A 209800-nucleotide genomic window follows, 5' to 3' on the forward strand; every position below is an offset into this window, starting at 1 on the left:
TTAGAAATGTCGGCTCAAGTTTGCAAAAAAAAAGTACGAAAAGTGGACAGTAGAAGATTGGAAACGATTTGCAGTGGTGAGATGAGTCGGTAGGCTCTGATGGGTGAAAATGGGTCTAATGGATGGAGAAATGTGAAGGAACAGGGTTTGGTGGAGGAAGCCTGATGATATGAGGTTATTTCACAGCCAAAGGCGTTGGATACTTGAGCGGGATCGATGGTGGTCTCAATGCTGAGCTATATGAGAGTATCCTACAAGATGGCTCCTGTATAATGACCGACCAATGACGTCGCTGATAGAAGACAAGTCTGGAGACGCTGCAGGCTATGTGGGCACATATAGTCCATACAGGCTCCTCACAGTAGCACCAGCAACATATGGCCTGGAATTGCCGTCCTGACAAACACTTTGATGAAATCTGGACCGCCGTTGGTCTGTAATTGTAAAGGGATCTATCTGCAGCGGTTCTTCATTTGCCCACATGCATTCAGCAGCAGAACCTTCCTCAGATGAACATTAATGACCTCAGTGATAGGCAGCCGAGGCTGGAAGTGACGGGATTCCAGTTTTTCCAGATCAGGAACACGTCAGTCCATCCCATGATTTCCATAATCCTACGCCTTTTCCTTCATGGATTTGCAGTTTCACCTTCGAGTAGTGCATGTATCAATCCCTCACATATGCACTAGAGGGCAGTATATTATAAGTGAAGATTAAAGTATAAAACAGATCTGTCAGCAGATTTACACCCCCAAATGTGTGCATGTAGCAACGCGAATAGCGCTTCGGATCTACCATAGTTCTTTAGCCTGACTTGCATATCAATTTAACCCCTTTCGGACATCGTCCGTAATAGTACGCCGATGTCGGACACCCCTCAGTGCCGGAGCCCGCACCTTTCTGGGCACATGTCTGCTGATATATACAGCTGACATGTGCCCGTGACATCCGTGGGTGGAATCACTATCCACCGCGGTTGTTAACTAGTTAAATGCCAGTCATCCAAAACTGATCTTCTGATGAAACTGCTTTTCCTGATTTGGATGCCCAACAAAAGGTGAAGAAACCTCAACTTCAATATCGTCATTAGAAGCGTTTGCTCGAGTTTGCAAAAAAGTATGAAAAGTGGAGAGTAGAAGATTGGAAATGGGCGATTTGGAGCGATGAGACGCAAGTCAATAGAGTAGAATCTGATGGGTGCCAATGGGTTTGGAAGAAACAAGGGGGAAAAAGGGGCTAACGGATGGAGAAATAGAAAGAAATGTGAAGTTCGGTGGAGGAAGCCTGATGATATGCAGTTATTTCACACACAAAGGTGTTGAATACTTAACCAGGATTGATGGTGGTCTCAATGCTGAGCTATATGTGACTGTCCTACAAGACGAGTTACTTCATACACTCGAGTACTATGGGTATGAAATGGACGACATTGTGTTCCAGCAGGAGAACAAGATGAAGCATACGTCGAGATTGGCGAAGAAATGGTTCAGTCACAATGAAGTAGAGGAGCTGGATTCCACCCACAGTCCCCAGACCTCAACCCAATCCAACACTTGTGGGTAGAAGTGAAGAAAAAGCTGTATACAGACCCAAGTGAGGCGACCAGTGTGCACCAATATTGGGAATCTTTAGAAGAGACCCGAGATCAGATTTCAGTGGAGACATGCTTGAATCTGACGGAGAGCAGAAGGATTCAGGCAGTGGTGGAAGACAAAAGTGGATTTACAAAATACTAACAAATATTTAGATTGAGCAGGAAAACTGTAACAATGCAGTGACCTGAAGAATCTGCATAACTTATATGCTAAATAGTTGCAAGAAAAATTTGTATGAGATAGTCAAGATGATTGTCTATAAAATGATGGCAGTCTCAAGATCAAAGCAGTAGTGAATGGTGAGATATGGAGCCTGATAGTCAAAAGTGCAAAACATTGTTACCCTTTTGCTTGTCAGTGTATCTAATGCCTTGAACAATTTTGTGCCCTTCTGACATAACTTAGATCCCTTTGCTGTGTTGCCAGCTGTTTTGACCATGGATTTTACTATAATATGCAATAAAAAAAAAGTCAGGAAAATTCTCCTAGAAAAGCGAAGCTTTATATTGGGTTAATCAGAATCCCTGTAAATGATGGTGGCCATACACTGATTACTATATTGTTTCTGTTTTCACTCTCGCCCCTATAATCCTTCACTTTCTGCTAACCCCTTAATCCCTACATCACATAAGGAACTGATTATCTCTCCATCCATCCCCCCATCCATCTCACCTCCTTCTCAGAACTTTTCCTCAAAATACAATCCTCTGTCTCCAAACACAGACATCCCCCTCATGCTCTCTCCTGCTAACACTTATCTGTTCCTCCTCACTGCCGGTGACATTTCTCCAAATCCTGGTCCTCCTCACCACATCCCCAGTCATTTCTACCTCCCATCCACAATCTATCACACATTTCTGTATCCTCTCTAACCTTATACCCATCGCCCAGCCCCAGCTTCCTCAGTCCCACTAACAGGAGCTCTGTGGAACGCTTGCACTGGCTGAAACAAACTTTCATACATCCATGATCCCTTCATTACTAACAAACTTTCCTTTTATCACCGAAACCTGGCTCACCCCCTCTGACACAGCCTCTCCTGCTGCACTTTTTGTATGGTGGATTCCACCTTTCCCACTCCCCCCACCCCAGCAGCAAACATGGTGGAGGAGTTGGATTTCTCCTGTCAGACAACTGCTCCTTCAACATATCCCACCCTCCTTTGAGGTGCACTCTGTGCTCGTCTACTTCCCGATGAACCTCCAACTGGCTGTCATTTACCGCCCCCCAGGGCCAGCCACCACCTTCTTTGACCACTTCACCACCTGGCTACTTCATCCCCACTATCACCATGGGTGACTTCAACATACCCATTGACACTTCCCACTCAGCTGTCACTAAACTTCTATCTCTCACTTCCTCCTTCGGCCTCGCTCAATGGCCTTCTGCAGCCACTCACAAAAGATGGCCACACATTGGACCTCATCTTCACTCATCTCTGCTCCCTATCTAACCTAACTCACCTCTACCTCTTTCTGACCACAACCTACACATTCTCTTCCCTTTCCTCCCCAGGTCCACAATCCCCACTCCACAAACTTGCACACCCTCTCAGAAATCTCAAACACCTCGATCTATACTCACTCTCTGAATCCCTTCTCCCTCTTACAGACATACGTTCCCTACACAATGCGGATGCCACTGCCGCTTTATATAACACCACAATAGCTGCAGCTCTTGAATCGGTCGCCTCTCTCACACATACCAAAGCTCGCAAAATCAACAGGATAACCCTGGCACACCAGCCTGACCAAAGAATTGAGGCGGGCTGGAAAACTCCAATGAGGACTTCATCACATTCAGACAGTCCCTCACTACTTTCAAGGCCACACTCACCACAGCAAAACAAACCTATTTCTCATATCCTCCGTCTCACAACTTTAAACAGTTATTCAACACCTTCAATTCACTCCTCCGTCCCCCAGCACCTCCTCTCTCTCCACTTATGTCAGCTGAAGACTTTGCCTCATTCTTCAAACTGAAGATTGATAACATCAGAGAAAGCTTTGGCCTACAACCCTCCTAACTACTCAGCCCTCCTCCTCCAAAACCAGCTTCTCCACCATTACAGAAGACCAGCTTTCCGCCCTACTCTCGAGATCACATCTCACCACCCGTGCACTTGACCCGATCCCATCCCACTTCATGCCAACCCTAACCCATCTCTTCAAACTATCACTAGCAACTAGTGTTTTCCTCATGCTTTAAACATTCCTCAATCACACCCATCCTGAAAAAGCCCTCTCTTGACCCACCCTCTGTGTCTAGCTATCGCCCCATATCACTTCTCCCCTATGCCTTAAAACTTCTGGAACAACACATCCATTTCGCACTCTCCTCCCACCTCTCTTCCTGCTCCCTTTTCAACCACTTACAATCTGGCTTCCAACCGCGTCACTCCACTGAAACTGCCCTAAAAAAAAGTCACCAATGACCTGCTGACTGCCAAAGCCAAGCGACACTATTCTGTTCTCCTCCTCCTGGACCTGTCCTCTGTGACACAGTGGACCATTCCCTATTACTACAGACCCTCTTATCTCTTGGCATCACAGACTTGGCCCTATCTTGGATCGCATCATACCTAACAGACTGGACATTGTTTCCCACTCACACACCACCTCCTCACCTCGGCCCCTGTCGGAGTCCTGCAAGGTTCAGTCCTAGGGTCCCTGCTCTTCTCCATTTACACCTTCGGCCTGGGACAGCTCATAGAATCTCACGGTTTTCAGTATCACCTCTATGCTGATGACACACAGATCTACATCTCTGGACCAGATATCACCTCCCTACTAACCAGAATCCCTCAATGTCTGTCCGCTATTTCATCCTTCTTTGCTAGATTTCTAAAATTTAACATGGACAAAACAGAATTCATCATCTTTCCCCCATCTCACTCGACTCCCTCAACAGACCTATCCATTACAGTAAATGGCTGCCCAATATCCCCAGTCCCACAAGCTCACTACCTCGGGGTAATTCTTGACTCCGATCTCTCTTTCAAACTACATATCCAAGCCTTTCCACTTCCTGCCGACTTCAACTCAAAAATATTTCCTGTATCCATACATTCCTCAACCTAGAATTTGCAAAAACTCTAGCGCATGCTCTAATCATCTCCCGCCTTGACTACTGCAATCTACTTTGTGGCTTCCCCTCTAACACTCTCGCACCCCTCCACTCTATCCTAAACTCTGCTGCCTGACTAATCCACCTGTCCCCCCGCTATTCCCTGGCCTCTGCACTCTGTCAATCCCTTCACTAGCTCCCTATTACCCAGAGACTCCAGTTCAAAACCCTAACCATGGCATACAAAGCCATCCACAGCCTGTGTCCTCCTTACATCTGTGCCCTTGTCTCCTAGTATTTACCTGCATGCAACCTCCGATCCTCAGAAGATCTCCTTCTCTACTCACCTCTTCCCACAATCGCATACAAGCTTTCTCCCGTGCATCCCCCATACTCTGGAACTTTCTACGCCAACACATCAGACTCTCGCCTACCGTGGAAACCTTCAAAAGGAACCTGAAGACTCGCCTCTTCCAACAAGCCTACAACCTGCACTAACCACCGATCCACCAAACCGCTGCACGACCAACTTTACCCTCACCTACTGTATCCTCACCCATCCCTTGTAGATTGTGAGCCCTCATGGGCAGGGTCCTCTCTCCTGTACCAGTCGTGACTTGTATTGTTTAAGATTAATGTACTTATTTTTTTATTTGTATACCCTTCTTCACATATAAAGCGCCATGGAATAAATGGCGCTATAATAATATCATTAAAAAGTTAATTTCAGTTCTTCAATACAAAAAGTGAAACTCATATTATATAGGGTCATTACAAATAGAATGATCTATTTCAAGTGTTTATTTCTATGATTATGGCTTACAGAAATAAATTAACTTTTTGATGATATTCCAATTTTGCGAGAAGCACCTGGATGTAACGAGGGTAAATGTGATTGGCTAATTCTGAACACAATTTAACCCCAGTTAAATTCAGACTTACGCAACCACATTATTATTGTTTTATTTTCATTTCCTCCTCAAAATGATTTCAGTTTGTTTCTCAATGGATTTGTGCAGATTATAGTCAATGTTAACCCCTTCACGACATGTGTCGTACATGTACTACGCATGTCGTGTCCATCCCTTTTGATGTGGCCTCCGGCAGTGAGACGACATCTTTCCCGTTTTGAACAGCTGACATGTGCCTCTAACAGCTGTGGGTGGAATCACGATCCTCCTTCAGCTGTTAACCCGTTAAATGCCGCTGTCAATCTCTGACAATCTATGTCACATGACCGCGGGGTCACTGATGGGTTGGCATGACAGCCAAGGGGAGCAAAAAACAAATGCAAAAAGGGGTTAACCCCTTCACCCCTGGAAGTATTTTCGTTTTTCGCTCCCATTCTTCCCAGCCATAACTTTATTTTTTTGGTCAAAATGGCCATGTGCGGGGTTGATTTTTTTGGGACAAGTTGTACTTTTGAATGACACCATTGGTTTTAACATGTCGTGTACTGGAAACTGGGAAAAAATGTCAAAGCACGGTGAAATTGCAAAAAAAGTGCAATCCCACAGTTGTTTTTTTGTTTTGCTTTTCTACCATGTTCAGTGAATGCTAAAACTGACCTGCCATTATGATTCTCCAGGTCATTACGAGTTCATAGACACCAAACATGTCTAGGTTATTTTTTTTATCTAAATGGTGAAAAAAAATTCCAACCTTTGTTAAAAAAAAAAATGCAAAATTTGCACCTTATTCCAATATCCGTAGCATCTCCATTTTTTGTGATCTGGGGTTGGGTGAGGGCTTATTTTTTGCATGCCGAGCTGTCGATTTTAATGATACCATTTTGGTGCAGATGCGATCTTTTGATCGCCCGTTATTGCATTTTAATGCAATGTTGCTGCAACCAAAAAAACGTAATTCCTGCGTTTTGACTTTTTTTTTTCTCCATGCCTTTTAGCGATCAGGTTAATCTTTTTTTTTTCTATTGATAGATTGGGAGATTCTGAACGCGGCGATACCAAAAATCTATGTTTGATTTTTTTTTATTATTTTATTTTGAATGGGGCGAAAGGGGGGTGATTTGAACTTTTATATTGTTAATTTTTTTTTTTTACTTTTGGAATGCTTCAATAGTCTAGAAGCTGCCATAACTCAATTGGCTCTGCTACATACAGGCAATGATCAGATCACCTGTATGTAGCAGAATTACTTGCTATGAGCTCCGACCATTGGGCGGCGCTCACAGCAATTTGGCAGTGACAGCAATAGAGGTCTGCAGGAGACCTCTGGTTGTCATGCCAACCCATGGGTGACCCGCGATCATGTGACAGGGGTCACCGATGGGCGGATTTCCAGAAGTGCATGTTAAATATCGGTCGGTTTGACCCCTTTTTTACCTTCAGTTCCCTTATCTAGATTTATAAAAATGTTGAATAACACTGGGGCCAGGACAGAGCCACGTGGTACCCCACTTGAAACACTCTTCCTATTGGGAGTAAAATCACTGAGCCAGTTATGAATTCACCTAACAGTAGCATTGTCATTCCCATACTTGGCCATTTTTTCAATAATGATAGTTTATCAAATGCTTTACTGAAGTCAAGATATACTATATCTACCACATTTCTCTGATCCTCTCAGTCAGTGACTCCATCATAGAAGGAAATTAGATTAGTCTGGTATGACTTGTTTGCTACAAATCCATGCTGGCTCTGGTTAATTATGGTATTCCCAAGTACTTACATGATGTTTAAAATCTGTTCAACGATCTTTCCTGGTATAGAAGTAAGGCTCACGGATCTATAATTTCCTGGCTAAGTCTTTTTTGAAGACAGGGATAACATTTGCTCTTCTCCAATCTTCTTGGACGTCTCGTTTTCCAGGATTATTTCAAAGATTCTGGTTAGTGGTTCTGCAATTTTCTCTGCTAAGGCTTTCAGTACCATAGGATGTAATTCATCTGGACCAGATTTAAATTCATGTAAATTAGCTAAGTGTTGACTCACCATCTTTCTGTTTATAGTGTGGATTCGTTTATGCCTTCAATGGCATTTGTGGATTAAGGCTCATCCTTGTATGAAGCTGTGTACTAACACTGCCTTTGCAAAGTACACCTGATGGTCACAGACAATTTATAAAGGCCGGTGAGGTCTGGCCAAGATAGACCTGTTGACTGGGAGCAATTCCAGGTGACGACCTCATGAAGCTGCCGAGAGGTGTTTTAGGGGTGTAAAGAAGTGATGAGTGAACGTGCTGGGATAAGGTGTTATCTGAGCATGCTCGGTTGTTTACAGAGTGTCTTCTGCATGCTCGAAAAATATGTTCAAGAGTCCCTACGGCTGTTTGACAGCCGCAACATATGCATGGATTGCCTGACAATCCGTGCATGTGTTGTGTCTGTCAGGAGGAAGACAGGACTGCAAGTATCAGTGCAATGCCAGGTCTGGAACTGTCAAGGCTGCATCCAGTGTTGTCGGGGGGGAGGAATTGGGAACCGGACAGGACCCATGACCTGGTGAGAGGGGGCGTGGTGAGACCGGGGAGAGAGCAGGAAGCGCGGGAAAAGAAGTTTCCCGCCGGCAGAGAAAAGAGAGGGACGTGTCCCGCACGCTGCAGAGCAAGAGGAGGCGCGGAGCTGAGACCCGTCAGAGGTTACCCTGAGGGTCTCCGAGAGTCAGTGAGCTCGCAGAGCAACAGACGCTCAGCAGAGCAGTGTGCGGTGCTCGCATTGAAAAGCGAGTGCTAGGTGCAGGATCATGAGGTGTGTTCCTCCCCACTGACGGGTGTGCAAAGGAGCACGCATCGGATAGACTTCTACGGCACTTCCCGCTGTCGGTATTTCAACTTATAAGATTGTATGCGACTGAGGAGCAGAGAAGGCACAGTAAGTGGTTTAATAATAGGACTGTTGTGCTATTCCATAATTACACTGTTAATTAACAGTTTACCTCCCTGCGAGTCTAGTATTGTTATAAATTAAACCGCACTGTTAATCCTTGCGTTGCATTTCTTGCATCCCTGTACCCGCTTACACTTGGCGTAGTCGGCAGGATGCAGTCTACGAACACAGAGGCAGCAGACCAATCTGTCATGAGTGCACCGAGGGCCAGCTTACCGCTGGGGACCATGCTCCGCAATCTCCCAAAAATTACAGAAAATAATTTTATGCTGAAGATGCACCCTATGACTCTTGCTATGCAAGCAGAGATTGCTGTGATGGCCCTGGATGGTGATTCTAGATGTTTTGTGATGTTTAGCCCCCCCCATGAACAGGACACTCTGAACAAGGTGTTGCGGATTTTGGAAACGATGCATGGGGATCCAACCAATATTGGTGAATTGCGGATGCAATTGTTCCGCCGTGTTCAGAGACAGGGGGAGTCAGTGACTCAATACATTAATGCGCTGCAAGAGGTGAACGCGTGTATCGCCAAACGGGACGATGTGGGGGCAATAGAAGCGGGCCCCCAATGTGATATTGAGGGATTGGTTTGTGGCGGGCCTCAGAGACACGTCGCTTAAGCAAGCCTTGCGGGAGCGCCTCTGTGCCAAACAGAGTATGACCTTCTTAGAAATTGGGGCTGAAGCGTACGTGAGAGCAGGGGACAGCAGCCTTGGCAGGGATGGTCCGGAGCAATGAGATACCCGCCCCGGCCACACCAGAATGGGTCTGAGAAATCTGAAAGAAAATACAGGAGAATCGGGAAGAGTAGTCCAGCCTCAGATGGGCCCCCAATTGTAACTCAAAATACGCCCAGAGACAGGAGTGACTCAGAGTCCCGCTTGCTCGTTGAACCTAGTCAGGGAATGGGACAATCTCGTACAGAATGGAATCCAACTTGTTTCAAGTGCGGGAACACCGGACACTATGCCCAAGGATGTGCGAGATTGGGAAGGTCCCTACCTCGACAGCCTTTGGCTCCGTGGCTAGGGACACCGCCCAGAGTGACAAGGAGGAGAGGGCAGTCCCAAAAATTTGCTACAAGTCCTACCATCTGTGCCGAAGTGAATGGGTGAGCCATCCGTTGCTTGATTGATATTAGTTCACAAGTGACCACCATGCTGGAAGTGAACTTTAGATGTCATTTTCCAGAAGTGTTGTGGCTGCAGTGGGGTCAAGTGATCAGATTGACGGCGGCCTACCAGTTGCCCATCCCGGTCGCAGGGGTGGTCTGGATGGAGATTAAAGTGTGCGGAAAGGATGTGGGCCGAAAAGGAGTCGTGTTGGTCGCCGGAGATGTCGGCAGCGGGCTTGCAGTGACTTTCAGGATGAATGTACTGAAAGAAATCGGAACTCTCCTGATCAGTGAGCCGCACAAGGCCTTTCTGGACCATTGGAGCCCATGAACCCCCCAGAGAAAGGTATTTCAGCAACTGATACGGGCTTCTGAGGCCCAGGAAACGTCAAGCAAAGAGAAAGTTTTGGGAAAGGTGATGGTTCCTACAGCTGATAAACTCATTCTGCCGCCTGGTCAGACTGTGCTCACGCTGCCAGTACAAGCCTGTATGCCCTCAAAGAAGTGGAAGTGCAGATAGAGACATCGGTGGACCAGGTGCCCCCAGGACTCCTCGTCGCTTGGACATTAGCCACGGTCCAGGATAACGTTGTGGTGCAGTGCATCAACCTGGGAGAAGATAATCTCACCCTCCCACCTGGGAGTTAAGTGGCTCAGGTCCTGGGAATGCCATTTGGTGCAACCAGAGACCATACAGTTGGCAGTAATGCAAGATCCATGGACCCTAGCTGTAAGTTCAGCTAGAAGAGTATAACCCATGTATTGAATATTAAAACATAACTTTTACTGTCATATTTAAAATGGAACAAACAACTAATAAACACAAGTGCTCACGCCGAAAACAGTGCACATAATAAAAACTGGTTGTATCTCACCAATCGTAGACTGGGGTACCCACGTGGATAAATGGGGGTACCAGGGAGGGTCCAGCAATAAAGTGGAGCAATATGTAAAGGGATGGGGAACTCTTGTCTACTCCCCTGTCGTGCCCCAGCATTGACTCCTGTCCTAACAAGGACAGGCCCAGATGAGCCCTAAACTGGACACCACCCCACCAAGTATGTTAATGTAAAACGCCTCCCAACGCGTTTCTTCTCCAGTCACAGAGATTCATCAGGGGAGTTCAATCAGTCCATGAGCCAGATTTTGCTCAGGTATAAAGCATTGAGGATGTCAGCAGTGGCTGTGTGTCCTCTAGTAGCAGAAAGATTTCTGTGTGGCCATCTGCCACAACCGGTGAGTACGACCCTAGCTGTAACAAGTAGTGTTGAGCGATACCGTCCGATACTTGAAAGTATCGGTATCGGAAAGTATCGGCCGATACCGGCAAAGTATCGGATCCAATCCGATACCCGATACCAATACAAGTCAATGGGACTCAGGTATCGGACGGTATTCCTGATGGTTCCCAGGGTCTGAAGGAGAGGAAACTCCTTCAGGCCCTGGGATCCATATTAATGTGTAAAAGAAAGAATTAAAATAAAAAATATTGCTATACTCACCTGTCCGACGCAGCCGGGACCTCAGCGAGGGAACCGGCAGCGTTGTTTGTTTAAAATTCGCGCTTTTACTTGGTTACGTGAGGTCCCGGCTTGTGATTGGTCAGGGCGGCCATGTTGCCGGGACGCGGACCAATCACAGCAAGCCGTGACGAAATTACGTCACGGCTTGCTGTGATTGGTCCGCGTCCCGGCAACATGGCCGCCATTAACCAATCACAAGCCGTGACGTCACGGGAGGCTGGACATGCGCGTATTTTGAAAAGCGCGCGTGTCCAGCCTCCAGTGACGTCCCGGCTTATGATTGGTCACGGCGCCATGTTGCCGGGACGCGGACCAATCACAGCAAGCCGTGACGAAATTACGTCACGGCTTGCTGTGATTGGTCCGCGTCCCGGCAACATGGCCGCCATTAACCAATCACAAGCCGTGACGTCACGGGAGGCTGGACACGCGCGCTTTTCAAAATACGCGCATGTCCAGCCTCCCGTGACGTCCCGGCTTGTGATTGGTTAATGGCGGCCATGTTGCCGGGACGTCACTGGAGGCTGGACACGCGCGCTTTTCAAAATACGCGCATGTCCAGCCTCCCGTGACGTCACGGCTTGTGATTGGTTAATGGCGGCCATGTTGCCGGGACGCGGACCAATCACAGCAAGCCGTGACGTAATTTTGTCACGGCTTGCTGTGATTGGTCCGCGTCCCGGCAACATGGCCGCCCTGACCAATCACAAGCCGGGACTTCACGTAACCAAGTAAAAGCGCGAAATTTAAACAAACAACGCTGCCGGTTCCCTCGCTGAGGTCCCGGCTGCGTCGGACAGGTGAGTATAGCGATATTTTTTATTTTAATTCTCTTTTTTACACATTATTACATTAATGTTGTTCCGATACCCGATACCACAAAAGTATCGGATCTCGGTATCGGAAATTCCGATACAGCAAGTATCGGCCGATACCCGATACTTGCAGTATCGGAATGCTCAACACTAGTAACAAGAACAACGGAGCATCTGCCTGGAAGGTCATCGAATCTTGGAGCAGATGCGGGTCGAATTGACAGGACTCACCACAGCAGGTACGACAGGTGGAAGCTGTACTAGAGCGCTAGCAGGAGGTCTTCGCTCGTCATGAAGATAACTTCGCTCACAAGATTCCCACGGGAAATGCTGCACCAGTACGGGAAAGATATCAACAGATACTGCCTCAGATGTACAAGGAAGCGAAGAAGATGCTGGCTCACATGTTGCAGAGCGGAGTCATACGGGAGAGTCAGAGCCCGTGGGGGCTCCCACTGTTTTAGTTCAGAAAAAGGACGGAACCCTGGGCTTCTGTGTTGATTACAGATGACTGAATGCTTGTACGGTGCGGGACTCCTACCCATTGCCCAGAATTGAGGAATCTGTCCACCTTGGCAAAGGCGAAGTATTTCTCATCCTTGGATGTGGCGTGTACTGGCAGGTGCCTATGGCTGAACAGGACCAGCCAAAGACAGCATTCATACTGCCCGTGGGATTAAGTTTAATAGGATGCCCTTTGGCCTGACTAACGCTCCCAGACGTTACAGCGGTTAATGGAGGATGTTGAGGGGGGGCTTGAATTTCGAAGCAACACTCACCTATCTTGACGATATCATCATCTACGTGGCCACCCTCGAAGAAAATTTTTGGTGGCTGGAGCAAGTGTTGAGTCTGCTGCAAAATCACGGCCTGAAAGTGAAGCTCCAAAAATGTCACCTTTTCCGCAAACAAATTGAGTATCTGGGACACTGATATGACTGGTATCTGCTGAAAAAGTGAGGCCTGCACGTGAAAAGATAGCGGCTGTGTAAGAATGGCCCACTCCAACCACAGTGAAATATGTTCGGGCCTTCCTGGGACTTACCGGGTACTACCGAAGGTTCGTAAAGAATTTCACCCGTCTCGCAAACCCGCTGCTGGCACTACTAAAGTGCCATCTAGTTCAAAGAATTGAGCTATCCAATGGGGAAGCAGCCAGGAAGAAGCCTTCTGAGCCTTGAAAATGGCCTTGACGGAGACCCAATACTCACCTATGTGGATTTCTCACAGCCCTTCATTCTACACATTGATGGAAGCCTACATGACCTGGGGGCCGTTCTATCATTAATGCAGGAAGGAAAGGAAAGAGTGATAGCCTATTCGAGCCGGTCTGTTCAAGACTCGGAATGGAATCCGGACATTTACAGCTCCTTCAAGTTAGAACTGCTGGTGTTGGTGTGGGCAAGGATCGAAAAGTTTGCAGAGTATTTGTCAGGGTCCTGTAGCAGAGTGCGTCTTCTTGCAGTCACCGCTGTAGTTAGGAGAGCTTCAATCAGCAAGATATCTTGAGTAAACAGTATTTACTTCATACTGGATAAACATGAGATACAATTCAGTGTCACATAATCCGTGCACTGACACATAACACATTCAAGAAGAAAGAATAATCAGGAAGTAAGAAAAACAACCAACAATTGAGAGCTTCCCTCCCCACATTACAGCAAGTATATAACTTTACACACTATCGCCATCTGCTGTCTGGTTAGTGTAATGTCCTCCTTTCACTTATAATAAGTCCTAATCTGTTGCATATGCCAACACCCTTTCTCAACAATAAGGACTTATTCAATCAAACCCAACTTTTTTATTAGTCTCTGATGTTTATCAGCATTCAACGCTTTCGTGAGGATGTCTGCTGTCATTTCTTCAGTAGGACAGTACTCTAAGTTCAAGACTCCTTGTTCCTGATGATCTCTCAAGAAATGATATTTCACATCAATATGCTTGGTTCTTGGATTGACTCTTTCCATTTGAGCAAGAACAAGACATCCTTGATTGTCCGCTTTCAGTTTTGTTGGTGCCAACTGTGGTTGTCCTAATTCTGTCAACAATTGTCTTAACCACAATACTTCTTGACTCGCATTTGCTGCGGCAACATATTCTGCTTCTGTTGAAGATAGTGTCACAATTGACTGTTTCTTACTTGTCCAACTTATTGGTCCACCTGAGAGAAAAAAAATATGTCCATTGGTAGATCTTCTGTCAGTTGGATCTCCAACCCAATCTGCATCAACATATCCTGTTAAAATGCAATCATCACTTGTGGGTAATTTCAGCTTAACATTGCTAGTTCCTTTCAAATAACGCATTACTCTCTTCACGGCATTCCTATCAGCTTTATTTGGTTTTGATACCTTTCTACTCAGGATTCCTACTGCTGCTGCGATGTCTGGTCTTGTAATGGTCGCTAGATACAGTAGTTTTCCTATTGCTGTTCTGTATTCTTCATTATTTGGTAGCATATTTTTTTCACTGTTCATCTCTTTGAGATAATTAGTTTCCATTGGAGACTTTACTGTTTTTGCATCCTTTAATCCAAATTTTTCTGTTATGTCTTGAATCATGTGATTTTGATTCAGTAGGAAACTTCCGTCTTCTTCTCTTTCTACCTGTATTCCTAGATATTGTTTTACATTTCCCAAGTCTTTGATTTCGAAATGTTGCTTCAGGATTTTTAAAATGTTTTCGTTATCCCTTTCTTGTTCAAAACAAATCAAAATGTCGTCTACATATATGAGTATATAAATCCATCTATTAATCAGCCTTTTTGTGTATAAGCATGGATCAGCTTTGCTTCTTTGAAATTTTTCATTTGTAAGTACTTCCGTGATTTTGTCATTCCACGCTTTAGCTGCTTGCTTTAAACCATATATGCTTTTCTGTAGTTTACAAACTTTGTTTGGATTTCTTTCATCTTTGAATCCCGGAGGTTGTTCCATATAAATGTCTTCTGTTAAATCTCCATTCAGAAAAGCTGTCTTTACATCCAGATGTCTCAGTTGCATCTGTTTCATTGCTGCAACTGTAAGTAAAGTTCTTATTGTAGTGTGTTTGACAACTGGAGCAAATGTCTCATCATAGTCTTCTCCATATTTTTGAGAATACCCTTTAGCTACGAGTCTTGCTCGGTATCTTTCAGCTGTGCCATCTGTTTGATATTTAACTTTAAAAATCCATTTACATCCTATGGTTTTTCTTCCTTCTGGTAAATCTGTTAGTGTCCATGTATTTGAATTTTGCATGGATTTAATTTCTGTTTCTGTTGCTTCTATCCATTTATTAGTTTCTTCTACAGGAAGGTTGGATATGTCTTCCCAAGAAGTAGGCTCATAGATTTTTCTTGTGCTTGTCTTGTATGAGAGACGTTTTGGTGGTTTTCCTTTGTTCTCTCTCATTGAACGTCTTGGTTCTGTGTCTGTTTGTAGATGTGATTCTTCACTTTCAGTATTTTGTTCTTCGTTAATTTCTGCTTCTTTCTCATCAGATATTTCTTCAGTTGTGTCACTATTGGTTTTCTCATTTTTTGTTTCAACTGAAATCATAATGTCTTCATTCAAATCTTCAATGAATGTCACACTGTTACTCACCGTAACTCTGTTTTGGGATCTCGGATTCTGTATCCTTTGCAATTTTCACTATATCCAACAAATATTCCTTCCATGGATCTGTTTTGAAGTTTGGAATGTTTTTCTGTTGGAATGAATATGAAAACTTTACATCCAAAAACCTTTCAATGATTGACACTTGGTTTCATACCTTGCCACAGTTCATATGGAGTTTTCGTCAGTTTTCTGGAAAAAAAGTCGGTTCTGTAGATATGTAGCTGTCATTGCTGCCTCACCCCAATATTTCTCTGGTAGTTTGGAATCAGTCAGCATACATCTTATCATCTCTGTTAGAGTTCTGTTTTTTCTTTCTGCTACTCCATTTTGTTCAGGTGTGTATGGAACCGTTTTCTGGTGTTCTATTCCATTTTGTCTTAAGTAGTCTTCTATTCTGTGACCTGTAAATTCACCTCCATTATCACTTCTGATGACAATTGGCTTCCTTTGAAATTTGTTACTTGATCTTGTTACATAGTCTACAAGTTTATCAAAAACTTCACTTTTGTTTTTAATTAAGTATGTGACTGTGTATCACATACTTGTAGAGTAATCGTCTATAAAAGTCAACATGTATCTATTGCCTCCTGATGTAGTCACTTTCATGGGTCCACATACGTCAGTATGCACCAAATCAAGTGGTCTTTCGCTTTTCATCTCACTTTCTTTTGGAATAGATATCCTTGTGGCTTTGGATTTTATACAACATTCACATCTTATGGTAATTGAGCAATCTGATATCTTTAAATCTTTTGTCAATTCTTTTCTCTGTAGTTCCCTTATACTGTCAGGGTGTCTATGTCCTAGACGTCTATGCCACATGTGAATACAGTTTTTGTGATCATGTGTACATACCTTCATCTGTTCCTTTGGTGTGTCAAAATGATATAATTGTTCATCTGCCTTGACTTTGGTTATCACCTTGTTTCCTGCAATAATTGCACACTCATTGTCTTTGAATTTCACTGTAAGTCCTTTTGTCCGAACTTGTTTGAACAATTTAGCATACTTTGTCCGATACCTTCTGCGGTTATTTTGCTTCCATCTGCAAGATAAATGGCTTCTTTCTTATCTAAATCAATATCAGTAAAGAAATTCTTGTCACTTGTCATATGACTCGTTGCTCCTAAATCAATAAACCAACCAAGTGATGATTTCTTGTCTGTTACTTTAAATGTGCCATTCCAATTATTCTCACATGAATCGGAAATTGTGTTTTTTACTTTCTGTGTATGCTGTTTATGTTGTAATTTTTGTTGTTCTGCTTTCCATATGGTACAGTCTTTCTTTAAATGACCTTTTTTCTTACATCTGAAGCATTCTCTTGTCTCTTTATTATAGGGTTTTTTGAATTCTGTAGTTTTAAGAGCGTTTCACGGTCCTTTTCAGTAGAAGAATCATTTCTTTGTTCTTTTCTTCTCTGATATTCATCTATTAGTCTTGTTTTCACAAAATCTAATGTAATGTCAGTTTCTGGTCTGTCTCAAGGGCATTTATCAAGGCTGTATACGAATCTGGTAAACTGCACAACAATATAGCTGCTACATGACTTTCTTTAACATCTTCACCAATAGATCTTAGCCAGTGGCGTAACTACAAAGTTATGGGCCCCGGTGCGAACTTCCAAATGGGCCCCCCCCCCCCCCCCGCCATAAAATTCAATGTAACCCCCGTAGAATACAATGCAGCCCCCCTCATAGTATAATGCAGCCCCTCCATACAGGGGCAGTGAGAAAGACACGAGCAAATGGTGGGGAGAGGGCACAAGGGGGCAAGGAAGACAGGCACAAGGGGACACATGGGGGCTAGGAGGCAGGGGAGAAGGATACAAGGGGACTAGTGGGCAAGGGAGACTGACACAAGGGGAAAATGGAGACTGACACAAGGGGCACACGGGGACAAGTGGGCAAGGGAGACTGACACAAAGGGCACACGGGGACTAGTGGACAAGGGAGACTGGCACACGGGGACACAGGGACTAGTGGGCAAGGGAGACTGACACGGGGAATAGTGGGCAAGGGAGACTGATACAAGGGGACTAGTGGGCAATGGAGACTGATACAAGGAGACACACGGGGATAAGGGACAAGCACAAGGGGAAAAGGGAGACAGGCACAAGGGGACACACAGGGACTAGTGGGCAAGAGACTGACACAAGGGGACAAGGGATACAAGCACAAGGGGACACACAGGGACAAGTGGGAAAGGGAGACTGACACACAGGGACTAGTGGGCAAAGGAGACTGACACAAGCACAAGGGGACAAAGGAGACTGACACAAGCACAAGGGGACATAGGAGACAGGCACATGGGGACACACAGTGACTAATGGGCAAGGGAGACTGGCACATGGGGACACAAGCATAAGGGAGACAGGCTGAAGGGGACACACGGCCCCCTGACCTGCCAGAGCCGCTTGCAGCTGCGACCGTGGTAGTTACGCCGCTGCCTCACACACACACATACTACAGATATCACACACACACTACAGATATCACACACACACACACATCATACTACAGATATCACACACACATCAGTTATCACACACACTACAGATATCACACACACTACAGATATCACACACACTACAGATATCACACACACTACAGATATCACACACACACACACACACACATACAGATATCACACACATACTACAGATATCTCACACACACACACACACACACACACACTACAGATATCACACACATCATATTACAGATATCACACACACACTACAAATATCACACACACACTACAGATATCACACACACACACACAGACATACTACAGATATCACACACACATCATACTACAGATATCACACACACACATACTACAGTTATCACACACACACTACAGATATCACACACACACATACTACAGATATCACACACACACACCAGAGATACCAGCTCATATACACAACTCACAATCTCCTCTCTGGTACAGGGGTGGCTGATGTAAACCGGCTGCAGCTCCTCAGCTTCTCCTGACTAAAGCGGCTCTGTCCCGCACCTCCCCCCTGCTCTCGCCTTCTGTCCCGGGGTTATTTTGGCTTTCTCTTAAATACGATCTCATTCAGACGTACATGAGATGTATGAGGGGGGAAAAATACAGACTGAGAAGCTGTCTCATCGTGATGACTGGAGCTGCTTCCTGTCTCTCACGTGCCCCGGCTGCCCCCTTCCCCTAGATACGCCTCGGACTGTTGCCGTGCAGGAGGAATCTCCTGCACTGCAACATGGTGTTGGGTGCCAGCACAGCCCGCACAGTGGTCTATCCAGCACAGCCCGCCCAGTGGTCTATCCAGCACAGCCCGCCCAGTGGTCTATCCAGCACAGCCCGCCCAGTGGTCTATCCAGCACAGCCCGCCCAGTGGTCTATCCAGCACAGCCCGCCCAGTGGTCTATCCAGCACAGCCCGCACAGTGGTCTATCCAGCACAGCCCGCACAGTGGTCTATCCAGCACAGCCCGCCCAGTGGTCTATCCAGCACAGCCCGCCCAGTGGTCTATCCAGCACAGCCCGCCCAGTGGTCTATCCAGCACAGCCCGCCCAGTGGTCTATTCAGCACAGCCCGCACAGTGGTCTATCCAGCACAGCCCGCACAGTGGTCTATCCAGCACAGCCCGCACAGTGGTCTATCCAGCACAGCCCGCACAGTGGTCTATCCAGCACAGCCCGCACAGTGGTCTATCCAGCACAGCCCGCACAGTGGTCTATCCAGCACAGCCCGCACAGTGGTCTATCCAGCACAGCCCGCACAGTGGTCTATCCAGCACAGCCCGCACAGTGGTCTATCCAGCACAGCCCGCACAGTGGTCTATCCAGCACAGCCCGCATCTCTCGCCCCCCCCCCCCCCACTCTCCTTACCTTTCCTCTTGCCAGCGTTGCTTCCTGCTCCGGCCTCAGGCTCGGCTGCAGTCTGCCCGGGATCGCGCACCCGCAGTGTCAGAGGCAGAGCGCGGAATGATGGGAGAGGGAGCATCTGTAGACGCTCTCTCCTCCGTCATTGCATTCAACTGTACCGGCGTCATAGACGCCGGTATAGTTGAATGCGACGGCAGGGGGGGTGAGTCGGCGGCGGCGGGGGGAGGCGGATCGAGCGGCCCATGACTGGCACCGGCTCTTCTGGCATTTGCCAGAAGTGCCCGATGGCCAGTCCGGCCCTGCTCTGACCTGCTGGCCCCGGGCCCCTGACCTGCTGGGCCCGGTTGCAATGGCGACCACTGCAACCGCGGTAGTTACGCCCCTGTCCATACTGTACAATGGCCACACATAGTGCTCCATACTGTACAATGGCCACACATAGTGCTCCATACTGTATAATGGCCACACATGATATTGCCTACAGTATAATGGCCACACATAGTTACTCCTACACATGCGGCTGAGCTCCGTACACATTGCACATGCGGCTCCCCTCCGTACACCTCTTACACACCCGGCTCCGCTCCGTACACCTTGCACACGGCTCCGCTCCGTATACCTCGTACACACACGGCTCCGCTCCGTACACCTCGTACACACACGGCTCCGCTCCGTACACCTCGTACACACCCGGCTCTGCTCCGTACACCTCATACACACCCGGCTCCGCTCCGTACACCTCGTACACACCCAGCTCCGCTCCGTACACCTCATACACGCGGCTCTGCTCCGTACACCTCGTACACACCCAGCTCCGCTCCGCACACCTTGTACACACCCAGCTCCGCTCCGTACACCTTGTACACACCCAGCTCCGCTCCGTACACCTTGTACACACCCAGCTCCGCTCCGTACACCTTGTACACACCCAGCTCCGCTCCGTACACCTCGTACACACACGGCTCCGCTCCGTACACCTCGTACACACACGGCTCCGCTCCGTACACCTCGTACACACCCGGCTCTGCTCCGTACACCTCATACACACCCGGCTCCGCTCCGTACACCTCGTACACACCCAGCTCCGCTCCGTACACCTCATACACGCGGCTCTGCTCCGTACACCTCGTACACACCCAGCTCCGCTCCGCACACCTTGTACACACCCAGCTCCGCTCCGTACACCTTGTACACACCCAGCTCCGCTCCGTACACCTTGTACACACCCAGCTCCGCTCCGTACACCTCGTACACACACGGCTCTGCTCCGTATACCTCATACACACACGGCTCCGCTCTGCACACCTCATACACACACGGCTCCGCTCCATACACCTCGTACACACACGGCTCCGCTCCGTACACCTCGTACACACATGCTCCGCTCCGCACACCTCATACACACACGGCTCCGCTCTGCACACCTCATACACACACGGCTCCGCTCTGCACACCTCATACACACACGGCTCCGCTCTGCACACCTCATACACACACGGCTCCGCTCTGCACACCTCATACACACACGGCTCCGCTCCATACACCTCGTACACACACGGCTCCGCTCCGTACACCTCGTACACACATGCTCCGCTCTGCACACCTCATACACACACGGCTCCGCTCTGCACACCTCATACACACACGGCTCCGCTCTGCACACCTCATACACACACGGCTCCGCTCTGCACACCTCATACACACACGGCTCCGCTCCATACACCTCATACACACACGGCTCCGCTCCGTACATCTCGTACACACATGCTCCGCTCCGTACACCTCGTACACACCCAGCTCCGCTCCGTACACCTTGTACACACCCAGCTCCGCTCCGTACACCTCGTACACACACGGCTCCGCTCCGTACACCTCGTACACACACGGCTCCGCTCCGTACACCTCGTACACACACGGCTCCGCTCCGTACACCTCGTACACACACGGCTCCGCTCCGTACACCTCGTACACACACGGCTCCGCTCCGTACACCTCGTACACACCCGGCTCCGCTCCGTACACCTCGTACACACCCGGCTCCGCTCCGTACACCTCATACACACATGGCTCCGCTCCGTACACCTCATACACACACGGCTCCGCTCTGTACACCTCATACAAACACGGCTCCGCTCCGTACACCTCATACACACACGGCTCCGCTCCGTACACCTCATACACACACGGCTCCGCTCCGTACACCTCATACACACACGGCTCCGCTCTGTACACCTCATACACACACGGCTCCGCTCCGTACACCTCATACACACCCAGCTCTGCCTTGTACACCTCATACACACCCGGCTCCGCTCCGTACACCTCATACACACCCAGCTCTGCCTTGTACACCTCATACACACACGGCTCCGCTCCGTACACCTCATACACACACGGTTCCGCTCCGTACACCTCATACACACACGGCTCCGCTCTGTACACCTCATACACACACTGCTCTGCTACATCCACACAAACCCATCCTGACCTCACACAAAAGCTTACCCTCCTCCAGCAAGATGACGACCAGCACTGCACTACTGTCCTGCACTACACGGAAGCCTTTGATCATGTGACTCCGACTCCTCCCCTCCTGTGACCTCATCACAGGTCCTGCGTGCACAGAGCAGCTGCAGCCATAGTTGTGGACGGTGTGCGGCTCTCTGGGGTGGAGGGGCTCTGCTGCAGGACAAGTGCAGTCCCACCCGTGATCGCGCGTGCACTGAGAGAGTGCACGCGCACTAGGGCCTGTAAAGAAGGTTTATTTAAAGGGCCGGCGGCCCATTTTGTAGCTCAGAGTCGGGGCCCCTAGGCACTGCGGGCCCCGTCGCAATTGCGACCCCTGCGACCGCGGTAGTTACGCCCCTGGATATCACACACACACACCAGAGATACCAGCTCATATACACAACTCACAATCTCCTCTCTGGTACAGGGGTGGCTGATGTAAACCGGCTGCAGCTCCTCAGCTTCTCCTGACTAAAGCGGCTCTGTCCCGCACCTCCCCCCTGCTCTCGCCTTCTGTCCCGGGGTTATTTTGGCTTTCTCTTAAATACGATCTCATTCAGACGTACATGAGATGTATGAGGGGGGAAAAATACAGACTGAGAAGCTGTCTCATCGTGATGACTGGAGCTGCTTCCTGTCTCTCACGTGCCCCGGCTGCCCCCTTCCCCTAGATACGCCTCGGACTGTTGCCGTGCAGGAGGAATCTCCTGCACTGCAACATGGTGTTGGGTGCCAGCACAGCCCGCACAGTGGTCTATCCAGCACAGCCCGCACAGTGGTCTATCCAGCACAGCCCGCCCAGTGGTCTATCCAGCACAGCCCGCCCAGTGGTCTATCCAGCACAGCCCGCCCAGTGGTCTATCCAGCACAGCCCGCCCAGTGGTCTATCCAGCACAGCCCGCACAGTGGTCTATCCAGCACAGCCCGCACAGTGGTCTATCCAGCACAGCCCGCCCAGTGGTCTATCCAGCACAGCCCGCCCAGTGGTCTATCCAGCACAGCCCGCCCAGTGGTCTATCCAGCACAGCCCGCCCAGTGGTCTATTCAGCACAGCCCGCACAGTGGTCTATCCAGCACAGCCCGCACAGTGGTCTATCCAGCACAGCCCGCACAGTGGTCTATCCAGCACAGCCCGCACAGTGGTCTATCCAGCACAGCCCGCACAGTGGTCTATCCAGCACAGCCCGCACAGTGGTCTATCCAGCACAGCCCGCACAGTGGTCTATCCAGCACAGCCCGCACAGTGGTCTATCCAGCACAGCCCGCACAGTGGTCTATCCAGCACAGCCCGCACAGTGGTCTATCCAGCACAGCCCGCACAGTGGTCTATCCAGCACAGCCCGCACAGTGGTCTATCCAGCACAGCCCGCACAGTGGTCTATCCAGCACAGCCCGCACAGTGGTCTATCCAGCACAGCCCGCACAGTGGTCTATCCAGCACAGCCCGCACAGTGGTCTATCCAGCACAGCCCGCACAGTGGTCTATCCAGCACAGCCCGCACAGTGGTCTATCCAGCACAGCCCGCACAGTGGTCTATCCAGCACAGCCCGCACAGTGGTCTATCCAGCACAGCCCGCATCTCTCGCCCCCCCCCCCCCCCCACTCTCCTTACCTTTCCTCTTGCCAGCGTTGCTTCCTGCTCCGGCCTCAGGCTCGGCTGCAGTCTGCCCGGGATCGCGCACCCGCAGTGTCAGAGGCAGAGCGCGGAATGATGGGAGAGGGAGCATCTGTAGACGCTCTCTCCTCCGTCATTGCATTCAACTGTACCGGCGTCATAGACGCCGGTATAGTTGAATGCGACTGCAGGGGGGGTGAGTCGGCGGCGGCGGGGGGAGGCGGATCGAGCGGCCCATGACTGGCACCGGCTCTTCTGGCATTTGCCAGAAGTGCCCGATGGCCAGTCCGGCCCTGCTCTGACCTGCTGGCCCCGGGCCCCTGACCTGCTGGGCCCGGTTGCAATGGCGACCACTGCAACCGCGGTAGTTACGCCCCTGTCCATACTGTACAATGGCCACACATAGTGCTCCATACTGTACAATGGCCACACATAGTGCTCCATACTGTACAATGGCCACACATGATATTGCCTACAGTATAATGGCCACACATAGTTACTCCTACACATGCGGCTGAGCTCCGTACACATTGCACATGCGGCTCCCCTCCGTACACCTCTTACACACCCGGCTCCGCTCCGTACACCTTGCACACGGCTCCGCTCCGTATACCTCGTACACACACGGCTCCGCTCCGTACACCTCGTACACACACGGCTCCGCTCCGTACACCTCGTACACACCCGGCTCTGCTCCGTACACCTCATACACACCCGGCTCCGCTCCGTACACCTCGTACACACCCAGCTCCGCTCCGTACACCTCATACACGCGGCTCTGCTCCGTACACCTCGTACACACCCAGCTCCGCTCCGCACACCTTGTACACACCCAGCTCCGCTCCGTACACCTTGTACACACCCAGCTCCGCTCCGTACACCTTGTACACACCCAGCTCCGCTCCGTACACCTTGTACACACCCAGCTCCGCTCCGTACACCTCGTACACACACGGCTCCGCTCCGTACACCTCGTACACACACGGCTCCGCTCCGTACACCTCGTACACACCCGGCTCTGCTCCGTACACCTCATACACACCCGGCTCCGCTCCGTACACCTCGTACACACCCAGCTCCGCTCCGTACACCTCATACACGCGGCTCTGCTCCGTACACCTCGTACACACCCAGCTCCGCTCCGCACACCTTGTACACACCCAGCTCCGCTCCGTACACCTTGTACACACCCAGCTCCGCTCCGTACACCTTGTACACACCCAGCTCCGCTCCGTACACCTCGTACACACACGGCTCCGCTCCGTATACCTCATACACACACGGCTCCGCTCTGCACACCTCATACACACACGGCTCCGCTCCATACACCTCGTACACACACGGCTCCGCTCCGTACACCTCGTACACACATGCTCCGCTCCGCACACCTCATACACACACGGCTCCGCTCTGCACACCTCATACACACACGGCTCCGCTCTGCACACCTCATACACACACGGCTCCGCTCTGCACACCTCATACACACACGGCTCCGCTCTGCACACCTCATACACACACGGCTCCGCTCTGCACACCTCATACACACACGGCTCCGCTCCATACACCTCGTACACACACGGCTCCGCTCCGTACACCTCATACACACATGCTCCGCTCTGCACACCTCATACACACACGGCTCCGCTCCATACACCTCATACACACACGGCTCCGCTCCGTACATCTCGTACACACATGCTCCGCTCCGTACACCTCGTACACACCCAGCTCCGCTCCGTACACCTTGTACACACCCAGCTCCGCTCCGTACACCTCGTACACACCCGGCTCCGCTCCGTACACCTCATACACACATGGCTCCGCTCCGTACACCTCATACACACACGGCTCCGCTCTGTACACCTCATACAAACACGGCTCCGCTCCGTACACCTCATACACACACGGCTCCGCTCCGTACACCTCATACACACACGGCTCCGCTCCGTACACCTCATACACACACGGCTCCGCTCTGTACACCTCATACACACACGGCTCCGCTCCGTACACCTCATACACACCCAGCTCTGCCTTGTACACCTCATACACACCCGGCTCCGCTCCGTACACCTCATACACACCCAGCTCTGCCTTGTACACCTCATACACACACGGCTCCGCTCCGTACACCTCATACACACACGGTTCCGCTCCGTACACCTCATACACACACGGCTCCGCTCTGTACACCTCATACACACACTGCTCTGCTACATCCACACAAACCCATCCTGACCTCACACAAAAGCTTACCCTCCTCCAGCAAGATGACGACCAGCACTGCACTACTGTCCTGCACTACACGGAAGCCTTTGATCATGTGACTCCGACTCCTCCCCTCCTGTGACCTCATCACAGGTCCTGCGTGCACAGAGCAGCTGCAGCCATAGTTGTGGACGGTGTGCGGCTCTCTGGGGTGGAGGGGCTCTGCTGCAGGACAAGTGCAGTCCCACCCGTGATCGCGCGTGCACTGAGAGAGTGCACGCGCACTAGGGCCTGTAAAGAAGGTTTATTTAAAGGGCCGGCGGCCCATTTTGTAGCTCAGAGTCGGGGCCCCTAGGCACTGCGGGCCCCGTCGCAATTGCGACCCCTGCGACCGCGGTAGTTACGCCCCTGATCTTAGCTGTGATATCACTTCCATCATTGAGAATATGTGCTTCTTCATATCGTCATTTGCACTCAATCTCATACTGTAAAGCTTTCTTAATAAAAATAACTTTTGATTCAAGCTAGGTCTTTCATACAGTTTTCTTAATGCTTCCCACATTCTCTTAGCTGTTTCTTCATTTCTTATATGTATTAATTGAGCATCATCCACTAATAAGCTAATGGTGGCTTTAGCGTGTCTATTCTTTTTATCCCATGTCTGATTATCTTGATCTGGTCTTGCTGTAACAATTACTTCCCATAGATCATCCTTAGATAACAACATCTCTACTTTGAATTTCCATAACTGATAATTTTCACTATTCAGTTTAGCTACTGTAAATTTCAGTTCTGTGTTACTCATCATCTTTATATAGTCTTACTTGTTTAGAGAGTTGTACTGAAGATTTTCTCCTGTATGTCCAGCTCCTGGGATGATGAATTCCTCTGTCACTCTGTATTTATTTCCTTTTGTTTACAGAGCTTATCCGTGCGCTCCGTTGTTATCTGGGGTTATAAACCAGAATCCTTCTGCCTTGTAGTGCAGACCTGTAGTGTCTGGGGTGCCTGGGCCCATAACCTGTAGCAGAGTGCGTCTTCTTGCAGTCACCGCTGTAGTTAGGAGAGCTTCAATCAGCAAGATATCTTGAGTAAACAGTATTTACTTCATACTGGATAAACATGAGATACAATTCAGTGTCACATAATCCGTGCACTGACACATAACACATTCAAGAAGAAGAAAGAATAATCAGGAAGTAAGAAAAACAACCAACAATTGAGAGCTTCCCTCCCCACATTACAGCAAGTATATGACTTTACACACTATCGCCATCTGCTGTCTGGTTAGTGTAAAGTCCTCCTTTCACTTATAAGTCCTAATCTGTTGCATATGCCAACAGGTCCGAAGTCCTGGTGCGCACTTATAATAATCCCCTAGCCCCCCTGCAAAATTGGGGCCCTGGAACAACGCTGTGAGGCCCGCATGGCGAAGTATCAGTACAAGATTGCTTATCAGTCCTGTGCTGACAATACACACGCTGATGCTCTCTCTCTCTAGTGATTCAGGAGCGGCGTGAACGCGATCAAGATGAAGAATTGGGAGCCGAGGAGATTCCTGGATTCCAGGACCTTGCTAGGTCGTTAGTGGCGGCACAGGGACAGATCAGAGAGGTATCTGGAAAACAAGTGCTGGGATGACCTCGGGATTATTATTATTATATAATAATAATAATTATATAATAATAACTTGCCCAGCTGAGACAGTGGGTGGCTCTGAAGCAACTTCCCAGCCGGCGAGAGAGACGCTCTTGTCCCCAGGGGCTCTGTAGATTGAAACAGTGGGAGAGACTCTGGTTAGAAGATGGATTGCTATACAGAAGAGTGCAGCTAGTACGGGAATTGGGGGGGGGTCACTTGGCAAGTAATGCTCACAGAAAAGTTGATCTGTGTGGTGGCTACAGAGGCCCATGAGAGAGGGGTGCACTTTGGTCCGGAGAAGACGTTCCAGTGGTTACAGAAGCTGGTTTATCACCCCCCGATTGAGGACGGCAGTAGTGGAGGCCTGTCAAAGATGTTGGAGCTGTAAACCTCCAGAGCAGAGAACTACGACAAAGATCATCGTGACTTCTGTCCCCTTAGAGCTACTGATGATTGACTACTTAGCCGTAGGCTCCGCACATCTCGGGTATGAACACTGCCTGGTGATGACCGATCACTTCACCAAGTTCGCTGTGGTGACTCTGACCTGGGATCAGACTGCTGAATCAGCTGCACAGGCAATTTGCTGAGATTTCATCTGGGTGTACGGTTGCCTGAAGAGGGTCCATTCTGACAACGGCGCTTGCTTCCAAGGTCGAGTGATGGAGGAGTTACATAGTTTGTACTGGATTGAGAAGTCAAGAACTACACCCTATTATCCTCAGAGGAATGGAGCCTGCAACGTTTCTATCGAACATTGATTCAGATGATCCGAACATTAGAAGATAGGAAAATATCTGAGTTTGTGGCTGAATTAGTCTGGGTGTACAAGAGGATACACTCTGTATACTTTGCTGTTCGGGCCAAAGGGACGAGAGATCAGAGAGCTGGAGTTGGATCTAGAAGAAGACTACCCGCGGATGGGGGAGGTCTTCCTGGGTACAACATAGACATCGGCTACAAACTCTTCGTAGGCTGGTACAGACGAAGTTCAGAGAACTCCAGCACCGTGAAGTGTGATGAGGGAGCAGCCGCCATCTTGGATACGGGCATACTAACAGAGATTGGTGTAACTCCATTTTGTTTCCTGGTCACAGGTCTGCAGAGATGAACACTCCTGGCCCCCACCTTTTCTCATGAATAAAGTTCCTTTTAGTATGGTAATGGACTGAGCACAGTGTAGCAGGCAGATGGCACTTCAGAGCTTGAGTGAGGAAGCCACACCAGCAGGGGGCTTGGAAGTGCTTGGGGGCTCAATTAAAGCATGCATGTCAGGTGGCTCCAGGAGCCTAAGTCTATTATCTGCCCAGCCGGACCGTCTCCGCCATGAAATTATGAATTATAGACGCGTCGTCCGAGGTACAGGCTCATAAAAAAATATCCTCAAGGCCCTGAAGAAATTGCGTATCTGACAATGCAACTCCCGGGTCCATGGGAGTTCTGGAACCTGAGATATAGAGATCAGCCTCCCACAGCAACCGAATGGGTCCAGGTTTGATCCCTATACGACTGGCAGAACAAACCTCATGCGCTGGTACCGCCCGTGTATTGATCCGATCACCCTGAGAGCAGTTATCCCATTTAGTAGATATTGGAATAAATCTTGCAGGGAAGCTGAGGGGTGGAGATTGCTAGCCCACCCAGTTACAGGGGGGAGGGACACAGAAAGTTTAAGAGCTGAGGACACTTGGAGAGTGACACACACTGAACAGAGGAAGATGACTAACTAAGGGAGAGGGTATGCCAGCCAGAGGGGTGCAAGCACACGCTTTCTGGGGGCTGCCCGGCAACTAAGTTTTGGACTTGCGGAACGCTGAGCCCCCCGGCTTCCACAAGCGACCTACAACCTGGTAAATTGACCTCCAGCTTTATGCCTCTAAGCCTTGTATTATGATTGTTATATTTTACTCTGACTGTAACTCTTGATATATTTTTACTGTATATTTCTTGTAATTACCTAGTGCGCCCTTAAGGCAATTAAATCATAAAATAATTTTGGGCTGATCCTTTTACTCTGATTGCGAATCCTAGAATACCCAGCGTGGGTAACAGGGCAGTCTCACCGGCGGTCATTTGTTCTAGGTGCAGTTCCCTTATTGACCTGAGAGACAAAGGGGGTGCCGGAGAGCTGTGCCTGTGTAGTTATGTCACGGATTGGTGACGTGGGAGGAACAGTAGAAAAAATGGAAGCGCACTTACCCTGGTGGGATACAAATCACTTTATTTGGACATTCTGAAAAGCAGACAGCAGGGAGGAATGTGGTCAGCTACGGACAACGGCCGTTTCGTGCCTGGTTGCACTTCAACGGGTCCTTAACGTGACGTGGGAGGAACTGGGTTTCCTTCACATTGGTGGCAGCGTGTGGGATCAGAGTAATAGTGTGCATGGGACCCCTTCTCCCAGACACTAAAGACTACCAGCGGTAACTTTTACTAGACGGTCAGAGTGTTGATATAAGTTGTGTGCAAGGTCAGGGTTACAGCTGTGTCAGTAACCAGAGGTTTCAAAGATGGCACCAGGAGTGTGGTGAGGGCGCAGGCCAGTGCTATGGTCAATGAGGAGGTGGACGGTACCGTTCAAGGCGAGGGGGAGCTCAGCCCGGACTCCCCAAGGAGTCAGCCACCCGTGCTTAGTCCGGCAAGGGACTACCCACCACCTATCCACCCCAGCCTGTCCACATCAGAGGCCCTTGTTGCAGCGGCACGTCTCGAGGTGGGTAATGAAGACGCCTATATGAGACTCATGGCAGCTGCAGTGAAAGCAGCGGAGGCCGAGCGTGCAGAACGCCGTGAAGCGGCGGAGCGAGTGTGCAGAACGCAGTGAAGCAGAGGAGCAAGAGCGGGCAGAACGCCGTGAGGCAGCGGAGCGGGCAGCAGCAGAGAGCAGCGGAGTGCCAGCACCGACTGGAGATGGCTCAACACGGGCTCCCGCTGGATGCCCCAGCACCACCAGAGTCCAGGGCTTCCAAAGTCCGGGCCGAGGACTTCCCTCTGCTTGAGAAGGATGGAGACCTGGATTCCTTCTTGCTGGCCATTGAAAGGACCTGCCTTCAACACCATCTGGCCCCGGATCAGTGGGCAAGATATCTGACCCCCCGTTTGAGGGGTAAGTCCCTGGAAGCTTGGGGGGGGGGACTTACCTGCCGGGGCGGAGCAGGACTACAGCAGCATCAAGCGGATCCTGATCCAGCACTACAATCTCACGCCAGAGTCCTACCGCAAGAAGTTCCGGAGTCTGCAGCGGGGCCCAAAGGACACCTGGACCGACCACATGCAGGAGTTGCTGATAGCTGCAGAGCATTGGACCTCGGGTCTAGCGCTCACCACCCGCCAGGAGGTCCAGGAACTGTTCTTCACGGAGCAGTTCTTGTGGAACTGCCCAGAGGACCTCCAGCAGTTCCTCCGTGACCGGAAACCAAAGGGGGCTTCTGCTACAGCCGCCCTGGCAGACAAGTATGCCAATAACAGGGCGCCTGAGCCGAAGAAGCCTGCCAGCAGCACCTGGAGAGGGGGTAAGCCCAATCTTGCCCGTTTCCCCAGCCCCCAGAGTGCAAGGGGAGTACACCCTTGCTGCCCTCTCCAGGCCAGGCGCAGAACCCAGACGTTGTCATCACTGCAACCAGCTGGGACACTTCAAGGCTGTATGTCCCCAGCGTCTTAAGGCCCCATCCCTGTCCCCGAAACCGTCCAGTTTTATGTGTGGGAGGGGGTGGTGGGAGGTCCCTGGACAATTACCAACCCGTCACCATCGGCCGCTCAGCGGTCATGGGACTGCGGGACACAGGCGCTGAACGAACCCTGGTATGTCCTGAGGTGGTGTCCCCTCAAGACTTGGTACCGGGGAAAACCCTTTCCGTTTTCGGAATTGGAGGGGTGGAACCGGCGCTGCCTGTCGCCGAGGTGTTTTTGGACTGGGGCACCGGGAGGGGAATGCGGGAGGTGGGAGTAACGTCAAATATTCCTGCCAATGTATTACTTGGGACCGATTTGGGGTGGCTAGTATCTCAGTATGTGGCCACTGAACCCCCAAGTTCGGCTCCCCAAGAATGTCATGACTCTACTGTGAATGTTGATGTGTTGAATGTGCCTCCAACAGTGGAGGGAGTGAAACCTGAGGGTAATCCATGCACTGACAGCACACACACAGGGCTTACAGGTGGAGACTGTAGGGGAGAGCTCAGAGGTGGAGGGAGGTGCTGCTATGGGCAGTGTAGGGCCCCTAAGTGAATCCAGCCTGCTGAGTCTAGGGCCCCTGCAGGAAGAGGAACAGGCCATGGGGGGAGGGGGCGTTCCGGGAGAGGAGCCACCAGGTAAGACCCCAGGGCAGGAGTTCCCCACACCCGGGATGTCAGGAGTGCAGGGAAGTCTGCCTGACTCGGAGACTTGGTCAGGAGCCGGGGGGAAGCAGGCACTTCCCGTGGGCACGGCGGTTGTGGCCGCTGTCACCAGGAGTGGGATCCCCGGAGCCCATGGAGACTCGCAGAGGTCCGACGGCTTCCCCCTCTCTGACCAAGTGGCTGCCGAGTCAGACAGCAGCCAGGAGACCGATCCCGGAGAGCTGACAGCGGATGTGGCACTGTCGTCCATTCTCGCCACATCGAGTCAGGGATTTCAGGCAGCGTTGGAAGCTGACGCTAGCCTGAAAGCTCAAGGAGCAGGCGGCACAGCCTCCTGGGGAGTCAGACCGCGAGCGGGTGGTCTGGGACCAGGGACGGCTGTACCGGGTAACGGTCCAACAGGGTTCACCGGAGGCGTGGCCCAGGGACCGACAGTGGTACCCTATCCATTCAGGGCAGAATTGTTGCGGATAGCACACGAGATTCCCATGGCCGGACACCTAGGGATCGCTAAAACCAGGGCCAGGCTAGCGTATTTCTACTGGCCTGGAATGAGGACCGAGGTAATTGCCTACTGCCGTTCGTGTTACAGCTGTCAGAGGGTGGGGAAGGCGGGGCGGTGCTCCAAAGCCCCACTGGTAACTCTGCCCATCATTGAGGAGCCTTTCTCGAGGGTGGCTGTGGATCTCATTGGACCTCTGTCCACTCCCAGCCGCTCCGGAAAATGCTTCATATTAACGGTAGTGGACTATGCCACTCGGTACCCGGAGGCGGTAGCTTTGTGATCCATTCGGGCTGACAAAGTGGCCACTGCCTTACTGGAGATATTCTCCAGAGTGGGGTTTCCCCAGGAAATGCTCAGACAGAGGGACCCATTTCTTGTCACAGCTGATGGAGTCTCTCTGTAAGCAGATACAGGTGCAACATCTGGTAGCCAGCCCGTATCACCCACAGACCAATGGCCTGTGTGAGCGGTTCAACGGCACCTTAAAGCAGATGCTTAAGATGTTGGTCGACTCCCACGGGAGAGACTGGGAGCGGTATCTCCCACACCTTCTATTTGCCTACCGGGAGGTTCCACAGGCCTCAACAGGGTTCTCCCCCTTTGAGCTCCTGTATGGGCGACGTGTATGGGGGCTCCTTGCCCTGGTGAAGCGTGGGAAGGAGATTTGAACACCCCTGGAGTGTCGGCCATTGAGTATGTCGTGCGCTTCCGGGACAGAATGACGGCCTTGACGCGGCTGGTGCATGACAATATGGCCCAGGCTGACCAGAAGCGGTGGTATGACCAGAATGCTTGTGAGAGGACCTACCAGGTGGGTCAAAAGGTATGGGTACTGGTCCCCGTCCCACAAAACAAGCTTCAGGCGGCATGGGAGGGTCCATACCTCGTGCACCAGCAGCTCAAAGCTGTCACCTATCTGGTCACCCTGGACCACGCCCGCCCACGTGAACATGAAGGCACATCATGAGCGGGAGGCTTGTGCTCACTTAGTGTGCAACCTCCCCGAAGAAGGCGAGATAGAAACCCTCCTGGATCTGCTCACCCAAGGCGGGTGGATCCATCGAGGATGTGGGGGTTGGCCACCAGCTCTCGGAGGACCAACGTTACCAGCTGGGGGTCACCCTACACCCCTTTCGGGGGCTGTTCAGCAGCCTGCCCGGAAGGACTGAGGCAGCCGTCCATGAAGTCGCCCCCCGATCCGGCGCTCAGCATATCGGGTCTCTCTCGATGTGCAGCAGCACATGCGCCAAGAGATAGAAGAGATACTGAAGCTGGGGTGATCCAAGCATCCAACAGCGCGTGGGATTCACCTGTAGTCCTCGTCCCTAAAAAGGACCGAACTACGAGGTTCTGCGTGGACTACCGGGGACTCAACGCTGTGACGGTCACCGATGCGTACCCAATGCCGCGCATTGATGACCTGCTCGATCAGCTGGCCGGGGCCAAGTACCTGACCATCATGGATCTGAGCAGGGGATATTGGCAGATTCCCCTGACCCCTAAGGCACGGGAACGCTCTGCCTTTATCACCCCATTTGGACTGTACGAGTCCACGTTGATGCCCTTCGGCATGAAGAATGCCCCTGCCACTTTTCAGCGGATGGTCAACACGCTGCTCAAGGGACTGGAAGGGCATGCGTCCGCGTACCTGGATGACATTGCCATCTTCAGTCCCACCTGGGAGGATCACCTACAGCACCTGGCGCAGGTGTTAGGGCGGATCCAGAGAGCAGGGTTGACCATTAAGCCGGAAAAGTGCCAGCTGGGTATGAGTGAGTTCCACTACCTGGGACACCGGGTAGGTGGGGGAGCTCTGAAGCCAGAGCTCGGGAAGGTGGATGCCCTCCCCCAGGAAGCAGGTGATGTCCTTCTTGGGGACTGTCGGGTACTATAGGTGGTTTGTTCCACACTATAGCACCCTGGCCAAGCCCCAGACGGACCTCACCAAGAAGAAGCTGCTTGTCGCAGCCGACTGGACAGTCGCCAGCGAGACATCTTTCCAGGCGCTCAAAACCGCCCTTTCTAGCTCTCCCGTACTACAGGCAGCCGTCTTCACACGGCCGTTCATAGTACAGACCGACGCCAGCGACTTTGGCCTCGGTGCTGTGCTCAGCCAGGTCGACACTAGGGGACATGAACACCCCTTTTTGTACCTGAGCCGGAAGCTCCTGCCGAGGGAAGTAGCCTATTCCACGATGGAGAAGGAATGTCTGGCAATTGTATGGGCCCTGCAGCGTCTGCAGCCATACTTGGACGCCACTTCACCGTGGAAACAGACCACAACCCTCTCAGCTGGTTACACTCGGTCTCTGGGAGGTTGCTACGCTGGAGCCTCGCTCTCCAGCAGTATCACGTCACCATTCGCCACAGACCATGGTAATGCTGATGGGTTGTCCCGGCAAGGTGCGGAAGGGCGCATGGGGGAACACAGGAATGTGATGCCCCCTAGCGCCCTCTAAAGCAGGGAGGTGTGATGAGGGAGCATCCGCCATCTTGGATACGGGCATATTAACAGATTGGCGTGACTCCATTTTGTCTCCTGATCACAGGCCTGCAGAGATGAGCACTCCTGGCCCCCACCTTTTCCCATGAATAAAGTTCCTTTTAGTATGATAATGGACTGAGCACAGTGTAGCAGGCAGATGGCACTTCAGAGCTTGAATGAGTAAGCCACACCAGCAGGGGGCTTGGAAGTACTTGGGGGCTCAATTAAAGCATGCATGTCAGGTGGCTCCAGGAGCCTAAGTCTATTATCTGCCCAGCCGGACCATCTCCGCCATGAAATTATGAATTATAGACGCGTCGTCCGAGGTACAGGCTCATAAAAAATATCCTCATGGCCCTGAAGAAATTGTGCATCTGACAATGCATCTCCCAGGTCCATGGGAGTTCTGGAACCTGAGATATAGAGATCAGCCTCCCACAGCAACCGAATGGGTCCAGGTTTGATCCCTATACGACTGGCAGAACAAACCTCATGCGCTGGTACCGCCCGTGTATTGATCCGTTCACCCAGAGAGCAGTTATCCCATTTATTAGATATTGGAATAAATCTTGCAGGGACGCTGAGGGGTGGAGATTGCTAGCCCACCCAGTTACAGGGGGGAGAGACAGGAAGGTTTAAGAGCTGAGGACACTTGGAGAGTGACACACACTGAACAGAGGAAGATGATTAAGGAACTAAGGGAGAGGGTATGTCAGCCAGAGAGGAGCAAGCACACGCTTTCTGGGGGCTGCCCAGTAACTAAGTCTTGGACCTGCGGAACACTGAGCCCCCCGGCTTCCACAAGCAACCTACAACCTGGTAAATTCACCTCCAGCTTTATACCTCTAAGCCTTGTATTATGATTGTTATATTTTACTCTGACTGTAACTCTTGATATATTTTTACTGTATTTTTCTTGTAATTACCTAGTGCGCCCTTAAGGCAATTAAACCATAAATTAATTTTGGGCCGATTCTTTTACTCTGATTGCGAATCCTAGAATACCCAGTGTGGGTAACAGGGCAGTCTCACCGGCGGTCATTTGTTCTAGGTGCAGTTCCCTTATTGACCTGAGAGACAAAGGGGGTGCCGGAGAGCTGTGCCTGTGTAGTTACGTCACGGATTGGTGACGTGGGAGGAACTGGGTTTTCTTCACATGAAGCAACACCTATGCGAGTGACAGCTCTAAGGGCAGGATGTTGATCCGAGACAAGCGGCCCCGGGGAAAGCTGGAACATCCATGGGAGAAGACCCTGCATCGAGTGAAACGCAGAGTCGGTTCTGACAGGCCGGTGTACCTAGTTCAACCCGAACGGGAAGGAGCGCCTACTCAAACAGTTCATTGCCGTATGTTAAGGCCCTGTCTGTCACAGAGTCCTGAGAAAGGAGAGTGTGTTGGACATTGCCGAGGCGCCCACTTCACCAGTTCTCGAATGTGATGAGGAGATTCTCTCCTCAGCCTTGAATAATTCACCATCCACCAGTCCCCAGGAAGAGTTCGAAGCAACAGAGATGGCAGATTCATTGGATCAAAATATTTTCTCGACTTCTGTCAACCTGAATTACGCCGGTCGGAGCTGACGACAGCTGGAGTACCTCCCACTCGTTATGGACAAAACCAATTTATTTGGCAACAAATTACTCAAGGAGTGGAAGAATGTGAGTGTCTGCTGAAGGAACTCTCGCCCGTGGAATGGCGAGTTCAAGGAGGGCGGGAGTGCAAGGAGGAAGACTGGGTTGCAGGTATCTGTGCAAGGCCGGGTCCGGAACGGTCGAGGCTGCGTCCAGTGTTCTTGGAGAGAAGGAATGGGGAACCGGACAAGACCCATGACTTCATGAGAGACACGTCCCGACAGAGAAGAGCGGGACGTGTCCTGCACGCTGCAGAGCGAGAGGTGGCGCGGAGCAGAGACCCGTCAGAGGTTACCTGAGGTTCTCAGAGAGTCAGTGAACGCGCAGTGACAGGCGCTCAGTGGAGCAGTGTGAGGTGCTCGTGTTGAGAAGAGAGTTCCAGGTGCAGGATTGTGAGATGTGTTCCCCTCCACTGACAGGCGTGCAAAGGAGCATGCATCGGATAGAGACTTCTATGGCACTTCCCACCCGGCTTTACAGATTAATGGACCAGGGGCCTAACGGGCAAAATCAGTGACCGCCCGCTGCAGCCAGAAGCTAAATCAAGTGTTGGCAGCTTACGGCCAATGCCAGTATTTCAACTCTCATCAGACTGTATGCGACTGAGGAGTAGAGAAGTCACGATAAACGAAGTTTAATAATAGGACTGTTGTGCTATTCCATAATTCTTGCTCTGCATCCCTGTACCTGCTTACAGAGACTCGAACATATTATTCGGGCACGCCGAAGTCACTTGGTTAGCACACGAGCATGGTCAGATAACACCTTATCCAAACACATTCGCTCAACACTAGTGTAAAGTTGATAGCAAAATATAGAGGAAGAACAATTAAATATCTAATGTGTAACAGATTCTGGTTTGTTTCTTCACGCTATCTCCACATTTTCCTTTGTGGTTTTGCTGCCTTCAGTCGGATTTTAAATGTGCACATTTCTTTAAGAAAAAAGGAAATCAAAAGGAAGAACAGGCGCCTCTAAACTTTTACCCAGCACTGTAAATACTAGAAGATTAAAAAATATATATATAAAAATTAATATACACATTTCAAAAAAAAAAAAAAATCCCTCCCAACTTTATTTAACACTACAGGCAGAAGACGACCAGCAGAGCTGTGTCAGCAATGGTTTCCTATGTGTCTTCAGACATTACCTCTGAAAAGCCATTCCAATACGACAGTCTGCCATCCCACAGAGGACATAGACAAATGACAGGTTACACATAACGGGGGGGAAGGGGTGTATAAGGCGACAGACAAAAAAAAAACAAAAAAAACCCTAAAATAGATGAAGAAAAGAAACCTGAGGATACTAACCAGATCACGGACGTGTCGGCCTGCCCCCGAATACTAGAAGTAATCAATGAAGAAAAAGCCAAGCACTTCCAGCGGGGGTATTTAAAAAAAAAAAAGGTGCACACATGATGCAGGGACGGACACATTCAGGACGTGCTTCATCCACTTTGGAGGAAACAGAGGTAGGAGAGGATGGGAGACTGTGGAGAGTCCAGCGTAACGGAAAGTGAGAAGACTACCGAGACGGTCCAGTCCAGCGAGATTCACATTTTGCACCCACCCCAGGATCGATGGCTGCCGCCTCTCCAGAAAGCCGCTCTTTAACCCCTAACGTAAGCTTGGAACAGTTCTTCATCCCCGAACCTGATCCGGTCCAGAATCTAGACAATAAACGGCCTACAATGGGAACCTGCGTCGTTGGAAATACTGACGTTGGTGGAGAGTCAAGCGGCCAAAAAAAAAAAAAAAAAAAGAGGCTTTTACACATGATCTCCATACCACCCACCCCCTTTCCTTTCACAAACTACACCATTAACAGTACACTCTCCAAACTATATACGCATGCCGATACAAAGCTCTATGCCGGTAGTCAGATCCATCCAGGGTCCAGTCCCAATAAAGCACAACGAGGGAAGGTCCACACCCTTCTATGTCGTCCGGTCACAGGGGGACCACCAGTTGGCTGACCAATTTGATAGTGGGGGGGGGGGACGACTCACAGGTGTGAAGTATAAGACGAGGGGCTTCCATCTCTTCTTAGCTGCCCGAGACGAGGAGCCATGCACAGGAGTAGTGATGTAAAATTTAGGGTAGTTTTATACTCCACCCCGACGACGAGATTACCGCAAATCTAGAGGGAGGGGTGTAGGATAAAAAAAAAAATTGGAAAATACCAGCTGTAAGTAAAAATAACACTCCCCACCCAAAGAGAAACAGGCGAAAGTGGTGCTGAACCATCTCTCACCCCCTTCAGAGCAAATCAGCGCAGGAGGGTCCGACAGCGGGCACCGTTATGACACCTAAGCATGATACACGATTGCCCCCGAGTCTTCACTTGTCCATCTTCTTATGACACCACGTGAGATTTATTTTATTGAAAGTACTTAAAAAAAAAAAAAAAAATGTACAAGTTCATTGTCAGCATCCTGCTCCAAGTTATGAGCCAAAAAAAAAACAACAACCTGCAGATGTCAGGGGAAGAGGAGGAGCAGCAGAGACGTCTCTGCACCATTTGGTATCCTGTTGCTGTTGGTTTAGAAAGAGAAAAGGGGCAGTGGGGGCAAGAGGTAGGACGGGCAACGGGTGGTTTGGGGACTGGGCAAGCAAATTTTAACTCCCATAATGCATTGTGTTGGTGTTAATAGACATAGGGGATGCCATAGAGATGGCCGGGCCGCCCATGGTGAATTGGTTGTTGACTGGGTAGTAGTTGGAGGAGTTGGATCCAGCTTGTCCGGTGGCCGATCCTAAGGATAGAGGAGGAAAAAAAGAAAAGAAAACAAGCAGTTTTAACATTGACAGGAAGATACAGAGACCATAAAAAAAAGTGGGGGGTATGTCAGCGGCCGGACCTCACCTTGAACAATCCCTGTGCTCATGATAGATCCCATTCTGGAGTGGGTGTGATTAACGATTCCTGTGTTAGCTGCAAGGAAACGGGGGAGGAGGTGGGGATGGAGATGGGAAGGTTATAGGACACACATTTCCCCCACAATACCATGACAGTGTAAAGGACTGCATTAATGCAGCATGGTCCTGAAATCAGACCACAGACTGGCACAGTGCCACAGGAGCAGCGAGCTGTCCAGCACCATTCACAACCGCAGCGGCACAGATGACATCCCGGGCATAGTGTGTACAGACGCCACTACATCACCTCCGATGAGTGCACGCAGGACAACCCTGCAACGTCCTTGCTAGTGATAAGCGAATGTGCTCAGACAAGGTGTTCTCTGAGCATGCTCGGGTGCTAACAGAGTGACTCCGGCGTGCTCGAATAACATGTTCAAGTCCCCGCAGCTGCATGTCCTGCAGCTGTTTGAAAGGTACAACACATGCAGGGATTGCCTAATGCTATCTCAACATGCATTACAGCTGTCGAACAGCCACGAGACATACAGCCATGGGAACTCGAACACAGTATTCAAAAATGCCCAAGTCACTCGGTTAGCACCCGAGCATGCTCAGATAACACCTTATCCAAGCACGTTCAGTCATCACTAGTCCTTATGTGTTAAGCCCAGTCTACCGGGAAGTCTAACACTACCAACCTGCCATGTCGGTGGGTGAATACCTGTCATATATCAGAAGGAAGACGTGTCCCCAAATCACTATCACCCCATAAGATTCCTAACTACAAACCGGTAAAAAAATATTCACAAAAAAAAAAAAGAAGTGCTGAAGAATTAGATATCCCCCGGTACCTAAGAAGAGGTTCTCAAGGTGAAATATTCCCATTCTGTCAGTATGTCAGCCACTCCTCACAGAAGTTATTACAGGGAATCTGACAGCAGGTGTTGGCTATGTAACCCGAGAGTATTGTGTAGGGGCTGAGTGCCTGATTCCAGCCATGTGTTACTTACTAGGCTGTGTGTTGCGTTTTCAATACCACTGCAGGACTAGATGTCTTGTGCTTCCTAGTCCTCCTGCTGTGTAACTCCGCCCTCCACAGCTTATTGGCAGTTATCATTGCAGTGTACACAGTAAGCTGCCAATCAGTGATGTGGGCGGGGTTATACACAGATCAGCATTCTGAACTCTGCTAGATCTGCAGCAAAGAAAACTGATTCTATGAAAATGATAGAAGGTGACACATCACAGAGATCCAGGCATCTGCCTCTAATTCATGATGTTCTCAAATTACTTGGCAGAAACCTGCTGACAGTTCCCCTTTAAATGAGGTCTGACACCCAATTCATGGCGCCCACGCTGCGGCTCCAGCTGCGGGCGCCGGACTGGTCCCGGCTCCAGCTGCGGTCCACGGATGGATCCTTACAGTATATTTTCTCTAAAACCAAATTTGGCCAGCAAAAATTAGACAACAGGTTCCCTTTAAAGGGAGATTCCACTGAGAAACCTCAGGATAGAGTCACTTAGGGAGATAAACCCGTGCAGCAGAATATACAGGCTATAAGCAACCACCAGGCTTATATATATAATTATTTCCACTGTTAGTCTGGTCACAAATGAAGGGTCAGTGATGTGGTTAGCGAGTCAGTCTATAGGGGTGAGATGCCCTGCGGTCACCAGAGAGGCCTGGAGACAGCAGGACCTGGGTGATGCCGGCAATGCAGGTGATTGATGGATCAGCTGGTGAATGAACATGCAACTTTAAAAGAAGCAGAACAGGAGAATCATGGCTACAGGGTGTGTATGAGTCTGAGCTGCAAAACCATCGACTTCCATGGAGCAGCAATACCAGACGCCACCCGCAGACAAGTGTGGCGCTCTCTGAAAGAAAGCAGCCATGCATCATCCTGGGGCAGATCTTTTAGACAGTCATTGTGTTGCATGAAGCCTCCAACGCTCCTCAAACAACTACTGACCTGATCTAAGGGGAGAAGCGAGAACTGATCCAGAGTACAGAAGAGGGTAGAAAAGAGGAAACTGGAAGAACTCCGGAGGCTCCAACAGCCTAATGACTCAGGGAAGATGCCATTATCAGGTATGGTAGATTATTTCTAATGCTGAATATTAGGGGGTTCAATCAGAAGTGAGTGCTCATCTTTGAACACCAATGTGATTTACATTACTGATCCTGAGTTACATCCTGTATTATACCCTAGAGCTGCACTCACTATTCTGCTGGTGCAGTCACTGTGTATATACATTACATTACTGATCCTGAGTTACATCCTGTATTATACTCCAGAGCTGCACTCACTATTCTGCTGGTGCAGTCACTGTGTACATACATTACATTACTGATCCTGAGTCACATCCTGTATTATACCCCAGAGCTGCACTCACTATTCTGCTGGTGCAGTCACTGTGTACATACATTACTGATCCTGAGTTACATCCTGTATTATACCTCAGAGCTGCGCTCACTATTCTGCTGATACAGCCACTATATCCATACATTACTGGTTTTGAGTTATGACTCACTTTATACTTTGATACAGAGCTGCATGTAACATTTTGCAGATTTCATTGGTGAAATCTCCCAAGTATTCCCCTTCTTGCTCACTGTCTCCCTTCCCCTTCTTGGGATCATCCTCATAGTAACCTAAAGCAGAAACCCTCAACCCCTGAGCAAAGTTATTTGCATTACCGCAGGATTGTTGATAGTTTCCCACAAGCAGCAGAACTATTATGCAGATTGTGTTCAAAGATGGCCATCCACTTTTAGAGGATTTTTTTATCCAAATATCTGATTAATAAGACAAAGATCTTAGGCATCAATCTTCTACATGCCGCCCAACAAGCACGCTAATGCCAGCGGATTCTGGGCAGAGCACTTACACTAACCTGTCAGACCCGTTTGTCTTGGCACAGTAATGCCGCCCGGCTGACTAATGGCATCGGTGCCATCATTTGGCGTTTCACCGTGTGTTATTAATCAGTCATTTCCATAATGTAAGTTTAGTGAAGGAAATCAGATCACAAATGCAATGTCATTACTGGGACTAGTGTGGACCCCATCGCTGTACCCCATTAGTCCCTTTGCCCCTCTTCAGTTTTCAGCAGTGTCACCTACTGAGGTCCCACTTCCAGTAAGGACATTACATTAGGTCACAGGTTAATATAGGAGGTAAAGTCCTGGATTATTTTCTCCACTTCCATGGGTGATGGACCACATGATGTTAATGGTAAAATGCTCCCGAGAGGTGGTGGCCCAATTTAATGGCTGATGAAATGGAAGGGTGGAGCGGGGGTGTTTAGTCATATTAAGGACTGTTAAATTTAGAGTTTGGCATAAATTATCCCTTGACTGACATGCAGCAAAATGACATTTCTGGAACTTTTAAGAAAAAAAAAAAAAGCTGCTGCAAATGAGGGGAGGGGTAATTATGAGAGAATGGAGGTTGTAGTATTACTGGCGTTTCCGTGTGTCAGGTCTTGGGGCTCCGGGCGCAGAGATGCAGGAGTACACGCGACTGCTGGCTGCTCACCTAGAGGGATGAGGTTACTGTGACTGATGCCTGAGCTTCCAGCTATAACACTGCTGAGATCATACGCCGTGGGCATTCCTGACGGGAGGAGGAAACAGAGGAAAGTCAGTGATCACACAAGTCACCACCACTGACATGGCAACACTTGTCAATTTTAATGTGCATTACTAAGGAAATTACTACATTTAAGTGATGCAATATTACTAGGATATCACCTGAAGTGTTAATACCGCACCTTCATAAAGTGGCACAGTTGGATAGCGCTTGTAATTACGAGCACTTTTGCAGTTTTACTGCATACTAAAATTCTCAGCCGTTCTTGAGATATTAAACACTTTTTTGTTCTTTATAGCTAGTTGCCTTAGAGACCGACTACCGCTGCTAGACATCAAACCATGAGCAGTGCTTGCGGCTGGTCTCCTAGGCAACAAGCTACAAATAAGCGTTAATATCTGAAGAACGGTTGAGAATTGTAATAAGCAGTAAATTACAAAAGTGCTCGTTTTTACAAGCTCTATCCAACTGCAAAGGCGGCAATAAACATATACAGGGTTAATTGTAACATTGCACTGGGCAGGAGATAAGTAGCGGATACCGGGGCTTGAACATTCCGGATCAGAACACCAGTACTCTGCAATCTTTGGATCCTTGTTCTTGTGATTGCTAGGGGTCCCAGCACTTGGGATAAGGCTTGATGACCCAGTGAGGGGGTGACCACCTACAATGTTGGTTTAACCCTTTAATGATTACTAGGGTTCTGACCCATCGATGCTGAGAATAAATGGACTACTGCACTGAATCCACTCCACAGCATGGCTCCAAACTCTGTTGATGTGAATGGCACTGCAGTGGGGGGCCATGCAGCATGTCTCCTTCACCCTCGGGATTCGGTGGAGGTCCCAGAGATCATGGTGCCACTGACTACCTCATCAAGAGGTGCTGATAAAGTCCCGCCAGGTGCCTGCAAGTTGTGCACCTATCGACAGGACAGAATGGGCGAGGTCCATTTCCTGACGCAGAAGCGAGCGGGCCATATGCAACCTTCTAGTGGGAAGGAAGAGCCCCCCCATAATCACTTACCTCCCATGCCCATCCCTGTGTTCATATTATAGGCCCCACCCGTATTCCACATGTTCTCGGAAGGGGACGAGTAGTGTGAGCCGGGCGGAGGGGACGGCGTGCTGCCGGTGTACCTGCAAAATAGAGGCGAACAACTACTCCACTGCAGAGTAGACAGAGCTGAATACAGGGGGCGCGGACGCAGGCACCAACCTAAAGAAGGGGTTCTTCAGATCCAACAGATTACTTGATTTGGATCCAGTCTGATCCACCTGAGCAACAATACTGATATCATAGCTCTGCCTGCAAGGAAGAAGAGGCGTTAAAGGCGGCCATGAAACGGAACGCCGGTGTGACGGACTCTCCTACCTCTTATTAGCGATGAGCATAACTGTTCCTGACAGAGTATCTCCAGCTTTGGTGAAGAGCGGGGACTGCAGGAGGCAGCGCACCTGGTACCAATGGGTGAGGGGCTCGGTGGGGGCCGTGGACAGCCAGACTGTCATTCTACAGGGGAGAGGAAGAGAAGCAAGCACTGAGCGGAGCCATAGGAGGACACAATTTCAACCTAAATTTTACACATTATATAAACGCTGCCAAAGGTTCTACCGCACAGCTCTTAATCACCACAAAGCTCCAGCGATTGGCTGCAGGGGTGACGTGAAAAGACAGCGAAAAACGATTGCTGCAGGGACGTAAAGAGAAGGTTCCTCCTTGCTGCGTTTACTTACATGGATCCAATGAAAGCTACATCGAACCAGAAGGCCAAGCCATGCACCAGGCCGGAGTGCATCATGTGGAAGGAGAAGGGGATCTCTATCCTGAGGGGAGACAACACATTAAATACTGCCCACCATTATCACCAGTCCCAACCAGTGCTGGCGTCACCACAGCACGCTTCCTTACCTGTGCAAATCCGTCTCTTTGGCATCCAAGAAATTCACTGTATATTTCACAGATTTGGCCATCAGGATTCTAATATCAAAGGTGTCCTGCAGAGGAGCGGGGAGAAAACACAGTCAATGGGGGATAGAAAGCCAGCCACGACCGCGAGCCAGCCACGACCGCGAGCCAGCCACGACCGCGAGCCAGCTGCATCACTTACCACAACCGGCTGCTTAAAGTACTCGTCCACCGCAGCTCCACGCAGAGCAGAGAGGTCCACACCGTGGAAAGATGGCTGATACCTGCACACAAGGGTAAGAAGAAGCAGTTTTGGGATAGGTCATAAGGCTACAGCCAAAAATTACTTCAAAAGGGGCAGAAAACTCACCAGAAATTGGCTTTTGTAAACTGTTCCATGTAGAGCTGCTCATCTGTAAATGGCGCCAGGTGAACGTCTCCGATCGTAGGGAACATATTACCTGGAGGAGGGTCAGAAAACTGCAAAACTCAGTGACTGACGTATCATAGTAGTTATATTCTTGTACATAGGAGCAGTATTATAGTAGTTATATTCTTGTACATAGGGGCAGTATTATAGTAGTTATATTCTTGTACATAGGGGCAGTATTATAGTAGTTATATTCTTGTACATAGGGGCAGTATTATAGTAGTTATATTCTTGTACATAGGGGCAGTATTATAGTAGTTATATTCTTGTACATAGGGGGCAGTATTATAGTAGTTATATTCTTGTACATAGGGGCAGTATTATAGTAGTTATATTCTTGTACATAGGAGCAGTATTATAGTAGTTATATTCTTGTACATAGGAGCGGTATTATAGTAGTTATATTCTTGTACATAGGGGGCAGTATTATAGTAGTTATATTCTTGTACATAGGAGCAGTATTATAGTAGTTATATTCTTGTACATAGGGGCAGTATTATAGTAGTTATATTCTTGTACATAGGGGCAGTATTATAGTAGTTATATTCTTGTACATAGGGGGCAGTATTATAGTAGTTATATTCTTGTACATAGGGGCAGTATTATAGTAGTTATATTCTTGTACATAGGAGCAGTATTATAGTAGTTATATTCTTGTACATAGGAGCGGTATTATAGTAGTTATATTCTTGTACATAGGGGGCAGTATTATAGTAGTTATATTCTTGTACATAGGAGCAGTATTATAGTAGTTATATTCTTGTACATAGGGGGCAGTATTATAGTAGTTATATTCTTGTACATAGGAGCAGTATTATAGTAGTTATATTCTTGTACATAGGAGCGGTATTATAGTAGTTATATTCTTGTACATAGGGGCAGTATTATAGTAGTTATATTCTTGTACATAGGGGCAGTATTATAGTAGTTACATTCTTGTACATAGGGGGCAGTATTATAGTAGTTACATTCTTGTACATAGGGGGCAGTATTATAGTAGTTATATTCTTGTACATAGGAGCAGTATTATAGTAGTTATATTCTTGTACATAGGGGCAGTATTATAGTAGTTATATTCTTGTACATAGGGGGCAGTATTATAGTAGTTACATTCTTGTACATAGGGGGCAGTATTATAGTAGTTATATTCTTGTACATAGGGGCAGTATTATAGTAGTTATATTCTTGTACATAGGGGCAGTATTATAGTAGTTATATTCTTGTACATAGGGGCAGTATTATAGTAGTTATATTCTTGTATATAGGGGCAGTATTATACTAGTTATATTCTTGTACATAGGGGGCAGTATTATAGTAGTTATACTCTTGTACATAGGGGGCAGTATTATAGTAGTTATATTCTTGTACATAGGGGGCTGTATTATAGTAGTTATATTCTTGTACATAGGGGGCAGTATTATAGTAGTTATATTCTTGTACATAGGGGGCTGTATTATAGTAGTTATATTCTTGTACATAGGGGGCAGTATTATAGTAGTTATATTCTTGTACATAGGGGGCAGTATTATAGTAGTTATATTCTTGTACATAGGGGGCAGTATTATAGTAGTTATATTCTTGTACATAGGGGGCAGTATTATAGTAGTTATATTCTTGTACATAGGGGGCAGTATTATAGTAGTTATATTCTTGTACATAGGGGGCAGTATTATAGTAGTTATATTCTTGTACATAGGAGCAGTAGTATAGTAGTTATATTCTTGTACATAGGGGGCAGTATTATAGTAGTTATATTCTTGTACATAGGAGCAGTATTATAGTAGTTATATTCTTGTACATAGGGGGCAGTATTATAGTAGTTATATTCTTGTACATAGGGGCAGTATCATAGTAGTTATATTCTTGTACATAGGGGACAGTATTATAGTAGTTATAGTCTTGCACATAGGAGCAGTATTATAGTAGTTATAGTCTTGTACATAGGGGGCAGTATTATAGTAGTTATATTCTTGTACATAGGAGCAGTATTATAGTAGTTATAGTCTTGTACATAGGGGGCAGTATTATAGTAGTTATAGTAGTTATATTCTTGTACATAGGGGGCAGTATTATAGTAGTTTTATTCTTGTACATAGGGAGCAGTATTATAGTAGTTATATTCTTGAACACAGGATGCGGTAGTAAGCAGATATCCCTGAGATGGTCTTTGCATCTTACCATTGGGTTTAAGGAATTTTTTTGCATGTAGGTAACTCTCCAGCATCCGCTCGTTGAAGAGCATGTATCCCATGGGCTCAGATATGATAATATCCACCTGCTCTGGGAGAGACACTTCCTCCACCTTCCCTGGGATGACGATTATACGATCAGTCAGGTTGTTACTCTTTACCAGCAGCTGTGATGGACATAAGATTAATAATGCGGCCGGGCGCCATCACTCCTGCACGCTTTCTGTGTACCCGCCTGCGCTCCGCTCACCTCGGCGTGCTGCGCCATGGTGCTCGCTTCCACAGCATACACCTTGCGAGCGCCGGCCTGAACTGCAAAGAAGGACAGGATCCCTGAACCGCAGCCAACATCCAAGACGACCTAACATTGGGGAGAGTGTCAGCGTATTCAGGAAGCGAGGGTCCGCTCTTGTGGCTAGCGGCCGCGGCTCACCTTGTCCCTGAAGTCTGTGTGGTTTTGCAGGATGGCTCGTTGGTAAGTGCCGGTTCTGACGTAATCTTGCATCATGTTCTGCTGCTGTGACAGGTAGCCGTAGAACTGTGGGACAAGACGTGAGACATCACAAGGATGACGAGGGTACAAACCCCGGTACATCCCAGCCATATGGCACCGAAGACTATCCGGAGGTGACCCTTTAAGGGGGCATTCTACTCAACAAGCTGGGACCTCCACTGGTCACTAAACCCAAGCACCTGTGTCCTCCATTCCCGTGTGCGTCGTTATGCTATAGGGGTGAATACAGGCACATGATGCTTCACATAACGGAGTACTGTATGATCTTGTGGCAGATGGGTGCGGTATTATCTTGGCCATATGGAAAACTAAAGATCCACAGCGGGAACCGACTGGATCTGACCGTGATCAATGCGCATCTTATCTACGGGACAATACCTGGAAGTACTGCACCGCCGAGGACTCCTCCGTGCGCTCGCTGAATACGCTTTTGTCGCCAGATGATCTCCGGCAGTTCTTGATGATGTTGTAAAAAGAACAGAAGTCTATAGGGAGATAAGGAGAGAGTGAGGAGAGCACATGTGGTGGGGCGGTATGGATCCTACAAATTGTCATCAGTGGGAGCGCCATGGTGCTGTAGGGGGTGGTGATCACTGGGGTGCGTGGTGCTGTAGGGGGTGGTGATCGCTGGTGCGTGGTGATCACTGGGGTGCGTGGTGCTGTAGGGGGTGGTGATCACTGGGGTGCGTGGTGCTGTAGGGGGTGGTGATCACTGGGGTGCGTGGTGCTGTAGGGGGTATGGTGGTGCTCACTGGGGTGCGTGGTGCTGTAGGGGGTATGGTGGTGCTCACAAGTGCGTGGTGCTTTGAGGGATGCTCACTGGTGCTGTAGGGGGTGGTGATCACTGGGGTGCGTGGTGCTGTAGGGGGTGGTGCTAACTGGTGCGTGGTGCTGTAGGGGGTGGTGATCCCTGGTGAGTGGTGCTGTAAGGGATGGTGCTAACTGGTGCATGGTGCTGTAGGGGGTGGTGATCCCTGGTGCGTGGTGCTGTAGGGGGTGGTGATCCCTGGTGAGTGGTGCTGTAAGGGATGGTGCTAACTGGTGCGTGGTGCTGTAGGGGGTGGTGATCACTGGTGCGTGGTGCTGTAAGGGATGGTGATCACTGGTGTGTGGTGCTCACTGTTGGATCAGGAGCTTTCTTAATTTCAATAGGTCCCCTCCAAAGCCTATGATACACAGATGCATATATAGGGTCTGATCCCCCTTACTTTTGCTTCCATCCTACTAACTGGCCACTAGGTGGCGCAGCCTGGTTCTGCAGGAAGGATTATGGAAATATTCAGAAATGAGCCATTTATGAGCCAGATATGTAAATCTGAGCAAAAGGGAGTTGGGAGGAGAGGACGCACCTGCCGGGGTGGCAAACTGAACCAGGACGCTGTTACAGCCCAGGGTGACGATGAAGGATTGCTTCCCCACACGGCTGCACTCTGTCTCCGCACTGACTGTGCACTTGAACACGCAGACATTTTCTGGAAGAGACAGAAAAAAAATAAAGGAAAGGAGCGTTCTACAGTTTCTGTACCCAACCACCTTCAATAGGACAGTAATCGTGTGTATAGGGGCCGCCGGGCATTGCGCCCCCACACGTGCTGGTTGCACACAGGGCCGCCTGGCATCTGCAGGTAACGGGCAGCTAGGGGGGGGCACACATCCCTCTGCTGAGATTAAAACCTCAGCTCATTATCATCACAATGGCGGCTTCATTCTCACTGCCGGGTTTATAGGTTTGGCCAAGGAGTCATTAGTCCCCAGGGAGGGCACGGCGAAAGGAAACCTTTTGTGAGACCACCACAAAATCCCAGCAAGGGGTCTCTCTACCCCCAGGCTGCTGACAATGGGATGAGGCTCCATTCCTCATCCCACAAGTCCTCCCCGATGTCGGGGCTTTGCAGAGCGGGGACAATGGCTGGGCCTAATGCAGCCCTATAAAGCTGCCCGGGGTCAGATAATAGCGGCAGAGGGGTCTCCAAGGGTTTAGTCTGGGGGAGAAAGAGGGGGTCACATTGGCTGTTCTACAACAGATGTATGAGGCCATCATCTAATCCATGGCGGCCATGATGGGAGGATTACTGCTCCGTTACTACTTATGACAGAGACCCCCTACTGACTGCACATGGGACCGCTCATTAGGACAGTGTATGCAGCCCCCCATAAAGGCAGCGGGGACCCTACTGAGTGTTACTATTGGTACAGGATAGGAAATATCCTCAGACAGCAGGTGGATTGTGTGCAGAGACCCCCAAAGACAGGGGCCACAGCGGTGGATTATAGGGGCCCCTGCCACCCTAACCATCAGAGTATGGATCCAGAGGAGCTGCTCTTAGGGCTCGTTCACACCACCACACAGTCACCCACCTCACGGCTGCAGTTCTTGGTGGGACCCGAACCTCATGTACCCACAGCGTGGACGACAAATACAAGGGCCAGAAAACCCGCCGGTATACAGCGATGTGAGCGAGTCTGGACCTGGAAAACTACCACTAAGGAGGAGGAAAGTAAAGAACTTCTCGGGGCGACCGCAGGATCCCAGCCCACCTGAGGATGGCCTTGTCGGGACCTCGTGCGGACCCTCCGATATTCCTCCTGGAGACGTACAAGCGAGGCTACGATGCCGGTCGGTATGGTTGTCAGAGCCGCACTGAGACCGGGCGAAAATCTCAAACCTTGGATATTTTGGCTGCCCGCGACTCTGCCATCATAGAGCACAAGGTCGGCGGCCGGACGGTCACTCGCTTGCAAACAGTTTTGGCCGTAACACAATCCCAAAGAGGCGCAGATTTTTTTTGGCTTGATGTCACACACAAGAGACACTCACCATCTGCCAACTCTCTATGCAACCCACCCAGACCGCTCTGCACAGCCCCCCCCCCCCCCCACTGCACAGCCCCCCCCCCACCACTCTACACAGCCCCCCCCACACCACTCTACACAGCCCCCCCACACCACTCTACACAGCCCCCCCCACACCCACACCGCTCTACACAGCCCCCCCCCACTGCTCTGCACAGCCCCCCCCCCACACCGCTCTGCACAGCCCCCCCCCACACCGCTCTACACAGCCCCCCCCCACACCGCTCTACACAGCCCCCCCCACACCACTCTACACAGCCCCCCCCCACACCACTCTACACAGCCCCCCCCCACACCACTCTACACAGCCCCCCCCCACACCACTCTACACAGCCCCCCCCCACACCACTCTACACAGCCCCCCCCACACCACTCTACACAGCCCCCCCCCACACCACTCTACACAGCCCCCCCCACACCACTCTACACAGCCCCCCCCACACCACTCTACACAGCCCCCCCCACACCACTCTACACAGCCCCCCCACACCACTCTACACAGCCCCCCCCACACCCACACCGCTCTACACAGCCCCCCCCCCACTGCTCTGCACAGCCCCCCCACCCCACTCTACACAGCCCCCACCACCACTCTACACAGCCCCCCCCACACCGCTCTACACAGCACCCCCCCCACACCGCTCTACACAGCCCTGCGGGAAATCCCATGGGGGCCGAGGAGGCGCCATCTACAGAGCACTCAGGCCTCTTGTGGGGGATCCGAGGCCCCGGAGTCTGGACTCCCAGCAAGCGATTCCCTACGGACTGAGGAGAATTAGAGTTTTTTGGAGGGGAAATAACTCTGTAAGGCCCCCATACACTTTGGATAAAATTCAGTTGACCCCTCCAAGGTCTGAGTGGATTGTGAGGGGTAATGCAGAGCGGTCTGGGTGGGGTGGGGGGCTATGCAGAGCGGTCTGGGTGGGGGCTGTGCAGAGCGGTCTGGGTGGGGGCTGTGCAGAGCGGTCTGGGTGCATTCCGTAGTTTTTGTGCACATGATGCGTTTTTTTCCGTGAAAAAAAAACGCATTGTGGTAAAAAAAAAAAAAAACACAGCATGTTCATTAATTTTGCGGATTTCCCACTTTATTATTGCATTGGGAACCTCCGGAAAAATCCACAAAAAAAAAACCCACACCAAAAACGCGGTAAAAACGCGAGAAAAATGCATGCAGATTTCTTGCAGAAAATGTCCTGTTTTGCTCAGGAAATTTCTGCAAGAAATTCTGAACGTGGGCACATAGCCTTAAGCCGCAGTCCACCCTGAGCCTGACATCACCAATCTCGTCTCATCGTGATGTATCTGCGCTTGTAAATGCCAAGAGATGGGTGTGCAGACCGCCTGGAGGCTATGGTGGGCTCACAGCCCACCTGCCAGGACAATGATGCTCCTTTAAAGTGAACCTGCCCAGGAAAAAAACTATTAGCCTGCAGTTATGGGGTTAATCTGTAGGCTAATAGTGTTTGTTTTTTTTACATGACAGGTTCCCTTTAAAAAAAAGACCCCCCCCCCCCCCCCTTTGGACTCGGCACTTTCCCAAATTCTAGCGCATCTTTTCTAAAGACCTCTCAGTTCTGCCGAGTAGTAGCCCCAGAAATGTAGGAGAAAGTCTCCACGGGATGGCGCTGAAGAGTAAAACTGCACGGTGACCACTGGCGGGACGAGCGGGGGATGGGCAGAGCTCCTCACCGATTACCGGGAGGAACAACAGAGCAGCGATGTCTAATGGTGAACTCCAAGCAAGACAGGTCCGGACAGGGGACAACTGCCCCCTCGAGGGTACGAGCACATGGGGGTCCTCCCTCTGTCCTGGTGACATCAAGCATCTCTCTGCAGGACCCATGGAGGGAGGGAATATATGGGGGTCCTCTCTGGAAGCCCCCTGGAGGGTAGGGGCTATATGGGGGTCTTCTCTGGAAGTCCCCTGGAGGGAGGGAATATATGGGGGTCCTCTCTGGAAGCCCCCGGGAGGGCGGGGATATATGGGGGTCCTCTCTGGAAGCCCCCGGGAGGGCAGGGATATACGGGGGTCCTCTCTGGAAGCCCCCAGGAGGGCGGAGATATACGGGGGTCCTCTCTGGAAGTCCCCTGGAGGGCGGGGATATACGGGGGTCCTCTCTGGAAGCCCCCTGGAGGGCGGGGATATATGGGGGTCCTCTCTGGAAGCCCCCTGGAGGGCGGGGATATACGGGGGTCCTCTCTGGAAGCCCCCTGGAGGGCGGGGATATACGGGCGTCCTCTCTGGAAGCCCCCTGGAGGGCGGGGATATATGGGGGTCCTCTCTGGAAGCCCCCTGGAGGGCGGGGATATACGGGGGTCCTCTCTGGAAGCCCCCTGGAGGGCGGGGATATACGGGGGTCCTCTCTGGAAGCCCCCTGGAGGGCGGGGATATACGGGGGTCCTCTCTGGAAGCCCCCTGGAGGGCGGGGATATACAGGGGTCCTCTCTGGAAGCCCTCGGGAGGGCGGGGATATATGGGGGTCCTCTCTGGAAGCCCCCGGGAGGGCGGGGATATATGGGGGTCCTCCCTCCGTCCCCCATTACGCGGGGCCCATGGATGTGATTGGGGCCTGTCTAACACCTCGCGACCCCCCAGGTGACCACTTATGACCGGGCTGTGACTCTGGGGGTCCGCTATCGTGGACCCCGCGCTCGCTCTGTCCTATAGGGGATGGGAGGCGGCTTCTATTTATCACTGACCATAATGGAGGACACTGCAGGTAAATGAGCATGTCCTCTGCCGATACTGGCTGAATGTGATGACAGACAGCGGCCATTACCGGTATGAGGCGCCATACACCGCCTCCATTGTGCAGCACCACACATATACAATGAGCCAGGGCCACACCGCGTCACACTCACCATTATACAGCGCGATCTCCCCTTCCCGAGCCTCCAGCCGGAGCTCCCGCTGCTCCGCGTGTCTCTGGATCTCCCCGTTCGCGTCCCCGATACTCAGGAGCCGCACGCCGGGAAACACCGACACCGCCGCCATCTTTACAGAGGCGGGCTGAGAGGACGGCGCTAGGAATTATGGGGAGGGAGGGAGGAGAGCGGCGAGATCGTTAAGCGGAACAGCGACACACAGCGGTCAGGAGGGGGATGTATTAGGAAGGACGGGCGACATCTTGAGGTGGAAACTGAGTAACGCATGTTTTATGCTAATCTATGCTTTAGTGAGTAGAACGCTGACGACACCTACAGGTGGAAATGTGGAATTACACATTGAAAACACCTTACCAATTTGGAAGATTTTAGTTGTTGTTCTGCAAAAGTAAAAAGAAAAAAAAACACATTGATCTATATTTTCTATTACAGAAACGGCATACTATTGATAAGGTAAATATACTGCCTGCCGCATGCTAAGCGCCATACAAAGCGCCAGCTAACAGCCCCACTTATCTGCTCTTATGTAAATTGTCAGCCACACGGGCTCCTGAAAGTGTCAGCTACATGCCCCACATAAGGGAAGGATCTATATATACATCAATCAGCCATAACATTAGATACCACTGACAGGTGAAGCAAAGACAGTTTATTGTAAGCCCCCGAAGGTTCCTCATGTGCAGCCCCATGGAATCAATGGTGCTCTAAAACTAAATAATATTATCACGTGACAATGGTGCAGGTCTTGTGGGGTGTTCCTAGTATACAGCGGGTCTTGTGTGGTGTTCCCGGTATATGGCGGGTCTTGTGGGGTGTTCCCGGTATATGGCGGGTCTTGTGGGGTGTTCCCGGTATATGGCGGGTCTTGTGGGGTGTTCCTGGTATATGGCGGGTCTTGTGGGGTGTTCCCAGTATATGGTGGGTCTTGTGGGGTGTTCCCGGTATATGGCGGGTCTTGTGGGGTGTTCCCGGTATACGGTGGGTCTTGTGGGGTGTTCCCGGTATACGGTGGGTCTTGTGGGGTGTTCCCAGTATATGGTGGGTCTTGTGGGGTGTTCCCGGTATATGGCAGGTCTTGTGGGGTGTTCCCAGTATATGGCGGGTCTTGTGGGGTGTTCCCGGTATATGGCGGGTCTTGTGGGGTGTTCCCGGTATACGGTGGGTCTTGTGGGGTGTTCCCGGTATATGGCAGGTCTTGTGGGGTGTTCCCAGTATATGGTGGGTCTTGTGGGGTGTTCCCGGTATATGGCGGGTCTTGTGGGGTGTTCCCGGTATATGGCAGGTCTTGTGGGGTGTTCCCAGTATATGGCGGGTCTTGTGGGGTGTTCCCGGTATATGGCGGGTCTTGTGGGGTGTTCCCGGTATATGGCGGGTCTTGTGGGGTGTTCCCGGTATATGGCGGGTCTTGTGGGGTGTTCCCGGTATATGGCGGGTCTTGTGGGGTGTTCCCAGTATATGGTGGGTCTTGTGGGGTGTTCCCGGTATATGGCGGGTCTTGTGGGGTGTTCCCGGTATATGGCAGGTCTTGTGGGGTGTTCCCAGTATATGGTGGGTCTTGTGGGGTGTTCCCGGTATATGGCAGGTCTTGTGGGGTGTTCCCAGTATATGGCGGGTCTTGTGGGGTGTTCCCGGTATATGGCGGGTCTTGTGGGGTGTTCCCGGTATATGGCGGGTCTTGTGGGGTGTTCCCGGTATATGGCGGGTCTTGTGGGGTGTTCCCGGTATATGGCGGGTCTTGTGGGGTGTTCCCGGTATATGGCGGGTCTTGTGGGGTGTTCCCGGTATATGGCGGGTCTTGTGGGGTGTTCCCGGTATATGGCGGGTCTTGTGGGGTGTTCCCGGTATATGGCGGGTCTTGTGGGGTGTTCCCAGTATATGGTGGGTCTTGTGGGGTGTTCCCGGTATACAGCAGGTTTTGTGGGATGATTCCAGTATATGGCAGGTCTTGTGGGGTGTTCACAGTATATGGCGGGCCTTGTGGGGTGTTCACAGTATACGGCGAGTCTTGTGGGGTGTTCCCGGTATACGGTGGGTCCTGTGGGGTGTTCCCGGTATATGGCAGGTCTTGGGTGTTCCCGGTATACGGTAGGTCTTGTGGGGTGTTCCCGGTATATGGCGGGTCTTGTGGGGTGTTCCCGGTATACAGCAGGTTTTGTGGGATGATTCCAGTATATGGCAGGTCTTGTGGGGTGTTCCCAGTATATGGCAGGTCTTGTGGGGTGTTCACAGTATATGGCAGGTCTTGTGGGGTGTTCCTAGTATATGGCGGGCCTTGTGGTGTGTTCCTGGTATATGGCAGGTCTTGTGGGGTGTTCCCGGTATACGGCGGGTCTTATGGTGTGTTCCCGGTATATGGCGGGTCTTGTGGGGTGTTCTCGGTATATGACGGGTCTTGTGGGGTGTTCCCAGTATTTGGCGGGTCTTGTGAGGTGTTCCTGGCATATGCTATATATTGCGTTCTGACCACAAGCAGCGCTGGCTTCTCCCTTTTTTGTCTTGTGGGGTGTTCCCGGTGTACGCCAGGTCTTGTGGGATGATTCCGGTATATGGCGGTTCTTGTGGGGTGTTCCCTGTATATGGCGGGTCTTGTGGGGTGTTCCCGTATATGGCAGGTCTTCTGGGGTGTTCCCAGTATATGGCAGGTCTTGTGGGGTGTCCCCGGTATACGCCAGGTCTTGTGGGATGATTCCGGTATATGGTGGGTCCTGTGGGGTGTTCCCGGTATACGGTAGGTCTTGTGTGGTGTTCCCGGTATATGGCAGGTCTTGTGGGGTGTTCCCGGTATACGGCAGGTCTTGTGGGGTGTTCCCAGTATACGGTGGGTCTTGTGGGGTGTTCCCGGTATATGGCGGGTCTTCTGGGGTGTTCCCGGTATATGGCAGGTCTTGTGGGGTGTTCCAGAGTATTTGGCAGTTCTTGTGGGGTGTTTTCGGTATATGGTGGGTCATATGGGGTGTTCTCTGGATATGGCAGGTATTGTGGGGTGTTCTTGGTATGTGGAGGGTCTTGTTTGCTCGGTATATAGTGAGATATGTGGGGTGCTTATGTTATATGGGAGCTATTGTGGGGAGCTCCTGGTAGACGGCAATTCTGGTTGGGTGCTTCCGGTATACGGTGGTTTTGTGGGGTGTTCTTGGTGGTCGATGGGTCTTGTGGGGTGTTCACGGTATATCTGGTGTGGTATTTGTGCTATCAAGTGATTAGTACCTACCAAAAGTGGTCCAAAGAAGGCCACCAGTAAACCAGTTGACAGACTCATGAGGGTCCAATCATCACCCACATACAGGTGCTTCTCCCAAAATTAGAATATCATCAAAAAGTTAATTTATTTCATTCCTTCAATACAAAAAGTGAAGCTCATATATTATATAGAGTTATTACAGAGTGATCTATTTCAAGTGTTTATTTGTGTTGATGTTAATGATTATGGCTTACAGCCAATGACAACCCAAAAGTCATTATCTCAGTAAATTAGAATACTTTATAACACCAGCTTGAAAAATAATTTTAAAATCTGACATGTTGGCCTACTGAAATGTATGTTCAGTAAATGTGCTCAATACTTGGTCGGGCTTCTTTTCCATCAATTACTGCATCAATGCGGCGTGGCATGGAGGCGATCAGTCTGTGGCACTGCTGAGGGGTTATGGAAGCCCAGGTTGCTTTGATAGCAGCCTTCAGCTTGTCTGCATTGTTGGGTCTGGTGTCTCTCATCTTCCTCTTGACAATACTCCATAGATTCTCTATAGGGTTAAGGTCAGGCGAGTTTGCTGCCAATCAAGCACAGTGATACTGTTGTTTGTAAACCAGGTATTGGTACTTTTGGCAGTGTGGATAGGGGCCAAGTCCTGCTGGAGAATGACATTTCCATCTCCAAAAAGCTTGTCGGCAGCGGGAAGCATGAAGTGCTCTAAAATTTCCTGGTAGACGGCTGCGCTGACTTTGGTCTTGATAAAACACAGTGGACCTACACCAGCAGATGACATGGCTCCCCAAATCATCACTGATTGTGGACACTTCACACTAGACCTCCAGCAGCTTGGATTGTGGCCTCTCCACTCTTCCTCCAGACTCTGGGACCTTGATTTCCAAATGAAATGCAAAATTTACTTTAATCTGAAAACAACACCTTGTACCACTGACAACAGTCCAGTTCCTTTCCTTCTTGGCCCAGGTAAGACGCTTCGGGTGTTGTCTATTGGTCATGAGTGACCTGACACAAGGAATGCGACACTTGTAGCCCATGTCCTGGATACGTCTGTGTGTGGTGGCTCTTGAAGCAATGACTCCAGCAGCAGTCCACTCCTTGTGAATCTCCCCCACATTTTTCAATGGCCTTTTCTTAACAATCCTTTCCAAGGCTGCGGTTATCCCGGTTGCTTGTGCACCTTTTTCTAACACACTTTTTCCTTCCACTTTCTATTAATATGCTTGGATACAGCACTCTGTGACAAGCCGGCTTCTTTAGCAATGACCTTTTGTGGCTTCCCCTCCTTGTGGAGTGTGTCAGTGACTGCCTTCTGGACATCTGTCACATCAGCAGTCTTCCCCATGATTGTGGAGCTACTGAAACAAACTAAAGGTACCTTCACAATAAACAACTTTACAACGAGAACGACAACGGTCCGTGACGTTGCAGCGTCCTGGATAGCGATATCGTTGTGTTTGACACGCAGCAGCGATCTGAATCCCGCTGTGATATCGCTGGTCGGAGCTAGAAGTCTGGAACTTTATTTGGTCGTCAGGTCGGCGTGTATCGTTGTGTTTGACAGCAAAAGCAACGATGTCAGCAATGTTAAACATAGAGCTAACGACCTGTGAGAACTGTTGTGAACTATATTTTTTGGCTCCCTCTTGTGGTCACTAGTTATTTGGCACTTGGATTGTCTTTTACCAGGTTTGTGCTCACCTGCTTCGTTAGGCCTGGGGTGTTGCTATTTAAACTTCCTGGATTCTCAGTCCAGTGCCTGGCTTCGTTGTTATCAGTTCACTTCTGTTTGCTCCTGTCTTCAGGTCCTGGTTCTTTGCAAGATAAGCTAAGTCCTGCTTTCGTACTCTTGATCATTTGCATTGTTCATATTTTTTGTCCAGCTTGTACAATATGTGATTCCTGTTATTGCTGGAAGCTCTAGGGGGGCTGATATTCTCCCCCCACACCGTCAGTCGGTTTGGGGGTTCTTGGATATTCAGCGTGGATATTTTGCAGGGTTTTTTGCTGACCATATAAGTCTTCTTACTATATTCTGCTATTAGTCAGTGGGCCTCTCTTTGCTAAATCTAGTTCATTCTTACGTTTGTCTTTTCTTCTTACCTCACCGTTATTATTTGTTGGGGGCTTGTATTACTTTGGGGTCTTTTCTCTGGAGGCAAGAGAGGTCTTATTTTCCCTGATAGGGGTAGTTAGTTCTCCGGCTGGCGCGAGACGTCTAGAATCAACGTAGGCACGTTCCCCGGCTGCTGTTAGTGTTTGCGCTAGGATCAGGTATATGGTCAGCCTAGTTACCACTTCCCTATGAGCTGGTATTTATGTTTTGCAGACTTTGCTGTAATCTTTGAGGGCCCCTGCCATTGGGATCATAACAGTAAGCCAGGCCTATAAATAGTTAATGCATTGCTGAAGTGGGATTAAAAGAAAAGAAGTTCTGAGTTTTTTTTTTTTTTTTTCTTCCTCCCCTTTATCTCTGAGTGGCTTGAAGCTTTGCTGCAGACATGAATGTTCAGACCTTGATTACTAGTGTGGATCAGCTTGCTGCACGTGTGCAGGGCATTCAGGATTTTGTTGTTAGCAGTCCTATGTCAGAGCCTAAGATACCTATTCCTGAGCTGTTCTCTGGAGATCGATTTAAATTTAGGAATTTTAGGAATAATTGTAAATTGTTTCTATCTTTGAAACCTCGTTCGTCTGGAGATTCAGCTCAGCAAGTTAAAATTATTATCTCCTTCTTGCGTGGCGACCCTCAGGATTGGGCTTTCTCGTTAGCGCCAGGAGATCCTGCATTGGCGGATGTGGATGCGTTTTTTCTGGTGCTCGGATTGCTTTATGAGGAGCCTAATCTTGAAATTCAGGCAGAAAAAGCTCTACTGGCCATCTCTCAGGGCCAGGATGAAGCTGAGGTGTACTGCCAAAAATTTCGGAAATGGTCCGTGCTTACTTGATGGAATGAATGTGCTCTGGCCGCAAATTTCAGAAATGGCCTTTCTGAAGCCATTAAGAATGTGATGGTGGGTTTCACAATTCCTACAAGTCTGAATGATTCTATGGCGCTGGCTATTCAGATTGATCGGCGTTTGCGGGAGCGCAAATCCGCTAAACCTCTGGCTGTGTTGTCTGAACAGACACCTGTCTCAATGCAATGCGATAGAATCCTGACTAGAACCGAACGACAAAATACACTGACGTCTATGCAGAATGGGCTGTGTTTTTACTGTGGTGATCCTACACATGTTATCTCAGCATGCTCTAAACGCCTAACCAAGGTTGTCAGTCCAGTCACCATTGGTAATTTGCAGCCTAAATTTATTTTGTCTGTGACTTTAATTTGTTCATTGTCTTCCTACCCTGTTATGGCATTTGTGGATTCAGGTGCTGCCCTGAGTCTTATGGACTTGTCGTTTGCCAAGCGCTGCGGTTTTGTCCTGGAGCCTTTAAAGGTTCCGATTCCTCTCAGAGGAATTGATGCTACGCCACTGGCGGAAAATAAACCGCAGTATTGACACAAGTGACCATGTGCATGACTCCTGAACATCGGGAGGTGATTCGTTTTCTTGTTCTGCATAAAATGAATGATTTGGTCGTTTTAGGTCTGCCATGGTTACAGACCCATAATCCTGTTTTGGATTGGAAGGCTATGTCTGTCTCAAGTTGGGGTTGTCAGGGAATTCATTGCGATTCTTCGCCGGTGTCTATTGCTACTTCTACTCCTTCAGAAGTTCCTGAGTATTTGTGTGACTATCAGGATGTATTCAGTGAGTCCAGGTCCAGTGCTCTTCCTCCTCATAGGGACTGTGACTGCGCTATAGATTTGATTCCTGGCAGTAAATTTCCTAAGGGACGATTATTTAATTTGTCTGTACCCGAGCATGCCGCGATGCGTTCTTATGTCAAGGAGTCTTTGGAGAAGGGGCATATTCGTCCATCCTCTTCCCCTCTCGGTGCGGGATTCTTTTTTGTGGCCAAGAAAGACGGGTCTTTGAGACCTTGTATAGACTATCGGCTTCTGAATAAAATCACTGTTAAGTTTCAGTATCCGTTGCCGCTATTGTCAGACTTGTTTGCTCGGATTAAGGGCGCCAAGTGGTTCACCAAGATAGATCTTCGTGGTGCGTACAACCTTGTGCGCATTAGGCAGGGAGATGAATGGAAAACTGCATTCAATACGCCCGAAGGTCATTTTGAATACTTGGTGATGCCCTTTGGGCTCTCTAATGCCCCTTCAGTGTTTCAGTCCTTTATGCATGATATCTTCCGGAAGTATCTGGATAAATTTTTGATTGTGTATCTTGATGATATTCTAGTTTTCTCGGATGATTGGGATTCTCATGTAAAGCAGGTCAGGATGGTGTTTCAGGTTTTGCGTGATAACGCTTTGTTTGTGAAGGGCTCAAAGTGTCTCTTTGGAGTGCAGAAGGTTTCCTTTTTGGGTTTTATTTTCTCCCCTTCTGCCGTGGAGATGGACCCAGTCAAGGTCCGAGCTATTCATGATTGGACTCAGCCCACGTCAGTTAAGAGTCTTCAGAAGTTCTTGGGTTTTGCTAATTTCTACCATCGCTTTATCGCTAATTTTTCTAGCGTTGTTAAACCTTTGACGGATATGACCAAGAAAGGTTCTGATGTGGCTAATTGGGCTCCTGCAGCCGTGGAGGCCTTCCAGGAGCTGAAGCGCCGGTTTACTTCGGCGCCTGTTTTGTGCCAGCCTGATGTCTCACTTCCCTTTCAGGTTGAAGTGGATGCTTCTGAGATCGGTGCTGGGGCTGTTTTGTCGCAGAGAGGCTCTGGTTGTTCTGTGATGAGACCATGTGCCTTTTTCTCTAGGAAGTTTTCGCCTGCTGAGCGGAACTATGATGTTGGTAATCGGGAGTTGTTGGCCATGAAGTGGGCATTTGAGGAGTGGCGTCATTGGCTCGAGGGTGCTAAGCATCGTGTGGTGGTCTTGACTGATCACAAAAATCTGATGTATCTCGAGTCTGCTAAGCGCCTGAATCCTAGACAGGCTCGTTGGTCATTGTTTTTCTCTCGTTTTGACTTTGTGGTCTCATACCTGCCTGGTTCGAAGAATGTTAAGGCTGATGCTCTCTCTAGGAGCTTTGTGCCTGACTCTCCGGGAGTCTCGGAGCCAGCTGGTATTCTTAAAGAGGGAGTGATCGTGTCGGCCATATCTCCGGATTTGCGACGTGTGTTGCAGAGATTTCAGGCTGGTAGACCTGACTCGTGTCCACCCGACAGACTGTTTGTTCCTGATAAATGGACCAGCAGAGTCATTTCCGAGGTTCATTCCTCGGTGTTGGCAGGGCATCCGGGAATTTTTGGTACCCGAGATTTGGTGGCTAGGTCCTTTTGGTGGCCTTCCTTGTCACGGGATGTGCGGTCATTTGTGCAGTCCTGTGGGACTTGTGCTCGGGCTAAGCCTTGTTGTTCTCGTGTTAGCGGGTTGCTTTTGCCCTTGCCCGTCCCGAAGAGGCCTTGGACGCACATTTCCATGGATTTCATTTCTGATCTTCCGGTATCTCGGGGAATGTCTGTCATCTGGGTGGTGTGTGATCGTTTTTCCAAGATGGTCCATTTGGTACCCTTGTCTAAGTTGCCTTCCTCTTCCGATCTGGTTCCTTTGTTTTTTCAGAATGTGGTTCGTTTGCACGGCATTCCGGAGAATATCGTGTCCGACAGAGGATCCCAGTTTGTGTCCAGATTCTGGCGATCTTTTTGTGCTAAGATGGGCATTGATTTGTCGTTTTCATCTGCCTTCCATCCTCAGACTAATGGTCAAACGGAGCGAACTAATCAGACACTGGAGGCTTATTTGAGATTTTTTGTTTCTGCGGACCAGGATGATTGGGTGACCTTCTTGCCATTGGCGGAGTTTGCCCTTAATAATCGGGCTAGTTCCGCTACTTTGGTTTCGCCATTCTTCTGCAACTCTGGTTTTCATCCTCGTTTCTCCTCGGGTCATGTTGAGTCTTCTGACTGTCCTGGGGTGGATTCCATGGTGGATAGGTTGCAGCGGATTTGGAATCATGTGGTGGACAACTTGAAGTTGTCACAGGAGAAGGCTCAGCGTTTTGCCAACCGCCGCCGCGGTGTGGGGCCCCGACTTCGTGTTGGGGATTTGGTTTGGTTGTCTTCTCGGTATGTCCCTCTGAAGGTTTCCTCTCCTAAGTTTAAGCCTCGCTTTATTGGTCCTTATAAAATTTTGGAAGTTCCTAACCCGGTTTCTTTTCGTTTGGATCTTCCGGTGTCGTTTGCCATTCACAACGTGTTCCATAGGTCTTTGTTACGGCGGTACGTTGTGCCTGTGGTTCCTGCTGTTGAGCTTCCTGCTCCGGTGTTGGTTGAGGGCGAGTTGGAGTACGTGGTGGAGAAGATCTTGGATTCTCGTCTCTCTAGACGGAGGCTCCAGTATTTGGTCAAATGGAAGGGCTATGGTCAGGAGGATAATTCCTGGGTGGCCGCCTCTGATGTTCATGCGGCCGATTTGGTTCGTGCCTTCCACGCTGCTCATCCTGGTCGACCTGGTGGTCTTGGTGAGGGTTCGGTGACCCCTCCTTAAAGGGGGGGTAATGTTGTGAACTATATTTTTTGGCTCCCTCTTGTGGTCACTAGTTATTTGGCACTTGGATTGTCTTTTACCAGGTTTGTGCTCACCTGCTTCGTTAGGCCTGGGGTGTTGCTATTTAAACTTCCTGGATTCTCAGTCCAGTGCCTGGCTTCGTTGTTATCAGTTCACTTCTGTTTGCTCCTGTCTTCAGGTCCTGGTTCTTTGCAAGATAAGCTAAGTCCTGCTTTCGTACTCTTGATCATTTGCATTGTTCATATTTTTTGTCCAGCTTGTACAATATGTGATTCCTGTTATTGCTGGAAGCTCTAGGGGGGCTGATATTCTCCCCCCACACCGTCAGTCGGTTTGGGGGTTCTTGGATATTCAGCGTGGATATTTTGCAGGGTTTTTTGCTGACCATATAAGTCTTCTTACTATATTCTGCTATTAGTCAGTGGGCCTCTCTTTGCTAAATCTAGTTCATTCTTACGTTTGTCTTTTCTTCTTACCTCACCGTTATTATTTGTTGGGGGCTTGTATTACTTTGGGGTCTTTTCTCTGGAGGCAAGAGAGGTCTTATTTTCCCTGATAGGGGTAGTTAGTTCTCCGGCTGGCGCGAGACGTCTAGAATCAACGTAGGCACGTTCCCCGGCTGCTGTTAGTGTTTGCGCTAGGATCAGGTATATGGTCAGCCTAGTTACCACTTCCCTATGAGCTGGTATTTATGTTTTGCAGACTTTGCTGTAATCTTTGAGGTCCCCTGCCATTGGGATCATAACAGAGAACGATAAGTGAGTCACCGTTACGTCACAGGATCGCTCCTGCATCGTTGTGGAGCTGCTGTGTTTGACATCCCTACAGCGACCAAAACAGCGACGCTGCAGCGATCGGCTCGTTGTCTATATCGCTGCAGCGTCGCTGAATGTGACGGTACCTTAAGGGACCTTTATAAACACTTAGGAAGCCTTTGCAGTTGTTTTTTGTTAATTATTGTAATTTACTGAGAAAATGACTTTTGGGTTTTCATTGGTTGTAAGCCATAATCATCAACATTAACAGAAATAAACACAGGAGTTTCACTTTTTGTATTGAAGAACTGAGATAAATTAACTTTTTGATGATATTCTAATTTTGTGAGAAGCGCCTGTATTTCGGGAGTGACGGATAACCCGTCTGGTCCTCTCACAGGGAAGAGCGACTGCTGGCTATGGAGGAAAGATGTCAGGACACGCAGAGCCCCACAGCTCGCTGTGTATGAGGTTCGTAGCCTCACACTGAACAGACTGCCCATACTGACCTCCACCCATTCACGATGGGCACATGAACTGGAGTATGGAGTAATGGAGAAGGCGGCCAGTCTGATAAATCACGTTTCATGTATAGTGGATGGTCGGATGCATGTGCATCACTTACCTGAGCAGGAGATGTCACCAGTATGCATATTTGCACGGTAATACTGTTCTGCAGACGATTGCTCCTCTGCAGCCTGTCTGTCATCTCACAATAAGTCTCCATTGTTAGGAGTCTCCGGCCGCAGCTTACATAAAGCAGTGTATGCAGCAAGCTCATTAGCTCCCTCTGGTGGTGGCTGCAGACAGAAGTAACCACTGCCCGCTAGAAAGACAACTCAAATTATCTCTTTTTCTAGGTCCAGTGAGATCCTACATTGTGGCGTGTGCAGTGGATTACAGCTCTGAAGCCTCATTTCTTCATCTAGATGCTGTAATGGTTTCCTTACTTGGATAAGACTAACAGGAAGCCACAAATTCCTCAGTATATAACTAGAAAGTGTGTAAAAAAAACCCCAACATATTAGCAATTAGTAATATGCAGGATTTGTGGGTTACAGTGTCTATCTATCTATCTATCTATCTAGTCTTGCGAAAATATTCACTCCTGTGAAGGACACCCTGTTCCTCCCACGTCACCAATCCGTGACGTCACTACACAGGCACAGCTCTCCGGCGCCCCTTTTGTCTCTCAGGTCAGTAAGGGAACTGCACCTAGAGCAAATGGCCGCCGGGGAGACTGCCCTGTTACCCACGCTGGGTATTCTAAGATTTGCAATCAGAGTAAAAGGATCAGCCCAAAATTAATTTATGATTTAATTGCCTTAAGGGCGCACTAGGTAATTAAAAGAAATATACAGTCAAAATATATCAAGAGTTAGTCAGAGTAAAATATAACAATCATAAGACAAGGATTAGAGGTATAAAGCTGGAGGTCAATTTACCACGTTGAAGGTCGCTTGTGGAAGCCAGGGGGCTCTGCGCTCCACAGGTAGACAGCTTAGTTGCTGGGCAGCCCCCAGAAAGCGTGTGCTTGCCCCCCACTGACTGGCCTGCCCTCTTTTGTAGTTCCTCAGTTAGTCATCTTCTTCTCTGTGTGTGTGTCACTCTCCAAGTGTCCCAGCTCTTAACCCTGCTGTGTCCCTTCCCCTGTAGCTGGGTGGGCTTAGCAATCTCCACCCCTCTGCAACCCTGCAAGATTTATTCCAATATCTAATAAGTGGGATAAGTTCTCTCAGGATGATCGCATCAGTACACGGGCAGTACCAGCGCCTGTGGTATGTTCTGCCGGTCGTACAGGGATCAAACCTGGACCCATTCGGTCCCTGTGGGAGGCTGATCTCTATATCTCGGGTTTCAGACCTCCCATGGACCCGGGAGTCGCACTGTTAGATGCGCAATTTCTTTAGGGTGAGGGGAATATTTTTTATGAGCCGGTATCTCGGACGATGCGTCCATAATTCACGATTCCATGTTGGAGACGGTTCGACTGGACGGCCATACTAGATGTGTATCCTGTGGCCATTTGACATGCGTGCTATAATTAAGCCCCCAAGCACCTCTAGGCCCCTGCTGGTGTGGCTTCCTCACTCAGGCTTTGAAATGCTATCTGCCTGCCACATTGTGCTCAGCCAATTACCATACTAATAGGAACTTTAGTCATTAGAAAAGGTGGAGGCCAGGAGCACTCCTCTCTGCAGCCCTTTGACCAGGAGACAAAATGGAGTCACGCCAATCTTTATTAGTATGCCCATCGAAGATGGTGGCTGTTCCCTCATCACACCTCCCTGCTTTAGAGGGCGCTAGGGGGCATCACATTCCTGTGTTCCCCCATGCGCCCTTTCGCACCTTCTCCTTGCCGGGACAACCCATCAGCGTTACCATGGTCTCTGCCGCTTCTGTGGCGAATGCTGATGTGATACTGCTGGAGAGCCAGGCTCCAGCGTAGCAACCTCCCATTCGTCCCAGAGACCGAGTGTAACCAGCTGAGGGGGTTATGGTCTGTTTCCACGGTGAAGTGTCGTCCGTACAAGTATGGCTGCAGACGCTGCAGGGCCCATACAATTGCCAGACATTCCTTCTCCATTGTGGAATAGGCCACTTCCCTCGGCAGGAGCTTCCGGCTCAGGTACAAAACGGGGTGTTCATGTCCCGTAGTGTCGACCTGGCTGAGCACAGCACCGAGGCCAAAGTCACTGGCGTCGGTCTGTACTACGAACGGCTGCGTGAAGTCGGCTGCCTGTAGTACAGGAGAGCTAGACAAGGCGGTTTTGAGCGCCTGGAAAGTTGTCTCACAGGTGACTGTCCAGTCGACTGCGACAGGCAGCTTCTTCTTGGTGAGGTCCGTCAGGGGCTTGGCCAGGGTGCTATAGTGTGGAACAAACCTCCTGTAGTACCCGGCAGTCCCCAAGAAGGACATCACCTGCTTCTTGGTCCTGGGGGAGGGCCAGGAGGTGATGGCATCCACCTTCCTGGGCTTGGGCTTCAGAGCTCCCCCACCTACCCGGTGTCCCAGGTACTGGACCTCACTCATACCCAGCTGGCACTTTTCCGGCTTAATGGTCAACCCTGCCCTCTGGATCCTCCCTAACACCTGCGCCAGGTGCTGTAGGTGATCCTCCCAGGTGGGACTGAAGATGGCAATGTCGTCCAGGTACGCGGTCGCATACCCTTCCAGTCCCATGAGCAGCGTGTTGACCATCCGCTGAAAAGTGGCAGGGGCATTCTTCATGCCGAAGGGCATCACCGTGGTCTCGTACAGTCCAAATGGGGTGATAAAGGCAGAGCGTTCCCGTGCCTTAGGGGTCAGGGGAATCTGCCAATATCCCCTGCTCAGATCCATGATGGTCAGGTACTTGGCCCCGGCCAGCTGATCGAGCAGGTCATCGATGCGCGGCATTGGGTACGCATCGGTGACCGTCACAGCGTTGAGCCCCCGGTAGTCCATGCAGAACCGCGTAGTTCGGTCCTTTTTAGGGACAAGGACTACAGGCGAAGCCCACGCGCTGTTGGACGCTTGGATCACCCCCAGCTTCAGCATCTCGTCTATCTCTTGGCGCATGTGCTGCTGCACCTCGAGAGAGACCCGATATGCTGAACGCCGGATCGGGGGGTGATTGCCGGTGTCCACATCATGGACGGCTGCCTCAGTCCTTCCGGGCAGGCTGCTAAACAGCTCCCGAAAGGGGTGTAGGGTGACCCCCAGCTGGGAACGTTGGTCCTCCGAGAGCTGGTGGCCAACCCCCACATCCTCAATGGATCCACCCGCCTTGGGTGAGCAGATCCAGGAGGGTTTCCACCTCACCTTCCTCCGGGAGGTTGCACACTGGGTGGGCACAAGCCTCCCGCTCATGATCTGCCTTCATCATGTTCACGTGGAAGGCCTTCCTCCTTCCACGGGCGTGGTCCAGGGTGACCAGATAGGTGACGGCTTTGAGCTGCTGGTGCACGAGGTATGGACCCTCCCAGGCTGCCTGAAGCTTGTTTTGTAGGATGGGGACCAGTACCCACACCTTTTGACCCACCTGGTAGGTCCTCTCACAAGCATTCTGGTCATACCACTGCTTCTGGTCAGCTTGGGCCTGGGCCATATTGTCATGCACCAGCCGTGTCAAGGCCGTCATTCTGTCCCGGAAGCGCACAACATATTCAATGGCTGACACTCCAGGGGTGGCCAAATCTCCTTCCCACGCTTCCTTCACCAGAGCATGGGGCCCCCGTACACGTCGCCCATACAGGAGCTCAAAGGGGGAGAACCCCGTTGAGGCCTGTGGAACCTCCCGGTAGGCAAATAGAAGGTGTGGGAGATACCGCTCCCAGTCTCTCCCGTGGGAGTCGACCAACATCTTAAGCATCTGCTTTAAGGTGCCGTTGAACCGCTCACACAGGCCATTGGTCTGTGGGTGATACGGGCTGGCTACCAGATGTTGCACCTGTATCTGCTTACAGAGAGACTCCATCAGCTGTGACATGAACTGGGTCCCTCGGTCAGTGAGCATTACCTGGGGAAACCCCACTCTGGAGAAGATCTCCAGTAAGGCAGTGGCCACTTTGTCAGCCCAAATGGACGACAAAGCTACCGCCTCCGGGTACCGAGTGGCATAGTCCACTACCGTTAATATGAAGTATTTTCCGGAGCGGCTGGGAGTGGACAGAGGTCCAATGAGATCCACAGCCACCCTCGAGAAAGGCTCTTCAATGATGGGCAGAGTTACCAGTGGGGCTTTGGGGCGCCGCCCCGCCTTCCCCACCCTCTGACAGGTGTCACACGAACGGCAGTAGGCAATTACCTCGGTCCTCATTCCAGGCCAGTAGAAATGCTGCGCTAGCCTGGCCCTGATTTTAGCGATCCCTAGGTGTCCGGCCATGGGAATCTCGTGTGCTATCCGCAACAATTCCGCCCTGAACGGATAGGGTACCACTAACTGTCGGTCCCTGGGCCACGCCTCCGGTGAACCCTGCTGGACCGTTACCCGGTACAGCCGTCCCTGGTCCCAGACCACCCGCTCGCGGTCTGACTCCCCAGGAGGCTGTGCTGCCTGCTCCTTAAGAGCTTTCAGGCTAGCGTCAGCTTCCAACGCTGCCTGAAATCCCTGACTCAATGTGGCGAGAATGGACGACACTGCCACATCTGCTGTCAGCTTCCTGGGATCTGTCTCCCGGCCGCTGTCCGACTCGGCAGTCACTTGGTCAGAGAGGGGGAAGCCGTCGGACCTCTGCAAGGCTCCTTGGGCTCCGGCGCTCCCACTCCTGGTGACAGCGGCCACGACCGCTGTGCCCACGGGTAGCGCCTGCTTCCCCCCGGCTCCTGACCAAGTCACCGGGTCAGGCAGACTTCCCTACCCTCCTGACATCCCGGGTGTGGGGAACTCTTGCCCTGGGGTCTTACCTGGTGGCTCCTCTCCTGGGACGCCTCCTCCCCTCATGGCCTGTTCCTCTTCCTGCAGGGGCCCTAGACTCAGCAGGCTGGATTCACTTAGGGGCCCTACACTGCCCATAGCAGCCCCTCCCTCCACCTCTGAGCTCTCCCCTACAGTCTCCTCACCTGTCCGCCCTGTGTGTGTGGTGTCAGTGCATGGAGTACCCTCAGGTTTCACTCCCTCCCCCACTGTTGGAGGCACATTCAACACATCAACATTCACAGTAGAGTCATGACATTCTTGGGGAGCCGAACTTGGGGGTTCAGTGGCCACATACTGAGACACTAGCAGCTCCAAATCGGTCCCAAGTAATACATTAGCAGGAATATTTGACGTTACTTCCACCTCCCGCACTCCTCTTCCGGCGCCCCAGTCCAAAAACACCTTGGTGACAGGCAGCGCCGGTTCCACGCCTCCAATTCCGGAGACGGAAAGGGTTTTCCCCGGTACCAAGTCTTGAGAGGACACCACCTCAGGACGTACCAGGGTTCGTTCAGCGCCTGTGTCCCGCAGTCCCACGACCGCTGAGCGGCCGATAGTGACGGGTTGGTAATTGTCCAGGGACCTCCCACCACCCCTTCCCACACATAAAACAGTGGACGGTTTCGGGGACAGGGATGGGGCCTTAAGACGCTGGGGACATATAGCCTTGAAGTGTCCCAGCTTGTTGCAGTGATGACAACGTCTGGGTTCTGCGCCTGGCCTGGAGAGGGCAGCAGGGGGGTACATCCCTTGCACTCTGGGGGCTGGGGAAACAGGGGCAGGATTGGGCTTACCCCCTCTCCAGGTGCTGCTGGCAGGCTTCTTCGGCTCAGGCGCCCTGTTATTGGCATACTCATCTGCCAGGGCGGCTGTAGCAGAAGCCCCCTTCGGTTTCCGGTCACGGAGGAATTGCTGGAGGTCCTCTGGGCAGTTCCACAAGAACTGCTCCGTGACGAACAGTTCCTGGACCTCCTGGCAGGTGGTGAGCGCTAGACCAGAGGTCCAGTGCTCTGCAGCTCTCAGCAACACCCGCATGTGGTCGGTCCAGGTGTCCTTTGGGCCCCGCTGCAGGCTCCGGAACTTCTTGCGGTAGGACTCCGGGGTGAGGTTGTAGTGCTGGATCAGGGCCCGCTTGATGCTGTTGCTGTAGTCCTGCTCCACCCTGGCAGGTAAGTCCCCCAAAACTTCCAGGGACTTACCCCTCAAACGGGGGGTCAGGTATCTTGCCCACTTATCCGGGGCCAGATGGTGTTGAAGGCAGGTCCTTTCAAGGGCCAGCAAGAAGGAATTCAGGTCTCCATCCTTCTCAAGCAGAGGGAAGTCCTCGGCCCGGACCTTGGAAGCCCTGGACTCTAGTGGTGCTGGGGCGTCCAGCGGGAGCCCGTGTTGAGCCATCTCCAGTCGGTGCTGGCGCTCCGCTGCTCTCTCTGCCGCTGCTTGCTCCGCTGCCCGCTCTGCAGCTTTCTCTGCCTGCTCCGCGGCTTCACGGCGTTCTGCCTGCTCTCACTCCTCTGCCTCACGGCGTTCTGCACACTCTCGCTCCGCCGCTTCACGGCGTTCTGCACGCACGGCCTCCGCTGCTTTCTCTGCAGCTGCCATGAGTCTCATATAGGCGTCTTCATTACCCGCCTCGAGACGTGCCACTGCCGCTGCAACAAGGGCCTCTGATGTGGACAGGCTGGGGCGGTGGGTAGTCCCTTGCCGGACTAAGCATGGGTGGCTGGCTCCTTGGGGAGTCTGGGCTGAGCTCCCCCTCGCCTTGAACAGTACCGTCCACCACCACCTCCTCATTGACCATAGCACTGGCCTGCGCCCTCACTGCACTCCTGGTGCCCTCCGCCATCTTTGGAACCTCTGGTTACTGACACAGCTGTAACCCTGACCTTGCACACAACTTATTATATCTACACTCTGACCGTCTAGTGCTGGGCTGACCTTAAGACCCCAGCAGTGAAAGTTACCACTGGTAGTCTTTAGTGTAGGAGTAGGGGTCCCACGCATACTATTACTCTGATCCCACCGCTGCCACCAATGTGAAGGACACCCTGTTCCTCCCACATCACCAATCCGTGACGTCACTACACAGGCACAGCTCTCCGGCGCCCCCTTTGTCTCTCAGGTCAGTAAGGGAACTGCACCTAGAGCAAATGGCCGCCGGGGAGACTGCCCTGTTACCCACACTGGGTATTCTAAGATTCGCAATCAGAGTAAAAGGATCAGCCCAAAATTAATTTATGATTTAATTGCCTTAAGGGCGCACTAGGTAATTACAAGAAATATACAGTCACAATATATCAAGAGTTACAGTCAGAGTACAATATAACAGTAATAATACAAGGCTTAAAGGTATAAAGCTGGAGGTCAATTTACCCGGTTGAAGGTCGCTTGTGGAAGCCAGGGGGCTCTGCGCTCCACAAGTAGACAGCTTAGTTGCTGGGCAGCCCCCAGAAAGCGTGTGCTTGCCCCCCACTGACTGGCCTGCCCTCTTTTGTAGTTCCTTAGTTAGTCATCTTCTCTGTGTGTGTGTCACTCTCCAAGTGTCCCAGCTCTTAACCCTGCTGTGTCCCTTCCCCTGTAGCTGGGTGGGCTTAGCAATCTCCACCCCTCTGCAACCCTGCAAGATTTATTTCAATATCTAATAAGTGGGATAACTTCTCTCAGGATGATCGCATCAGTACACGGGCAGTACCAGCGCCTGTGGTTTGTTCTGCCGGTCGTACAGGGATCAAACCTGGACCCATTCGGTCCCTGTGGGAGGCTGATCTCTATATCTCGGGTTTCAGACCTCCCACGGACCCGGGAGTCCCACTGTTAGATGCACAATTTCTTTAGGGCGAGGGGAATATTTTTTATGAGCCGGTACCTCGGACGATGTGTCCATAATTCACGATTCCATGTTGGAGACGGTTCGACTGGATGGCCATAATAAATGTGTATCCTGTGGCCACTTGACATGCGTGCTATAATTAAGCCCCCAAGCACCTCTAGGCCCCTGCTGGTGTGGCTTCCTCACTCAGGCTTTGAAATGCTATCTGCCTGCGACATTGTGCTCAGCCAATTACCATACTAATAGGAACTTTAGTCATTAGAAAAGGTGGGGGCCAGGAGCACTCCTCTCTGCAGGCCTGTGACCAGGAGACAAAATGGAGTCACGCCAATCTCTGTTAGTATGCCATCCAAGATGGCGGTTGTTCCCTCATCACAACCCCCTTGGCTTTTTACCTGTTTTGCTACATTACAACCTGTGTGCATTTATGGGATCAAATAACTAAAAATGTGCATGCGCATATGTATTCACCCCTTGTGCTATGAAGCTTATAAACATTTCTGGTGGAAGAAATTACCTACATAAGTCCTATGCTTAGTGACAGGACGTCCCCCTGTGTGCAATCTAAGTGTCACATGTCTGCCAGTATATACACTTTACCTTTACTGACAGGCCACAGAGGCTGCAACACCATTAAAGGGAACCTGTCACCCCCAAAATCGAAGATGAGCTAAGCCCACCGGCATCAGGGACTTATCTACAGCATTCTGTAATGCATTCTGGAATGCTGTAGATAAGCCCCCGATGTATCCTGAAAGATAAGAAAAAGAGGTTAGATTATACTCACCCATGGGTGGTCCCGCTGCGGTCCGGTACGATGGGCATCGCGGTGCGGTCCGGGGCCTCCTATCTTCTTACGATGATGTCCTCTTTTTGTATTCACGCTCCGGTGCAGGCGTACTTTATCCTCCCTGTTGAGGGCAGAGCAAAGGACTGCAGTGCACTGGTGCGGGGATAGGTCAGAGAGGCCCGGCGCCTGCGCACTGCAGTTCTTTGCTCTGCCCTCAACAGGGAGGATAAAGTACGCCTGTGCAGCGCCCCAGAGTCCTGGTCGTTGCAGTACTGTGGCTCCGCCGCTAAGGGGGGCTATGGTATGTCTGATGGCACTGAAGGAGTTCATCTGACCAGGTATCACAGACACCAATACATTTCACAGTCTGGCCTCCAGGGGGAGCTAAGGGTACTATTCATTAGGCCACTCCTCACAGTCTGGTAAAACTGGGGGTTAGGCAGGAAGTTAGGGAGAAAGCTGACTGGGTTGGAACCAGGCAACACCTTGTGGCAGAGGGTGTTGTAGGGGAAGATTCGGTAGGGTCCCTCTCAGGGGTGGGATCCTGCCAGAGGCCTGGCAAACGGAGAGAAAGCTACGGGACCGCGCCTGCACTTCATAGCGGCGGTGCCCTAAGAAAGGACAAGAAGCGAGATTTATTGTGCTGAGTGAGAAACGAGATCAACGCAACAGGGAGAAATACCAGTAGGAGTCGTGCTGTAAGACCGAGGCAACATCCTACTGAGGCGTAAATAACCGGTGGCCGGAACGCCGAGGAAGTACAGAGTTCTAAGCATTACTTCAAACCAACGGCAGGGCAGAGAGCTATAGGCTGGCTGTCTTACCTACATCACCTACGCAGACATAGGGGGCAACCTTTGGAGAGGGGCGACTCTAGGGTCCCGGAAGAGCTCCGAGCCTTCCCGTCATACGGGTGCGTCCTACCATAAGATCTGGGGGGCGAGAAGAAGAACATCAGAATCGAGTTGTGAGGGAACACGAGAAACAGACACAACAGTTGTGAGGACTATCCCGTAAGCATAGCAGGGGAGGACCACAACACACAAGCGCTAGAAGGAAGGCACAGATTTCCACCTGCAACGGGAACTCTGGAGGTGCCATCGGACCGGCCGGACTTGCGCAGCCCGGTTAACCGTATTCCAGACTGAGGACCCAGAAGCCTTCAGTAAAGAGGTAAAGAGACTGCAACCTTGTGTCCTCGTTATTAACTGCGACCGGCACTACACCGCATCACTACCACCCACCACATCTATTACTGTACGCCCCTCAGCAGGGTCACGGACCGGGTCTAGCCACCGTGACAACCCCAGAGCAGAGACTCAGAGGCCCAGTACCGGGTACCCCTCGGCCCTGCGGCAGTGGGGGCGCTACAACTTGGCGTCACGAACAGGATCTACTTAAGCCTGAAGAATCGGGTCATGTGTGCCTTGAAACTGTGATTTATTATACTTGGACTGTGATTTATTGCAAAGACTGTGCTGTGCCACTTGCCGCCAAAATCCGCCGCCATTACAGCGCTGAGGAGAGCGCAGGAGAAGAAGAGGGGCGTGGAGTGGGCGTAGACAAGCTGGAGAGCGCGAAAGACAATGGCCGCCCAGTCTAAATATTGTTGCATTAAAAAATTCCATCAGACCAGATTATATTAAATAAAATATATTTTTTTATTAAAAATAAATTGCAATCACAAAAAAACATCACCAAAACGTATGGAAATTTTTATTATTACTAAAATTGTATAATCTACAACAGATATTTATTTATTAAGAATATAAAACATACAACTATAGATAATATGTATCTCCTCCAATCGAGGTTTACTTAGGGATAGATAAAAAAAAATATATATAAAAATCCCGTATGTGCAAGACAGGGCAAGTCCAAACTGATCAGTATAATAAACATAAAAATATATATAATGCAGCGAATAATAATTTAATAATGTAATATGTGATAAAAATCAGTCAAATAAATTTGTGAATAATATGTGTGTATATCCATATATACACACACACACCTATTGTGTGCAGCAAAATAAATCAATTCATAATAAAGTGCAATAGTGCAATAAAAAATAAATTGCATACAAAACAACCAGTGTGTCCACAAAAGTTGTGAGCCAAAAACAAAAAACAAATAATTATATATTACCCAGTAAAAGCGCTGCCAAATGTGCCAAAATATATTATGAATACTGACCAGTTAGGAGTACCACTGCCCTGCACACACCACTCCAACGCCGTTTCGCTCACTGCTTCATCACTATTGCACTTTATTATGAATTGATTTATTTTGCTGCACACAATAGGTGTGTGTGTGTATATATGGATATACACACATATTATTCACAAATTTATTTGACTGATTTTTATCACATATTACATTATTAAATTATTATTCGCTGCATTATATATATTTTTATGTTTATTATACTGATCAGTTTGGACTTGCCCTGTCTTGCACATACGGGATTTTTATATATATATTTTTTTATCTATCCCTAAGTAAACCTCGATTGGAGGAGATACATATTATCTATAGTTGTATGTTTTATATTCTTAATAAATAAATATCTGTTGTAGATTATACAATTTTAGTAATAATAAAAATTTCCATACGTTTTGGTGATGTTTTTTGTGATTGCAATTTATTTTTAATAAAAAAATATATTTTATTTAATATAATCTGGTCTGATGGAATTTTTTAAGGGTTCATTTCTATAGTGTTTTTCCTCAGTTTATAAAAATTATTATCTCTGGTGTTTCTTTCTATATAGGTTGTTGTTAAATATTGTTGCATCCTGAGGACGTGTCCGTCAGCAGCCGAGATCCGCCTCCTGATCTTCTATGGCGGGCGAAGGCCGAAGAAACGAAACTATGACTCAGATGAGGTGGGACTGGAGACCAGAGAAGGCCTGCAGAAAAGGATGGCCCCGCATCGACCCCCGTCACCAGAGGATTATTCTGATATGCCCCCGCTGGAGGATTTGGACCCGTGGGAGCTGTCGATGGGGCACCCTTTGCCTGCGCGGTCCCCAGCTTGTGCGCCTCCCCCAGGGGAAAGGAGCGGCGACGGAGGAGTCACCCCAGGTAGGGGTACTGAGTGCCGCGACCCCCAGGGAGGCCGCCCCACCTCTGCACCAGACCCGGCCGCCGCTGCGACCACCGGTGCCCCAGCGCTCCCGCCGCTTGGTCCCAAAGAACCGGGGGGGCCGGATCTGGGGCCCTTTCCTTGGGGAGAATACTGGAACCACCTGATTGCGGAGTTCCAGCGGGAGGTGGAGCGGGAGGCACGTGGTGAGCTGTTGGAGGGCTCCCTGCCGAAGTGGGGCGTCGTGATTGTCTACCAGCCCCAGGCAGGGAAGGGCTTCGTGCAGGAGATCGGAACGGCTCTGAGAGTCCGCATCACTCGGGACGAGGTGGAGCCCTGCCTGTGCGGAGACGGCGCTAAGTCCCTCCTGGAGCCGGGGGATGTGGTGACGTATCGCCGGCACCTGAAGGGGAGCAGCTGGTGGGCCCGGGATATGCAGCACTGCACGGCCGTTCTAGCGGTATCCCGAACCGAGGGGGAGGAGCTCGCCGCTGAAGCCGCTGCTGCAGCCTCTGCCGCTGCCAGCATCATCCATCGACCCACACAGACAATCATCGCAGCGCACGACCTGGTTGTGCAGAAGACCCGAACCCATGGGGTACACCTGGCATCAGGAGTAGACTTGGAGTCCAGCCTGTCTAGGCCGCAGAGGGCCACCTGCCAGGTAAAGCCTCGATGGGGACAGCCACCATCAGAGTAAGCAAAAATGCTTTAATGATTGTAAATAGTTCATTGTTTTTCTCTGCTATTTTGCTGCTAAAACCCGTCCAGGGTTAACTCTTAAAGGGATCCCTTTGTTGACCCGGGATCCCTATTGTTTTTGTTTGTTTTCTACGTTTTTGCACCAGTTATCAAGAACTGCTGAATCATGAACAATGCATGATACAAACTCCTTGTATATAGTTTGCACCTTCTTAAAGGTGCTCTCTACTGGTTTTACATAAAAGACGGACTCTTTGCGAAGATACGGTTCTTGGAACCTGCACTGGAGTCCTTGCTGCATACGGACTTGCGGCTTGAGAAGTTGCACTACCACGTAGAGACTTGGTCCTCTCTTAAAGGGGATGTTCACATCTTGCACTTATGTACAGTGTTGCCTTAAGATGGTTAGATGGCAATAATGTCTTGAAAGAAAAAGTAATGATGCTAATATGAAGAAGTTATATGTAGCCAACTAGTTGATTGTAAGAAATGTTTGATAATGTGTTAGAGAATGAGGACAGAAAGTGAACCCGTACGGGGTTAGTTAGTGAGTCCTCCTAGAAGCCATACAGAGATGGCTCAGTGATCTTAAACTGAAAGAAAAATTATATGTTCTATACTGTGTATAGTAGTGGAAGGACAGTAGGCCCGGGCGGAAAGGGGCGGTCCTGTAACAGAAAGGAGAGGCAGTAGGCCTGGAGCGGTTAGGACAGGCGGTCCTGCAGACTTAAAGTAGGAGAATGTAAAAATGTTCAGTAACCTTATAATGTGATTATAAGAAGGTCTTTAGTGGATTCAGCAGGTACGTCCTTAAAGGCAAAGTTGGATTAGTGTTCAACATTTTGCACTTAGTAGAATACCCGGTTGGGTAAGGAAAGTTATTTATAGTAAAGTTATTTAAAAGTATTTAACCATGTTTGTAACGTTCAAGTGTCCTCACCTCCCATAAAGGGAAGCTCTGTTAAAAAGTTGACTTGTACTTGCATTTTCAAAATTGTATGTCTTTTTGCTGACATGTATTGTTGTTTTCTTCCCAGTCCAGGAGTACTGGATTTAACCGGGGGGGGAATGCAGCGCCCCAGAGTCCTGGTCGTTGCAGTACTGTGGCTCCGCCGCTAAGGGGGGCTATGGTACGTCTGATGGCACTGAAGGAGTTCATCTGACCAGGTATCACAGACACCAATACATTTCACAGTCTGGCCTCCAGGGGGAGCTAAGGGTACTATTCATTAGGCCACTCCTCACAGTCTGGTAAAACTGGGGGTTAGGCAGGAAGTTAGGGAGAAAGCTGACTGGGTTGGAACCAGGCAACACCTTGTGGCAGAGGGTGTTGTAGGGGAAGATTCGGTAGGGTCCCTGTCAGGGGTGGGATCCTGACAGAGGCCTGGCAAACGGAGAGAAAGCTACGGGACCGCACCTGCACTTCATAGCGGCGGTGCCCTAAGAAAGGACAAGAAGCGAGATTTATTGTGCTGAGTGAGAAACGAGATCAACGCAACAGGGAGAAATACCAGTAGGAGTCGTGCTGTTAGACCGAGGCAACATCCTACTGAGGCATAAATAACCGGTGGCCGGAACGCCGAGGAAGTACAGAGTTCTAAGCATTACTTCAAACCAACGGCAGGGCAGAGAGCTATAGGCTGGCTGTCTCACCTACATCACCTACGCAGACATAGGGGGCAACCTTTGGAGAGGGGCGACTCTAGGGTCCCGGAAGAGCTCCGAGCCTTCCCGTCATACGGGTGCGTCCTACCATAAGATCTGGGGGGCGAGAAGAAGAAGATCAGAATCGAGTTGTGAGGGAACACGAGAAACAGACACAACAGTTGTGGGGTACTATCCCGTAAGCACAGCAGGGGAGGACCACAACACACAAGCGCTAGAAGGAAGGCACAGATTTCCACCTGCAACGGGAACTCTGGAGGTGCCATCGGACCGGCCGGACTTGCGCAGCCCGGTTAACCGTATTCCGGACTGAGGACCCAGAAGCCTTCAGTAAAGAGGTAAAGAGACTGCAACCTTGTGCCCTCGTTATTAACTGCGACCAGCACTACACCGCACCACTACCACCCACCACATCTATTACTGTACGCCCCTCAGCAGGGTCACGGACCGGGTCTAGCCACCGTGACAACCCCAGAGCAGAGACTCAGAGGCCCTGTGCCGGGTACCCCTCGGCCCTGCGGCAGTGGGGGCGCTACACCTGCACCGGAGCTGCAGCATGAAGACAAGAAGAGGACGTCATCGTAAGAAGATGGGAGGCCCCGGATGGGACCGCCCCAGGGTGAGTATAATCTAACCTATTTTTCTCATCTTTCAGGATACATCGGGGGCTTATCTACAGCATTACAGAATGCTGTAGATAAGCCCTTGATGCTGGTGGGCTTAGCTCATCTTCGATTTTGAGGGTGACAGATTCCCTTTAAGAAGAGGGACCACTAACCAAACACCACCATTATCAAGAGGCCCCACTAACCAAACACCACCATTATCAAGAGGCCCCACTAACCAAACACCACCATTAACAAGAGGCACCACTAACCAAACCTCACCATTAACAAGAGGCACCACTGACCAAACACCACCACTAACAAGAGGCACCACTGACCAAACACCACCATTATCAAGAGGCACCACTAACCAAACAGCACCATTATCAAGAGGTACCACTAACCAAACACCACCATTAACAAGAGGCACCACTAACCAAACACCACCATCAACAAGAGGCACCACTAACCAAACACCACCATTATCAAGAGGCACCACTAACCAAGCAGCACTATTAACGAGAGGTACCACTAACCAAACAGTACCATTAACAAGAGGCACCGCTAACCAAACACCACCATTATCAAGAGGCACCACTAACCGAACACCACCATCAACAAGAGGCACCACTAACCAAACACCACCATTATCAAGAGGCCCCACTAACCAAATAACACCATTAACAAGAGGCACCACTAACCAAACACCACCATCAACAAGAGGCACCACTAACCAAACAGCACCATTAACAAGAGGCACCACTAACCAAACATGACCATTAAGAGCAAGGAGATCTCTAAACAAGTCAGGGACAGAGTTGTTAAGAAGAACAAGTCAGGGTTTGGGTTATAAAAAATTTCCCAATCTTTGATGATCCCCCGGAGCACCATCAAATCCATTATCATCAAATGGAAAGAACATGGTACCACAACGAACCTGCCAAGAGAGGGCCGCCCACCAAAACTCTCAGCCTTGACAAGGAGGCCATTACTCATAGAGGCAGAGACCACAGGTAACCCTGAAGGAGCTGCAGAGTTCCCAAGCAGAGACTGGAGTATCTGCCCATACGACCACAATGAGCTGTACAATCCATAGTGGTGACCTTTATGTAAGAGTGGGCAGAAAAAAAGCCTTTACTTACACATAAAAATTGTAAGGCTTGTTTTGAGTTTGCCAAAAGACATGTGGAAGACTCTCCAAATGTATGGGGCAAGGTGCTGTGGTTAGATGAGACCAAAATTGAACTTTTTGGCCACAAAGGTAAACGCAATGTCTGGCACCAAACCAACACAGCTCATCACCCCAAGAACACCATCCCCACAGTGAAACATGGTGGTGGTGGTGGCAGTATCATGCTGTGGGAATGTTTTTCGGCAGCAGGAACAGGGAAAATGGTCCAAGTCAAGGGGAAGATGGATGATGCAAAATACAGGGATATTCTTGGGCAAAACCTGTTTCAGACTGTCAGCAATTTGCGATCGGGATGGAGGTTCACCTTCCAAGAAGACAATGACCCAAAACATACTGCTAAAGCAACACTAGAGTGGTTTAAAGGGAAACATGTAAATGTTTTGGAGTGATCGAGTCAGAGCCCAGACCTTAATCCAATGGAGAATCTGTGGTCAGACTTGAAGATCGCTGTTCAACAGAGGAAACCATCTAACCTGAAGGAGCTGGAGCAGTTTTGTCTTTAAGAATGGGCAAAACTCCAAGTGGCAAGATGTGGAAAGCTCATAGCGACTTATCCAAAGTGACTTATGGCTGTAATTGCAGCAAAAGGAGGCTCTACAAAGTACTGACTTTAGGTTGGTGAATAGTTATGCACACCGAAGTTTTCAGTTATTTTTTCCTATTTGTTGTTTGCTTCAGAATAAAAAGAAAACCAAATGTGTTCACAGTTGTAGGCATGTTATTTGCATGAACTGATACAAACGCTAAAAAATCTGTGAAATTCCAGGTTGAGAGGTAGAAAAACATGGCAAATGCCAATGGAGGTGAATACTTTCGCAAGCCACTGTATCTATTTATCTATCTACTATCATAGGATAGCTGGAGTATGAAATAAAGAGGACTTGTCTTGGGCACCTTCTCTCATTTTTCTCCAGGTTACCATTATACCCACTACAACCACGACTGTCCACGAGAGTGAAAATAAGATTTATGTCTCCTAAAGTAATGTGATCTATTGTGTAATGGATCCATGTTCACACTGGGACATCAGAGATACAAGCTATGAGACTGTAGACAGAAATCGATGAGAAGATGAGGGTTTATGAGGTCAGGACAGGAGATGAGCTGCCACCTGTTAGATGATCTAAAAACCCAATGAAGTCCCAGAGATGGACATCGGAGCTGACATCAGTTCTTGTCCTTCTTTTTTTACGAATGATGTAAAAATTTGACGTCTATGATAACAAAAACACAAAAAACACACATATTTTTCCGATAAAGGGTTCCGTAAGCTGTACTTGGTCCATTTATGAAGACGATGAAGGCACTATGACGTAGGAAACGATGATATCAGAGAACGGCTCTGCAGCGTGTTCACTACAGAGGACTATGTTCGGACTCTTCCACCATGAGGCCATAGTTGAGGTTGCAAGTGTTGGAAGTCACAGTTGTTACTAGAGCTGAGGAGGCTTCTGGCTTATGGGGCTCTGAAGGTGCTGAATGGTGAGAATGACCCACTATATGTCCGAGAATCCATGTTTCCCGGATAGTCATGTGAGGTGTCAATGTCGGAGGTGGAATTCTGACCCAATGAGAAAGAAAATACATGTCAGTTAGTCACGAAAAATTCTATAGTAGAACGTGTTAGTAGTAATTTTACCAATTCTCTGGTGGTCTTGGCTAGGAATTAACACCACATTTCCTGGTGGTCTAGGGCTTTGATTAATATCAACGTCTTAGCAGTCTAAGAAAGTAAAGGTGCTATTGTCAGCTTCCCTGGTGGTTTATGGTCGTGTCTAATGTAATGTCAGCTATCCTGGTGGTCTAAAGAAATGGAAATGTTCATTATAGCTTCCATAATGGTCTAGGGAAGTAAATAAGCTAATACTAGCTTGTCTAGTTGTCTAGCATAATTACACAAGAACCACAGGACAGATTTCTTCACCCCATGCAAAAGTTAATGTTATTTTTCCTGGTGATCTAGTTTTGTGACTGATTTAATGTCAGCGATCCTGGTGGTCTAAAGAAGTAGAATGTTAATTCCGGCTGTGTTTGTGGTCCAGGAAAGTAAAAGAGCTAATGCCAGCTTTCGTGGTAGTCTATGGGAGTGACTGATTCAATATCAGCTGTCCCGTCGGTCAAGACATGTGTATATGTTAATTTCCATGATGGTCTAGGGTAGAGAAAGGGTTAGTGTCAGCTTTCTTGGTGGTCTAGAGAATTAAATGAGCTACTGCCAACTTCCTTATTTGTCTTAATGTTAGCAATCCTGGTGGTCTAGGCCCTAGGATAATGACTGATTTTATGTCAGCTGTTCCGGTGGTGTAGAGAAGTAGAAATGTTAACTCCAGTTCCCTTGGAGGTGTTTTGAGTAGAGGAAGGGTTAATATCGGCTTTCTTGGTGCTTTAGAGAATAGGACATGTTAATCCCTGGTGGTCTAAGAGAGTAGAGTAACACATGACTCAGGATCACATTACACTATGGGGCTTGCTTAGATACACATAAGTCTGCCTAGGGGCTGTATACACAAAACAGTTGGATAATTTAGTAATCAAGTCTACTTGCAAAGGACTGGGGTTATATACTGACAGACTAATAACTCACCGAATTATAGACCATGTTATCGCTACCAGTTGGCCATTCTGTGGAGAGAGATGAAACCTTACATAGGCATCTCAAAAAACAAAAAAACCTATTCAGAAGCAGGGATAGCAGACTTGTAGGAAAGGAGAGAAGATCTGGGGAAAAGCAAGAAACGTGAGGGAGGAAGAAGCAGAACTGCAGAGTCTGTGATCATAGAGATGATGAAATGTGAGCGATGATCGGAAAAAAGAGAAACATTTACAGGAACCAAACTTTTATAAAGACCTTTTGTCATATCTTGGGCAATCCAGATCGACTCTTTATCCCTGAAGAGCAGAAAAGACAACCTTAGTGTTACTCATATATCCTGCAGGGCACATCTGCATCAAGGGCATCACCAACCTCCCTCACATGCCATAAAACGGGTAGGAAGAGAGTACATCACTAATCCATAACACATGTAAAAGGGACATCATGACTCCGTTAAATAAGAAACATAGCAAAAACACAATTCGCATGTAGAAATGATATTGCAGCTCTATAAAATGAGAAACATGTAGTGATGACATCACCAATTCATAACAAAAGAAACATATAAAGATGACATCACCAATCCATACCAAAAGAAACATATAAGGATGACATCACCAATCCATATATCATGACATATGTAGAAATTACATAATTATTTCATTAAATAAAAAACATAGCAAGATGACATCACTGATCTATAACACAAGACACATATAGACAAGAAATCACCAATCCGTAACTCAAGACACACGTAGAAATAACATCACCACCTTATAAAATAAGAAATATAAAGATGACATGACCCATCCATAACTCAAGACACATGTAGAAATAAAATCACCACCTTATAAAATAAGAAACATAAAGATGACATCACCAATCCATAACGAAAGAAACATATAAAGATGACATCACCAATCCATAACTCAAGACGTATAGAAATGACATCACCAATCCATAACAAAAGAAACATATAAGGATGACATCACCAATCCATATCTCAAGACATATGTAAAAATTACATAATTATTCCATTAAATAAGAAACATAGCAAGATGACATCACTGATCTATAACACAAGGCATATACTGTATAGACAAGAAATCACCAATCCATAACTCAAGACACATGTAGAAATAAAATCACCACCTTATAAAATAAGAAACATAAAGATGACATCACCAATCCATAACGAAAGAAACATATAAAGATGACATCCCCAATCCATAACACGAGAGACATGTAGAGATGACATCACCAGTCTGTAACTCAAGACGCATATAAAAATGACATCACCACTTTATAAAATAAGAAACCTGTAGAGATGACATCGCCAACAGTGATGGGCGAACCCGGATAGAAATATTCGGCATTTGTACCGAACAGTCACTGTTTCAGCCTGAACACCGAACATGGACTTTCTGCTGAAGTCCGATGCAGTGTTATGGGTACGTCCACGGAGAGAGAGATATTTTTTTTCTTTCCAATGGGGTTCGGGTTCCGGGGAAAGTTTGGGTACTGTTTTGGTACCTGAACTGAACTTTTTAAAAAGTTTGGGTCAGGTACCAGAACCCGAACTTTTGAAGGTAAGCCCATTCCTAATCACCAATCCATACCATAAGAAACATGTCAAGATTACTTTACTAATAAAAAACATAAGAAACAGGTAGAGATGTCATCACTAAATCCAAAAAAAAAGAATCATGAAGAGATGACATCATGGATCCGCAACTCAAAACTCATATAGAGATGAAATCACCAATCCCTTACAGAAGAAACATGTAGACAGGAGACGAACAATTTATAACATAAGACACATCTAGAGAGGAGGTCACCAACCTGGGAAACAAAACGTGAGTAGAGATGACATCACTAATCAACAACATGAGACTCGGTAAGAGGACACCTACCCAAACCGTAACACAGGATATTGTATCATAACTCCATAAAATGAGAAACGTAGAGATGACATTACAATTCAGTACTATAAGAAACATGTAAAGATGACATAACCGATCCATAACTCAAGATATTTGCAGAGATGACATCACCGATCCATAACATAAGAACCAACAATCCATAAAACAAGACACATCTGCAGACATGCTATTACTCATCTATACCACAAGACGTGTCGAGAGATCACCTATTCATAACACAACTGTAGAAATGACATCACCGGTCCATAATACAGGACGATGACATCACTAATGACACTAGCTCTTTAAGTACATTTTTTAAGGAGCTTGTGTGCCTATTCTTTCCACTTACGGACACCACCAGACACACACATAGAGAGATCACCCCCGGTCTCCATAATGCGGGCAGTTATCACAGACCGGAAGTGGATAATGACACTTGGGCCTCATTTATCAAAACTGTCATAAAAGAACAACCATCTTAGTTGCCCCTAGAAACCAATCAGAGCCCAGCTTTCATATTTTATACTGCCTCGGGAATATGTAAGCTGCGCTGTGATTGGTTGCTATGGGAAACAAAGACAGTTTTGATAAACAAAAGCCACTTTACAACATTTCTTACCTTTGTTCCTTTTTCTTCTTTTTACCTGTAAGAAAAGACACAGATTATAGACAGAATATGCATCTCTGGAGGCAGATCGCAGTAGGAGGAGACCCACTGTCATAAAATTTACATAGTCATAACTTTTTTATTTTTCTGTCCAGACAGCTGTGTAAGGGCTTTTTTTTTCTTGTAGTTTTGAAAGGCGCCTTTCATTTTACCATTCAATATACAGAAAAATGGGGGGAAAAAAATCCAAATGTGGTGAAATTGGGAAAGAAAAATGCAAATCTGCCATGGTTTTTCTTTTGTACATTGTTTGTACATTATGTGATAAAATGACTCTGAAATATGATTCTCCGGGTCAGTACGATTCTGGCGATACCAAACATGTATAGAGTTTTTTTTTTTATTTAAGTGTAGGGAAAAAAATTCAGAAATTTGTGGACAAAAATTGTTGGTGTTTGTGTCGCCATATTCCGAGATCCACAACATTATCGTTTTTCCATTGACTGATCTTGGGGAGGGCTTGTTTTTTTTTTGACGGTTTTATTTTTATAACTTTTGATAATTTTTTAAATATATTTGTATCTGTTTTTATTGCATTTTTTTTTTAGGGAGGAGTAGTGACCCAAAAATAAACTTTTTTGGGCCTTTTCAATTTTTTTCTCATTACGACCAAATATGTTTCTTTTCTTTTTTTTTTTGACATTTTCAAAATGGGAAAAGTAGGGGTGATTTGAACTTTTTTTTAATATATTTTATATATTTTTTAAAAAACTTTTAATTTATGTTTTACTTGATTTGTAGCCCCTTAACCTTATTTATAATATTTGCTCCAAAACCACCATATTTTAGTATATAGTGTAAATCGAGTGTCCTGTGAAGCTGAGCCTATAGCTGAGCAGTACCAAAATGGTGGCAGGAGGCCTTCAGCAGGCCCCCCAACTACCAAGATGACCCATAGGAGCCCCATGATTGCGTGTCTCGGCACTGGTAGGAGCCAGTAATCACCAGAAGAGGCCCGTTCTATATACTGGTATCAGGGGCGTCTAACCTCTTAGGTGCGGCTGTCAATCATCACCGCAGCATTTAAGAGGTTTAAAATGGGGTAAAATGTCCTTTTCTACTCCTATAAGCCCCCCGGCCTTCATAATTTGTTATGGAAGCCCGGGGGCCAACTGAAGACCCTCGTGTCTGTCATGTTTGTACACCAATTTGGGCTTCATAGAAGATTGGCAATATTACAAAAAAATATATATATAAAAAATATATAAAAGTCCACATTGCATAAATGAAATCTAAATAATAATAAAAAAAACAACACATATTTAATAACGCCTCAACCCTAAGTGTCAGAGAAAAAAATCTGAATACTTATTCCATATGATAAACGCTGAAATTGGGTAAGAATCATAATGGCAGAATGACTGGGGCTTTTTTTTTGGTCACTTTGCCTCCCAACAAAAAAACGGAATAATAAGAGATCAGAAAGTTATGTGGCCTCCAGAATGGTAATGATAAAAACGGCAACTCGGAACGGAGAAAAAACAAGCTCTGGTACATTCCTCTACACTGAAAAATGTCAAAAAATTCTAACTCTTGGAAGGAGAAGAGGAAAAATGGAATGGGAAGAGGGACTGCGTCACTTAAGGGCCCACAGAAATCAGAACTTAAGCCTGGTCCCACCCGGTCTTTGTTGCTCTTCATCAAAGGTTCCTTGTAGTTGACAATGTCCAGCAAGTGCTGATCCAACCCCTACGTTGTAGACCAGTTGATAGACTATATCTACTTACTTCTTCTCACCAGGTAGGTCACCAACACTGCAGCCACGAGGATCAGAAGACCAACCAGTCCGACTAAGACAAAGACCCACACCGGAACTGCAAGACAACATGGACAACGTTCACCACGTTAGGTGGTTGTAAAAATACAAAAACACTGAATTTCTGGGTTGTGTACACCATACGTTGATCCGTCCATACAGGGCACACACTTCGCCATCATGGACTAGGCCTGTGCTCATAGCCTGCTATGACTAAAGGGGAGAAAGGACATAACAATCTCTGATATCTGTACAGATCTGATCATTTATACGGCCTGACATACGGTATAATCCATAGAATTAGAATAGTGAGAAATATCTGACCACTGAAGGTTGCACCATTATGGCCCTCACCGACAACTAGACCTGATCTATTGGTTCTTCTCATCCCAAGTTCAATACAGGAGCATAGATGTGACCTGCCGCTCATTCTACAGCTACGTGTGCGGAACTGGACAATCTGCGGCATTCCCATACACAATGCATGGAGCAACTGCACCATCCTAGATGCCACACTTCTAAAACTGGAGATACAGAACCCATGTTTCTATACTAGGTGGCTCCTCAAAGGATCAAATATCTATCACCTATCCGGAGGATAAATGATAAATTGTACACTCTTTCAAGTATTCTTATAGAGAGGGGCATTTTAATAGTAGTTATATTCTTGTACATAGGAGCAGTATTATAGTAGTTATATTCTTGTACATAGGAGCAGTACTATAGTTGTTATATTCTTGTACATAGGGGCTGTATTATAGTAGTTATATTCTTGTACAGAGGAGCAGTATTATAGTAGTTATATTCTTGTACATAGGAGCAGTATTATAGTAGTTATATTCTTGTACATAGGAGCAGTATTATAGTAGTTATATTCTTGTACATAGGGGCAGTATTATAGTAGTTATATTCTTGTACATAGGGAGCAGTATTATAGTAGTTATATTCTTGTACATAGGAGCAGTATTATAGTAGTTATATTCTTGTACATAGGAGCAGTATTATAGTAGTTATATTCTTGTACATAGGAGCAGTATTATAGTAGTTATATTCTTGTACATAGGGGCAGTATTATAGTAGTTATATTCTTGTACATAGGAGCAGTATTATAGTAGTTATATTCTTGTACATAGGGGCAGTATTATAGTAGTTATATTCTTGTACATAGGGGCAGTATTATAGTAGTTATATTCTTGTACATAGGATCAGTATTATAGTAGTTATATTCTTGTACATAGGAGCAGTATTATAGTAGTTATATTCTTGTACATAGGAGCAGTGTTATAGTAGTTATATTCTTGTACATAGGAGCAGTGTTATAGTAGTTATATTCTTGTACATAGGGGCAGTATTATAGTAGTTATATTCTTGTACATAGGAGCAGTATTATAGTAGTTATATTCTTGTACATAGGAGCAGTATTATAGTAGTTATATTCTTGTACATAGGGGCAGTATTATAGTAGTTATATTCTTGTACATAGGAGCAGTATTATAGTAGTTATATTCTTGTACATAGGGGCAGTATTATAGTAGTTATATTCTTATACATAGGAGCAGTATTATAGTAGTTATATTCTTGTACATAGGGGCAGTATTATAGTAGTTATATTCTTGTACATAGGGGCAGTATTATAGTAGTTATATTCTTGTACATAGGAGCAGTATTATAGTAGTTATATTCTTGTACATAGGAGCAGTATTATAGTAGTTATATTCTTGTACATAGGGGCAGTATTATAGTAGTTATATTCTTGTACATAGGAGCAGTGTTATAGTAGTTATATTCTTGTACATAGGGGCAGTATTATAGTAGTTATATTCTTGTACATAGGGAGCAGTATTATAGTAGTTATATTCTTGTACATAGGAGCAGTTTTATGGTAGTTATAATCTTGTACATAGGGGGCAGTATTATAGTAGTTATATTCTTTTACATAGGAGCAGTATTATAGTAGTTATATTCTTGTACATAGAGGCAGTATTATAGTAGTTATATTCATGTACATGGGGGCAGTATTATAGTAGTTATATCCTTGTACATAGGGGGCAGTATTATCTATATATATAATTTTCTAAGGGTCTGTTTGTCTGTAACCGAAATCCTGCATCGCTGATTGGTCGCGCACCAGCCGGCCTCGACCAATCAGCGTTCATAAATAAACTACATACATATACTAGAACGAGAATAGCATGAAGGACAGTCTGTGAGGGAGAGAATAACATGGAGGACAGTCTGTGTGGGAGAGAACAACATGGAGGACAGTCTGTGAGGGAGAGAATAACATGAAGGACAGTCTGTGAGGGAGAGAATAACATGGAGGACAGTGTGTGAGGGAGAGAATAACATGGAGGACAGTGTGTGAGGGAGAGAATAACATGGAGGACAGTGTGTGAGGGAGAGAATAACATGGAGGACAGTCTGTGAGGGAGAGAATAACATGGAGGACAGTCTGTGAGGGAGAGAGTAACATGGAGGACAGTCTGTGAGGGAGAGAGTAACATGGAGGTCAGTCTGCGAGGGCGAGAATAACATGAAGGACAGTCTGTGAGGGAGAGAATAACATGGAGGACAGTGTGTGAGGGATAGAATAACATGGAGGACAGTGTGTGAGGGAGAAAATAACATGGAGGACAGTCTGTGAGGGAGAGAATAACATGGAGGACAGTCTGTGAGGGAGAGAATAACATGGAGGACAGTCTGTGAGGGAGAGAATAACATGGAGGACAGTGTGTGAGGGATAGAATAACATGGAGGACAGTGTGTGAGAGAGAAAATAACATGGAGGACAGTCTGTGAGGGAGAGAATAACATGGAGGACAGTCTGTGAGGGAGAGAATAACATGGAGGACAGTCTGTGAGGGAGAGAATAACATGGAGGACAGTCTGTGAGGGAGAGAGTAACATGGAGGTCAGTCTGCGAGGGCGAGAATAACATGAAGGACAGTCTGTGATGGAGAGAATAACTTGGAGAACAGTCTGTGAGGGAGAGAATAACATGGAGGACAGTGTGTGAGGGAGAGAATAACATGGAGGACAGTCTGTGAGGGAGAGAATAACATGGAGGACAGTCTGTGAGGGAGAGAATAACATGGAGGACAGTGTGTGAGGGATAGAATAACATGGAGGACAGTGTGTGAGAGAGAAAATAACATGGAGGACAGTCTGTGAGGGAGAGAATAACATGGAGGACAGTCTGTGAGGGAGAGAATAACATGGAGGACAGTCTGTGAGGGAGAGAATAACATGGAGGACAGTCTGTGAGGGAGAGAGTAACATGGAGGTCAGTCTGCGAGGGAGAGAATAACATGGAGGACAGTCTGTGAGGGAGAGAATAACATAGAGGACAGTCTGTGAGGGAGAGAATAACATGGAGGACAGTGTGTGAGGGGTAGAATAACATAGAGGACAGTCTGTGAGGGAGAGAATAACATGGAGGACAGTCTGTGAGGGATATAATAACATGGAGGACAGTCTGTGAGGGAGAGAGTAACATGGAGGTCAGTCTGCGAGGGCGAGAATAACATGAAGGACAGTCTGTGAGGGAAAGAATAACATGGAGGACAGTCTGTGAGGGATATAATAACATGGAGGACAGTCTGTGAGGGAGAGAGTAACATGGAGGTCAGTCTGCGAGGGCGAGAATAACATGAAGGACAGTCTGTGATGGAGAGAATAACTTGGAGGACAGTCTGTGAGGGAGAGAATAACATGGAGGACAGTGTGTGAGGGAGAGAATAACATAGAGGACAGTCTGTGAGGGAGAGAATAACATGGAGGACAGTCTGTGAGGGAGAGAATAACATGGAGGACAGTGTGTGAGGGAGAGAGTAACATAGAGGACAGTCTGTGAGGGAGAGAATAACATGGAGGACAGTCTGTGAGGGAGAGAATAACATAGAGGACAGTCTGTGAGGGAGAGAATAACATGGAGGACAGTGTGTGAGGGATAGAATAACATAGAGGACAGTCTGTGAGGGAGAGAATAACATGGAGGACAGTCTGTGAGGGATATAATAACATGGAGGACAGTCTGTGAGGGAGAGAATAACATGGAGGACAGTCTGTGAGGGAGAGAGTAACATGGAGGTCAGTCTGCGAGGGCGAGAATAACATGAAGGACAGTCTGTGAGGGAGAGAATAACATGGAGGACAGTCTGTGAGGGAGAGAATAACATAGAGGACAGTCTGTGAGGGAGAGAATAACATGGAGGACAGTCTGTGAGGGATATAATAACATGGAGGACAGTCTGTGAGGGAGAGAATAACATGGAGGACAGTCTGTGAGTGAGAGAACAACATGGAGGACAGTGTGTAAGGGAGAGAATAAAATTTTTCCCCGTTTTTAAGTGTATCATATGGTAAAATAAATGGTGTCTTTGAAAACTGTAAGTCATCCTGTAGAAAACAAGTTGTCATACAGCAATAGATGACTAATAAAGTTTTGACTCTTAAAATAAAGACAGGAGAAAAACAATGGCAGTGTGTCCAATGGGTTAAAACATAAATGTAAGCACCAATGTTTATATGAATACTAGATGGTGGCCCGATTCTAATACTGCATCGGGTATCTATCTATATAATCGTCTAAGGGGTACTTCTGTCTGTCTGTCTGTAACGGAAATCCCGCGTCGCTGATTGGTTGATTCTTGTACATAGGAGCAGTATTATAGTAGTTATATTCTTGTACATAGGGGCAGTATTATAGTAGTTATATTCTTGTACATAGAGGGCAGTATTATAGTAGTTATATTCATGTACATAGGGAGCAGTATTATAGTAGTTATATTCTTGTACATAGGGGTCAGTATTATAATAGTTATATTCTTGTACATAGGAGCAGTATTATAGTAGTTATATTCCTGTACATAGGGGGCAGTATTATAGTAGTTATATTTTTGTACATAGGGAGCAGTATTATAACAGTTATATTTTTGTACATAGGGAGCAGTATTATAGTAGTTACATTCTTGTACATAGGAGCAGTATTATAGTAGTTATATTCTTGTACATAGGGGCAGTATTATAGTAGTTATATTCTTGTACATAGGAGCAGTATTATAGTAGTTATATTCTTGTACATAGGGGCAGTATTATAGTAGTTATATTCTTGTACATAGGGGCAGTATTATAGTAGTTATATTCTTGTACATAGGAGCAGTATTATAGTAGTTATATTCTTGTACATAGGAGCAGTATTATAGTAGTTATATTCTTGTACATAGGGGCAGTATTATAGTAGTTATATTCTTGTACATAGGAGCAGTATTATAATAATAATAATAATAATTTTTATTTATATAGTGCCAACATATTCCGCAGCGCTTTACAACTTATAGAGGGGACTTGTACAGACAATAGACATTACAGCATAACAGAAATCACAGTTCAAAACAGATACCAGGAGGAATGAGGGCCCTGCTCGCAAGCTTACAAACTATGAGGAAAAGGGGAGACACGAGAGGTGGATGGTGACAATTGCTTTAGTTATTTGGACCAGCCATAGTGTAAGGCTCGGGTGTTCATGTAAAGCTGCATGAACCAGTTAACAGCCTAAGTTTGTAGCAGTACAGACACAGAGTGCTATTAACTGCATAAAGTGTATGAGAACACGATGCAAGGAACCCGATTATGTGTTTTGTTTTTTTTCTATTATATATATATATATTCAGTATTATAGTAGTTATATTCTTGTACATAGGAGCAGTGTTATAGTAGTTATATTCTTGGACATAGGGGCAGTATTATAGTAGTTATATTCTTGCACATAGTGGGCAGTATTATAGTAGTTATATTCTTGCACATAGTGGGCAGTATTATAGTAGTTATATTCTTGTACATAGGGGCAGTATTATAGTAGTTATATTCTTGTACATAGGAGCAGTATTATAGTAGTTATATTCCTGTACATAGGGGGCAGTATTATAGTAGTTATATTCTTGTAAATAGGGGGCACTATTATAGTAGTTATATTCTTGTACATAGGAGCAGTATTATAGTAGTTATATTCTTGTACATAGGGAGCAGTATTATAGTAGTTATATTCTTGTACATAGGAGCAGTTTTATGGTAGTTATAATCTTGTATATAGGGGGCAGTATTATAGTAGTTATATTCTTGTACATAGGAGCAGTATTATAGTAGTTATATTCTTGTACATAGGGGCAGTATTATAGTAGTTATATTCTTGTACATAGGGGCAGTATAATAGCAGTTATATTCTTGTACATAGGAGCAGTATTATAGTAGTTATATTCTTGTACATAGGAGCAGTATTATAGTAGTTATATTCTTGTACATAGGAGCAGTATTATAGTAGTTATATTCTTGTACATAGGAGCAGTATTATAGTAGTTATATTCTTGTACATAGAGGCAGTATTATAGTAGTTATATTCATGTACATAGGGGCAGTATTATAGTAGTTATATCCTTGTACATAGGGGGCAGCATTATCTATATATATAATTGTCTAAGGGTCTGTTTGTCTGTAACCGAAATCCTGCATCGCTGATTGGTCGCGCACCGGCCGGCCTCGACCAATCAGCGTTCATAAATAAACTACATACATATACTAGAACGAGAATAGCATGAAGGACAGTCTGTGAGGGAGAGAATAACATGGAGGACAGTCTGTGAGGGAGAGAATAACATGAAGGACAGTCTGTGAGGGAGAGAATAACATGGAGGACAGTGTGTGAGGGAGAGAATAACATGGAGGACAGTGTGTGAGGGAGAGAATAACATGGAGGACAGTGTGTGAGGGAGAGAATAACATGGAGGACAGTCTGTGAGGGAGAGAATAACATGGAGGACAGTCTGTGAGGGAGAGAGTAACATGGAGGACAGTCTGTGAGGGAGAGAGTAACATGGAGGTCAGTCTGCGAGGGCGAGAATAACATGAAGGACAGTCTGGGAGGGCGAGAATAACATGGAGGACAGTGTGTGAGGAATAGAATAACATGGAGGACAGTGTGTGAGGGATAGAATAACATGGAGGACAGTCTGTGAGGGAGAGAATAACATGGAGGACAGTCTGTGAGGGAGAGAATAACATGGAGGACAGTCTGTGAGGGAGAGAATAACATGGAGGACAGTGTGTGAGGGATAGAATAACATGGAGGACAGTGTGTGAGAGAGAAAATAACATGGAGGACAGTCTGTGAGGGAGAGAATAACATGGAAGACAGTCTGTGAGGGAGAGAATAACATGGAGGACAGTCTGTGAGGGAGAGAATAACATGGAGGACAGTCTGTGAGGGAGAGAGTAACATGGAGGTCAGTCTGCGAGGGCGAGAATAACATGAAGGACAGTCTGTGATGGAGAGAATAACTTGGAGGACAGTCTGTGAGGGAGAGAATAACATGGAGGACAGTGTGTGAGGGAGAGAATAACATAGAGGACAGTCTGTTAGGGAGAGAATAACATGGAGGACAGTCTGTGAGGGAGAGAATAACATGGAGGACAGTGTGTGAGGGAGAGAGTAACATAGAGGACAGTCTGTGAGGGAGAGAATAACATGGAGGACAGTGTGTGAGGGATAGAATAACATGGAGGACAGTGTGTGAGAGAGAAAATAACATGGAGGACAGTCTGTGAGGGAGAGAATAACATGGAGGACAGTCTGTGAGGGAGAGAATAACATGGAGGACAGTCTGTGAGGGAGAGAATAACATGGAGGACAGTCTGTGAGGGAGAGAGTAACATGGAGGTCAGTCTGCGAGGGCGAGAATAACATGAAGGACAGTCTGTGATGGAGAGAATAACTTGGAGGACAGTCTGTGAGGGAGAGAATAACATGGAGGACAGTGTGTGAGGGAGAGAATAACATAGAGGACAGTCTGTGAGGGAGAGAATAACATGGATGACAGTCTGTGAGGGAGAGAATAACATGGAGGACAGTGTGTGAGGGAGAGAGTAACATAGAGGACAGTCTGTGAGGGAGAGAATAACATGGAGGACAGTCTGTGAGGGAGAGAATAACATAGAGGACAGTCTGTGAGGGAGAGAATAACATGGAGGACAGTGTGTGAGGGGTAGAATAACATAGAGGACAGTCTGTGAGGGAGAGAATAACATGGAGGACAGTCTGTGAGGGATATAATAACATGGAGGACAGTCTGTGAGGGAGAGAGTAACATGGAGGTCAGTCTGCGAGGGCGAGAATAACATGAAGGACAGTCTGTGAGGGAAAGAATAACATGGAGGACAGTCTGTGAGGGAGAGAGTAACATGGAGGTCAGTCTGCGAGGGCGAGAATAACATGAAGGACAGTCTGTGAGTGAGAGAACAACATGGAGGACAGTGTGTAAGGGAGAGAATAAAATTTTGTGAGGGAGAGAATAACATGGAGGACAGTCTGTGAGGGAGAGAATAACATGGAGGACAGTCTGTGAGGGAGAGAGTAACATGGAGGTCAGTCTGCGAGGGCGAGAATAACATGAAGGACAGTCTGTGATGGAGAGAATAACTTGGAGGACAGTCTGTGAGGGAGAGAATAACATGGAGGACAGTGTGTGAGGGAGAGAATAACATAGAGGACAGTCTGTTAGGGAGAGAATAACATGGAGGACAGTCTGTGAGGGAGAGAATAACATGGAGGACAGTGTGTGAGGGAGAGAGTAACATAGAGGACAGTCTGTGAGGGAGAGAATAACATGGAGGACAGTGTGTGAGGGATAGAATAACATGGAGGACAGTGTGTGAGAGAGAAAATAACATGGAGGACAGTCTGTGAGGGAGAGAATAACATGGAGGACAGTCTGTGAGGGAGAGAATAACATGGAGGACAGTCTGTGAGGGAGAGAATAACATGGAGGACAGTCTGTGAGGGAGAGAGTAACATGGAGGTCAGTCTGCGAGGGCGAGAATAACATGAAGGACAGTCTGTGATGGAGAGAATAACTTGGAGGACAGTCTGTGAGGGAGAGAATAACATGGAGGACAGTGTGTGAAGGAGAGAATAACATAGAGGACAGTCTGTGAGGGAGAGAATAACATGGATGACAGTCTGTGAGGGAGAGAATAACATGGAGGACAGTGTGTGAGGGAGAGAGTAACATAGAGGACAGTCTGTGAGGGAGAGAATAACATGGAGGACAGTGTGTGAGGGGTAGAATAACATGGAGGACAGTCTGTGAGGGAGAGAGTAACATGGAGGTCAGTCTGCGAGGGCGAGAATAACATGAAGGACAGTCTGTGAGTGAGAGAACAACATGGAGGACAGTGTGTAAGGGAGAGAATAAAATTTTGTGAGGGAGAGAGTAACATGGAGGTCAGTCTGCGAGGGCGAGAATAACATGGAGGACAGTCTGTGAGTGAGAGAACAACATGGAGGACAGTGTGTAAGGGAGAGAATAAAATTTTTCCCCGTTTTTAAGTGTATCATATGGTAAAATAAATGGTGTCTTTGAAAACTATAAGTCATCCTGTAGAAAACAAGTTGTCATACAGCAATAGATGACTAATAAAGTTTTGACTCTTAAAATAAAGACAGGAGAAAAACAATGGCAGTGTGTCCAATGGGTTAAAACATAAATGTAAGCACCAATGTTTATATGAATACTAGATGGTGGCCCGATTCTAATACCGCATCGGGTATCTATCTATATAATCGTCTAAGGGGTACTTCTGTCTGTCTGTCTGTCTGTAACGGAAATCCCGCGTCACTGATTGGTTGATTCTTGTACATAGGAGCAGTATTATAGTAGTTATATTCTTGTACATAGGGGCAGTATTATAGTAGTTATATTCTTGTACATAGGGGTCAGTATTATAATAGTTATATTCTTGTACATAGGAGCAGTATTATAGTAGTTATATTCTTGTACATAGGAGCAGTATTATAGTAGTTATATTCCTGTACATAGGGGGCAGTATTATAGTAGTTATATTCTTGTACATAGGGAGCAGTATTATAGTAGTTATATTCTTGTACATAGGGAGCAGTATTATAGTAGTTATATTCTTGTACATAGGGAGCAGTATTATAACAGTTATATTTTGTACATAGGGGCAGTATTATATTACTTATATTCTTGTACATAGGGGCAGTATTATAGTAGTTATATTCTTGTACATAGGAGCAGTATTATAGTAGTTATATTCTTGTACATAGGAGCAGTATTATAGTAGTTATATTCTTGTACATAGGGGCAGTATTATAGTAGTTATATTCTTGTACATAGGAGCAGTATTATAATAATAATAATAATAATTTTTATTTATATAGTGCCAACATATTCCGCAGCGCTTTACAACTTATAGAGGGGACTTGTACAGACAATAGACATTACAGCATAACAGAAATCACAGTTCAAAACAGATACCAGGAGGAATGAGGGCCCTGCTCGCAAGCTTACAAACTATGAGGAAAAGGGGAGACACGAGAGGTGGATGGTGACAATTGCTTTAGTTATTTGGACCAGCCATAGTGTAAGGCTCGGGTGTTCATGTAAAGCTGCATGAACCAGTTAACAGCCTAAGTTTGTAGCAGTACAGACACAGAGTGCTATTAACTGCATAAAGTGTATGAGAACACGATGCAAGGAACCCGATTATGTGTTTTGTTTTTTTTCTATTATATATATATATATTCAGTATTATAGTAGTTATATTCTTGTACATAGGAGCAGTGTTATAGTAGTTATATTCTTGGACATAGGGGCAGTATTATAGTAGTTATATTCTTGCACATAGTGGGCAGTATTATAGTAGTTATATTCTTGCACATAGTGGGCAGTATTATAGTAGTTATATTCTTGTACATAGGGGCAGTATTATAGTAGTTATATTCTTGTACATAGGAGCAGTATTATAGTAGTTATATTCCTGTACATAGGGGGCAGTATTATAGTAGTTATATTCTTGTAAATAGGGGGCACTATTATAGTAGTTATATTCTTGTACATAGGAGCAGTATTATAGTAGTTATATTCTTGTACATAGGGAGCAGTATTATAGTAGTTATATTCTTGTACATAGGAGCAGTTTTATGGTAGTTATAATCTTGTATATAGGGGGCAGTATTATAGTAGTTATATTCTTGTACATAGGAGCAGTATTATAGTAGTTATATTCTTGTACATAGGGGCAGTATTATAGTAGTTATATTCTTGTACATAGGGGCAGTATAATAGCAGTTATATTCTTGTACATAGGAGCAGTATTATAGTAGTTATATTCTTGTACATAGGAGCAGTATTATAGTAGTTATATTCTTGTACATAGGAGCAGTATTATAGTAGTTATATTCTTGTACATAGGAGCAGTATTATAGTAGTTATATTCTTGTACATAGAGGCAGTATTATAGTAGTTATATTCATGTACATAGGGGCAGTATTATAGTAGTTATATCCTTGTACATAGGGGGCAGCATTATCTATATATATAATTGTCTAAGGGTCTGTTTGTCTGTAACCGAAATCCTGCATCGCTGATTGGTCGCGCACCGGCCGGCCTCGACCAATCAGCGTTCATAAATAAACTACATACATATACTAGAACGAGAATAGCATGAAGGACAGTCTGTGAGGGAGAGAATAACATGGAGGACAGTCTGTGAGGGAGAGAATAACATGAAGGACAGTCTGTGAGGGAGAGAATAACATGGAGGACAGTGTGTGAGGGAGAGAATAACATGGAGGACAGTGTGTGAGGGAGAGAATAACATGGAGGACAGTGTGTGAGGGAGAGAATAACATGGAGGACAGTCTGTGAGGGAGAGAATAACATGGAGGACAGTCTGTGAGGGAGAGAGTAACATGGAGGACAGTCTGTGAGGGAGAGAGTAACATGGAGGTCAGTCTGCGAGGGCGAGAATAACATGAAGGACAGTCTGGGAGGGCGAGAATAACATGGAGGACAGTGTGTGAGGAATAGAATAACATGGAGGACAGTGTGTGAGGGAGAGAATAACATGGAGGACAGTCTGTGAGGGAGAGAATAACATGGAGGACAGTCTGTGAGGGAGAGAATAACATGGAGGACAGTCTGTGAGGGAGAGAATAACATGGAGGACAGTGTGTGAGGGATAGAATAACATGGAGGACAGTGTGTGAGAGAGAAAATAACATGGAGGACAGTCTGTGAGGGAGAGAATAACATGGAAGACAGTCTGTGAGGGAGAGAATAACATGGAGGACAGTCTGTGAGGGAGAGAATAACATGGAGGACAGTCTGTGAGGGAGAGAGTAACATGGAGGTCAGTCTGCGAGGGCGAGAATAACATGAAGGACAGTCTGTGATGGAGAGAATAACTTGGAGGACAGTCTGTGAGGGAGAGAATAACATGGAGGACAGTGTGTGAGGGAGAGAATAACATAGAGGACAGTCTGTTAGGGAGAGAATAACATGGAGGACAGTCTGTGAGGGAGAGAATAACATGGAGGACAGTGTGTGAGGGAGAGAGTAACATAGAGGACAGTCTGTGAGGGAGAGAATAACATGGAGGACAGTGTGTGAGGGATAGAATAACATGGAGGACAGTGTGTGAGAGAGAAAATAACATGGAGGACAGTCTGTGAGGGAGAGAATAACATGGAGGACAGTCTGTGAGGGAGAGAATAACATGGAGGACAGTCTGTGAGGGAGAGAATAACATGGAGGACAGTCTGTGAGGGAGAGAGTAACATGGAGGTCAGTCTGCAAGGGCGAGAATAACATGAAGGACAGTCTGTGATGGAGAGAATAACTTGGAGGACAGTCTGTGAGGGAGAGAATAACATGGAGGACAGTGTGTGAGGGAGAGAATAACATAGAGGACAGTCTGTGAGGGAGAGAATAACATGGATGACAGTCTGTGAGGGAGAGAATAACATGGAGGACAGTGTGTGAGGGAGAGAGTAACATAGAGGACAGTCTGTGAGGGAGAGAATAACATGGAGGACAGTCTGTGAGGGAGAGAATAACATAGAGGACAGTCTGTGAGGGAGAGAATAACATGGAGGACAGTGTGTGAGGGGTAGAATAACATAGAGGACAGTCTGTGAGGGAGAGAATAACATGGAGGACAGTCTGTGAGGGATATAATAACATGGAGGACAGTCTGTGAGGGAGAGAGTAACATGGAGGTCAGTCTGCGAGGGCGAGAATAACATGAAGGACAGTCTGTGAGGGAAAGAATAACATGGAGGACAGTCTGTGAGGGAGAGAGTAACATGGAGGTCAGTCTGCGAGGGCGAGAATAACATGAAGGACAGTCTGTGAGTGAGAGAACAACATGGAGGACAGTGTGTAAGGGAGAGAATAAAATTTTGTGAGGGAGAGAATAACATGGAGGACAGTCTGTGAGGGAGAGAATAACATGGAGGACAGTCTGTGAGGGAGAGAGTAACATGGAGGTCAGTCTGCGAGGGCGAGAATAACATGAAGGACAGTCTGTGATGGAGAGAATAACTTGGAGGACAGTCTGTGAGGGAGAGAATAACATGGAAGACAGTGTGTGAGGGAGAGAATAACATAGAGGACAGTCTGTTAGGGAGAGAATAACATGGAGGACAGTCTGTGAGGGAGAGAATAACATGGAGGACAGTGTGTGAGGGAGAGAGTAACATAGAGGACAGTCTGTGAGGGAGAGAATAACATGGAGGACAGTGTGTGAGGGATAGAATAACATGGAGGACAGTGTGTGAGAGAGAAAATAACATGGAGGACAGTCTGTGAGGGAGAGAATAACATGGAGGACAGTCTGTGAGGGAGAGAATAACATGGAGGACAGTCTGTGAGGGAGAGAATAACATGGAGGACAGTCTGTGAGGGAGAGAGTAACATGGAGGTCAGTCTGCGAGGGCGAGAATAACATGAAGGACAGTCTGTGATGGAGAGAATAACTTGGAGGACAGTCTGTGAGGGAGAGAATAACATGGAGGACAGTGTGTGAGGGAGAGAATAACATAGAGGACAGTCTGTGAGGGAGAGAATAACATGGATGACAGTCTGTGAGGGAGAGAATAACATGGAGGACAGTGTGTGAGGGAGAGAGTAACATAGAGGACAGTCTGTGAGGGAGAGAATAACATGGAGGACAGTGTGTGAGGGGTAGAATAACATAGAGGACAGTCTGTGAGGGAGAGAATAACATGGAGGACAGTCTGTGAGGGATATAATAACATGGAGGACAGTCTGTGAGGGAGAGAGTAACATGGAGGTCAGTCTGCGAGGGCGAGAATAACATGAAGGACAGTCTGTGAGGGAAAGAATAACATGGAGGACAGTCTGTGAGGGAGAGAGTAACATGGAGGTCAGTCTGCGAGGGCGAGAATAACATGAAGGACAGTCTGTGAGTGAGAGAACAACATGGAGGACAGTGTGTAAGGGAGAGAATAAAATTTTGTGAGGGAGAGAGTAACATGGAGGTCAGTCTGCGAGGGCGAGAATAACATGGAGGACAGTCTGTGAGTGAGAGAACAACATGGAGGACAGTGTGTAAGGGAGAGAATAAAATTTTTCCCCGTTTTTAAGTGTATCATATGGTAAAATAAATGGTGTCTTTGAAAACTATAAGTCATCCTGTAGAAAACAAGTTGTCATACAGCAATAGATGACTAATAAAGTTTTGACTTAAAATAAAGACAGGAGAAAAACAATGGCAGTGTGTCCAATGGGTTAAAACATAAATGTAAGCACCAATGTTTATATGAATACTAGATGGTGGCCCGATTCTAATACCGCATCGGGTATCTATCTATATAATCGTCTAAGGGGTACTTCTGTCTGTCTGTCTGTCTGTAACGGAAATCCCGCGTCGCTGATTGGTTGATTCTTGTACATAGGAGCAGTATTATAGTAGTTATATTCTTGTACATAGGGGCAGTATTATAGTAGTTATATTCTTGTACATAGGGGTCAGTATTATAATAGTTATATTCTTGTACATAGGAGCAGTATTATAGTAGTTATATTCTTGTACATAGGAGCAGTATTATAGTAGTTATATTCCTGTACATAGGGGGCAGTATTATAGTAGTTATATTCTTGTACATAGGGAGCAGTATTATAGTAGTTATATTCTTGTACATAGGGAGCAGTATTATAGTAGTTATATTCTTGTACATAGGGAGCAGTATTATAACAGTTATATTTTGTACATAGGGGCAGTATTATATTACTTATATTCTTGTACATAGGGGCAGTATTATAGTAGTTATATTCTTGTACATAGGAGCAGTATTATAGTAGTTAAATTTTTGTACACAGGGAACATTATTATAGTAGCTATTATTTTGTACATAGGGGCCATATTATATTTATGCTTGTACATAGGGGGCAGAGCACTTACCATTAACAGTCAGGGATAGAACATTACTGACTTCAGATAACTGGAGCTCACTTCCTACATAGCTTTTGTACATACAGCTATATTCCATAGACTTCATGGTGTATGGGCTTGAGATAGTGAACTTCACAATGTTCTTTGTCTCAGGAGCTGCTTTTTGCTGCAGACATTGTCCAGTGCTGTTTAAGTACAAGTAGAAGGTGCCTTCAGGGTGATTAGTTGGTGCTGCGCATTGTAGTTCCACTGTGTCTCCCATATAGATGGTTCCTGATGTCATCAAGGATAGATGTGGTGGCGGTAAATTTTCTGTGTGATGTGTATAGAAAATTATTTGCAGGTCAGTTCTCAATTTACTTAATTTACATATTGAATTAAATTACATAATACGCAGTCACAATGGTGTCACAGCTCAGGGATACTGTAATTAAAGTTTGTACAGTGAGTGCACCAGCAGAATAGTGAGTGCAGCTCTGGGGTATAATACAGGTTTAACTCAGGATCAGTAATGTATGTACACAGTGACTGCACCAGCAGAATAGTGAGTGCAGCTCTGGAGTATAACACAGGATGTAACTCAGGATCAGTAATGTAATGTATGTACACAGTGACTGCACCAGCAGACTAGTGAGTGCAGCTCTGGGGTATAATACAGGATGTAACTCAGGATCAGTAATGTAATGTATGTACACAGTGATTGCACCAGCAGAATAGTGAGTGCAGCTCTGGAGTATAATACAGGATGTAACTCAGGATCAGTAATGTAATGTATGTACACAGTGACTGCACCAGCAGAATAGTGAGTGCAGCTCTGGAGTATAATACAGGATGTAACTCAGGATCAGTAATGTAATGCATGTACACAGTGATTGCACCAGCAGAATAGTGAGTGCAGCTCTGGGGTATAATACAGGATGTAACTCAGGATCAGTAATGTAATGTATGTACACAGTGACTGCACCAGCAGACTAGTGAGTGCAGCTCTGGGGTATAATACAGGATGTAACTCAGGATCAGTAATGTAATGTATGTACACAGTGACTGCACCAGCAGACTAGTGAGTGCAGCTCTGGGGTATAATACAGGATGTAACTCAGGATCAGTAATGTAATGTATGTACACAGTGATTGCACCAGCAGAATAGTGAGTGCAGCTCTGGAGTATAATACAGGATGTAACTCAGGATCAGTAATGTAATGTATGTACACAGTGACTGCACCAGCAGAATAGTGAGTGCAGCTCTGGAGTATAATACAGGATGTAACTCAGGATCAGTAATGTAATGTATGTACACAGTGACTGCACCAGCAGAATAGTGAGTGCAGCTCTGGAGTATAATACAGGATGTAACTCAGGATCAGTAATGTAATGTATGTACACAGTGACTGCACCAGCAGAATAATGAGTGCAGCTCTGGGGTATAATACAGGGTGTAACTCAGGATCAGTAATGTAATGTATGTACACAGTGACTGCACCAGCAGAATAGTGAGTGCAGCTCTGGAGTATAATACTGTATACATATGATATGTATTGTACTATAGGTCCTCATCCTACATCCACCATTCTGTGCCTTCTTGTGGATCTGAATGTTATCTACGTGAGCAGGAACCCTATTGCCTCTTCCGGAACTTTTCAAAACAACTCTACACACAATATGGGCAGGACCCGCGTGGTTAGAAGACTGTGGTTGTGAGATGTCACCTATGTTGATCTTTCACAACCCAGTCACCTAACCAGACTACAAACTGGAATATATACCCAAACAATCCACATTCCCCTTTCTATGGTGCACAATTATCCTCCTCTATTGATCCCCACGTCCCGTACTAACATTCATACCCAAAACATAAACCCCCCGACTTTGGGCCCCTGTTTCAAGTTACACAGTTATAAAGGTTGAGAAAATACTAAGATCCATCAGTTTCTCCCTTTCTCCATCAGCGCCACATTCTCTATCGCTAGATTATTTATAACCCACAATGACATGTGTGTAGTTACGTCCCAGATCTTACCTGAGGTCACCGCCAGCAGCGCCATCACAATCAGCCCTGAAGGAAGAACAGAAGTATATAATCTGGTGCCGATCACAGAGGTGTCACTTGTTTCACAATCAAATCTTATACACACATGTAACGCAGCAGTGCAGTAAATGAGGTTGCAGTGGTATTAGTGCCTGTGGCCCTAGGGCTGCGGACCACACGGGCTACTCAGCCAAAGGTGACGGTAATATCCAGCTGTTATAAGAGGCCCAGACACCCAGAGATAGTACAAACCAGTATATGTCAGGGAATATAACACCCAGGCCTCCCCCTTACCCAAATATTACCAGCTGGGGTATATACGTGTCATCCATGTCGGTGTAATACATCATAGCTGCCACTCATCACAGAACAGAAATACTACTCATCCCACCATCCTACCACAAGCGAGATAATATGGCCGAGTCATTACTTCCCACTGTACACCACATAATCTCACCTGGTCCCTCCGACCTCCTTACTGGTCACAGCCAATATAAACTGGTCCCTCCGACCTCCTTACTGGTCACAGCCAATATAAACTGGTCCCTCCGACCTCCTTACTGGTCACAGCCAATATAAACTGGTCCCTCCGACCTCCTTACTGGTCACAGCCAATATAAACTGGTCCCTCCGACCTCCTTACTGGTCATAGCCAATATAATCTAAGCCCTCCGACCTCCTTACTGGTCACATCCAATATAAACTGGTCCCTCCGACCTCCTCACTGGTCACATCCAATATAAACTGGTCCCTCTGACCTCCTTACTGATCACAGCCAATATAAACTGGTCCCTCCGACCTCCTTACTGGTCACAGCCAATATAAACTGGTCCCTCCGACCTCCTTACTGGTCACAGCCAATATAAACTGGTCCCTCCGACCTACTTACTGGTCACAGCCACTATAAACTGGTCCCTCCGACCTCCTTACTGGTCACAGCCAATATAAACTGGTCCCTCCGACCTCCTTACTGGTCACAGCCAATATAAACTAGTCCGTCCGACCTCCTCACTGGACACAGCCAATATAAACTGGTCCCTCCGACCTCCTCACTGGACACAGCCAATATACACTGGTCCCTCTGACCTCCTTATTGGTCACAGACAATATAAACTGGTTTTTCTGACCTCGTTACTGGTTACAGACAATATAAACTGGTCCCTGTGTGGAAGCTTACCTAAAAATATCAGCAGCTCCATAGCTCTGCTGTCGCTGAGAAATGACTATTGATGTCTTTGTCACCACACCCTGAAATAGGGAACTATAGGTGACCACAAACTCATCAGGAAACTACGATTTGTAGAATGGCGTCGATATGTCTGACACAATACCACATAGGCGGCGCCACCACGAGGGCACCCACTGTACCAGAAAGCCCTTCTCGCCCTCTGTGTGGGTTTCTTAACATGAATTCACGTTTTCATTTGCATTTTTTTTTTTCAATTGTTCTTTTACTTTCAAGTTTTGTATAATAAATGTATTATATAATTATCAATACTTTTTATCAGTATTTTATGTGCTTTTACTTGTGTATATTTTCTTCATAAATATTTTCTATATTTTTTTATAGATTTTTTTTTTAGATTTCATATTATTTCTTTCTTCATTACTAATTACACTATATATATTGTAGTGCCGCGTTAGCACACTATGCAGTGATGAGGCAGTGACCCAGCAAAGTTCAAAACAAAAGTCTCTTTAATGTTCAACTCACAAAAAAACACAGCACACAATATCCTACGGATTGCAGCCAATAAACACGCCAGTCCACCTCTGTAACCACATATTCCTGGTTCCTCCGGGCTCTTTTTTTTTACACATGTCTCTGCGTGGGACCATGGAACCAAAACTGTCCCAAACTTACCAGGGGATATTCTCCAGCACGGGGATCGGTGTGGTCTCCTGCCACAACCTCTATGGGGAACCTATCGGGGTTACACTCTGTCTCTAGGTTGGCAACCTTTATAGCAGGTATCCCTGACTCAGGATCTTAGGGTTCTGAGCCCGGAACACCATTTACCTTAGTAGGGCTGACCCTGGTCTCCCACAGGGACCTGAACAGGCGCAAGTCTCTTCCCAACACAGTCCCATATGGGAGGGTCTTCACTACTCCTACCACATGTTTAATGTCACCAAACACTGTGGAAAAATTAACCTCCGCGGTTGGTTACTCCCGGATTTTCCCATGGATACCCATCACCTCCACTTTCCATTCTTTGGGGTTGTCCCTAGCAACAAGGGACCCATGGACCAAAGTCACTAAGTTTCCCGAGTCCAGGAGAGCCTCTGCTTGGTACCCGTTCATGAGTTCACAGCTGGGTTCGCTGTCGGCAGTGCCTGGAGTGGCGGAACCGACTAGCTGGGCATACATAGACATACGGCGAGTATACCCACAGTCCATGGGTTCAGATATCAGGGGACAGTTGGCAGCCAAATGTCCGGGCCCTTGGAACCACACTAGATCGCTGCAACACGACTATACCTTGGGGCCGTTTTAGGGAAGACGGGACTTTTGTCACATTCACTTCGGGTTACCCGCTCATCCCGGTCCTGGTTAGCCCCAACATAGGTTTGTGGACTTTTCCCAGGCTCCTGGGCTGGTAGGGTCTTACGTGACAGCCGAAGTGGAGCAGTGTCCCGTATAAAGTCCTGAGTGGCTGTATAGCACTCTACCAGTTCAACCACCTGGTCCAGAGTGCCCTGCTACCCTTGTCCCACCAAACGCTGTATGGCCGCTGGCAGACCCTCACCAGCCATTCGACCAACACCATCTGGAACGGAGTTAAGGTCTCAGTCTGGAGCCATTTTTTTTTACCAGCTGCAAGTCATATGCCTGAGACTTGGTGGGACGAGACTCCACAAAGGACCACTGGTACACCCGCTGAGCCCGCACATATGTATTAACCCCCCAGTCGGGCAAGGATCTCACCTCTCAGCTTCTCATTGTCCAGGGCAACCTCCCAACTGAGTTCTAAGTAAGCCTTCTGGGCATCTCCCGTCAGGAAGGGGTCCACCATTTCAGCCCACTGTGACATCGGTAAGCTCTCCTGCTCTGCAGTGCATTCGAAAACGGTGAGGAAGGCCTCCATGTCGTCCTCAGGACTCATCTTCCTCAGCGATGTCCGGACTTTGTACTGAGCCTCAGAACAAATGGGTGCCACTGTGGATGGTGCCTCTCGCATTGCTTCCACCCTGTTGCAGAATCAGCTCATTAGTCTTTTGCTGCTGCTGATACAACAACTGATGATGATGATTGTACTGCTCCACCTGCTGCAGCTGTAACTGCAGAACCTCTTGCTGAAGCTCCTGCTGCTGCCGCTGATGCTCCTGCTGCAACTGCAGCACCTCTTGCTGCTGCCGCTGCTGAGAGAGGTCCCACTGCTTCAAAAGCTCCTCCATGTTGTCAGCTGGCTTGAGCTGTAGCGTTGCAGGCTTAATCACTGACAATCAGCATGCTTTTGGGTATGCCACAGTTCACACTGCTCTGCATTCTCCAGCCATATGTAGTGACGCGGTAGCACACTATGCAGTGATGAGGCAGTGACTCAGCAAAGTCCAAAACAAAAGTCAATACACAGCACACGATATCTGTTGTGAATTCTGCTCTTGGGTTCCCTCCAGTGGTTGTTGGTGGTAATACCGTTGTCCCTGGGTTGCAATCCTGGGCAGGTGTCCCTACTGATTGCAGTGCTGACTGGGGTATTTAAGGTTGCAGGATTCATTAGCCCTTGCCAGTTATCCATTGTACTTGGAAGGTTTGAATCTCAGTCTGGTTCCTCCTGCCCTGCTGCCAATTCAGCAAAGATAAGTTTCTGTTTTTTTGTTTCTGCAGCACACATTCTGTGTGCTTTACAGATCAGTGCTATTCATTGTTTTTTCTTGCCCAGCTTGACTGTGCCAGGATTTTTCCAGTCAAGTTGGATTCTCAGGAGATGCAGAGATACGTTCCATGTCTTTAGTTAGATGGTGGAATTTTTGTATTATCTGCTGTGGATATTTTCAGGGTTTTATTACTGACCGCTTAGAATTCTGTCCTATCCTTTCCTATTTAGCTAGAGTGGCCTCTTTTGCTAAACTCTGTTTTCTGCCTGCGTGTGTCTTTCCTCTAATACTCACAGTCAATATTTGTGGGGGGCTGTCTATCCTTTGGGGGTCTGCTCTGAGGCAAGATAGGATTCCCATTTCCATCTATAGGGTTATTTAGTCCTCCGGCTGTGTCGAGGTGTCTAGGATTGTTAGGTACATCCCACAGCTAATTCTAGTTGCGGTGTCAGTTTAGAGATTGCGGTCAGTATAGGTTCCACCTACTCCTGAGAAGGTCTCATGCGGCTCCAAGGTCACCGGATCATAACAGTACAACTGGCCAACAATGAGTTAAATGCATCTCAGAAGAAGGGAAGAAAAGTATTGAGCCATTTTTTTTTCTGTAGCCTGCTTTGTCTTCTCTTCCCTCTTTTTCTCTGGGTGGCTGAGGAGTCTTGTGCTAGCATGGATATTCAGGGATTAGTTTCTCATGTAGACCAGCTTGCTGCTAGGGTACAGGGTATTTCTGATTATATTGTTCAGACTCCGGTTTTAGAACCTAAGATTCCTATTCCTGATTTGTTTTTTGGTGACAGGTCCAAATTTCTGAGTTTTAAAAATAACTGTAAACTGTTTTTTGCTCTGAGACCTCGATCCTCTGGTGATTCCATTCAGCAGGTTAAAATTGTCATCTCCCTGCTGCGTGGCGATCCTCAGGATTGGGCATTTTCCCTGGAATCTGGGAATCCGGCCTTGCTTAATGTAGACACCTTCTTTCAGGCTTTAGGATTATTATATGATGAACCAAACTCTGTGGATCAAGCAGAGAAGACCTTGTTGGCCCTGTCTCAGGGTCAAGAAGCGGCAGAATTGTATTGTCAGAAATTTAGAAAATGGTCTGTGCTGACTAAATGGAATGATGATGCTTTGGTGGCAATTTTCAGAAAGGGTCTTTCTGAATCCGTTAAAGATGTTATGGTGGGGTTTCCCACGCCTTCCGGTCTGAGTGATTCTATGTCTCTGGCCATTCAGATTGATCGGCGTTTGCGAGAGCACAGAACTGTGCGCGCGGTGGCGTTGTCCTCAGAGCAGATGCCTGAGCCAATGCAATGTGATAGGATTCTGTCTAGAACGGAACGACAAGGATTCAGACGTCAGAATAGGTTGTGTTTTTATTGTGGCGATGCTTCTCATGTCATTTCAGTTTGCCCTAAGCGTACAAAGAGGATCGCTAGTTAATTTACCATCAGTACTGTACAACCTAAATTTCTGTTATCTGTGTCCTTGATTTGCTCATTGTCTTCATTTTCTGTCATGGCGTTTGTGGATTCAGGCGCCGCCTTGAACTTAATGGACTTTGAGTTTGCCAGGCGTTGCGGTTTTCCCTTGCAGCCTTTGCAGAATCCTATTCCTTTAAGGGGGATTGATGCTACACCTTTGGCTAAAAATAAACCTCAGTTTTGGACACAGGTGACCATGTGTATGGCGCCAGCCCATCAGGAAGATTGTCGATTTCTGGTGTTGCATAATTTGCATGATGTTATCGTGCTGGGTTTTCCGTGGTTGCAGGTACATAATCCTGTGTTGGATTGGAAGTCTATGTCTGTGACTAGTTGGGGTTGTCAGGGGGTTCACAGTGACGTTCCTTTGATGTCAATCTCTTCTTCTGCCTCTTCTGAAATTCCAGAGTTTTTGTCTGATTTTCAGGATGTATTCGATGAGCCCAAGTCCAGTTCCCTTCCACCGCATAGGGACTGTGATTGTGCTATTGACTTGATTCCAGGCTGTAAGTTTCCTAAGGGCCGACTTTTCAACCTGTCGGTGCCTGAACATACCGCCATGCGGAGTTATATTAAGGAATCTTTGGAGAAAGGGCATATTCGGCCATCTTCTTCACCGTTGGGAGCAGGATTTTTTTTTGTTGCTAAGAAGGATGGCTCCTTGAGACCCTGTATTGATTATCGCCTCTTGAATAAGATCACGGTCAAGTTTCAATACCCATTGCCTCTGCTTTCCGATTTGTTTGCTAGGATTAAGCGGGCTAGTTGGTTTACTAAAATTTACCTTCGGGGGCATATAATCTTGTTCGTATTAAGCAGAGTGATGAATGGAAAACTGCGTTTAATACGCCCGAAGGCCATTTTGAATACCTTGTGATGCCATTCGGGCTCTCTAATGCTCCATCTGTTTTTCAGTCCTTCATGCATGATATCTTCCGGACTTATCTTGATAAATTCTTGATTATATACTTGGATGACATTTTGATCTTTTCCGATGATTGGGAGTCTCATGTGAAGCAGGTCAGGATGGTATTTCAGATCCTTCGTGATAATGCTTTGTTTGTGAAAGGGTCTAAGTGTCTCTTTGGAGTGCAGAAGGTTTCTTTTATGGGTTTCATTTTTTCTCCCTCATCTATCGAGATGGATCCGGTTAAGGTTCAGGCCATTCATGATTGGATTCAACCCACATCCGTGAAGAGCCTTCAGAAATTTTTGGGCTTTGCTAATTTTTATCGCCGTTTCATCGCTAACTTCTCCAGCGTGGTTAAACCCCTGACCGATTTGACGAAGAAAGGCGCTGATGTGGCCAATTGGTCCTCTGCAGCTGTCTCTGCCTTTCAGGAGCTTAAACGCCGATTTACTTCGGCCCCGGTGTTGCGTCAACCGGATGTTTCTCTTCCATTTCAGGTTGAGGTTGATGCTTCTGAGATTGGGGCAGGGGCCGTTTTGTCTCAGAGGGATCCTGTTGGTTCCTTGATGAAACCGTGTGCCTTCTTTTCCCGTAAGTTTTTGCACGCTGAACGCAATTATGATGTCGGCAATCGTGAGTTGTTGACTATGAAGTGGGCGTTTGAGGAGTGGCGACATTGGCTTGAGGGAGCTAAGCACCGTATTGTGGTCTTGACCGATCATAAGAATCTGATTTACCTCGAGTCTGCCAGGCGGCTAAAACTTAGACAGGCTCGATGGTCCTTGTTTTTTTCCCGTTTTTATTTCGTGGTCTTGTATCTTCCGGGTTCTAAGAATATTAAGGCTGATGCCCTCTCTAGGAGTTTTTTGCCTGATTCTCCTGAGGTCCTTGAACCGGTCGGCATTCTGAAAGAAGGGGTGGTCCTCTCTGCCATTTCCCCTGATTTACGACGGGTTCTTCAGGAATTTCAGGCTGACAAACCTGACCGCTGTCCGGTGGGGAAACTGTTTGTTCCTGACAGATGGACTAGTAGAGTTATTTCTGAGGTTCATTGTTCGGTGTTGGCTGGCCATCCTGGTATTTTTGGTACCAGAGATTTGGTTGGTAGGTCATTTTGGTGGCCTTCTTTGTCACGTGATGTGCGTTCTTTTGTGCAGTCTTGTGGGACGTGTGCGCGGGCCAAGCCTTGTTGTTCTCGTGCTAGTGGGTTGCTTTTGCCATTGCCGGTCCCTGAGAGGCCCTGGACGCATATTTCTATGGATTTTATTTCTGATCTTCCGGTTTCCCAGAAGATGTCGGTTATCTGGGTGGTTTGTGACCGGTTCTCTAAGATGGCTCATTTGGTGCCTTTGCCTAAATTGCCTTCCTCTTCAGATTTGGTTCCGTTGTTTTTTCAGCATGTGGTTCGTTTGCATGGTATTCCGGAGAATATTGTGTCCGACAGAGGTTCCCAGTTTGTTTCTAGGTTTTGGCGGGCCTTTTGTGCTAGGCTGGGCATTGATTTGTCTTTTTCTTCCGCATTTCATCCTCAGACAAATGGCCAAACCGAGCGAACTAATCAGACCCTGGAGACTTATTTGAGATGCTTTGTGTCTGCTGATCAGAATGATTGGGTGGCTTTCTTGCCATTGGCCGAGTTTGCCCTTAATAATCGGGCTAGTTCGGCTACTTTGGTTTCGCCCTTCTTTTGTAATTTTGGTTTTCATCCTCGTTTTTCTTCAGGGCAGGTTGAGCCTTCAGACTGTCCCGGTGTGAATTCTGTGGTTGATAGGTTGCAGCAGATTTGGGCTCATGTGGTGGACAATTTGGTGTTGTCCCAGGAGGAGGCTCAACGTTTTGCTAACCATCGTCGATGTGCTGGTTCCCGGCTTCGGGTTGGGGATCTGGTTTGGTTGTCTTCTCGTCATGTTCCTATGAAGGTTTCTTCCCCTAAGTTTAAGCCTCGGTTTATTGGTCCTTATAGGATTTCTGAGATTATTAATCCGGTATCTTTCCGATTGGCGCTTCCAGCCTCTTTTGCTTATCATAATGTCTTCCATAGATCTTTATTGCGGAAATATGTGGTGCCCGTTGTTCCATCTGTTGATCCTCCGGCCCCGGTGTTGGTTGATGGGGAGTTGGAGTATGTGGTTGAGAAGATTTTGGATTCTCGCTTTTCGAGGCGGAGGCTTCAGTACCTTGTCAAATGGAAGGGTTATGGCCAGGAGGATAATTCTTGGGTTTTTGCCTCTGATGTCCATGCTGCTGATTTGGTTCGTGCCTTTCATCTGGCTCGTCCTGATCGACCTGGGGGCTCTGGGGAGGGTTCGGTGACCCCTCCTCAAGGGGGGGGTACTGTTGTGAATTCTGCTCTTGGGTTCCCTACGGTGGTTGTTGGTGGTAATACAGTTGTCCCTGGGTTGCAATCCTGGGCAGGTGTCCCTACTGATTGCAGTGCTGACTGGGGTATTTAAGGTTGCAGGATTCATTAGCCCTTGCCAGTTATCCATTGTACTTGGAAGGTTTGGATCTCAGTCTGGTTCCTCCTGCCCTGCTGCCAATTCAGCAAAGATAAGTTTCTGTTTTTTGTTTCTGCAGCACACATGCTGTGTGCTTTACAGATCAGTGCTATTCATTGTTTTTTCTTGTCCAGCTTGACTGTGCCAGGATTTTTCCAGTCAAGTTGGATTCTCAGGAGATGCAGAGATACGTTCCATGTCTTTAGTTAGATGGTGGAATTTTTGTATTATCTGCTGTGGATATTTTCAGGGTTTTATTACTGACCGCTTAGCATTCTGTCCTATCCTTTCCTATTTAGCTAGAGTGGCCTCTTTTGCTAAACTCTGTTTTCTGCCTGCGTGTGTCTTTCCTCTAATACTCACAGTCAATATTTGTGGGGGGCTGTCTATCCTTTGGGGGTGTGCTCTGAGGCAAGATAGGATTCCCATTTCCATCTATAGGGTTATTTAGTCCTCCGGCTGTGTCGAGGTGTCTAGGATTGTTAGGTACACCCCACGGCTACTTCTAGTTGCGGTGTCAGTTTAGGGATTGCGGTCAGTATAGGTTCCACCTACTCCTGAGAAGGTCTCATGCGGCTCCAAGGTCACCGGATCATAACAGATATCCTCCGGATCACAGCCGATAAACACGCCAGTCCACCTCAGAGACCAGTTGTCGTGGGTGACTGCACCGCTGTGCACACCAGGCCTTTCAGCTCCCTTGGCTGTTTGGCTCCGCTTGCCTGTGTTGCCTGACACAGGTGGAGCTCTGCAGAGCCGACTGCTCTGCACTCTACAAAACCACACTGACTCTGACAGTGACACACCCAAACCCTTTTCTGCAGGGATTTTAACTTGAATCTGTGGCCATTGGCCACATGGAAAACTCAGGCTGGGAATGAAACAGACTGCATCACTACCATCCTATACAAACACATTTTCAACATGGTGGATAGTACCATACGAACAAAATGAAGTGAGAAGGAAAATACTAGTAAAAACAATACTTTTAATGGTGAAACTTGTTCTAAAAAAAGTATAACACAATAAATAACGTATAAGTTTAGACAAAAAAGGGGGGACGGAAACCTCCAAATACCAGGGGAGGCTTACCACTGCACTATGCCAAGAAAAGGATCAAAGAGCTAAGATGGTACCTTTCTCATCAGGCTCATGTCATTTGGCACAATAGTGTGCCGCGCACAAAACAACATACAGAGTTATAGTATATATGTTGTAGGGAAAAGGTTATGTATACAGTGTATACTGAAGTATCAACCAGACCCACCCAGAGAGGTGGCAATAATTTGCCATAGAGCCCTGGGAAGTGACAAAGGCACTATGTGTTCCGATTGGTGTATAACCGACAAGGGTCCCCAGGGAAAGATTACCTGTGTATGCAGATGCAAGTGATACTATATGTAGTTTTAGTTTACATAGTTAAGCTCTGTCTATAATTAAAGTAGGTTTTTAATCCCTAGGGAAGGTGATTACCTGTGAATGCAGGTCCCAAATTTGTGCGCCCAGGTTTAAGTGCTGTGGAGGCCTCCCGCGCCCGACTAGCGCCGTTTCGCAATTAAGCTTCTTCCAAATGGGGCGCCCCATTTGGAAGCTTAACCCTGCTGTTCTGTTTAGATTTCACATACACTTGTACTGTTCCCGGTCATTTTTGACCGTCCTTATAAAATAATCATTTTTAGCTAATCTAAGTGGTTTTTTTAAACAGTTTTTGCACTATTATATTGCTTGTGAAGATCGTTGTTCAAATACCAGAAAAAAAAATAAATACAAAGCTTGTTTTATATTTTTTTTATATCCAAAAGGGAACATGGTATTTTTTCGATTTTTGTAAAAATTGATTATTTTTGCAGATAAAAAAAAAATCTTGATCTAAATGTTAACTATAAGTAATAATATCAAACATTATGTAGATATACTTTTTTTCAAAGGCAAAAAAAAAAAAAAAAGCTTTTTTCTCTATAAAATGGCAAAAAACATTGTTTTTTATACACTTATACTGTTCCCGGTCATTTTTGACCGGACCTAACAAAGTTGTGATTTGTACCTAATTCAAGTGTTATTTGATTACCTGTTGCATTGTTTTACTGTATGTGAACATGGTTTTCAATAATCAGATGAAAAAAAAAAATCAAAACAATTTCGCAACAATACACACAATAATGTCCCGTCACACATTGAAATATGCCCTGTGATTATGGTGCTGGAGCGTCGCAAACAAAAATGAGGCATGCACTCATTCTATCACAGCAGTGAGAATATGTACTCATAAGCAGACATTGAGTCTACACAACCCTAATGCTAACCCCCTATCATCCATTCTATCACAGCAGTGAGAATATGTACTCATAAGCAGACATTGAGTCTACACAACCCTAATGCTAACCCCCTATCATCCATTTTATCACAGCAGTGAGAATATTGAATAATTTTAGAATAAAAGAATAATTTATCTGTAACATACCTGTAAAAATGGGACTTCAGAGCTCTGACGTCTGAACCTCTGCTCACTCTGTGTTGTCTCCAGCTGAACTGAAACTCTACACTGCTATGTTATCTGTCTACAGATAAGATCAGAGCAGACACCACCCTGCAGCAGGAAAAAGCTCACAGTACAACACTTTAGGTGAATTCTGCTTAGGACAGCATTGCACAGTGTAATACTGTACAACCAGCAAATACATGGAAAATCAGAAAATCATGATTTACAATATGAAATGTTGACAACTGAATGGAACTAGATCTATATGAACAGCAGGGTAAATAAAAACCAGTGAAATAAATTGCGCATAGCTATACTGGAAGCGAATCCGTCGGCTGTATCGCAACTTGAAAATGTTGGTATGTGTAAATCTGTTCTGACCAAAAGTAGTCAGATACATTGATAAATAGTAGTAGATGCAATATATAGTTCAAAATGAGGTGATAGCACCTTTATTTTTGTCAAAAATTGTCTGGAGAGCTGAATAAAGGCCTATCGGTCATTTTTGACCGAACAGTACAAGTGTAAAAAAAATTGTACCAAATAAAGTAAACAAAAATTAAAAAAAAAAAAAATTCCCACAGAGAGTACCCCCCTAATGACGAAAAGTCAGGGAGCCTCAAGTCTCAGAATTACACGCTGAATTTTTATAACATTATAGAATTTCAAAAACGGTCATTTTTGACCTAACAGAACAGCAGGGTTAATTGCGAAACGGCAATAGTGTGATGATGGTAGAGTATCTCTACATGAAGTATCATTTAGGAGAGAATCTATCGGGGCCTGTTCACCAATTTTCTGTCGTCAAACAAAAAACAAAACTTGTGTATATATGGATACAACTTTTCTTTTTTTTCTGCTATTTTGAGCTTCTTCTGAGAATTAGGCCACATTCTTCTGAAGGGGTCAGGTCTCTCGTTTTCTGCCAAATTTACCATAACTTGAGTTGGAAATTGAAGGAAACTAAAAGGGGTTGTTGAGGACCATTTTACAGTTTTTGCTATTGGCCTAAAATCTATCAGGCAGGAAGATTGTAACAGAGTAAAATACTTGCCTGGTGCTGGGTCAGAGCGGTTACCGGAAGCTCCTGCCAACGATTCAGCTGCTGCACGTCAACAGAGCAGCTCTTTCTCAACAGAGCAGCAGTTAGGCAGCGTCAGCATGACATCGGCAGTCAGGCCCCGTCAATAGAGCAGAGGGGATGAGAATTAGCTGCACTGTCGACGTGACGTCAGCGGACACGAACACCTGCCTGTTAATTCTTCGGCCCATAGTGAAAAAATGTAATAGTCTTGGATAACAGCTTTAAGACTGGCACATATTTGCTATTTGATGCACAGGACCACCAATAAATAAATTGGGAGCATAGTACCCATAATAACTTGGATTAAGACTGTGTGTCACGGATCCCGCCGTGCTGCCACCAATTGTTTCTAAAGAGGCCGGAAATCACCAGATGAACTTGCAAAACACTTACTTTTCAGGGAAAGTGTAGGCACAAAAATAATCGCTCTCGGAATCATAGTACACCATGTAAACGGCAATAGAATGCTCAGTAATAGACTGCTCAGTAATAGACTGCTCAGTATTAGAATGCTCAGTAATAGAATGTTCAGTCATAGAATGCTCCGTAATAGAATGCTCAGTCATAGAATGCTCAGTCATAGAATGCTCAGTAATATTCTGCTCAGTAATAGAATGCTCAGTAATAGAATGCTCAGTAATAGAATGCTCGATATTAGACTGCTCAGTAATAGAATGCTCAGTAATAGAATGTTCAGTCATAGAATGCTCAGTCATAGAATGCTCAGTAATATTCTGCTCAGTAATAGAATGCTCGATATTAGACTGCTCAGTAATAGACTGCTCGGTAATAGACTGCTTGGTAATAGACTGCTGAGTAATAGAATGCTCAGTCATAGAATGCTCGGTAATAGACTGCTCGGTAATAGACTGCTTGGTAATAGAGTGCTGAGTAATAGACTGCTCAGTAATAGAATGCTCAGTAATATTCTGCTCAGTAATAGAATGCTCAGTAATAGAATGCTCAGTAATAGAATGCTCGATATTAGACTGCTCAGTAATAGAATGCTCAGTAATAGAATGTTCAGTCATAGAATGCTCAGTCATAGAATGCTCAGTAATATTCTGCTCAGTAATAGAATGCTCGATATTAGACTGCTCAGTAATAGACTGCTCGGTAATAGACTGCTTGGTAATAGACTGCTGAGTAATAGAATGCTCAGTCATAGAATGCTCGGTAATAGACTGCTCGGTAATAGACTGCTTGGTAATAGAGTGCTGAGTAATAGACTGCTCAGTAATAGAATGCTCAGTAATAGACTGCTCAGTCATAGAATGCTCGGTAATAGACTGCTTGGTAATAGACTGCTGAGTAATAGACTGCTCGGTAATAGAATACTCAGTCATAGAATGCTCAGTAATAGAATGCTCGGTAATAGACTGCTCGGTAATAGACTGCTCAGTAATAGAATGCTCAGTAATAGACTGCTCAGTAATAGAATGCTCAGTAATAGAATGCTCGGTAATAGACTGCTCAGTAATAGAATGCTCAGTAATAGAATGCTCGATATTAGACTGCTCAGTAATAGAATGCTCAGTAAGACTGCTCAGTAATAGAATGCTCAGTAATAGAATGCTCAGTAATAGAATGCTCAGTAATAGACTGCTCAGTAATAGACTGCTCAGTAATAGAATGCTCAGTAATAGACTGCTCAGTAATAGAATGCTCAGTAATAGAATGCTCGATATTAGACTGCTCAGTAATAGATTGCTCAGTAATAGAATGCTCGGTAATAGACTGCTCAGTAATAGACTGCTCAGTAATAGAATGCTCGGTAATAGACTGCTCGGTAATAGACTGCTCAGTAATAGACTGCTCAGTAATAGAATGCTCAGTAATAGAATGCTCAGTAATAGACTGCTCAGTAATAGAATGCTCAGTAATAGAATGCTCAATAATAGAATGTCCAGAAATAGACTGCTCAGAAATAGACTGCTCAGAAATAGACTGCTCAGTAATAGACTGCTCAGTAATAGACTGCTCAGTAATAGAATGCTCAGTAATAGAATGCTTGATATTAGACTGCTCAGTAATAGACTGCTCAGTAATAGACTGCTCAGTAATAGAATGCTCAGTAATAGACTGCTCAGTAATAGACTGCTTGGCATGGGACGGCCTGGCACTAAAATTTAGCCCTGGCATTTGAAAGCATACAGGCCCATGCCGTACCCGCCACCTTCCCCAGATTGAGGTCTCTATTACTTATAGCACCCTCCCTACAGGAAATCAAAACTACTATCTATATTTCCAATAATAACTTCATGTAAGATTTAATAACATTGCAATATAACAATACTACCATACTGATCATTAACCAAAACCTCTGTACTAGAGCTAATAATACCACTATACAATGACCGTATCGGATCTACACCAGTGCTCTGCAGATCATACAGTATGTGTCCTGTAGAGGTCCTCACCAGTTATGTTTTTAATGATTGTTGTCATTCATTTTCCTTTTTCATACTGCCCAGACCGCCATGACCTCTTCTTCCATCCATAACTCATTCCTGAAAAATGGAACACAGCCCCTCCTCACATTTCCCCACCTCTACACAAGCCCCATAGTGCTATAACCAGTGCCCTAGACAGAAATAATTCCCCTCTGTGCCCTGTACAGTAATATTACTCTCCTTTTCTGCCTCACACAATAGCAGTAGCCCCTCTGCATCGCTATACAGTAATAATATTCCCTCTGGAGTTCCTCATACTAACAATGCCCCACCTTACAGTTATACAGTATATGCCCCAACACAGAATGTTCCCATATTCCTCCACATACACCACACAGTAAGATGGTCACCCCTACCTCCCCCTCCCCAAGTATAATGGTCCCTACATAGCATGATGGTCTCCCAAACCACAGTATGATGGGTCCTCCACACATTATAATGGTTAACCCACAGCCCCCCAAACAGTTTAATGGTCACTACACACAGTATGATGGTCATCACACTCATTATGGTGGTCCCCGCCACAGCCTTCCATATAGTATGATGATCCCCGCCACACAGTAGTGGTCCCAGCATGGCCCTTTACATAGTATGATGGCCCTCCAAAGCCCCAGTACAGCATGATGGTTCCCCACAGTTCCAGTACAATATGATGGTTCCCCAATACCCCCATATAGTGTGATGGTCCCTCCACACCACTGTATAATACGATGATCCTCCATCCTGTATTGGGGTTGTGGATGATAGTCCACCCACAACCCCAATACAGTGTGATGGAACCCCCACACAGTATTACGTGTCCCCACAGACTCAATGCAGGATGATGGTCCACACACATCCTACCATATAGTATATTGGTCCCCCACAGCCCCAATACAGTTTTATGGTCCCCCCACGGCCTTACATATAGAATGACAATCCTCCACAGCCCCCCATATAGTACAATAGGTCCCACACAGTCCTAATACAGTATGACCATCACACCACATCCTTCTACATAGTATATTCCTCCCACAAAGCCCCAATCCAGTACGATAGACCCCCATATCTTCCATATGGAATAATTTTCCCTCCATAGTCCCCCCATATAGTATGATGGCCCCATAGCCCTGAAACAATATGATCACAACCCCCTATATATTATTATAGTCACCCCTCAGGCCTCTATATAGTATGATGGTTTCCCACAGCCCCAATACAGTATGAGGGTCTCCCACAGACCCCAATATGTTTGCCGCCGACAGACCCCTATATAGTATATGATCTCCCACAGATTTCCATATAGTATGATCTTTCCCACACAGGCCCCTATATAGTATGATTGTCCCCGACAGCTTTCCAGATAGTATGATGGTTCCCCCGCAGGCCCCTATATAGTTTAATGATTCCTGACAGCTTTTCATATAGTATGATTGTCCCACCCATAGGCCCCTGTATAGTATGCTGGTGCCCCACAGCTTTCCATATAGTATGATGGTCCACCTCACAGGCCCTTATGTAGTACGATGATCTACCACACAGTATTATTGCATACCTCCCAACTACTTTTGAAGATGGGAAAGAGGGACAAAGTTTGCGGCACGCAACGCGTGCCGTGGCAAATTTTAGGCCACACCTCTGACCACACCCATTCATAATTAGTCACACCCATATCCACGTCCCAACCACACCCATTTAGCACTGCTGATCACACTGTTTCATATACAATAATTATAAACAAAAAAATATGGCCACACAGTGCTCCATACTGTATAATGGCCACACATGATGCTCCATACTGTATAATGGCCACACATGATGCTCCATACTGTATAATGGCCACACATGATGCTCCATACTGTATAATGACCGCGCATGATGCTCCATACTGTATAATGACCACACATGATGCTCCATACTGTATAATGGCCACACATGATGCTCCATACTGTATAATGACCGCGCATGATGCTCCATACTGTATAATGACCACACATGATGCTCCATACTGTATAATGACCACACATGATGCTCCATACTGTATAATGACCGCACATGATGCTCCATACTGTATAATGACCCCACATGATGCTCCATACTGTAATGACCGCACATGATGCTCCACACTGTATAATGACCCCACATGATGCTCAATACTGTATAATGACCACACATGATGCTCCAGACTGTATATTGGCCGCGCATGATACTTCGTACCATATAATGGCCACACATAGCTACTCCTACACACGCGGCTGCGCTCCGTACACTTTGCACACACGGCTCCGCTCCGTACATACGTGCTCCGCTCCATACACCTCGTACACACATGGCTCTGCTCCGTACACCTCATACACATTTAGGTCCGCTCCATACACCTCATACACACACGGCTCTGCTCCGTACATACGCGCTCCGCTCCATACACCTCGTACACACATGGCTCTGCTCCGTACACCTCATACACATTTAGGTCCGCTCCGTACACCTCATACACACACGGCTCCGCTCCATACACCTCATACACACACGGCTCCGCTCCGTACATACGCGCTCCGCTCCATACACCTCGTACACACATGTGTCATGATTCCCCAATGGCATGGGAACATCAGAAACACAAAATAACAGACTAGCCCTCGGGTGATGGAAACTCAAGCTGACCGTGACCTAAATCTACCACACAACTAACAGTAGCCAAGAAGCATTCCTACGGCTGCCTAGATGCCATGCGCCAGCCGGAGAACTAACTACGCCTGGAAGAGGAAGGAACAGACCTGGCTTACCTCTAGTGAAATTCCCCAAAGATGATAGTAGCCCCCACATATATTAACGGTGAGTTCAGAGGAAAAGACATACACAGTATGAAGGTAGATTTAGCAAAGCGAGGTCCACTTACTAGATAGAGGAAGGATACAAAAGAGGACTTCACGGTCAGCTGAAAAACCCTTTCAAAAACCCATCCTGAAATTACTTTAAGACTCCTGTGTCAACTCATGACACAGGAGTGGCAATTTCAGTCCACAAGAGCTTCCAGTAACAGGAAATGACAAACTGTAAACTGGACAAAAAATACAAAACAAAAAGGACAAGAGTCCACTTAGCTGATCAGCAGACTGGTAGCAGGAACATGCAACTGAAAGACTCAGGTTACAATGATGACCGGCAAGGAAGTGACTGGAGAGCAAGGCTAAATAGGGAACTCCCAAAACTGATGGAAGCAGGTGAGCTGAGGCAGAAAAGAACACACAAGTCTCCAGTACCACCAGCCACCACTAGGGGAGCCCAAAAAGCGGATCACAATAGTACCCCCCCCTTAAGGAGGGGGCACCGAACCCTCACAAGAACCGCCAGGGCGACCTGGATGAGCCCTATGAAAGGCACGAACCAAATCCGAGGCATGAACATCAGAGGCAGTTACCCAAGAATTATCTTCCTGACCATAGCCCTTCCATTTAACCAGATACTGGAGTCTCCGCCTGGAAATACGGGAGTCCAAGATCTTCTCTATAACGTACTCCAATTCACCCTCAACCAGCACAGGAGCAGGAGGCTCAGCAGAAGGAACCACCGGCACCTCGTATCTCCGCAACAACGACCGATGGAACACATTATGGATAGCGAAAGATGCCGGGAGGTCCAAACGAAAGGAAACAGGGTTAATAATCTCCAAAATCCTATAGGGACCGATGAACCGAGGCTTAAATTTAGGAGAAGAAACCCTCATTGGGACAAAACGGGAAGACAACCACACCAAGTCCCCAACACGAAGGCGAGGACCAACCCGACGCTGGCGGTTAGCAAACCGCTGAGTCCTCTCCTGGGACAAATTCAAATTGTCCACCACTTGTTCCCAAATCCGATACAACCGATCCACCACAGCATCTACTCCAGGACAATCCGAAGACTCCGCCTGACCAGAAGAAAAACGGGGATGAAACCCCGAATTGCAAAAGAAAGGGGAAACCAAAGTGGCCGAACTAGCCCGATTATTAAGAGCAAACTCCGCCAACGGCAAAAAGGCAACCCAATCATCCTGATCCGCAGACACAAAACACCTCAAATACGTCTCCAAAGTCTGATTAGTTCGCTCCGTCTGGCCATTAGTCTGAGGATGGAAGGCAGACGAAAAAGACAAATCAATGCCCAACCTGGCACAGAATGCCCGCCAAAATCTAGAAACGAACTGGGTACCCCTATCAGAAACGATATTTTCAGGAATACCATGCAAGCGAACCACATTTTGAAAAAACAAAGGAACCAACTCAGACGAGGAAGGCAACTTCGGCAATGGCACCAAATGAACCATTTTAGAAAAACGGTCACACACCACCCAGATAACAGACATCCTCTGAGAGACAGGAAGATCAGAAATAAAGTCCATTGAGATGTGCGTCCAAGGCCTCTTCGGAATAGGCAAGGGCAACAACAACCCGCTAGCCCTAGAACAACAAGGCTTGGCCCGAGCACACACATCACAAGACTGCACAAAAACACGCACATCTCGAGACAGAGATGGCCACCAGAAGGATCTAGCCACCAAATCCCTGGTACCAAAAATTCCAGGATGACCCGCCAGCGTAGAAGAATGAACCTCCGAGATGACTCTACTGGTCCAATCATCAGGAACAAACAGTCTACCAGGTGGACAGCGATCAGGTCTATCCGCCTGAAACTCTTGCAAAGCACGTCGCAGATCTGGGGAAATAGCGGATAATATCACCCCATCCTTAAGGATACCTGTAGGTTCCGAATCACCAGGGGAATCAGGCTCAAAACTCCTAGAAAGGGCATCTGCCTTCACATTCTTAGAACCTCGTAGATATGAGACCACAAAATTAAACCGAGAGAAAAATAACGACCAGCGCGCCTGTCTAGGATTCAGGCGTCTGGCAGACTCAAGATAAATCAGATTCTTGTGATCAGTCAAAACCACCACCTGATGTCTAGCACCCTCAAGCCAATGACGCCACTCCTCAAATGCCCACTTCATGGCCAAAAGCTCCCGATTACCAACATCATAATTTCTTTCGGCGGCAGAAAATTTTCGAGAAAAGAACGCACAAGGTCTCATCACTGAGCAATCGGAACTTTTCTGCGACAAAACCGCCCCCGCTCCGATCTCGGAAGCATCGAGCTCAACCTGAAAGGGGAGAGAGACATCAGGCTGGCGCAACACAGGGGCAGACGAAAAGCGGCGCTTAAGTTCCCGAAAGGCCTCCACAGCGGCAGAGGACCAATTGGCAACATCAGCACCCTTCTTAGTCAAATCCGTAAGAGGCTTAGCAACACCAGAAAAACCAGTTATAAATCGACGGTAAAAATTAGCAAAGCCCAAGAACTTCTGAAGACCCTTTAGAGAAGTAGGCTGCGTCCAGTCACAAATAGCCCGAACCTTGACAGGGTCCATCTCAACAGAAGAAGGGGAAAAAATGTACCCCAAAAAGGAAATCTTTTGAACCCCAAAAACACACTTAGAACCCTTTACACACAGAGAATTCTCCCGCAAGACCTGAAAAACCCTCCTGACCTGCTGAACATGAGACTCCCAGTCCTCAGAAAAAATCAAAATATCGTCCAAATACACAATCATAAATTTATCCAGATATTCACGGAAAATATCATGCATAAAGGACTGAAAAACTGAAGGTGCATTAGAAAGGCCGAAAGGCATTACTAAATACTCAAAGTGGCCCTCAGGCGTATTAAATGCGGTTTTCCACTCATCCCCTTGCTTAATTCGCACCAAATTATACGCCCCACGGAGATCAATCTTGGAGAACCACTTAGCCCCCCTTATGCGAGCAAACAAATCAGTAAGCAGCGGCAACGGATACTGATATTTGACAGTAATTTTATTCCGGAGTCGATAATCAATACAAGGCCTCAGCGAGCCATCCTTTTTAGAGACAAAGAAAAACCCAGCTCCTAAAGGTGATGAAGAAGGACGAATATGTCCCTTTTCCAGGGACTCCTTAACATACTCTCGCATGGCAGCATGCTCAGGTACAGATAGGTTAAACAAACGACCCTTTGGAAATTTACTGCCTGGAATCAGATCTATGGCGCAATCACACTCTCTGTGGGGAGGGAGAGAACCAATTTTAGGCTCTTCAAAAATATCCCCAAAATCCGACAAAAATGCCGGAACCTCAGAGGGAATAGATGACGAGATAGAAACCAAAGGTATGTCCCCATGAGCCCCCCGACATCCCCAGCTTAACACAGACATAGTTTTCCAGTCCAGTACTGGGTTATGAGATTGCAACCATGGTAATCCAAGCACTAACACATCATGTAAATTATGCAACACGAGGAAGCGAATCATCTCCTGATGGTCTGGAGTCATACGCATAGTCACTTGCGTCCAGAACTGTGGTCTATTACAAGCCAGAGGTGTAGAATCAATACCCTTCAGAGGTATAGGAACTTCCAGAGGCTCCAAATCAAACCCACAGCGCCTGGCGAAGGACCAATCCATGAGACTCAGAGCGGCGCCAGAGTCCACATAGGCATCCACGGTAATAACTGATAATGAACAAATCAGAGTTACAGACAGAAGAAATTTAGACTGTAAAGTGCCAATAGAAACAGACTTGTCAACCTTCCTAGTACGTTTAGAGCATGCTGATATAACATGCGCGGAATCACCACAGTAGAAGCACAAGCCATTTTTGCGCCTATAATTCTGCCGCTCGCTTCTTGACAGAATTCTGTCACATTGCATTTTCTCTGGCGTCCCTTCAGAAGATACCGCCAAATGGTGCACGGGTTTGCGCTCCCGCAAACGCCGATCAATCTGAATCGCCATTGTGATGGACTCATTCAGACCTGTGGGCGTAGGAAACCCCACCATGACATCCTTAACGGCATCAGAAAGGCCTTCTCTGAAAATTGCCGCTAGGGCACACTCATTCCACTGAGTAAGCACAGACCATTTACGAAATTTTTGGCAGTATATCTCCGCTTCATCTTGCCCTTGAGACAGGGCTATTAAAGCTTTTTCAGCTTGAATCTCCAAATTAGGTTCCTCATACAGCAACCCTAAAGCCAGAAAAAACGCATCCACATTGAGCAACGCAGGATCCCCTGGTGTCAATGAAAATGCCCAATTTTGAGGGTCACCTCGCAGCAAAGAAATCACAATCTTAACCTGCTGAACAGGATCTCCAGAGGAGTGAGGTCTGAGAGAAAGGAATAATTTACAATTACATTTGAAACTCAGAAACCGAGATCTATCTCCGGAAAATACCTCTGGTGTAGGAATCTTAGGTTCAGAAATAGGAGTACGTATAACATAATCTTGTAAATTCTGAACCTTCGTAGCAAGATTATTTAAACCTGCAGCCAAACTCTGAGAGTCCATCCTTACACCGGAGAGATCAGAGCCATTCAAGGATTAGAAGGAGAGAAAGGCAAGGCTGTAAATAGAGCAGAAATACAACTGAGCCAACTAAGTAGCAAAAATGTGAGGGGAAAGAAAAAAAAAAAAAAAAAAATCTACAGACTTCTTTTACTCTCCTTTCTTCTGCCAATTACTTTAACAGTGGCCGGTCATACTGTCATGATTCCCCAATGGCATGGGAACATCAGAAACACAAAATAACAGACTAGCCCTCGGGTGATGGAAACTCAAGCTGACCGTGACCTAAATCTACCACACAACTAACAGTAGCCAGGAAGCATTCCTACGGCTGCCTAGATGCCATGCGCCAGCCGGAGAACTAACTACGCCTGGAAGAGGAAGGAACAGACCTGGCTTACCTCTAGTGAAATTCCCCAAAGATGATAGTAGCCCCCACATATATTAACGGTGAGTTCAGAGGAAAAGACATACACAGTATGAAGGTAGATTTAGCAAAGCGAGGTCCACTTACTAGATAGAGGAAGGATACAAAAGAGGACTTCACGGTCAGCTGAAAAACCCTTTCAAAAACCCATCCTGAAATTACTTTAAGACTCCTGTGTCAACTCATGACACAGGAGTGGCAATTTCAGTCCACAAGAGCTTCCAGTAACAGGAAATGACAAACTGTAAACTGGACAAAAAATACAAAACAAAAAGGACAAGAGTCCACTTAGCTGATCAGCAGACTGGTAGCAGGAACATGCAACTGAAAGACTCAGGTTACAATGATGACCGGCAAGGAAGTGACTGGAGAGCAAGGCTAAATAGGGAACTCCCAAAACTGATGGAAGCAGGTGAGCTGAGGCAGAAAAGAACACACAAGTCTCCAGTACCACCAGCCACCACTAGGGGAGCCCAAAAAGCGGATCACAACACACATGGCTCTGCTCCGTACACCTCGTACACATTTAGGTCCGCTCCGTACACCTCATACACACACAGCTCCGCTCCATACACCTCATACACACACGGCTCTGCTCCATACACCTCGTACACATTCTGCTCCGCTCCATACACCTCGTACACATTTAGCTCCGCTCCATACACCTCATACACACATGGCTCCGCTCCATACACATCATACACACACGGCTCCACTCCGTACACCTCATACACACATGGCTCCGCTCCATACACCTCGTACACATTTAGCTCCGCTCCATACACCTCATACACACACCGCTCCATACACCTCATACACACACGGCTCTGCTCCGTACAACTCATACACACACGGCTCCGCTCCATATACCTCGTACACACACGGCTCCGCTCCATACACCTCATACACACACGGCTCCGCTCCATACACCTCGTACACACATGGCTCTGCTACATCCACACTGTACACCTCCTGACTCCACACAAGGCATTACTTACCTCATCCTGCAGCACCATGTGGCAAGTTGGCAACCAGCACAGCCGAGTCCTGCAATCCACGGAGGTCCCGATCATGTGACCCCTGACTCCTCCCCTCCTGTGACCTCTTCACAGGTCCTGTGTGCAGAAAGCAGGCAGCCATATAGAAGGGTAAGGGCCCCGGGCATGGCTTAACACAAGGGGGCGTGTCGGCTGCTTCTCCTGCTGTCTGCGGAAAGCAGAGAGTCCTGTGCTGGACAACGGGGCAAAGGCTCAAAACCGGGACAGTCCCGCACAATGAGGGATGGTTGGGAGCTATGTTATTGGCACCACAGTCCACACGAAAAATAAATAAATACTAATACTCACCTAATCCAGCCCTTGCTTCCACTGCAGCCACTGTCTCTTCTTCAATCCTGTTTTGTAGTAAATGTCAGTGTCGCGATATAGTAACATCATTGTGCTGCAGGATTACACCCGTGTGGGGCCGGCCTCCAGCAGGCAGAAAGCAACCTGAGGCCTTCAGGAGTAAGTGATGGAGTATGGAGCTGGCGGCTCCGTGCTCCGCTACAGCTGCTAAAAGTAGCTGAGTAACTACATTTGTGCTCAAAAGTTTACATACCCCGGCAGAATTTTTGTTTTCTTGGCCTTTTTTCAGAGAATATGAATGATAACACCAAAACTTTTTCTCCACTCATGGTTAGTGTTTGGGTGAAGCCATTTATTGTCAAACTACTGTGTTTTCTCTTTTTAAATCATAATGACAACCCAAAACATCCAAATGACCCTGAACAAAAGCTTACATACCTCATTTCTTAATAACGTGTATTGCCCCCTCTAACATCAATGACAGCTTGAAGTCTTTTGTGGTAGTTGTGGATTAGGTTCTTTATTTTCTCAGATCGTAAAGCTGCCCACTCTTCTTGGCAAAAAGCCTCCAGTTCCTGTAAATTCCTGGGCTGTTTAGCATCAAATTGCGCGCTTGAGATCTCCCCAGAGTGGCTCAATGATATTGATGTCAGGAGACTGAGATGGCCACTCCAGAACCTTCACTTTGTTCTGCTGTAGCCATTGACAGGTCGACTTGGCCTTGTGTTTTGGATCATTGTCATGTTGAAACCTCCAAGTAATAGAATGCTCGGTATTAGACTGTTCGGTATTAGAATGTTCGGCAATAGAATGTTCGGTAATAGAATGCTTGATGAAAGAATGCTTGGTAGTAGAATGCTCAGTAATAGAATGCTCAGTAATAGAATGTTCGGTATTAGAATGTTTGGTAATGGAATGCTCGGTAATAGACTGCTCAGTAAAAAAAATGCTCGGTAATAGAATGCTCTGTATTAGAATGCTCAGTAATAGAATACTCACTAATGGAATGCTCGGCAATGGAATGCTCAGTTATAGAATGCTCATAAGTAGAATGCTCAGTTATAGAATGCTTGGTATTAGAATGTTCGGTAATGGAATGCTCAGTAATAGAATGCTCAGTTATAGAATGCTCGGTATTAGAATGTTCGGTAATGGATTGCTTAGTAATAGAATGCTTGGTAATGGAATGCTCAGTAATAAAATGCTCAGTATTAGAATGCTCGGTAATAGAATGCTCGGTAATGGAATGTTTGGTAATAGAATGTTCGGGAATAGAATGCTTGGTAATTGAATGCTCGGTAATAGAATGCTCAGTAATAGACTGCTCAGTAATAGACTGCTCAGTAATAGACTGCTCAGTAATAGACTGCTCAGTAATAATAGCTCAGTAATAGAATGCTCAGTAATCGACTGCTCAGTAATAGAATGCTCGGTATTAGAATGCTTGGCAATAGAATGCTCGGTATTAGAATGCTCAGTATAGAATGCTTGGTAATGGAATACTCGGTAACAGACTGCTCAGTAATAGAATGCTCGGTATTTGAATGCTCAGTAATAGAATGCTTGGTAATGGAATGCTCGGTAACAGACTGCTCAGTAATAGAATGCTCAGTATTAGAATGCTCGGTAATAGAATGCTCAGTAATGGAATGTTTGGTAATAGAATGTTCGGGAATAGAATGCTTGGTAATTGAATGCTCGGTAATAGAATGCTCAGTAATGGAATACTCAGTAATGGAATGTTCGGTAATGGAATGTTCGGTGTTGTGAACTCTGTTTTTGGGCTCCCTCTTGTGGTCACAAGTGGTACTGTGTGAGTGCTGTCTTTGGGCTCCCTCTGGTGGCTCTTTGTGTCATTCTGCAGGTCTGGGGCTGGCTTCAGCTGTCTCGTTATCTGTTAGCTGGTTTCCTATGTAGCTCACCTGGACTTTCAGTGGTTGCCTGCTGTCGATGTATTCAGTGCTATTTTGATCTCTCCTGAATCCCTTCGTTATCAGTCTCGCCAAGAGAAGCTAAGTTTCTGTTTGGTTATTTTTGCTCATCAGTGTTCAATATGTTTCTTGGTTATTTATTTGTCCTTGTCCAGCTTGCTAATATGTGATTTCCTTGCTTGCTGGTAGCTCTAGGGGGCTGAGTTTCTCCCCTCACACCGTTAGTTGGTGTGGGGGTTCTTGTATTCTCAGCGTGGATATTTTGTATAAGGTTTTTTACTGACCGCACAGTTCCCTGCCTGTCTTCTGCTATCTAGTATTAGTGGGCCTCATTTGCTGAATCTGTTTTCATTTCTACGTTTTGTATTTTCCCCTTACCTCACCGTTATTATTTGTTGGGGGCTTCCTATATCTTTGGGGTCATTTCTCTGAGGCAAGTGAGGTCTTACTTTCTCTATAGGGGTAGCAAGTTTCTCAGGCTGCGTCGAGACGTCCAGGAATTTAGGCACGTTCACCGGCTACCTTTAGTGTGTTTGTTAGGATCAGGTTTTGCGGTCAGTCCAGTTACCACCTCCCTACAGCTCGTTCTACGTTCAGTAACTTAGCTAGTTCATTCTGTGATCCTCAGCCACTAAGGATCAAAACAGTACAGCAGGCCAAAAAAGTGTTTAATGCATCGCAGAAGTGGGATAAGAGAAGTCCTGAGTACAATTTTTTTTTTTCCTCTCCCTTTGCTGCAGTCTGTCCAGCTTCTCTCATCCCCTTAATCTCTGGGTGGCTTTGAGTTCAGCTGCAGACATGGATATTCAGAGTCTGACTTCTAGTGTGGATCATCTTGCTGCAAGGGTGCAAAGCATTCAGGATTTTGTTGTTCACAGTCCTATGTCTGAGCCAAAAGTACCTATTCCTGAGTTGTTTTCTGGAGATAGATCCAGGTTTCTGAATTTTAAGAATAATTGTAAATTATTTCTTTGTTTGAGACCTCGTTCCTCTGGTGATTCCGCTCAGCAAGTTAGAATTGTTATCTCCCTGTTACGTGGCGACCCTCAAGATTGGGCTTTCTCCCTGGTGCCAGGAGATCCTGCATTGCTGAATGTGGATGCGTTTTTTCTGGCGCTTGGATTGCTTTATGAGGAACCTAATCTTGAGAACCAGGCAGAAAAGGCCTTGCTGGCTCTCTCTCAGGGCCAGGATGAAGCTGAGGTGTATTGTCAAAAATTTCGGAAATGGTCGGTGCTTACTCAATGGAATGAGTGTGCCCTGGCTGCAAATTTCAGAGAAGGTCTTTCTGAAGCCATTAAGAATGTTATGGTGGGGTTCCCCACGCCTGCAAGTCTGAATGACTCAATGGCTTTGGCCATTCAGATTGATCGGCGTTTGCGGGAGCGCAAATCTGCGCACCATCTGGCGGTGTTTTCTGAACAGAGACCTGAGTCTATGCAATGTGACCGAATTCTGACCAGAATTGAGCGGCAAGATCATAGACGTCAAAATGGGTTGTGCTTTTACTGTGGTGATTCAACTCATGTTATCTCAGCATGCTCTAAGCGCGTAAAAAAAATTGCTAAATCTGTCACCGTTGGTACTATACAGCCTAAATTCATTTTGTCTGTTACTTTAATTTGTTCTTTGTCTTCCTATTCGGTTATGGCTTTTGTGGATTCAGGTGCTGCCCTGAACCTGATGGATTTGTCATTTGCCAGGCGCTGTGGTTTGGTCCTGGAGCCTTTGGAATTCCCTATTCCACTGAGGGGAATTGATGCTACACCATTGGCTGAGAATAAGCCTCAGTATTGGACTCAAGTGACCATGTGCATGACTCCTGTACATCAGGAGGTGATTCGCTTTCTTGTGCTGCATAATTTGCATGATGTTGTCGTTTTGGGTCTGCCATGGCTGCAGGCTCATAATCCAGTTTTGGATTGGAAAGCTATGTCTGTTTCAAGTTGAGGTTGCCAGGGGATTCATGGCGATGCTCCTTTGGTGTCAATTGCTTCTTCCACTCCTTCTGAGGTCCCTGAGTTTTTGTCGGACTACCAGGATGTATTTGATGAGCCCAGATCCGGTGCCCTGCCTCCTCATAGGGATTGTGATTGTGCTATAAATTTGATTCCTGGTAGTAAGTTCCCTAAGGGACGACTTTTTAATTTGTCTGTGCCAGAACATGCCGCGATGCGGAGTTATATAAAGGAGTCTTTAGAGAAGGGACATATTCGCCCGTCCTCCTCCCCTCTTGGTGCAGGATTCTTTTTTGTGGCCAAGAAGGATGGTTCTCTGAGACCTTGTATAGATTATCGTCTTCTGAATAAAATCACGGTCAAATTTCAGTATCATTTGCCCTTAATAATCGGGCTAGTTCTGCTACTTTGGTTTCGCCTTTTTTCTGCAATTCTGGTTTTCATCCTCGTTTCTCCTCGGGTCAGGTCGAGCCTTCTGACTGTCCTGGGGTGGATTCTGTGGTGGATAGGTTGCAGCAGATTTGGAACCATGTGGTGGACAATTTGAAGTTGTCACAGGAGAAGGCTCAGCGCTTTGCCAACCGCCGTCGCGGTGTGGGTCCCCGACTTCGTGTTGGGGATTTGGTATGGCTGTCTTCTTGGTATGTTCCTATGAAGGTCTCCTCTCCTAAATTCAAGCCTCGCTTCATCGGTCCTTATAAGATTTTGGAAATCCTTAACCCGGTGTCATTTCGTTTGGACCTCCCAGCGTCGTTTGCCATTCATAACGTGTTCCATAGGTCTTTGTTGCGGAGGTATGTGGTGCCTGTGGTTCCTTCTGTTGAGCCCCCTGCCCCGGTGCTGGTTGAGGGCGAATTGGAGTACGTGGTGGAGAAGATCTTGGATTCTCGTGTTTCTAGACGGAGGCTTCAGTATTTGGTTAGGCTTCTTTCACACTAGCATCGGGCTCGGCCCGTCGCTGTGCGTCGGGCCGACGTTCCCGACGCTAGCGTTGTCTCCGCCGCACAACGGGGGCAGCGGATGCATTTTTCCAGCGCATCCGCTGCCCCATTGTGAGGTGCGGGGAGGTGGGGGCGGAGTTCCGGCCGCGCATGCGCGGTCGGAAAAAGCGGACCGTCGTGAGCAAAAAACGTTACATGTAGCGTTTTTTGCTCCCGACGGTCCGCCACTGCACGACGCATCCGTCGCACGACGGGTGCGACGTGTGGCAATCCGTCACAATGCGTCGCTTAATGTTAATCAATGGCGAAAAAACGCATCCTGCAAACACTTTTGCAGGATGCGTTTTTTTCGGCAAAACGACGCATTGTGACGGAATGCAGTTAACGCTAGTGTGAAAGTAGCCTTAGGTGGAAGGGCTATGGTCAGGAGGATAATTCCTGGGTTGTTGCCTCTGATGTTCATGCGGCCGATTTGGTTCGTGCCTTCCATGTGGCTCATCCTGATCGCCCTGGGGGTTTTGATGAGGGTTCGGTGACCCCTCCTCAAGGGGGGGGTACTGTTGTGAACTCTGTTTTTGGGCTCCCTCTTGTGGTCACAAGTGGTACTGTGTGAGTGCTGTCTTTGGGCTCCCTCTGGTGGCTCTTTGTGTCATTCTGCAGGTCTGGGGCTGGCTTCAGCTGTCTCGTTATCTGTTAGCTGGTTTCCTATGTAGCTCACCTGGACTTTCAGTGGTTGCCTGCTGTCGATGTATTCAGTGCTATTTTGATCTCTCCTGAATCCCTTCGTTATCAGTCTCGCCAAGAGAAGCTAAGTTTCTGTTTGGTTATTTTTGCTCATCAGTGTTCAATATGTTTCTTGGTTATTTATTTGTCCTTGTCCAGCTTGCTAATATGTGATTTCCTTGCTTGCTGGTAGCTCTAGGGGGCTGAGTTTCTCCCCTCACACCGTTAGTTGGTGTGGGGGTTCTTGTATTCTCAGCGTGGATATTTTGTATAAGGTTTTTTACTGACCGCACAGTTCCCTGCCTGTCTTCTGCTATCTAGTATTAGTGGGCCTCATTTGCTGAATCTGTTTTCATTTCTACGTTTTGTATTTTCCCCTTACCTCACCGTTATTATTTGTTGGGGGCTTCCTATATCTTTGGGGTCATTTCTCTGAGGCAAGTGAGGTCTTACTTTCTCTATAGGGGTAGCAAGTTTCTCAGGCTGCGTCGAGACGTCCAGGAATTTAGGCACGTTCACCGGCTACCTTTAGTGTGTTTGTTAGGATCAGGTTTTGCGGTCAGTCCAGTTACCACCTCCCTACAGCTCGTTCTACGTTCAGTAACTTAGCTAGTTCATTCTGTGATCCTCAGCCACTAAGGATCATAACAGTTCGGTAATAGAATGCTCAGTAATAGACCGCTCAGTAATAGAATGCTCAGTAATCGACTGCTCAGTAATAGAATGCTTGGTATTAGAATGTTTGGCAATAGAATGCTCAGTAATAGAATGCTCGGTATTAGAATGCTCAGTAATAGAATGCTCGGTATTAGAATGCTCAGTAATAGAATGCTCGGTATTAGAATGCTCAGTAATAGAATGCTCGGTATTAGAATGCTCAGTAATAGAATGGTCGGTATTAGAAAGTCCGGTAATGGAATGCTCGGTAATAGAATGCTCATTAATAGAATGCACGGTATTAGAATGCTCAGTAATAGAATGCTCAGTAATCGACTGCTCAGTAATAGAAAGCTCGGTATTAGAATGCTTGGCAATAGAATGCTCAGTATTAGAATGCTCAGTATAGAATGCTTGGTAATGGAATACTCGGTAACAGACTGCTCAGTAATAGAATGCTCAGTAATAGAATACTTGGTAATGGAATGCTCGGTAATAGAATGCTCAGTATTAGAATGCTCGGCAATGGAATGTTTGGTAATAGAATGTTCGGGAATAGAATGCTTGGTAATTGAATGCTCGGTAATAGAATGCTCAGTAATGGAATACTCAGTAATGGAATGTTCGGTAATGGAATGTTCGGTAATAGACTGCTCAGTAATAGACTGCTCAGTAATAGACTGCTCAGTAATAGAATGCTCAGTAATCGACTGCTCAGTAATAGAATGCTTGGTATTAGAATGTTTGGCTATAGAATGCTCAGTATAGAATGCTTGGTAATGGAATACTCGGTAACAGACTGCTCAGTAATAGAATGCTCGGTATTAGAATGCTCAGTATTAGAATGCTCAGTATTAGAATGCTCGGTATTAGAATGCTCAGTAATAGAATGCTCGGTATTAGAATGCTCGGTAATAATAGCTCAGTAATAGAATGCTTGCTCAGTAATCGACTGCTCAGTAATAGAATGCTCGGTATTAGAATGCTTGGCAATAGAATGCTCGGTATTAGAATGCTCAGTATAGAATGCTTGGTAATTGAATACTCGGTAGCAGACTGCTCAGTAATAGAATGCTCGGTATTTGAATGCTCAGTAATAGAATGCTTGGTAATGGAATGCTCGGTAATAGAATGCTCAGTATTAGAATGCTCGGTAATAGAATGCTCGGTAATGGAATGTTTGGTAATAGAATGTTCGGGAATAGAATGCTTGGTAATTGAATGCTCGGTAATAGAATGCTCAGTAATAGAATGCTCAGTAATAGAATGTTCGGTAATGGAATGTTCGGTAATAGAATGCTCAGTAATAGACTGCTCAGTAATAGAATGCTCAGTAATCGACTGCTCAGTAATAGAATGCTTGGTATTAGAATGTTTGGCAATAGAATGCTCAGTATAGAATGCTTGGTGATGGAATACTCGGTAACAGACTGCTCAGTAATAGAATGCTCGGTATTAGAATGCTCGGTATTAGAAATTCCGGTAATAGAATGCTCGGTATTAGAATGCTCAGTAATAGAATGCTCGGTATTAGAATGCTCAGTAATAGAATGCTCGGTATTAGAAAGTCCGGTAATGGAATGCTCGGTATTAGAAAGTCCGGTAATGGAATGCTCGGTATTAGAAAGTCCGGTAATGGAATGCTTGGTAATAGAATGTTCAGTAATAGAATGCTCGGTATTAGAAAGTCCGGTAATGGAATGCTCGGTAATAGAATGCTCAGTAATAGAATGCTCAGTAATAGACTGCTCAGTAATAGACTGCTCAGTAATAGACTGCTCAGTAATAATAGCTCAGTAATAGAATGCTCAGTATTAGAATGCTTAGTAATAGAATGCTCGGTATTAGAATGCTCAGTAATAGAATGCTCGGTAATCGACTGCTCAGTAATAGAATGCTTGGTATTAGAATGTTTGGCAATAGAATGCTCAGTATAGAATGCTTGGTAATGGAATACTCGGTAACAGACTGCTCAGTAATAGAATGCTCGGTATTAGAATGCTCAGTAATAGAATGCTCGGTATTAGAATGCTCGGTATTAGAATGCTCAGTAATAGAATGCTCGGTATTAGAATGCTCGGTATTAGAATGCTCGGTATTAGAATGCTCAGTAATAGAATGCTCGGTAATAGAATGCTCAGTAATAGAATGCTCAGTAATAGAATGCTCGGGAATAGAATGCTCGGTAATAGACAGCTGTGCTCGGTAATAGAATTGTAGATTGTAAGCTTGCGAGCAGGGACCTCACTCCTAATGTCACTGTTTAAATTGTCTTAACTTGTATTGAATTTGTCTGTACATGTCCCCGCTTAATTGTAAAGTGCTGCGGAATATGTTGGCGCTATATAAATAAAAATTATTATTATTAATGCACGATATTACAATGCTCGGTAATGGAATGTTGGGTAATAGAATTGTGAGTCACTTCTCATGGACAATCCATGATGCGGGGAAATCAGGGAGTCCGATGTCAAATGCTAGGAATGTACGGCAAAGACAAAGGGGTAAGACAATCAGAAAGTCATAGACAACATCTGGGGTCAGAGAGTGTCAAAGGCAACATGGGTAATATAAAAGGCGTCAAAAGGCAAATTCAAGGTCCAGCAACAAAGATTAGAGAATGAGAGCAGAGAGCGAACACATCACTGAGCGAGGCGACAACTGGCAGCGGTCTAACCATATCCAGCCAGCTAAATAGCCCGGTAATCACGCTGAGCGGGGGACACTTGGAGGAAGCCCCCCAGGGCTGGGCTGTCGGTTACGATACTGACGGCCCAGCACGCCCTCGACCCCACGGAGCGGCTGAGCGGTCACTCTGGGTCTTAGGACGCCGAGACGGGAGTGCTCGGTAACAGAATGCTCCCTGTAGAATGTTCGTCCGCCAGTAATTCGCTGACTTTCATCGATCTGATCGGTCGCCGCCATTTATCAGCCTAGAGCGGTTCTTCTAACAGGCACTGGTATATTTCCTGTACATTTACATTTTCCTCTTCATTTCACGCTGCCTCTTGTATGTACAGGGTTTTGGAGCCCAGACAATGACGGCGAAGATCTGACTGTGGCGACAGACGCCATTTCTCCAGCAAAGCCTCCAGTAGACTTTTCTTGTCGGTGTCTCTGTGCATAGAGAAGGGCGGTCTGCTGAGCCAGAGAGGACAGTTCACCTGGTGAACAGCGGGCCCATGGGAATGTCAGGCTATGCTCCAGCTGGCCAGCTCCAAAAATACCCCACAAAAAATGCTATTCATCTCAATGGGAAACACGCACGCTCCCCCTCCCGGGCAGAGGTCGGAGGTCAGAGGTCAGGCAGGTACAGGCCCACCAATCTCATTGGTACAGGTCAGCTTCTTGCCCTTACATGGAGGATCACTTGAGGGGCGGTGCTTGTCTATGACATCCAATAGGAAGAGGAGACATGTAGAGCGATGGCTCCCTGGCCCAATGAGGAGCCAGCGTGAAGAACCTGAGGGCTGTGTGAAGCAATGAGTGACGGAGCAGTGTGGGCGGAAGCCGCCTCCGAGGCAGAGCCGAGCACCAGCCGAGCTTATGGCTTCTGTACGCGGCCTGGTGCTGCTGCTGCTCCCGCTGATATCCGCGGGGCTGAACCAACCGCAGGACTCGGAGCTCACCTTCCTGCTGCCGGCCGGGAGACAGGAGTGCTTCTACCAGCCGGCGCTGTACAATGCCAGCATGGAGGTGGAGTACCAGGTATGTGCGGGGCAAAGGTGTATGCTGGGGCAGTGGGCATGTGTTGTACGTGTTACTGGGGGGTACCACATCAGGACTGCCCACTGGTGTACCCCAGAGCTGCACTCACTATTCTGCTGATCCTGAGTTACATCCTCTATTATACCCCAGAGCTGCACTCACTATTCTGCTGATCCTGAGTTACCTCCTGTATTATACTCCAGAGCTGCACTCACTATTCTGCTGATCCTGAGTTACATCCTCTATTATACTCCAGAGCTGCACTCACTATTCTGCTGGTGCAGTCACTGTGTACATACATTACATTACTGATCCTGAGTTACATCCTGTATTATACTCCAGAGCTGCACTCACTATTCTGCTGATCCTGAGTTACCTCCTGTATTATACTCCAGAGCTGCACTCACTATTCTGCCGATCCTGAGTTACCTCCTGTATTATACTCCAGAGCTGCACTCACTATTCTGCCGATCCTGAGTTACCTCCTGTATTATACTCCAGAGCTGCACTCACTATTCTGCTGATCCTGAGTTACATCCTGTATTATACCCCAGAGCTGTGCTCACTATTCTGCTTGTGCAGTCACTGTGTACATACATTACATTACTGATCCTGAGTTACATCCTGTATTAAACCCCAGAGCTGCACTCACTATTCTGCTGGTGCAGTCACTGTGTACATACATTACATTACTGATCCTGAGTTACATCCTGTATTATACTCCAGAGCTGCACTCACTATTCTGCTGGTGCAGTCACTGTGTACACATTACATTACTGATCCTGAGTTACATCCTGTATTATACCCCAGAGCTGCACTCACTATTCTGCTGGTGCAGTCACTGTGTACATACATTACATTACTGATCCTGAGTTACCTCCTGTATTATACCCCAGAGCTGTACTCACTATTCTGCTGGTGCAGTCACTGTGTACATACATTACATTACTGATCCCGAGTTACATCCTGTATTATACCCCAGAGCTGCACTCACTATTCTGCTGGTGCAGTCACTGTGTACATACATTACATTACTGATCCCGAGTTACATTTTGTATTATACCCCAGAGCTGCACTCACTATTCTGCTGGTGCAGTCACTGTGTACATACATTACATTACTGATCCTGAGTTACATCCTGTATTATACTCCAGAGCTGCACTCACTATTCTGCTGGTGGAGTCACTGTGTACATACATTACTGATCCTGAGTTACATCCTGTATTATACCCCAGAGCTGCAATCACTATTCTGCTGGTGCAGTCACTGTGTACATACATTACTGATCCTGAGTTACATCCTGTATTATACCCCAGAGCTGCAATCACTATTCTGCTGGTGCAGTCACTGTGTACATACATTACATTACTGATCCTGAGTTACCTCCTGTATTATACTCCAGAGCTGCACTCACTATTCTGCTGGTGCAGTCACTGTGTACATACATTACATTACTGATCCTGAGTTACATCCTGTATTATACTCCAGAGCTGCACTCACTATTCTGCTGGTGCAGTCACTGTGTACATACATCACATTACTGATCCTGAGTTACATCCTGTATTATACTCCAGAGCTGCACTCACTATTCTGCTGGTGCAGTCACTGTGTACATACATTACATTACTGATCCTGAGTTACATCCTGTATTATACCCCAGAGCTGCACTCACTATTCTGCTGGTGCAGTTACTGTGTACATACACTACATTACTGATCCTGAGTTACATCCTGTATTATACCCCAGAGCTGCACTCACTATTCTGCTGGTGCAGTCACTGTGTACATACATTACATTACTGATCCTGAGTTACATCCTGTATTCTACTCCAGAGCTGCGCTCACTATTCTGCTGGTGCAGTCACTGTGTACATACATTACATTACTGATCCTGAGTTACCTCCTGTATTATACTCCAGAGCTGCACTCACTATTCTGCTGGTGCAGTCACTGTGTACATATATTACATTACTGATCCAGAGTTACATCCTGTATTATACTCCAGAGCTGCACTCTGGGTCTGGATCTGTTACTGTGATTTGTGAGATGATGTCGTCCCTTCTCTCCCAGGTGATTGGAGGAGCTGGCCTGGACGTGGATTTCTCGGTCACCACCCCGTCCGGGATCCTTCTGATTATGGAGAGGAGGAGATCTGATGGCGTTCACACGTAAGTGATCAGTTACCGCTTTTACTTTAAAAAAAAAATTAAAAAATCAAACGTGACTTGTTATCTGACCCTTAGACTGGTCACACATCACTCACCTCTGACGCCGGCCCTGGACCTTCTGTGTTTGCTTCTGGGATGGGTCTCACTCCTAAATCTTGAAGTACTTGTTGGGACGACCCCCGTCCATAATCCTCTACAGGGGCAACTGGTATCTCACGATTATGGGAAGAGTTGATTATGTGGGGGAGTAGGAGCTCAGCTTTACTGTATATAGAGGTGTTATCAGTCATTGTACAGGAGGAGGAGGTGAGCTGTGACATCACCTATTGTGAATGGTGGATCCTGTGTTATCTACTGTATATAGAGGTGTTATCAGTCACTGTACAGGAGGAGGAGGTGAGCTGTGACATCACCTATGGTGGATCCTGTGTTATAAGTCACTAGCTATTGAACCCGTTCTACGCCCGGGTGGCGAGCATTTATATTGGTATATGGCCTCCATCCTGGTATGTGCTGCTCTCATCTTGCTCTCCCATCCTGTCATGTGCTGCTCCATCCTGCGCCCCCATCCTGTCATGTGCTGCTCCATCCTGCGCCCCCATCCTGTCATGTGCTGCTCCATCCTGCATCCCCATCCTGTCATGTGCTGCTCCATCCTGCGTCCCCATCCTGTCATGTGCTGCTCCATCCTGCGTCCCCATCCTGTCATGTGCTGCTCCATCCTGCGCCCCCATCCTGTCATGTGCTGCTCCATCCTGCGCCCCCATCCTGTCATGTGCTGCTCCATCCTGCGCCCCCATCCTGTCATGTGCTGCTCCATCCTGCGCCCCCATCCTGTCATGTGCTGCTCCATCCTGCATCCCCATCCTGTCATGTGCTGCTCCATCCTGCGCCCCCATCCTGTCATGTGCTGCTCCATCCTGCGCCCCCATCCTGTCATGTGCTGCTCCATCCTGCATCCCCATCCTGTCATGTGCTGCTCCATCCTGCGCCCCCATCCTGTCATGTGCTGCTCCATCCTGCGCCCCCATCCTGTCATGTGCTGCTCCATCCTGCGCCCCCATCCTGTCATGTGCTGCTCCATCCTGCGCCCCCATCCTGTCATGTGCTGCTCCATCCTGCGTCCCCATCCTGTCATGTGCTGCTCCATCCTGCGCCCCCATCCTGTCATGTGCTGCTCCATCCTGCGCCCCCATCCTGTCATGTGCTGCTCCATCCTGCATCCCCTGTTGTGATTTTGCTTTTTGCTCCCTCTAGTGGTCATTAGTGATTTGACTCTGGAGCTTCTGTCTTTTCCTATATCCTCACCTGGGCCGTTAGTTCAGGGGCGTTGCTATATAAGCTCCCTGGACCTTCAGTTCAATGCCTGGCATCGTTGAAATCAGAGCTAATCTGTTGTGCTCTTGTCCTCTGATCCTGGTTCCTGTTTTTCAAGCTAAGTCTGCTTCTTTGCTTTTTGCTTTTGTTTTGTTTGGTATTTTTGTCCAGCTTGTTCCTATCTGTATCCTGACCTTTGCTGGAAGCTCTAGGGGGCTGGTGTTCTCCCCCCGGACCGTTAGACGGTTCGGGGGTTCTTGAATCTCCAGCGTGGATTTTTATAGGGTTTTTGTTGACCAGATAAGTTATCTTGCTATATTCTGCTATTAGTAAGCTGGCCTCTCTTTGCTGAACCTGGTTCATTTCTGTGTTTGTCATTTCCTCTTACCTCACCGTTATTATTTGTGGGGGGCTTGTATCTTGCTTTGGGGTCCCTTTCTCTGGAGGCAAGAGAGGTCTTTGTTTTCTTCTCCTAGGGGTAGTTAGATTCTCCGGCTGGCGCGAGTCATCTAGCGATCACCGTAGGCATGATCCCCGGCTACTTCTAGTGTTGGCGTTAGGAGTAGCTATTTGGTCAACCCAGTTACCACAGCCCTATGAGCTGGATTTTTGTATCTTGCAGACTTACACGTTCCTCTGAGACCCTGTCCACTGGGGTCATAACAATCCCCATCCTGTCATGTGCTGCTCCATCCTGCGCCCCCATCCTGTCATGTGTTGCTCCATCCTGCATCCCCATCCTGTCATATGCTGCTCCATCCTACACCCCCATCCTGTCATGTGTGCTGCTCCCATCCTGTGCCCCATCCTGTCATGTGCTCCCATCCTGCACCCCCATCCTGTCATGTGCTGCTCCCATCGTGCACAATCATTCTGTCATGTGCTGCTCGCATCCTGTGCCCCCATTCTGTCATGTGCTGCACCCATTCTGCCTGTTCTTGTTTCCATTCTGCCATATGTTGCTCCCATCTTTCTCTCTCCGGCTCTACTGCCCGAGTGCGGCTGTGGTGAGTGCGGGCGGCTGTGGTGAGTGCGGGCGGCTGTGGTGAGTGCGGGCGGCTGTGGTGAGTGCGGGCGGCTGTGGTGAGTGCGGGCGGCTGTGGTGAGTGCGGGCGGCTGTGGTGAGTGCAGGCGGCTGTGGTGAGTGCGGGCGGCTGTGGGTGGCGGTGGTGAGTGCGGGCGGCTGTGGGTGGCGGTGGTGAGTGCGGGCGGCTGTGGGTGGCGGTGGTGAGTGCGGGCGGCTGTGCGTGGCGGTGGTGAGTGCGGGCGGCTGTGCGCGGCGGTGCTGAGTGCGGGCGGCTGTGCTGAATACGGGCGGCTGTGCTGAATACGGGCGGCTGTGCTGAGTGCGGGCGGCTGTGCTGAGTGCGGGCGGCTGTGCGTGGCGGTGGTGAGTGCGGGCGGCTGTGCGTGGCGGTGGTGAGTGTGGGCGGCTGTGCGTGGCGGTGGTGAGAGTGCGTGGCGGTGGTGAGAGTGCGGGCGGCTGTGCTGGGGGCCTGAGCAGGCGGGGACCAGGGTGGATAAAAATCAATGTTTTTTTAAAAAAATCAAAAAAATCGGATTTTTTTGATTTAAATCGGATTTTTTTGATTTAAATCGGATTTTTTTCAATAAACTGCTTTTTGAGGAAAATATTTTACCATCCAAAGGTTCTTCCATCATGAGATAAAGCTGAGTTGTTTAACTCAGTAGAATAAAGGCTGTATATGTGTAACATTCACAATGCCATGCTCTTCCAGAGGTTTCTGTAGGATGCTGACTATCCAACAAGTTTGGGCATGTCAACTGAATGGAAAAAGAAACTAAACCAAAAGTGAAACCAAGCTAGAAGTGTGGAATTAAAGGGGCAGTATGAACAAAATGTGGAGGCTATTAATAGTTTATACAATTAAGACATGCTGCTTTTAAACACCTACCTATTGCCATATAGTAAAACAAAAAAGATTTTTACTTACTTTGGGGTCCCCCCCTCACCCTGGCGTTAGATCGTTGCCCCTAGTTTCGTCCGTGTAACTATGGGCGCACATGCGCACTGCTCTCACTTCTCATTTTAATCGTGATTTATATTAAAAAAAACCTTTTGATTTAAATCAGTGATTTAAATCATGATTAAAATCATGATTTAAATCGATCCGATTTAAATAGAAAAAAATCTTTTGATTTAAATCGTGATTTAAATCATGATTTAAATCGGCGTGATTTAAATCAATCCACCCTGGCGGGGACACCGGCGCGCTGTGGGGGTCAGGTGCCGGAGTCGCCGCTAGCTCAGGCCCCCGGCACTTGCTATATTTACCTGTCCCCCGTTCCACCGCTCCGTCTTCCGGGTCCTCTGACTGTGACTGTTCAGTCAGAGGGCGGCGCGCATTAAGCGCATCATCGTGCCCTCTGAACTGAACGTCACAGGCGTCCGCGCTTGCCGGCACCATTTTCTTCAAGAAAATGGCGCCGGAAAGCGCGGACTGCGCAGGCGCCGATTCCGGGAGCAGGGGGACATTCACGGCCTGGAATCGCGTCGGTGGAACGGAGGACAGGTAAATATTGCATACTCACCCTCCTGGCTCGTCCCTGCTTCTCCGTTGGAGATCGCGGTGTGCGTTCAGCGCTTACGCACACCGCGATCTCCTGGGAGCGTCACTCTGTGGGGTCCAGACTGCGCCGGCGCTTGCACTTGCGCAGTCTATAAAGGCTTCGGACAGAGTGACGCTCCCAGCGTTATATTATAGATTGTTATCCTGTTTGTGATGAGACTAATGAAAATGTTTCTGGACAGGACATGTGAGTTTAGTATTACACCTAGTGTCCGTCATGAGAATTGCAAGATTTGTGCTTATTTTTGTACATTTTTTTTTCTTTATAGATAATTTTTTTGTTGACTTATTTTATATATTATTATGTTTAACATTAACCCCTGATGTAACAATAGGTGGATTTCTGCTGACACTTTCCCAGTGCAGGTATTTGTGTTATTATAGGTGTTGGAATGTAATATTTTTATATGCAGGCGCTTCTCACTAAATTAGAATATCATCAAAAGTTAATTTATTTAATTTCTTCAATACAAAAAGTGAAACTCTTATATTATATAGTCATTACACACAGAGTGATCTATTTCAAGTGTTTATTTCTGTTAATGTTGGTGATTATGGCTTACAGCCAATGAAAACCCAAAAGTCATTATCTCAGTAAATTAGAATAATTAACAAAAAACACCTGCAAAGGCTTCCTAAGCATTTATAAAGGTCCCTTAGTCTGTGTCAGTAGCTCCACAATCATGGGGAAGACTGCTGACCTGACAGATGTCCAGAAGGCAGTCACTGACACACTCCACAAGGAGGGGAAGCCACAAAAGGTCACTGCTGAAGAAGCCGGCTGTTCACAGAGTGCTGTATCCAAGCATATTAATGGAGAGTGGAGTGGAAGGAAAAAGTGTGGTAGAAAAAGGTGCACAAGCAACCGGGATAACCGCAGCCTTGGAAGGATTGTTAAAAGGCCATTCGAAAATTTGGGTGAGAGTCACAAGGAGTGGACTGCTGCTGGAGTCATTGCTTCAGGAGCCACCACACACAGACGTATCCAGGACATGGGCTACAAGTGTCACATTCTTTGTGTCAGCCACTCATGATCAACAGACAACACCAGAAGCGTCTTACCTGGGCCAAGGAGGAAAAGAACTGGACTGTTGTCAGTGGTCCAATGTTTGTCATGATCCGTTCCGGGTTTAAGTCCGGTCTGCCCTTTTCCCCTTTTGATCATGTCAAGGGTTAACTTTGCTCTGCCTCATTCTGGGTTCAGGTTTGCTATTTAGCTCCAATGCATCCTGCTGGCAGTGTCAGCTATAGTTCTGCAATCGGCGTGTGTACCTGACTCTGGGAGATCTTGATTGGTCCTGCTGTGATCCCTGACTTGCCCCTTGTCTGTTGACTCCGTCTCTGTGTCCTTTTCCAGTGTTTCCCTCTAAGTTTGTTTGATTCCCTGGTTTCGACTTGGCTTGCATTCGGACTCGCTTCTGCCTTCTGTCTTTGTCTTGTCCACTACCAACCGTTGCTGAACCTCTGGCTTGTTTCTGACCACGTGTACTGCTGCGACCTCTGGTACTTCTGCCTCTAAGTGTGTTTTTGGTTTTTTTCCCCCTCTCTCTCGCCACTCGGTGGCGCCTGTGCTGCTGCTCTGTGGTGCTACGCTGCGTGTCCTGACTCCTTCCCTCACCAGCTCCCCCTGGTGGAGGTTGCGCTATACTGCACTGCAGCAGCATGACTGTGTTGTTTCCAGATGAAAGTAAATTTTGCATTTCATTTGGAAACCAAGGTCCCAGAGTCTGGAGGAAGAGTGGAGAGGCCACAATCCAAGCTGCTGGAGGTCTAGTGTGAAGTCTCCACAATCAGTGATGGTTTGGGGAGCCATGTCATCTGCTGGTGTAGGTCCACTGTGTTTTATCAAGACCAAAGTCAGCGCAGCCGTCTACCAGGAGATTAGAGCACTTCATGCTTCCCACTGCCGACAAGCTTTTTGGAGATGGAAATGTCATTCTCCAGCAGGACTTGGCCCCTGTCCACACTGCCAAAGGTACCAATACCTGGTTTACAAACAACAGTATCACTGTGCTTGATTGGCAGCAAACTCACCTGACCTTAACCCCATAGAGAATCTATGGAGTATTGTCAAGAGGAAGATGAGAGACACCAGACCCAACAATGCAGACAAGCTGAAGGCTGCTATCAAAGCAACCTGGGCTTCCATAACCCCTCAGCAGTGCCACAGACTGATCTCCTCCATGCCACGCCGCATTGATGCAAAAGGAGCCCGACCAAGTATTGAGTGCATTTACTGAACATACATTTCAGTAGGACAACATTCCGGATTTTAAAATCATTTTTCAAGCTGGTGTTATAAAGTATTCTAATTTACCGAGATAATGACTTTTGGGTTTTCATTGGCTGTAAGCCATAATCATCAACATTAACAGAAATAAACACTTGGAATAGATCACTCTGTAATGACTCTATAGAATATATGAGTTTCACTTTTTGTATTGAAGAGCTGAAATAAACTAACTTTTTGATGATTTTGTGAGAAGCACTTGTATATTTTTATATATTTGGAGTAATATAGTTTTTAATTTTTTTTTTTTTTTTTTTATATGGAACATGTCATTTTTTGCAGGGTGGAGCCCACAGAGGCTGGAGACTACATGATTTGCTTCGATAACTCGTTCAGCACCATCTCAGAGAAGTTGGTTTTCTTCGAGTTGATCTTTGACACTCAGCAGGGAGACGACGAGCCGGACAGCTGGGCGGATATAGTGGAGCCGGATGAGCTCTTGGATATAAAGATAGAAGATATAAAGGTAAAGCTAAAACTACCGTATATACTCGAGTATAAGCCGACCCCCCTAATTTTGCCACAAAAAACTGGGAAAACTTAATGACTCGAGTATAAGCCTAGGGTGGGAAATGCAGCAGCTACTAGTAAATGTCAAAAATAAGAGATACCAATAAAAGTAAAATTAATTGAGACATCAGTAGGTTGTGTTTTGGAATATCCATATTGAACCAGGGGCCCCATATAATGCTCCATACAGATCATGAGCTAGCAGTGCAGTGCGTCGGGCCGACGTACCGACACATGCTGTGAAATAAATGCCCGACGTGGGCAGCGGAAGCAGTCTTTCGACGCTTCCGCTGCTTCATTGCAAGATCTGGGGAGGAGGGGGTGGAGTTTCAGCCACGCATGCGCGGTCGAAAATGGCGGACTCGACGCACAAAAAAAGTAGCATGTAACGTTTTTTTGTGCCGGCGGTCCGCCAAATCATGACGCAACCATCGCACGACGGTTGCGACGTGTGGCAATGCGTCGGTAATGTAAGTCTATGGGGAAAAAACGCATCCTGCAGACAACTTTGCAGGATGCGTTTTTTCTCCTGAACGACGCATTGCGACGTATTGCAAACGACGCTAGTGTGAAAGTAGCCTAAGATGCTCCATACAAAATACGCACCATATAATGCTCCATACAGTTCATTATAGCCCCGTAAGATGCTCCATACAAAATACACCCCATATAATGCTCCAGTTCATTATAGCCCCGTAAGATGCTCCATATAAAAATGTGCCACATGTAATGCTGCTCCTGCAATAAAAAAAAATACTCACCTCTCTTGCTGCCTGCTGCTCCTCAGCGTCCCGTCTCTCCGCACTGACTGTTCAGGCCGAGTCACTGCAGAGGACTCAGAAGACGGAGCGGCGGTGGAACGTGGAAAGGTGAATATGAAATACTCACCTGCTCCCGGCGCGGTCCCTGGCAGCTTCTCCCGGACAGATGATCTCCGGCGCCAAAGCTTCTTCCTCTGTTCAACGGTCACTGGTACCGCTCATTACATTAATGAATATGCGGCTCTACCCCTATGGGAGTGGAATCCTATGGGAGTGGAATCCGTATTCATTACTTTAATGAGCGGTACCACATGACCGCTGACCAGAGGAAGAGCTGCGGCGCCGGAGACCGTGGGACATGCAGGGACTGCGCCAGGAGCAGGTGAGTATGTGACAGCGTTGCTCCCCTTTACCCGCTGACCATGACTCGAGTATAAGCCAAGAGAGGGCACGTTCAGTCAAAAAAAAAATGGGCTGAAAATCTCAGCTTATACTCGAGTATATACGGCATATTCTTGCTTAAAAAAAATATTCCTCCTGTGTGACCTCATCATCTTCTCGTTTCCTGGTAGGACTCCATCGAGAGTATGAAGTCCAGGCTGGAGCGCAGCATGCAGATGCAGACCGTCCTCCGAGCCTTCGAAGCCAGAGACCGCAACCTTCAAGAGAGCAACCTGGACAGGGTGACCTTCTGGTCGGCCGTGAACCTCGGGGTGCTGGTCGTTGTGGCCTTCCTCCAGGTTTACATGCTGAAGAGCCTTTTTGACGACAAGCGGAGGATTCGGACGTAGTACGAGGAAGATCCTTCACTCGCCGTCCGGTCATTTGTGATTTCTACAGTCTTCCATCGGAGCCAAGGACGACCTCCCGGCTTACGCAACCAGATCGATGTAAAACTTAGGGAAAAAAAGTTGCAAAAAATCTAAAAAGCACAAGAATATCTGGGCTGGTGGTCACGACCTTGACGAGATGCAGTCTGGGTCTTTCTCGTCTTTACTGTTGACTTTAAGAGGTCTTCTCATTTCATCGCTGTGAAACATTAACCAATGATTCCTCAAATGTTGCTTATCACATGAGCCACAGGATCAAAAAGTAGCGCCATCAACTGGAAGATGCCTCGTGAATGGCCATAGACATATGCCTGGCGCCATTGGGTAGAGATGATCTAAGCATTTTGCAGTTTTTGAGGGTTTCCATTCCCTCTCTTCCTCCCCGTTGCTCCTGCCATAGTCTGACCCCAAACCAGTCGCCTTAATGTTAAACTTTTTTTTTAGTACTTGGCCTTTGAAAACAGGTCAGGATTGTCTCTCCGTTCACAGCTTTCTATAGCGGCTCTGTGTTCTCTAGGCTGTAAATCGTGCAGCTCTTGCTTCGCCTTCCCCTTTCCCAGCAAGAAGTCCCAGCACCATCTCAATCCCACAAAGGCTGCACCTCGCCTCTCCGCCCTCGTCTCCTCGCCTCTCCGCCCTCGTCTCCTCGCCTCTCCGCCCTCGTCTCCTCGCCTCTCCGCCCTCGTCTCCTCGCCTCGCCTCTCCGCCCTCGTCTCCTCGCCTCGCCTCTCCGCCCTCGTCTCCTCTCCTCGCCTCTCCGCCCTCGTCTCCTCTCCTCGCCTCTCCGCCCTCGTCTCCTCTCCTCGCCTCTCCGCCCTCGTCTCCTCTCCTCGCCTCTCCGCCCTCGTCTCCTCTCCTCGCCTCTCCGCCCTCGTCTCCTCTCCTCGCCTCTCCGCCCTCGTCTCCTCTCCTCGCCTCTCCGCCCTCGTCTCCTCTCCTCGCCTCTCCGCCCTCGTCGCCTCTCCGCCCTCGTCTCCTCTCCTCGCCTCTCCGCCCTCGTCTCCTCGCCTCGCCTCTCCGCCCTCGTCTCCTCGCCTCGCCTCTCTGCCCTCCCAGGAATAGTCCTCCTAGGCCTCAGGGTACAATTTGACAATGAGTAACTGTACACAAGAGCAAGAATCCAAAAGATAGCTCTGTCTGGAGAGGGGTTTGCGGTAATATTGTTTTGTGCACTGCAGTTTTGCGGTACTTTTTTTTTTTAACTATATATTTACACAAATGCACAACAGTGCTGCGTATAACAGGTTCTTGTTATGAGTAGAGAACAATCAGAGGGTTGTGCACCCACAGCAGCATTGAGCATTTCAGCAAAGTCCAATGTAAGCAGCTTCCTACAATAGCAATAAGAAAACGAGGCTCCCCTCCCCCTTCCTTTCTATATCTGCAGGTCCCGTCACCAGCCATAAAAGGCAGATCCTCAGGATGTGAGGTTGCGCCCCCGTGGGGCCACCAGCAGTACTGCAGATAAATCTCACCGATCAGCTATACTTTAGATTCTGAGAAGCTGCAATTATGAGATTTTCTTTTTTTTATATAAACTGCGTTTTAATTGTTCTCGCCTTGTCTTATGCAACCTTTATTTTATGTTCACGCTGCCATAAATAAGTCGGGGTGGTCGGGGCAGAGAGGCAGCATCTGGGGATCCCTTTTTTATATTACCATAAACCATATTGCTGCTATGAAGGAATTTTGTATTTTTATAGCTACTCCTCTCAGTGCCTGCTCGGCCCACAATAGGTTTTTGTTTGTAATGTGGGTTTTGAGAAGCGATAAACGATCTACGTGACGTTTACTGTGTTGTATTATACGTGGAGAAGACGTGATCCGCAGGTGCAGTATATTTGGTATTGTGTGTATCTGGCCAGGAAAACGGGGATTAAAGACAGTTATGTAAAGGAAAGAAAATGGTGTTCTTGGCTGTAACATAACTATAAATTGTGTGACATCAGTTCTTCCCAGATTACTGTGTGTGTGACATCATCAGTCCTGTAACAGGGCATGATGTCACCAGCTCTCCTGATAACCCCGCCTCCTCGCTGTGACATCACCGGCTCTCCTGATAACCCCGCCTCCTCACTGTGACATCACCGGCTCTCCTGATAACCCCGCCTCCTCGCTGTGACATCACCGGCTCTCCTGATAACCCCGCCTCCTCACTGTGACATCACCGGCTCTCCTGATAACCCCGCCTCCTCACTGTGACATCACCGGCTCTCCTGATAACCCCGCCTCCTCACTGTGACATCACCGGCTCTCCTGATAACCCTGCCTCCTCGCTGTGACATCAGTCCTGAAACATGACCTGATAACCCCGCCTCCTCAATGTGACATCATCAGTCCTGTACCATGGCCTGATAACCCCACCTCCTTGTGACAACGGTCCTGAAACATGGCCTGATAACCCTGCCTCCTCACTGTGACATCATCAGTCTTGTGATATGGCATAACCCCGCCTCCTTGCTGTGACATCATCAGTCCTGTAACAAGGCCTGATAACCCCGCCTCCTCACTGTGACATCAGTCCTGTGATAAAGCATGACAACCCCGCCTCCTTTCTGTGACATCATCAGTCCTGTAACAAGGCCTGATAACCACGCCTCCTTGCTGTAATATCATCAGTCCTGTAACAAGGTCTGATAACCTCGCCTCCTTGCTGTGACATCATCGGTCCTATTACAAGGTATATCACCAGCTCTCCAGATAACCCCGCCTCCTCACTGTGACATCACCGGCTCTCCTGATAACCCCACCTCCTCATTGTGACATCACCGGCTCTCCTGATAACCCCACCTCCTCATTGTGACATCACCAGCTCTCCTGATAACCCCGCCTCCTCACTGTGACAACAGTCCTCCTGATAACCCTGCCTCCTGTGACATTATCAGTTCTCCTGATAACCTCGCCTCCTCACTGTGACATCAGTCCTCCTGATAATCCTGCCTCCTCGTTGTGACATCATCAGTCATGTAACCCCCGCCTCCTTGCTGTGACATCAGTCCTGAAACATGGCCTGATAACCCCGCCTCCTTGCTGTGACATCATCAGTCCTGTGATATGGCATGATAACCCCGCCTCCTCGTGGTGACATCAGTGCTGTGACATCATCGGTCCTATTACAGGTTTTGACATCACCAGCTCTCGTGATAACCCCGCCTCCTCACTGTGACATCAGTCCTCATAAGAGTTGTGCTGGTGACATCATCACTCCTAACAAGATACCATTTTACGATATCACCAGTCCTACGGTGAACCTGTTTTTATACGACCACCAGATTTAGCCAGGGAACCCTAAATCCTGATACTTCATCAGTTCACAAGATAACCATGTCTCCTTAATGGGACATAATCCGTTCTAGCCACAGAGCACTAGGAATTAGGAAACCCTCCTGAATCGCACCCTCACCAGACAACTGCTCCTTATTGTAAGAGATCAGCAGACCTCCATAGATGACCATGCTGTAGTGCTGTGGCCGGCGTCCCTCCATGCAGGGATGCCGGCCTACCACCCCCAGCATGATCTCCGGCCTGTCCCTGTTTCTCATTATACTACACGCTGCAGTTCCCGGCGGCACACCTAATATGTGTGCATGTACACGCTCCCCTGCTCTTAAAGGGGCAGCACATGCGTATTGCTAAGTGCCCTCAGCCTGTTGCCGAAAGGCATTTAGCATAACGTGTTCACTGGCTGGTAGGCTGTCGGCTAATTGCTGGGAGCCATCCTATGTAAAAGTCTCCCTATCCCTTAGGAAGTCACCAAGTAACTAGTTTAGTCATTAGGTAGTGTTGTGTTCTACCAATGCAGTTGTAAGGTCCCCTGGTCCCAGTGTGACCCAAGTCCTGAACCCGAAGGCCCCTGATCCCAGATACCTTCAGTCCTCTAGATGATTCTGTCATTGCATGACATCACCAGCTCTCCTGATAATCCTGCCTTTGTGACATCACCAGCTCTCCTGATAACCCCGCTTCCTTGCTGTGACATCACCAGTCCTAACCAGATGATGTCTCATTGTATGACATCACCATTCCTCCTTTGATGAACCTGTTTCATGTGACCTCACCAGATTTAGCCAGGGAGGACCCTAAATCCTGATTTTTAATATCCTCAACTCACAAGATGACCATAAGCTTCTTAGTGTTTAAGAACGGTGATGTCATACTAAGTGCAGCAGGGAGAAAGGGGTTTCCTAAAACTGGAAATCCCTTTAACAATACCAAAGGATGTGTTGTCTCACCTCAAAAGCTTGGAGTGTTCCTATAAGGAATGTTTATCAAAAATAGAAAAAAAATCCCCCAAAAACATTATCTCTCGAGTAGTAAACCATCCTCTGTGGTGGCCATACTGGTTGTCTCTGCACTTACCTAAGAACAGATCGGAGTAAGGGCGTATTCACATCTTATACATTTTTTAGAATGCCGTAAATGTCGGATGGTGAGTACTGAAGGTGGAACGCACACTTGAATAGTTTGCCGATTTGGACTGGGCATCATCACTCTGATGACTTCTATTAGAGTTACTTTCTCAACTCCCATAGAATGCCATAGCATAACACACAAAGCCTATCAGGAGTCCCTAGAGTTGAGGGTCGAACTTCTTGTAGACCTTGGTGTCTACCATGTATGACCCAGTCTGATCTCCCCGACTCCTTGTCTTGGGCAACTTTGGAACTACTTAGGACCTCAAGTGTTGATCCAAAATAATTGATCCAGTTCCTTGGACTGAGTTCACATGTCAAGCACTTATAACAACGAGGAATCAGGGCATGTTTCTCCGTTTTGAAGAATTTGGCACAAAAAACATCAGCGAATAAAACAAGACACCGAAGAAAAAGGACTTCAATAAATCATAAATGATGGATTTGGCCACTAGAATTTGAATAAACTTGATGGAAGGCAAATCGAAGACTTGGAGGCCACAATCCTCAATGGTTAGAAGACGCCATAAGAACAGAACAGATTGTGGTTAAAAGATTTTATTAAGAAGAGATTCTCTAATTTAACCATCTTACACATCATACAGAATTTCCGTTAGTTTGTACAAGCATCTTCTCCCCATGATTCTCATAATATAATCTTTTCAACTACAAGAAGGATCGGTGGTCTTCCACCCATGTTTGGAGTCAGCAACACTTAGAGATCCATCTGTTGGAGACCACCAGTATAGACAATGAGGTCGGATTCATCAAAACTGGAGTAAAACTGTACAAATTGCCAGCTCAGACAACTTTATGAGAAGTGGTTAGAGCCCATCCTGAAAAAAAAAATCATCATCATAATTACGCCAAGAGTGGAGAATATCTCCACCTCTTAACGAATTTGGTGCATGTTACTCCTGCACCAAGATTGAAGTTCAAAATTCCAGTCTTGGTGAATTAGCACCATTGGGTCTTTGTGGTCTTCTAAGGTCAATCAACTTTTGGCTATTCTTTACATCTGTTTTGGAAAAAGAACCAAAGCCCAGGTCTCCGAAAGCCAGAAAAGATTCTCTAAGGCCTAAATACAGCATTATAAAATACTCTTAGTATACAGGGAAAATCCCATCTCATTTTACGGATCCCACCCCAATTTAGGCTGCACCATAAAGGCAGCCTTGAGAGAATGTGTCCGTTTTGAGCCCCCCAAATATACAGTGTACAGATGAAAACATCATGCCTACAGGCAGAAGTAGACAACACCAGACCTCCTTACTATGACGTCCTGTAGACCTTGGTGACTACCACACATGACAGGCCCCTTATCTTGGGCAACTTTGATGCCACTTAGGAACTCAAGTGTTGGTCCCAAATTGATCCAATCCTTTGGACTGAGTCTCCTGTGAATCCATTTTGTGTATAGTGGAAGGCTAAAAGTAGCAAGGCAAGTCCATGGACCTGGTTGTGAGGCCCCGTGTATCCCACGCAAGAGGAGGATGTCACCAGAACTGAGACTTGGCTGGGGCTGTAGGAGGTGGTCGTCTGCAAGGAAACAAAAATGGGAGACTTATAATTGTATCTAGTATAAACCATGAATGTAATAAGTGCAAATTCCTGTTTTTACAAGAAACATGTTTATTAGACCCCGCCCCTGAGGAGCTGCATTTGCTTAAAATATTTTTCTCTGTATTGTAATTTTACAGTTGGGTTATGACAATGTAGTAAAAGTTTGAGTCTGGAATTCCAGATGGTAGTCCTTAATTTTAGGACTGCATATTCGGTGTTGCCTCTGGGATCATGGTGGTCATGTAAAGTCTTACATGTCTGATCACAAATGGTGTCTCTACATTTTTACATACGGGAGAGGGGGATTGTTGGTATCTGAATATTGTATTTCCTCCTAGAAGGCCAATGTCACAATGTTAAATTTGTGATACTAACCCTTTTTTGTAACGACCAAGACAGGATCCTATCAGAGACCTTAGTTCCCACATGAAAGGGGTCAGAATTTGGGCCATTAGGGAAGGTAATAGTTGGACAATGCAGCAGTAACTCTTGAGAAGTTTAACTAGGTACAGCTGTGTTGCATGGTCAATTTGTGAAAATAAGATATTGGAATGGAAGTCCGCTTGTGAAGACCCTCGATAGTCAGTGGACTTAAGAAGTAGAGATGGTGCCAATTAATTAATTCTCATGGGCGTCACTCCACAACATTGGCATTGGGTCAGGTCAGATAATCAAAAGAGAAGTCGGGAATGTAGTCAGATAGGAGGCGGTTCACAGGGCACCGGTTTAGCGAGAACAGATTACTTACAGGTCCTGCAAGCTACTTTACACCATCTTAATTAAGTAACTATGCAGACACAAGTAAGTGGAAGAACTGGTTAATTTAGCACTGGACATATCCACCTGTGTTCATACGATGAAGTTCTTTCCTAAAATTGAAAAATATTTTCTTACATGAAATTTATGATTAGACCCCGCCCCTGAGGAGCAGGGAATTTCAACATAGGAAAGCTATTCTTGTCTTGTAGGGTTTTTTTTTTTTTTTTAGAAATTAGTGGAAGATTTGACTAGAAAAATGTTGAGTTGTCTCCAAATTCCCAGATCTCGATCCGATTGATCATCTGTGGGATGCGCTGGAAAAACGAGTTTGATCCAAGGAGCAACTTGTATGACAAAATTAGTAAATCAGGCGGTTTTATCTCAGGACCAATGTGTCACAGCTCAGTCCTATTCCCTTCCTTAACGACGATGGAAGGGAAATACCAGACAGAACCCAAGGACGGGTCTGGTGAGGATTTGTGAAGAATGAAACCCCACTGTAAACGCATTACGGGCAAGCTCTTGGGTTTTGGACAAGGAATTTTGCAGCTCCTTCAAGCTCGTAAGAGTTCTCCTTGTTGTCTCACTTGCTAGTTCTTCCATTGTCCGGTCATTTTTTAGGATGACCCAGTTTATTTTACAGTACTATGTAAAAGCTGCATTTAGCTCAAATACAGGAATGGCGTCCCTCAGGGGAAGGAATCTTTCCAACCATTTGATCCTGTGAGCCAACATCCGACCCATTAATGAGCCTTGGGATATGCCAAAGGGCCACCATACATATTAGCCCAAAATCGATGAGCTCGGCTAACAGCCTAACATGGATGGGGGCCTCCCGACCGTTTGAAGAACAGACTATTGTGGACTGCATATATTTTGAAGGAAATAAAAATAGTAGGTATCCGAAAACAGAATCAAATCATTGCCATATTCAATCCAAACCCTTGAGATCATACAGTCATGACAAATAGTTAGACATTTACCAAGATCTTATTGATTAGAGATCATAAGGTTTCTTTTTATGTTTCTAAATGTTACAGAAGGGGGCTCTCTCAATAGCCCTGGAGAACCCGATCCATTGATACCGGTGTAATTCTTCACGTGTCCTGTGGGGGAGCTGTAGGGAAACTGAACACTTAGAACCAGCTGATCACCAGTAGTAGGACATTGTGTGATCAGGACTCTTCTAAGAAGTAAACAGGATGAGGCCAAATAGAAAATGTTACAAGGGGCGAGTGTAAGTGTCACACTACAGCTCTGGCAAAAAATTAAGAGACCACCAGATCAAATCCCTGTCATGGGCAGCCCAATCTCCAGACCTGAACCCCATTAAAAACCTCTAGAATGTAATCAAGAGGATGATGGATAGTCACAAGCCATCAAACAAAGAAGAACTTCTTACATTTTTGAGCGACAAGCAGTGAGAACGACTGGTGGAAAGCATGCTAAGACGCATGAAAGCTGGGATTAAAAATCATGGTTATTCCACAAAATATTGATTTCTGAACTCTTCTGAGATAACACATTAGTATTGTTGTTTCTAAATTATTATGATCTTGTTTTCTTTGCATTATTTGAGGTCTGAAAGCACAGTGTTTTTTTTTTATTTTGACCATTTTTCTTTGTCAGAAAATAAATACAAAATTTATTGCTTGGAATTTCAGAGACATGTTGTCAGATGTGTATAGAATGAAAGAACAATTTACATTTTACTCAAAATGTCTGAAAAATCAGACAAACTGAACATTTTGCAGTGGTCTCTTAATTTTTGCCAGAGATGTATTTAAATAATGCTCACTATGGGTGGAGTTTTTGGTTAAAATGTACAACCAAGGTGTAATAGTTGATTCAAGTCGCACCTCTGTGTCCTTCACTGTGCTTTTGGGGACCTGGGGACATCACTATGATGGGCAACATACAAGAGTAAGCAGAGAGAAGGAAAATGATCAATAAGGAACCCTTCACAGCCATTTGGCTGAGGTACAGACTAGTATTGCACATACATAGATGGGGTAAAAGAGCAAGCATCTTATTTTTACGATATAAATCAATAGTAAACCTCAAAATGAGAAGCTTTGTAATCTATTTTAATAAGAAATCTTTCTCCTCCAGGATTCATTTTCTACTTAAATTCAGTGGTAAAATATTTTCAGTGTACACAGTGTTTCCCATTACGGAGATAGAAGATGACAGTTGGTGCTTTTAAAATTCTATGGAGAGGGGAGGAGCTAGAGACAGACATCCTGCTGAAAAGTTCTCTTGAAATTAGTTATCCATAGAAACTTATTAGCACCAACTGTCATCTCTTGTCTCAGTAAAGAGAACCTTTTTTCACAGGAATGATTTTTCCCAAGAATTGAGAAAGAAGTGGATATCTCTAATAAAAGACATTACAAAGTAAAGGATTTTTGCATGTACTTGTGATCACTTCTGTGGGAGCACGGAGTAACATGATGGAGATGTGGAGTAACAGGAGGAGATGTAGGGGAAGAGAAGTGGAGTAACAGGAGGCGATGTAGGGGAGGAGATGTGGAGTAACAGGTGGCGATGTAGGGGAGGAGAAGTGGAGTAACAGGAGGCGATGTAGGGCAGGAGATGTGGAGTAACAGGCGATGTAGGGGAGGAGAAGTGGAGTAGCAGAAGGCGATATAAGGGAGATGTGGAGTAATAGGAGGCAATGTAGGGGAGGAGAGGTGGAGTAACAGGAGGCAATGTGGGGGAGGAGATGTGGAGTAACAGGAGGCGATGTAGGGGAGGAGAAGTGGAGTAGCAGGAGGAGATGTAGGGGAGGATATGTGGAGTAACAGGAGGCGATGTAGGGGAGGAGATGTGGGGTAACAGGAGGCAATGTAGGGGAAGAGAAGTGGAGTAACAAGAGATGTGGAGTAACAGAAGGCGATATAAGGGAGGAGATGTGGAGTAATAGGAGGCGATGTGGAGTAACAGGAGGCAATGTAGGGGAAGAGAAGTGGAGTAACAGGAGGAGATGTAGAGTAACAGGAGGCGATGTAGGGGAGGAGATGTGGAGTAACAGGAGGCGATGTAGGGGAGGAGATGTGGGGTAACAGGAGGCAATGTAGGGGAAGAGAAGTGGAGTAACAAGAGATGTGGAGTAACAAGAGATGTGGAGTAACAAGAGATGTGGAGTAACAAGAGATGTGGAGTAACAAGAGATGTGGAGTAACAAGAGATGTGGAGTAACAAGAGATGTGGAGTAATAGGAGGCGATGTGGAGTAACAGGAGGCAATGTAGGGGAAGAGAAGTGGAGTAACAGGAGGAGATGTAGAGTAACCGGAGGCGATGTAGGGGAGGAGATGTGGAGTAACAGGAGGCGATGTAGGGGAGGAGATGTGGAGTAACAGGAGGCAATGTAGGGGAGGAGATGTGGAGATGTGAAGAAACAGGTGGCGATGCAGGAGAGGAGATGTGGAGTAACAGAAGGCGATATAAGGGAGGAGATGTGGAGTAACAGGAGGCAATGTAGGGGAAGAGAAGTGGAGTAACAAAAGGAGATGTGGAGTAACAGAAGGCGATATAAGGGAGGAGATGTGGAGTAGTAGGAGGCAATGTAGGGGAGGAGATGTGGAGTAACAGGAGGCAATGTAGGGGAGGAGATGTGGAGATGTGAAGAAACAGGTGGCGATGTAGGGTAGGAGAAGTGGAGTAAAAGGTGGCAATGTAGGGAAGGAGATGTGGAGTAACAGGAGGCGATGTAGGGGAGGAGATGTAGGGGAGAAGATATAGGGAGGATATATGGAGTAACATGAGATATAGGGGAGGAGATATGGAGTAACAGAATACAGTAATAAGAGACAATAATTACACACCCATAGTAAAGAGGCAGACACCCAGAAGAGAAATCACCGATCACCAGGAGAATAAAGTTCCCTTTATTTTAGTTTATTAATAAGGTACAGATTCGGGAAGGAAGAATATTGTACAGTTTTTCTCGGTGGTAACAAACCAGCTGCTCCTTACGACTATAAAAAGATCAGTCACAGAGTCCATGACGCTTCCTCTCTTCCTACGGGCGATGAGATGCAGACATGATCGGAGCCTCCTCAGTGGGGCAGCGGGTGACCTGACCCCTCGGTGCCCCCGGGCACTGTACCTATTCCAGGCCTGGTACTACATGCCCCTCTCTATATATTACCCCGGCTGCCCCCAATGTGTACGGCGGACATTTGCACTTGGCTATTACTCTACAGACTGCTTGTCCCGGGGCAAGGGGGGCTGCAGGATTTCTCACTTTCGGAGGGGACACTTTCCAGTCCTTGCCCCCATTATGCTGCCATATCCAGCTCCTAGCAGTCTGTAAAGTTTTATACCGCCAGCGCCCCCATGAGGTGGACTCCGCACCATGCCCGCCTCTCCACCCCCTCACCCGTAAAGCATACAAGGCACTGATTTATAGAGAATCTCAACTCTAAAGTCTCAAGGAAAAAAAAAAATCTTCGGGGAATATAAGGTTTTATAGCGACTGTTAAATATATACGAAAATTAATGCAAATTTTTATCTTTTTTTTTTTGGGGGGGGGGGGGAGATCCAAAAACTGTACATGAGGATAGAAACATCCCAGCCCGCGCTCGGAATAGGCAGGGCCTGGGTGGGGGGCACATCAGGACTTACTGGGGGTCTTTACGTTCCACTTTACCCCCCCCCCCCCCACCTTGAATTTAACCCTGTATTTCTCTCTTATCTGACATCAGATCATACATTTTGCTTCTCATTTAACCCTTGCAGAGCGTATGGGCCACCGCCTGGGGCCCTCCAGCTGTTGGGAGGAAACTACAACGCAGCGTGCTGGGAGTTGTAGTTGCCTCCAACAACTGAAGAGCCGTCAGGTGACAAATGCGTGCGTAATAGATAACGGTCGGCCGCCATTTTCGGGAAGCCAGTGCCAGTCAGGGATCACGTGGAGGTGTATGAAGTCTAGTCCTAGCAGACTGGTCGGCGGCAGCGTTGGTGGTGACGACAGCGGGGACAGATTAGGCACCAGGGTGGCATTACAGTGTCTGTGCGCCCTGCGCGAAAATCCCCGGCTCCCAAACAAGGATTGCAACGGCGGAAAACTTTGCTCTAATCTCCCCCTCCCGAGGCTTAGTCTAGTAGGGAGGGCTCTGCAGGTCGAATAATGGTGGGCCGATTTGGGGCGGCGGGAGGCCTCCGGCTGCAAAAAGAAAAAAAATGAAAAAAGGGAAGAAAAAGGGGCAAAAAAAAAAAAAAAGGAGAGGTTTTAGGGATGTGACAGCGAAAGAAAGATATGGTTAGAGTGTGGAAGACGGATTCCAGCTCTCTGTACATGAATCATCTCTGTGCCCCACGGGTGCACGGCCCAAATATAGGGACCCCTTTATATACAGCAATTAACCCCTTCAGGACCTTTTCTTACAAAAGCCTTTTTTTGTTTTACATCGCTGCTATAGATCTATAGTACTGCACTATACAGGGAGGTATGGGTCTTCTAGGACCCTCGGCCTGGCCGTAGGATTACAGAGAGGGCCTTCACCATTGCCCCAGCTGCTCACGTCCCATCGGAACCCCCCCCCCCTGATCAGGCAGAGTAAGGCCCGAGGGGCGTTTCAGGCACCCCTGGGGCGGCAGGCATTTAAGGGACTGGCAGCAGCCTTAGCACCAATTAGAGGAAAGCTGGCAGTGTAATCATCTCCATACACCCGCTACATCGTGTAATAGGGGCGGCATCAGAAACAAGCATGATGTCATAAAGGGGGATGCCCTTTTTAGTGCCCTTTAATATAGGCTAAAGGGTGGCTTTTGTTTGGTGGATCCACGTTCTCCACCTCTCCAGGATATGATGGGATTTGTAGTCTCACTACACCCTTCCTGGGACACATTTTTCCGGCACTGATGCCGCGTAGGGATCTACAAAGCTACTGGAGGAGTTGTGGCTACTGGACGGGGGACCCGCTGCGCCCCGAGACCCCCGGTGTATAGATAATCAGCGGATCATTCATCTACAGAGACGCCGCGCTGCAGTGAGCTCCTCCACACTTTGGCTTCATCTATAGGTCACAATCAGCATAGAAAACAGAGGGGGTGCTACTCACCTTGGCACTCCGGGGGGCACACCCGGGGGTATACGAGCCGGCCGGTTTGGGATCTGTGGAGGTGCAGAGAATGGGTCGTTGTTAGCCGTGGGGAAGGCAGCCACGGGCCCTGGGCGGGACGGGATGGGTGGATACAAGTTGCCTCCTGCAGGTATGGGGATAAGCGGCGGCCCGGGAGTCGGACCCCTAACTGCGGGCGGGCGGCTTGGAGGCATAATGGTGGACACCGGTCTCCTCTGTACATTCGGGCTGGGGGAGAGGATAAAGGAAAGACATTACTTGTGAGGTTCTAGCACAGAAGCTTTGTGTCACGCGTGAGGCCGGCCCGGACCTGTGGCCGCTGCTGGAGTTCTGCAGCCAGGTGTCGTCCACCGGCGGGGGCACTGGGGTGGTGATGGTGCTGGTGGTGATGTCCCCGATGATGTTCAGGGACTCCTTCAGTGCGTGGTACATCCTGAGCATCTCGTCCCTGCGCTGGGCCTGGTCCGCAGACTCCTCCATCAGGCTGTTCTGGTCGGTGGAGGAGTACAGGTACGCCAGCAGCTCCGAGTGGATGAAATCCTTTGTCTGCAGGAGACAATAAAACAGGTGACTGGTCACGGGGCAGTGATGGAGGCCGGTGCCCGCCTGTCCGCCCGCACCGACTCACGTTGTTGATCATGAGGTGCATTATGGTCTTTGGCATCAGGTCCCGGATGGACTTGTTGATAATCGCCATGTACGAGTCCACCAGGTTTCGGATGGTCTCCACCTGTCTCTCCAGCTGAGGGTCCATGGAGAACGTGTTTTCCTGGACGTCGTCCTCATTCTCGGTCTGAAGGTCGGAATGGAGAAAAAATAAATAATCAGTGTCAGTGTAGCATCCACACTACTCCCCCAATCTGACAGGACTACTACCCACAGCATGTGCAGGGCACCCACACTACTGCCCCCAATGTGACAGGACTACTACCCAGAGCATCCACACCACTGCCCCCAATGTGACAGGACTACTACCCACAGCATGTACAGGGCACCCACACTACAGCCCCCAATGTAACAGGACTACTACCCTCAGCATCCACACTACTGCCCCCAATGTGACAGAACTACTACCCACAGCATCCACACTACAGCCCCCAATGTAACAGGACTACTACCCTCAGCATCCACGCTACTGCCCCCAATGTGACAGAACTACTACCCACAGGATCCACACTACAGCCCCCAATGTAACAGGACTACTACCCACAGCATCCACACTACTGCCCCCAATGTAACAGGACTACTACCCACAGCATCCACACTACTGCCCCCAATGTGACAGAACTACTACCCACAGCATCCACACTACTGCCCCCAATGTGACAGAACTACTACCCACAGCATCCACACTACTGCCCCCAATGTGACAGAACTACTACCCACAGCATCCACACTACTGCCCCCAATGTGACAGAACTACTACCCACAGCATCCACACTACTGCCCCCAATGTGACAGAACTACTACCCAGAGCATCCACACTACTGCCCCCAATGTGACAGAACTACTACCCACAGCATCCACACTACTGCCCCCAATGTGACAGGACTACTACCCACAGCATGTACAGGGCACCCACACTACAGCCCCCAATGTGACAGGACTACTACCCACAGCATCCACACTACTGCCCCCAATGTGACAGGACTACTACCCAGAGCATCCACACTACTGCCCCCAATGTGACAGAACTACTACCCACAGCATCCACACTACTGCCCCCAATGTGACAGAACTACTACCCACAGCATGTACAGGGCATCCACACTACTCCCCCAATGTGACAGGACTACTACCCACAGCATCCACAGTACTGCCCCCAATGTGACAGAACTACTACCCACAGCATCCACACTACAGCCCCCAATGTGACAGGACTACTACCCACAGCATGTACAGGACACCTACACTACAGCCCCCAATGTAACAGGACTACTACCCACAGCATCCACACTACTGCCCCCAATGTGACAGAACTACTACCCACAGCATCCACACTACTGCCCCCAATGTGACAGAACTACTACCCACAGCATGTACAGGGCATCCACACTACTCCCCCAATGTGACAGGACTACTACCCACAGCATGTACAGGGCACCCACACTACTGCCCCCAATGTGACAGGACTACTACCCACAGCATCCACACTACTGCCCCCAATGTGACAGGACTACTACCCATAGCATCCACACTACTGCCCCCAATGTGACAGGACTACTACCCACAGCATCCACACTACTGCCCCCAATGTGACAGGACTACTACCCACAGCATCCACACTACTGCCCCCAATGTGACAGGACTACTACCCAGAGCATCCACACTACTGCCCCCAATGTGACAGTAATACTACCCACAGCATCCACACTACTCCCCCAATGTGAGAGGACTACTACCCACATCATCTGCAGGGAATCGCCCAATGTGACACGGCCGCACTCAGTCAGGTGGGGTGAGAGGTTGCGGGCCGCTCACCTGGTCTTTCTCGGGGTAGACCCCGGCTCGGAGGAATGAGGCTTTCCAGCTGTCCACGTCCTCCTGGGAGTCGCAGGAGAGCTCGATCTGACGCAGGTCCTTGTACACGTTCCTGGAAAGGCAGCGGAGGAAGAGGTTCAGCCTCCTGTGCAGAGACCCCCAGCCCAAGAGCAACAACTGCAGGGTCAGACACCACAGGGCATGTACTTCGCAACCATGGAAACACAGGGGTCTGCATAGGGGCTGCATGCACAAAGCGGCAGGAGCGTTTTAATCAAGCTGCTTCACTTTTTAGTTTAGATGTGCTGGAGCAACAAAGTCCTGTGAAGATGCTACGAATTCTTTGGTTTTATGTCTCGGAACATACAAAAAAAAACTAAAACCATCTGCTCCTTAGAAGGTCTTGTCTTACAAATCGGTAACTACAACCTCCATCAATCATCATCATATAATGATGACACCATGTCATTACTTATTAACCAAAAACTAGATAAGCACACAGAAGCAGCAGGTGAAAAACTGAGGCCTTTAGAGTCTGAGCTATAGCTCTTGGGTTTGTTTTTTTTTGCAATTTCTGAGCATTGCACGCCTGAATTTGCTGGGTCGTCCACTCCTGAGTGTTTTCCCACTTGGCGTTACGTTATCAATGTATGATGGACTCCAAATTTTTTTTTTTTGCGCTCTGGCTCCATGACCCTTTTCCGGATTGATGGGCAGCAACAATCGCTTCTCCTGACGGCTTTCCTCCTTCGTAATGTGTCCGGTACCTTCTATCTACCACTCACCGCTGCTCAGTGTTGAAAATAGCAAAGATATGTTTATTGGACATGAAGCCCTTCTCCACGTCTCGGATCTTCAGGTTGTCCAGCGGCAGCATGTACTTCTTCTCTTTTTCCTGCAGGGGGCACGGAAGAGCCGGTCACTGTACGGCGCAGACATGACGGCGGCGTGGAACAATGTGAAGCCTCATTGCTCAGCACTGGCGGGAAACTTACTCATTTTTAGTTTTTCTTTAACTTTTAATAAAATGGTGAAAACAGAACCAACACTTGTGCAGGTTGTTGGTGTTCCCCAATGCGAGCATTCCCGGGATGGAGAACGAGGGGTTAAGGGAAAGGGAGCATATGTTTGGGCTGGAGACGAAACATCTGGAATGGTTTAAGTGCCTGGGAGGATTTTTGGCCCCGTGAAGGGTGATGGAGGCGGTGGGTCCCCCCACCAGCGGCCTCCTAACCCCTCCTCCCGCACTTCCTGCAGAGCCACAAATGTGTTCCCGAACCTCGGAGCAGTACGATGCCACGTCATGGGCAGCCCGGACGACCCTGCGGCCGCTCTGTGGCTCGGCCGAGGATTGGCGAGATCTGCGACTACAGATGAAAGGTGGGCAGCAGAAAATAGCGTTTAGACCTGATGGGCACGACGAGGGGAGCACGGCGCGCTGGTGGGCACGACGAGGGGAGCACGGCACGCTGGTGGGCACGACGAGGGGAGCACGGCACGCTGGTGGGCACGACGAGGGGAGCACGGCACGCTGGTGGGCACGACGAGGGGAGCACGGCACGCTGGTGGGCACGACGAGGGGAGCACGGCACGCTGGTGGGCACGACGAGGGGAGCACGGCACGCTGGTGGGCACGACGAGGGGAGCACGGCACGCTGGTGGGCACGACGAGGGGAGCACGGCACGCTGGTGGGCACGACGAGGGGAGCACGGCACGCTGGTGGGCACGACGAGGGGAGCACGGCACGCTGGTGGGCACGACGAGGGGAGCACGGCACGCTGGTGGGCACGACGAGGGGAGCACGGCACGCTGGTGGGCACGACGAGGGGAGCACGGCACGCTGGTGGGCACGACGAGGGGAGCACGGCACGCTGGTGGGCACGACGAGGGGAGCACGGCACGCTGGTGGGCACGACGAGGGGAGCACGGCACGCTGGTGGGCACGACGAGGGGAGCACGGCACGCTGGTGGGCACGACGAGGGGAGCACGGCACGCTGGTGGGCACGACGAGGGGAGCACGGCACGCTGGTGGGCACGACGAGGGGAGAACTGTGCTCTAGTGGGCACTGCATACTGGTGGGCACGACGAGGGGAGCACGGTACGCTGGTGAGCGCACTGCACACTGGTGGGCACGACGAGGGGAGCACAGCACGCTGGTGGGCACACTGCAGAGGAGGGAAGGACAATGCCAATAATTAACAAGTGGGAAATCAGTATGATTGCATTTGCATTTTTCTGGGAGGGCAAATTGGGCATGGCTTATAAAGGGTTAACCACAGCCTTTTGTCACTTTTGGTCGGGCTATAGGTGCTGGTGTCTGTGTGTGAGGAATCGCCCCCCGACCCCGAGAAGCCCCCTGCGGAGTGACCGACATGGATAGTCTCCGACCCCGTTCTCCCAGTGTTCAGACTACGTGTTCGTTGGACACAGAGTGAACAGTAGTCTACACACTGGTTAAACTGGGACGGAGGAGCGCAGAGGATGAGGACGAGGCTCGCGCCGCCCGCCGGGATTGTGCACACGTTGTGTCATTGATGGAAACCATATGGATTTTAAATAAAGAAAAAAAAAAAATGTGTACACCCCCCTCCCTCTATTCCTTCCCCGTCTGGTTTGTACCTCCTCGTCCTTGTACCAGGACAGGGACTCCGCCGTCAGCACGAACCAGTACTCCTTGGAGCCCCCCTTCATGATGCTGATGTTATTGATGGTCAACCAGCCCCTCCTGATGACCTGCGGAGAGAAAAAGGGGGAAGGGGGGGAAAAAAAAAAAGTGGAAGATGGGGGATGGGGAAAAAGGAAACATCACTTGGGGGTCCTAGGCAGTTGGAGGGGGCAGCATTGCTTACACAAAAGGCTCTAGGACACGGGCGGCCATTCTGTCGTATACCCAGTGATGGGTGACCTGAACGCCGGGGCGGGTAAGTTCACAAGTCTTACATCACAGACACCAATCACTGGACGGGGGTCTAGGGTGAAGTTAGACGAAGCCCCTCATTAGCCGTGGCGGCCAATCAGAACTCAGCTTTCCAAGATCGCAGAAGTGATCTCTGATTGGACGCAGCAGGCAAGAAAATGGCTGTTTATGCAGGACGGCTCTGACGTACGAGGCCTCTGCTGGAGCGACACTTCTCACCAAACTGTCCCAGGATCCTGAATGGCAGCCTTAGTAAAGCTGTCCTCCAGAAGGAAGCAAAGTAGGGCATTCTCCTTCCTTCTGGAGGAGAGCTAGCTGGCATGCCATGACTCCAGAGATGTGTCAGTGTATCGCCATTCAGGAGTCTGGGAAAGTGGACGACCACATTAGAGGTGACCCAGAATGGGGGGGTCTGGTCTATAAGAGCCCCGTGATACTGACGGCACTTACCGTGCGTGGTCTCACCTCATAGGTCCCGAGGGGACGCGATTACTTTCCAAACCTGTTACGCCACAGAGTGCGGCTGATGGAAGAGCACATGACCGGCCAACCAAGCGCACGATCACTTACGGCCATTCCTGGCACACCAACAAGGGCGGAGCATAAATCTAGCACCCGGCACCGCGCCCATCACATTCGCCCCTTCCTGCACCCTTCCCGTAGAATCATTGATGCCCACATTGTCCTTGTGAAGCATGCAGGGCACTGCCCGTCTGATTATCAGACCACCAATCGGACGGTTGGCACAGAGTGAACGGATATAAAGGCGAGGGGGAGAGGGGGACGTAAGCCAAGAAGAAGCCGCAGAGTCAAAGCAGTTCTGATTTCGATTTCGCAAAAAAAAAAAAAAAAAAAAAAGATGAACCATTCCTTGGCCGAGAAAGGAAACCACGCACTGGTATGGATAACCCTGATCGGGCATGGAGGAGACCATTAAAGGGGTCCTCTGTAATAGTTTTACTTTAAAAATGGGCCCAATATAAAAATCCCACACAACTACCGGAGCATGGAGTGGCTCCTCCGTAGTGCTGCCGGGGTCCTCCATGGCTGCTTCTTCTGGCGGGCGGTGGCAAGTTTCCATCAGAGTCATGAATGGTCACCTTGACGCCGCCACCAGCAGACGAAGCCCTGAGTCCTTTTGTTGTAGGGTACACGAGCGTGTGCTTGTCCCCCCCAATGTTACGTACCCCAGTGATGCAGTGGTTTCCATTCCATGGGCAAAGCATGGCCGCTCTCATACGCAGCACGTACTTACCAAGATCTCTCCCTGAGTTAAGTATAGCAGCAGTCACAAGATTAGGGGCGCGGGAGCGCAGGACAGGACAAGGGGGGATTATGGCCAGAGAGACAGTTATGAAGGGAAATGGAGAGAAGTAACAAACAGGATGAAACAGCAGCAAAAAAAGAAACAAAAAAAGAAGGAGAAGAGGGGGAGAAAATTACATGCAATTAATATACAGTTAATATTAAAACTCCCATCATCCCCAAACAACAACCAGGTCAGTGGCGAAATTATGTGTCCATGCGAATCGTGATCTCACAGATGCACATGCACGGTGCGCAGAGGACGCGGGCGCAGGGCAGAGACAGGACAGAGGGCGAGCCTGCAGCTCCCTGGGTACAGTGGGGGAGAAGAGACCCGTGGCCTGAGACTTGTAGTTCCACAACAGCCACAGAGTGGGGGTGCAAGAAAGAATGAGAGGGCTCCTGCACAGTCAGGGATGGCGGACATTGGGGACCCGGCCCTGACAGGTGTGATAATGGGTTACTGCCAGTGGGCCTGGACAGTTACCTGGTTGGGGACCGCCCGCTTCTTGTTCAGTTGCGTGCTCCTCTGTTGTGCACTACAGGAAAAAAAAAAAAACACAACATACAGCAGGTGAGAGGCTAATGGCCGGAGCTCAACGAGCAGGTAAAGGGGTTGTCTGACGCAGGAGGGGAAGAAAGACAAAGGCTCTTAGGATTAAAAAATGGAGGCATGATCACCTGCCAAGGGCACTGTGGATCCAGAGCAGGCCTCTCCGAAGTCTGCTCCAGTCTTAAAGCAGTGGGCAGATGACTGGCGGATGGCGTACTCTTCTAGTCACCTGCCCGCTGCTGCCTGTCACAGACTGCAGTGGTCCCGAGACTTACGATTGGAGCAGGCATTTCTGTGCTGGACCCACGGAGCTGCTGGCAAGCAATTATGCCTCCATTTAAAAAAAAAAAAAAATAATAATCCTGAAGTGCTAGAGACTTTTTTTTTTTTTTTAAGTAGTAGTGGTCGTATCCGGTATTACAGCTCAGTCCCGTTCACATGAGGGTGCAATACCGGACATGGCCACTACTGGAAACCTGGCACTGTGCCCAATGAATGGATCAGAGGAGAGCTGCAGCCCCTTCAGACACATGGAGGTCACCAATTTTGGAGTCCCCCTTAAAAGCCCAATATACTAGACTAGGGTACAACATTTTTACTAAAGAACAATTATAAATAAATAGTGTAGGTCTCTTATATATTCACCTCCCTCCCACCCTGCACCCATCACGCAAATGGCGGTCCTCTATATCTCACAAAACCATTTTACCTTTTTATCATCACAGGTTTTATTGGTCCAACTTTCCTTTTTATTTTTCATAACTTAACTTTATAGGGTTTTTTTTTTTGTTTTGATACAGAGCTCCAAATCCCCTGCGCAGACAAAGAAAACGATAGGATTCTGTATTCCTGCAGCTGCCACTAGAGGGAGCTCCCTGTATACATTTTATACAAGCAGCTCCCTCTAGTGGTGGCTGCAGGTAGGATCAGCGCACTACTTTCAACCCTAGACGCTCTTTAAAATGACGGGGGCACAGTTTTGACTTAGTACTGTGGTCCCTTAACAGCTTTTCCCTGCAGAGCAGCGCCCCAGGATCTTGTAGTACGACCTCGCACAAGCACATGGGGCGATGTAGCAAATCTCTGCACAGCCAGGGAACCAGGGGAGGGCGCCACTGTGCACGGTAAAAAATAAAGGGAGGTCCTCATTCATTCTCTGGATAAGTGGGGGTCCCAGAGGTCAGGACCCACCAATCATGAAACGATGCCATATCCTAGGGAGATACTATAAGTTTACTAAATAGAAAACTCCTTCAAGATGGTTGTCCAGGATTGGAAAAACAGAACCAGCGCAGCCTCTGACCAATGGCTGTCTGTGGTATTGCAGCTCCACTACATTTACTTTCATAGGGCAGAGCTGCAATATCGGAGACGACCTGCGGTCAGGGGTGGCGCTAAGTTAACGTGATAGGGAACGCCTATGACTGACTGCAGCAGCATGGCTGACGGCCTCCCCCTGCTTTACACTGCAGCAGCATGGCTGACGGCCTCCCCTGCTTTACACTGCAGCAGCATGGCTGACGGCCTCCCCCTGCTTTACACTGCAGCAGCATGGCTGACGGCCTCCCCCTGCTTTACACTGCAGCAGCATGGCTGACGGCCTCCCCCTGCTTTACACTGCAGCAGCATGGCTGACGGCCTCCCCCTGCTTTACACTGCAGCAGCATGGCTGACGGCCTCCCCCTGCTTTACACTGCAGCAGCATGGCTGACGGCCTCCCCCTGCTTTACACTGCAGCAGCATGGCTGACGGCCTCCACCTGCTTTACACTGCAGCAGCATGGCTGACGGCCTCCCCCTGCTTTACACTGCAGCAGCATGGCTGACGGCCTCCCCCTGCTTTACACTGCGGCAGCATGGCTGACGGCCTCCCCCTGCTTTACACTGCGGCAGCATGGCTGACTGCCTCCCCCTGCTTTACACTGCGGCAGCATGGCTGACGGCCTCCCCCTGCTTTACACTGCGGCAGCATGGCTGACGGCCTCCCCCTGCTTTACACTGCGGCAGCATGGCTGACGGCCTCCCCCTGCTTTACACTGCGGCAGCATGGCTGACGGCCTCCCCCTGCTTTACACTGCGGCAGCATGGCTGACGGCCTCCCCCTGCTTTACACTGCGGCAGCATGGCTGACGGCCTCCCCCTGCTTTACACTGCGGCAGCATGGCTGACGGCCTCCCCCTGCTTTACACTGCGGCAGCATGGCTGACGGCCTCCCCCTGCTTTACACTGCGGCAGCATGGCTGACGGCCTCCCCCTGCTTTACACTGCGGCAGCATGGCTGACGGCCTCCCCCTGCTTTACACTGCGGCAGCATGGCTGACGGCCTCCCCCTGCTTTACACTGCGGCAGCATGGCTGACGGCCTCCCCCTGCTTTACACTGCGGCAGCATGGCTGACGGCCTCCCCCTGCTTTACACTGCGGCAGCATGGCTGACGGCCTCCCCCTGCTTTACACTGCGGCAGCATGGCTGACGGCCTCCCCCTGCTTTACACTGCGGCAGCATGGCTGACGGCCTCCCCCTGCTTTACACTGCGGCAGCATGGCTGACGGCCTCCCCCTGCTTTACACTGCGGCAGCATGGCTGACGGCCTCCCCCTGCTTTACACTGCGGCAGCATGGCTGACGGCCTCCCCCTGCTTTACACTGCGGCAGCATGGCTGACGGCCTCCCCCTGCTTTACACTGCAGCAGCATGGCTGACGGCCTCCCCCTGCTTTACACTGCGGCAGCATGGCTGACGGCCTCCCCCTGCTTTACACTGCGGCAGCATGGCTGACGGCCTCCCCCTGCTTTACACTGCGGCAGCATGGCTGACGGCCTCCCCCTGCTTTACACTGCGGCAGCATGGCTGACGGCCTCCCCCTGCTTTACACTGCGGCAGCATGGCTGACTGCCTCCCCCTGCTTTACACTGCGGCAGCATGGCTGACGGCCTCCCCCTGCTTTACACTGCGGCAGCATGGCTGACGGCCTCCCCCTGCTTTACACTGCGGCAGCATGGCTGACGGCCTCCCCCTGCTTTACACTGCAGCAGCATGGCTGACGGCCTCCCCCTGCTTTACACTGCGGCAGCATGGCTGACGGCCTCCCCCTGCTTTACACTGCGGCAGCATAGCTGACGGCCTCCCCCTGCTTTACACTGCGGCAGCATGGCTGACTGCCTCCCCCTGCTTTACACTGCGGCAGCATGGCTGACGGCCTCCCCCTGCTTTACACTGCGGCAGCATGGCTGACGGCCTCCCCCTGCTTTACACTGCGGCAGCATGGCTGACGGCCTCCCCCTGCTTTACACTGCGGCAGCATGGCTGACGGCCTCCCCCTGCTTTACACTGCGGCAGCATGGCTGACGGCCTCCCCCTGCTTTACACTGCGGCAGCATGGCTGACGGCCTCCCCCTGCTTTACACTGCAGCAGCATGGCTGACGGCCTCCCCCTGCTTTACACTGCAGCAGCATGGCTGACGGCCTCCCCCTGCTTTACACTGCAGCAGCATGGCTGACGGCCTCCCCCTGCTTTACACTGCGGCAGCATGGCTGACGGCCTCCCCCTGCTTTACACTGCAGCAGCATGGCTGACGGCCTCCCCCTGCTTTACACTGCAGCAGCATGGCTGACGGCCTCCCCCTGCTTTACACTGCGGCTCGGCTTCTTCATACCAATGAGGGATGACAAGCTGCAGCCAGAATGGCAGAGAAAAAAATAAGGATGGCTATAGATATGAGATAGTGGGAGGTCTGACGGTGACAGACGCCCACACCCCCGACATTAGGACGGACAGACGCCCACGACACTCGGACGGACAGACACGCACACCCAACCCTAGGACAGACAGAACCCTCCTCCCGACACTCGGACAGACAGACACCCCCCCCCCCCTGGACAGACAGACCCCCCCCCCCCCGGACAGACGGACACCCCCCCCCCCCGACACTCGGACAGACAGACCCCCCACACTCAGGTGGCACACGTGATATACCCACCCTGGAACGAGCTGCTCGGTATAACAGCTGGGATGTGACAGAATGAGGGAGCAAGACAGCGACGGCCGTGAGGATGGAGAAAGAGAGAGAAGGTGCAGGTGAAAAGTGACAGCGAGAAGAAAACCAGGCGAGACGAGACAACACAAGCACGAGGAGGCCGGAGAACATGGAGACGACATGGCGGCACTACACCAGCCCTAAAAGCAGGACAATGCTAATAATCCGCAGCCTGGGCGGTCAGGGCATGCTGGGGGTTGTAGTTGGTAGGACAGCCCAGGCTGCAGACGGCCGGGGACACACGGACACACACCATTCTGTACTGGGGAATTACGAGACGTCAGACCGTGCGAAGAGGCATCATCTGGACACAACGTGCAATGTGGGGAAAAAACACGTGTTAGTGACACAATCCACCCACCCACGAGGTCATCATGGTAGGGCGGTATAGGGGCGGCATTTCTGGCTCAGCTCAGTATGAGGCGGCACATCGCTCCATTATCTCCGGGGGTCTGACCTGTCCCCCCTGCTGTGCTTTTACCTTGTCTTCCGGGGCCTAATTACAGGGGCTTTAAAGAGTAACCATCATTTAAAAAAATAATAATATATTAGGCGTTGCCTTTCGGTGGGGGTCCAGGTGCTGAGACCCCCAACAACAGGTCAAAACACTGTTCTGAAGTGCACAGTGATGGTATGAGTTGACTCAAGACCCGGTCCAACAGGTTGGTCAGTATTGTGACCGCTGTTCCAGCCCCTGCTCACCAGTAATGATTGGCAGCGGTCCTGGTCTCCTGAATGGCTAGAAGCAGGGCTGGGTATGGACCCTCTCAGACACTCAAAATACATTTTAAAAAGGTTAAGTTCCCCTTCTGACGGAGCGAAAAGACAGTAAGAAAGGTTATGGATAGCAGCAAACCCATGCGGTCACCTCACCCATCGGGGTCTGAGCCAGGACACGACCAGGTGAGGAAGGGGCACTTACTTGGCAAACCCGATGAAATCTTCATGATTAGTGTTGATGTAAGACAGCTCGATGTCTATCAGTAGGAGAATCTGCGGACACAACACAAACGTGAGCAGAAAGTGCAACACGCTAACCAAAACAACCCCCAAAATCATAAAACTGTCTTTATCGGCCATATTGGCTATCATGCAGCTACTTTTCTGCCACCCGGTCAACAAAGGGTTCAGCTGGAGATCCCTGGTTTATTTAAAGGGGGTATCTGGTGCCGTCCAAAATGGAGACGCAAGCACAGAAGTGAGTGGCAAATAGGTGACGGGAAGTAGCCAACTTCTCCTCTTCCTAAACTTTTACCAATATGGCGGACGTACCCCCCAGATGAGACCCTGGGAGAACATACCTGCTCTTTAGTTTTTCCTTCCCTCTCTCGGATGTATGTCGTGACGATCCTCTCGCTCTCTTCTCGAAGTCTGGGGTAAGAAGCCAGCTACGCGAAACAGAAGGAAAAGATGGCGACGATCAGAATCACGTGGACTCGGTCGTGTGTGCGGGTACCAGGGAGCGGACGCTCAGCCGTGCCGGCATGCATGGGTGACATGATGGATGGCGGATAGTTCGCAGAAACATCAAGCGCCGGCTTATTTTAAGGGGGTTGCACAAACCTACTGGTCAGAAGGGTGAAAAACAAGGAGATCTCAAGGCGACTGCATGATCAGATTTAAAGGGGTTGTCCAGGTGAATGCTGCTGATGACTGGTAAAGGTCCGACATGCCTGTGACTTTAAATAGAAGCGGTGCTGCAATAACAGGCAGCAGCCAGCAGATGGCACTACAACCTCTTTAATTTATGGGGAACTCTGGTAGCAAGTGTTCCATTTCCCTACACTGCCCCCGCAGGGAGAATAAAGTATTACACGTCTCTAGGTGGCTGCTCTTTGCACTAATATTGCAGAATTCTACCCCCCAAAAACCCCCCACATTTTTCCTCAATAATAGAATGACCAGATAAGTCTGTTACCGGCCCAATCGCACCGACCCGGAGAATGGCGCTGCCGGGTCAATGAGTGCCATCAAGCTGGAACACTTTGGCAGAGTTGCACTTGGATTTCTCCCCTCCGTTTTTCTGTGCATTTGTATGGTAAAATTTATGGCACCAATTAAGACTACAACTTGTACCGTACACAAAAGAAAAAAAAAAAAAACCTTAAAAGCACAAAAATGTCACGGTCCTTAATGAAAACCCCTCTCAGAGTCGGAGCTGCTGAGCTCACAGACTGGCAGCAGCGCCGGCGGTGTGACGTCAACACTGCAGACAATAACAGACAGTGGAGACTCGGCGTCGGACCTGGGGAGGGTGAGAATGCAACACAATGGCGACTCCCCCAGTCTATACTTTGAGCATTCTCCTGGCAGGAGACGGTTGCAAAATGCTCATTGGAAGGGGCTGCCGCTGAGACCCCAGCAACGGGGCATCGTTGTATTTGGGGCGCTGCTACGCACAGAACCACTTAGAAGGCGGGAGATGACTCAGCGCCTCAGTCTCTTCATCCATAGCATGGTGGTGAGGGGGTCAGTACTCGGACGAGTCCACTGGCAGCCCGGCTACTTGCAATACCAGATGCAGGAGTTGGTCAGGAGTGGCGCCATTTCCCCCCTGAAGTGGCGTGAATGAATGATTAGCGGATGCTGGAGCCACACAGGCGGCTGTGCACGGGGACGGATGGTTGCTTAATGGCAAATATATGTATGAAGACAAACGCGGGCGGCCGATACCACTGCCCCTCTGTATACGGGATGGACACCAGCCCAGCACCACTCTATGGCCGGGGCTGGGAGGCTGCCACCTAGAGGGCAGAGGCCGTAAGTACGTCTCCATACATATACCTCAATGTGTTCTGAAGATGGAGACCACGGATTACATTTACCCTCCATCTGAGGCACCAGCGGCACAGAGAAGGGAGAAGTAAAGAAGAGGTTAATGTCATTATGGCCCGGGGGGCAAACAGACCACTCATCCACACCACACCTTCAATAATTCATTGCATTAACCCCTCAGGAGAGCAGAACATTTTTGCATTTTTCATCGCCCCGAGATGTGGGGGCTTCATGGCGGCATCGTCCCGAGGAGGGGACATGACTCGCACTCATCTGCTTTGTCCGGATCCCTGGGCCCAAACAGCCGAGGGCCTAATACAGATGGAGACGTCATGTCCGGTCAATGACCCCACGCCTCCATTACATGAAGGTGACGGAGAGGGAGAAGGAAAGAGGGCGGACATTACAGAACGGCCGTCACTTGTGGAGATCAGACTGACGTTATAGACGCGCAGCCTGAGGCGGCACCTCCGACCCAAGGAAAACAGACTGCAGGGCGACACACGGGAGCGCAGACTACAGAAACAGCCGGCGGGGAGGAAGATCAGCCTGAGGGGACAATATGGCTGCCGTCACTCTGCACTTCCCAACACAGGGAACTGCAACTTGTTTATCTACAACCAGAGATGGAAAACCTGTCCTGACCACGTCCTGCTCAGACATCTGCACGAGGACAGAGCCATGAGCCGTAGGCCAGGGACAGGACCCTCACCTGCGGGAAAAAGATTCTATTCACTGACAGCAAGCAAGAGTTATAAGGGCAAGGGCCCAGCGGGACAGGAGGGTCAGGGGCCCAGCGGGACAGGAGGGTCAGGGGCCCAGCGGGACAGGAGGGTCAGGGGCCCAGCGGGACAGGAGGGTCAGGGGCCCAGCGGGACAGGAGGGTCAGGGGCCCAGCGGGACAGGAGGGTCAGGGGCCCAGCGGGACAGGAGGGTCAGGGGCCCAGCGGGACAGGAGGGTCAGGGGCCCAGCGGGACAGGAGGGTCAGGGGCCCAGCGGGACAGGAGGGGCCCAGTGGGACAGGAGGGGCCCAGCGGGACAGAGGGGCCCAGCGGGACAGAGGGGCCCAGCGGGACAGTTCTCTCTCTCTATATATCTATCTATCTATCTATACACACGTCTATAACTTGATTTTCTAGATCTGATTGCGGTTGCTGAGATCTATAAAATACTGTACGCATACCGCACATTACATAATACCATACACCAACACATTATGTAATACTGGACTCACACACTATATAATACCGTTTACACACACAATGCCATACACATACTGTACATTATATAATACTGGACTCGCACACATTATATAATACCGTATACACACATACAATGTCGTACACATACTGTACATTATATAATACCATATACACATTATATAATACCGTATACACAATGCCGTACACATACTGTACATAATATAATACCATATACACATAATAGAATACCGTTTACACACATAATACCGTATACACACACAATGCTGTACACATACTGTACATTATATAATACCATACACACATTATATAATACCGTATACACACATACAATGCCGTACACATACTGTACATTATATAACACCATATACACATTATGTAATACCGGACTCTCACATTATATAATACCGTATACACACACACAATACCGTATACACACAATGCCGTACACATACTGTACATTATATAATACCATATACACATTATATAATACCGGACTCTCACATTATATAATACCGTATACACACAATGCCGTACACATACTGCACATTATATAATACCATATACACATTATATAATACCAGACTCTCACATTATATAATACCGTATACACACAATGCCGTACACATACTGTATAATTAAATAATACCATATACACATTATATAATACCGTATACACATGCAATGCCGTACACATACTGTACATTATATAATACCATACACATTATATAATACCATATACACATTATATAATACCGTACACACACTATATAATACCGTATACACACAATATAATACCGTATACACATACAATGCCGTACACATACTGTACATTATATAATACCATATACACATTATATAATACCGTATACACACACAATATAATACCGTATACACATACAATGCCGTACACATACTGTACATTATATAATACCATATACACACACTATATAATACCGTATACACACATACAAATTGCACACCCCTCGCTCGTGGCGCAGGAGCGCTCCTCTCAGCAGGCTCACCTTGGTCGTACATTGCCTCACAGTGTTAATCAGTTCCTGGATGACCAGATCCACACATTTCAGACATGGCTCCTTCAGTTTCACCACCTGCTTCTTCACGATCGTCTCGAAGGCCATATCAGGGGTAAAGAGCCCTGTCCTGTGGGGATGAGAGAGAAGACTCAGGGGACGGCGGGGCGAGGTTTGGCGGAGCTCCAGGCACAGGTGCGAGGAGCCCGCTCACCTCACGCCGTGGATGTTCTTGATGGCGTAGCTGATTTCTCTTCGCAGATCCTTCTCGTCAAATTCCATCTGCAATAAGAGAAAAAGGCTTATACTTTGGGGTTCTCAGATATGGAGAATGGTGGCTAACGCAGAGCTCTCAAAGTAAGCCAGCTGGACCCCCAAACTGTCAGAGACCCCCCACCAATCCCGAGGGCTGTGGTCCCACAGTCCTCTGTATGGGCAAAGCAGTGGAGCAGAGTAGATGTGCGACTACCTCTCCTACACATACGCTCCATTCACACAGGGGACTGCGGGACCCCCTCCTCATCCCAGCGATTCCCACCATATCAGAGCCTGGCGTTACCTTCACAAGCTCAAAGGGAAAGCGTTCATGGAAAATGCGGTTAATCCTGGCCCCTCCGGACAGCTCCAGCGTGTCCACCTGATCGCCAGAGCCTTCAATTCTCTTCTCGAAATCCACGCCGAGCTGCTGCACCATCCTGGACAGGAAAGGCTCGGTAACCATTGCATTCATTTTTATTTTTCTACATTTAGTATTAAATGCACTAATGTTTGTCAGATTATTTTTGTCTTTTTCCCGTGAGTTGCGATGTTCAATTTTAATCTTTTTTTTCTTTTTTTACATTTATATTTATTTTTTGCTATTATCTGTTCAAAATGTATAGAGAAAAAAAAAGGGTAAATTGTGGCGCCGCCTAGTGGCAGGAGATGGCTGCGTCACTTACTGGAGGAGAGCTTTCGTCTTCCTGGTGGGATCGTCCGGGCGGAAGTTCTTATATTCTTCCACCTCCTTCTCCAGGGAAAGCATCTGACTCTGCAGCTTACTCCTCAGCGCCGGCAGCGTCTCCCGGATGTGATTGGTCAATTGCTAGAACACGAGAGGAAAAGGTATAAAGGGTGAACAGGACGGGGAGAGAAGTGATCCCGGAGGACGACACTCGGACGGCGGCTTCCCTTAGTATCGCTGACTGAGAATATGTCATGGATAAAAAGTCTGCATGGAAAAACTAAAAAGGTCTACAATAAGGGGACGTGGACAGACACACAGAGGAGTCCGGAGACGGGGGGGGGGGGGGGGGGACTCACAGACGGACACAAAGAGGAGTTCAGGGACTGGTGGAGATGTGGACGGACACACAGAGGAGTCCGGAGACGGGCGGGGACGGACACACAGAGGAGTCTGGGGAGAGACGTGGACGGGCACACAGAGGAGTCCAGGGACTGGTGGAGGCGTGGACGGACACAAAGAGGAGTTCAGGGACTGGTGGAGATGTGGACAGACACACAGAGGGGTCCAGGGACCGGTGGAGATGGGGACGGACACACCGATGAGTCCGAGGGGGGGGGGTTGGAGAGATGAGGATGGACACACCGAGGAGTCTGGGAACGGGGGAGAGGGGAACCTGGAAGTACAAGCAGTGCAGTCCAGAAAAAATGGGGGGTGAGGGGGTTGAAGACATGGATGGACAAAAAGAGAAGCCAAGGGTGGGGAGCGGTGACAAACAGAGGCGTGTGGGGAGGTGACTGACTGACAGGGTGTTTATGCTGCAGGACTGGCAAGGATCACAGGATCGTTGAGTGAAAGCATAAACTACGGACAACCTCGAACACAGCAAAACTTCACTAGAAACAACAAATTATGCAAATTACAGCCCAACCTAAAGAAATAGCAGAGCCGCCGATAGGATTGTACCTGGTTTAAGCCCTTCTGCAGATGCGGAGTGCCCATCCTCTCGGCCATGTGGCGGTAACCAGGATGAGACAGGAAAAACTTCCGTTCTGCCGCCAAGGCGGCCCGGATATCTTTTTTACCATCTATGTCCTTCTGGCTTCTGTTCACCACTCCAATATAACCTGCGTAGGAGACAAATCACACGGGTCCTATGATCCAACATGCTCCAAACCTGGAGAAGAAAACCTGAAACTGCAGGATGCTCATGCTCTGCAGGAAACTGGGATATACAACTCCTGTAATACTGCAGAAGTAGGAGAACATAAAAAATACACATCGGTATCTGAAACGGACTTTCAAGTGGACAACAATTACGTTTTTTTTTAACTTGTCAGCCAAAGATTATGACCACTCAGAGACAGTAGTGGTCATCAACATGGAGACCTAAGTTACTGAGGTAGAGTGGCCTGGACAGGAAGGACGCAACAAGAGAGGAGAAACCGCGCTGCCGGGTAAGACCTGGACCCTCATGCTGGCCGGGAGGCAGCCGGATCCACATGCTGTGAGAATAAGGACATACAGTATATCTAGCTGGTTCACGTAGAACCGGACTTTGATCTGTTTCCGTTATAGTCATTACTACTGATGAGCACAAGAGCTCGTTACTCAGGTGTGCACTGAGCATCGCTGGGGCTCGAGGGAGATGTTAGAGTCTCCGCGGTCGAAAGTTTCGCAACTGTTAAGACAGCCACTAAACATGCGGGGATTGCATGCCTATCTCAGTAATGCCATAGCCATATTAACTACTGGCATTATTGTGACTGACCAGCCGCATCACGTCATCGGGTCTATAACTAGTTGCTCGCCACACTGTACCTGGAAATCGTGTAGGGACAGCTGCTGGAGAAGGGATAGTAGCGCATTTCAGGCATGGATCAAGAAAACAAACCCAAAACTCCTTCATCTATTCTATTCCCTATTAATACTGCTCTTAGCGGCATACCTAATTTAATATGTGCAAAGTGTGCGGTAAGGGACGTGCTGCTGATGGTGCACGCAGAGGCCATGGGCAATGCGATACTGGGCCTTCTGCAGGAGCACAACAAACACGCTCATCCACGAGACCAAGCGTCCTGTCCCAGTTTTCATCGGGGTGCAGGACACCACTCTTGGAGCCAGAACAGTGCAAACAGGTGGTCAGTTATATGGCAGATACTTCCAGTACATTTCCAAGCACCACCCACCCAGTCTTACATACGTTCAAGTCCCACTAGCCAAGAGTCTAGACTACATAATACTCACTCTGATCCTCCTCCTTCCCACCATGGCAAATCCCAAGGAGACAAGTGATCCTACACTCGGACACTCCGAGGAGTGCTTTACAGGTCCATTTATTGATTCTGGCCTCTCACCCTGCATGTTTCAAGAGGGACATGAGGAGATGGTGTGTAGCGATGCCCAAACTATTTGAGCAGCCACTGTCAGAAGACGACGATAGAGGGGAACAGTAATTAGCGTCTCAAGAGGTAGATGATGATGGGACACAGTTGCCAACAAGTCATGTTATTAAGTCAACAAGCCAGGAGGACCAGAGAGTGTGGAAGTGGAAGACGAGGGGGAGGACGATGAAGTCACTGACCCAACCTGGGAGGGTGCCATGCAGAACGAGAACAGCCACAAGGAGGGATCCGCAGCACCACAACAGGCAGGTAGAGGCAGTGGGGTGGCAGGAGGGAGAAGGCGGGCAACTGTTCCCCAGAGTGCCCACACGCGGCAAGATCTCAGGCCAAAGATTAGGTGTTCATGAGTCTGACTTTTTTTATTTACAGAAAGTGCGGAAGACAAGAAAACGGTCATTCACAACCTGTTTAGTACCAAGATCACCAGGGGCCTGACCACTACCAGCCTGACCACCACCAGTATACTCAGGCACATGTCGTCCAAGCACCCAAAAAGGTGGGCCAAACACTTGGGTGCAGAATCATTGTCTGTGGGTGACACCACTGCCTCTTTGCCTGTGCTACGTGATTACGTGATTGCCAATCCTTTGTCCTGGACGCAGGCGCCAATGCCCCTCTCCCTGCTCCTGTTGTTGCACATTTGCAAGCACCATCAGCAACCGTTTTCTTGTCACTTGTTGGAATGCAAGCGGCTATACGAAGACACCTACACACATTTCCATACTGCTTGCCTTGGAAATGTTGGCATGTAGGCTTGTGGACACGGAGGCTTTCTGCAAATTCATGGCGTTGGCCATCCCTCGGCATTCGGTCCCTAGCCGCCACTATTTCTCCCGCTGTGCCATCACGACCATGTGTCCCATAACATCATCCGTGCCATAACCATTACATTTACTGGTAAGGTCCACTTAACCACCGACACAAGGACAAGGGCTTGTGGCCAGGGACACTACATTTCTTTCACAATACACTGGGTGAGCCTTGTAGACGCTGGGACTAAGTTGGACCATCAGACGGCTCACGTGCTACCGACACACAGACTTGCAGAACCTAGTTTCATCAATTTTTTTCCACCTCCTGCACCCCCTCCTCCTCCATCTCCGAACTGTTGTCCATCTGAAACACAAGCTGGAAGCACTGCCTAAGGGTACTGTCACACAGTACCATTTTGATCGCTACGACGGCACGATCCGTGACGTCGCAGCGATCGTATGAATATCGCTCCAGCGTCGTAGACTGCGGTCACACGTTGCAATCACGGCGCTGGAGCGATGCCGAAGTCCCCGGTAACCAGGGTAAACATCGGGTAACTAAGCGCAGGGCCGCGCTTAGTAACCCGATGTTTACCGTGGTTACCAGCGTAAACGTAAAAAAAACAAACAGTACATACTTACATTCCGGTGTCTGTCCCCGGCGTTCTGCTTCTCTCCACTGTGTAAGCGCCATAGCCGGCAAGCAGAGCGGTGACGTCAGACGTCACCGCTGTGCTCGCTTTCCGGCTGGCAGACGCTCACACAGTGGAGAGAAGCTGAGACGCCGGAGGACAGACACCGGAATGTAAGTATGTACTGTTTGTTTTTTTACGTTTACGCTGGTAACCACGGTAAACATCGGGTTACTAAGCGCGGCCCTGCGCTTAGTTACCCGATGTTTACCCTGGTTACAAGCGAACACATCGCTGGATCGCTGTCACACACAACGATCCAGCGATGTCAGCGGGTGATCAAGCGACGAAAGAAAGTTCCACACGATCTGCTACGACGTACGATTCTCAGCAGGATCCCTGATCGCTGCTGCGTGTCAGACACTGCGATATCGTAACGATATCGCTAGAACGTCACGAATCGTACCGTCGTAGCGATCAAAATGGTACTGTGTGACAGTACCCTTAGTGAAGAGGCAACAGGCTCTGCTAAAACTCATTTGTTCAGGTGACAAACAGCACACCGCCAGAGTTGTTGAAAGATTTAATCTTAGAATGTTAGAGTTGAAAGGGATCTCCAGGGTCATCATGTCCAACCCCCTGCTCAATTCAGGATTAACTAAACCATCTCAGACAGATGTCTGTACAGCCTCTGTTTGAAGACTTCCACTGAAGGAGAGCTCACCACCTCTCATGGCAGCCTTTTATACTCATTGATCACCCTCAATGTCAACATTTTTTTTTTTCTAATATCTAATCTGTATCTTCTCGCCACTGATCCTACAACCAGGAATGGTCTAATGTGACAATGGCCACAACCTAGTGGCAGCTCTGAAGCTTGGCAAGCTCACACAGGTTCCACGCCTTGCCCATGTTGTCAACTTAGTGGTTCAGCACTTTCTGTAAACCTACCCAGCTTTGCCTGATATACTTGTGAAAGTACGCTGCATGTGCGCCCATTTCCGCAAGTCACCTAAAGTTACCGCCTGTCTAACAGTTCTGCAGTAGCGCTTGCAAGTGCCACCTCACCGACTGGTTTGCGATGTCACTACGAGCTTGAACTCCACATTAGACATGTTGGCAATTCTATGTAAGCAGCAAAGGGCAGTAGTTGCATACCAGCTCCAACATGCCCGTTGGTATTCCGGTCACCCTCTGCACATAACCGAAGCGTGGGCATGGATGTCTGACATCTGTGAGGTTCTACAGAACTTTAAGGAATCAACTAAGAGGGAGAGCGGCGATGACACCATAGTCAGCGTTACCATCCCGCTTTGGTGTCCATTCAAAAACTCGCTGTTCACAATAAGAGACGAAGCTTTGGATGAGGACCAGGTGGAGATGGAGGAAGAAAGACAGGGTGATACTACCGAGCCAAGCCTCATCTCACCTTCTCAGCGCAGACTGAGTGATAATGAGGAGGAGGAACAGGAGATGGTTGCCTCCACACTAGCTTCATCTTATCTGTTCGGCATGGATGGGCTGAAGAGGAGTAGGAGTGGGAGGAGGAAGAGGAGTAGATGGAGATTCGTCCTCCTGGTGAGGACAGGGAAGTCTTGCAGGTTGAGAGTCTGGCAAACATGGTTGTCTATGTCCCTCCCTTTCCGGTGACCCTCGCATTATATGCATTTTGGACATCACCTATTACTGATTGTTTACCCTTCTCGACCCACGCTCCAAGGAGAACTTTCCATCTTTCCTTCCTGCAGTGGAAAAGGCTAGTAAAATGGTGCAATACCAAAGGCCTTAGTCAAACAATCAGTACAAAAATTCTTATCTGACAACACTTGCGCCAGACATCATAATTCCTTGGACATCCAAGAAGTAGAGACGTAGAGACGGAGGAGACACGCACCAAATCCAACAGAAGCAGGGGAAGACTATCCAAGGTCTGGGAAAGTGTCATTAGACCCTTCTAGCGTCCAACCCTTGATGCTTGGGGTACTCTGACAAGGAGGGAAACAATTTTGGAAGATGGTGAGGGAGTATCTAGCCGACCCTAGCAGCGTCCTCCGTGATTACTATGTGCTGTACAACTACTGGGTACCCAACCTGCACATGTGGCATGAACTTTCCCTCTACGTCTTGCACTGCAGCTAGCGTATTGTCTGAGCAAGCTTTTAGTGGCGCCGGGGGCATAATAACTAATAGGCACATCCGCCTGTCAACTGAAAATACTGACAAGCTGACTTCTTAAAATGAATAAGGCGTGGATAGGCCCGAAATTCTCAACCCCATCGGATTACAACAGCGCAACATAAAGTCAACCAAAATGTTTATTTTTTTTCTGGCGTATTCCTATGCATCCCATCCCCACCAAACAAGGGTATACGGTTTTTGTTTTCTAATATTTTGTGTCCACCTCCTCCACTATATCAAGAGGGTCATCATGCGGCCCACACGCAGTTTGGACAGTGACTCGCCAAGCACTTCCTGTGCGCGCAGGTCCTTCTCTTCCGGGGCCAGCCCGCTGACTGTCACTCTCCAAATGAACTGACCCTCTGCTCTTCGCTATGGTAGTTACAGTGGATACGGCCATCTCCATCCCACCGTTGATGTGGGGCGATTCGTCCATTTTTAATACACCAATGGTAGTAAGATCTCCACTTTGCACATAGTCTTCACTCAGCATGCCACCAACTTTAGTTTCATTCAAGGTCTTGAATTTTTCCCATCTTGTTTTGGTTCTCATTGTCTCACGTCAGTATCATTAATGGAGTGTTCCTTGTGGTCAAACAAATCTCTTCTGCAGTCCACAACATGATTACTTCTTTCCAGGAGTAAATTCACAAATTCTGTCTCTTTATACAAACTTTTCAAAATTGTCAAAAAATGTTTCCAGAGGCCGTCCTTCTATGTGTCTTCCAGGCGGTATTGCAGTTCTCCTTCAAATTTTTGGCAGCCCTTGCACTTCGTTCATAGGCTTTTTAACTTGGACGGAAATACAAACAAGCAATTAAAATGGCTAAAAATAATAAATCTCCAGGCCCTGACGGAATAATTGCTGAATATTTTAAAATATCTAATCAAGTATTATTTCCATATCTGTTGTTAGTTTTTCAAAATCTATTTGAAACAGGTAAATTCCAGAAGAAATGATACAAGCGACAATAGTTCCACTTCCCAAGCCAGGTACAACACCGGAGCACGAGAATAATGTCAAGCCAATATAACGATCTCAAACTAGATACTAAAATTCTAGAATTTCAGAGGTTATCCCATCCCTGGTGCATCATAAAGACCAAGTTGGGTAGGTCAAATCTAGAGTAGAGAGGAGCAAACCCGAAATTAAAAGTTAGTGTCCGGTGCTAAACTATTAACACAGACTTCTCCTGGAATTACGATGCAAAGTTCGGAGTTCCGAGGGACTCCAAACTTTGCACTCGAGTTCCGAGGGACTCCAAACTTTGCACTCGAGTTCCGAGGGACTCCAAACTTTGCACTCGAGTTCCGAGGGACTCCAAACTTTGCACTCGAGTTCCGAGGGACTCCAAACTTTGCACTCGAGTTCCGAGGGACTCCAAACTTTGCACTCGAGTTCCGAGGGACTCCAAACTTTGCACTCGAGTTCCGAGGGACTCCAAACTTTGCACTCGAGTTCCGAGGGACTCCAAACTTTGCACTCGAGTTCCGAGGGATTCCAAACTTTGCACCAGGGGAAGTCCAGGAAAGAGAATTTTTACCAGCTCCAATGTTCGGGTCCCCATACATTTCAATGGAGGTCAGGTTATGGTTCAATTTTGGGTGAAGTTCTGGTACCTGAACAGTACTTTGGACTAAAGTTTGGGTTGGGTACCAGAACCTGAACTTACTTTAAGTTCACATTTGCGGTGTGCGCCGCAGCGTCGGGCGCCGCAGCGTCGCCACATGCGTCATGCGCCCCTGTATTTAACATGGGGGCGCATGGACATGCGTCGCACTTGCGTTTTGCGCCGCATGCGTCACTACGGCGCACGCGTCCGGGCGCAGAGGACGCAGCAAGTTGCATTTTTGCTGCGTCCAAAATCAATGAAAAAAAGGACGCATGCGGCGCAAAACGCAGCGTTGTGCATGCGTTTTGCTGCGTTTGTTTGCGTTGTGCGTTGCGGCGCCGACGCTGCGGCGCACAACGCAAATGTGAACGTAGCCTTAGTCTGGATATGGGTCCGCTCATCCCTTATCTTATCAAGACTAACACTACGTGGCACAAGAAGGATAGTTGATTTCATCCATGTGGCAGGTAATGGTCGGACCCCTTCTCTGCTCCTATCACTGGATGTATATCGGGGATTCCTATCTGGGGTACTATCCAAATTCGGATTCACTGGTAACACATTTATAGCCATTATTTTATTATATTCCAAACCATTAGCTTCGGTCCTGGTATCTGGAATGATGTCGGACAAATTCTACATTAGTAATGGCACGAGAGCGGTGTCCGCTATCACCGCTTATATTTGCTCTAGTGATTGAACCACTACCCAAAAAAAAATATGAGGTCACACCCAACGATATCAAATGGAACATAAAATTGGTTTATACTACCACTGACAAATCCTTCAGGATCACTACTGACAGCAATGCAAATAATATCCTTCTACCAAAGAATCATATTACAAACTAAATGCCAAATTTAAATCCATATATAACATTCTACAGATCTAAAAATAAATATCCCTTTAAATGTGGTAATGAAAGCATCGTGTACTTAGGGATACTGTTAACGCCCTCATTAGACAAAATGCTTTCAATGAATTAGGAGCAGAAAAAAAAAAAGCAGACATGTTACGTATGAAAAAACAGGATATCTCTTGGTGGGGCAGAGTAGCATCGGGGAAAATGTTTTAACTCCCGCAGATATTTTATTTATTCTGAAATCTTCCTATTGCATTTCCAATAAAGATATTAAAAGAAATAAGTAAATTATTTCCAAATAATATATTTGGCAGGAGAAACAACCGAGAGTACAAGCGGAGACATTTTACATCCCTATGAACAAAGGAGGAGGACAAGGACACCCCTCAGTGGTGTTTGTGGAACAACGATGACAATGGGCACTGGACATCTGCCCAAAAAGAGGCGGATGTGTAGTACCCCGCAGCGGCCACTATGAGAAGATGGAGCAGCTCCGCGAGGGAGGACTCCTCCAATCAGCGGCCGCCACCGACAACGATAACAGCTGATTGGGTGGGGTGCCAATTTAACAGGGTTCTCTATGACAGGGATTGAAAGAGTTATTCCCCCAATTCGAGACGGGGAACATCGTCAGAAACTACTCATTCGTGAAGAATATCAGATCTCACAATGATCACCAGAGTCCCGTCGGGATTAAACAGAAAACAAGACTTATTTTTACATTAATAATGTATTATTTCTCAAGTCATTAAAGAGAAGAGGAGATCAGAAATCAATATACAGTAAGTTCCCACAATGGCGCTGCTATACTGAATAATATGATACCAGCAGTGAAGGAATCCGACCGGTGGTTCTTGTTTAATCAGCCTCTAACGTTTCCAGCTAATAGTGTGCATCAGGATGGTGCTGGGGTCTTCTGCTTCCCCGCCCCACCACCTGCCTCCTGTGTATCTATGACAGGTCACTGATTAGTCAGTGACCTGCATCATTTTTGAAAAGGAAGACGATGCTGAGCCAAAAACTCAACCTGTACATTCACCAGCTACAGCACCATGTTACTGAACACCAGCCCTGGAATCAAATTGCACATGCACCGCCAAATCCAATGATTGCGGCGCGGAAATCCAAAAAGGAAATATAATAACTATAATAATGCCCCTATGTACAAAAACAGAACTACTATAATACTGCCCCCTATATACAACAGAACTACTATAATACTGCCCCTATGTACAAGAATATAACTACTATAATACTGCCCCTATGTACAAGAATATAACTACTATAATACTGCCCCTATGTACAAGAATATAACTACTATAATACTGCTCCTATGTACAAGAATATAACTACTATAATACTGCTCCTATGTACAAGAATATAACTAATATAATACTGCTCCTATGTACAAGAATATAACTACTATAATACTGCCCCTATGTACAAGAATATAACTACTATAATACTGCCCCTATGTACAAGAATATAACTACTATAATACTGCTCCTATGTACAAGAATATAACTACTATAATACTGCCCCTATGTACAAGAATATAACTACTATAATACTGCCCCTATGTACAAGAATATAACTACTATAATACTGCTCCTATGTACAAGAATATAACTACTATAATACTGCCTCCTATGTACAAGAATATAACTACTATAATACTGCTCCTATGTACAAGAATATATCTACTATAATACTGCCCCTATGTACAAGAATATAACTACTATAATACTGCTCCTATGTACAAGAATATAACTACTATAATACTGCCTCCTATGTACAAGAATATAATTACTATAATACTGCCCCCTATGTACAAGAATATAACTACTATAATACTGCCTCCTATGTACAAGAATATAACTACTATAATACTGCCTCCTATGTACAAGAATATAACTACTATAATACTGCTCCTATGTACAAGAATATAACTACTATAATACTGCCCCTATGTACAAGAATATAACTACTATAATACTGCTCCTATGTACAAGAATATAACTACTATAATACTGCCCCTATGTACAAGAATGTAACTACTATAATACTGCCCCTATATACAAGAATATAACTACTATAATACTGCCCCTATGTACAAGAATATAACTACTATAATACTGCCCCTATGTACAAGAATATAACTACTATAATACTGTCCCCTATGTACAAGAATATAACTACTATAATACTGCACCTATGTACAAGAATATAACTACTATAATACTGCTCCTATGTACAAGAATATAAGTACTATAATATTGCTCCTATGTACAAGAATATAACTACTATAATACTGCTCCTATGTACAAGAATATAACTACTATAATACTGCCCCTCTGTACAGTAATATAACTGCTATAATACTGCCCCTATGTACAAGAATATAACTACTATAATACTGCTCCTATGTACAAGAATATAACTACTATAATACTGCCCCTCTGTACAGTAATATAACTGCTATAATACCACCCCTGTGTACATTAGTAGAGTCACAGTGCAGGGCTGTTACCTCTCCTCAGGGGCAGCAGCTTGTTCTCCAGGATGTCTCTGGCATCGGTGCCTTCATCCATTAAATCCAGTTTGGTTATGACGCCGATAGTCCGTAACCCTGGAATATAGAGACGGATAGTAACACTTTTTGAGTTATTAAGACAACCAGCGACAGTCGCGGATGTTCAGTTCCTAGGATTTTCTTCTTCGGTTTGTCCTGCAGATAGTGCCGTCATCACAACCTAGGAGCAAGGTATCACCATCGCCGCCATCTTACCTTGTGGATCCACCTCCTTCGCCATTTTCAGGGCATCGGAGTTGGCCAGGTCAGTATTGGCCGGGGTGACGGCCAGGATCAGGCAGCTCTCCCGGGTGATGAACTGCAGGATCATGTCCTTGATCTGGTACTCGATGTCTTGGGGTTGGTCGCCTACAGGCACCTTGGTGATACCCGGAAGGTCAATCAAGGTCAAGTTGAGAACTGCGGGAGGAACAAGTACAAGTTCAGTATTACAGCACTGTGCAATGTAACACCAAGGGAAAGCCGCCATATCGGGGAGAAGGAAATGAAAAGGGGTTGTCACCTGTCGAAAACCTTTTTCCTTTAAACGTGTTAGTAGTTTAAAAAAAAACTAATAAAAAAACAAACAAACTGTCCTTTACTCACTCTCCCCAGGTCCATTGATGAGTCTCTGCTGCTGCTTCTCGAGCGCAGCGGTGACATCAGAAGGCGCTAAGACCTGCTGAGCCCACCGATTGGCTGCTGCACTGCCAATGACATCAGCGCTGCAGTAAAAAAAAACACAGTGCAGCGGCGGAGACTCAATGTTGGACCTGGGGAGAGTGAGCATTTTTTTTTTTTTTAATTACTAAGAGCTTAAAGGAAAAAAAAATAAAAAATTATGACGAACAACCCCTTTCATTTTAGCAACTAGCGGCCCAGGTGGGCAGGCACCGGGACCCTCACCTCTAGGGCTGTGAAATATTGGGGAATCTCTGCTCCCCACACCGCCAGGTTGAATGGTCAGCGGCGTTTCGACACCAGTATGAGGAGTGTACAAATCACTGTGCGGGACACGACCCTTTCAACCTTAAAGGGGTTGTACCACGTATTATAAGTTTTCCCCTTAGCACAGGAGAGAGGATACGGACCCAGGTGAGTCCTCGCTCTATTCTGGCGGGGTCCGCAGACGTCAAATCTGATGGAGAGATCCCCTCACCTTACAGACGGACAACTAATACACAACACCAGATTTTATAGTTACACTTTCACTCATCCCTTTAATGCACCGGGTTGTGGCGAGTCGCAGTAAGGGACAACACAACATCGGGACAGTGGCCCGGGGAAACCCATGTATTCACCGGAAGGCGCGGAGCGAGCGACGCCGGGAGGACAGGGCGCGAATGTAATGGATTCTATCCGCTCCCTGAGGACAAATCCGTTCAGCCCACAATGTCCATTAGTCAGAGGATACTGGAAGGCCGAGGTCAGCAGAACACAGAAGACACATCCAGAGGCTCAGAGCGAAACAAAGGAACACGATTGTAACACACAAATCCAGAAATCCGTACTACATTCCTACAGGATCCTCAGGACACAAACTTCTCTGTATTCTGGGGAAGCTTCGTTCTGTTCTCACTGTCAGACAAGGGCTGCTGCTGCTGCTGCTACTACTACTACTACTACTACTACTACTACTACACTGCCCTCTATGTACAAGAATATAACTACTATAATACTGCTCCTATGTACACGAATATAACTGCTATAATACTGCTCCTATGTACACGAATATAACTACTATAATACTGCCCCTATGTACACGAATATTACTATAATACTGCTCCTATGTACAAGAATATAACTACTATAATACTGCCCCTATGTACAAGAATATAACTACTATAATACTGCCCCTATGTACAAGAATATAACTACTATAATACTGCCCCTATGTACAAGAATATAACTACTATAATACTGCTCCTATGTACAAGAATATAACTATTATAATACTGCCCCTCTGTACAAGAATATAACTACTGTAATACTGCCCCCTATGTACAAGAATATAACTACTATAATACTGCCCCCTATGTACAAGAATATAACTACTATAATACTGCCTTCTATGTACAAGAATATAACTACTATAATACTGCCCTATGTACAAGAATATAACTACTATAATACTGCTCCTATGTACAAGAATATAACTATTATAATACTGCCCCTATGTACAAGAATATAACTACTGTAATACTGCCCCCTATGTACACGAACATAACTACTATAATACTGCCCCCTGTGTACAAGAATATAACTACTATAATACTGATCCTATGTACAAGAATATAACTACTATAATACTGCCCCTATGTACAAGAATATAACTACTATAATACTGATCCTATGTACAAGAATATAACTACTATAATACTGCCCCCTATGTACAAGAATATAACTACTATAATACTGCCCCTATGTACAAGAATATAACTACGATAATACTGCCCCTATATACAAGAATATAACTACTATAATACTGCCCCCTATGTACAAGAATATAACTACTATAATACTGCCCCTATGTACAAGAATATAACTACTATAATACTGCCCCCTATGTACAAGAATATAACTACTATAATACTGCCCCTATGTACAAGAATATAACTACTATAATACTGCTCCTATATAGAAGAATATAACTACTATAATACTGCCCCTATGTACAAGAATATAACTACTATAATACTGCTCCTATGTACAAGAATATAACTACTATAATACTGCCCCTATGTACAAGAATATACCTACTATAATACTGCCCCATGTACAAGAATATAACTACTATAATACTGCCCCTATGTACAAGAATATAACTACTATAATACTGATCCTATGTACAAGAATATAACTACTATAATACTGCCCCCTATGTACAAGAATATAACTACTATAATACTGCCCCCTATGTACAAGAATATAACTACTATAATACTGCCCCTATGTACAAGAATATACCTACTATAATACTGCCCCTATGTACAAGAATATAACTACTATAATACTGATCCTATGTACAAGAATATAACTACTATAATACTGACCCCTATGTACAAGAATATAACTACTATAATACTGATCCTATGTACAAGAATATAACTACTATAATACTGCTCCTATGTACAAGAATATAACTACTATAATACTGCTCCTATGTACAAGAATATAACTACTATAATACTGCTCCTATGTACAAGAATATAACTACTATAATACTGCCCCTATGTACAAGAATATAACTACTATAATACTGCCCCTATGTACAAGAATATAACTACTATAATAGTATGTGTACATTACAATGTGCTGCACAGGGAAACTTCCTGTGAAGAGCTGCTTTTTCATTAATGAGATGGCCTGCGGATGAGCAGATGCATTGGGCACTCACCATTTGGAGAATACACCCGCAGATTGATGGGCACAGGTGAGATGCCTTTGTTTGTTCCAGTTACTCTGTCCGTTTCTGCTTCGATTTCCTGACGAACCTCATCAAAGTCTGTAAACTTCTTGGATTTGCAATGTAGGAATTCTGCATATTCTGTAGAAAATGGAAAGTCCGGGTTACTGTACAGCAGCCATTACCTTGTGGTGGGAGAAGACTCCATAACACATAGTTCCTCTCACTTGTCACTATGTGGGAGGCAGGGCAAACTTCATGTCATACAGCCCCTCCCGTCTCCCTGTCACATAGCTCCTCCCTCCTTCCCGTCTCCCCGTCACATAGCTCCTCCTTCCCGCCTCCCCGTCACATAGCTCCTCCTTCCCATCTCATAGCTCCTCCTTCTCATCGCCCCGTCACATAGCTCCTCCTTCCAGTCTCCCCGTCACATACAGTTGTGGCCAAAAGTATTGACACCCCTGCAATTCTGTCAGATAATACTCAGTTTCTTCCTGAAAATGATTGCAAACACAAATTCTTTGGTATTATTATCTTCATTTAATTTGTCTTAAATGAAAAAACACAAAAGAGAATGAAGCAAAACATTGATCATTTCACAGAAAACTCCAAAAATGGGCCAGACAAAAGTATTGGCACCCTCAGCCTAATACTTGGTTGCACAACCTTTAGCCAAAATAACTGCGACCAACCGCTTCCGGTAACCATCAATGAGTTTCTCACAATGCTCTGCTGGAATTTTAGACCATTCTTCTTTGGCAAACTGCTCCAGGTTCCTGATATTTGAAGGGTGCCTTCTCCAAACTGCCATTTTTAGATCTCTCCACAGGTGTTCTATGGGATTCAGGTCTGGACTCATTGCTGGCCACCTTAGAAGTCTCCAGTACTTTCTCTCAAACCATTTTCTAGTGTTTTTTGAAGTGTGTTTTGGGTCATTGTCCTGCTGGAAGACCCTTGACCTCTGAGGGAGACCCAGCTTTCTCACACTGGGCCCTACATTATGCTGCAAAATTTGTTGGTAGTCTTCAGACTTCATAATGCCATGCACACGGTCAAGCAGTCCAGTGCCAGAGGCAGCAAAGCAACCCCAAAACATCAGGGAACCTCCGCCATGTTTGACTGTAGGGACCGTGTTCTTTTCTTTGAATGCCTCTTTTTTTCTCCTGTAAACTCTATGTTGATGCCTTTCCCCAAAAAGCTCTACTTTTGTCTCATCTGACCAGAGAACATTCTTCCAAAACGTTTTAGGCTTTTTCAGGTAAGTTTTGGCAAACTCCAGCCTGGCTTTTTTATGTCTCGGGGTAAGAAGTGGGGTCTTCCTGGGTCTCCTACCATACAGTCCCTTTTCATTCAGATGCCGACGGATAGTGCGGGTTGACACTGTTGTACCCTCGGACTGCAGGGCAGCTTGAACTTGTTTGGATGTTAGTCGAGGTTCTTTATCCAACATCCGCACAATCTTGCGTTGAAATCTCTCGTCAATTTTTCTTTTCCATCCACATCTAGGGAGGTTAGCCACAGTGCCATGGGCTTTAAACTTCTTGGTGACACTGAGCACGGTACACACAGGAACATTCAGGTCTTTGGAGATGGACTTGTAGCCTTGAGATTGCTCATGCTTCCTCACAATTTGGTTTCTCAGATCCTCAGACAGTTCTTTGGTCTTCTTTCTTTTCTCCATGCTCAATGTGGTGCACACAAGGACACAGGACAGAGGTTGAGTCAACTTTAATCCATGTCAACTGGCTGCAAGTGTGATTTAGTTATTGCCAACACCTGTTAGGTGCCACAGGTAAGTTACAGGTGCTGTTAATTACACTAATTAGAGAAGCATCACATGATTTTTCCAACAGTGCCAATACTTTTGTCCACCCCCTTTTTTATGTTTGGTGTGGAATTATATCCAATTTGGCTTTAGGACAATTCTTTTTGTGTTTTTTCATTTAAGACAAATTAAATGAAGATAATAATAACAAAGAATTTGTGTTTGCAATCATTTTCAGGAAGAAACTAAGTATTATCTGACAGAATTGCAGGGGTGTCAATACTTTTGGCCACAACTGTAGCTCCTCCTTCCCGTCTCCCTGTCACATAGCTCCTCCCTCCTGACCATCTCATAGCTCCTCCCTCCTGACCATCTCATAGCTGCTCCCTCCTGACCATCTCATAGCTGCTCCCTCCTGACCATCTCATAGCTGCTCCCTCCTGACCATCTCATAGCTGCTCCCTCCTGACCATCTCATAGCTCCTCCCTCCTGACCATCTCATAGCTGCTCCCTCCTGACCATCTCATAGCTCCTCCCTCCTGACCATCTCATAGCTCCTCCCTCCTGACCATCTCATAGCTGCTCCCTCCTGACCATCTCATAGCTGCTCCCTCCTGACCATCTCATAGCTCATCCCTCCTGACCATCTCCCCGTCACATAGCTCCTCCCTCCTGACTGCATCCCTGGCATATAGCTCCTCCCTCCTGACTGCATCCCTGTCACATAGCTCCTCCCTCCTGACGTCTCCCAGTCATATAGCTCCTCCCTCCTGACCGTCTCCCTGTGTTGGGATGAGCAGGCTCCATACATTTTTTCAGTGTCTGTGCTTGCAGTCAGCGGATGAAGCCTACCTCCATGCCTGGCAGTAGCCCGCACACCGCTAGCCCTGCTCTCCGCTGAGAAGTGGACATGGTTATTCCCAGTGTGAACAATGCTCTGTGTGCTAAACTCCTGATTAACACATTGTAGCAAACTAGAGGAGAGAGATTTGAGCGGCTGCTGATGCGTTTCACTCAGAGAGCTTCATCACAAGCTTTTGTGTCCAGGCCGTGGCCAGCGTTGCCCTCAGCGGAGACATGTGGCACTTGTGGCTTCTGAATGTAAAGAGGGTTCTCATTCACTGACAGCAAGCACAACCGGAGGATTGCGAGAGGTGAAACACTAAATATGGCATCCACGACTAGCACCACGCAGAGCGCTGATACTGCGCAGCTCTGTGTGTTTACCTAGTGGCTGTGCACACAGAGGCGAGCCCGGAGCGGGCGGCACAGAGCCTCCGACCACAGGCTGCACACACTGCCCGCCGCTGTCTGTGCTCACCACATGCCAGGCACAGTGTATCTGTATCCCTGCCCCCAGTTACATCACCAGTCATAAGATCCTCGCTGTCACCCGGCCGCTCCTCACTCCTTAGTGCCGGCAAGGTGTGAAACTGGCAGGATGACGCAAGCGCAGGGACGCGGACAGGTGGGAAGAAAAAAAAATAAATATATATATATATATATATATATATATATATATCACACAGAGGAAACCGCAATCATGGAAGTTTCCCCAAGTACAGGCAGCACCCGAGGCACAAAGCATATGGGGAATATTAGAAAAAAAGCTAACAGCGCCACTCATGTCCGCAGGTTACGTGTGGTATTGCAGCCCGTCCTATTCACTTAAGTGAAAACTGCGCTGTAATACCAGACCGAGCCGGGGCATGCTGGGAGCTGTAGTGTCACAACAGCCGGAGGGCAGGTAGCTTCCTCCTGGTAATGTGTTACTAAATTTACGCCTGAGTCACCAAAAGAATTATTAAAAGCCGCCGGGAAACTGTCCAGACAGGTCGGACCTGTAGGAGATGCCCTTAATTGCCCGCTGGATGCAGACGAAAGGTGAAGGTTTAGGATTCTCGCCCCAGAACAAGAATGGCCACTGTGTGACATCCGGGCGGTTCTGGAACTACGAGTTCCAGCAGTCAGGGCAGATACACATCAGCTGGATGGCAGCCGGCTCGGTGACAACGACTGTCTGATGTTAATCCCTGCCGTTTGGAGAGAAGACACGCAACATAGCAGACGACCGGCTGTGAGCCACCCGGGCAACGCCTGCCCGGCCCGGACAGCCACCCGGGCAACGCCTGCCCGGCCCGGACAGCCACCCGGGCAACGCCTGCCCAGCCCGGACAGCCACCCGCGCAACGCCTGCCCGGCCCGGACAGCCACCCGCGCAACGCCTGCCCAGCCCGGACAGCCATCCGCGCAACGCCTGCCCGGCCCGAACAGCCACCCGCGCAACGCCTGACCGGCCCGAACAGCCACCCGCGCAATGCCTGACCGGCCCGAACAGCCACCCGCGCAACGCCTGACCGGCCCAAACAGCCACCCGCGCAACGCCTGACCAGCCCGAACAGCCACCCGCGCAACGCCTGACCGGCCCGAACAGCCACCCGCGCAACGCCTGACCGGCCCGAACAGCCACCCGCGCAACGCCTGACCGGCCCGAACAGCCACCCGTGCAACGCCTGACCAGCCCGAACAGCCACCCGCGCAACGCCTGCCCGGCCCGAACAGCCACCCATGCAACGCCTGCCCGAACAGCCACCCGGGCAACGCCTGCCCGCCAGCCAGCCACCCGAGCAACGCCTGTCCAACAGCAGCTCACACAGGGCAACGCCGGGTCACAATTCCTGCCCCATGGAAATCAATCATCTTCTAAGAACATTGTCACTCTGTTATTCCTCTTGGAAATGTATGAAAAAAATGACAACTGATTGTTCCCAGTCCAGGCCAGTAGGGCCACATGTCTGTGGGAAATAGTAACTGCAAGTTGTCAACGTGTTTAAACATTTCCAGGAGGAATAACGGAGTAACAATTCCTCCTCGCATGAGGAATACTAATATTAAAGGGGTATTCCCATCTGCAAGATCCTATCCCAATAAGTAATACTATAAGCAAATACCTTTAATTACAAATGCAGTATAGTTCTTCTGATTAGCTATGCTGCTTACTCCAATTGCTAAGGTATCCATGGTTACAACCACTAACAACTGTCACTGTATGAGTGGTTGTAACCATGGATACCTAAGCTACTACAATGCACTGCATATGGGTAAGGGACAGAGCGAATCAGAAGAACTACACTACATTTGAATTGAAGTTATTTGCTAATATTATTATTACACACTGGGATAGGATCTTGGAGATGGGAACACCCTTTAAGTAAAACGGAGACTAACAGTTGAACATTTTGGAGTGGCTTCAAGGAGTAGTACGCTACCAATGGCTCCCGACCTGGCGCCTCTGCTGGGGTCATCTCTCTGAGGCCGTCATGTGATCTTGTTTTGTCACAAGATCGCTGCAGCCAATCGGTGATCGTCTGCAGCAGTCAAGTGAAAAGGACATGTGACCCTCGCAGTCACAGTGACGCAGTACAAGGCACCAACCTGTTTTACTGAACATGAGCTGGAGGATGAGGGGGCGACGTGTGACGATGCCGGAGCCACGGGGCAGGAAGTCTCTGCAAGGAAAGAGAAAAAGGGACAGTCAGATCACAACATGTATGTATAGGACAGGACGGGGGTCCCGCCATTAGCGGACATGGGAGGAAGAGTGTGCCGTCATTAGCAGCCCCCCACCACAGCCATGGGACAGCGCACACGGCCTCGCTCGTTGGCCCTTTATGGGAAGTGACTAATCCCTGTTTATTGACTCTTCACCAGCCATGAACATACAGGACGCTCGCACTCCGAGTGTCACCGCCTGATCCCGGAGCACACACTCCACAAACACGTATGTCATCATGTGAACACGCCCTGGGCCCGCTGTCACCGCACGGGCTGAGAAAAGCGCGCAGAGAGCTCCATGGGTAAAAGCCCCACGTCCAACCAGTAATGGCTGCCCGGCGGATTTCAGCTCTGAAGCCTTCCTGAATGCTGGAAACCGCTTATGCTGTACAATATGAGTCAGCAAGAAACGACTGGACGCGGGTCCGAGGATTAGAACCATAAAAAAACGGCAAATTTATAAAACTCCGCTGGTTGTTATTGGAAGCAGTCAGTAAACTGGTTGTCACGCCCCCAACAGCCGGGAAATCGCCGGTGTAGATGCTGGTAAGAGGGGATCAAAGGGCACATCCTGGGCCGGTGACGGCAGCGAGATAGTACCGAGAGGTGTTATTGCTTTATTTATAGGTTTTATTGCTCCCGACGTGCATTATGTCATGGGAATGTGCACGGTGTGTCCTGAGCACGTGGTCAGGGGCCGACGGAGACCACCGGTAGCGTATTGATCACTTATCCCCAGGCCATTATTTGTAAAGTCCCAGACTGCCCCCTTAACAGCTGGCAGAATTATGAATTCAGCTCCGGAGTACAGGACATTTATTCTACACTTATTCTTCTTTACACAACGAATTGAAGACAAACCTATGACACTTGTGTGATCGCTTGGACCCCTGAAGTTCATCCGAATGGGGTCCCGAGCCCCCCTCTGCATTCTACATTCCCATCGCTTCCTCAGCGAGGAGGAGGGGGCTCCTAGTGATTGTAGGGTCTCAATGATCACACATTTATCGCAGATTTGGAATATTCCCCCCATTACACATCCATCCGATCACCTGATCCCCCCCACCCCCGCCATCCCTGACAACCAGGATCCCCCCCACCATTCCTGACAACTGGTCAGCACAGGAGGAGACGTGACGCTCGCACCATTTCTTATAAATATATATATTTTTAGCTGTTGGAGAGGAAGGAAACAGAAATCAGGAGATTGTGAGGAGCGGAGCGGCCTGGTGAGGAGGCATGTGCTGCGTCAGGCCCCCGGTGATCAGTGCACTACGTCCATTGTCCGGCCGGGCAGCGGACCAACAGGAAGCCAACGCAGACACATAGGAGCGGCATTGTGTCGCCCCGCGGTCAATGAGCTGCGCTGCGCTGTACACACGAGCTCAGCACTTTACCCCCCAGAACAAAGCGACGGACGGCTGCTCCCTGCACAGGACGTCATGTGACCTCTCTGCAGCCCACGAGACCCCCGTGTGTAACCCCCCATGCTCCAAGAGTAAGGGCAGAGCTCGCTGCCAGCAGCCGATAGAAGGGGTCACACAGATCTGTGCCACCATTGACCCGTTCTACTGTACCGCCACCGCAGTGCCGCACCGTAAACCCCTCTGATAACAGCATTCTGGATTAACAGATGTCTGGATTAGCAGATTAAAGGGTCAAGCCCCTCTCAATAAAATGAAGAATTCCCGCACGGCCGATCTGTCTGATAACATGGACGGAGAGGAAGGAAACGCTCAGGACACTGGTGTGCCCAGATCTGCAGGGGGGGGGACACGTCCACACCACGCCGGGCCCCCGCCTGATGTCACCGCATTGTGTGCCCCCCCGTATCACCGCAGGACAGGAGACATATCTCCGATAAGGAGGACAATGAGGGCTCATCGACGCCGTCCCTTTAAGAGCAAAGTGTGCACCCGGCTAGGGTAAATGATTCTCCTCCGAGGACAAAGTGTAAGACCGGCGGAGCGGACATGGATGCTCCAAGGATTTCACCTGCCAGAGATAAAATCCAGCATCTTCGTGGAAACAGTCAACAAGCTGCCGCTGTCTGATCTCAACGTCACGTTTTCTGCAGAGTACATAATGGAGCTGAGTCATCATCACATGAGCACATAATGGCAGCACTATGCCTCCAGTGAGCGAGGTGCCAGGGTTCACAGCTCCCCTGCGCAGTGATGGCCCCCCCACTCATATCACGTGTGATGTAATACCGCCGCCATCACCTATCCCACTGCAGGCTATTCTGGGAAGGGTGTGACCGGTAACATTCTGCTTATCGGACGCTGCAGGAGAAGCTCAGCAAACATCATAAAACATTCCCAGCTGATCACGAGGGGCGGCCATGTTACAGGACCTACACAACGCCTGGGGGTCTGCCTATAAAGCTACACGGAGAAACGTAATGGGGCTCACGCAATAATCAATGAACTCAGGTGTTTTATTCAGTCCCATTGTCCCCGATGTATAATATCAGTCCCCATCATCCCCCATAACCTCCGACCACACATCACCAAGCACAATGCCGAGCGTCGGATGCAGTGGTGTAAAGCCGCCACCACTGGACTCTGGAGGAGACGTGTTCTGTGCAGTGATCACACTTCTCTATCTGCTTCTGATGGAGAGGTCTGGGTTTGGCGATTCCAGGAGGACGTTACCCCCTGACTGCACTGTGTCCACTGTACAGATGGTGGAGGAGCATAATGCCATGGGATGTTATCAGGGGTCGGTATTGGGCCCTTGGTTCTAGTGATATTGTGGATAATTGTAGCTTCCAGCTTTGTGGAAGACCCTTCTGTTCCCCATGATTGTGCCCAGTACACAAGGTCCACACAGACATGGAGAGGAAAAACCATGAGCGGCCGCACAGAGCCGGCACCTCAGCCCCATCCAACACCTATAAAGGAGATATGAGCCGGACCTCCCCCAACAGCAGGGTCTGACCCTACAAATGCTCCAAAACCTTATAGAAATCCTTCCCAGAAGAGCGGAAGCCGTTATATCTGCAGAGGAGCCGACTCCATATTAGCGTCTATGAATGTAGAACGGGACGGTGGGAAAGCTCCTGTAGAGTTACGTGACGGGGGGCACATACTTCTCTCCACACATGGCTAGCGTGTGGCCAAACTACAAGAATACGGCAGATACAGAACTTCTGTCTGAGGCTCCACCAGGCGACTGCCAAAGAAAAGCAAAACTTCCCCTATAATTCTACTGGGAATTTTACAGAAGATGATGAGTACCATTCCCATAGAATAGAACTGAGTCACCAATGCATCAAGGGTTAATAAACTATTCAATGCATCTCATACAGGATGATCCCATTATTTCCTAGCAATTGTGACACACAAAAAGGCTTATCAGTAAAGTTTCAGAAATTACAATAACCATACTGCCCCACTATACAAGAATATAACTACTATAATACTGCTCCTATGTACAGGAATATAACTACTATAATACTGCTCCCTATGTACAAGAATATAACTACTATAATACTGCTCCTATGTATAAGAATATAACTACTATAATACTGCCCCCTATGTACAAGAATATAACTACTATAATACTGCCCCCTATGTACAAGAATATAACTACTATAATACTGCCCCTATGTACAAGAATATAACTACTATAATACTGCTCCTATATACAAGAATATAACTACTATAGTACTGCCCCTATGTATAAGAATATAACTACTATAATACTGCCCCCTATGTACAAGAATATAACTACTATAATACTGCCCCCTATGTACAAGAATATAACTACTATAATACTGTCCCTATGTACAAGAATATAACTACTATAATACTGCCCCTATGTATAAGAATATAACTACTATAATACTGCCCCACTATACAAGAATATAACTACTATAATACTGCCCCTATGTACAAGAATATAACTACTATAATACTGCTCCTATGTACAAGAATATAACTACTATAATACTGCTCCTATATACAAGAATATAACTACTATAATACTGCCCCTATGTATAAGAATATAACTACTATAATACTGCCCCCTATGTACAAGAATATAACTACTATAATACTGCCCCAATGTACAAGAATATAACTACTATAATACTGCTCCTATGTACAAGAATATAACTACTATAATACTGCTCCTATGTACAAGAATATAACTACTATAATACTGCCCCTATGTGCAAGAATATAACTACTATAATACTGCTCCTATGTACAAGAATATAACTACTATAATACTGCCCCCTATATACAAGAATATAACTACTATAATACTGCCCCTATGTGCAAGAATATAACTACTATAATACTGCTCCCTATGTACAAGAATACAACTACTATAATACTGCCCCTATGTGCAAGAATATAACTACTATAATACTGCTCCCTATGTACAAGAATACAACTACTATAATACTGCCCCTATGTGCAAGAATATAACTACTATAATACTGCTCCCTATGTACAAGAATACAACTACTATAATACTGCTCCTATGTACAAGAATATAACTACTATAATACTGCCCCTATGTGCAAGAATATAACTACTATAATACTGCCCCTATGTACAAGAATATAACTACTATAATACTGCCCCTATGTACAAGAATACAACTACTATAATACTGCCCCTATGTGCAAGAATATAACTACTATAATACTGCTCCCTATGTACAAGAATACAACTACTATAATACTGCTCCTATGTACAAGAATATAACTACTATAATACTGCCCCTATGTGCAAGAATATAACTACTATAATACTGCCCCTATGTACAAGAATATAACTACTATAATACTGCCCCTATGTACAAGAATATAACTACTATAATACTGCCCCTATGTACAAGAATATAACTACTATGCTCTTGTACATAGGGGCAGTATTATAGTAGTTTTAGTCTCTAATTTCTGTACTCTCCACTGCTGACTGTTTCCACCCTCACAGTACATGTTATCATACACTGCAGCAATGGTGGCAGTATTGTTAGCTATACGTCTATATACAGCAGAGCAGACCTTGGCTGGAGACGTTTTCAGGTCTACAAAACCCGCTGAGGACACTTACACCTGCAACTCAAATTTTTCAATCCCATTGAATTCTAATAAAGATGGCCTCCATCTTGTTATCAAGCAGGAGGAATGAAGACAAGTCACAACATTCCTGACCAAAGCCCGCAGATACCAGGGAGGAAGTTCACCCCAGTCTATAGTGGCGAAACGGCTGAGTAATGGTGAATGTGCACTACATCCGCAGGTCCCATAGGTGTGCATATACTGATAGGAGCCGGGGGATCCAAACACCCCAGCGTATTATATCAAAGCTGCTGGTCTTAAGGGGGCGGGGTAAATACCTTTTAAACTATAGTTAAATGATGTGTGGACTTTTATATAGCATTGTATAGTCTATAAACACCAAGGAACTTCCCCAGTATAATAGGAGCAAAGCTTAGTTACATCCTGTATTATACCCCAGAGCTGCACTCACTATTCTGCTGGTGCAGTCACTGTGTACATACATTACATTACTGATCCTGAGTTACATCCTGTATTATACCCCAGAGCTGCACTCACTATTCTGCTGGTGCAGTCACTGTGTACATACATTACTGATCCTGAGTTACATCATGTATTAGGCTATGTGCACACATAGGTCGGGTCCTCTGCGGGTTCTCCCGCAGAGGATTTGATAAATCTGCAGGGCAAAACCGCTGCGGTTATCCCTGCAGATTTATCGCGGTTTGTTTTGCGGTTTCCGCTGCGGGTTTACTCCTATACTATTGATGCTGCATATGCAGCAATATGCAGCATCAATAGTAATGTTAAAAATAATAAAACATGGTTATATACTCACCCTCTGATGTCCCGATCTCCTCGGCGCTGCACACGGCGCTCCGGTTCCAAAGATGCTGTGCGAAAAGGACCTTCGTGACGTCACGGTCATGTGACCGCGACGTCATCGCAGGCCCTGCTCGCACAGCAACCAGACCGGACAGCCGCGTGCAGCGCTGAGAGGTGAGTATATCATTTTTTAATTTTAATTCTTTTTTTTTTTTTTACACAGATATGGTTCCCAGGGCCTGGAGGAGAGTCTCCTCTCCTCCACCCCGGGTACCATCTGCACATTATCCGCTTACTTCCCGCATCGTGGGCATGCGGGAAGTTAGCGGATCAATGCTTTCCTATGGGTGCAGAATCGCAGCGATTCTGCACAAAGAAGTGACATGCTGCGGAATGTAAACCGCTGCGTTTCTGCGCGGTTTTTCCCGCAGCATGTGCACAGCGGATGGCGGTTTCCATAGGGTTTACATGTAAATGTAAACGCAATGGAAACTGCAGCGGACCCGCAGCTGCAGAAACGCTGCGGATCCGCTGTAAAACCCGCAAAGTGTGAACATGGCCTTATACTCCAGAGCTGCACTCACTATACTGCTGGTGCAGTCACTGTGTACATACATTACATTACTGATACTGTACTGATCCGGAGTTACCTCCTTTATTATACCCCAGAGCTGCACTCACTATTCTGCTGGTGCAGTCACTGTGTACATACATTACATTACTGATCCTGAGTTACCTCCTGTATTATACCCCAGAGCTGCACTCACTATACTGCTGGTGCAGTCACTGTGTACATATATTACATTACTGATCCTGTACTGATCCTGAGTTACATCCTGTATTATACCCCAGAGCTGCACTCACTATACTGCTGGTGCAGTCACTGTGTACATACATTACATTACTGATCCTGTACTGATCCTGAGTTACATCCTGTATTATACTCCAGAGCTGCACTCACTATTCTGCTGGTGCAGTCACTGTGTACATACATTACTGATCCTGAGTTACATCCTGTATTATACCCCAGATCTGCACTCACTATTCTGCTGGTGCAGTCACTGTGTACATACATTACATTACTGATCCTGAGTTACATCCTGTATTATACCCCAGAGCTGCACTCACTATACTGCTGGTGCAGTCACTGCGTACGTACATTACATCCCATGATGATTTCTTGCACTGACGCACAGGTCTCTCCATCCTGAGCCTCCTGGTTCATACCAGTGTAGACTGACCCCCGCACAGATGAGGCTGTAGCTCGCTCTTACAGGGGCCGTGGTCTGCGTCATACACAGGCCAGTAATGGGGGGCTTGCTGATGTGACTGCATTTTGCGTGGAGCAGACGATATTCCCTTCCCTGTGGTCTCGGCTGTGTCACACAGTGCGGTGCTGATGGCGCCCCCTCTGTATGGCCGGGTCCCATCACCCCCGTGAGTGCAGCGTACGTTGTACTGTACACACAGGAGGGCAGGACTTGGCACAATGCCGCGTGCACAAGATACAGGGGGAGCGGGTACACAGTGGGGTCTGCTCATCCGCACACAGGAAAGCTTGGAGCCCATCACATTAACGGCCCCGATATTCCCCTGTCCCATCAGAATATGGGCAGCCAGTGCCAGAGTACAGACCACCACAAACAGCGCCGTCACTCACAGGACGGCACGTGGGGCGACTCCAGGGGGTCCGATCTAGGCACAGAGCAGGCGGGGTCATGGCCACCTTCACCTGCCCGGGGGCATTAAAGGGGATCTCCAGGCTCGCGGCCTAGATGACCTGTCCTTGGAATAGGCAATATCAGATCAGCGGTGGTCCAGCACCCAGGACCCCCACCCATCATCAGCATGGAGCCGGACCACCAGAGCGCCATACACTGTGTAGTGGCCATTCTTGGTACTGCAGCTCAGGGCCTATTGAAGTGAGTGTGATCCTAAGTGCACGGCTCCGCATGGTTTCCTACCCGGGGAGTCAGCAATGGCTGCACTTACTGGACGCCGGACAGACGAGCGTCACTGCCATAAGGCTCAGCTCGGCCGCAGAGCATCACGTGACCAGATGGAGAACAGGACGGCATCACGTTCCTGACGGTGCGGGGGTCCGTGACAGTGCGGGGGTCCCTGTTCTCGGACAGCCATAACAAGTACAGGCCAATGCATCTCCATGGAAACAAGCCTGTACCCAGTGTCAGGGAGACAGACGGCAGGGTTCACTGCCGTTTGTTTGCCCCCTGTTACCATGGAGACACATAGGTCTGCCGAGAGCTGTAGATAATGAACTCTTAATGGTGTAAAAGTATTAGTGGCTATACAGCGCAAAAACGACCGTCTAATAATCCGCAACATTTGATAACCTGGCACCTATCACATCCAAGTAATGAGGATTATTTTATTAATTTACAACACCAATCAGCCACAACATTGAAACCACCGGCCGAATGCTGCGTACACCCCCTTCATGCTCCGAGCCGTCACGGCCCAGACACCACCAGAGCCCCGTGACCGCCGGCAGCGAGGCGTCACCAGAGCCCCAACAGAGCGCAGCCAGGGCCCCAACAGAGCCACAGAGCGCCCCAACACAGCCACAGAGCGCAGCCAGCGCCCCAACAGAGCCACAGAGCGCAGCCAGCGCCCCAACAGAGCCACAGAGCGCAGCCAGCGCCCCAACAGAGCCACAGAGCGCAGCCAGCGCCCCAACAGAGCCACAGAGCGCAGCCAGCGCCCCAACAGAGCCACAGAGCGCAGCCAGCGCCCCAACAGAGCCACAGAGCGCAGCCAGCGCCCCAACAGAGCCACAGAGCGCAGCCAGCGCCCCAACAGAGCCACAGAGCGCAGCCAGCGCCCCAACAGAGCCACAGAGCGCAGCCAGCGCCCCAACAGAGCCACAGAGCGCAGCCAGCGCCCCAACAGTCCCGCCACTTGTCACCAGCGCCCCCACAAACCAACCGCGTGCCGCCAGATCCCCTCTGGTCCCACCAGCGCCGTACTAGTCCTGCCACTTGTCGCCAGCTTCGCACCACACCAAGCACATGCCGCCAGATGCCCACCAGACCCACCGAGTGCAGCCAGAGCCCCAACAGCCCCACTACTTGCCGTCAGCGGCCCAACAGACCAACTGCATGACACCAGCGTCCCCACAAACCAACCGCATACCGCCAAATCCCCACTGGTCCCACCGCTGCCGCCAGCTTCACATCAAACCAACCAGGTGCCGTCAGTGCCCCACCGGTCCCACCAGACCCCCTCGTACAAGGAAGGTGAACCAGTACTCTCCCACCATTGCGCCTCCGTGTGCCGGGGGCCCCCCACAGTGGCCAAGTACCAGGGGCAGGTGACCAGCCCCGCCATATGCTGGGAACAGCCGGCACCGGGCGGATCAGGCAGGTGGAGGTAGGATACATATAATTATCTGCTGTCTCCACCCGGCTGATAACACACAATACACTGTATACAGCAAGGCTCTGCCGTCTGTGCTGCACTAGCAGCAGGAAGACTACATTTCCCAGCGTCCCCCGATAGACCTGGCAGTCAGGGCATGCTGGGAGTTGTAGTTTCCCAGCTGCTGGAGCGCAGTGACGTCCATGGAGCCTGTAGAGCGCTGTATAACACCGCACCGCGCCCGGAGGAGCCTGAAGACAGCGGCCACCTCCGGGGTAACAGCTCCGGCGCCGCCGCTGTCAGGAGCCCGAGCGCAGAGCGGTGACGTCACTCATTGAGAAGCCTGCAGGAAAAGCTGCGTAAAGTGCGCAGAGTGCTGCTGTGAATACCAAATGCCACTAGGGAATGCCGCAGACGCCGCGAAGACAGGCGGTGCCGGCACAACTTACCGGCCTACGAAGTTTTCCAGCACGGAACTCTTGCCGGCGCTCTGCCCTCCAACCACTGCTATCTGCGGCAGGTCCAGATTACAGGACTGGCCTATGGAACTAAACGCGTCCTGGAGCTTGTTAACGAGGGGAATGAGCTCCTCCATCCCCCGGTTCCCCATGGTTGCTCACGGTCTCCGGCAGCAGCTCTCCGTTACCGCTCTGCTTCCTCTGCCAGGCATCCACACACAACCCAACGGCCGCCACCCGGCAATGCCTATTGGTCAATAATTATGCCAGTGAAAAATTCCGCCTCTCTGATTGGTCTAGGATTTCATACGTCATCACCAAGGAAGGGCGGAGAAGCCAGAAGGCGGTGCCGTGCAGAAAGGGCAGACTCACGGGCGCTGATTGGTGAGCACTGCACTGTCCGTCAACGGCAGGAACAGATCTGATTGGATGATGTCAGCTGTCACTCAAAGCACGTGATGTGTAGACTTAACCCATTGTTAGATACCCGGAAACTAAAAGTGACTGGAGTACAACTATGCTGAGGGAATGCTGAGACTTATACAACCCCTGGCGGCAAAAATGATGGAATCACCGGCCTTGGAGGATGTTCATTCAGTTGATTAATTTTGTAGAAAAAAAGCAGATCACAGACATGGCACAAAACTAAAGTCATTTCAAATGGCAACTTTCTGGCTTTAAGAAACACTAAAAGAAATCAAGAACAAATAATGTGGTAGTCAGTAATGGTTACTTTTTTTTAACCAAGCATAGGGGAAAAAATATGGAATCACTCAATTCTGAGGAAAAAATTATGGAATCATGAAAAACAAACAAGCAAAAAATCACTCCAACACATCACTAGTACTTTGTTGCACCACCTCTGGCTTTTATAACAGCTTGCAGTCTCTGAGGCCTGGACTTAATGAGGGTCACACAGTTCTCTTCATCAGTCTGGCTCCTACTTTCTCTGCTTGCTGTTGCCAGATCAGCTTTGCAGGTTGGAGCCTTGTCATGGACCATTTTCTTCAGCTTCCACCAAAGAGTTTCAATAGGATTGAGATCCGGACTATTTGCAGGCCATGACATTGACCTTATGTGTCATTTTTTAAGGAATGTTTGCACAGTTTTTGCTCTATGGCAGGATGCACTATCATCTTGAAAAATGATTTCATCATCCCCAAACATCCTTTCTATTGATGGGATAAGAAAAGTGTCCAAAATATCAACATAACCTTGTGCATTTATTGAAGATGTAATGACAGCCATCTCCCCAGTGCCTTTACCTGACATGCAGCCCCATATCATCAATGACTGTGGAAATTTGCATGTTCTCTTCATCTTTATAAATCTCATTGGAACGGCACCAAACAAAAGTTCCAGCATCATCACCGTGCCCAATGCAGATTCGCGATTCAT

At 47.8% G+C, this 209800-nt stretch overlaps 4 protein-coding genes across 15 annotated transcripts; 1 reads left to right on the forward strand and 3 right to left on the reverse strand.

Annotated features, from left to right (window-relative positions):
- Positions 1 to 36996: 36996 nt before the first annotated feature.
- Positions 36997 to 53854, reverse strand: CARM1 (coactivator associated arginine methyltransferase 1). 6 transcript variants are annotated; one of them, XM_077261990.1, is made up of 16 exons: positions 53593 to 53854; positions 49227 to 49349; positions 48256 to 48362; positions 47797 to 47901; positions 47614 to 47724; positions 47353 to 47530; positions 45115 to 45205; positions 44947 to 45028; positions 44748 to 44833; positions 44573 to 44662; positions 44211 to 44348; positions 44055 to 44144; positions 43863 to 43975; positions 42783 to 42860; positions 39245 to 39313; positions 36997 to 39134 (listed from the first exon to the last, which is right to left on the reverse strand). In XM_077261990.1, the coding sequence occupies exons 1-16, from the start codon at positions 53723 to 53725 to the stop codon at positions 38998 to 39000; spliced, it is 1731 nt and encodes a 576-aa protein (XP_077118105.1). In that variant the 5' UTR covers positions 53726 to 53854; the 3' UTR covers positions 36997 to 38997. The 6 variants fall into 6 exon arrangements, with proteins under 6 accessions (XP_077118105.1, XP_077118106.1, XP_077118104.1 ...); XM_077261991.1 differs by having other exon boundaries at positions 37424 to 39134; positions 43863 to 43963; positions 53593 to 53806; XM_077261989.1 differs by having other exon boundaries at positions 37425 to 39134; positions 42708 to 42860; positions 43863 to 43963; positions 53593 to 53810.
- Positions 53855 to 81487: 27633 nt separating this feature from the next.
- Positions 81488 to 152841, reverse strand: C5H19orf38 (chromosome 5 C19orf38 homolog). Of its 4 annotated transcripts, XM_077262001.1 has the most exons (10): positions 136685 to 138083; positions 136477 to 136537; positions 128944 to 129679; positions 104655 to 104690; positions 102647 to 102949; positions 87339 to 87425; positions 85564 to 85588; positions 83275 to 83315; positions 83011 to 83048; positions 81488 to 81987 (listed from the first exon to the last, which is right to left on the reverse strand). In XM_077262001.1, the coding sequence occupies exons 4-10, from the start codon at positions 104677 to 104679 to the stop codon at positions 81883 to 81885; spliced, it is 624 nt and encodes a 207-aa protein (XP_077118116.1). In that variant the 5' UTR covers positions 104680 to 104690; positions 128944 to 129679; positions 136477 to 136537; positions 136685 to 138083; the 3' UTR covers positions 81488 to 81882. The 4 variants fall into 4 exon arrangements, with proteins under 4 accessions (XP_077118116.1, XP_077118115.1, XP_077118118.1 ...); XM_077262000.1 differs by lacking the exons at positions 128944 to 129679; positions 136477 to 136537; positions 136685 to 138083 and adding an exon at positions 105841 to 105901 and having other exon boundaries at positions 81741 to 81987; XM_077262003.1 differs by lacking the exons at positions 104655 to 104690; positions 128944 to 129679; positions 136477 to 136537; positions 136685 to 138083 and adding an exon at positions 152757 to 152841 and having other exon boundaries at positions 81741 to 81987.
- TMED1 (transmembrane p24 trafficking protein 1) lies at positions 138140 to 150441 on the forward strand. The gene is made up of 4 exons (XM_077261999.1): positions 138140 to 138423; positions 140493 to 140590; positions 147071 to 147254; positions 148632 to 150441. Exons 1-4 carry the CDS (start codon positions 138262 to 138264, stop codon positions 148848 to 148850), a joined length of 663 nt encoding a protein of 220 aa, XP_077118114.1. The 5' UTR covers positions 138140 to 138261; the 3' UTR covers positions 148851 to 150441.
- Positions 152842 to 153843: 1002 nt separating the features above from the next.
- Positions 153844 to 208674, reverse strand: DNM2 (dynamin 2). Of its 4 annotated transcripts, none has more exons than XM_077261997.1 (21): positions 208394 to 208674; positions 198602 to 198675; positions 193392 to 193541; positions 190211 to 190414; positions 189953 to 190051; positions 179947 to 180107; positions 178979 to 179121; positions 178597 to 178732; positions 178252 to 178319; positions 178029 to 178167; positions 174309 to 174395; positions 173930 to 174000; positions 168908 to 168959; positions 168371 to 168382; positions 166818 to 166931; positions 164981 to 165090; positions 164196 to 164307; positions 162343 to 162507; positions 162025 to 162260; positions 161694 to 161942; positions 153844 to 154840 (listed from the first exon to the last, which is right to left on the reverse strand). In XM_077261997.1, exons 1-21 carry the CDS (start codon positions 208552 to 208554, stop codon positions 154798 to 154800), a joined length of 2586 nt encoding a protein of 861 aa, XP_077118112.1. In that variant the 5' UTR covers positions 208555 to 208674; the 3' UTR covers positions 153844 to 154797. The 4 variants fall into 4 exon arrangements, with proteins under 4 accessions (XP_077118112.1, XP_077118113.1, XP_077118110.1 ...); XM_077261995.1 differs by lacking the exon at positions 153844 to 154840 and adding an exon at positions 159499 to 160795; XM_077261998.1 differs by lacking the exon at positions 168371 to 168382.
- Positions 208675 to 209800: the final 1126 nt, after the last annotated feature.

The sequence above is a fragment of the Ranitomeya variabilis genome, chromosome 5 (genome assembly GCF_051348905.1).
Source record: "Ranitomeya variabilis isolate aRanVar5 chromosome 5, aRanVar5.hap1, whole genome shotgun sequence".
Taxonomy (NCBI): domain Eukaryota; kingdom Metazoa; phylum Chordata; class Amphibia; order Anura; family Dendrobatidae; genus Ranitomeya; species Ranitomeya variabilis.

What these genes read in the sequence shown, in the direction of transcription:
- CARM1 (XM_077261987.1), bottom strand. Translation starts at nt 53,725, where the DNA reads ATGGCGGCGGTGTCGGTGTTTCCCGGCGTGCGGCTCCTGAGTATCGGG. An exon ending in TCAGTTTGCCACCCCGGCAG is followed by an intron (nt 48,363 to 49,226) that starts GTGCGTCCTCTC and finishes ATCTCCCTATAG; the next exon opens with ACTTCTGTTCTTTTTACAAC. An exon ending in ACTTTAAGCAGCCGGTTGTG is followed by an intron (nt 44,834 to 44,946) that starts GTAAGTGATGCA and finishes GCTCCTCTGCAG; the next exon opens with GACACCTTTGATATTAGAAT.
- C5H19orf38 (XM_077262000.1), bottom strand. Translation starts at nt 105,862, where the DNA reads ATGGAGCTGCTGATATTTTTAG. An exon ending in TGCCCAAGATATGACAAAAG is followed by an intron (nt 83,049 to 83,274) that starts GTCTTTATAAAA and finishes CTCTCTCCACAG; the next exon opens with AATGGCCAACTGGTAGCGAT. An exon ending in ATAACATGGTCTATAATTCG is followed by an intron (nt 81,988 to 83,010) that starts GTGAGTTATTAG and finishes TCATTGGGTCAG; the next exon opens with AATTCCACCTCCGACATTGA.
- TMED1 (XM_077261999.1), top strand. Translation starts at nt 138,262, where the DNA reads ATGGCTTCTGTACGCGGCCTGGTGCTGCTGCTGCTCCCGCTGATATCC. An exon ending in AGATCTGATGGCGTTCACAC is followed by an intron (nt 140,591 to 147,070) that starts GTAAGTGATCAG and finishes CATTTTTTGCAG; the next exon opens with GGTGGAGCCCACAGAGGCTG. An exon ending in TAAAGATAGAAGATATAAAG is followed by an intron (nt 147,255 to 148,631) that starts GTAAAGCTAAAA and finishes GTTTCCTGGTAG; the next exon opens with GACTCCATCGAGAGTATGAA.
- DNM2 (XM_077261995.1), bottom strand. Translation starts at nt 208,554, where the DNA reads ATGGGGAACCGGGGGATGGAGGAGCTCATTCCCCTCGTTAACAAGCTC. An exon ending in CTGGAAAACTTCGTAGGCCG is followed by an intron (nt 198,676 to 208,393) that starts GTAAGTTGTGCC and finishes CTTTCCTTGCAG; the next exon opens with AGACTTCCTGCCCCGTGGCT. An exon ending in GAAGGAGGTGGATCCACAAG is followed by an intron (nt 190,052 to 190,210) that starts GTAAGATGGCGG and finishes TCTATATTCCAG; the next exon opens with GGTTACGGACTATCGGCGTC.